The sequence below is a fragment of the Hermetia illucens genome, chromosome 4, assembly GCF_905115235.1.
Source record: "Hermetia illucens chromosome 4, iHerIll2.2.curated.20191125, whole genome shotgun sequence".
In the NCBI taxonomy this organism is placed as follows: Eukaryota; Metazoa; Arthropoda; class Insecta; order Diptera; family Stratiomyidae; genus Hermetia; species Hermetia illucens.
This window is the reverse complement of record NC_051852.1, coordinates 100780857-100989424: the sequence shown is the minus strand read 5'-3', so window position 1 is coordinate 100989424 and position 208568 is coordinate 100780857. Positions and strand designations below refer to the sequence as shown.

The 208568-nt window shown below is 40.4% G+C and overlaps 2 protein-coding genes across 3 annotated transcripts; both read right to left on the bottom strand.

Moving 5' to 3' along the window:
- Window positions 1-9701: 9701 nt before the first annotated feature.
- Window positions 9702-133254, bottom strand: LOC119656280 (RNA-binding protein 24-like). Of its 2 annotated transcripts, XM_038062707.1 has the most exons (8): window positions 132802-133254; window positions 103616-103624; window positions 85547-86022; window positions 85359-85485; window positions 62907-62967; window positions 25309-25480; window positions 25164-25248; window positions 9702-16904 (listed from the first exon to the last, which is right to left on the bottom strand). In XM_038062707.1, the coding sequence occupies exons 3-8, from the start codon at window positions 85859-85861 to the stop codon at window positions 16753-16755; spliced, it is 912 nt and encodes a 303-aa protein (XP_037918635.1). In that variant the 5' UTR covers window positions 85862-86022; window positions 103616-103624; window positions 132802-133254; the 3' UTR covers window positions 9702-16752. The 2 variants fall into 2 exon arrangements, with proteins under 2 accessions (XP_037918635.1, XP_037918637.1); XM_038062709.1 differs by lacking the exon at window positions 103616-103624.
- Window positions 133255-181909: 48655 nt separating this feature from the next.
- LOC119654009 (ell-associated factor Eaf) lies at window positions 181910-194582 on the bottom strand (the record flags this gene model as incomplete). Its single annotated transcript, XM_038059171.1, has 6 exons — window positions 181910-183233; window positions 183348-183669; window positions 185338-185410; window positions 185467-185727; window positions 194031-194123; window positions 194186-194582. Coding segments are annotated over 6 exons (1365 nt in total), but the record flags the coding sequence as incomplete, so codon positions are not given.
- Between the last annotated feature and the right edge of the window lie 13986 nt (window positions 194583-208568).

The window sequence follows — 208568 nt, the reverse complement described above, 5'->3', positions numbered from 1 at the left end:
AATATTCTCTACAACACAACGGCATCACGTCATCATCATCATCAGCGACGCGACAACCGGTATACGGTATAGTCCTGCCTTAGTAAGGAACTCCAGACATCCCGATTTTGCGTCGATACCCTTAAAAGCTGTCTGGCGTCCTGATCCACGCCACGCTCCATCTCAGTCAGTGTCTCCTTCGTCTTCTTTTTCTACCATAGATATTACCCTTATAGACTTTCCGGGTTGGATTATCCTCCTCCTCCCGCCGCAATCTGTTGAGGCAGATTTTATCCACAACCAGACGGTTGTGGCATCGCTCATAAATTTCATCGTTATAGAGGCTGTGGAATCGTCCATCCGCATGTAGGGGTCAGAATTCTTCAGAGGATTCTTCTCTTGAACGCAGCCAAGAATTCGCAATTTTTCTTGCTAAGAACCGAGGTCTCCGAGGAATACATGAGGACTGGCAATGTCATTGTTTTCTACAGTAAGAGCTTTGACCCTGTGGTGAGACGTTTCGAGCGAAATAGTTTTAGAAAGCTGAAACAGGATCTGTTGGTAGCCAACAACCGTGCACGGTTTTCATCGTCATAACTATCATCGGTTGTGATTTTCAACCCTAGATAGGACAAATGTTTAACGGTCTCTCTCTCATATTTTCAATATCGTCAACGCAAACCAGTAGTTGGGCGGAATTGAAGAAGATGATGCCTCTTGATTAACATTTAGATTGCGGATCACTTTTTCCAGGGCCAGGTTAAAGAGAACGCATGATAGACCGTTGTTGATGTTGAATTGACTCGAAAGTGATCTTGCTGCTTTTATCCTCAGTCTTATCAATTTCGTCTCGAAATTCTCTCATGGCCGTGTATACTTTTGTCCTGGCTATGCTATTATAGGTGGCCTTAAAGTCGATGAAAGGATGGTGCAACTGATTGCCATATTCCAACAGCTTTTCCATCGCTTGCCGCAGAGAGAAAATCTGATCTGTTGCTGTTTTGCCTGGAGTGAAGCTTCTTTGGTATGGGCCAATGATGTTCTGGGCGTAGGGGGTTATCCGGTCTAGCAAAATGGCCGAGAATATCTTATACCTTTATAATTATTGCATTGTGTGATATTTCCCTTTTCATGCATGAGACAGATAATGCTTCGTTGCCAGTCGTCAGACACTGATTCGATGCCCCACACTTTAGCATGAACCACTTGGTGTAGTTGGCCGTCTCCATATTTAACCATTGAGGCGTATAAGGCTTCATCCTGCTGACTAGTTGGTAAAATTTCCGCACCTGGTGCGTTTGCTCCCTGTACTTCTACAGTTCACAGATTTGTTGCTTCTCCCAGGTTTCCTTTTTCCACTCAACGGAGTTGGTGATAGGCCTAAGCGCGTGGCCGCGTTCTTTGAGAGTGCAGTATTCTTCTTTTCCGTTGCTAGTTCATCGTCAAACCAGCCTTTCCGTTTTCTAGCGGCTGGGGCCAAGTATGTTTGTGGCCGCTTCATCTTTAGGACATCTATATTGGCCCCCTTATATGTTCTGGCATTCATCAAAGCTGAGACGGCGGCGTTTAATCGACACGTGGTCGATTTGGTTGAAAGTGACGTATGTTTGTAGACCGCTTTTCGCGCACACCAGGTACTTCCAGCAACTATTTCGTGCGATACTGCTAACTGAATAATCCGCACTCCATTATTTCCGCTATCGCCTGAATACGGGCTCCGTCCGTACTTAACTATTAAAATCTCCAAGCATGATTTTGATATTATACTTGGAACAGGATTCGAGGGTCCGTTCACTGCCTCGTAGAAGGTATCATTCTCCGACTCTGCAATTTCTTCTGTAGGGGCGTGAACGTTTATGAGGCTTATATTTGCAAAGCCGATAACAGCAGATTTCATTTTTTTGACTAACTAGGAAACCTACTCCGAGCACATAGTTTACTTGATGGCCACTATAATAGAAGGTATAGTGGCTCCAGGAAACCCGTCCCTGTCCAACGCATCTCTTGCAATTCTGTTACATCATCCTTATATTCGGACAGGGTATCGGATAGCTGCCGAGCAGCATTCGGTCTGTACAGGGAGCCCCCGTTCCATAAGAAAATGCGCAAGCCGTTATTCCGTTTTCATTTTCGGGTTCGTCGTTGTGAACTCCATCCTGTTCGAGGCTCCTTTCGTGGCTTCGTAACATCGGTTTGCCGTATAGGGTTGTTAGCTCTAGCCAAACCGGAGAGCCAGTTGGTACAATTTGTCCCGTTTTTAGAAGCGGCAAGCTTTCATCCTCCGTCTGCAGTTGTTCATTAAGAAAGTACTCCCAGCAATCACCACGTGGAAGTAGGGTTTAGTAGTAGAACTTTTGGTGTTGGTTCCGCAGGCGTTTCCCCAAATTTTGAGCTCCATCATAGCTACCAGTCCACGTTTCGCCCTGGGGCCTATACTACCCTTTGGCCACGTCACCTCGGGCGCTCGGCAGCGTAACTTGTTGCAACGTCGCGATGCATAGATGTGGTCGTACCTTAAGCAATATCGATTAATTTCAATAATACAGTTAACCACTTAGCCATTACATTTTTCTATTTTACAATTAATTACACTCTTTTTCGTTGGTCTTTGTCTTGTTCAGTAGCGGGATCAACTAGCGCTTCCGACATTTTTCTCGGTCACAGGCCTGATTCGGGACAATTTGAGGCGTTGCCAAATCACGGTTTAGTCTATTACCCCATCGTTGTTTGGGTCAACTTCGTCCTCGTTACCCATTGACATTGAAGTGCAGACCACCATTAGGAATTGAGGGCTCGTGAGCGCCAATTACATGTTCATACCATCGAAGACGTCTCTCGCGATTTTCCGTCATCGCTGCAACCACATATCGGTTGCGGATGTCCTCGTTCCGGAGGTAATTGTTATATGTTACGCGTAATGCTGACCACATTGCCTCCTAGTGTACCGTTACGGTCTTGAATGAAGTGCTCTAACACACTTCAAGGCCCTGATCCAATATGGATTGTTGCGCCAACAATTATTATTATTACCATGACATGTCATTCATTGTTTTTGATTGTCGGTCAGGACACAGAATCATAGAGGGTGCGAGGGCACACTGCACTGCCGTACGTTTTGGATTTGAGATGTTCGCTGACGCAGTTGTTGGATGCCACTTCCAAGTAGCGTTCTTTTATAAAGCAACTTCATAATTTTATAACGCACTTTATCATTGGCTGATATTCAAATTGCTCAGTTTTTGGCAGGCTGCTGCCACTGACAGTGATAATGCCTGTTTCATTGGGATTGGTCGTTAAAAATACTGTTTTATTCAAATTCGGTTTCAGATGATGTTGCATGAGGCGACCATTTCACTTTTAGGCAAAGTTGTTGCGAGACCTTAGAAAAATATCTGCATAAAGTAGTGTATAGGGAGCTGAGCGTTGGATGGCCAGTATGTCAGCGTAATAACAACAAAAAGGAGTGGCGAGTTTGATGAATACTCAAGAAGCTACGAAGCGGTTATATTCTAGCTGTCACACTTCAAACTTCCCTCTGCTCTCTGTAATAGTGCAATGTAACCCGACAGACAAGTTCTTCTGCACTAGATGTTGCTGGAGAGTATGCCAGAGTGTGTGGCATACGGTAAAGTACACCACGGTGGTGCTTCTCACGGCAAACTTGGTTCCCGTTTATTTGAATGAATCTACGTGTTATGAGATAACAACCGGATTGGGCGCTAATTTTAACATTCTGCTGGACTATCTTTCTTTTTCCACATTAGAACGTTCATGCTTTCTTGCTAGTCAGATAGTGATCTACCCTTCTGAATAAGGCGGTTGAAGCATTGTTGGGTCGGAACTCTTCACTTTCCAAAACTCAGCTGCAATACCGCCAGGTGCCATTGCATTTCTTGATTTCATTCGTTTGATTGCTTCCTTCCTTTCCAGGCCGCTGATAGATAGAATTGCTGTCAACGTCGCAAATGGTGGATTGGCAAATTCTTCCGTTTTGCTATTCGATTTTAGGAAAACATCATCTGCATAAAGCAGTGTATAGGGCGCTGGACGTTGGATGTCCGTGTGACGATGTCCATAACAAGAACAAAGAGGAGTGAGAGGGCGCTTCCTTGATGAATGCTAACAGAGACACGACGCGGTTTCGATACACCCGCCATACTTCGAACCACAGTAGATCTACTATAGGCAGTGCCCTTACTAAAATAACCCCACTTGCGAATGTCATCAGAGACGCTAAACAAGGAAAAGGCATAATCTTCGTCAAATCGTATTGGTAAAAGAGAGATCGGTGAGCTTTTGCTATTCTGGTACTACGGCGTGCTCACCCACGGAATGGGCGGAATGTCAAACACAGCTGATCGGATTTTCGATACATCTCGCTCATGCTCAAGGGCAAAACAATTTGAAATCGTGTGTACTCGCACTGATTTCCCCCCTTGAGGGGCAAGGGGGAGTGTGGTAGCTGCCTAGTATCTAACTGTGCTTCGAACTTTACTTTTCGGATCATGGTAGAGCAATTGCGCACGGGTTCTTGTGGCACTTAGTGTTGTCGTGGAACACGGTCAAACGCTTTCTTTAGATCCAGAAATGCAGTGGAAAGAGGGCGATGCTTCTCATGGTGTTTCTCCATGAGTAACCGTGCAGCGTGTATTGCGTCAGTAGTTCCATAGTTCTTGACAAATCCGGCCTGATTTACAGCTATTTCAACGATTTCGCGAATACGGCTGTCAAGAATTAGACCTGCAAAATTATATACAATTTTGGGAAAGTGATGAAATCGTTTGAACAATTTTGAACGGCCGTATTTTCGTTAATATTGAGAATTTCAAAAAAGGTAACTTAATTCGTTGTCATTAGTTTAGAGGAAAATTAGACCTGCAAAATGGCCGGAAAATGGGGAATCTTTTGAAAACTTTAAACGTTTATAACTCCGTTAAAATTGAGCTTCGGGAAATAGAGCTTAATTTTTAATCGCTAGCTTAGAGGAAAATTGACCGGCCAAATAGGTTAGGGATCTAAGTGTTGTTAAGATGATCGGAAAATGAAAAATCTTTTGAAAAACTTCAAACGCCCTTATGTCTGTTAATATTGAAAATTTCAAGGAAAGGAACTAGTTCACTAGTTGAGAGGAAAATTAGATCTGCAAAAGGGTATATAGATTGGAGGGTCTATCATAGATGTTCGAAAAGTGGCCCGTATCTCCGTTAATATTGAATTTCGATAAAAGGAAATTAATTTGTGATCAGTTGTTTAGAGGAGATTTAGGCTTGGAATTATATTTAGGTTGGGAGTCTACCGGACCGGAAAGTAGAGGAATCTTTTGAAACGCTTTAATTGCCTGTACCTCCGTTAATGTTGATTATTTATATAGCTTAATTTGATTCATAGTCACTAGTTTAGAAGAGAATTAGACCTGCAAAATGGTTTGTAATTTGTGGAAGCAAGTTCTGGGAAAGTGGCCTCAAAGTGTTGCAACCCGTTAATGTTGGGAATTTCTAAAAAAGAGGCTTAATTCGTGATCACTATTTTATATATATATATATATGGTTGCTGTTTGCTCCTTGGTGGGGCGAAGAGCGCACCTACACCCCATCGTTCGCGGTTACCCGAAGTGCTCTTCAGCTACCCATCCCCTTCACTGCTGTTCTGCGCCAAATGCTCTTGGATCGACCCACTTGTCGGCCATTTCGGCAGAGTGGATTCCATTGCATGGTGTAGCCTTCTTTGTCATTGTCACCCTCCTTAATGTGTGACCTATTCGCTATCATTACCGCCTTCCCATCATAGTGCGTACGAGTGCCAGGCGTGTGCGCCGACCATTTGTTTATCTTCAGTCCAAATCCAATTGTCTCTATTTAAAAATCCAGTGCCTTTTGGCCAAGGTCCATTCCGCGGTGAGAGCAAACAGATGGCATTAACGTGGTCGAGGTGTTTGAGGGAAGATATTATCGTCCATGAATGTCAATTAATCCATTCGGACAAGGAAATATGAAGAATGTCACTAATAACAAGAAGACAAAATATCGATGACAAAACGAAACCCTCGCGGATTCCGCGTTGGACCTCAAAATCCTCCGAGTTTTCCTCGATGCGGCACGTGACATTTTCCAGCATCATACGTTGCTCTGATGATAGCTATTAGTTTCTTGTCAATGCCCCTGCTGCACTCCAGATACACTTTCTTTTCACGCTATCGAAAGCTTTCTCGAAATCAATTAAGAGCAAGTGCCGCGGAGATCTAAACTCCGCGCAAGGTTCCAAAATGATCTGTAGGGTGTTGATGTGGTCAATGCAGGAGAATCCAGAGCGAAAACCAATCTGCTCTTTGTTGATCAAGCTTTCCTTGATGCTTTGCAGGATTACTTTAACTATTATCTTTGCGACGGCAATGAGAACGCAAACACCCCTCATACTCACTACTACAACACTTTCATACGGGTACCCTTCTTTAGGATCTAGACGATCATCCTCTTCTTACAGTCTCCGGGAAAGGTCGCGAATTCCTAAGATTTCGGGACGAGTGGAAGCAGATTGTCTGCAATAACTGCAGGTGCAACGGTAAATAGCTCTGGGGGAGACCGTCAAGCTAAACGGCCTTACTCTGTTTGAGTACATTGACGTCCGATGTCACTACTTTGAAGGAGGATTATTCCTGCACAATGCTATATGGGCTGGGGGGGGGCCTAAGTAGTAGATTTAGACCTGGAAAATGGTATATAGGGTGGCGGGTTTCGAAAGAAATTTTGCAAAACTGTAAGCTAGTATGTTCGTTAATATGCAGAATTCAAGAAAGTGGAACGAAATGGCCCATTAGTAGTTTACCAGATTTATCAGATTTAGAGTTCCTCAATTTCTTCGTCATGATTGAAACTTTTTATTTCCTGTAGACTACTTTGCTGTTTTTAAGGTTTTGTGTCAAACGATTTTTGAGAATCGTGTCTTTTCTTCATTGAAGATCAGAATAAAAATAAGAAATGATTAACGAAAATAAATAATTGTAATTTGGACAACAACTAATGATCTGTAGTATAATGGGTAAAAATCTCAACCCAATCGCATTAACAAAACTTTGGTTGCGCTTAACACCAATTTCGGGAAAACTGCGTTTAAAATTTTCGTTTTGTTAGTTAACATGTCATGTCAACATGGCGCGCTCTTCTATTTGCTGTAATTTAGTAAATACTTTGAACTTTCGTCTGAAGTTTTCGCAGAATGCTTCCAGCATATTCTACTTTCAAAATATATATAAAACGAAAAATCGATTTCTAGAAACCGTCACATAGGAAAACTCCCCTTAGTTTCTGTCTAGATGAAATTACTATACAATTAGAATAGAAATTAGGAGATGGCGGATTAACGATGATTATTCTCTAAGCCAACTGATGACTCGCTAAATCAATGCTATAGGTTTTTGATAACAAAAGATGAAATTGACTGAGTTGGTATGACGGATAGTCACCGATGAACAGATCGATTGGAAAGCAGTAAAAGATTGACACTAGTCCCCATTCCCCATCTAGACATTGACCAGGACGACTTGAAAATCCACAGTAATAATAAAAATTCCCCCTTCCCCCCTTGCCGTGCTGTGGGGCCTGTAGTAGTTTATTACTACATTAAGGGTGTCTAAAAATACGAATGTGGAACCTATGGATTTTAACTCTCCAAGTAATAAGAAGTCACAGGCTTCGAATCCACCCGCGATCATCCAGCAACTAGGTCGCGGCCGAAGTGCGGATTTTGGAGGTCTCACGAAATTCATATCCCTCTACGGAGAAATTTGTAGAAGGTATGCTTTCTAATTCAACGGAAAGCTTGCATTTAGTGCCTAATGCCACAGAGGAGAGTACAGCAACTCTCACCTTGGGAGAAACTGGAAATCCGGACCGATCTAGCCGGTGAAAAATCAATTTCTAAAAATTCATTGCAAGTAAAAAGAAACTGGTTATTATTGTTTCAAGTGGATAGAGAACAGACAGCCATTATGATTCGGTTGAAATTTCTACGAGAGACTTTTGTGTCAGGGGGAAAAATCCAGACAGTGAAAAAAAATAATGTATTTTAAAATCGTGCATTATGTTATTCTCATAAATCTCTTGTTTCATTATCATCTGATGGCTTAAGCGTTAAAGCGATGACCCGTAGATGACTTTTCCATAAAATTCAAAAACAAAACTTTCAAATGTAGACGAAAACTTTAAATAGCTGGAAAGTTTCATTTTGTCAAGCGAAAACTACCCTAATAATGAAGTTAAGCAGTTGAAGCATAAATATTCACATATTCAGCTGCCTCCAGGGCTTTTCGAGAAGCCTGATTCATTCAGCGTTTTGCGTCATGTATTTCTGGGTTGACCCAATGGTCGGCCATGTTAATGTAGTGGTGCTGGCTATGCAATGCAATGGAGTTTTCGCTTTTCCTCAAAGTGTGACCTATCCACTGAAAGTTCTGCCTTCTCATCAACACGTCCACGAATCAAGTTCGTAGAAGAAAGTGTGGATATAACCCCTACAATAAATTAAGTATGTGCAAAATGTTATCAAAACTTTACAAAACACGACATTTTTACACTAGGGCGGGGAGTTGCTGACTAGAATGCTTAGCAGAAGGAACGGGGGTCGGGGTCATTGGTTCAAGGAAAGCCTATTTTGAACCAATAGGTAAGAACTTTAGCATATTCCAGGCGGAAAGGCGCCATAGACAGATTTCAGACAGATCTTTCAATTTCCAAAAGAACTATAGAAGACATACCGTTGCTATTCTGACCGACAGTTAAGCTTGACATACTATAGTTGATAGGTACACCGGAGTTTACCTTTCGAATAAAAACGAGAAGTGGGCTTTTTCTGTTAGGCAATATGCAACTGTTTTTCAAGCTAAAGTATATGCGATCCTAAGAAGACCCGCCCTTCCCGTGATTGACGAGCGGTTGAAGGGCAGGGGCATTGCAAACTGAACCGATAGACAGGCTGCACTAAGAGCGTTGAGTAGTCTTTTGATCACCTTGAAAATCATTCATTCATTTATTTCTATATTCAATACGGTGCAACTAGTCTGGGTACCTGATCACTGTTGTCTGGAGGGAGATGAGATCCCGGATGCTCTAGCAAAAGAGGGTTTAATTTCTCCTATGCCGGGACTGGAACCAGCAATTGGAGTATGAGTGACATTGGCTAACGCTGTCTTCATAAGCTGGGAGCAAGCTTCCCATAATGACAGGTGGCGCAGACTAAACGCTGCTAGGCGCACCAAACTTTTCCTGTCAGAGCCTATCATGCAAACCTCAAAATTTATCCTGTCGAAAAGCAGGAAGTCTTGGGGAAGTATTGTGTGCATTCTGACGGGTCATCATTTACTAGCTAGACATACATATGTTCAGAATGGGAATATTTCAGGATGATACGTCTCTCCTGTAATGGGGTGCTGATATGCTCCAGTTGCAATGGGTAGCGTCACACCTACTAATGGAAATACTGCGGTACATAAATCCGGGATATTCCATTAGACTGGGGGGTCGAGTACAATGGACCAAAACGGTCTGAGTGTCCAGAGGCTATAATAAGCTTCTCCTCAAACAGCCGCACACACACACAGTAATAAAAAAGTATCGATCGTGGTATTTCTTGTATGTATATATATTTCATTTTTATTGGTTTATCATTTTTTGATAAATAAATTTTATGATCCTTAACATTTACAAATTTTGGTTTTTGTTTCATTTTCATGTTTTTTTTGTTCGGTTCTCATTTATTAAATTTAACTTAAATAGCAATTGCTTAACAACTAAAACTATTACGTAAATACGTAGTAATATCCTATTTACTATTTAAAAATATGTTTTACTCCGATATACCCCTCCCTCTTTTAAATATTTTTAGAAATTTGCATTAGACCTCGAGAATATGTGATTTTGTCTCTTTTCTGCATGTTTTTCGCTTTTTCCATATTTTTTGCCGTTTGCTTTTCATAAATTGCTTTTTTGTTGTTTGTTTCTTTGCTTCCAAGAGATCGAGTAAATCAAATAAAAGTACAAAATTAAGTACCGTACACCTTTCCTTTTTGCTTTCGTAACTTTTTAATCTTTTTTGTGTTGCTTTAACGCACGTTCCTAATGATTTAGAACAACTGCTAATTTAATGTTGGGTAAAATAAACTGAGGATCGCAATCGCGATGTGAAGAAGGAAAAATAAATAATAATAAGATTCGCAGCGAGCAATAACTTAAATTTAACAAGTAACTAAAATTTTTCTAACAGAAATGTATTTTTACATTTACTTTAGTAGAGATTTTGCAATATAGTAAATTATTCATTGATGTTCACTTCGATTCCGTTTTGTGGTAGTGGTGTTTTTTATCTTTTCTGCCTTTTGAGTGTGCGTTACAGCTTGATGAGAAGCCATAACTGAAAAGTATCGCGTTCACGAATTTGTTCCTATTGTGGGAGTATATTGACCACACACTATTCTGACCAATTTTAGGTCAGGCAATATTCGAATGTTCAAATTGCCGTTCAATTAGTGATGCAGGAGGAAATATTGTTTATGAAATGTTTAAACACAAAACCCAAACACGACTACCATTAACCATTAATATTGCATCAATTTCCTTCTCTCCATTGTAGAAATAAATAAAACAAAAAAGTCGTGTTAACAAATGTTGTTCTTTAAATTAGTTTTGTTGATTAATAATAAATTGCTTACAGTTATTTATATTTGTATATAAATATCCCTAATAGTTTTATTATTATTTTAATATCTCTATCTAATAAATAAGTAAGAAAATAGGGTTGTCTTATATTTGACTAGATTTTAAAATATTTTACCATTTTTCTTTCTTTTCTTAAGTGTTACATTGGTTTTCCACATTTTCCTTTCTGATTCTATATATATAAACATCTATCTCTTTATTTTAGTTGTAATGATTGTGTAAAACATGGTTCAAAATTGGTCTCCAAGAAAAATGATATTGAAGGGAAGGCCATTGGGGATGCCGACAAATTGAATATATCGTTTGTGCTGATCCGTGTACGAGGGAAAAGATATTTTTAAGTGTTTGCAATGTGACAAAAAGAAGAAAACTGACTGTTAGTTGCATTAAGCGCCCGTTGACAATGTGTATTTTCCTCCGAGACGGTAGTGGTTAGAAAATAAAGGGGGATAATTGTAAATCACCTGGCGCTGATGTTTCCAAAAGTATTTCGATGAGCAACCAAACAAATATCTAAATTGAAGCTTCCTCATAATGGAGTTTTTGCTTGCTGCTCGAAATAAACGAGTTGTTGTTATTACTTGTGGGATATTTTCTCCTAAAATCCACGAAAGAAGATTAATTCCCTGTATTGAAAGTTTTATGATATTGTGCATTTGATCACGAGGCCCACTCATAAGTACGTGGAACTTATTGAAAACTTCAGTCTCTCAGCAAGTGTTTTTCGTGGCGATAGTTGCAACGAATAGAGGGGGCAAATTAAAATGATGTAACACTACTCTGAATATTCAAAGTGATTAAACTGATATAAAAAAGACATTTTTTCTCATTCTTGCTAGTGCAATAGTGGACATGGAAGAAAAAAGGATCAAATATGTCTAAAGAAAATTAATTCCTAATAAGAAAAATGTCGTAAATGTCTAGTGACATAGCAAAGTTTCTGAATTCTTCCATATAGTTTCTATTATATTCATAAAATCATAGGGAAGAGAGAGAATGGAGAATTGTCCTGACTGTGGATTTAGTTTTTATCTGACAAAAGTTCCGATCTAGTTGCCTTAGAGGCAAAGCTTTCCGATGATCGTTATTTAGTCCGAATATTTACAATTGGCCCCCTGATGAAGATTTCGTGCCGCCTTATGATCAATACCCTAAATTGCGAGGAGCCGTGAAGGTGCCGATACCCAAAATCAACACACGTTTTAAATAAGCCTCATATTTACTAATATGAATTATAAACGGACAACTGTGACACGTCCTTTTTGTTATTTTCAACCGCCTCATGTACCTGAAGTTAGATTTCTCATTTCGTCACTATGTTCCGCCCATCAGGTGAACCTGGTTTTATGAATCCAAAATGAAGCTAATATATTAACAGATAAAGATCAGCGTAGACAGCCAGAACACACGATGAGCCGCACTATCAGCTTTAGTTCTCAATTTGGAAGAATTGAATGAAAGCAACAAAACAAAAACCCAAATATCACAATTTTAGGACAAAAGCGCATTTTGTGAGAAAGGACAGTCATACATGAAGCTGTGACCTGAACGCATGAAGTTCACTAGACCACATGTTGAGATCAATATGTAGTAGGACTGATCTTTTATGGGCAAAACAATGGACGAAGAGGAATTCAACCGGCTGACCTTGAAGGGGGCAGTCTTTACTAACATAATGCGCACTTCGCAGTAACCTGCGCGTCTTTGCAGAGAGAGTACGCTTTTCACTGTGAACAACTGTTCAGATGTGTCGTCACCAGTCACTATGCAGAAGAAAGGAATCTCGATCAACGTGAAGTTTCGAATTTGGAAAAACAACCCAGGAAACCTTCAATACGATTAAGCACTAACGGAAATGCTGGCATGAAGCGCTAGAATGTTTTTAAGTGGCGCAAACTATTTCGGGAGGGGGGAAGAGCTCGTCGGGGATGTTATACTCGCCGGCTGCTCGTTAACATCAGTTTGTCGAAAATATGACGGAAATGAAAGAATTTTTAAACCATCATCAAGGAAAAATTTGACAGAAGGAAAATGTGCACCAAGTTTGTGGGAAACAGAAAACGGATGCAGTTTTACTTGAAACTTGAGAAAGCTCCACCTCGACACTGCACGGTGCCACACTATCATGTTCGTGTGGGAGCGACTGGCTCAGTACGTCGTTATCACGTTGTCTCAGAACCTACAGGTGCCTACCTAACAAAATGATCAGGAAATATAATAGAATCAGTGGATAAATTCAGATACCTCGGCCCAACTTCCTGCCGCTAGGCCACTAGGACAAAACTATGCAGAAGATTCAGGAATAATGGGATAATTCCGGAAATGGCTGCTCGCCATTCTTTATGAGGCACAGTCGTTTTAAGAAGCATTTTTATCGTTTCGGATTGGACGAGTCTCCCGATCGTCCCGAAGATACGATAATCGGGAATATAGTATGTTCCGTTCGTCGAGATTCATGCATGAAAGCGGGAGGTTAGGTGATATCTTGAAAGTAGATCCTGTGGAGAGAGATATTGAGATCGGAAGCAAATTGGAACGCGGCAAACGTAACAATAACACGAAGACATAAAAGCTCTAGAAATTGGATAAATCCCGGAAAGCGCAACGGACGTGATTTTATCATGCTGGTATAGACCACAGCCCTCCCCAGGAAATAATACTTCACAGTTGTCCCGCGGGGATATGAGCGCAGAAAGAAGAGGGATGGTGGTAGTAATTTTAGTGAGTGAGAATGCAACCTGGTGCGGCAGCGCCATTTTAAAATTTACAACCAAAATAAGGAAAGGTTTTTCATGTAGGGTAATTAAAAATCACATCACAATGAAGCAGTTAACATTCAAATTGTATGGTAGTTGTAGATGAAATATCGGATTTCACAATGATGTGAAATTTATTTCGATTTTCATGCATCAAACTGCTGGTATCCTATAATACGAGCACAAATATCCAAAAAGTCACTTCAGTTTTAAACATCTTTGTGATTGTAGAAAAAAAAAGAAATAAGTATAGAAGCGAATCAAAAACGTCTACTTTTTCCTTATGAATTTAAACTCTATCACAACACAGCAAAGGCAACCAGAAAGATTTGTAGGGCATTTGGAGCAGATACGATAAATAAACAGTGGTGGCTCGAACAGTTGCGATCAGACGACATGACACTTCAAAGTGAGCCAAATGGACAATCGGAGCCATCGGCAGAGAAGCTGCGGCCACCCACCCACCTCCCCCACACATGCATCTATAGGAAACCATGCAAAAAAAATTATTCGACAGTTTCGAAGCAATGTTTGAAAAGTTAAAAAAAAAGTTGTAAAGTGGGTAACGTCACAAATCAGCGCAATGGCTAAACGCTGACGAGCCTCCAAAACACATGCCAAAAATCAACCCTTCACCTGAAGAAGGTAATGGTGTCTATTTGGTGGTCTGCACCTAGATTTGTCCACTACACTTTTTTGCAACGTGGTGAAATTATTAATGCACAGAATAACCCCGTCTAACCCGATGATGTGGATTCAATGGTTTAGATTGCTCCACAGGGAGGGAATGATAATGATCCATGACAGCGCACTACCTCATATAACCAGAATAATGGCCAAAAAATTAAACTAATTGCAATAAGAGATTGCCTCATTCACCCTATTCGCTCGTCCTAACTGGATAACACTTTATTAGACATTTGGAACAGTTTCGTGTTAAAAACCAATTTAACAATTAAACAGCCATCAAAACTGGCTTTGAGAGATATCTTAGAAACTGGTAGAAGTGCTCCTGTATCATGTTGGGGGGAAGTGGTCTCCTGGTGCTTTCTGTGACTAATAAAATTTATTTTCATAACAGTTATAGTTGTTCGAAATTTTACTGCTTAATCAGATATTTCTTTGCAATAACCTAATATTACATAAAAATATTAACTTGTGGCAAAGGACTAATGCGCCAGTAGCAATGTTATGAAAGAAACTTCATGGAAATTCGCCAGCATTTTGTCCTGAAATATAATCTTAAATTGACAAATAAAGAGAAATATCTAGAAAGAGATCATCAATTTTTCAAGACCCTTGAAAAACTTGTTCAGAAGTAAAATTTGCAGTCGCTGTAATGAAACCGCGCATACCCTACATATCAAACCAATTCCCCATATATTTTAATTGTACAAAGAAAAGAAAGCGGAAGCAATCCGAAAAATGCTATTCGGTGTTACAAACAAAGAGACATTGAATGCGCGATTATTGAGGAAACATAAAGATGAAAGTTTGAGTGGAGCGGTAACAAAACAGATTTCACCAAATTCAGCAGCGATCACTGCATTACGTCAAATTCCCTTTCAGGGTATGGAAGATGAGCAATAGGAAGGCCATCCACAAAGTCAAAACAGACAACTACTTCAGCAAAAAAAAAAAAAAAAAAGGTTTTCTCTTCAAATATCTCTTTTGGGTATCTTTAAAAACTATTGGTCATGCTGAGAAACATAGTTCCGGAATTCACGTCAACTTTGTCGTACCAGTTGGACTTAAAACAATTACATAAATATACTAACATTTTTCAAAAGACTAATCCAACTGCTTCCATTGCTCAGCATTCGCTCAAATAACCGTGAAACTCATCAGTTCACAACGATATTTTCAATTCGACCAACACCCCTTTGTTCATTCAAGTTTTAGGTTCAAAATTTTAAATTCTTCCACTACTGATAACGGAAATAAAGTATCGATTAAGGAGTTGCGTTTAAGTATGATATTTTCGCAATTGTGATTCTTCGCTATGTTATTTAGTCTTCAATGAATACAAATGTCCTTTCCAACCCAATCTGACCTTTATAGAAAAATTTCAATGACTATTTGATCCTAAAAACTGTGCCATTTCATCTGAAAAACAAATCTAGTACATTATGTTACCAGTATTTAACCATAAGTCGATATAGTAAAAAATGTTATCTGAGTTTCTTAAGATTTCTTGTGCCTCCATATAAAGTATATTTTCATTTTTTTTAGCAAAAATGTTTCTCCTTCCTTGATTGCTATACTTGCGTAATCTTAGATATTAAAATATTTTTCTTCTTGCTTAAATTATATTTTTTTTTTATTATTATTAAATATGATATAACAACTTTTGTTTTAAAATTTTCTTCCAAGTCATTTCGGGTGCAACTGTCTTCGCGATATTCTGCAATACGAGCGCAGTTAGAACAGACGAGATTCGTGTAAATGATTTATTGACTCTATTTTGCCTTATCTGTTACTGTCAACATTTCTTTATATTTCTTGTAATCAATAAATAAATAGAGTATGTAAGAACTTAGATCCGATTTTTTGGTAGTCACGTTGGTAATAACGCATAAACTGCATCAAATGTTTGTGTAATTTCTTTCTCATCTTATAAATTGTAAATTTAAATATTTTATTAAAAATATCACTAAATTTAACACTAAGCTATTAAATATTCCATTTTTAATCGTGAAGGAAACCGTGTCCCTATTTGCGTTGACTGAAACTGCAATTCATCGCATTTGCTCTTTTTCAACCTCACATTTTCATCATTACGTAGGACTTGTATATGTTTCCCTTTGCTCTTAACTGTCTATATAAAAATAATTGAAAATTTATCAGTTTGTTGTTTTTTCATAATGTGCCTTTTTCGTTCAATATTGTCTTATGGTTTACTTATTTTTCCTTTTGAAAATTCATATTGATAGCTCTTAGCCTATTAGTATGTATGTATATCATAAATTGGTGATAAATATTCGTCCCAATCCCATTCAAATATGCGACTTTGAATCGTGGAGACTAAATATAAATATTCTGAGACTCCTCTTTGTGTGAGTTTACATAGTTACATATTTGGTTTAATTGCGTGTATACGTTCTAAATATGTTGACTTTTGGTTGTTTGAAACCGTTTTAAAAAAGTATTTTATGTTTTCTGATTCATTGTTAACCACCATATTCTCATCATAATGTTAGGTGTATAATATTCATTAAGATTGATTTTAATATTTGCATATTTAAATAATAATATAATAAAATAGAAAAATATATTTGTGAATAAATAAGATTTATCGATTTGGATTAATATTATTGTAATCTAGCCTCCTGTAGGGATGCACCCGCTGCTTGTTGATATGGCGTAAGGGCAGGAAATGCCCCCGCCGCAGCTGCGGCGGTTCCGGCTTGTGGCAAGGTTGCATATGTGTATGGTGTCATGTAGCTGGCTGCTGCGGCATTTGCTGTTGAATAAGAAAGGGAAAAGTTAGATTTGCAGTTTAATTGCCTAAAATACATTAAATGGATATATATATTGTATATTTCTGCGTGCCTTGTTTAGTTTCCCCAAGAATCAGAAAAATTCACGATGGAAATGAAAAAAGCTGAGGAAACCTTTCCTAGATCTGAAAATAATCCGAAATGTTTGTTTGTTCAACATCTATGGAAAACCAACCCAAACTCAACGAATCCATCATTTTCACCAAAAAATAATATCTCAAATATCTCAATAAGGAAAGGAAACAAAAGAAATATTTGTTTTGAGAATGATGGGGTCCTAAGTCCGCATCAAGTTAATGCTGGACCGGACCAAATGGGGAGCAACTTACTCCCTCTTTCCTGGTCCACGGACCCCTCGCTTAGGGCTTGCACCCAAACTTTTAAAAAAAGTAAGTAACCGTAAAGCCGTCGTCGCTTGACTTTTTATACTTTATTTAAACTTTATATACTTTATTTAAACATATATCGGCATGGAAGGTATTTTGGAGCCCAGGCACCATATAGTGGCAGCCTCCTGATTTTTCGGTTTGGTAGTTTCTGAGAATGGCCCCCTTAAAGAAGTGATCACGTTCAACCCCCCGCGCTCCCCACTCTTCCAACGAATGTCAAAACTAAGATCGGCTTTGAAAAGTATTAATCGAGACCTTTAATTTGATACCCCACATGACTATATTTGATGAAAAAAAATTTTACACCCCCCTTTTGAATGTATGAGGACCCCTCCTTAAATTCGACGTAAGAGGATGTAATTCACTGTATGTGTGAGCGTTCACAGTTCCCACCTTCCTACTAAATTTGGTGTCGCTATAACCGTCTCCGAGAAAAATGCGTGTGACGGACAGACAGACAGTAAACCGATTTTAATAAGGTTTTGTGTTTACACAAAACCTTAAAAAACGGCATCGAAGTATGTTGGAGCGTTAGAAAACAAACAAGTCCTGCATACGCTAAATTGACATCAACAAATCGATAGCATCTATGTGACGTGAAGTGTGCATATTAACAACAGGATCGACCCCCAGGAGGCGCAAATACGTAGCATTAAGGCGAACCGTTGACAAACTCTCGAAAAGGAAGAAACGAAAGCATATAAATGATGAGAACTGCAGATTGAAAGGTAGCTTAAAACTGAATATTTCAAGATCCGCGTACAAATTGATGGAAGGAATGACAGCAGAATTCTTGCCCAGGACCATACTTTGCAGGGATGTTACGGGGAATCCGAATCGCGCATATTGAAGAAACAGGGCAGGGCAGAAACCTGTCCACCACATATACTTGAAGAACGCAAGGATGCCTTTAAAACGCTCAAAAGCCACAATCGCGAAGTATGTTGGAATATCTGCAGAACTATGGGGTTTTCCAAAAATAACTTTGATTTTAATAATTGATTTTATGATATATCAAACAAACAATAGTAGAAACTTTGGCAATTGCACTGTTAATTCAATTTCGCTCCGAAATCTCATTAAAGTAATATAAATCCACTATGAAAATGGTGGATCGGTAAAAGTTACATTTCGTAAAATTCGCGTTATTTTCGGTCAACATAATCATCCTTTTGAAACCGCCAACACTAACGCATTTCTCGATGTTCTAAGCAATTGACACTATCCACAACGACCACAAGGATTTGACTTTGAAGCCTTACAAGGTGCAACCGGTGTAGGAATTGAGACTGACCGACCATTTGCTTTGTTGTAAATTTGCTCAATTTATTGAGGGACCCGTTGGTTTTTCTGAAATGAATATTTTTTCAGATGAAGCCCATTTTCATTTGCCTGGATTTGTCAACAAGTAAAATTTCTGCATTCGGACATTTGAAAACCCAACAGCGATTGTTGAGAAGCCTTTGCATGTTCAACTTGTTACTGTATGGTGAGTTATGTGGTCTAGAGGGCTAATTGGGCCATTCTTTTTCGGAAATTCGTCTGAAATAGATAAGGATATCGAGAGATATTAACAGCAAAATTGTTGTCTACAATTGATGATATGAATATCAATAACATGTGGTCTCAACAGGACGGAAACAATGAATTTATTGCAAACTAAATATCAGCATCGAATAATTCCACGAAATTCAGGTGTTAATTGGTTTCCAAGATCGTGCGGTTTAACATTAGGTTATTTTTTGTGGGGCTATGTTAAAGATAAAGCCTATATGGCGCCAATTGAATCGATAGCAGCCTTAAAATTCAAAATCCGTAGCGTGATAAACGAAATAAACCCGCCATTTTGCCAAAAAGTGATTGAAAATTTTTATGAAGAAATCGACATGCGTGGGGGTAGACATCCCGTCTAATAATATCATTTTCCATTTGTAATTGCCAAACCTTACTCTTTCTAACACAATCAAAATTTCAATCACTTTTTTATAAATTCTTCGTTTTAAAAAACAAAGTTTTTGTTGAAAAACTCTTTAAAGGACAAGAAATATGGAGTTTGCAATCAAGGTTCATGCACTTATAAACGCTATTTGGTCTGATGAAACTATGCCGGAAGATTGGCGCTAAAGTGTCATTTGCAGCGTACTTTGGACGACGATCCAGTTCGAAAGGGGAAAGCTCATTGCTTTCGAACGTCGAGTCCTAAAGAAAGGCCAGTTTGGGTGGACGGTGATACAACAGAGAGCTGTGCCTATTATACGACAAACCAGAAGCCGCCTTCCATATTAGGATTCGGAAGCACTATGGGCAGTCCACATATAATAGAACGTAATGACAATTCCCAGATACCTACTCAAAAGCATTGTGAAAGTTAAACGACCATCTGGAAAACCTCGAAACAGATAGGAGGACTCAGTGGAAAACGCAAATTAAACACTGCTCTGTTTCCGAATTTGGAGGAAGCGGTCGTTCGACCCAGAAGACTGGGTGGTGGACACCAAGGACAGATTTCGGACTGAAGTGTCATAGAAGAAGGGGATCATTATATGTACAAATCTGCAGGTTAGGTTACCTAGTTCTCTTTTTTCAATTTATTCGCGAAGTGTTTGCGTACTCCCACCCCTGGCTAGACACTACTTCACATGACAAACGACGTCCGCGAAAATGGTAGTGAAACCCACTGTCCTAACATAATATGCCATAGAATAGCTGAAAAGGAGTAAATTTTTCGGGAGTCCTGGTCAAAGTATAGCGTATAGCCCAGTGCCACAAACAACAACGTGATAAGGTCTTTGACGTGCTATAACTCACCAGGGAATTCATACGAAATGTATTTAAAACATAAACGATTGGAAATTGATTTAATAGGTTGAGCATCATACTTCTATATTCTTCAGCTCCATCACGTTGATACATGGCCCAATTTTACCGCAATCTTTAGATAGCTTCTTCGGAAATGAAAAGAAGCTCTATTAAGCCTCGAAGATGACAAATTGCAATCTTTGTCAGTGGCGTTCTAGGTCTCAAGAGCACTATGCTATTTCCTCACAATCAAATTTCAGAGCACTGCAAAAAATCATGTTTCAGGTTTACCCTCTTCTTCAGCGTGAATCGATTGAAAGAAGGACGAAAACAATCGTCTACTTCTATTTTGCTCTAACGAATGAATAAAAATTAAAGCATTCATTAACATTGTGACTTTTACAAAATCATAACTTCGATAAAAGCCTGAAGCAGCGTCTCTGATAAACAGGGCGTAGCGATACCTCTTGCCTAAGATACTGCCTGATTTAAATGTTTTTTCTCGGACGAAATGGGAAAGAACTTTAGCTAGAATAACTTGGCCATCCTCCCGCAAAGACGTAGCCATAGTGTATTCAAAATAAAAGACTCTGAGAATAAATTCGAATCTCTGAGAAGGATAAAAAGTAGTAAACGCACAGCGAATTAACCCAAAGCCTCAATATTGAACAATGAACTAATTGAATGATTAATGAATTTATAATTAATATTAAGTTATTAAAGCAATGCATATTAGAATGCTGAAAGGTTGTTCTATTTGACAGCAAATTATAGTTTGAAGGCCAAGGGGTTCCCCATAATTATTTCAGTGATTTTCTTCCGATTGTCTCGGTTGTTTCACGGCTCAAATTACAGCTACATGGGGGTGACAGACGACCTTGATTCCTAATTTAATGAATCGCGGCTAATGATTCGAACGTTAACATCCCTTGGCTGTGCGTGCTCTCTAAACTTTTATCTGAAGGGCGTAAATAATCGCGAATGTTATGTGTTCAGCAGGTTTTAAAGGAGCGAATGGTATTTTCTGTAGAAAATGAGCGAATGTTAGGGAGTGTAATGAGTCAATGTTAGGTAGAGGAAAGACTATACTTCCACGTTCTCTAGTCGCAACCATCTGGATAAATTTCCTGACAATGAGATCACAGTAGGGAACAGAGAAAACAGTATTTAGAAATGATGGAATCAATCACATGATTACACACTACTGGTGCCTTAGCCTTTTATGAAGAAGTTATATTTTCCACAGACGGCAAGTTTACTTCCATGGTAAAAAAGCATTTTTACACGACAGTAGCTCATTTAAGCTACTTTACGGATCGCATATACGTATGCCTCTCCAAAATAAATATCACAATGTAGAATGCGGTGATCTGAATTCCGCACACTACTCTACAATGGTACGAGGCGTATTAAAGTGGTATGTAAAGAAAGATCCAGGACGGAAACCAACCTGCTTTCACTTTTGAATTGATTCTTGAAGAGTTCCAGGAAGATTTTCGCTAATATTTTTGCAACAGCAGGAAGCACACAGTTGTCCTCCAGTTGTTATATTCAAGACGAGTGCCCTTCTTTGAAATCTTAGCGATCATCCTCTTGTTCTAATTAATGGGGCAAGATCTCAGATTGGTGTTGAGCATGTAATATTTTGATACAATGGCCTTTAAGGAACATAAGGGCCCTGCCAACATTCAAAAGCGTACCGACCTACATTCTATGAAGGCGCCTATAGATGCGGGCGGTTGTAGCGAACAATAGTTACCAATCCTCCAAGACGGGTATGGCTCCGCACTTAAGTTAACCATAATCAACTGAGATGAATCGTCAAGCCTTCTACCAGCACCCATGTTGTTTAGATAATATTGAAATATAAAAATTAGTCTGTGAATTATCGTGATCAACAAATGGTGTATTATATCAATTCAAAGGGCATCCAATCATGACAGAGGTAACCCCTTCTTGTAACTAACCATCAACATCATTGAAAACCCGAATATTCATGAAATGCGATTCTCATGACAATTAGGAGCTATAAAGGCTTCCTGTTCAACTAATATTGTCAATAATTAATAAAATTAAGGCGTGAAACCGGTGGCAGGACAAACTATTTTCTACGGCAGCAAAACTACAAGGAAACACGATGTTCTATTCGTTTAAAGGAGGAAACCACATTAGAAGGTCGATTCAGAATCGAATCGACTTTAGCTATCCCAGAATACACTGCAAAAATTTCAAGGCGAAATTCGTGATCTTTAGATTTTATAAGCCCGGAACCGAGTGATTATTACGTACAGACTCAGGCTCGAACGTCCAGGTGATAGTCGCTTTAGGTCCTTAGGTAAGTAAAAATCAGAAATCTTCTCGTACCCGAATGGTGACTTTTCAAAGAGGTTTTTTTTGGAAATGCATTTTTCTCAAAATAACCTTTTTCACATTTGCCCGAATTTTAACTCAAAAAGTAAGGAGCCGATCATTATAAAATTTTAATATGTTATAATGACGAGCGCAATGCTGACCACATTGCCTCCTAGTGTACCGTTACGGTCTTGAATGAAGTGCTCTAACACACTTCAAGGCCCTAATCCAATATGGATTGTTGCGCCAACGATTATTATTATTATTATAATGACAAATTTGGGTTGGCTATGGCCAAAAGATCATCCTGAGTGGGCGGAGCCTATCAAGTGGGAAAGCTGCCCCAAAAACCTAAAAAGGCGACTTGAAGATCCACTCACAAATACAGCTGAATCGAAGTGCTCCGTTGGCACGACATTACACCTCACATTTGAGGCAGGATGAATATCGATCGAGGATGCGATTGTGGATCGTCCTTCTCGATGGCGGCACTCGGATTCGAAGTTTCACGCTCGCGGTGAAATCGTTATTTTTTTTTTTTATTTCCAGGTTGAAGTTTCTTTGTTTCTTTTTTGAGAATGGGACCTGAACTTGCAACATTCGCAAGGAAACTAAGGACGCTCTGCGTACTGGTGAAACACATTGCCAGATTTCAATGGAGGTTGAAATCTATGTCGGCGTAATGAACAAAAACCGCCAAACAATTTCGGCTCACCTGTAAAAAATAAAGCATATCACAAGTGAATTCTCAGCCAAGTGCTGGAGCAGGAGTTTTTAAGGGGTATAAGAAGCGATAAATACCGAAATGCAGAAATACGCCTCGGCCTCAAAAACAAAGCCAAACTAGGAATATTCACAGAAACTTTTTTAGACTTAGAGAGCGTGCAAAAGTTAAGAAATCCCTCCTAACAGAGAGACACCAGAAATTGCGATTGATGTTCGCAAATAAATATATAATAATAATAATAATGGTTGGCGCAACAATCCATATTGGATCAGGGCCTTGAAATGTGTTAAAGTACTTCATTCAAAACCGTAACGGTACACTACAGTACACTGTAGGAGGCAATGTGGTCAGCATTCCGCTCACATGAGATTATTACCCTGATTTGACTCAGGTACTCATTCACAGCTGAGTCGACTGGTATCCGACGTCAAATCACGATATAAATCTCACTGCCACCAGTGAGATTTGAACCACGACATTCCGTATAAAAGCCCTGTGCTCTAATCACTCAAACATCCGGACAAATATATAACCTGAGCTAAAAAATACTAGGCAAAGGCTACATGGTCACCTGGGACCAATATGAAGCATTTTAGATAAGACGACGGCGAATGGGTGTAAAGGAATTGTGGAGGGAAAATGCAAATGTGTCACATAGAGCCCACACTGAAGTTTGCATGATGCTCAATTATGATTTGAGACTGTATTACAAAAAAAGAAGCTGCGAGATTGGAGAAGATGGAAGCATGAATGACAGTATACTCTTATATTAAGGTTCTATCGGATCATTTGTTTGGTAACATGGAAGATTTAAGGGTTAGTGCTTCGATCATTCTCTTTCAACAGGACAATGATGCACAATAAAAACGTTAGACTGACAACTCTAATATACAGACGTAACCCCGCCGAAGATCTCTGGAGTCTTTTAAAACGTCGGTCACATGGGAGTTGGCGACACTAACCGGATCGTGGCCAAATGTGTAAGATGCATGGAACGCAATGCTATAAGAAATTTGTGAAAACCTAGTTTGTAGTACGAAGATGAGAATTCGGGACGTGCTAAATGTCAGAGGAGTGCATACAAAATATTACAACAATAAATCATTTCTATCCGACAATCAAAAGGTAACTTTGGAGCCAGAATAGACTATCTCAAGGACCTCACTATCGACCTCTGTCTTGGGACTCCATGTGATGAACATGGTGTTTGAGAGTTTGCAGGCTCATCTCGAATCGAGCCTATTTGCGTTCAACATAAATCACGCGATATTTTATAGTTTAGTGAAATACTATTATTCCACTTAAAATATATTATATTTATTCATTTATTAGTCTAAGAAGTTCCGTGAAGCTGCTTATAGAGTGACTGGCCCTAGCGATCTATAGTCACTAATCTTCCAAGGTGATGTATAGCTCTGTACTCGACATTGACAATAACCATTTCGGATCGACCGTTTGGACACCCCCAAACACTCTTCTTCACTACAAGTTATCCAAAGATGAAATAAATGTGAATTTGGCTCTCCTTGTAACGTCCAAAAATCAACGTCAATGAAAAGACAACTGGATGTTCGGTTCGGGAAAGTAATAATTGTCAAGAAAACATCCACTTTTCAGCGAAAACTGCAGATCTGACTTGACAACTATCCTTTAAAATGGCGCTGGACAAAGTGTTTTAATTTTGATCGAAAAGTGTGAGGCGAAGACAATCGAAAAAAGCTCGCCCGTGAGTGGGTCCTCCAGAAGTAGTCTTCAAAGAATATATAGTATTTTCAGGACATAAGAAATTTGTCAATCATCTAAAAAATAAGACTAAATCAGCTTACGTCCCATTTGATTGGGAAATTTTAGAAATATTTATATTTTGATATTTTCCTAATAACTTAACTCTCCGTGAATTCGACTGGACTATTCTGTTAATAGATATTCAGAGGAAATGAAAAAAAATATCTCACCAGCTGCGGCACCTCCATATGGATACGCTTCAAATCCTGCATATTGACCAGGATACGGAGCAGCGGCTGCGGCGGCTACAGCATTCTGTAAAAGAAGTATAAATTTATCAACTAAATTCACCAGTTCTATATAATTAATTCCCACCTGATATTCATAAAATTGGCTCGTAGCTGCAGCAATTGCGGCCGCATGTGATAATTGTGTAGCTGGTATTGGCACTAGCCCAGCAGCAGCTGCTGCCGATGAATTCGCCGCTGCAGCGCTTGCTGCAGCTGCTCCTAAATACGGCGATCCATATACGAAGGATGGCGGTACTCTACACATTCGATAAAAAAAGAGAAATTAGAAAGAAAATTAATTAGATCACACGTGTTCAAAAGCCACTCCTAATATATGAAAACATCTATGCAAAGTAAATGGTAAAATTAAAAGAAAAATCATCAATAAAACTCTTGTCTATATATTTTTTTTAGTGTTAAGAAAACGAACTCTCAGCAACAAAAAATCGCCAAACTGCAAATATTTGTAATATGTATTTCGTAAAAAAAATTAAATAACAAATATTAAGACTCTAAAAATTCTCTGATATATGATTTCGTTTATCTTTTTTTTCCAGGATTAATAAAAATAGTCTCCCTAGTTGTGAACTTCAAAAAATAGCCACCTCTTAACAAAAAGTCAAAATAAAAAAAATTTGTAACATGACTTTGTATTCAACACCACCACAAATCCATTAAGTTGGAAACAAATTCTTAAAAACTTAGATTGAAAAAAACACCGAATCCACATCAAGTTTCACTGGTTCAAATTGGAAATTATTAACACCACCAGAAATTTAAACAATTCAATTAAAATTCCAATACATCATATTTTATTCTGAGTACATGCTGTCATGAATTTATCTGGAAAGCATTTTCAATTTATTTGAAAATCTAATACTTCAGGAATAATTTCCTGAAAATATCTCCCAATATAGTATATTTTGACCAAGGATAATTGTTAGCTAAATTCCAATTAATTAGTGAATCATGTTTTAATGCGAGAACTATATATAATTATTTTGTAAGATATTTCAATTTTTATCGTTATTATTTAAATATGATGCATTGGAGTGGAAAACAGCGATGATATTGCGCACTGCACGACGTTAAAGAACATCACAGCAAAAAAAGACAAAAATTCCTAACCGTAATCAATCTCGTTTTCGATTTCATCTCACGAAATTTAAGACTTTACATATACTACTTGTGGCATCCAATTCGACTTTGTCCACAATGTTGCTTTTAAGATAAAAAGAGACCAAAGTGAATAAGTAAACAAATGTGCCAGCATTAATCCTCGTTTATTGTTAAAAAGAAAATTGGGCTCCCTGACAGAATGGAGACAATGCAGGTCAACGTTAGTAATCAAATTTCTGAGGTGACAGGATCACTATGGAATTTTTTAACCCTATTGTCAAATGCTTCACTATTCTAGTTATAATGCTCGCTACCTCATTTGATAGTAGATAGACGAGCCGATGGCAGAACGAGATTATTAAACACTCTGTCTTAAGATAGCAAAATATTTTACATGTGAAGGATCCCAATAAGGCTAACAATTGTAAGGATTTGTCCTGGTCTAGATCCATACCAAGCACACTTTCAAGATATTTTTCTTTCATATATGCGACTCAAATGTGTAACCGACAAAGCTCACGAAAATACCAGATTTTAGGTTCGTACCGATCTTACTTTTAGATATCGTTGTAAATTGGCAACCAGTTGCACCGACGCTAACAACATGGCATTGCAATTTTAGAAGACTTCCAGCCGCTCTCTTAGCTGGCTGATTCTTTTCGTCTATTCTTCTAATTTGTTCTAGTGCGCATTCCATTCTTTGCTACGTTTTCTCATTGTCAATTTCGGTCTTTCTATATCAAACTGCGACAATTTAAAGCTAAGGAAAGATGAAAAACGAGAATATCTGCCTTGAAAATTAGCCCCAACTATGTTGGACTTAAGATACACAATACGCTTTGTGCCCGACGGAGGCCGGTCGCAAAGCAAGAAGTGAATTGACCGACGGATTACCAAATAAACACTTCCTCATAGTCAGAGAGCGGGAACCGTTTGTTACATTACTTCGGGCTAGCCCTCGAGCTCTCCCGCCTTACGAAGCCTTCAAATCAGGGAATTCCTTTCACCAAAGGGAGGGGAGATGAGAATGGGTACTGATAGTTCAATGAACCTCTTGCCATCCATCGGTCCCGAATTGGTAATGTGCGCACATCTTCCTTACACTTCAGGAGATATTTGCCGCGGAGCAAATGCACAATCATCAAAGTCACAAGATATTTTCCACAGATATTTCTGGTGCCTGTATCATCTTTAAAAACCGCCGAAATTCGCAGTCGGTCATGATTCGAAGTGAAATTTATGTCATCGGTAAAGCACCCTGATCTTCTTTGATACAGGAGTCCAATTCAACCAGGAAGCAGATATCAGAGCGACATTCCTAAGAGTGTGGTACTTGGATAGTTCCAGTACATTTTGGTGTTGCAAAATGGACATTTTAGCAAGACTAAACGCCGATTTTCTAGGCAAAAACCTCTCAAGAGCCCTAGTCGACCTACCTTTGCTAAGGCTTAAACGATATATGTAATAAGTACTGACTATAAATGTTATCTTTTAAGATAACGCACGCCCTTTAGCCAATACCAGACTAACCCCTCTTAACATTTTCTTTTGGTATTGTTATTACTGGGCCAGTGATATTTGCGACTCAAATCTATCATGTTATTCAAATTCCTCCGTCATCAAGGTTTGCCTGGGGGTTGGATGGTCTTGATTGTCACACAGATATTAAAGAGGCCAGCCTGACTACACCTGCGGATACGCTCAGTACAAACTGATGGCGTGTTAATTGCGGTCACAAATGTAATCTACATTCAAAGAAAACTGAAGGATATATAATCCTTCGTTCCTTCGTGAATATATTACGCGACTGACCCTCAAATAAGGCACTTAGTTCTGTATTTATCATGCACCATTGCTGTTTAAACTGTCCATACTATTGACAATGAGCAATCAACATTCATTTGATAAACATGAATATGTTTTTAATTTTTTATAAATTCGACAACGGAAGGATCATGCACTTTCAATTTTATCACTTCTATACAATCATCAATTTTAGATAGAAGGTCACTGGTCCTTATGATTGTATCATTTCCCATTAGGGACACGACAATTGGTATAGCACGCAATGTACATTTATTTGTTGAAGTTTCCCATTTAAAAACGGGAAATATACGGTATTTACTGTCATACATTCGTGGAAGCTTTTATTTTCGATCAAGCTTAATTTCTCCGTTAAAAGCAATGCCGACAAGTTGCATCCATTAGTTTTTTAATCATTTCTGAATACCGGAAAATGAATTGATAGAAGAGAGAGAAGAGTACAATTCATTTGTCATATACACATTTCCAGATCCAACATTAAATTACTTGGCTGCCAACGAGCAACGAATGTCATTGAACATCATCAAATATTCATTATCTATTGGAATTTCTGTTCAAATTAACGAAATTATCGTGTAGCCGCTAATGCACCCAATAGCAATCAGCCAATGACCACCTCCTTCATCATCAACAAATCATAAGTAAACAAAAACAAGAAACAAAGTGTGCGTGGACGATTTGGGGAGAATTGGGCATTCAGTTCGTGGAGAACGTTCTATCCTTCAAATGAATTATATTTTCGATTCATTGCTTTCACCTCAAACATGTAACTATCATAAATAAATTCCATACAATTGCGACATTAGCTCTACTTTCTCAGTACAACGTTTTCGTCCTCGAAATGACTACAATTTTCATATAGTCATTAGACGAACGAAAGGATATCAAGGACATTAAGGACAACAGAATTGTGTGAGGAATGTCTGTATTGGATGTGAATAATGATATATTGGAGAGGCAGGTGTTGCACACATTGAGTTAGTTAAGAACGCCTATGAAAAAAAATATATCAACTCGATGTCACCATTTCGGAATCCAGCGTCCAATGTTAGACAGTGATGACCAATTCACTTTGCATACCTAAGACTTGTAAGGCAGAAAACGATGGCAAATATAAAGCAGCGTAGACTGGCAGTGCACCCAATCTAACACCCATTCATCTCAATCGATAACGTAAACCATTCTGATACCTTAGTCCAAAGTCACTGTGACACACTAATAACGCTGGAATGACAAAATCTACTTGTCATAACTCTGACCACCTCTTCCCTACATTTGACACGACAATGGCTTTTACCTTTTTTCCTCCCACCAAGCTGGAGTCATATAATTGATTAGTGAGCACTATTGTACTCCTATCATTTCTCTACGCCATATACCGTAGGGTGAACTAAAGTAAAAATGGAAAAATCCCTACTTTAATAATTGCTGTTTGCTGCTACGACGCCATTTTGAAAATTTCAGGTTATATTCATTTAATCATTGTCTATCCTGCTGCACGTCGTGGTAGCATGTTTTCAGCTTCATAAGTTATAAAAAAAAATTCAGAGATTAAAAAATTATCGGGGGTAGAAATCTTGCATTGGAAAGTAAGCAAACTTTATGATTCAGACAATTGCAAGTGTCCCACGCGTGTGGGATTTGATTGTCAAGATTATGATGAATATTGCACCCAATGAGGGTTGTTGGGCCATTAAAAAAAATTATAGATAACAGTACCATTGTATATTTTCCATTATTTTAAACATAACTTTTTCCTTTTGACAATATTTCTGAACTAAGCAACGGCTTACTTATTATCCGAATGTTTTGATGATTTGAAAGCGAAGCTTTTCGAACGAGAGGATCCCAATCAAATCTCACGGATGGGAAAGAGATTCGTATTGTATGGTTGATGTTGCACGTCAGTTGATTCTGGTATAAATTAAAATGTGAGTCAGATTTGGGTAAAAATCAACACGAGAGTAAAACCGACCACATCGCCTCTTAGTGTACCGCCATGGTTTTGAAATGAATATCCGCCGGTCTAATTACGCGTGAAAATCTGGATTTAAGATTAATTGTTGTTTCATCGATTATTATCCTCCGGACTTAATTTGAAGAACAAATACAGAGAGTAAAAGAAGCTCACATTATTGGCTAAAATTATTTATGTATATTTCACAAATGCTGAATTTCGGGAACCAATTACCCGCTTCGTCAGTATGTTCTCTTCTCGCACAATAAGTATTATTTTAAAATTAGCAATATCAATGTGCTCTCTGCCGGAATTATCGACTTCCAAAATACAGCAATTTGTGAAATGTAATAAAACATTCAGCCAAGTACGGAAATTTCTTTTATTTGATTCGCTTGTTAAACACTGAAAAAGTGTAAAAAAGGAATTTCCTTCAGCAGGAAAACCTACAAAATTTTAATCAGATTCCAAAACGTACTAAGAAAAAATGTATCTGACTCGAAAAATATCTATGTATACACACATAATAAAGACAATTGTGCTTGCCCATCAATTTAAAGCCAGCATTACAAATACAACATTTTAAAAGTTAGTTGTGAGAAGGGAACCTAAACACAATAAGTATAAAATGTTGACAATGATGAAAAAAACATTGGCAGTCAGAAAGAAGTATAGGATCTGAAACAAAAGCATGGATCGGAACCCATGATAGGATATAAGACCTGCGAAACAGCTGTTAAACCAGCATCGAAAGAAATCTTTAGCTATAACCCATCATCCACGTGGAGCTTGTTGGGAGTTTCTGAACCAAAAATTGCACATGGAGAAAAATGAAAGCGAGGCTTACGCGCCCAAAAAACAAGGAAACCTGAGGCAACCGGCCCTATAGGGTGGAAATTTGTGTAGGACTGAGACTGACATCCATACCTGGAAAAGCTACCTGTCTCGAAGACACGAAAGGGAATTCAGACTGAACTGACAACTGTCAACGGTGGGTCCGACAAAGAAAAAAGACAAACAATCTGTTCACTCCTTAGTGGAGTGTAGGGCATCCACACAATTTCTGATGAGACTTTGCTTCAGTTTCATTATCATCACACTTAATGCTGAGCAACTGATAAGCCGAAACTAGCGAAACAAACACAGACAAGACATCCATGACGGCTGGGAGTTGAACCCAGAGCAACGAGGTTGAGAGACTGACGTCTCAACTATCACGACGTTATGATGCTTGCACAAACGATTTGCGACTTATTTTCTCATGGAACGTACGCTCTCTATATAAATTGGAAACTGCTCAGTACTTAGCCTACACCTTGTGCCAATAATAGGCGAATATTGCCCCGTTGCAAAAAATGCGCTGAACACGGAACGAATTCTTGTAGACAAGTGATTATACCATATATAGTAATATAACTGAAATTCAGTAAACAATAGCCTGGGAGTAAGTTTCCAAGCCAACCAAAAAATAAAACGGGCTGATATCGACTTCGGCAAAGGAGTATGTACTCTGCGCTTACATTAGTCTCGTAAACGTGAATACTTCCACTGACGAGACGAAGTAAGATATCTTATGAAGCAATGGAATGAACCCTCGAAACCTGCCCCAGATATGATATCAAATCTATACTTGAAGATTTAAACAGCCAGATAGGAAGGGAACTCGTATTCTGTGGGCACGTTGGCTCCCATACCTGGAATAAATATATCAATGATTAGCCAAACACCAACACCAGGATCACACAAAATAGTTGTTGGAAGTACCAGGTTTGCATGGAAAGAAATGCACAAACGATTGTAGGCCGCACACATTAAGTAAATCATCTTTTCACCAACTTCCAAAGTTGCCTATAATTTGTATTATAGCCCGATTCCCCGGCGAGTCAAAGATTGCTTAATTCCATTCATGCTATTCCCAAGGTCTCAAGGTGCAACCCTACGGTTGGAATGTGCGCAATATTGTTGGCAAAGGTAAAGACAAATAGACGTTCATCTGTGGGTAAATCTAAGGTATATATCAAGTAAACCAAAGGGTCGACCAGAGCACACTATCCTAAAATATTCCGGCTACCATGTTGGATTCTCGTCGGGAAAATAGGTGTCGAGGATTTTACGACTACTCTTTATTTTGTAGATGGGGGTCATCATGCGAAACCTTATCAAATGCATGTGCAACGCCGAGCAGCATTTTTTATCTTCCAAAAAACAAATTATCACGGAGGCTAGCTGATGAATCGCTAAGACCTAAAACACCAATTAACGTTTGAGTTGGATGATGGGAATTTCTTGACAGTTTTTGGACCATTTTGCTCGTAACAAGGTCGACTTTAGAATGATGAATGTGGTCTTGCGAGAATCTCAATACTTCGGCAACTCGTTTGTTTTCTTTTCATTTTTTAGAATGATTCTTTATTAAAAAAGGTGTCTTTAAGGAAGCATACTCCTCATTTCTTAACGCTTTTGCAGCCATTTTCTAGCTACTGTTAAATTCTCATTCAAATTTGCAATTCACACCTCAGCTGTTCTTTTTTTATGAGAAATTCAGGGAAGTTGATGTTAATATTCCGGTGAAATATACAGCCTTGTCAAACCCCTTTTATATGCCTTGTTATGCCTTGTTTATCATCTTAAGCCAGGTACTTTATTTTTTAAAGTTCGTCTACATGGCAATGATGGGGGTTTTGCCCCTAGGCAAAATTAGCAAAATGACGCAATCGATCAAAACAAGTCGACCCCATTTCTGAATGGGACAAAGGTTGAAGAAGAAAATTTGTCTGTGATATGAATCTCCGATATAAGGAATTCGTCGAGCACACTATTGGCAAGGAATGTTTGTAATTCTACTGTATGTTGACTTTTACCATCAACCACTGACCTATTACCAGTAGGCGATTATAGCAAAGCTAATTTTTTTGCGAGAAGGATCTGAATAGTTAGCGTCTGCTTCCGTGTGGTTCTTTGCACAATGTTCGTCATTGAAAGATTTATCCTCTGAGTGAGTTATGCCATTATGGATTTTAAGTCAGTTACAAATTCAGTACACTGTGTTTCTTTGGGACCATTGAATGTTACAGGATCTGGTAGATTGGATTCAATTAGCGACAAATTTATCCGCAGCGGCGAAGATCGCCTGTTAAAGATCTTTTGATTGATGACTGAAGCTTTTGACTTACTTTAACATACACAGCTCATCCATTGTAATTGACGATCTCTTTTTTGCTGTATTTTTCGCAGAAATTTTTTTCTTATCTAATGGGCATGCAGATGTGGGATAGAGATTACTGTATACGACTTATACGCTTGGGAGTGTGCAGTATAATTTTGTATGTTTGAATTCTTGACAATTAAACTATCACAGGCTTTTTTCCTCCAGTCGGTTCTTTAAATATTTTCCTGAATGAACAAAATTTCGCAACTTCCTTTGAATGTTGCTACAACTTCCGCTCGATCTTAAATAGAGACTACGTGTTTGTGGTAGGAGAGAAGCTATAGCCTCTGAGCACTCAGGCCGTGGTGATCCATTGTATTCGTAGAGACTACTAAACTTTGAATCGGTTCTTACTGTCATATACTAATTTATTCTTGAAGCCTTGCTAGACTTAGAGATTTTTCATGGGTTTACAGGTGAATATAATGTACCTAACACTGTCTAAGTTTTTTCCACTGGTCCGCGCCAATCCTTATCTGTATTTTGGGTGAAGATTCGACGCCGACTGAGTTTCCGATGGCCATCGTGGTTCCGCAAATTCCGCAAATTCCGATTCTATAAGTATCTCTCTTGGGTAGTTTGAATACGGAGCTGATCAAAAACCAGATTTCACACTCATAGCAGTTGATCAGACTATTAGAAAGATCGAAGATCAAAGTAATTTCTACACTGTTGCAAATAAAGGAAATAGAGAATACGAAGAGTAGGATATTCAATCAAGTTCTTCTTAAAGAGGGATCAGTTGAATTTGTTGTTTCGTTACGAATTGTGGATAGAAGACCAAATCACAGAATATTTAAGCATGTTCCTTATGGAGGAGGAATTGAAGAGCATTCGTGAAAATTGAATGAATACAAGATGCCAGATGCCAAAGTAAACATTCTATATGAAGCAAGTTTATCTTTCACGACCAGTCTTTTTTTAAGGTTTTATATGAAACAAAACCTTATTAGAATCAATTCAATGTGTGTCGGTCTATCACATTCGATTTATTCGGAAACGGCTGAACCAATTGTCAAGAAATTTGGTGAGAAAATGTTGTCTGTGAATCCGTTTACATACAACAAGTGGCACCATTTTCTGCTCAGTTTAAGGGTGGCTTCGCATATATGTGAAATGGGGATGTACATTTTTTTCATAGAATATGATCATGTGGGTTATCAAATGAAAGGACTCAATTAGTAAACTAATCTTGACTATGATACTGAATAAAACATATGGCCGTGAGGATTCAAAATATCCATCCGAAAAATCTGAAAAAAAAAACATCATGATAGTGCACCCCATTAGCATAATTTGAAAATTTAGCCGTCGGTGACAACTAATCAAACACTACTTCACCTCTGCCATGGAAGAAATGGAGGTTTTACCGAACCAAAGAGAAATGTAAATTAGATTAAAGAAGAGGACTACAAACGGAGGAAGAGAAAAATGACAAGGAAAGGAAAACGGGTTATCGAGAAGAAAAGGTAGGAAGGATGATCAGTTTGCAAGACCGTAAAATTAAGTAGCGTGTAATATACCCACTAAACGCGTTGACGACATGTTACACCAACATTTGAATATAAAGAAGAAAATCGCGCGATAGTGCCGCGCTTCCTCACTCCAGACCTGCAACAGAAACATGTTGGCAATCCTGAGCTCAATTTCTTGTCCCGGTGGAATTGACAAGACTTTCCGTCAATATGTGACAATGGGCAATGGGGTATAGATTCAACGACACGCGTCGGGGTCCATCACGCACTGCTATGAAGGCTTTACTACACCATTTGAATTAAAAAACAAATCGCTAATTGAAAGAAAACAACGTCTCCCCACCACAGTGCATGGGCGTATTCGTTAGTAAAGGAACGATAAATTTAGAGAAATTGCACTACAAATTGGTCTACCATACTCTGTATTCTCAAGATTCTTTCAGAAAGAAAATTTACATCGAATAATCGCAATAATCTTCCAGTTCTCGTCAAATGGTTTTTTTCTTAAAGCAACCAAAAAATATGCGACGACTACTGGATTAGGTGTATTGCTCTAGACAGACACTATACCGAAGAATAAAAACGCTTGTACTGTGAAAAAATGGGTTTTTTGCTAGTCAGATTCGAGACTTTTCATTCATTCATTCCATGCGACCAGTTGATTACTTCGCTTTCAGTGACCGAGATTGGACAACATTACTGCAATTTTTATTTTCGATTCAACTTCTTGAAATAGCTAAACAAATTAGCAGATAAATAATTATTATTAATTTTTGAGGAAGGATGTGCATCTTCTACCTGTTAAAGGTTCTAATTCGATTATCACTTCACATACTTCTAGTAAAGCATATGATGTGGTTAAGATATTCCAATTTAGGCTTCAAGAAGTTCATGGTAATACCAGTGAAATCCAAGAAGTTTTTAACATATTATAACATGCTTTGACAATTTCTCCTATCTAGTGTCGAAAATCACAACCGATAACAGCTATGATGATGAAATCCGCGCACGGTTGTTGGCAGCCAACGGAGCCTATTTCAGCTGACAAAAACTGTTCCGTTCGAAACGTCGTCAAAGCTCTTACTGTACAAGACTATGATCTTGCTAGTCCTCGAAAACTTGGGTTCTTAGCAAGAGAAATCGCGAACTCTTGGCCGCGTTCGAGAGAAGAATCCTCCGAAGAATTTTTGGCCCCCGACATGAGAATGCACGATTCCGTAGCCTACACAATGACGAAATCTATGAGCGATACCATGACCGTCTGATTGTGGATAAAATCCGGTTCAATAGGTTACGGTGGGCGGGTCATTTAATCCGTATGGATGAGGATGATCCAGCCCGGAAAGTCTATAAGGGCAATATCTATGGTAGAAAAAGAAGACGAGCAGACCCTGCCTAAGATGGCGTAGGCCAGGTTGCCAGACAGCTGCAAAACCGGGATGACTGGGGTTCCTTATTAAGGCAGGCCTAGACCGAATACCGGTTGTTGCGCCGTTGATGATGATGATGATGCTTTCATAGTTCGGAGACATTTGAAGAAATGCAACACTCGGGGTATATTGGAAGGAGTGAGATCAAGGGTCCGATCCAAGTAATTGCTAGTAAGGTTAAACTGAGAAAAAATATTTATGAAAGCGGAAAAAATAGAAAGGAATTGGATGAATTACTGGAAAGAATGTTAGTTAAGAATACAGAGGTTGAAATAGTCACAAAGAATTAAAGCCATAAGGAGAAACATTACGGTCATGAGTTCATGTACATTAACAAATAATTCTTCCTACAGATGGAATGGGTAAGCGCAAGGAAAAATCAGGATCATTTCTTTAGGAAAGTTTTCAAACCTAACAATTATCTCTTTTCAAAATTCTGAAAATTTGCATGTCCAAGTTAATCCAGGGGCTAAGCTTAAAAGATAAACGATTGATATTTATTTCGAAGCAATTTCCGTTCAACTTCCTTCAAGACGGACACCTTCGATCAAAACATTGTTCGGGAGATTACTTCGCATCTAAAAGATATAATCGAAATAAAAAGTTTGATCGCAATTTTCGAATCTTGTTGAGCAATTTTGCTTCTGTAAATAAACAATTTCTCAAGCAGCCAGACAGACGTACTTTACAAGATGCTACCTCATGTCCAATTGAATCAGAAATGCTATAAAATTCTACGCATACTATTCAGTGCCAGAATTTTGTTTTATTCTTTGTATTTCTTTATCTTTGGACACTTTTCGAACTCTTCGAAAAGGAAAAATAAGCAGACCAACATTCACCACCGGGGTCGGCACAGTTGTTGCTCGTTTATATTTTTAGCAAACGACAACGACAAGAAACGACAAACTATTTGAGACAAGATTCCAGATTATTTCGAAACCATCCTGAGAGGAGATGTCGTCTTCTTAGTCGACATATTACAACCGTAAATCTTATCTCCCATCCATGTCCACTTTTAAAATCTGCGCGCTACCGAGCACAGCTCTCCTCTACACCGCCGCGAGCATCACATTGAAAGATGCGCGGCGGTGTAAACGCTTTGTGATTTTGCGCTTTGTGCAGAGGAAAGGGGAGCATCCTCAGGCGCACTAGAATACTTTGTATTCTGTGGAAGACGACGAACGTTTCATTCGTATGTCTAAAATTAAATTAAACTTTTTCCGACAGATCATTTTTCCTTCGGTTTTTCATTTAATCTAGTTGCCACCGATGCTGCGGACTCTTGTGTTTTCTGCTTTAATTAATTTTATAGAATTTTCCACGGGTCTGACGACGACCGGTACAGCAAGGCAATTGGGGCGGCAGGACGCACGGACAGGCTGGTGGAGCTCTAGAGAAATTTTTGTCATTGTTCGTCACTGAAAGTCTTGTTTTTAAAATCCAGAAGATCCAAAAATATCCTACGAACTAGCATAATTATCTTTCTAAAGTTCGGGGATAAAGAGATTTGAATGGGCTGCCATTGGAATTTCCTTAAGTTTTTTGACGCGACAGTTTTCCTCGCTTTGCTCCTCTTACAAAGAATTATTTTACAACCTCTATTTTCTTTTGGGAAGTTGATGAAATGTGTAAAATGTCATTTATCTCTAACATGACCGTATTCTGTAGCTATAGACTGTTAGGGGTATTTTTAGAATGAACGGAATCGTAGCGGATAGCGCTTTGTATTTTAAAAGAAATTTGAGAAAAAGTTGATGGCAACGACCATAAAAATAAGATTTATTCGAGCATGTGGAAAGGTGCTTCTAGATTTCGGACTGAGTTTCCAGGAATATGATTGGGGAGAAAAGATGATGGTAGTCATTTTTGAAATTGGGGATTTATTATTATTGAGTTATGAAAACATTGATCACGGTTGCTACCTTTGTCAAACTGTTTAAAATCTTTGTCCCTACACAATATATAACTCTTTGGTCTTTCATCTTGAAATTGCTTGTGAAGTGAAAGGTTTTAGATTAAATATTCTTTAAATTAAATTAATAAAAAAATATTCCCATAAATATCATAATATTCAAAAGTAAATATATTTTTATGGATGAGGTTGAATCTCAGGATTTTTATGATTTAAATATGTACAAAATGGAAGCAATATTAAGCAAACTACAAGAAGGCAGAAAAATATTGAGACCAAGCAAATACTGAATACTTAATAGGATATAGATATTGCTCAGGGTACCTTGTGAGTTATTTTTTAGGGAACAGAAATTGGATACAGATATGCCGTCGCAAGTTAAATAAGTGGAAACTTAACCAAAACTGTATAATCTATGATCAAAAAGTACTGGACATTTTTAATTTAAACGAGCCGCGAATGGCAGTGTCTGTCTAGCTTCTGCTTATATCAATAATAAAAATCCGTTAGCGCTGCAATCCAATTTGGTCAGAGTCTTGAAATGTGTTAGAGCACTTCATTCAAGAACCGTTCGGGTACAGGATTACAGTACCTTGTAGGTAGGTTGGTGGTCAACATTTAGAGCACCCGTGTTGAGTTAAAATCGCTAGGCTGTCGTACGTAAAGATTCGTGTCGTGCCTGGATCCCGAATACCAGTCCACTTACCTGTGAATCAGGGTAATAATCATGGATAGTTCTACCAGAATAAATATCGTGATGATCATATCGGAATATACGAAAATATGATATTTGCTCGTATCATTTTGTACATGATCGATGATTTTGGCGAAAATACCAAGATACATTATTGGATGTGTACATAATAGCTTTTTTTCGGCGTAACGAATCTGATTTGCAGGAAAGATTGGCATTCCTTCTAGGCGGTATCCAGACTGATACCAAGAAAAAATACATGACAATTAAGTTTCATTTCGACGAGAAATTTCAAACATGATGGAGCAACAGGCTAAACTGGGAGAGCGTGACAGTGACCTACGGTTTAAACTAGCAACTGATTGACTAGCACCTTGACCAGTTCCTCACTGCAAACGACAGCAGAAGGAGCAGAGGCGTGGGTCATTGGTCCAAGAAAAATTTACTTGTTTCAGACGAACATATACGCCACAGATAGGTGGACCTACTTTAACATCCAAAGGAACTATAGAAGATAGAATATTGCGATCATAGAAGCACTTAAATTCAACGACGTGAATTCTAAACTGGTATGGGACCGTTTTAATAAATTAAATAAACTTGGTTTGCACAATAGGATCTGGATAATGTGGTCATATTGGTTAGAAACAGCCAGACAGTGGATAAACTGGCTGGGAAACGAGCAGGAACCCGTTATAAAGTATAGGATCATAGTGGGTTGTATTTGCGGATCATTGCAGGCTAAATTTTCACCGGGTAAAGCTAGAAATATCTGCGGACACTGCGATTCTGTAGGGAGATTGATGAAACCTCCATACATTGTGTGGAACAATTTTCAGCACTTGCGGGCAGTAGTTTAAAGCAACTGAAAAAAAAAAAAACCGTTCGGAGATATTTTTGTCCCAAGAAGTTTCGGGTTTTTAGATGTAGATATGAAATAATATTTGCAGCTTCTAGATTCTTGCAGCACTAAACTGAAACCAACAAAGCTTTATCCGAAAGAACTCAACTCACACCTTCCAAAAACAAAAATGAAAGACATGTATTTTGGCCAAAAAATCAGCGTTTGTGAATATAGCTGACAACATAGGGGAACGTTCGAATGACGCTGAAAAATGGGTGGGAAATATCCTAAAACAGAAAAACGTGCTGACCATTTCGTTTGATCGTGAAAGTGTGATGCGTTTTGAATATCTGCCATCGGGATTGATAGCAGCTACTTACGTTTGCTCCGATGGAATGGATTTAATGGAATCGCCGGTGTTTAACTGTCATGGGATATTCAAATTCCCATTTCAATTTCAATTCAATTAAATACAGCAGAAAATTTCGAGTAGAGGTCCTGGGAAATTACAATCATTCCTACCATTTTTCTTCTTCAGAATCATATGAAGTTGGATTTTCACTTTTTTATTCATTGACAGCGGGGACTGTTAATTGGCATCAACTAAGATCCACTAACGTCGTGGAATCAATGCAACTGGAAATAATGGCACGGATGATATTTAACAGCGCCGACGGTGATCACATGATCGTTGAGCGAGACACCTTTGTGAGCGTTTTGAGCATCAAGTAGAACATAATTCGGGTGGTTCTTAATGAAGGGGATAAAATAAATCCCCCACCAAAAGTATCACAGACGCTGGTAGCGTTTCGAAAAATACTTATGTAGCCTTTTAGATAGGTTCTCAGTGTCCATTCACTAAATGTCATACGGGTGTTTCGTCCAGGGCAGAGACAATTCAACAGGCGCTGTTTGACGTCTGCCGTCAGAGTAGTTATATAAGAAGAGACCCTTGGTTCGCATCCACTCCTGTCACATTTGCCGATGTATGTAAGGGAGCAATCAACAATTTCCATCTCGCATGTTACCAGAGCCGAGATGAAGCAATATATGATGAATTCTCTCTGCCCTGGATGAAAACGCAAGTTGTCTTTCTTCTTAATCTGTTTCAGACCCATTGTTGTTTCGTTTTTCGAAGTACTAGATTATTTTAGAAAATACGAACAGTAAGTGTGATCTAAAACACTAGGGCTCGTAGAAAGAAATAAATGGTACAATAGTATTCATTCCTTCCCGTATGAAATAAAAACCATTATATACATCCATACCTAAGAAACTATCCTTGCCATTCCACTAGTTTTTCAACGTGTTTTGCTTTCAATTTCACAGCAGCTCCACGTAAAGTCAAAGTTGGATCTTTCGAGAACAATGCGAGAATCTTTTTTTCGTCTTTTTTTGAGACTTTGCTTGCACTTCCGCGATCAGGAAAATCTACGTTACCGACCTTTTTATAGCGATTTATCCACTTGCTAACGAACTGCTTCGACTTTCCCATATATTTCGCAGCAGCAGTTTGCGTTAATTTGGGCCCTTTTTCATGCAAACATAGAAAAATTGCTTCAAAGCGAGAGGCGTAAACAGCACTCATTTCGAAAAACCACTCAATTGAAGACTAAATTTGACAGAGAGCTGACTTTTTACAAAAAGCATGAAGGACTGAGGTGCCCTCTATGTCATAGAAAAAGAAACAGGACGCTCTGATTTTTTATCTACGTGTAACAGTGACCACGCTCTTATGTAACAGACTGTAATTTCGATAAAATCTCTAGATAAAAATGGGAAAAAATTAATGGTATATCATTTTGCGGTCACAATCCTTCGACCTTTATTTTAATAGTTACGATACGAATCGCGCTGAAAGAAGTAATCCTAATCAGGTGGTTTGGGTTCATATACGAAGTTACTGTCTGAATTAAAAACTAGGTTCCAATTTTCAGTTCCACGCGGTTTCGAAATGTTCCTGCATCGCTCTGAAATCGAAAGTCTTTTCTTTTGACGCAATATAGTTTTTCTTTCTCAATGATCCTTTCTATAGCAATTTAATTCTGCAATAGCTGCTTTTTGGAACCCTCATGAGATTCACCGCGCATAGGACTCTGTCTAAATAAAATTTATTGTCCCACCAGTTGATTGGCGCTTCATCTACGGAAATATTTAGCATGTTTTCGTTATATTGTTGCATGGACTGAATCTGCTTACCATAGTCAAGCAAGAAAATATACAGGGCTACTCAGATTTGAGGAGGAATTAAAAAAATATTATTTGTTTCTCATGGATAAACCTTGATAAATGGAACAAATGTGTTGCTAATAGCCGCTTGGCTAAATTGTCACGATAGGCACCCAATAAATTATCTGTCCTCTAAACATCGACATAATTCAGTCAGAGAAAGACTTTCAAAGATGTTTTCATCCACAGCAATGAAACTGCCACCCAACGTGTTTAATCACAATTCTATCTGCTATAATCGCTAATCAGGCAAGCGATACAACCCGCTTTAGACCCACTTAAAAATATTTAGCAATACTGCGCATCACCTGACGTGAAAAAATAAATATATTTACCACTCTTCCATCGGCTTCTCTAGTTCGCCCAATCAGTATTTCGCAAAAGTGATTTTGTTGTTTATATGTCAGCCAATCTTCGACGAGCGTTGAATTGCGCTTGTCTCCTGCTTTCCATGCATATACCAGTGGAGCACGTAGAGTGGATAGACCGAACAAGATAGTAGCTCAGCAAATGGATGACTTGATGTACTTTGGACACAAATGGGCTCCCCAACATATCATAACACATACGTATATAAGGTACGTAAGAGTTCTCTGTCTCTATCTTGTCTCGTCGCCCCCAAACGGGGAGCTCTTCTTCGCCGCAAGACAACTTGAAGGTGACGAGAGGAGAAAAATGAAGGAATAAATGCGGTTCCGTCCATCTTTACGGCACAACGACGTGTCAAAGTTTATTAGTGATCTCTCTAAAACCAAGTGAGAAAACTTTTTTATGATTTAATTTTAGCCTGAAAAGTACTGGGCGGAGTTGATGATTGTTCACTTAATTCATGGTTGATATTTTCTTTGGCAGCTGAGTGGGCACTCTGGGAAATATTGTTGATGATGGTGCGCTCCTTTCTTCTATTTGTTCTTGCCAATTTCCATTGAAATGTGCAAGAGCATGTAAAGTGCTGGTACTTGAGAGAATAATACGGGAAAGGCTCGATTCATTTTAAATGTTCATTATGCAGTAATTATTGATCTACGAGGTTGGTCGGTTACAAGGCGAATGGGATGTGTATCACGTGATGAAATCGTAACGAGTGTAATGGGGATTTCGGTCCTGGCTTGCTGTGGCTTTGTGTTGCAACTATTCTGAAGGGGGCATCCACTTTTCCGAGGGCTTTGTTAGAAATATAAATGGAATCTAAATACTAATAGACCAAAATTAAGGAGTTAGCGATTATAGCGCGTAAATTTCAAATGCGATATTAAAGCTGAGTTTCGAAATATTCGCCATATTTGCTTTGGCTTCGTTAAAACCGGAATCAGGGTGAATAAAGAAGGCAGTTTCAGATTTTTATTAAAGAGCAGAATGAACCTATGTATGCTAACTTCTTCTAAAATCGGCTAGAATTAGGAGACTCAAATTTAACAAAAAAGGGCCAATATATTCACAAAAGATTTCAAGACAAAACGACTTTCGTTGCCACAATGCAGTGATTGAAAAAGCCTTCAGTGTCAACGATAATATCGCGACATCTAACATATATACGTATATATGTCGCCTTCAACGACTACCTACCTTGTCGTGATTAGGAAGTTCAGTAAGGAAAATCCTTCGGCGATATTTACCGAAAACTAAAGCAAAGCGATAATCAAACGCCAAACCAAGATGCGACTACCAACCCAAGGACTGAGTGGTCACAGGTTCATATGTGGCCGCGGACGGTAAGCTCTGAATACTAGGCAACCCTCCAGTTTCAACTAGCCTTGTCTCGGCAAACCCTCAGTAAAAACTTAAAATCTTTACTTATTCAATTGGAAAGCAACCCAAGTCAAACCTAGTCCTTTTGGTCGGGTCGAAGCACAACCCTTCTTTTGGTGCTCCTGACCATAGGTTGCAATCGGCACCGCCTGTTCAGGTCAAAGTCTTATTCACGGGTAAGCATATACCTCTGGGTATAACAACACTTCGGGACAAATTACCTTTGGGCCAAGAAGATTACATACAGAGGTTCGTATGTATGTAGTTTTCTTACTTTGGGCAAACCGCATTCGGGCAAACCACAACTCTCAGGTTGTGCGGAAGCTAAAAAGGATCCGCCAAAGCATGTACGGCTAAGACAGGGTTCTGTGACTTTCCCAACACCAATCCATCAGGATGTGATAGTGAAAGATTTAAAAGAAGAATCCCCTTTCCAATTGCAAGAATATCATCACTGGAAGACATCATTGCTGTGGATCACTATACACACCGTAAAATATTAAGGATGCGGACAATTAGCTCAGGCAATACTGATCATCCCTACGCAAATGTGACAAGTGGCATAATCAGTGCTTCCTCTGGCTTCCAGATGACGATGATAATGGTTTTGAAGCTCTGGAAAAATTTGACGTCCAGAATAACCTCAACAACTCCAGGATATTGCTAGACAGCAGAGCAGGAGAAATAGGGGAAGTTCCCGACAATAGGTGTTCCTGAACCGGATGTTAAGATGGACAAACGCCGGCTTTACTACAGACTTGGAAACGTCCCGTTACAGTGTCGTCGAGACGAGCATCTCACGGTATCTTCAGCTAAAACATAGATGAGGTGTAATATTTCTCAAAAAAAATTGTAGCATGATAAATAGGCCACTGCACTAACCTCATACATAAACCATGAGTTGTTAGTGGGTAAATCAGGAATCTAAGCCTCAGGTACAAGCGAGCCGACGGATTGTCGCTTGCGACTTCAATAATAATAATAATCGTTGGCGCATCAATCCATATTGGATCAGGGCCGCGAAGTGTGTTGGAGCCCTTCATTCAAGACCGTAACGGTACACTACAGAATAGCCTGTAGGAGGCAATGTGGTCAGAATTGCGCTCGCCCGAGATTTTTACCCTGATTTGCCTCAGGTACTCATTCACAGCTGAGTCGACTGGCATCCGACGTCAAATCATGATGCAAATTCCACTTCAATGGAGAATTAAAATATTAGGCGCGGTTCCCTTTTATGATAGTTCACGTCATTCCGAATTCGACGCAATTTAGTATGACATACAACTGAAAAAAACTTACAACCCAGGCAGATTGAATAAATTGAGAAACTGATAGCGGAAAACGAAATGGATCGCGCTTCGCCGATGCAAAAATTTATTTTTCATAACTTTTTTGCGAGCGAATCAATTTGGGTAGTGAAATCACTAAGCAGCCAGATGGCATTTCATGGCACTTCCGGGCAAAGCGGCTTTTATCGGAGAATCGAATGATATCAATCTCTTAGACCACAAATCAATTGATTTCGTAATCGATATTGAACCTCCTCCAACCGCTCCATTCCAGAATCCGCGGGTTGGCAACGTACAAACAAATATTGAGTGCCAACGTTACGGTTCCTGGGAGGAATATCTAATCCAGTGCTAAAACTGAAAAGGCAGATGATCACAACTAGTATGAGAGAAACAACCGTCCACTCTGACTCCCAAAACAGAGTAGAAGGGTTCTCCTCAACTCCGAAGTTTCAATTAGGTGTGGGTAGGAATCAGTATATAGAGGCTCGGAAAAGCTCTAGAGAAGATCACAAGATCGACTAACACTCTCACGATCAGACGTTTTTGTAAAAAATCTAACTCGCTCAAAGTGACCTCCAAGTTGAAGGTTATCTTCTAAAAAAAAGCTGGCCGGCAGCTTCTTTTACAGGGGGAGAAAAACACAGAAAGCGATGAGGAAATGGCAAACAGCCTGCTTGAAGTGCACTTTACAGGCAGCCTGAACAGACATATATGTAGGCCTCAACCCGAAGCCTCGACTTTGGTATGCAAACTAGTGGCATTTAAGCGAATAAAATGGGAATTTGACATGTTCCATAGGTACAAATCTGCAGGCATAAATTACATCATTCTTGGCTTACTAATAGAGAAAACAGATTACCGAGATCTGCATATTCGGAATATATACCGCTCGTATACCAAAGAGGCTTCACTCCAGGCAAATCAGCAAAAGATCAGATTTTCTCTCTGCGGCAGGCGATGGAAAATTGTTGGAATATGGACAACAGTTGCACCATCTGTTCATCGACTTTAAAGCCGCCTATGATAGCATAGCCAGGGTAAAACTGTACACGGCCATGAGAGAATTCGGTATCCCGACGAAATTAATAAGACTGACTAGGCTGACCCTGACCAATGTGCGAGGCCAGATAAAAGCAGCAGGATCACTCTCAAGACCATTCGACATCAACAACGATCTACGACAAGGGGATGCGCTATCATGCGTCCTCTTTAACCTGGCCCTCGAGAAAGTGATCCGTGATGCTGAAGTGAATGCAAGAGGTACGATCCTCTTCAAGTCCACCCAACTACTGGCCTATGCTGACGATATCGACATCATGGGAAGAACCACCCGAGACGTACAAACTGCCTTCATCCAGATCGAGCAGGCGGCGCGAGATCTTGGGCTGCACATCAATGAATGCAAGACAAAATATATGGTGGCAACGTCAGCACCGAAGACGAATCAACCAACAACATCAAACCGCACTGGTCAAACACAAACACGAAGAAGAATAAGGATAGGAGAATACAACTTTGAGACCGTTGACAATTTCTCCTATCTAGGGTCGAAAATCACAACCGATAACAACTACGATGATGAAATCCGCGCACGGTTGTTGTCAGCCAACAGAGCCTATTTCAGCTTACAAAGACTGTTGCACTGAAAACGTCTCACCATAGGGTCAAAGCTCTTACTGTACAAGACTATGATCTTGCCAGTCCTCATGTATTCCTCGGAAACTTGGGTTCTTAGCAAGAAAAATTGCGAACTCTTGGCCGCGTTCGAGAGAAGAATCCTCCGAAGAATTTTTGGCCCCCTACATGAGGATGGACGATTCCGTAGCCTACACAATGACGAAATCTATGAGCGATACCATGACCGTCCGGTTGTGGATAAAATCCGGCTCAATAGGTTACGATGGGCGGGTCACTTAATCCGTATGGATGAAGATGATCCCACCCGGAAAGTCTATAAGGGCAATATCTGTGGTAGAAAAAGAAGACGAGGCAGACCCTGCCTAAGATGGAGCGATGGCGTGGGCCAGGACGCCAGACAGCTGTTAGGGATATCGAATTGGTGGACCTCGGCGCAAAACCGGGATGTCTGGAGTTCCTTATTAACGCAGGCCTAGACCAGATACCGGTTGTTGCGTCGTTGATGATGATGATACCGCTCGTATTTGGCATACACTTATATTTTAACTACGTGGCATGAAGGTGATATTTGTTCTCAAACTGGATAAACCTCTTTAGCTAATGTGTCAGTTCGTAACTTTCGGAGAAAAAGCAGATATATAGTTAAGATGAGCGATGCGTACGCAAAATAGTCTGAAGTTATGTGATTGTGCTTCAAAGGTCGAAAATCTCAGTTTCTGCAACAGCGCAATATTAAAAAAAAATTTAATCAGTTCTTTCGTAAGTGAATTGATCAGTGTAAAGAAAGGAAAATGATAAGACGATTAACCAACAAAGCTAGGGGCAGTGCAATCGTCCGAATATTCAAAAAGAAATCCTTCTGTACCATTGCGTCGAGCACAATACTTCTTAGAGATCTCGGTTAGTTTGATGACAACAAAATGAAGAATGTCATTGATTGAAATACGAGCGAGAGGCATATTGATTCGCGTTTTAAATAGGCCGCAAAGAATATCGATTGCGACTTTCCGAAGGTAGGTTTTACTGACGAACCGTCTTTTTGAAAATGGAATAAATATAAGCGAGCGTGGTCAATACGTAGAAAACCATGTACACAGCGCATTGTTAAACTTTCAGTGATGGTTCACTTTTGGGGATGTTTCAGAAAGCAGGGGTTCCAAAAAATTTATCTGTTCACTGGTACTTTGAACGCCAAAGGAAGTTTATCAAAAGTGATTGCTAAAGTGCACCCGTAAATGGTTTGCCACAGATTACAATGAATGGTTTGAAGCGCATAATAATCCGTAGCGTCGTAGCTCACCCGGGATAAAAATACGAAAATGGCATTATAACGATGGAGTGTCCTGCATGGTCACCAAATATGAACCCAATCGAAAATGTAAGGGCTACCATGAAGCGTAAGCTGACGTGTAATAAATATTGAGCAGTAACTGTTTGGAGAAGCGTCTTAGCGACATTGGACGAAAATTAAGGAAACTGCATGCCCAAACGACGTCCGGCCTTATAGGAAAACGGTAGTGACTGAACTGACTAAAAGTATAACAAATATTAAACTAAGGTGGAATCATCATATCTTAAGCTGAGATAGAAGCATCATATCTAGGAACAATGTCGGAAATCCTGCAGACTGCTCTGATCCGGTAGCACTGTGAGAAATAAGACCGCTAAGGATTCACTGGATGTACACGTTCATAATAAAACCTATTTTGATGTATGACATGTTTCATTTGGTGGCAGAGAAGGAACTTCGCAAAGACGGAGGAATTTCCAGTGCAATTCCAGAGGCTCGGTTACTTAAATATTGCTGGAGCAATGAGAACTACTACATCCGTAGTACTAGAAGTTATTCTAGATATATGCCGCACTCATTTGAAAATGAAACGGAAAGATGATAACGATATAAATAGGAATTGTTTTCTGCCAGGTGAACCATACGTATAAGACAATCTTAAAGGTTCTCGGACGGATACCCCAACATTCCTACGGCAAAACCATAGGCGAGTATCTAGGGGATTGCAGGAGTGGCCGAACCACAATAGTCCAGATTTGCTCAGCAAAACAGGTGCTGGGAAAATGCTGGGAATATAACATCGATGTGCACCATTCGCCATGACTTTCAAGCAAATATTTGATAGTAGCAGGTAGTAAAATGCTTTACAACATTATATTTGCCCTAGAGATTCTCGAGAAACTGGTACAAATAACACAAGTAACAATAACGAACGTTAGAATTTTATGCAACGTTACTGAAAGTTTCCCAATCGTCTCGGACCTAAGGGGGGGAGACTTGTTCTCATTCTCCTCAATGCAGCGCTGGAACACGATTTGTCATTTGGGTATCAAGCAAGTTACCAGTCTTTTTAGAAACTTTTTTAGATGAAAGTTTGTTTTGATAACAATTAAAGTGACGTATTAATGCAGCAACCAGTACATTATGCGATCCGCTCAAGTTCAGAAAAATACCCAAGAAAAATAAGTTTCACATTTAAATATAAAATTCTGGAAAGGTAACGTACCTATTCCAATGAACATTTCATTAAGGACTTTCTGACATTTACAGTAGGACATCGGATACAACCGTCAGTTATACGCTGTATATGGTGAAACGTCGGCGTCCTAATTAATCAAAAATAATACTTAATAGAGGCCAAACCACAATTTGGAGCTGGTGCAACATAGAATGAAATGAATGAATTCTTCGATTATTAAACTCTTAGATTTCATTATAGAAATAAACGCTAAAGTTTTGCGAAAACAAGTCAGCATTGACAGCCCGAAACAATTTCGAGTTCCGTTCAACGTGGTTTCCACCGATTTCAATGAAATTTTTTACGTTAGTAAATGAGATTGGACCCAGAATACTGTTCGCAAAAGGACCACGATAAGGAAATCTATAGTTTTCGTATAACCGGGTTTATCGGAAATAGAAAAGAGACATCATACTAAGAATCTCTCTTCTCTTCCTCGATCACAGTAATATTGCGTGGTTCTGTCATATTCGCAATTCTAAACATCAACAAACCCAAACACAAATTAGCGAATTACTGTCTTGATCTTTTCCGCGTAGATGTGGCTGACGTACTATACCCCACCAATGTGTAAATTGTAATCATATATATGCATTCTCTTCCGGGTTAAATCGTTTAGATCTATGGAAAAACAGTGAACGTGAGGAGCATACAGTGGAAGAGGTATTATGAGAACTGAACCCGGTTCTTGACATACATTCTGATTTGTTGACCCCCATACATCTGTTTGGTGGGAGATATAAGGTGCAAAGAAAGCGCACCTGTCCTTCATAACCACCATCTGCAGGGCTAGCCAAGCAACTTGGAAGAATCATCCTATAAGGAATAATGGTCGAGCCTATATGCCACTAGAAACATCAAACTTTTCATGTCGAAACCACCGGTTCACACAAGTACTGTAGGAATTCTAACTGGTAATAACTCGCTAGCTAGACGTGTGTATGTAAATACAGAATAGGAGTATTGATTCCTTGGTTTCCCTGTTCTGTCGCGAAGAAACAGAATTCAGAGATCATTTCCCATTTATGGTCCCATCAGGCACCCGGTTTTTAATAAGGATGTACTCAAGCGGCAGCGGGGAGCATCATCCATCCATTAGTGAAAATCCTACAGTAGATAAGTGAATCTAGGATAGTCGATTAGACGGGACCGTCGAGTGCAATCGACCACTCTGATTTGAATATAAGAGGCTGAGCCTGTCTTCCATCCACACATATTCTTACCCGGCAATGGGTGGGAAGTGGTTTAAAGTCCATATGGCACTATGTCCAATTCTGCAGGTCTACCTCCCATCAAACCATAGAATATCACCTCCTGCTTCTCGGTAGGCATAAATACCTTTAGTTTTGGTACTGTTTTAAGAAATAAAAATGCAACTGTTAAAATAACCAAAACCAATACCTACAAAAATGGCATAGAATAGTAGGTCTATTTTTTATCTTGCAGCGTACTTTTTGTAGATTTCCGTATTAGGCTTCGACATATGTATTTGTGATATTATTCACAAAACGGTCCAACAATGCTGAAAAGTAAACTCGCAGTACAACCCTCATAATATTCATATCATGAACACTGGATTCTGATGTCGGATACAAATGAGGGCTATCAGATTTCGTAAATTTACTATATGAATATCCTTCAGTTATGCGTCAATACCGAATTCCAAAGTCCCCCGTTCATATCATCTGCCCGTGTAACATTTCGCCGGACGGATTAATTGCATCGAGAACGTATTCAAAGAGGAAATGAGCGCTTAAATAGAGATTTTCAAAAAAATATTGTTCAGGTCATTTGTGTCGATAATGATTCCGCGCTCCAATGACTGCTCTTGATTTTAGAATAATTTTTGATGAAACTGGACTTTCTTTGTTATCAGAACGAAACCGTGTCACGGTTAACGAGAGTTGTCTTTTAGTTAAATAACCTGGAAAGATTTTATCAAAGTAAATCCATTTTACAGCAAAAACTAGATTTCCTTCGTTTTCCGCTGTTTTAGATAAAAACAAAAGATTATATATTTGCTTCAAATTTATATCATTGTTATATATAATTTTAAAAATTGTACCACAGGGAAGGGGCTCCATTTCCAAATTAAAAAGGCTTTTCCAACAAACAATGTGAATGGTGCTTGGATATTTTCATTCATTGAATTCAAATAACAGCGGAGACAATATTTCAAAACTACTTAACATATTTTAGTTTATACATTAACGTGCGTATCTGTACGAGAAGCCAATACATAACATCGATATACACAAGAAGAAAAATAAACACGTTAAACATTCAAAAATCCTAAATATTATCACAGCAAAATTAAATATTGTTATTTTGAATTGAATAAATTCTCTTCCCAATTTTTTTTTTCATCCCTTGAACATAATGGTTAATTTGAAACCAATAGCAACCACATGAAATATATTTAACTATTGAAATTACAGCGCAACTTGCAATTTTGGCCAAGTACACATGAAAACCAAAATATCCCATTAATATATTATATGTCAAAACACACAAATATGCAAAATTGACCAGCATATGTATATATAGGAAAACCACTTAAACGAAAGAAAAACACTTTTTTAAAGAGAAAAACCTTTTCATGTGTAGTTACATTTTAATTGAGTTTTCAACTGATTATCTGGTAGCCGATCATGGTGGTGGTTTTTGTTTAGAAATCAGAACCCTAAAATTAGTGTAAATATTTTTTTATTTTTCAATAGATGTAGTGGTGTCGAAATATTTCTAATAACTCAACTTAAATAATTCAATAAAAATAGTTATAATTTTCATTATTATATATTTTTGGCTAGAAGGTCGTTTTCTAATGACTTTAAGGAGGGAATACCAACAAATCGCTGATTATTTGAAAAGAATTAAGTTTGATTGCAATATAAGCGAAGTAGAACCAATTGTTGATATGGATCGCAAGAAATGAAAAAAATCAGGATAGTTGGCGCATGCCTTTAAATCCTGCTTTTGAGGTTCTACTGGGAGCAAAGACCAGAACTTTATTTAGTAACCAAATTGACCAATTTATCCCAGTTTAGCGATGAATTTAGAATTAAATAAATAAATCAGACAGAAAGGTATTGGGAATACAAAAATTGATCATTAACACGTTATGTAATTACTTATAGCGGTCGCAATTGGTTCTTTTAGTAAGGAGTTCAGCAAAAGTAGTTTCATATTTGTTGATATTACGGCATAGTAAAACTAAATCAATCGAAAAATGCTAATAGAAAACTAAGATGGATCTCTTCTATGGCATTCAACATCAGGAAAATAGATTTGTTTGCTGCCGATTATTACACCCAAATTTAAAGCTCTTAAAACTGATAAAAACCAATGAGAATTTTCTAAAATTCGCTTATTATATGCCTAAAATCTGAACTGCCTAGAAATTATATTTTATATTTGCAATCTGCTTTTTGCTAAAATCATTGGTGTTTTCAGTGATCAATTTCTCTTCAACAAACAAAGTAGAAAACCGTGTTAACCAAACGAAACTCCGCAAAAACCCGTGTGACAAACAATCGTGTGTTGAAAAATCCTGTCTCAATAAAAACTAAAAAATATAAAATAAATAACAAAAACAAAATAATATGAAACAAATATAGGAAGAAATTATAGAACAAATTCAAATAAAATTATTAAACAAATCAAAAAACTAAAAGAAAAATAAAACACTTAAAAGAGGTCGAAAAATCTAATTAAATATAGCAGAGTAAAAACTAAGATATAATTTTCAAGTTGAATAAACTCGTCACTCTTCACCAAATCGTAAAATGTAAAACAAACTCTAAATTCTTTCTTATTTCCTTCTTAAAACATCTTTCTTCGTTCAAAGGCTTACTTCTCACTCTATAACACTCGGTAAGAAATATCTTTATATAAATCATTTGAAAAAAAAATATCTTTTCTCATTGTTTTATCGCAAAGGATGTATAACAAGAAAAAAAAAATAAAATTGCAATTGTAAGGAATGAAAAACCAACGCAAATATCAGAGAAAAAGGAAATAGTAAAATAAAAAATAAAACGACAAATTGCATTATAGAAAAATAAAATTAAATATTTTACGTCTTTCTTTATCGTTGTATGTTTGCTTTTGTGTCACACGCACATAAATGAGTTTCTAATAATCACATTTTGGCATATTTTTCATTTGCGTCGAGATTAGATTCATTCCGATATTTTTTTTATCTGTTTCGTGCTGTGAAATGATTTGTTCCTGAGATTTAATAAGTTTTCCTAGATTTCCTATTCTCGGACAACGTAATTTTCACACACAAGGTCAGACAATAATTATTTGGCCAACCATGTGTCTCTTCGTTCATTTGGTTTTCTTTGGATTTCTGTGTGCGTTCTAATTATTTTTTTGTCATTTTGTTTTCACGGTAAGCCTACTTAATTTTAAGATTCTGAAATTATAATTGGAGAAGAAAAAGAAAATAACTTTAAATAGGATTTGATATATTTCTAGCGGATGTAGTTTTCGTATAGTGAAAATTAGTAGCGAGCATCTGCCTGGAATTTAATTCTAGAGAGATTTTTGGAACTGATTTATTCTGAAGAGATATATTCTTGTAGCATGGATTGGGGAAAAATCTTTTCGTATTTTGAAGGTAGATGTCTTTGACATCGATCAACCGTACTGGTTTTATTTTTATGAAAGAAGACTCATTCGGAATGTGACGTTTTAGAGAATATATAAAAAAGAATAAAGCGTTTCAGAAGTTACTTGAAATGTATTCGAAGTTACCTGAGCTGCAAAATAGACAAATAAATAAATTTAAACTATTTTAAAATTTTACTTCCCTAAAGCCATCGAAAAAATGTAAAAGGTTTACGGGCAAGTTGTTCAATATGTGCGACTGGCAGAGTAATGGCTGCAACGATTTCGTTCCGTTTCCGATAAGGAGAAAGTGTGGATTGATACCCACGTTGAATCATAAAACGCTTACTGAATCATTTTTTTCACCAATAAGTTCCTTAAAGAAAAACGGCAAATCGAGAAGGCTGAAGGAGTCACATTTCTCTCCACAAATTGATGCTCCAGGTTGGGGGTCACACTAGACACAACGATGGACTCAGCAACAGCACGGAAGATGCATTTCCTCTATAGGTCAAAAGGTGTTCAGCACCTAGCCGATACCCTGTTTCAATGTATAGCCGGTATTCTGGAGCCACTATACCATATATTATACCGAATCATGTGGTCGAAGTAATTTCCCTAGTCAGCCTGCTGTTATCGGCTTTAAAAACATAAAGAAACAGCTATAGAGAATTTCGAAAAATAAACCTGATTAATGTTCACGTCCTTGCAGAGGTGACTGTGGAATTGAAGAAGTATATCCTTAACGAAGCAGTGGAACGAGCGCACAAATCATACTGAATATTTTAACAGCGAAGTTAGGACAGAGTCCATTTTCAGATGATACGCCAGCTCTCATAGCTTGGATAGGACTACCACTGATAACGGACTGCAGATTATCCAACTAGCAGTCGTTGGAAGTATCTGGTTTTCGCTGAAAGAAAAGACCTCCAGACGGGACGTATTAATCGACCGGCACCAGTTTTCTGCCTTAATGTCCAAAGATATAGGAGAAGCAATATAAAAGGACCAATAACAACAAAGAGATTGTGTGGGTTACATAAAGGAGTGAACAGGAGTCATGCAATATAAGCTCAAATCACTACCTCGTTGACATGATTCCCCGACTCTCCTCGAATAACAAAACTACCTCGAATCAGCTCTGATATTCGATGAAAATAAAAAATTAAGTCATCCACCACAAAGTCATTCATAACATCTATAAGGGAGAAATGGATGCCGCAATAACTGCAACTATCAGTTGCGATGCAAATGAAGCATCAACACATGAATTTCAAAACCAACAGAGGGACACTATCATTGGTACGGGAAATAAAATTATCGGAACGGCTGGTTCAATGGTGATTTTATGTTAGCAATGGAATGGAAGCATGCAATACAACGATATCAAAGGAGACAGGCACACGCAGGAACTTAGCACGAACTCCGTGGAGGGAAGATGCGACTTCATAAACAGCGAAAGGAAGCCAGCGAGAACCGACTAGTCTGTGAAGAGTCAAGGAGCAATTGCACCAGGCGCACAAGCATTGTGAACGAATCAGCAGAACCTAGCTATGTACATCGCAATACTCATCCTGCCGAAACAAAAAGAGAAATCTGATTTCGACCGCAAGGGCATATTGGAGCGATGGGTTTAGTACTTTGATGAACTGTTAAACAACCAGAATATTGCCTAGTTGGAGGTCCCGAGAACTGAAGATGACGGACAAACGCTGCCACCACCAAGCATGAAAGGAACGGTCTGTGCATTTCATCGGCTCAGGAATCATAAGTCGCCAGGAGTCGATGGAATTATAATCGAACTGATTCAACAGGAAGACGATTAACTACGCCCAGCAATTCATAAGTTTATGATCAAGTTTTGGGACAACAAACCAATACTTGTCCCACACACAAAAAATTAATATCACGTCACGCAGCAATTATAGAGGTATTATATTGAGGAGTACCATCTACCTTGCTAACCCGGAGCGCCCCACACCAAAAATACTTCACTCCACATGGGATTTTCTCTGCCGCAAGCCATGAAAAAACTGTTGGAATATCGGCATCAGTTGCACCATCTTTTCGGCGATTTCAAGCCCGTGTATTATATGGTCATAGTAAAACTGTGCTTATGTGCAGCCCCAGATAAGAGCAACAGCATCATTTTCGAGACCTTTCATCATTAATAACGGTATAAAACAAGGGGATGTTCTATTATGCATGCTTTTTAACCTAGCCTTGGAGAAAGTGATACAGGATGCTGATGTAAATGCGAGAGGCATTATCCTCTGCAAGTCCAGCCAACTATTGGCCTGTGTGGACTATATAATGGGAAATGTAACCCGAGATATGTAAACCGCATTCATTCAGAATAAGCAGACGACAATCGGTAAGAGATTTTGGGTAGCACAATAAAACCAGCACAAAAACCATGACATCATCAAATAGCACTATAACTTTTAGACTGTTGAAAATGTTTCCCATCTCGTGTCAAAAATCACAACCGATAACAGCTATGACGCGCACAGATTTTGCCAGCTAACAAAAAGCCCATTTCAGGTTACATCCCACTCGAAACTAATGTCATATTGCCAAAGCTCTTACTGTACAAGACAATGATCTTGTCAATCAGCATGTATTCTTCGAAGACTTGAGTTCGAAAGAAAAGTCCTTCTGAAAATATTTCGTCTCCTACAAGAAGATGGCCTATATAACTATGAAATCTGTAATTGTAATTGATAGGCTGTGGTGATTGGATCTCCTAGTCCGTATGGTATCGATGATCGAACAAGGCGATAAAAACAATATCTATGGTAGAAAAAGTGACTGAAATCTGAGACCATCACCCAAAGACTGATTTTTCTTTCCGTAAAATTTAATAGATTTATTCTATTTAACTTAAACTTTCTATCGATTGTCGAATCACGAAACAAAGTGAACGTTATGAAGGCCAACGCTCTCAACCGTTCGAGCCGGATGGGGGCTTCTTGACCTAAAATACGGAATAAAGGACTACTAGGTCTCTCAGAGAGAGAGAGAGAGGCACGACTCAACTGTTGGATCACCCGACCTTCACTAGACCCTAGAATAACTTTTGGAACACTCGCATTGAATAGGTTAATGCAGGACACCGGTCGGTACATCGTTGAGGATGATGGAATTTAAATAAAAAAAAGCAACTCGCATCAGTCGACCCAACCATTACAGCAAAAAAGAATAATTTCGCAAAAAGTCGATGAAAGTTTACATGCAACTAGTCGATTATTAAGCAGTTGATATCTATCTAGCTATTTTGAAGGGGTAAATATCCATAGATGCCAAATAATTCCAGCAAAAAAATTTACTTAACCGAATTCAAACATGCAATCTACTGAAATAGTTCGAAGACAGAAGCAATTACTGAAATGAAGTGTCACTAGATACGAGAAATGTGTCACGTATGACAATTTAGGACAGGACGTATGACGTATGACAATTTAGGAAGGGATTGAAAAAGCAGAATTGAAGAAGAAGTTGAGGCTCTGTTGCTGGTGGAATTGAGAAGGATTCATCCACTATAATGAACTTCATCGTGACCAAAAAATTAATTCTAATCTCGATTAGATTAGCAACTAATGAGCAATTAAGAAAACGTAGAAGCGAAATTTCTCTTCTGAAGGAAGGATTACAAATGTTTTCCAAAAACCCCCACGAAAAATTTATATCCGGAATTTTTATCTAACAGATCACTGCCTTCGAGTCTGTAAAGAATTATGATGCTATCAATACAATTCGGAAACTATGATAAATAGCACCGAATGGTAGTCTCCTGGCTCACACCGTTCTTTCGATAACAAAGGGAACGTACACTCAAAATTCGCTCCTCAAAACCAATCAATGAACTGACAATTATATCTAATGATTTGAAAAAGCTGTTCGAAAGTCTAGTTCGAAAATCTCCGACCGTGTGTCATTTAGATGAGTGGCTCCTGCAACATGAAAACGATCCTACTCGCACGGTTCACGGCAGTTATCACCCTCAACAAAAACTACTACCTTGACGCATGAGCCTCACTAGCTTGACGCCCTACTCTTTAGATTTTGCTCTATTGGACTTTTTTCTAGATTACAAAACTCTTTAAAGGTAAAACGTTTTTCTGATAATTACGAAGAATGCAATGTTAAAGCGGCGTTAGCCGAGCATTAAAGAGGTGTGACCAACAATACCTGAATTAATGCACTTCGCAATCGCGGTCGTTACTTTAGTGAATGCCTCAAATTGAAGATTTGCCATCACGTCATTGATCTCCTCCCCTGTAGTGATCGAATCCTGGGCCAAAGACAATGAATGCCACGCCACTTGTTGGTTTGGGAAATACATAAGTTGTATTAGATCACTCGTTATGGTCTGATAAGGAGATGTAAGAGCAGAGAATATCCATAAATTGTAAGAGAGAGGCGCGAAGTAAAGGTCCAATCCTGTGCACCTTGAAGGCTCACAAACGATACAATTGTTGAATTATATATTCAACGATGTGGATGTTATCTGATGTCAGGCAATGACGGCTTAACGGTTTCTTACCAGGGCAAAGACAAATCGTCAGACGCTGCCTCACCTCTGCCCTGGACGCAGTTGTTAACTGCTCCTTTATATTATATAATCCGCAGAACACAACATGACTACGAATTATATTGAGCGCAAATCCGCATTTTGATCAGAGCTTGGCCAGAGCTGGAAATATTTTTTTGAGAATTGTGTGATCCTAAGTGCGCATCAACTTATTGCCGGACCGGACGAAATGTGAGGCAGCGTCTGTCGATTTGCCTCTTCCCTGGTAAGAAACCGTAAAACCATCATTGCCTGACATTTTTTAAAGTTTGGGTGCTAAGCCCTAAACGAGGGGTCCGTGGACCAAAAAAAGAGTAAGTTGCTCCCCATTTGGTCCAGTCCGGCATTAAGTTGATGCGGATTTAGGACCCCACAATTCTCAAAAAACCATGTTATCTGGTCGACAATAGATACACCAAAAAAATATATAGGCACATTGCATAATTATTAACAGAAGAAAACTTAGATACGGAAAAGTCGTCAGAAACGATTCGGAACTGAAAATGAAATAAGGATTGAGTACAACACGCGTCTTAACTACTTCGGTAGCGTCACAGTAAACACAAACGCTTGGGGGTGAAGGTGGTTGTGTAAGGGATTCACGACCTTTCAAAGGGGAATTATTCAGGCCAGAGAAAACAAATACGAGATCCAGACCGAATTGCGTAATTGACGGAATTGGCTACGAGATGAATACTTAAAATCTAAGTTCTCCTGTCAGAATAAGATCCCGTAGAGCGTTCATTGATCAAAAGGAAAAAAATATAAAAGCAACATCCTGGCGAACCTAGAACTATTAGATTATCAAGTAGCTGACTGCGGAACAATATTATTTTTATGATTACGTCCTACGGTGTTGTGGTTCCGAAGAAATTCACCTACATGATTATCAGATTCAGGGTAACTCAATAAAGGACAAATATTATAATAAACCACATTCGGCGTATGATTCATTGACATAAAAACAATTCGATAATGCTAGTTGTAGTCTCCAATACAGCTGTGATGACAGCGGGGAAAGATCTATTTACTTTGCAGCAGAGATATTATCTCCCCAACTTGTGTTCGCCGTCGAAACTTATAAAAGAGATCTTCTACAAGTGAGAAAAACGCAGCCTCTACCATCCCGGATATGCTTTCATATCGCAGTGAAAACAATAAAAAGGACCACTATCTCAATGGAGTGAGACGTCAATAACGTTTATCAAATAAGAAGCAAAGAAGGGCATATTGAAAACCTCCAAGATGGGGGAATAGACATCGATTGCGTCAAAGCGATAGCGCATCAAATTCTATCCTTATCTATCATTAAACGAATGGCGAAAAGACACGAATTATATTATGTAAAAGTGTAGCATAACACCTCAGCAGCTCTACACCAGCGTTCAATCTCGAAGTACTTTAAACTAGCGTCCTCTTTCCTCCTCACCCTACACAATAAGAAATCAGAGATGTATTATAGACAATTCCAGACAGTAAAGAATTCCAGAAAAACTGCTCAAAGCACGGCTAAGCACCGTTAACAGAAGTACGCCACAATCTCTTTAATTACAAAGGCTGAGAAGTCTCCAAAGAATTTGCTTGAAAATGATTGGGATTGTCTCAAATTATAGAGATAGGTGCTTAAATCCTTTCGCCAGTGTCAAAACTGGCGATCACCTGAGACGATTCCAATGAAAGAAATTAACGAGATGATACTAGATATTCACATCTTGATGTACTTCAAGCAAGCATATGAGTTTTGGGTGTCTTATTCAATTCAACCAAAGAACCGTTAAGAAATTTCAAAGCAGATTTTGGGCTAACCTAGAAATCTTTGCCAAAAAACACCGCATTCTGACACGATCTAAAACATACGCTCGGCAAACCCTGATGAAACTTGACGAGATGGCGAGCAGAAGAATCAATAGATGTAAACGAGAACTATTATAAAGTACAAAAGAAGCAGACAAACGCTTAGAACGGATAGACAATCCTGTAAACTCGGGTCAGTGGAAATCATAACATAAAGGAAATCAAAGATGAATTGCAAGCAAGATATGTTGTCGAGCATCAGGCATATTATTCTAATGCATCCCATAAAATTGTCAGCAACAAAGGCAGCGAACCAAGCGAAGAATTCTAAGACGAATAGAAGGCATGATGCGGGAAGATGATGTTCACCATTTATTACGAACCGGAAGAAACCTATCTTCATTTGGTTCTAAAAACTTCAAACGGTCAGACGCATCAAAGGAATGAACGAAGTGGGAATTCCAGATATCTTTTCACAAGGCGAACGGGGATGGATAAAAAAACTCTCTTGACAAACTCCTCTTTTTAGTTGGAGAAATCAACTGGACCTTAGCCCGAGGTACGATAGAAGACCCGGAAAATCATGTGGTTTGCCTAATAGCAAGTATGCAACGTAACCCAACAGAAAGCTTATTAAACAAGTAGGACCCGTGTAACTTGCCCATGTCCTCTTCTCCAGTTCCATTACGTAGAAATCTATACCCAAGAAAAAATTCAGCAAGCTTCGTAGAACCGATGATGAATGCCGAAAGGGAAGACCTTGTGTAGGCAGCAGAAGCGAGAGAAATAACAAAAGAAGATGAAGAATTATTGATTCCATGTCTTGCGAAACTTCCACGGGCATCTCAAGGCTGTTTTTGGTGCATTTTGCACTTATAAGCTTCAGCTTATGCAGGAGCTAAACAATGTAGTCACCATTTTATGCGACAACAGTACTTTGTAACCAAATATTGCGATCCGATGGAATCTCGCTGATGGCAGCGGGATTTGTATCCTGACTTGATGGCGGATATCAGTCGACCCAGCTGTGAATGAGTAGCTCAGTTAAATCGGGGTAATAATCTCGAGCGGGAGCAATGCTGTCGTGAAATAACTAGCTAACTAACGAGAATGGAAGCGGATTCATAAACTTCGCCTGCAACAGAAACATGGAAATCTCACGACTTATTTCCCTCACCACATCGACGGCGAAAAAAAAACTTTGGACGCCAAAAAATGACATTGCAGGCTGTAGCCTGTTATAACAGGAGAAGCCAATATTTGATAACTTTTCATTAAATGACAGTCTCAAGAAGTACAAGGTTTTTGGCAATAAAGACATTGAGGAAAATGGCTACACATCAAAAGAGAGATTTCAAAGCAACTTGATCAAGGCAGCAAAATCTAGAAAAGATGGGAACTCTGTTTAATACATAGAAAACTTGGTTTTGATAATTCCACACATGCTAAATTTGTGGATTACCTCTTTTGAGAATTGCTACAGGCGGATAAAATAAAAAACGAAAATTGATTCTATTGCAACATTAGAGCTGACGCACAAATGATAATGCGTAGATGTGGTTGATGTGCTATACCCCACCAAGGAGTAGCTGGCAACCATATATGTATATTAGAGCTGATTGCTAACTACAGATAAAACCAAACGACAACGTAAAGCCTCAAGGAATATAATGAATTATGTCACTGACTCAGTAGTTCTCCCAAAACCACAAAGCGTAGCAAATGATATAAGGAAATTCTGAAAAGTCTTATAATTTAATGATAATTCCCTTCAAGTTTTTTTTTTGAAGACAGTTGGCATTAGCTTTTACACATAATTTGATCATAGTTATCTATCAGGTAGTTTCAAAGGTGACAACTATATACGCATTTAATAGACTAAACAAAAATGTGGTCGACTACCGTCAGCAGACAATTAAGAAAAAATCGATAGACTCCAAGGAGTCGTCTAAATTATGAAACGGTGACTGGAACCTTCCAACAAAGAAAGTGTTTAGGAAGTAGCCAAAAAACAGAGCCACCAGTACCCTTAAAAAAACATCCGAAAAAATGATTTCAAATAAGATTGCTAATCATCATAAAACCACAATAAATTCAGTTCATGAGGCTTTTAAGCAAAATGTTTACAAATTTCATTCCTTTTTGTTGCAGATATGCTCGCTACTTTTTTCCCCTAGTCTAAACAACTTTTTAATTTTCTAAAGAATAAATCTTTCAGTTTATTTTCATATTTTATCTAGCGAAGTTTAAAGTGTTTACGTAAGATAATAAATATCGAATATCTATGACATTTCAAACATTAATTTTTGAATTTAGGCCAATCGAAAGTATTCTTTGTTTTTTTCATTATACGGAACTTATCGTGTTCCATCTCGACTAATTTTAGAAGCTTGCACCTGGTTAAAAAGTATTTTGTCACTTTTCTCTTTCGAAAGCAACGACGGAAAACACGAGGTAGATAAATGTGCACGCATTACGAAAGAGAGTCCCCTAAAAGTTCTTTTATAGCTTGTTCAACACAAGCCATTCAATTGTGTGTTACGTAAAAGGATTTCTCAGTTTTCTTGCTTTTCTTTCTTCGCGTTCTATGCAATCAATGCTGTGATTATCGCATGGCGAAAGATAACAACGATGATATGGACTAGTTTTGCGTATTACTGTCCTTTCTTTCATAAAGCAAGGGGACACGTTTACTGTGTCACATTTTTAACAATTACCAAATAATAAAAGAGGCATTACAATGGCGACAAGGTATCAGAAAAAATGGTAAAATTAGAATTGGTAAAGTGAATGAACTTACCCAAACTGGTTCGGAATAACCGGAAATCCTCCAGCACGCAGACCAGCAGTGAAGGGGTATCCTGTGAAAGACAAGAAAGAAAGTTGTGGTTAATTTGAGAGGGTTAACGGCGCAGGATATCGAATTAACAGAAATTATATTGATAGCATCGATTGATATAAAGAAATTACTACGAACAGAACAATTTAGCCTCTCATCCGTAGAACGGGAAATTAAGGGACAACAATCTAAGTGTAGGACGTGCTCGTGAAAGTACTTAGTTTTAGTCCACAATATCTGAAATTCGAGTTAAAAAAATGTAAGAAATCGGCAACACACAAAACATTGGAGGTCGTGAAATTCGAACTGATATAGAAACAGAAGGAGCACGTACATCATACGTATATACGAGGGTAAGTCCTCGACACTTTGGAAGGCTCTGATAATGATAGTGTTCTTTCGATTTCGTTCTACTCGAATAGGTTCCTATGTTGAAAATTACGCGTTGTGGATGGATGGGTGAATTGAATATGCTTTGGGTATTGCACCACGCAATGGAACGGGTTCGCTTATACAAAGGCAGTTCGCCGTCCGTCCTGTTTGAACCTCATTTACCTTCGGGGTAACATCCATTTTTGTGTACCTATAAGTACACAAAGTAAGCAATTCAAAGTGTCCCACTCGTTTTGTTTGATTGGTTTCATTAGATACACAACAACATTTCAGGTAATTTTGAAGAAAGAGTTTCGATAATAATAAGGTGGGAGTCATGGAATATTGTGGCATGCGGTGAAGTTATTACATTGCCAGCAGATATTTTCCTGTAAAAATTAGATATTAGTGGAGATAATGATATTGCTTATTTACTCAGTACTTGTTAGTTGGGATGCCTGCTGTGATGTTTTCACAAAAGAACAGTAGGTGTGCGTTATTTTCTATTTAATTTAAACTAAAGGTTTTTCGGGTTTATTTATGACGACGAAATAATTTATTTTATCATTTGTCATAATTAAAGCATATCAACTTATTACTTTTAATTGATAAGTGGGATGAAAACTTTTCGGAAAGAAGCAAGGAACATTCGGGGAATGTAATAGTTCAAAATTATTTAAAACTCTTTCATATTTTCCGTAAACATGACTAACCTAGGGATGTACATATGGCAATGAGACAGAATGGATGGAACGCTATCGGACATAATAAAACAAGCGAATATTAATATCGATATTCACCTTTCCAGGTGTGATGAGACAAGTCTATTATGAAATAAAAATACTAAACTGGGTTTAAGAAATTGAATACCATAAGCAAGTTTGCAAAGTTGATCTCTCCCCGAGTATTCTAATCCAGGTCCCAGTTATTAACATTTGTATCTCTCCTATACATTCTTTTATGGAATGTATATATATATCCTTCCTTGTTATTGTTATTTTGTTTTTTTTTTTTTTTTATTAGATTTAGAATGGGATTAAGTATTATTTTCGTTAAAGAATTTTTATAGGTAATGTATGCTATATGTACGTATGCCAGCAACCATATAGACCATGATATAAGGTATATGCCGAGAAGTTTAGTTGGAATCCTACCATTACTAACCAAATTATAATAAGTCAAAATTAATTTCTTCCATGTGAAGCCAAATGCATAATAGAATCTCAACATCACATTAAAGTGAGTAATTTGTCATACTAGAAGTTCCTAAGAACTGCGAGAGCTATAAATTACTGGTCAATCTAAGTCAATGATTTCTGAAGCAAGAAAACCTTTCATCCCATAATTAAAACAAAGCGTTCTTTGGAATGATAAGTACTTAGATGGAAGCCCAATTGCATTTATCTTTTAACGTAAATGTTTACACTGTTAAACGTTATCAATTACATATAGGTCAAGTCACAAGTATCATAATGACCATTCGTCAACGTTGGAAGCATTGTTAAAAAATCTCATCCACATCTTCGTTTTCGTTTACTTTAAAAAAGTGTACCACATTTATTTTACTTGATAAATTTCTGGAGGTATTGAAAATCGGGATCCTCCCTGTTTTACTCTTTCTAAAACGTTGTTTGTATTGTATGAATTCAATCGTTTCTTTAGCTGTGATCGTGAAAGAGCGTAATAAATTTAATGGGGTCAATCCGCGTGAAGGCCGTTTTTTTCGCTTTTCTTTAGAAATTTTTTGTGAAGAACTGGATGAAGGTACAAATACCATATATTTATTAATATCTTGAGCATGCGTAGTAATTTTTCCAGCCCGATAGTATAGTTTATTATTGAGATAGAGAGCAACTTATACATCCATCTTCCACAAAAGGTCACATTAGAGGGCGCTGTAATCATCTTAAAGAAGAAAAATGTAAAAGGCATTTGAACGTGCGGACTTAACTACAGTCCGCAAACTAGGATTATTAAAAAATATTAAACGCAAAATTTTTGGTGCCTTGTTAAACTTTTTTTTTTATAAATTTGTGTTTTTTCAAGGCTTCTTCAATGAATAAAAAAAAACTACCGAATAAATCCCAATTTTCCTAATTTGCGGACCGTAGAAATATGTTCTGAATAAGTAGTGAAAATTTCAAAGAATTTCGTTGGATAGATTTTGAGCTATAGTGACAGCAAATTTTCCACGTGCAGTTTAGAGAAAAACATATTTAAAAAGTAAAATGCGATTTTCAACCATAAAATCTTAACTGACAATTAATTTCGGAATGACTCCGAATATCAAAAAATCACTTTGCCCATATATTCTACACTATATCTAGATACAATTGATGCAAAAAAATCGATACCTAGTATCCGACATACAGGATGACCCCCTTAAGGAGCAAGGACAAGTTAGAGAGACGCAAACGACAATGCGTGCTTTCATAATTAACATTCGATTTTTCGTCTCGTGCAGTATATTAACGGGATAGCGTAGTGTGCACCACTTCCACGATCAAGAGCTACTTCTACAGAAATTAGTAGATTAGCATGGTGTATACTTCATGTGAGATGGAAATCTTAACCTAAGACATAAGGACTCTAGCAGAACTAATATAATGCACATGTGATAATGGATACCGTCGTCGTCGAGGCTCTGCAGGCCATTTTAGGCTTCCGCCTCTAGGATACTGTTCTTCCACCAGATCCGATCTTGAAGTCGCACCCTTCACTTCATAAATTTGGGCAATAATGCGCCCTCTCCATCAGCTGCTCATCAACCATCCGTTCCCTCTTCGAATACCCTTTTGGGCATCACTAACATACAATTTTAACATTCGGCAGGCGATTTTTTAAAATATTACTTAACAGTTAGACTGAAAAGTTCGTAGGCTAGAAACCTTTTTTTTTTGTCAAATTTGATTTTATTATTCAATGTAGTTGGTGGTTCAATATATAAGCGATACAGTGATTATAGCGGTCATACAATTTTTCTATACCATTTTTATAATACGATTTGTCTTTAGCCTCAAAATAGGCCCCCGCTTTGGCGATTATCTTTTCATCGGCACTAAATTTCTTTCCAGCGAGGTGAGGTCTGAGAGCAGAAAAAAGTCGCTGGGGCTAGATATGGAGAATACGGTGGATGCGGAAGCAACTTGAAGCCCAATTCATGCAATTTTACCATCGTTTTTATTGGTTTGTAACATGGTGCATTGTCTTGATGAAGCAGCACTTCCTTTTCCTTCAACTGGGTTCATTTTTCCGCGATTTCATCCTTCGAACGCTACAATAACGCTATGTAATCGTCGCTTTTGACGGTTTTTGCCTTCTCAAGATAGTTGATGAATGTTACACTATGCCAACTGATTGTTGCGTCTTTGTGCGATTTGGAATCGGTTCACCACGTGCAGTCCACTCAAATGACGATCGTTTCGTCCATTGTCACATTACGATCCATAAATTCGAGTTGTTTTTTATGGAGCGAGAGCTTCAACCATTGTTCAGAATCGTCACCTCGTTATTATTTTTGATCGATTGTGAACTTTCACATACCCAAACATTCATGCACGATATGTCTGACAACTTCCTTCGATATCTTTAGAGCCTCAGCTATCTCGACCAACTTCACTTTGCGGTCATTCAAAATTATTTTGGAGACTTTTCGTTCTCAACGGTTAATTTTCCCTGTACAAAGTCCGAATAATGATTATCAAGCCAAGTTTTGGCTTCAACAGATTTTTTTTCGTCAAAAAGTAGTACTTTATTAACACACGAAATTCCTTTTTATCAATTTTTTTCAAACTAACAAAAGTTGCTTCGCTCAAAATGCTCTATACCGCAAACTAATAGTCCGATAGCTGTTAAATTTGTACACGTGCCTTTTGAAGGTTACGGGTTAATGCTAGTAACGCTATTTATGTGTTATCCTACGAAAGCCCAACTGTTATCATTAGATTGTTATTTGCCCTGCATTTATTCCATTTATATTGTAAAAAGTACGGCAGCACCAAGTAGGTATCAGCGAGGAAAGAACCTTTAACGTAAACGTAGGAAAAAATAAAAGATCCCATATATCATATTAAGATATTTTCGTATGCAAGGAATATAAAATTATAATTTTTACGAACAGGCATTACTTCGCTTAGAAGTATGCTTTACTTGGCATAATTAGAAGTTTATTTATCTACCACGAACAAACTCGAAATCTTTCTTCCACACCAATGCCGGTTGAGAGAACAGAGAATCCATAACACTAACCGATAGGCGGTATCGACACTCGACAGCCGCCACCCGTATTAGGAAGAACGGTGGTCACTTATCATGGTGATGCAGTGATGTCAAGTAATGTTGCAAAGTTTGGTGATGTTTGGAACGCGGTCGGTGGTGGTAATGTGATATCACACTTTAAAGCAATATAACTTTTGTGATATCACATACATCACCTCCCCTCTCTCGTCCGTTGATTACACACTGGGTGTCTGAAGCTTTCGAATGCATATCTCGCTCGAACCTCGAAATTCTGCAATTGTATAATATTTCATACAAGTTCTGGTTCTAGCTGCTTCGCAATTAATGCCTTTTCCGTTCTGCGTCTATTATCCTTCTGCCAACCCTCCTCTTGAACGAGGTCGGTAATTTTTATTATGGTTTAATGTATATTCGGAGCTTTACTTTCTGCGTGTTCAGTTCTATTTTAAAATCTGATCTTGTTTGTTTCATTTTCAATTTTCGTCAATCGTCCACTGGCAGCAGGCCAAGGACCAAGCGCATTTACCCGAACGTTATGAGTTCCAACCTGTACTGTTTTACTAGGATTTCCAAGTCAACCATTATTTTCTGCAGTAAATTTCGGTAAATATTATGCTTAGAGTCGAAAAATATTTAATAATATTTAATTCTTAATAATTGTCTAAAACATGTTTTTTTGTTTGCCATCTAGGGATGCTGTTTTATGTAAGCATTTGCCTGGAGAGCATTTTACAACTAGGCAGAAGCGTTCATCCTCGATATATCTCTTCGTTCCCAACTTTGGCGCTAAACCCGCCGAGCAATAATGTGATACCATTCAAAGGCAATGAATCATACAATCGTGTCAGACTATCATCAAATATGACATGATAAAGCGGATTTTTTTTATTGAAGATGCAGGGGGTCTTGAAGCAACTTGGGCTAATCACCAAAAAAAAAGTTTATTGACGGTTTCGTCCAGGGCAGAGGTTTAAGTTTGAACATGCAACGGATTTCACTTCAATATAATTCCCACCCATGTTGTCTTTGCAATTATGTATAAATGGAGCAATTACCACCAGTCGCCGCTTTCGGTCACGCTGCTCCCAGGGCAGAGGTGAGGCAGCGTCTGATGAATTGCCTCTGCCCTAGACGAAACCGTCAGATAAAGCGTATTTGGATCTGTCATCAATAAAAAAAGCCATTGAAACTGCAGAAAGGTTTTGAAAAATCCTTTTGGGCTAAAAACAAGATAAACGTGATCTTGTGTCATACGTATATCTCTTATTTAATTCCATGGCACACTTCCCAAGTGCACAGCTTCACCAATCTAGGGACGAAGAGGGATATCACCCCGAGATCGAAGAACTTGATAATAGAGGAGTTAAAATCGGAAATTCGGATAATCTTAACTTCGAAACTATCAATTGTTATTTTATTTTTGTTAAAAATGTTATTTATGAAAATAAAACAACTTCTGGTTTGCCCCAATATTATGAACTATTTGCGCCGCCGAAACAAAAAACATTTATCAATATTTTGCTGGGTTCGTCAAAATATAAATTATGCTGAAATTTTGGATCGTACTGAAGAAATAATTATCCCACAAAAAGCAAAATCATTTTGGATAAACGTGAAGTCAAATTGTATGAATTAGCTGATATCAGCGAAACGTGCTTCCATTAAGCACGAAAATTTCTGCATGCGGACAATTAGTCCGCGTATCCTCACAATGAGCAAACAACGTGCTGATATTTCAGAAGGGCATTTTGAGCCTGTTAAACGAAATGAAAAGGATTCTCATCAAAGTGGATCGAACACTAGACTCCACTCCACTCATCATCATCAACGGCGCAACAACCAGTATCCGGTCTAGGCCTGCCTTAATAAGGAACTTTGGTTTTACGCCGAGGAACGGCACTCCACTAGACTAGAATAAAGATTATGCGGCTTGCTCCGAAACTGTAAGTTCAATTTAATTTTATTTGTGACTCTATTTTCAGTCCCCACCCCCTCCTGACAAATTTCTGGACTCGGCTTGCCAGTCAGCAGTATTTGATAAAAGTACAAAATACACCTTTAACAAGGGAAGATTTTGTTATAGTATATCGATGGATACGATAGCAAAATTTCATGAAATTCGAATGGCATCCGCAGTCTCCATATTTTCTAGATCTGCCCTCAACGATTACTTCCATTTCGTAAACCCTAAGCAATGCTCTAGTGAAAGAACTTTAGATCAAAAGTCATCGTAGAAGCAGACTAGTCTCAACGAGGAAATAAAATCATTCTATAAACAAGTCGGGAAACCGGAAGCTGGGCGCTTCAGGTATGAAAGGTTTTGTTTGTTTCTTGTGTGAGTATATTTGAGTGTAGAACTATCCCATTTGCACGTAGCCCGTTAAGAATATGCATTTAGCATGTCAGATTTAGTACTTCGGGTTGTAAATTTACACTGTAAAGACAACTTTGAGCTACTGTAACTTTGTTACTAATAGTATGATTTTGATCAAACTTGGGAGATAATATGCTTCATATTATATTTTATACTACTACCAACTTTTATAACTCTGACATAAACTTAAGGGGGGTTTTACTCAATTTTCCCAAAAATATGGTAATATACTATTATTAACGTAGTTTCTGAGAATGGGTCCGTTAAAGAAATCATCAATTTCCACCCCTCCCACTCCCCGACTTTTTAACAAATCTCAAAACTAAGACCGGCTTCGAAAAGTACTAATTAAGACCTTTCATTTGATACTCCACATGATTATATTCCGTAAAAAAAAATTGTACACCCCCCTTTTACATGTATGCGGACTCCCCCTAAATCTCAACGTAGAAGGATATCACTCACTGCTGGGGGTCTACAGGTCCCACCTTTTCACCAAATTTCGTGTCAATCGGTATAGCCGTTTCTGAGAAAAGTGCCTGTGACAGACAGACAGACGGAAATGTGAAACGAATCCGAAGAACCCAGAAAGGGGATCTCATGTTCGAGCTGAAAAGTTCGAGTGTGGGCAAGGCTGATGACTTTCGCACTTGGGGAGAATGCCGCAGTGCGTGCCCAAAAACATGAGATCTACATACAAAGTAAGGATCTCGATGAAATAACATCGAAAGCAGAGGTTTGTACTGCTCTGAAGGAACAATTCAAGTTGGAAGAACTTGCGGACAGCGCAGAAGTTGTTGGCGGCCGGAAAAGTTCGGATTGGATGGGTTGTCTGCCGTTTAAGAGAACAGACTTCGCTAAAGAGGTATGCACCAGCAGCATTGATCGATCCGATCAATGCAGAAGGTGTGGGGAGAAGGGCCATATTGCCAGGGAGTGCAGTAGGGACCTATTGCGCGAGGTGAAAGAGGGACAAAATAACCGGCATATTGCCGGAAGTAGTAAATGTCCCGAATTTAGGAAGGCGCTCACTGCAATAAGAAAATGAGGTCTATTCAAATAAACCTCAATCATTGCAGGGTCGCTCAAGATTTACTTGAGCAGACCACGTTCGAATCTGAGATGGAAATCGCCATCATAAGTGAGCCGTACAGAAACCGTCACGATGGCGTATGGGTCACAAATTCGACTGGTGGAGCGGCGATATGGGCTTATGGTCGACAAGCCATACAAAGTACTGCAAGTCAGGCAGCCAGTGGCTTTGTGTGGGCGAAAATAAGTGGTGTATATGTATACAGCTACTACGCCCCACCAAGTTTGACACTGTCTGAATTCGAGCAAATGCTTGATAATCTTGTTCTCGACGCAAGGGGACGAAGTCCCAAGGTAATTGCTGGTGATTTCAATGCTTGGGCCCTAGAGTGGGGTAGCAGAGAATCAAATGCTAGGGGGCGCAGTTTAATAGAAGCTTTCGCGCAGATGGACATGGTTTTGGCTAACGAAGGTGCTGTAAACACCTTCCAGAAAGGGGGGTTAGGCTCAGTTGCAGACCTGACCTTTGTCAGCCCATCGCTGGTATGTGCTGCGTGGTACGTCCTGGTACGTCAGCAAACGCTACACCCACAGCAATCACCAGGCAATCTTCTTTGAGACATGTGTCGAGCCACAGGGCAAAGAGCTATCATGCCCGAAACCGAAAAAGATTTCAGGCTGATCTGCAAAATCTTTGGATGAGCAGACCTTCATAGGGGTGTGGTTAGATCAACTTGATAAAGCAGGCGCCTCTATGGAAAGAGCCGTCCATCTGGTTCAATGCATCGCCAAAGCATGTGACGCGTCCATGCCTAGGAGGTGCTCATTCCCCCGTAGAAGACCAAACTACTGGTGGAAAGATGAACTGACCGGTCTTCGATCAGCCTGCCACCAAGCCAGAAGAGCGGCTCAGAGGGCGGTAGGTAGAGTCGATCAAGGGCAGAAAGAGTGCCCCTATAAAGCAGCCTGCAAAACCCTCAGATAAGATAAATTGCGAAAGGCAGAGGAAAGGAGAAAAGCGCGGTCACGTGCGCTGCATATAGAAGAAATGGGATTAAGCTAGAGTGAGCTGACTCCGCCCCGTGATGTACTACCTTATGGTGGTTCCGCGGGGCAGGGAGGGAGTCAGGGGTTGATTTTAGTGGGTAAAAATCCCACACGCTGGTGTGTCCAGACCAGTGTCTTTAGAAGATTTCCACCTCCTCAAAAAAGACAGACGGACAGACAGACATTGGACCGATTTTGCAAACAAAACCTTATAAATCACCTTTTTAGAGAAATTATCAGGAAATTTTCCAATACGTTATAAAAGATAAATTTATGTTTTGTTGCTTAGAATCTACATAGTTCAATTCATATTTAGCAAGACATACTTGGTTAAATTTATCTTTCATAAAATTTTGAACATTTTCCTTCTAACTTTTCTGAAAGGCTACAATCGGGGCCTAAACATTTTAAAGGAGCGTATATTCATTACTCCAATGTGGATGGTGCTCCACTAAAACAACGAAATTATGCTGATGTTATTCCTGCTTGCTTCCATGGGAAGGCAATGCGCCTTTTATCGTTAACAGAAGTAAAAGCTTCTATTGGCTATCAGTAAAAAATGATATCGAGACCCAAAAATCCGTTGACGTAAAATTATAATCGAAATGCTTTTCCCACATCGAATCAACGATTCTAAATGCTCACGAAACGAATTAAATCTACAACCCACAGCGATAAGAGGTCGCATTTAGAAAAAATAGTCAAATGAGGTAGCCCTTCGTTGAGTCAGTCTATAAATACATGCGCCCATACTTTCTGTTACAAAAAAACTAGCAGAGAGAGGCTTGCACAGTTGCTCTTCTTAGTAAATGACAATGCCTTTTTTACTTCAAGTTGTCATACCACCGATTACATATGCCACCGATATGTGAGTGAAGTAGGCAAGCATGCGAACTGGAGTCCACAGGAGGGCTTTTTCCATAAAAAACCAAACTAGGGTTTATAGTTGAAAAATACGAAATACGGTGCGCGGATAATTATGCATAGTCAGTGCTCGCTCATGTTGTAAATTATTGTATGATAGTACTTTGAATTGTTGCCAACGGTCAACAACTTGCGGTGAAATGGTGTTGTCGACCCCATGAGTTCATTTGGAGAGCATCGATACTCCCCAGGGGGCTCGACTGATTTCAAATGACATATTAATTGCAGGAGGCAGATTTAACAAATTTTGGCTTCCAAAGGGATTCTAGAAAGAGAAACTGGAGATCATCAATGTGAGCATCTCAGAAATGTTCATTGAGCACTCTAACCTGGGTGAGTGCGGAAACACTTCCAGTTCGCAATATGTTCATACGTGTTATAGTAATGAATGCAGCCAGGGAAAAGCGCCATACCATGCCATGCCTCAACATAGTTCACACACTTTACTGCTGATATCGAACCGTATTAATTCACGAAATTATCATAAAAATGCCGAGGGAAACTGTTTCCAATTTCACTTTCTTGTGTGTATAAACCTGAATTTCGTGGTTCATTTCAAGCCTAGTTTTCGTGGGCCCATTTGAAACGTTGCCGTTAAAACCACGAGGAAATGATGGTGGCGGCAGCCACGGAAGAGCCTGTAAGCCATCAACCGAAACCTCTGGCCATCGTCGTCGTCCCATTCAATTGTGGGTTGCGTTCACAGTAAACGCATGCACATGACGAACCCACATACGTACTTGTATGCGTATAATCAGATGTGGTTTCATTTAGCTCAATCGATCGTGCCACCAGGCCACCGATCGTTTACATACCTACGGCTTCGCGATATATCACACGATCATGAATTTTCAGCTCTGGCAGAAGCAAATAGCGCACTAGCAGACGATTCGTAGGAGCGTACTTGATTTCCGACCGGAAGCGATCGCAAGCAAAAACTCGGGAAAATTACGTTTTCATGGTAGTTTTGGATGTTTCAGTGGTTTTTGAAGAGTAAAAACGTACAACAAATGCCCAGAACTGTAGACTCTGCTAGAGGAGGTTGGGGCTGTTTCAGGCAAATCTGATGAAAGTATTGCTTTGGGCGAACTTATCTTGGAATTTAATCCTCTGCATATCAGTGTCGATGGTTGATTGATAAGAATTTTAGATCCCCTTTTATACTCAATGATATTTTTTTAAATATACTGATCCTATCGGTTTTGAAATATTTCGACTGATCCTCTGCATTGCCTTTTTGACTAAGCTGCTAGTTATAAAACTGCAAAAACACTTCCATGAGAATTAACACAAATTTAGCAGTAGTTTCTGAAAAGTAGGATTTCTGAACAACGTCGCCGATTACGCCACTCCCAGCAGTCCAAGTACCATCTTTTTTTTCTTTTTTAGCTCTTATCCCGTTCACAAGCGGCTCATCGTGATCGGTTGCGTCATTTTATTGTGGCATTTGTCTGATCTGAATGTCACGAAGCTTTCAAATTACCATCCAACGTATCAAGCCGCGGTTGTTTCAGACGGCCTCTTGGCCGCTTACCATCGACTTCGATGTTCAGATCAATTTCGGTAAGTTCGTTAGCGCGATCGATGACGTCTCTCTCGCAATTTTTCCACAATCGGTGCAACCCCATATCGTTCGTGCATATTCTTATTCCGGATGTGATCAACGCGTGTTACACCACTGGTCGAAAGTAACATCTTCGTTTCTCTTACTGCAAGGCATTGCTCATTGTCTTTTATAGCCACCAAACACACAGACCCATCGAGGGCAACAGGATGGACGATATTGAGATAAATTTTAGATTTGAAACGTCCGTTGATACGTCGATCACAAAGAACACCAGTTGTGCGCTAATGAGCGAAGCAATTTCATAACGCAGTTTTCCATTGGCTGATAGCACTGACCTAACATATTTAAATCGATCAGTTCTGGCCAGGTTACTGCCATTGACAGTGATAGTTTTTATTTCATGGGGATCGGTCGACAAAAACTCTGTTTTATTCAGATTCAATCTAAGACCGTGTTGCATGAGGGGATCATTCCATTTTTGGTTTCCCGGGATCAGTTTGGCTATGAGACGCCAGGAAAACATCCTCATCTGCATAAGGCGCTGGACTTTGGATGTTCCGTGTGACAGTGTCCATAACTAGAACAAAGAGAAATAATGAGAGGGCGCTCCCTTGATGAACACCGATGGACGAATGCACGAAGTCGTTTGGAAAAACCGCCACCATGTATATAATGTATTATATTTCAACGGATTACAAAGGAGATAGACATAAGCTAAGACGAACAAAAACATCCAGGGTTGGATTCGAACCTGGAGTAATCAGACCGACGCTCAACCAACTCGGCTGTCGAGACAGCACCTCAAGTTCCTTTTTTCCTTCGTCTGGGATGCCCAGAGTTCCATCCTTGGGCTTTTCATGTTTTCTTTCTTCATAAATCATCCTTCTTCTTTATTTACTTATCCAGACGATGTAAAACTATATCCTCTTGCGTTGAATCGACAAACAAGGCTGGTTCCAATCAAGCCTCGACACACTATCTATCTCTATGATGTGCTGGGAATAAATTGGCCCTTAGTGGAATCAAATGCTATTCGTTATTATTCGTTGTTAAAGTGCTGCATGGTTATAACCGCTCGAAATCTCGTTGTAAGTTTTATGCAGGAACAATATTTGATACTATTGGAATGCCGCTCCAATGTAGACATCATCTAAGCACCCTTTAGCGAAAAAGCGACTTACAGCTAAAACAATAAAATAGCTTTCATAACATAACAAGAATACTAACAACAATTATAACAATGATCACCTACCGAGCCTCTTCTGGAAATATGACCAAATCCAATGTCCCAAGAAAGAAGGGAGAAGAAGATAGTGCAACTAGTATAATAGTAATTGATGGATTAATACCGCGGAAATTAATAGCTTTGATGGTCTAAAAATACAGTACCCCATGGAGTCAAAGAAAGGAGAAAAGATAACGATGTCTGCTCCGAATGAACACCCTGGTCGGGAAAAACACTGACATAGCCGTTAACTAATTAGCGACGCTAATTATTTCACTGGAGATGGACTTTATCTGGTGGCCAATGGCAGAGGAAGAGACTAGCAAGTATGTGAGAAACGGGAATTGAAGGTTGCCATTCTCCAAAGAGATAGCTGCAGAGATGTTAAATTAAAAGTGGCATAATTAAGACGGAGGAACTATTATACCTTAGAATATACTAGCAAAGCTCCTGAAAGACCGCTGAAGAGAAGCTGAGGAAAAAGGAAATCCCTAAGGAGCTCCGAGTTGTGAAGGAAAGTCAACTGCAATAAAGATGCCAAAGAAAAAGATAAGGGACAAACCACGGCTAGAGAACCTCATTAACCCGAACCATGGGTGATACTACTTTATTGAATTTGAAGGCGAACAAGATGACATCGTCACCGCTTCAAAAAAGATAACAAAGTAACTTCAGCATTCTTCTGAGGCAAGAACCTCCGGCATGCGTAAAGGAGACATGTCTTTCGCTCCTGTTTCCAGACCATGAGAAAGCCTTCATTGAAGAGCTGCAGAAAATGGAAATTCAAACGGCATGATCTACATTCTGCAAGCGAAAACGCGGAAGATTGCAACTGCTTACGATTTAATGGGATAGATCATACGGGAAAGCAATCCATACAGAAATAAGAGACTCCACAAACTTATAAAACTGAGGGGACCCGTACGTAGAACACGGTACAAGAACAGGTACGAAAGCTTTGCGTATTTCTTATATAAAGACATTTGAGTGTGCATTTGTGCCATTAGTACGTATCCATATATTATGTGAAAGTATCCACTTTCAGGTGATATTGACATTCATAGTCTTGAATTTGCAAAGAAGCGACAACTTTGACGTATTATAACTTTTTTAGTAATAGTGCGATTTTGTACTAAGGAGTACTTAGTAGGATCATGCTCAATGTTATAGCCTATATCACTGCAACATTTCGTGATACTAAAAGGTACTTAAGGGGGGCTTTGCAGCCAATTACTAAAAATGATAATAATAGACTATTATTAACTTTATTTGAACAGATCGGTATGGAAGGTATTTTGGAGCCCAGCCACGACATAATGGTAGCCTCCTCATTTCAAATTTTTCGATTGGGTAGTTTCTGAGAACGGGTCCGTTAAAGAAATGATCGCTTTCGATCCCGCCCACCTTTCCAACAAACGTCACATGACCATATTTGGTGAAAAAAAAAATATACGTTACGAGGACCCCCTTAAATTCGATACAAAAGGATGTAACTCACTGTATGCGTGAACGTTCAAAATTCCCACTTTTCCACTAAATTTGGTAGCAATATTTCACACAAAACCTTAAAAAGACTACTTTGAATAAAATAAAAGAAAATAACCACTATTCGAATCTTATTTTTAAACAAGTTCTATTCAATTTGGAAGGAGTCTTACAATATATTGTGCCTGGTAGCAAGCGGATACCTATGCACAACAACGACTTTTAGTATTTTGCGGAAGATAATATATAAATAGTAATAAAAGAGAGAATCAGGTGTCTTTCGAAGCAAGAGAAAAAGCAATAGATTGTCCTATCTCTGATTGAGAGCATACATTTTTTTTGAAAATATGAAAATGACTGTACCAAGCATTGGGCGATTTTATAAATAGTAAATGAGTATTTCCAAACTTATCGAACTTATGTTCCTATCAAATGTGGAGCGGAAAATTTGACTTTGAATTTTGGAATTTACCAGCTATGTACGAGCCAATTCGGCACCAAACGCATAGAAATAATACTCCCAGCAACTCTCCTATCAGATCACTGATATTTCACTCTCGATGAGACAAGCAACATCAATGAAGTCCCTATTCCCATCAGACGATTCTCCCTTCATCAGGAAAGAAATTCGTGACTGAAAAAAATAGCCAAATTCAAACGCCTACTATGCAACATTAAACATCAGATGCTTGCTTATAATTTCTGAAAGTGTATTCTGATTTTGCTCGAAATATGAATGTTGATCCTGCTCCTTTAGAATGGCAGCATACATTGGGTAAAATAATTCATGTGGATAGATATTGCATGCGTGATTACGGATTACGCACGCTGCTTAGTCCAGCAGCAGTGACTTGCAATTGATACTGTTGAAATGGCAGCTGAACAAATCAGAAGCATGCGTCCATCTCACGAGCATAAAATCGGAATTTGTGGTGAACTTAATAGGGGCTTTCAACTTTAAAGAGATAACTGTCGTTATTACTAGGCATTACCATTTGCAGAGGTTGTTTGTAAGAGCCTGTGGAAAAATAGGTGGAAAGATGAAAAGATTAGTTTTAATCAATTTTGGCAAGCAATCATGAAATCAGATTAACGGATACAGAAGCGAACCAACCAACTTGGAAACGTTCTGGATTCATGACACAATACGTCCATGCTGCAAATGGACTTTTCAATTATGAAAAAAAACTGAATATTTTCGAAATGTATGCTCTTCTTATCAATGCCAGTATGGGCTGTACTAAGAATCCGACCCCGCTTCTGAACAGGACAAAGGATGAAGAGGAATATACTTCCTACGATGATCGACCTTTTCAAATGGATCGCGGATTTCAACCTAACAACATGGACAGTGTAAAGTAGGTGAATTCCAAAGAACAGCTTCTTCCTCCCATGTGTTAATAATTCCATAAGTAAGGATGTTAGATTAATCGAAACCGTTGCAATGACTCCAGATAAAATTCTGGCATTAAAACTTCAGTTCAAGTGAATGCAATGTCTTCGAAAAATTTACTGAAGATGGCATGACACTTGCATGATTTGAATAACTCAAAATGTTATACTTCCCCTTCCCCTTCATTCTAATTTATTCTAGCTGCGCGGCAATGAGATTTTCAATGACGAAGGTAATGATCTTACATATTGAAAAAGCTGAACAGGAAGATCAACGTAAAAATTCGGGCTCCAATACAAAAATATAGCAAATGAATTTTTATTGCAACTTTTGAAGCAAGAAGTCCGATTGTCTCACTTTTTGAGATGGCGTCAAATTTCAACAAGCTGTAAATTGTCAATCTTCTTTCAAAACCAGAAGAGTGAGATCGTGTTTACTCTGCCGTGTGTTTTTTGTCAACGCGTCAACATCATATTTTATCTAGGGCATTGAAAATTATGTTACTTTATACAAAATTGAAGGATTGCGTAGAAGCAGATTCAAACGGTGTCCAGATTATCTCTGGAGACGAAAGTTGGATAAATGAATGTCAAATACATAATTCAGAGTTCTACATGGAAATCTTTGGCTATCTTCAGAGTTCAAAGTTTATTCTAAGTAGAATATTAAAAAGGCGTATTGAAATTTTCGTAGAGGAATAGGCCAGAACAATAAGCCAATTATTTCTTCCTCCATACGCCTCACTTCTGATCCGCAAGTTTTAACCGAAAAAAAGGTTCTAGTCTCCACAACTAACATAGGAAAACATTTTGACATCAGTTTCGACATTGAGAGAGCCACAAGGAATCAATTAAACTCTCTTCCGAAAGAAGCTTTCCAGAAATGCTGTTACTCATGGCGCATCGTTCGCGAAAGAAAGAACTTTGAAGGAAATACATTCAATTTCATGTAAATTTACTTCTTCCTTCATAACGAAATTATTCACCTGCAGGTTTTAACAAATCCAGCAAAAGTAGTGAAACGAATCATGAGATTCTTCTTAGCAGCCTAGCTATGGTATAGTATTTTACTCCATATCGCGCATTTAACACATAATCAGAAAATGCTGATTCGACATGATCTCAATATGGTACAAAGTCAACCATTTCGCGTGTTGAAAATTTACTTAAGAAAACCCAGATAACAAAGCATTGATAACAAATTAAAAGAACGCAATGGAAAGCTCACACCGAAAAGGGATGAAAACTGTTTTAAAGGCAGAATTCAGTGTAGCCCATGTCCTTTTTGTATTTATCAGTCACGGATACTTTGTTTCAAAGCTTTGCATAGAAACCAAATAAAAATAGACACAAGTCCGTACTATTCCGCGACAGCATTACCATAAAAGCGGGAAAACCAAATCTCCTACGGCGTATAATCTGCATAAATGATCATTCCAAAGTGTGAAAATTTAAATTAATTTTGTTAAGACCAGGTTGTAATCACCTTTTAAAAACAGTAAAAATCCAGAAATGTCAATCAAATTAACTAACAGAATATCTTCTATGAGGAACAGAACAGGAACAGAATATCTTCTATGAGGAATTTCATATTCACATTTTCCCACTTACATATACCTCCAATTCAAAATATTTCTTGATATACATATATATTTCCAAACTCCAACTTACGAGACCTGGATTTCGTATGGATCCATCATTGTATTTTTTTTTCAGATTTTCGGTTGCGTAGGTTCTGAAAACGAGACCTGTTACACTTTTTTGGGCACACATTTTAAGCCTTCACTCCCCTATGTTTTACCTGGTATCAAAAATATATTGTTTCTGTGAAATAAAATTGACACCCCCTTTCGACAAGTGTGGGGAAGTCAATCCACTATCCCAGCATGGCTGACGAGCAGACCACCGTAGAGCTGCGTGACGCACTAAACAATGGAGGAATGGAGGAAAGCAGATTTTTCAGTTAGTCTTTGGGAGAACAAAGTATAGGCGTATTGCTGAAAACCGATAACAATGGTGCATAGGCTTGGTTGGCACACTATGCTAGACATAACAGTTTGCGAAAAGTTTTTATTCTTCGTAGCATCTAGGACCTAGGGTTTCTTCCACATTTGCCTCCGACTGTTTTGAGTTCTAAATTGAGTACCCATATGACTCTGCTGTAATGTCCTTCAAAGGTATTGCCCTCTGGACACCGCGTGAACCGGTCAATGATCGTAAGGCAATACATGTAGCCGTGCGAATCTCATAAAGGGCCCACAACGTGGAGATATATAGTGTGGAAGCGCTTCGTTGACTTAGGGAATACACCTAATTCACCTAGCATGCATAGTGACCTTAAACTTTTAACATACGATGCGCTCTCTGGTCTCGTTCATGGGCAGCCAGAAATATTTTCTGGGGACTAGCCGGTTCGTTGCTCGAATGCCGAAGTGAGCAAGATTGTGCACCGAGCGCAACAATTCCTTACAGAAAACAACCAGACAACATGACCTAGGTCCTTTTTCGGAGATTTCCCACTAGGTAGAGGAAGATGAACCGAAGATGAAGGGATACTTAAACTTGTATTTGGAGTCCGACTGCAGGTCCTGAAGAGCTGCGTCACCCTTATGGGCCATAGCGATTGCTGAAAAATCGACTGCGGCTGGGTTGTTGATCTCAGAAATACCAAAAGTGTATCATCTACCAGCTACTGCTTGGTTGTTTCAAACGCTTGGACGGCTCCTAGAGACCACATCCTCCCGCTATACTTTGGTCTTAGGACCAGATCGGAAGCTAAGTAACGCCTGGTGGTTTTGAGGCTTTGGCCAGGAAACGTTTATCATACCCAAGAACGTTCTAAGGCCTTTAACCGTTTTTGGAAGCGGAAAGCTTGCGGCCTCTTGTACCTTGTCTCCGTCGGGTTGTATGCTCTTAGGGTTGATGGAATGGCTTAGAAATATTATCCGCTGCTGAAGAAATTTGCACTTTTCAACATTAATAATTAGGCCATTGTCAAGGAGACGTTGAAAAATGCACTCGAGATGTGCCAAATGCTCGAACTCCGTTGAAGATGAGGCCAGAACATCATCCAAATAGACGAAACAGAAGTCAAAATTTCGTAGTACAGGGTGAATGAATCTGTGAAAGGTTTCCGCCGCATTGCAAACGCCAAAAGTCAACATCAGTGTGTTAGAAACTTGTGCAAATTGCTATCTTTGGAATATCTTGGGGAGCTACAGGGATTTGATGGCATTTAAGCCTTGGCTAGATCCAAGGTCGAGAAAACACGACAGTTTGCTAAATAATGCCCAAAGTCTTGGATGAGTGGAATGCGGCACCGATTAGAGTTAGATTTAAATGAAGGATAACATGATGTCGCACAAAATGTGACATCCCACAAGGGTTTGTCCTAAGCACACTCTTATGGCTAATTATGTATAACGTAGTATTGACGTTATTCTGACGAAAGACTGGACTGGAGAATATGCAGGCCGTCTTCGGAAACAGTTCGCAAGGAGTGAAACTCAGCGGCAGAAGAGGTTGAACGAGTCTAAAAAGGGTACTGGAACCACAGTATCATATGGGATTTTACGACATGGATTGATCGACCTCACGACGAAGTGGATTTCAATTTACCGTAGCTGAACCGGAGGTTACAGTACATACCTATCTCTATATGGACGTGACAGTTCACGTCCAATGACCGAGATTCGTAATTTAAAAGGCTGATTGCAAAGAACGGAATTAAATCTGGGAATTAAGCGAAAAAATTATGGCAGCGAAAAATGTGACAAAATGATATCTTGATATGGACGAAGAGATGAGGTCTTTGACAGAGCCAAATGGTAGAACCAAAAAAATCAAAACGGGCCGACTTCTTAACCGAACAAAGGGTGAAGAAGCAGAAGAAAAAGAAGAAGACTTAAGCTCAAGCAAAAAGGGAAGATTGTCACCTCTGCTGTTGTTGTATATTATATCCTTTCCATAAATATTGAGCAATGTGCCTACCAATATTATTAGTACACTGCGAAAAATTGCTCTAGCAGCGAGGAGGAATGCACATCTAAACATGTAGAAGACGATACAATGGAAAGATCAAAATATTTATTTCCACGTAGCACAGATCACACAAGGAAAGCAAAGAAAATGTGCGCAACCGAATGCAACTAAAGTATTGGAGCAGTAAGAAAAATGAACGGATTCAAATGAAAATCAACCAAATTAGAACTTCCATTTCAAGTTTAATGTTTCGCTCCCAGCTTCTTACAATGCCTTCCGAAAATCATTTTTTGAGTCTATGTGCCCTTTATGGTCATGGAGTTCGAATGAATACTGAATTAGGCTTACCGATTGGGGAATCTTATAGATCCGGCGTCAGACACTATCTAATACTCAATCTCGTGCCAAGAAGGAAGCGTGCTTGGGATCATTGTTCTGTTGCTGACTAAGGTAGCGTTTTGTAAGAAATGAAAGTTGAACGCATTAAAGTATATTTCTTGTTCATGTTTTAGCCAATAAAGACCAATTCACTCAGTCTGGTTGTTTTAATAATAGTAACAATAATCTTTGGTGTAACAATCTATATTGGATCAGGGCCTTGAAGTGTGTTCGAGCACTTCATTCAAGACCATAACGGTACACTACAGTATACTGTAGGAGGCAATGTGGTCAGCATTGCGCTCGCCTAAGATTATTATTCTGATTTTACTCAGGTACTCATTTACAGGTGAGTCGACTGGTATCCAACATCCAGTCACGATAACAAATCCCTCTGCCACCAGTGACTCTGGTCGTTTTGAAACCTCAAATTAACTGATTCCCGCCAACATGCTTTACGATTGCATGTATGGTGAAAGTTTTAATATCCATATTGGCTTGTTTATAGGCACGCTGTTTTCTATAAACCCCAAGCCAGTTTTATTCATTTTTACCAGATCACAGAACTGAATACCAAAAATCCAAGATTTTTATGGCACGTTCTATCACAAGGCAAACAGCTGTGCTCTACTTTCAGAGACGAACAGTTTTCTTCTGGCCGAACGGCTATGAAGCTTCGTTGCCCACAACACGCTGCCTATGCTTTACCTCCCTGCCCGTCCATGGGACATCTTCCTACAATGTTGTGAAGCTTCTGACTTTTCTCTGAATTCCGAATGACATCGCGTTCTTTTTGAACTGTCTGCTGGACTAGATTCAATGAAATCGCTACTTTGTTTTAAAGTAGCGCAAAGTTCAAATTTGCAGTCATTTTGTTATTCGGCCAAACGTGGTATTACTAAATTCTAGCACCGTTTCGATTTATGTTGAAATGTACTGAAAAGTGCCTATTTAACAAAAGAAGTACTAAAAAATGAGAAAAAGTACTGAAGAACTTCAAAAGGTACTAAATTTGGTACCTTTGATAAGAAAAAACATCATGAAGCAAGTATTGAAATCAAAGGGGAAGTGGAGTGAAGGCTATAGCAACCATTCATAAAAAGTTTAGACAGGACGATATCAGTCGGGAAAGAAACGGGAGAGGAATTCGAACCTGAGCACTAGGCACTAGATAAATTCCGATCTAATTGCGCGGAGTAATGCCACATAAAGCAGTTCCGGGGGTGAGTGGCAGAAGATGTTTTTTAGTGGGCAAAAGCAAAACAGACAAAACAGACAGTGAACTGACTTTAAAAAGGTTTTATTTTCCACGAACCTCTAAAAGGACCATACTAAAAACTTTTCCTACGTAAGTTTCCTACCGATTTATAAATTCTAAAAATCCAAACGCAACGTGAACCAAAGAGCAACGCTGTCGTTCACAAGCTGCTTACTAGACTTATTAAGTTTTCCAATTTTTAACCAACAATGTAGCCATTGCTTTGGTTCAACCGTCATGCTTATTTCCTCCAACTTTACTCTATACAAGATTCCCGTATGTGTGTATATTTTGACTGTGACCGCGAACGGTGTGATAATAAACTATACCCGAACCCACCACTCGTACAAGCTGCGATCGATTTATTCACTGTGGTACTCACATACAGGCTTGTGTTCCAAACGATCTGTATTCGAATCGAAGAATTGTATATTTAACCTAACATGTGTAACATTTTACTCTATACACGTCTGACTCCACTCATATATTACAAATTGGTGATTTTAACCAAAACATATGCTTTTTTTCGACAACAGCAATTTACGAGAATCTACTTCATTTCATACTTTGTTGTTAGGACAAGCTAAATATGTATGTCCATGACGCAGCTTTGTAACGTTGTGGGTTGATGCAGTTTATAATGAGGGCTTTGGGATCGTGACCCAGTTTGCCTAAGTCTATTATGCAAAGGTTTGTAACTGCTATCAGTATTAGGAGACAAAATAAATAAAAATTGTTTTGAATTTAGATTGACTATTTTGACTGAAGTTATGTAAATAATTTGGAAAGATTTTAATGGGAACATAGCACATGACAGAGCCATCGTTGTCTTTTTTCCGAAAAGCGGGATTTAGCTAAGCCTCCATTGTGTTCTCAAATTGGCAACGAGTGAATTTTTGCCTAGATTACTCATCACTTCCCTTTAATGCAGTGATGCACCCCCTTTATCTCATTTTATTTCAAATCTACTGTAAAGTACAAACACATTTTTGCAGTTCCCTTTCAATTAAACTCCCTCCTCCATTCGAACAGATAAACCTTTTTTAATTTAAACCATATGCAAGCCTGTCTATATTGCCAAATAGATTACAATGCATATCGCAATATTAATTCAATACTTCATTGAGAAAGTTACTCACCTGGTGTAATATTGCCACGTGGTTTAGCACCTAGAATTGCTAGATTTACATTTGCTTTCCGGCCATCTATGATTGGATTGGGGTCTTTGCATGCTCGCTCGGCACTGGCGCGATCACCCATTATCACCTGAACAAAATAAACAGTTTAAATAAATCAATTCCACCGAACACATACAAGTGCCACTTACAAATCCATATCCACGACTTTTATTCGTTTGCCTATCTGTTATCACAACTGCTTCCTCGATTTCCCCAAACACGGAAAAGTGCTCCCTTAAGCTTTTGTCTGTTGTGTGATAAGGGAGGCCGCCAACGAAAAGTTTCGTCCAGGTGGTGTCCTTTTGTTGTACGGAGGATGTTGTCAATGTGGCGGCAGTTAATGTGGCATTCTGTGCAGTGAGGGCGGCAGCAGGTGCACCAGCAAGAGCCGCCGCTTGTGAGTTGGCTTGTGCAATAGCTGCCAGTGCGGCTGCATCTGTCTCGGTCGCACCGGGCATAAGCATTTTGAAATGAATTTTGACGGCTTTTATTAAACCCTTTCAAACAAGAAAATGTTCTTTTTCGTCGGCTACGTTTGCCGCTTTACGTATTTCTAGCGCAATAGGAGCGGCTGTAAACGAAGTTTAGTCTTCCTTTGTTGCAGTTAAGACACTATTTGATTAATCTGTAAAGAGAAAATGAAACAGATGAGTAAAAGCTTACGACCCAATATGCAAATAGAATTCAATCTAATCTTACTAAATAACAGTACTCCCCAAGGCAAACATAAATTCCCAACTGCCCGTGTCATTCATTAATTAAATACCAAATTCCCTACTTAAACTTTGCGAAATTATCATGTGCTTTTGGTCATCACAGCAGCTTTTCGGCCATTCCACAGATCAGCTACTCCATAAAATCTCAAAGGGTTCAAGCTAAAATGGCATCTTGAAACATTTGAAGTAATAAAACCTTAAATTAGATTCAGAATCGTTCACTGCGGACAAAGTGGCATAGAGCGACATTACCATAGGATCTAAATTAATCTTTCTCCGTAGTGACATACTTAATTTAAGCGCATCATTCATGCCTGCCGTTGCTCCTAACTACGTTTGAACTGACTATGTACGTTTCGCCAGGCTCTGCTCCCTCGAGATATAACAAAGAAATTACCCTTTTCTCCTAATGTGTTGTACTACTCAAATCCTTCTCTGACTCTCCCGACATCCCTTGTTTATCCTTCCTCCTATTGAATATTTCTTTTTTGCCTTGGCGTGGAACACATTGCATTTTATTATAAAATTCCTATCTGAAAACAACAAGACCGTCGAATTCATCCTTACCCTAGGCAAAAGTAACGATCGTACTACCCCAAAGTCACGGTGGTGGTTTGTTGTGTTCACTATGGCCGGCTAAACTCGCTGTACTTTACTTGGAAGGTTGCATACATTGAACAATGGTCGAGGGCCAGGAGGAGGAGGACGACTATCGGGCAAAAATGTGTGGAAGGGTGTCTCAGGTTTTACCGCCAAATTAATGTCCTTTGCCTAGCTTGCGCCCTACACAATTTTTTCGGCAGGGAGTTCATGAACGCACTATACAACAAGCACTCGCTTTTATGCATAAAAGTGTAGTCGTAGCGTCTATAATATTCGATAGATTACGAGGGGAATTTGGTGCAGCTGTCCGAAACACGCGTTACGCACAAATACAATAAAATGGGGAGAAAATACTGGTAGCGCACGGAGGATACAGGATGGTGAGATATGAAGGAACAATAACAAGCTCGCGCAAGTATTGGGATGCGAATTACATTAGTTTGGTAATCTATAGTGCCTGTATGCGTTCGATATCCTTTTGATTTCTCTCCCTGAATTTCTTTCGATAGTAATTCTGATTTGGTATGAGTCATACAATGGTTGGAATTAATAATTTTACGGAGAGGCTTTTTCCACTTTTGTTACTTCATTTAATTGAAATTGGTGTATGGAAGAGAGGACTAATGCAGCTGCTGAATTAAATAAAGCAGGTTATTTTTGCATCGGAGTTCCATTGTTCGTGGGCAATTCTTACTGACTCTGCTAAAGATGTTCATCGTGAATTACTGGTCAATTACTGCTTTTGCTTTGCAATCATTTTGATTTAAAATGCAGATTTCAACTTTCTTCAATTCGATCAAATTAGGAAGACAATAAAATTTCCTTCGTATTCAAAGTTGTAGACAATAGAGATAACTGCTGGTGCGGTAGCTCTTGGTACTTTTCAGGAAAACAGGACCGCAATCAGCCAGTAAACGATTTAAGTGGTTATACATTTTCAAGAAATTGTAAATTTTTTTTTTTTTGCATTTCTAGAATGTGCATATACTTGAATATATTCTCTGAGTATTTCAAATCGATCCGGCAAATATTCGTACCGATACATATTCGTAAAGGCGTCTCCGAGCGTTCGAAAGTAGCCGGAACTTAGACCGAAGTAGCAGCTCTTTTTCTAACTTGGTATGTGCTTGAAGATCCTCTTTACTGTGTTTGCATCTACAGTAAAAAAGTCGAAAGCTTTAATTTATACCTAAGAGCTACATTTAGTTGGATATTTCATGCCAACTAAGTAAATTTTATCAGATCGATTAGATCTGCCACGTTGTTAAATTGTGCGAGCATTCAATTTATACTTTCAGTCTGTAGTTTTGTCTTTTTCAAAAATAAAAATTTTGACTATTCTTTCGATTAATGCCTGCATTGATTAATTAACAAAACATTTTTTTTTAATTTCCCATTTCTGATAATCCAAACCAGAGAGGGTTCCCACCGCCAAACCCTTTCGTGGAGGACCTTCAGGAGATCATCTATAGAAGCCGTAAAATTTTATATTATTAAAAACGGACTACGGGAGTTTTAAATATAACAAAGACAGGACCAGCATATGTTTTCCATATATTTATCAAATAAAATATCTTCTCACAAAAAAATTCATAAAAAACGCTGTTTTTGGCCTCACAACTAGGTATAACTAATGTAACCATAACCGTTCAAAACGGGACGGTCCCTTTTTTTGGGTTCTCCGTCCCGTTGTCCCCGAAAATAACCTGGGGACGCAAAACTGTTCCATTTTCCCGAACCGTGCAATAGCTGGCAGTCGCGGTTTTTGGCGAGAAGCGCGTTGACACCGAACGGCCACTCGGGGCACTTTCTGTTACCTAGAAACACGATGAGAGAAGAATAAAAGCGCGATCAAGTTCCTGTTATATCATAACGGCCGCGAGTTGACCTGAAGAACCTGATGGAATCCCCGAGAGCTCGCTTATTTAGACACAGTGAGTCAGTCAAATTACAGATTGCGTTGTTGCACTATTTGATTTCCTTTAACTGTTCTTACGTGTACACTTTTTTGCTTTGGAGTCCGTTTATTAAGAAATAAATACTCCCTCAGATGTCAGATGTGATAAGTGTCGCACAGAATTCAGATTCGCACGTGCGAAAACGAAGAAGAACTAAAAGAGGATCTTGGTAGATGCTTGGAACCACGGTAACAAAATGATTGACCGTAAAAAACAACCTGAAACACCTACCTTACTACTACTTAGAGCAGGTTTCCGTGGGGGCTAAATTATGAAACTAGCTGTTACCCGCTTTGGGTATGTAAGCGAACAGGTGGGCACTACGTTACGGATAAACGTTAATGTCGATACAGAGGCAGTGGAAGCCCCAGTTATGGCAGGACACTTATTCCTGAATGTTTTAATTGCGAAGTAGGGAAGCAATCCGTTTCGCACTTTCGAAAAATCCATTCTATTTGTTTGTCCCTTCTTGTAGTCAAATATTTCAATAATGTATTCCCAAAATTTCAAGTCGATCCAAGCCAAAATCCCAAAGTTATCGAACAGTTGTAGTTCTAAGCTTCTAAAACTTGTGTAATGATGATTATAAGTTAGTAACAGAGAGGAAGAAGAGTACTAACTAGTATGGGAGTACTAACAAGTCTGTGAACTCGAATACAAACAGTCCCCGCACCAGCTTCCCATGTTTGACTAACAAGTCAGTAGGATGAAGCCATATATCTATACACTTTGGTGCTCATTCTACCGAGACGAGAAGAGAAATTGTTTACCAACCGCATGAGCCTATTGCAACGATGGATTGAGTATTTTGCAAAACTACTCAACATCCAGATTATCGACGAGTTAGCAGTCCCGCTGCTACCACCGAAAGTGCAACAAAAAGCCCCTGCAATTCATCGGCTTAAGAAACGTAAGTGGCCTGGAGCCGATGGAATTATAGCCGAACTGGCAAAATATGGAGGCGGCCCCCATTCATCAGCATATGCTCAGGAACAGCCAAAAATGATCTTGCTCGTCTTCACTTCTTCGTTGGAGGCTTGTATTATTAACAAGAAAAATTACAAGCAACTTGATCCCTTACAGGGGGATGGACTATCCGATAACCAATATAATGAAGAAACGCTAGAACGATATTGCGACCGCTGAATATAGATAACATCCAATTGTATAGGACATTCAACTCGTATAAGGAAAGTCTATAAGCACAATATATAATAAAAAAAATGTGGCAACCGCCGTATATCCACTAGAGTAGAGTAGTAGAGCAGTATTTTCTATTATGAACTCTTAAAGGCCGGCGAAACTATTACTACACAACGCTACCGTCTACAAATGATTAATTTAAGCTACGCATTGGTCGAAAAATGGCCAGAATAGGCCCGAAGACATGGGAAAGAGATTTTGTTACACGACAATCCGCCATCTCACACAGCAAAACCAGTGAAAGAAATCATGAAATCGGGGGGTAGGACACCTGCTGCACTCCCCTGACCTAGCGGCGCCTGACTATCACCTCTTCACATCATCTGCAGAGCAGCATTACAGCAATTTCGAAGAAGTTGGAAAATAGTTCAACGAATTATCTACCGCAAAAACAAGCAATTGGTCTTGGTTATTAATACTATTTGAGCAGATATCATGACGGAGAGTATTTTGAGCCTTAGGTGCCAACGTCAGATTTTTCAGTTTGGTCATTTCTAAGAATGGATTTTTGACATAATTGGCCCTTTTCTTGTCCTTTTACCCCTCCCTTTTACAACCAATCTTAACAGGAACCCCATCAAAGAATACTAATCGAAGCTTTTCACATGATACCCCACATAGCTATATTTGGTGGAAGAATATTGCAGTCCTCTTTCGCATACATGAGGTCCACTAAAATTCAAGGTGGATGAATGTAATTCACTGCATCCAGATTCACAGTTTCAAATTTTTCATTAAATTTCGTGTCTCAGGTGTAACCGTTTCTAGGCAATATGCATATGATAGACAAACTGACGGTCAGTGAACCGATTTTAAAGAGGCTTTGAGGTTTTCCGTAAAACCTTAAAAATACATAGTCACATTAGAACATATGTAAGTTACTTCTGAACACAAGCGTCATTCATTTCGAAACAGGTGGTGAGGCAACGAATCAATTTCCCTACCTCCCACCCCTTTGCCCTTGATCCTTTTCATTTTTTTAGCTTCTCACCGCATGTCGCCGTGTCGATGATCGTCGTCCCCCTGACTAAGTGAGTTTTTTGGTAAAGACATGACGCCATTGTTAAGATGGTTTCTTGATTTCATTCGTGTAGTGGGTAATATCCATAATTTTAATAGTTATACAAATCTAAACTGAAGTTTTCCCTTCACAACGAGGAAACGGATGACGATGCGAATCTCGCAATTGGCAGGAATATGGATCGTTTTTTGGCAAGAGGCGAACCTGGGCTTTCAATATACTAATCTCGAATTGATCGAAGGGGTGTGAGGGCGAAAGTATACTTGCTTTCCGAACGTGTTCGTACCTTTTTTTCGAGCGAGGATTAATGAACGAATAAAGCTGAAGGTTGTGTGTGGCTACGAGCCATCAACGCGCGAAATAAAGTCGTGCAGCCATGCAGTCTTTGTAAGGGTGCTAGCTTCACTCATCGATAAAAACTCTGGGAATCTGATATCTACCCCAGTGAGTGGAAGTGGCTGACTGTCAAAATTCCCGAGAAGAGCATTCATCCTGAATGTGCGTTCTTTCCGAATGGAAGGGTGCTTGCTTACTTCCTGCTGCCGCAAGGATAATAGCTAAGACCTCCTACCTTCTGAACCGACCAGATTAACACCCTTCGGATCATCGTGGAATAGTATGTATGTATGTATAGTATTCCAAAAAAGGGTAAACAGGAAGTGTATTTGGAGTGCTCCACGTAGGAAAGGTATTTCGTAGAAACTATTATAATAGAAGATATTGGCAAAGCGACATATGATTGCGCAAAATGTCACGTACTGAACTGAGGTAAAAGTTTAGAGTAATTTAAATTTCTGCAGAATTGAATTTTATCATTGATAATTTGTATGTTCGTTATCGGTGAAGATTGGTGCGATATAGGACGGACCAAGTCAACTTTCTCCACACTCCTCGACTATTCTAATAAGTCATGGCCTTGGGCCAAATCGCTCTATATTTGGAGAAGGCAAGTGGAATCAAACTGAGACAAACACCAACAAAACCGAGGTCCTCAGTCTAGCGGAACATCACACTGTTTCCATTTGAACTGATAGGCGGAATATCGAAAACATTGTTGATATAAATGTTGTTGGTTCAGCCGTGGCATCATTAGCAATTTTATTCAAAATTTGCAGATGTGGTTCTAACAACAATAACACCAAATTGAAGTTGTTCGAGCCAATGTTCTCTCTCAACAGGAACAAAATGTAGAAAATGATCGCCACTGTTACTCGGAAGCTCCAACCTAGATTTGCCTTCGGAGTATCGCTCTGAGACAGTATCAAATGAAGATCTTCGCCAGATGCCCGTGAACATGTTGGACAGAAGACGGAAGTGGCGATGGATAGGTGACACATTAAGAAAAGAAGGCAGGCACTGTCCCATGGTAGAGGGCGAGTCAGCCATGCTAGATTTATGTAATGCAGAACAGCAAGCTTCTCCGAAAATCGTGGAGAGTCGAAACTTATTGCGGGTCCCTGGCATGGGTGCATTGGCATTGTTGACGCGCTATGCCCCATGAATTTATAGCAGTGCAGAAATATGATTAGAAAATATTAAATATTTGACGGTGCGATGTTTGGGCTGGTCAACGTCTCAATCTCTTTGCCCCGGTTTCGAATCCTGGTCTTCATGGACGTGTTTTCGTCTCTGTACTTGTCTCGCTGTTATAAGTTTATCACTTGCACAGAAGTAAGTGTTATGATAATGAAATTAGCACACTGATTACAAATAAAAGCGGGAAATAAATAGTAATAAGGAAGAAGAGACAGTGTGGATGTCCTATACTCTACAAAGTAGTGAAAAGGAGTAAAGATTTTTTTCTTTACTCCTTTTCATATTATATAGAACACGGATTAATGTGATGTAAGCAGATGTTACCTACTTTCAAATAGGATTGTGCTTCATCGAAATTAGAGCTCAGGGAGTTGTTGGTGAACACAATCTTGAATTTGCACATTTGCTGTTTTCGTTATCAACGAACGTAAACCCTTTGCCCTGTTGTTTCCTAATTCGGGATGTATGGTTTTGAATAACACATTAGTTCACTGCCCAACAAACGTTCATATGAAAATGCTACACTATTCAATGCAATATGAAATTACTAACTTAATTTGATTTTCATGATTTTTTTTCTGATTTTTCATTTGGATGGTTTCCAAAAATGATTCGTGCTGTGAAAAGTAAAAATCAATCGACTTATCACGAAGAAAAAAGCTTTGCATTCCCTTTTCGCTAGTATGGGAAATACACCTCCCCCCCCCCCCCAAATCCCTTTGAGATAATACGCATAACTGTATGCGTGGAATTCCATAATCTGCACCTGTTCGCCAAATGCCACCTCAATAGGTGGAGCCATTTCCGAGAAGAGTCTGTGTGCTAGACTCTGTCAGCCGTTGTCTCGGTATGGAAATGAAAGCTTAAGAGATTCCCAGACAAAGAAACCTCGTCAATAGGCAATCAAACTATTGGCGGACTGAAAAAATTGCGTATATCAAAGCTGCATGCTTTCGCGCAAAAAGAATGTACTAATGAACCAAAAGAAAACCAAACTTCGGCGACAAAAAAGATGCATGCATGAACCTTCGAGGAAGCAGACCGCAAAAAGTAAAAACAAAAACCGGGAGACCCATTATCATACCACCCTATCTGTCTTATTGGCACGGTAGCCAAAATTCTAGAAAGGGTCATTTATAATACACTTCTCCCTATCATAAAACATATAAATAACCTATCGGAGCGGCAGTTTCGATTGCGACAAGCTCATTCAACGGGCGACGTCATAGAGGAGTTTCTGAAGTTGGCTCGCGACGCGATGTCTACCAATAAATGCTGTCACATGGTAACGTTTAACGTCATAAAAATCGTCCAGGTCGGCTAAAATTGGTGTCCCTAGTTACTTGACTAAACTACTCGCAAATTTGGTGCGAATGTATGAGGGAACTAAGCAATGCACAATCATATACAGCTGTATTCAATTCCTCTCCTATGGAAAGTGATGTACAATGGGGACCTCTTTCCGCGTCGAAGGAGGAGAAATCGGTTTCGCGGTTCATCTGGGTCTAGTTGTCGTGGTGAAACAACAGTAGAAGAAGTACACGATAATGAAACCATCACCACCAGAAGTGTAGCTGGAGATGGTTCAACTTGACCTAACGAAACAAAAGACTGACGTGGTCTTGATTAATAATCGTAGGAAAAGGAATACGATTAGTATTCAGGTTGGTAGGCACATCAGCATTTTAAAGCCACTTATCAAATATTTAGGGGTAATGATTGGCACGAAGATCAATGTGGAGTCACACCTGGACTATGCCTATGAGAAAGAGGCTAAAGCCAGCGTATCGCTAGTACGGATGCTGCCTAACGTTGGAGACCCGAGTTACAGCCGCAGAGGGGTCACTGAACCCATATACTGATTACCGTAGTATACTCCAATCTGGGTCACGATTTATTTCAGGAGATGGCAGCTACCGGAAGTATCTGCACAAATTGAGGTTGGATGATTCTTACTTTTGTGCTTAAGATAGTTGTATATGTGTCCGGATAGCTGAGTGGTTAAAGCACAAGTCTGTTGTACGGAAGGTCGCGGTTCAAATCTCGCTGTCGGCAGTGGGATTTGTATCGTGATTTGACGTCGGATACCAGTCGACTCAGCTGTGAATGAGTACCTGAGTCAAATCAGGGTAATAATCTCGGGCGAGCGTAATGCTGACCACATTGCCTCCTACAGCGTTCTGTAGTGTACCGTTACGGAATGAAGTGCTCTAACACACTTTAAGACCCCGATCCAATATGGATTGTTGTGCCAACGATTATTATTATAGTTGTATATGTCATGTTGTACTGTATGCGCTTTTGCTCAGAGAGGAAGACTCTGAAAGTCAGCTTAAGTCTACAGACCATTATCGTAATGAGTAGTAGTCAGGCCGATCGTGGAACAAAGACGTGAAGAGCAGAAAGCTTGATCACTTAAAGAAGTTGGAGGGGGAAAAAAGAAGTTGTAAGAATACCACACATTTTTGCAGATTGTCACAGTAGTGTATTTCTAGAGATTTCCACTTCTAGGCATAAAATAAGTCGGGAACGTAGCACATAATATATGTATATATTATGTGAGAATATCCACTTTCAGGTGATATTAGACATTCATAATCTTGAATTTGTAAAGAAACGACAAATTTGACCTACTATAACTTTGTTAGTAATAGTGCGATTTCCACCAAACTAGGTAGGATCATGCCCTACGTTATAGTCTACATTACTATAGTACTAGGATGAGCTTAAGGGTTTTACACAAAACCTTGAAAAGACACAAACCAAAACATGAAGCAAGGAAAAGTAGTTTGAATTTCTATTTTTCATATAACGATGTCGTCGCTAAGAAGTTAAAAATTAAATCCAAAAAATCTGCTCACCAACCAAAAGTCATTGCCAGTACGAGATTCATACAAATTTCCTAGCCATATCTAACCGCGGTGACTTTCGAATATACCACCAAACCTCCGGTCGAACACCTATTGCATCTCATAGACCTTGGCATTGGCAACCTCCCATGAAGTACGCCAATTCTTGGCGATAGCGAAATAAGGCGTGATGTTTCAGGTCGAATGTGATTGTGTTCCCCATCCAACTTACGACAAGTAAAGCTAAATTAAAAGTGTACAAATATGCCAATGAATGCAATATAGAAAATAATTCTGAAACGCCGAAAGAGAGAAAACATTTTAAAAGCATTAACGAGGTCCAAACTCACCACAAACTTAGGTTGACCTGTTTTTAAATGAACAATAGTTCAAATCATTTTAGAATTATCTCGCCAATTTCTCAAAAATACAGAAAACTCAACGTTCATATAATACCAACACTGACTGTAAATTAAATCTGAATCAAACGTCGCTTACATAGTAAACGCAAAGAACGTGTTCACAACAATGACGATGTGTTCCGTTTATTTGAGAAGGGTCCTTTTTGAAAAGAGGCCCGATATCGATTTATCCGTTTTTTTGCTCCGGTTTGTGTCTTTTCCCTGAATTTTTTTTTTTGAAAATGCAGCCTTTCAAATAGTCAGCCCTAGTGCATTGATTAAAGATGCTCAATACAAATACAAGGATGTGCAAACAACAGAAGGATCAAAGGGTTCTTTTGGGCTATCCTCAAAATTATGTAAATTGTTATAAATTTTGAAACCTTCTGTTTGCTAATTGTTTATTTCCATGTTTTATGGGATATTACGTAAACAATTTTACTTTAACCATTCGGATAGCTGAGAAGCTCTGAGTTCCTTAACAAAAATAATTTAAAACTCCTCAAAATTGTTGAAAGCGGGCTAAGAAGTCTTATAGATGCGAACCTGGAATACAAATACTCAATCAAGTAAACCGAATCAACTTCTACGTATCTTTGTATTCATTGTTTACTCAGAGTAGGAGTAGAATTACGACCGCTTCATTATACAATTAGTCAATCGCATCTTAGTTCTCAGAACAATCGGTTCCATCAAATGTTTATTTCATTTTATAATTTAAAATTGCTAGTGATCCAATGGCCAGACAAACAGATTTTGCGAAGTAATTTGAAAAAATTTTCAAAATAAAGATAATTATCGAATTCCTACTGAGCGTGAATTCGAGTTTTCGCCACCAAGGGGGGTGTGTTTTAGCAGCTATTACAAAAAGTGGTTTCTATCAATTACCTCGAAGGTAATGACTAGACTTATGACAAATTCAGTATGGGTTTTTCTCTAGCAAACTTTTCCCTGCTAGCTAATATTATACAAATACATTTTTTCGAGTTTTATGAGCTATATTTAACCAAAATTCTTATTGTTTTTAGAAATAAATCCCGGAAAGATGACGAGAAATATTTCACACAAAAACTTTTGGGAAGTCTAATCTAAAAGTTTTCTTATGAAAGATTTTCTTTCCAGTTAATAGTTTCTATATCGATCATAATAGCATGTGCGAGTTGAATTGATTTCCACATTGTTCAGCAAATTACACATCTCTGTTGAATTGTTGGAATAAATCTAAAAGACGAGCGATCTTGAGGTTCTCAGATAGAGAAAATTATTATTATATCTTATCGATCAGATTTTGGAACGATTAGAGTTTCGGAATCTAGATTTTAGACGGAAAATAAGGTTTTCTTGGGAGTTTGTCTTCTATAGTTAAGGGTTTACCACAACTTACGCTTATTTTCAATCAATTTACGTATTCCCAACAAAATCTTGAAAGAATTGGTTGGACGTATGATGGCATTAAATATATGTTTCATTTTTAAAATTTTGGTATGCCTGCAAAAGTATTCCACAAGTCATATTATGTACCAACGTAGGGGCAGATGTTTACTGTACAACTATGTGGGAAACAAAGGGGTCAGCATTGCGCTCGCTGAGATTATAACCCCGATTTAACTTAGGTACTCATTCACAGCTGAGTCGACCGGTATCCGACATCCAGTGGCCCTTCGAAGCTTATAGAACTCAATCTGATGTACCGACAAGATGTATAACAACTGATTCATGCACAATTCCGATGCGGTGAAACAGATTCCCTATGAGGAAAGTATCCTAAACCGTGATTGTTTGGATGATCAAGGGATCAAACTTGTGTCAACCACGAAGACAGAGTTAAACTTCAAAACAGGACTCCTGGCTAATTATCTATAAGCTCCGTAGGCATGATTGCCGGTCTGTGCTCACTTTAGGAGAGCAGAAAACGTTTACGAGTTTCTCGTCTTCGCGTACATTTGAGACGACATTTTCTTGTTACTCCCCTTGAGGACGTAGTTGCTTTTCCGTGGTTAAAGCAAAATGTGATAATAAACGAAATGTCAAAAATATGAAATGCGTTTATTTAACGCTAACTAGCGTCTTTACTTAAAGATGAATTCAAGTTTATCCAAACCGATCTATAGATATAATAGTTTCTGGCAATCACATCTTCGCCAAATTGACCCCTTTTCAACTATCAGGAAGAAAAGTTTGCATTTGGCCAAGTGCGATACAAACAACAATACCAAAATATCCTCATTCTGCAAGGAAGAAGTTCAGGACCTCCTCTTAGCAAAAATCAAGAGCTTGCATCATTCTTAAATCCAAATTAAAATTTTGTCTTTCGGAATTGTTGTCTGGAAGACTTGTGGCTATTCCCATTGTAAAACGGTGGAAGAAGGCACTAAGATTTCTCAGTTGCAATACCAACGTATATAAAAAAATTTAGGGAATTAAAGCCACCAAACGAATATCTTTTTTGATTTTTTCCTAATTAATAGGTTAGATTTACACAAGATAGGAAATATGCCTACCTTCGTAACTAGAGCCAGGCGGGGGTGGTAAGGAACTGCAGAAATTCGGAGGAAGCCAGTATACACGTAGGGCCATTCTGAAATCGAATAGTAGGGAGTCTCAAGAGAACAAATTGCGATTTTTATGTAAAGTAACTGAACAATTAACTGAATTTTAAAAACATTGATGGAAAACTTCAAAAAGTTAGGCCACAGTAGTGATCTAATAAATAAGCGTATTTTGGGATTTTTTGGAAACTGCAATTTCACCTACTATTTTAAACTTACGGCGAACCAAGAAATTTTTTTCCAATTAAATACATCCACATAGAATTTATCCCGATATTTCGATTTTTGCAAAAACTGTGCTATTTTCGAGGAAAAAATTAACATTTTCGTTGAAAACCGTCCGACAATTATTTATGAAATAAAACTATCCAATTTACCGCACTATAGCCGTTTATCTGTAAAGTGGCGCAAAAAGCCTTAGTTAACGAATAGATGCTAAAGAATTCAGCAGTCCGATTGCGTAACCCAAACCCGAGAGCTGCGAGGAAACCAACGGAAGCTCAGGACGAGCTGATTGTCCATATTCTGCGAAAGGATCCGTTAAAATGGAGTCCTTAGGTCACAGATAACACCGAAAGCTCGTAGAAGTTGGCAACCACGAAAGGTAGTAGAAATATTTTGCACCAACAAGCATGTAAACATCCTTCAATTACTTTCCGGGAAATCCTTGTCAGAAGAATTAAGGAACGTATTTCAGAAAAATAACTGACCTATACCCCGCCACTAAGTAAAATTGGGCAAGACTTTCAATGGATTGCCACTGAGTAAAAGTGGGGGATCTGATTTTTTGGCTTGCTGACTCCATGCTTCAACGTCTTTAGCTGTTGTTACTGTGAAACGATATGCGATAAATTATTGAACTTTTAATTAACAATTTTTTTCTCTTCTGTGAAAGTTTTTGGTAAACAATTCATATTTTGAATGAGTGAACACTTTGTTTTTCCGTTTTTTTTTCGACGAAAACGGCAAGAATGAACATGGTTACTTTATGACGGCCTTTTTCAAATTACACATCTTATTGTCTATCAAATATCCTACGAAATCATATAGAAACATATAAGGATTAAAAATGCGTTCTCGAGCGAAAAATATTTTTAAAAACTTTGAGCAAGTTTTTTTCCGGCATTGTAGTTTCGAGAAAAACGTGTCTGAAGTTTTCAGTGTGTTCGCATCGAACAAATAGGGGTCGCGCCAAATTCCAAAATATTTAGATAGCTTCTTCGTGTTAATCCATTGTGTATGTCATCCTTAAGTTGTTAGGGCATTCATTCCGCAAAAAAAAAAATATGATGGATTTTGTGAAATTGCTACTGAGACCTAACCCCTTAAGACAGCAACTTCATCAAGCGGCGTAATTTTAGGTCCAAAAATTCTTCAAAGGCATCAAAACGCGCTGACGATGTACAGCAACATGATGAGGTTCTATATCACGACACCTCAATACCAAGCAAAGGGAAGAATAAGGAAAACTGAAGAGCACTGAAATTCCCCGAAGGGGATGATATCTTCCTAGTACTACTCCAAAGGAACCTAGAAATCATTCTAGGCTCATAAGCTGGCAAGGAATAGCGTAACCTTAGGACACATAACAAGGCCATGGAAGGGGGAAAACGGTTTCCTTTCCGAGAGCGAGTAAAATGGATCCTTTTCACCTCAAATCTTTCAAACGTTCGTACCGAAAACTAACGTTCTAAAGCGTAATACCTTACATCGCAGCGAACAATAAACGCCCGACAATCAGCACATAATACATACCAGACCCAACGCTAAAATAGAAGTAGAAAATACTCTAAAATTTCTGTCAATCACAGGATCAAAGTTACCCGAACTAGTTTATTGAAACTGTGTTCGTAAGGCGATTCGACGATTTATTTATGATGCGAAAAGCTTGTCTGGTGATCAAATCCAACAAGACGTTTTCTTGAAATATTGTTATTACAATTGAATAACCGGAATCTTTGGAAATGTAGTAGAAACGCTTTGAGGAGTCTATTTTACCGAGGAGGCAAATATTTGAACGGCATAAAACATTCACGAGAGTCGTGCAACATGCAAATCCAATACAAACCGCAAAATCGAACCAGATCCGGTGATTAATGAAGAGAAAACGTCGAGTGGCAACAATGCAGATCCTCAAGAATGAAGCAAAAACTAACTAACAATACAAGCAATGCCAATAGTCTAAAATCAGAGAAAGACCTATTTTTTCAAATTCAAATTTTCAACGGACACTTGACTATTCCTTATGGAGAGCCACAAAGAACCTAAGACTTAATTCTACTATTGCCTATATTGCTGCAACTACTGACTAAAACTCATTGCGAAAAAGAACAATTGGTCCTCGAAATATCGGTATAATGAAAAACCCTTTTTCGGTACTCCAGAGAAATTTAGTTTTTTTCTATTTTCTAACAACCTATGATTTAGTAACTGTAATTAGGGAAGGAGTGATGACGAAAGAGCTTTTGAAAAGAGTATTCAAACCCAATCTACAAATAAACGAAACTCATTTAACTTACCTGAACCCGTCCCAACAAAAACCTTAATCCGTTGAATTTTGATTAACCTAGGTCACGATATGGGAATAGAAAGTGAACATCACGGTTGTTAAAAAGCTGCAAGCCTTCGTCAATGCTTGTCTGCGACGTATAATCGGGCACGCTGGTGAAGGTGGAAGGGACAATGGATAGGTCCCACATTAAGAAAGTACGACAATTCCATTGCTGGCTAGGCCATGCAGTGGAATCCCAGAAATCCCAGGATGACCGACGAGTAGGTCGCACCAGGGACACTTTACCAAATCCATGATGCGGGTGGTAATTTGATGGTAAAATACAAACACTAAGAAACAGGGACGGGCGCACAAAAAAAAAATAACCGAAACAACAGAAATACGCTGCCTCACCGCAAACAAGACGCCTACTTATGACAGTTCACCTAGTACCAGGGTATCTTATCACAGCGAAAAATCATATAACCGTTCAAAAGCTCTGCATTAAGTATTTTAGAGATGAACCAACTTTCATTTATTTAGATGGCATCACGCATTACAACGAAACTGTAACATCATACTACTGGTGCCCCATCATTTTTATAAAATAATGTAAACGATAAAGGAGAGCGGCAATTCCATTTCTGGGCGATTATGACGGTAAAATCTTTAAAGACATCGATTGAGCAAAACGCAGAAAATTTAACGTTAACAAATCATGCGGCCATATGGTTTTGAATAAGGTTACATAAGGTCAGCATTATTGTCCTCCTTGCTTCGTGCAAGCAAAATAAGTTGATGATACCCGAATTTTCGGTCCATGTACACGAAAGTCCTGGGGGTTTAACGTGAGTACCTGCCGTTAAGGCTTAATCCCACGGTCCTCTTTGGACGCGGATTGATTTTGTGACCACAATCAGAGCCCCGCCATGCAAGCACAGCGGTCCTGGTTTATACTGAGTGCAGGCTCAGCATTCATACCAGTGGATGCGAGGCCTATCTAACACCTCTGCCGCAACTAAGTGGTACGGCGCCCGAGTTGTACAGCGCAACTCCACGCTTGAGCTCCGAGGAGCTCTGCCCGCGATGTAGGCATAACCACAACCACCATGAAACTCCCACTAGGGGGCCAACCGCAAATAACCGGGCCGAGAACACATCCTCCAGGAATTCTCCTGGAGCATATGCTCTCAGAGGGCCATCCAAGTTCCCATGGTACCAGATAACCTCCGGTGAAGCTTCGTGGCAGAGCCACTTCAGATGAGTTCCTTGCAGACTCGGGTCTGATCACCCTCCTCGAGTACGTGGGGACGGAACTCCCCCGGTCCATGTACATCAAAAAATCACCAATTGAGGTGTTAAATACCATTCTTGAGGCATGCAATTGCTTGAATGTAAATCTGCCGGGATAAACTGTCCTTGAATTTACCGTAACCGTTACCAGTAGAAGCAATGTTGCTGTTAGCAAGCAATATGACGAGAAATCCGTTGGACTGCAGGCTCAGCAAGAGCGATGTTGACACTGTTCAACGCGGCAGGAGGCGAATTTATCGGAGTCGATCAGCAATGGGATAAAGTGCTTAGGGATCGCAGCATAGTGGTCGATCGGTGCACTTTCGATGGAGCGCCAGATTTTGACATATCGAAAACCATTTCACATGAAATGAATTCACACAGTAACCCTCGGAAATTTGAACACAAATAATCCTTCTTGCCAAAAAGCCTTCAAACCCCATTATTTAACCATAGATCATTACCTTAAAAAATACCCAAATTCTCGGTCTGATTCAGTATCTCAAATATAATTTCCTTTTTGCTGTCTGATGCTTTCGTTCGTCGGGGCAGAGGTAAACTCATCATCCGACCGAAAACGGCTACGGATGCTGGGTGAATTATGTTGTCCGAAACCATCGGTTTTTTGGTTGGAGGATGGAAGGATATACACACACAAAAAATTGTCCGTGCACTACGAGAAAGAAGTGATCTTAAAATTAGTGCGGTCCACCATTAAGTAGATGGTGGGATCAGGTACAACCTATCCTTAAACCAAAATCTCGGATCTACCCATGAAGTCCTCGTGGTGCTGCATGAATTAGTTGTCAGGTGACTTTCAATCGAAATGTAGTTGTAATGCATAGAACATGTCTATAAATAACACATAAAATGATCAAACCTTTTTTCGCAAAGTAGGATTTCAATCACCTAGTTGCGAATGTTTCTCAAAATCTGAACTAGGAATTCATGTGCACGCCTGAAAAATGTCTACCTCTGAACTTCCGGCACAGGAACCATCCTAATCAGGGTTAAAAAAAATCAAACAAGTCACAATTTCTTTTATTATTTGTATTACCGTAAATTTCCCAAAATTGTCTGCCAACTCTTTAAGAAAAGCTGTCGTATTTCCCGTATTCCTCTAAACTGTCGTTAATGATCGTTCGCGGAATGAATAGATGAATACTGCATCGTGCCTTAGGACACTAGTAAATTGTTGATTAGTGTCATTTTTTCAAAAAAGAAATTCAAGCTTTCGCAGTAGAACTTTACGCATTAAAGCTACAAGACACTCTTGTCCGCAAAATAAACATCACACCCTCATCATGACCCCAAAATTTCTTTAGAGCATATGCTTCTAGAGGGATATCCCAATTTCCAAGGCATAAGATAACCTCTAGTGAAGCTTGATGACAAGCGCCACTTTCACTGAGGCCCTTGCAGATTCGTGTCCGATCGTACTCCTCGAACACGTGCAGACGGCAATCAACAATTTTATTGGAAGCATATGAATGAATAAGATCTATCTATCTATTTAACGCTATGAACTACATATGATACACCATAAAGGTGCGTGTGCATGAAAATTCAACTCGGTGTGAAGATAGTTGACAACCCACCTGATGTTTCTGAAAAAAAAAAGAAATGAAAATTATAAGCAAAATTAATATAGTTTACCATCGACTAAACTATCATCTTAAACACTAAAATATGGAGCCGTTAAAGCTGCACTGTCTATTTATTAGATTCGTGGGTAATATTTATAAACTCCTCTTCTATTGAGAAGCGAAATTTTATCGCAATATTTTGCGTAAATCAAATTGATAATAGATACTATCAATTACACAGCAAACATCTGGGATACCTAAAGTTATATTCCGGAAAACACGAGGAACTTTCGATAATCCTGGTCACACATGAGGGGGCAGAGCGTTAGCCTTTCAATCTCGCTGCACTGGATTCGAATCCCAGACCTTATAGGTATCTGTGTTCATCTTGTGTTTGTCCTCCCTGCTGTGAGTTTAGCACTTGCACAGCGCTAAGTGTGAAGCACGGTCTAACTGTGACTTCTACTTAGAAGATCGACATTTTTCTGGATGACTTTCCTAATTTAATGATAATATCGCGTGTAAATTTTTCATGAATGAAGAAAGATTCATAGATTCATAGAGGATATTCATATTGTGGAATCATCACCTGCAGGAACATTGTTCCCAGTGTTTCAGTTGTTGCTGTCATGACTTACAAATGGACTAAGTGAAGCTAAGTAGCGAATATCTTTGAAGGGGAAACAGAACCCGTTGGGTCATCATTTTGTTATCGGTTAAAATAACCGGACTTGAAGACATTAGTAAGTCTTCTAATAAGAGATTCTTAAAAGTATCCCTTTTAAAAGACAGGCTATTGTGATGAAGAAGGTAATACCTCTACGGTCCAATAATGACCAAAGTATTCTTCGTTCTTATAAACCAAACAGCCCGCATTCCCTAGATAAGATTTACGTCCCAAAATATAGCGGAACTGCTAACCCATTCCATCCAGCTGACATAGCTCTTTCAAACTTCAGGAACAATAGAAGATGCGATGTGCAATGAAGCTCATTATTTCCAGCCTTATTATCCGCCAGTAACTGCAAGATTGCAATAACAAAAGAAAACATGTATCTAGTTTGCGTGATTTTGGTAATACTTTTTCAAAATGTAATATCTGACTTTATTGTTAACACTTTGTTGCGAAGTACATAGCTCTGGCAAAAAGATGGCATTATCGTAGTGAGCGTACCATGGCCTGATTGAAATGGCCCAGTTCCCAGGTTCATATCTGCTTCCCAAATTTCACTAATAACAGAGAAACCAAATAATCATAGGAACATGCCAGATTTCAGGTAGTTAGTTCTAATAATGGCAATTTCATTATCCTAACTTTTGTCATCATGCAAACGCTTTTAATTATAACTTATACTGAACGAACCATTTATCCTCCAGATTATTTCTTCAGTCGCTTCGTACGTCCACGAGTAGCAAATAGCTCAGCTCAGTAAAATATTTGATTCCTCATGGCATATTCGCCAGAACTGATTCTAATATCTCATAACAACCGCCCACTACTTCCATTGTGACGCTCTATTGAACTCAGTTTCCAAATCCTACGAAAACCAGAACAAGAAAAAATCGCATACAATAGGCAACGAGCCATCCCTGCTATTATCCTGATGCACCCTTGAAATAAATTGAAACTTGAGTGCTACTAAACTAGATACGAGCTCACAAATTCAGGACAAAGTTAGTGCTTACACTGGCATTATGTCTGTCAACGTGTGCAATGGCGTGTCCTAGCTCGGGATAAGTTAAAACTACACATTGATGCATGATGGCATCCTGGGAACAAAGATCACGTGATTAGACATGTCCCGTATCACAAAGCTTCATCCTTTTCCAGTTCAGAATGATGCAATAAGAGTTTAAATCGATTTTGAGATCTGGTTCTCATGTTAAACATGTGAGTATCGAGTTTGGCTCAAGCGGTTAGGGAAGTAAAGGAAGGGTTGTTGAATGTAGACTTGCTGGAAATAAGTGCATTGTTCCCGTCAGATTTGCAACTAGACATTTTTTAGAACTGCACTAAGCGGGCTTACATACTATTAACTTCGGAATTATTTCAATCATTGAATCTCGGCAATACATTTCAGATCAAATTTCGTTGGGAGAAGTTCCGCTCCTTTGTATTCTACAGCTCATACTTGTATCCTTCAGTAACTCAATTAGCCGCAAAAGCTACAAAGGATATGAGCGTAATCTACAATACATGTACATACACATGTTTGCATCATTAGGTGCAATTATTCATGTAAGTAATAAAAGTTGGGAACATTAGTCAGCAAATGGCCGACCAAAACATAGGTAACGGGATTCGTGCTACTCAGAGCTTATCGACCTCGATCTGTTGATGATTTTAGATAATTACTCGATTCTCACTTCCCACAAAATTACAAAAAAATACTCCAATTATAAGAAAACTTGGTAGCTACGCTTTGAATCGGTTAAAAGGTATCGGAGAAATTTTTAGATAGATTTGAGGCTATTTCTGCATAGGTAGTGTAAAAACACGCAAATGTAGAAGTGATACGGTCACACAAAATAGAAACCGGTGTCACACCATTGAAATATCCAAAGATAATTTAGTAATAAACTTCAACTCAAACCGCCATAATGCATAACTATAGATTCTTATTGACTCTGCATCAACCTCCAAACGCAGGTAAATAATCATCATGAGAAAGAGAATTTAGTGAATAGATAAACAATTCTTTGTAATGAATAATGTAAACTAATTAAACAAACTAAAAATCAAGATTTGGAAGGATTAACATCGGAGGTCAGTTTGGTCTATTGTCCACCGTCGATACTGAAAAAAGTACAGACGACCTCAATTGTATGCCCCGGGTTAAGACAGTGCCATTAAAAACGAAATAGCAAGGAACGCGAAGGAAGAAAAAAGCATGTGGCTGACCTATGCATGCTCCAAAAAGCAATCAATGAACAGCAAAAAAAGCAATGATGAGAACAGAATGAGAATGCTCATTGGCAATTGAGTCATTCGAGAACAGTATATTGAGTTCCAAAACATCGCTTCGCCTGATCTTCATCGTACCAACGGGAGAGCTCTGTAGGAGTGCATCTCGTAGGAACTAACAGCTATTATCAAAACGACATTAAAACGCAAAATATCATGCCTTGAACCGAGATAAAAAATTTCAGAGGGATTGTCCATCAATCCAAAGCGAAGTTAGCCAAGATTACACTTTGCTACTGACATTGTTTTTCACATTATCGGTGAAGTTGTCCATGTTCCCTTGTTTGAAAGAACGTGGAGAACTTCAACGGATCATGACATCTTTCCTTAAACATCTCTACTATGTTGATATATACTCTCTCACCGAATCATGCTCCTTGGCTCTGGATTTGGAGAAGGAGGCAAAAGGGTCCGACTGAAAATAAATACCAATAAAACCAGAATTTTCAGTCTGGTGCCTCCCCGCACTGTTCTTTTGCATTAATGGACGCAATATCAAGCGTGTCGAGCAGTACTAGCAATCTAGGCATGGTTTTTTCCAACAGTGACAGAGCGACTTTTTAAGGTTTTGTTTGTAAAACAATACATGTCAAAGGAAGGTGTAAAAATTTCACCAAATATAGTTATGTGGGGTATCAAATGAAAGGTCTGAATTAGTACTTTTTGAAGCCGGTCTTAGTTTTGAGATTTGTTAAAGAGGCGGGGAATGGGAGGGGTGGAAAGTGATAATTTCTTTAACGAACCCATTCTCAGAAACTACCTAACCGAAAAATCTGAAAAAAAATCATGAACCTGCCTCTATATGGTGCCCAGGCCTCAAAATACTATGTATATCGATATCTGTTCAAATTAAGTCAATAATAGTATATTATCATATTTTTGGGAAAATTGAGTAAAACCCTCCTTAAGTTTATCTCAGCTTTATAGTAGTTGGTAGTAGTATAAAATATAATATGTTGCATATTATCCCCAAGTTTGATCAACATCATACTATTAGTAACAAAGTTACAGTAGCTCAAAGTTGTCTTTACCGTGTAAATTTGCAACCCGAAGTACTAAATCTGACATGCTAAATGCATATTCTTAACGGGCTACGGACAAATGGGATAGTTCTACACTCAAATATACTCACACAAGAAGCAAACAAAACCTTTCATATCTGAAGCGCCCAGCTTCCGGTTTCCCGATTTGTTTTATCCAAAAGTTGGATATACAGCTACCTCAACACCCAATACGTCAATATTCTCTCTGTGCTGTTATGGAAAGCTACAGCCACTGTCTCTATCGTGTTATCAGAGTTCTCTGATCTGAGGCAGGAACAAATGGCGAATTTTATCGGCCAAATATCGGTAGATGCGTTAATCAAAAGGCAGGTGTGGGAATTGATTGACCACATATTAAGGAAGAGTGACAATTCAATCGCGCCCATGCGCGTCGTGGAATTGAAAGCACTATGCAAGGATGGCGTTCGAGAGAATCTAACTAGAAATACGTGACGCAGAACAATGGAGGAAAAAATCCCGCTTCTCGGAAAATCGTGAGAAGAGCGGAAGCACATTAGCAGGAACCGTTAAAACCACATGGACGTTTTATCGCAAGCATCGCACAATAGAAAACACCTTTTGAAAAAAATATAGGATTTTTTCAAAAATTTGAATTATTGTGCCAGCATGATAGCAAATGTCACCGCATGTGGCATATAAGACATTTTATGGCAGATCGAACGTTTCAGATGAAGGGAATTCTTCGAAAAATTGGCAATGTGACATCAATGACACTAACGTAGTTCACTGTGAAAGATTTAAATTTTAGATACTGCTAGTCGTATCATTGGGTAAAATGGCGCAATCGATCACGACGAGCCGACCTCGCTTGTGAACGGGCAATAGCTTATAAAGAAAGAAGAAGTTCTATCATTGCGTCTCCAAACACGACTGTGGCACACAAAAACAACAACAAAGGGTGTCATTCCCACTAATTTAAATAGTCCTTAACCTAATCATTTTGAGAGACTTTCACATAATCGTAAATCTTTTATTCATCAAATAAGATTAACGTCGGACAACTAATCTGAACTCTGGCGGCTCAGTTTATTATTGAACAAAATGAGATGACTCTGCCTGAGATGAAGCGATGGCGTACTAGGTCAGGACGCGTTCACAGTTCCCACTTTTTCACCAAATTTAGTGTGAATCGCTAAACTCGCCTCCGAGAAAACTGCGTGTGACGGAGAGACAGACAGTAAACCGATTTTTATAAGGTTTTGTTTCACACAAAACCTTAAAAAGAGCAAATTTCTCATCGGAAACTCCTCTCAAAGGCAACAAGACTCATTGCACTGCATTTTAGTATGTGTTGAAATTAATCGTTGAGTAAATTTTCCACGTGTCAAAGAAAACGGGCAACCAAATAGAACAAACGAATGAATTGGCTTTAACAACAAAACGACGTCGGACTTCGGAAATAATACGCAGAAATCTATTCTCCTAAATTGTACGACAAATATATTCCAAATTTAATACGATGGAAACTTGAATGACAGTGCTACAACTTTTGCAGTCATAAATATTAATTTTGAAAGTAGATCCATTCTTTTAAATTCCTCTTTGAGTATTACAAAAGGAGTCAGACCATAAAATCTACAAGATTTTCCCAGCTTTGCAACAATATTCCATAACGAGGGATAAACGCATTTGAAAGAGTACATTTCATATTGTTGACATTCCCTACATCGCTGACATACTACACGTTATTTTTCAACGCGTTGTCTCCTCGTCTACATATATGAATTAATACCCCCTCCGATGTGAACCCCGGTAGTCCTCCATCAATATACCATACATGCGAGTATGTACAGATAACATGTGCCATCGACCTCCTTTAGGACCTCATCGGGTCGAGATCAAAAGTAAGTAAAAAAACTACTTCATGATTCTGCCTCGAGGAGGTTCATTCACTTTGAGGGATTTTCTCAGATATCTCCTTTTTTATTCGAGACCTATCTGTTGTAAGATGCGAATGTTTTTCCCTCCACTCGTTTTCGAGTAACCAAATCGTTCACGTTCGCACATGTGGTATATGGTTCATCTCAAAACGTCTCGTATAGTGGCTGCTGCTATTTTACGATAATTTTTCCGTCACGTGTACACAGGGTACAAGGTGGTAGTAGTGATACGATGGGAATCGCCACACCGAGGAGAGGAAATACCAAATGTGTACGTATACACATGTAGCTTTACTGATGATACACTGAGGGACTAAGGACAATGCATGGTGCGCTTTGTTAAAATGAACCCAAACAGTAGATTGAATATTAGTAGGAGGTCCACTAGACATTTTTTAGAAAATCCGGAAAAAATCGAGCTTCCCAGGATCCTTCAAAAACAGTTTCTGTAAACTTTAAATTTCTACTAAAATCCCATCAAGCAGCCATGCCACCACTGGGATCAATAATTATCATTCTGTCTGAAGCACCTTTTGTTGCAGACTTTTTAACATTACCTAATGGGGGAGATGTACTTGAAAGGAAGCGATGCTTCTTTCAAAGTCCAATCCAATCCTCCAATAACGTACTGAGTTCAGTATTTTTCTACGGTGCTCAACTCCTGCACGTTTTCACTATACCTTTTTCGCACTGTTTACATGTCCAAAAAGTTCCCCTAATCGAATATTCGATTTAAATGCAGCAGCAGTTTTCCCTCCGTGGATTTTTGTTCCCTTCTAGGCAGGGGACGAACCCTAAAAACAATATCGTTCGTTTTATCGAATGCGTATTGTATGTGTTGTCTTCGTACTAATACACAGGCAAATGCCAAGGGATGCAACGAATTGAGATGGATGGTCTCTATGGAATTTCCAAGGGGTGAAATCCTATCGAAATACATCCTGAGTAGAAAGTATTTGATCGGATTACTTTTCGTAGTGCGAGCGATATGTGAGACGTTTTCAGAAGAATGAATCAATAAAGATTTATTAAGTTTATTGTTTGCGCACCAGTTGACAAATGCATTCAAGTCAATTAGACCAATGACTTTTGCCCAAGGAGACGAAAAAGTTTCCGTTTTTCACCGATATGAAGACATACATGCTAGAAGCATCAAAATGAATGTAATATGATCAAAACTCAGAAGTAACGTGAGGGCATAAAAGTAAATTCTTTATAATTGTTACAGTTAGATTCAAAACCAACGAAATTACGAAATGGAGGAAAATGTTTAGCAATGTTAACTGAGACAAACATTGTTACGAAAAAGCACACGAAAAATCTTCCTACACAGCCGCTCTTGACTGAACAGTAAGTTGGAAACAATGGAAATTATCTGATCAAGTGTCAATGATTCATTCGAAGTGAATGTAAAGCGTGACAAAATAAATTGCGACTAAATTTGAAATAATTATAAGCACTGAAGAAACAACCCAGAGGCTTGCGAACCACTTTGTATAGGCAATGAATCCATGTTCCTGTGAAAACGAAAGCAACTAGTCCTTTTTAATATTTTGCACTTCCATTAAGAAAGACGGGATACTTCATGAACGGTTAAATTTCAATTGAATTTGCTTCGAAATACAAAAAAACAAGTCGGGAAACCGGAAGCTAAACGCTTCAGGTACGAAAGGTTTTGTGTATTTCTTAGTACGTAGTACGTAATATATTCATATATTATGTGATAGTATCCACTTTCGGGTGATATTGATATTCATAGTCTTCAATTTTCAAAGAAGTAACAAATTTGAGATATTATAACTTGTTAGTAATAGTGCGATTTCCACCAAACTTGGTAAGATCATGCTCTATATTATAGCCTATATCACTGCAAAATTTCATGGTACTAGGATGAACTTAAGGGGAGTTTCTAACCAATTACAAAAAATTGTAGTAATATACTATTATTAACTTTATTTAAACAGTTACCGGCATGGAAGGTATTTCGGAGCCCAGGCACCATATAGTGGCAGCCTCCTGATTTTTTTCAGATTTTTCGGTTTGGTAGTTTCTGAGAATGGCCCCCTTAAAGGAATGGTCACTTTCAACCTCCCGCGCTCCCCACCCTTCCAACGAATATCAAAACTAAGATCGGCTTTGGAAAGTACTAATCGAGACCTTTAATTTGATACCCCGCATGACTGTATTTGATGAAAAAAAATTGTACACCCCCCTTTTGCATGTATGGGGACCCCGCCTTAAATTCGACGTAAAAGGATGTCATTCACTGTATGCGTGAGCGTTCACAGTTCCCACCTTTCTACCAAATTTGGTGTTAATCGCTATAACCGTCTCCGATCAAAATGCGTGTGACGGACAGACAGACAGACAGACAGACAGACAGTAAACCGATTTTAATAAGGTTTTGTGTTTACACAAAACCTTAAAAAACAAGCCGGGAACCGGAAGCTGGGCGCTTCAGGTATGAAAGATACTGTTTGCTTCTTCTGTGAGTATATTTCACTGTAGAACTATCCCATTTGTACATAGCCCGTTATGTATATGCATTTAGCATGTCTAACTACCCACTTTAGTGTGATATTGCAGTAAATTTACACGGTAAAGTCAAGTTTGAGCTACCGTAACTTTGTTACTAACAGAATGATTTTGATCAAACTTGGGGATAATATGCTTCATATTATATTCTATACTACTACCTTTTATAACTCTGGGATAAACTTAAGGGGAGTTTTACTCAATTTCCCCAAAAATACATTAATATACTATTATTAACTTAATTTGAACGGATATCGATATGGAGAGTATTTTGAGGCCTGGGCATCATATAGAGGCAGCTTCGTGATTTTTTTCAGATTTTTCGGTTAGGTAGTTTCTGAGAATGGGTCCGTTAAATAAATCATCACTTTCCACCCCTCCCACTCCCCGCCTTTCTAACAAATCTCAAAACTAATGCCGGCTTCAAAAAGTACTAATCGAGAGCTTTAATTTGATACCCCACATGACTATATTCGGTGAAAAAAAAATTTACACCCTCTTTTAACTGTATGAGGACCCCCCTAAATCTCAACGTAGAAGGGTATCACTCACTGCATGTCTGGGCGTTCATAGTTCCCACCTTCTCACCAAATTTCGTGTCAGCCGTTTCTGCCTGTATAGCCGTTTCTGAGAAAAGTGCATATGATAGACAGGTAGACTAACAGACAGACAAACATTGAACCGATTTTAATAAGGTTTTAAAGGTTAAGCTTTAAAAACGATAAAAAATTTCAACATCTAATCTAGTGGTATCGGAATTAGCTAAAACGTTGGAATATATTATTCTTTAGATATATGAGAGCAGAAAAATATCATTGAAATAAAATTTGTGTGTTTCGCAAGAGCTTGTAAGATGTTGAACCCAAATCCCTTCTCAGAGTTTTTCATTCACACGCTCATCACTTCATTTTCGGATAATCAAAACTGCAAAAAACACTTCCATCAAAACAACAATCATTTATCTGATCATATCGAGACGTAAAAGAAAATTGGCAAAGTAAAGTCGTTCAGCTGATATCTAAGATATCTGAGATTTACAAGTGTCAAATGCAGACGTAGATCTACTGATATGCTATAACTGGTCTACATGAACTTCTGAGAAAGTCAGATCCTCTGGGATTCCTAGGCTGCGACCAGTAATATCTCACTCAGAACTCTATGCAGAAATAGTATGTGCATGTTTGCATAAAAGGTTTTGTTTTACACAAAACCTTAACAAGTGCAAACATGTTAAATTGGAGGCATAATGACGACGGACGAGGATGATTCGTAAACACAAGAACTGATAGAGCAATCGACCTTAAATCAACAGTTTTCAAGCGTTTACCAAAGATGGGTACCTGCGGAATTTTGTATGATACAAAAGAAAGTCGTTTTTGTTCGATGTAATGATTAGTCTTAGTCGCTATTAACAAAAATTGAATGATTTGAACCGTTCGTTGTTTGAAATACGATCAGGATTCAAAAAAAGCATCACAAAGTCATTTTCCTTCGTGACAATGCTCCATCAAATACGGCAAAGTCGGTCTGTGACACTTTGGAAACATTCACCTAGGAAGTTCTATCCCATACCGCTTATTAACCAGACTGACTTGGTTTCTTCCGAATAACACTCATTTGCAACGATGGGTCACGCATGTGAAAAATGGCTCAATAAATGATTCGTGGTGAAGAGCGAGGGTTTTTAAAATCAACAAATTGCTCGAAATATAGGGAACATACGTCACTAGTAATGAAACATGCTTTGAATAAATCCGGTATATTTGTCACTACAGTGAAAGAACTCGATGACTTTTGAATGATTAGCGGTTCGTTTACCGATAATTTGAGTGAACTCAAAACAAAACAAGTCGGAATACCGGAAGCTCGTGCGTTAATCTTATGTAAGAAATTTCAACGCACATTTTTCTATCCGTATATAGCTACAAATACAACATCCTTCATATTTTTCCAAACTACGAGACATACGTACATATTACAGCCATAGATATTCCGCTCACCCTAAACAAACAAATTGTCAATTTCCAAATACTGTACACATATATGCACGTATATAAATGGATCGTACCCATATTTCCGATTTACTTCTTATATCTATTTGAATTAGGCACTACCCGCAAAGTTCATTAGCACGCATATATTATATACCTACATACACACATGTCTGGGTGACAAATAACTCAAAAACTAAAACAAAATAATTCTCTGCGACCCAATTCATAAGAACTCATTTCGTTGTATTATTGACGAATTGATATGTGATGATACGTCATGCAGGTTGTTGAGTGCACAAAATTTACAAAAAAATGTGAAGTTTCACCCCCTATAACTTTGTGAATAATAGTTGGATTTTCTTCAAACTTGACCAAATTGTGCACTGTGTTCTTCATTACACGCATGCCAAATTTAGTACTTCTGGGATGAATATAAGGAAGGTGCCGGGTAAATTTCTAAAATGTGGAAGTATACTATTATTAACTTTATTTGTGCAGATATCGGAACCGGATATATTTTGAGGCCTAGATTTCGTAGAGATGCACCACTGTGATTTTCTTCAGATTTTTCGGTTGGATAGGTTCAGAGAACGAGACCTGTTACATTTTTTGGGTGTTATATTTTGAGCCCTCACTCTCCTATGTTTCACCCAATATAAAATATTGAACCAGTTTCGAAAAGTACTAATTGAGACCTTTCATTTGATACCCCACATGGCTACATTCTGTGAAAAAAAAATTTGCACTCTCCATTCACATGTTGGAGGTCCCGCCAACTGAAGACGACGGACAAATACTGCCACCACCAAGTTTAGGAGAAACAGTCCGTGCAATTCATCGGCTAAAAAATCATAAGTCGCCAGGAGCCGATGGAATTACAGCCGAATTGGTTAAATATGGAGGCGACCAGTTACACCAAGTGGTTCATCAACTTGTGCTCAAGGTATGGGACAGCGAATCAATGCCTGACGATTGGCAGCGAGGCATAATCTGTCTCATACATAAAAAGGGAGATATCACACAGTGCAGCAATTATAGAGGTATCACGTTGCTGAGTACCATCTATAAGATATTCTCCACTATCTTGCTAGGCCGGATAGCCCCATACGCCCAGAACATCATTGGCCCATACCAAAGAGGCTTCACTCCAGGCAAATCAGCAACAGATCAGATTTTCTCTCTGCGGCAGGCGATGGAAAAACTGTTGGAATATGGACAACAGTTGCACCATCTGTTCATCGACTTTAAAGCCGCCTATGATAGCATAGCCAGGGTAAAACTGTACACGGCCATGAGAGAATTCGGTATCCCGACGAAATTAATAAGACTGACTAGGCTGACCCTGACCAATGTGCGAGGCCAGATAAAAGCAGCAGGATCACTCTCAAGACCATTCGACATCAACAACGGTCTACGACAAGGGGATGCGCTATCATGCGTCCTCTTTAACCTGGCCCTCGAGAAGGTGATCCGTGATGCTGAGGTGAATGCAAGAGGTACGATCCTCTTCAAGTCCACCCAACTACTGGCCTATGCTGACGATATCGACATCATGGGAAGAACCACCCGAGACGTTCAAACTGCCTTCATCCAGATCGAGCAGGCGGCGCGAGATCTTGGGCTGCACATCAATGAAGGCAAGACAAAATACATGGTGGCAACGTCAGCACCGAAGACGAATCAACCAACAACATCAAACCGCACTGGTCAAACACAAGCACGAACAAGAATAAGGATAGGGGAATACAACTTTGAGACCGTTGACAATTTCTCCTATCTAGGGTCGAAAATCACAACCGATAACAACTACGATGATGAAATCCGCGCACGGTTGTTGTCAGCCAACAGAGCCTACTTCAGCTTACAAAGACTGTTCCGCTCGAAACGTCTCACCATAGGGTCAAAGCTCTTACTGTACAAGACTATGATCTTGCCAGTCCTCATGTATTCCTCGGAAACTTGGGTTCTTAGCAAGAAAAATTGCGAACTCTTGGCCGCGTTCGAGAGAAGAATCCTTCCCCCTACATGAGGATGGACGATTCCGTAGCCTACACAATGACGAAATCTATGAGCGATACTATGACCGTCCGGTTGTGGATAAAATCCGGCTCAATAGGTTATGGTGGGCGGGTCACTTAATCCGTATGGATGAAGATGATCCCACCCGAAAAGTCTATAAGGGCAATATCTATGGTAGGAAAAGAAGACGAGGCAGACCCTGCCTAAGATGGAGCGATGGCGTGGGCCAGGACGCCAGACAGCTTTTAGGGATATCGAATTGGTGGACCTCGGCGCAAAACCGGGATGTCTGGAGTTCCTTATTAAGGCAGGCCTAGACCGGATACCGGTTGTTGCGCCGTTGATGATGATGAATTCAGGGGGACCATTGATCATGACGACCCTATTTTAAAAGAAAGACTCTTGATATTCCAATAAAACAACAAAATTTTGATAGAACATTTTGATAATTTCCAAACATTAACGTACCGAAAGCTTGTTTATGATTGAATGGTGAGCTCCACTAATGACAACTAACAGCAAATGTCAGAAATTAGAAGTCGTCATTAGCCGTCAAAATCCTATCATCCCTATTGTGAGTTGATTTGAACGATCACCATAAATCGCATCAGACTGAATGATGCCTCAATTGAAAGCTTTTGTTTTTGACAACTTCAATTTCATTAATAACTTTTACACATAACGAAATTTGCAACTCTTAGGAATAATATGTATCAGACAATTACCTAACGGCAAAGCTTAATTTATGGAAATAGGATGGATCCTAGACATGCAACGAAAATGCCAAATTAATAAAATTGCCGGTTTCTCGATAGATAAGAAAGAGGCAGACAGCGGAAGCTTTCAGACACAAGGAGCGTAGAGGTATAAATATTATCTATCAGGCAATTCACAACTCAAATGATACATGGTAATAAAAGAATAAATCCCAAGGTCCAGACTAGATAAATAAAAATAGGCACATTAGATAAAAAAGGAGAAAACCCACGGACGGCGGCTACCACCGACAACCATAATGCCAACATTGAAAGAAGTTTTTTCTTCATATTTCTTAAAGGAACATAAGAATGGAATTTCACACGCACTGCAATGCTTACACAGTTGCGGAAATATGAAAAGGATTTGCCCTATTATGTTATTTCATGGGAAATATATGTAAATTTAAATGATTCGGAAGTTATTACTATACAAAGAAATATGGCGAATGGTGTATTTTCTAACTCCCAACTTAACATATATTTTAACAGCTCCTGGTAAACGCATTTTCTTTTCAAATATATTACTGATACTTGCACCTAAATAATATTCAGACCTAGAAAACGTTTTTTTGTCATATTCATACCGAGAATTGATAATATTTTGTTGAAATTGGGCAATTTATTTGATCATATCGAAAGGATCAGAATAACGAACTAGCATAAAGGCATCCTTCTTATAATTTTGCGTTGCTCGAAAATTTGATTGAAAAATACCAGCACAATCTAGGATGAACAATAAACGTAGATTTTTTAGGACATACATATATCTAGGACAAAGGATGATCTTTGAAATCGGGAAATGTATCCACCACTATATGTAGGTGCAGAGCGGGCAGTCAGCCCTAGGACTCAACCTGACTGAGGCATCGTCTAACCATTCATGTTAAGGGATATTGAGCGTTCTACACTAGCTAATCAGCACTTTGTACTGAAAGAATCCAACAGTGAAATAGAGGGTCCTGGACAATCAAAATACAAGCTAGTAGAACTCGATGCAAATCCCAATCTAATTGACAAAATTATAAGGTGGGTCTCTATTATATCAGACTATTCACTTTAATAGAATACATACTAAAAATCTATGATATCTAAGGATGTATCGAATTGAGGCGCGTTCTTCGATTGTTTTGACGCTAGCATATGGAGACATTTGACGAATCATGCGTACCGTCATAAATTAAAGACACTAGTTCTTCTCTTTTAGTTTATGGTTTGAAATGCTCTTTGGTCGGATGTGAAGCATTTTACCTATACCATAAATCGCAAGAAACAAAACCTTATTTCTGCATTGCAATACCAACCATTCGGCTGACACATCCTACAACGTTCCAATGGGAGCTTGTTGAAAGTCAGCCTTTCGATCGCGTTACCACACATTCAATCTAATTGAAAGTCAAACCGGGCACACTTTCTTCACCATCTCAGGCGTGGCAACTTCATTTAGCTGACAGCACCACTGCACAAAAATAATTTCATTTGCGGGTCCCTATGATCGCACGCAGAATTCTTCGCCCCTTAAACTGTCCAGCGTTATTGTCTATATTATACTTGTTCTTGATGATTGTGTAAAATATGGTAGAATACTATAAGATTTTATGGGTGCAGATAGTGAAATGAAGCAATTTCGGATTTAGCGACATCACACTTATTTTTTTAAGTATTGACCAAAGCCCCAGGGGCTGATATCCTATATATATTCAGGATAATCTTACACCCCGTTTCACGTGTTATTCAAGTGCAGCGAAATTAATGAGATTTCATAGTTACCGGTAGATCACTCCTTTCAAAATAAACTGCATGCAGCTAACATCTGCAGACAGACGGAGGGACTGACAAACTAAGAACGATGAATACATTTTAAGAATTTTAATTTGCACAAAACCTTACAAAGGATAAATAGAGGCCAAAGTATATTTCCATGTTTTACCTTGGGAATAGATTTGTCGAATTGGGCTTTGCTTAAAAGTACTCACTTGACTTATCCAAATTATATCTCATTAAGCGAATCAAATTTACAAGGAACGAATGCTGAAATGAATGAGCCAGCATTATTTGAGAAGCCAGGCCTGGATATATAGATCGTATGCTGAGGAGTATCCTCCAGGCCACTTTATTTGGAAATTTCCATATGAGAGGTTGAGGAGAAATGGGAAAAGCAGGCGCTGTTCCCAGAATGAGTGTTTCATTTCATCTTATCTAATTTGAGAGAGTTCCTAATGGAAGATTGCCTTTTTCTATTCGAATAATTGATGCTGTCATGGCATAAAATAATCCAAAAAAGAAGCTAATAAGTAAGTCATCGTTGGTTCGATCGACAGAACTTTTGTACTTCAGCCTCGTGACTTTGTGCCCCGATCTTTCGGAAATTGAAGCAGGTTTAAACACAGTCGTCATTTGATTCCAGATAACAGGGAACCAAATGTTTAGACCAAAACGCCATCTTCGAAAAAAGTCAATGCTACGTCAAATTCGGACAGTAGCGAAAGCAGATCTAACGCTGTTAATGCGTCGACCGACATATAGTTCGGTGCCACCGTTGGCAGAAACCTAGCTTCCTAGATATACAAATTGATCAACACTTTCGATGCTCTGGCCATTAATGCAGATAGGGAAAGTGCGATGCCCCTTCACACTGAGAACATTTTGTTGGTGTTTATCTTCAATCTAACTCTACTTGCCTCTCTTTCCAAATCCAGAGCTCTTTGACCAAGGTTCATGACTCTTTAAGAGATGTCATCAGCGTAGTCGAAGTGTCTGAGGAAAGATGTCATCGTCCATTGAAATCCTTCAGGCCCTCCGGACAAGGCAACATGAAGAACGTCACAGTAATAAGAAGAAATAATATCGGTAACAAGATCCAACTATGGCGGATCCCGCTTTGGATCGTAAAAACTTATTTTAATGCAGTACGTGACGTTTTGCGTCATCATATTTCATTCTGATAATAAGTACCAGTTTTTTCAGAATGTTCCTCATGCGTAGAACACCCTAGATAAACTCCCTGTTCACACTATCCAAAGATCCTTCGAAATCCATGAAGAGCAGGCCAAGTGAAAATCTAAATTCCACGTACTGTTCGAAAATGATCCGTAGGGTGTTGATGTGGTCAATGCGGGAAGATCCGGAGTGGAAACCAGCCTGCTCTCTGTCGATCAAGCATTCGAGATTTTCTCTGATGCGCTCCAAGATTATTCTAGTTATTATCTTTGTGACAGCAGGAAGTACGCAGATATCTCTCCAACTGTGGCACACAAAACGAGCTCGTTTCTTTGGAATTGACGATCATATTCTTCTTCCACTCTCTGGGAAAAGTCTTGGATTACCAAGATTTCCGTCGAGTGGAAATTGCAGATCTGCCTTAACTGCAAATGCAGTGAAATATAACTCTGCGGAGAAATCGTCAAGCCCAGCGGCTTTACTCCGTTCAAATGTATTAGCACCCGGAATGATTTCTCTTCTGCTTGGAGGGACAGTTCGTATCCGCATGTTATGATGACTAGCCATTTCATTCACAAGGGGAACCTCACCAGATGTGATACGATTAAGAACCATCGTGAAGTGTTCTTTCCACCTCTTCAGTTGTTCATCATCGTGGATGAGAAGTCGACCACATGCAAGCTCCTTCGTGATGCAGTACATAGTTCTGAAATCATTGCGATTTGCGGCATCTTCCATTTCCCTGACCACTGCAATAGCAAATTCTCTCGTCACGGAGTGCACTATAATGAACTTCTCCGGATTACGCTCCGTATCAAAATTCGAGGGCGTCACGCCTGCCATCACTCGCACCGGTCAGTTTCGTCCATCGATCCGCTTCCACGATTCTGTAGTCACCAAGACCTTATGACATCATTTCGAGGCATGGCCGACGACCTGTGTAGTACCCGAGAAAAGAGCATTTTTGATGACGACCCAATGCTCATAGATATAACCAAGCGTTACTCAGTGTATCTGCCGTTCGATCAGCAAGACAGCTCTCTCACTGTCGAGCGACAGCTGGGTTTAAAACTACCCCGAAGTGATTGATCTGATTGCTCGTACGGCGTCGATAAGGTCTGCCAGAAACCGGCTCCTAGGTCAAGAGAGCGACCCTTGCGATAGCCATCAGAAGCAACCCGACATCGAATTCGTGTCAGAGTGCGGCAAGAGGGAGAAGAGTACTTTCCAGAATTCCAACATCTTATTTCGCATAGGCCCAGATTGTCCACTTTATACGCTGGAATTCCCGCTCAACTCACAATGTATGAAACAATAAAGAGTCTGACAAATATCCACGAACTATATCTACCTCAACACACCCCAAACCCACTCAGGAATGAGAGGAGAAATTAGTCTTCACGAAAACAAGAGATAGAAGCGTATAGCGTCTCGTTGACTTTTCACCCAGTCTACAGCTGGCCGGCTTATTCAAACGATAAAAACACCTCGGAGGGTTATCTTCAATGAATCTGAAAGATATCTTTAGGATCATCATTACCAAATGCATGATGATAGATTTAGTGACAGAAGTTATATAGTCGCTGAACTTTTTTGGCAAAGTTGCGACACTGTCGTCATACAGGGTTTTTTATAGGCTTCGTGGTTGCCAGCAACTGTACGCAGGAATAAGGATCCAGAATTGCGTTAGTGCTCACAATTTGACAGGGCATTAGAAATGTAATTAATGAGGTTGTGCTGGTCCGTTGGTATTGATGTCTTATAAAAGGGTTTGAATGATTCCCCATCCTTTAGAAGAATCTGTTTCAGAGTGAGGGCGAACTCTTGAAAGGGTTTCATCTTTGTTCGTTGGTAGACTTCAATTCTAAAACAAGCCAGGACAATGACATAAGGTAAGGAGTTCGAAAGCCTCACATTTTTCCATCGATCCCATAAATAGTGAGCTTTACAAAAAGTCAGCTTAGTTTTGGTACATAGACCTACCGCCTTGCGAGCAGATTCTACTAACTACTACTGAGCTAAATCTCAGAAATTCATGAAGATTAATTCCTAAATACTTGATCGTGAACTCCTCACTATTGTGTTGGGCTAGGTGTTTGGATTTTTTGTGGATAAATCTAGACTGTTTGCGGAAAATAGATTTTACGTTTTGGCCTCGTTGATTTTTATATCTCAGTTAAGGTAGTATATTTGCCAATGACTATCAAATAGTTTTCGCTCGTTTTAGCTGACTTGTCGGATCGAAGAAAATAATAATGCATCGTTAAATAATTAGATCAAATCTATGTCACTTTCGGCGATGGATCCCTGTGGGATTCCCCAAAATAAAAGGTAAAAGACTACTAATTATTAACTCCAAAACTAAAAGTCTAGTTGAGATCTTTCACGTTTATTGTGATGTACAAATGGCATCGTGAGTTTAAACAGGACGATACTTCCGTACATTACAATCAGGGGAGCGGAAAATCTTCAATTGTGACTGACGAAAATCGGGAAAGCTGAAACAACACAAGTTGAATCGAATGCGGGTCTCCAAAGAGTTTTGGGAGCGCTACAAACAAAAAGGCGATGGGGAGTGCTTTGGGATCATATAAGCATAATTTCGATTGAATATCTGACTAAAGGGGAGATTTTTAACGTGATAAGATACTGTGAGGGCCTAAAAAGATTGAAAAGGATGATTTAGAATAAGAGGGGCATGTTGGTAAGACCTCAAACGGACAACACCACAAAGGAACTCCTTAACTCATTTGGACGCATTCTTAAGATCATCTGTTGACTTTCTTGAACGTGACCATTTAAACAGGTTTTCCATGGCCGAATAAGTGAATGGGAAGATAGAGAAGTGGACGAAAGAAATGGCGAGAAACTTTTTCAAGGTAGACATCAAAAAATGTTTCCTCCCCTTCGCCAGCTGCATCGAAAGGGATGACAACTATTTTGAAAAATGCCCTTCATATGTCCGGATACCTGAGTGGTTAGAGCACAAGGCTGCCGTATGAAAGGTCGCGGTTCAAATCACATTGGTGGCAGTGGAATTTGTATCGTGATGTGACGTCGGATACCAGGCGACTCAGCTGTGAATGAATACCTGAGTCAAATGAGGGTAATATTCTCGGGCGCAATGCTGACCACATTGTCTCCTATAGGGTACTGTAATCCTGTAGTGAACGCTACGCTCTTAAACGAAATGCTCTAACTTACTTCAAGGCCCTAATCCAATTGGATTGTTGTGCCAACGATTATTATTATCCTTCATATGTACAAATTAAATTATATAATTTTTTGAAATTATTTCTTCTTTAACATACCCAGACACAGCGGATTCTGAATTATTTTTCAAATTGGTCCTTTAAACGACAGATGTTTGAAGTTTCACTACATAATGCTAACATAATCGAAATAAAAGTGTCATGCTACGATCCAAATATGAAACAAGTCGAGAAACCGAAGTTGGATGCTTCAGGTATGAAAGGTTTTGTGCATTTCTTTTATAAAGACATTTGAGTGTGCATTTGTCCCATTAGTCCCATAGTACATAGCACGTAATATATGCAAATGTTATGTGAGAATATCTACAGATGATATTGACATTCAAAGTCTTAAATTTGGAAAGAGACGACAACTTTGATGTATTATAACTTTGTTGGTAATATTGCGATTTTCACGAAAGTTGGTCGGATCATGCTCCATATTATACCCTATATTGCTGCAAAATGAACAGATATCCTTATGGGGGGTATATCGGACCCTAGGCACCATATAGCGGCAGCTTCTTGATTTTTTTTTTCAGATTTTTCGGTTAGGTAGTTTCTGAGAATGAGTCCATTAAAGAAATTATCAATTCCAACCCCTTGCACTCCTTACCTTTCCAACAAATGTCAAAACTAATACCGGCTTCAGAAAGTACTAACCGAGACCTTTCATTTCATGACTATATTTGATGAAAAAAATTTACACCCCTCTTTTGCATGTATGAGGACCCCCCTTAAAGTCAGTGTAGAATTGCGTAGCTCACTGTATGCGTGCTCGTTTGCAGTTCCCACCTTTCCACCAAATTTGGTGTAAATCGCTACAACCGTCTCCGAGAAAAATGCGTGTGACGGACAGACGGACAGTAAACCGATTTGAATAAGGGTTTGCTTTACACAAAACCTTAAAAATTGGCGACCAGGCAATCCTGAGTCATGGCGCAGCACTATCTTTTTCAACGTTCAAACAATAACGAGCATCACTTTCCAGCAAACACACAGTTCAACATTTCTCCCCAGTGTCCTTTCCAGTAGGGATGTTGAGTTTAATTTCAATTTATGTCCCACGCAAATGCTGTGAGGAATGTTTATATTTTAGCAAAGCGCAATCCGCTAACTTCATACAATTTATAAATTACTGGGGAGCATACCTATTAAATGGCATTATCCTGTCGAATAGTTAAATCCGCTCCCCTGCTTCTACGTAGCTTCTGTTTACTTCATCCTGAAATGCCATCAACTACTGTTCAAACTAACACATTCAAATATACACACGAATATATTGAAGAATTATTGCTTTCCATCTCTGAGAAAACCATTCCAGTTTTTACTATGACGTAAAACGCAATCTGAATCCCTTTACCAAAGATATGACGCCATCACCAGATTACCGTATGATATACACATATATTTTCAAAACATCAACAAACGTAGGAACAACGCAAAAGGCAAATAATTGCAGAGAACTTTTTTATGGTAAGACGAAAGGGGCCAAAGTGTAGATAAAGGACGAATACTCTGAAATTTGTAAAAGCACAACCCTCGTAAAAACGACGATTGTGCCGTGTTTGTTGTTGGCTGTATCAAGCTCTCTAGTTGGTCTATCGGTGTGGCTGGTCCATTTTTTGATTAATGTTCTTTTCGAGTTCGACCGGATAATAAGGAAATTGAAAGTGTAGGTGAAATTTAATAGATACGGCAGCTACCGCGTATCTACCAAGTTTCACCTACACTTACAAGGATTAGATTTTGGAAAGACAGATTTCGGCGTGTTTATTCAAAACAGTTTTCACTGAAATAATTGGGGATGAGCTTTCAAGGTAGATACATATGAAAGGTGAAGGGAAGTAAACAGAATAAATTTCGATATTACGCGAGGCGCAAGTATAATCATAGTCAGTTATGCAGCTCAACTGCTCCGATTTTTTCTCGTCCATAACAATCTAAAATTGAAATAATCTCCAGCAGATGCATCTCAAACTCACGACCCTTTTGTTCGAGCAACTAAATCGTCTGGCGTATACCCACTACCGAAAAGAACACGAGCCGTAGATCCTTTCAAGAATGCTGTTTCGGGTCATTGTTCTTTGGACCAGCTGATCGATACTCCCGACACATCTGTTCCCATCGCATCAATGGATGAATTTACAATCTGGTTTTGTCGTCGTCGGTACTTTCCTTTCATGGTAATGTGCTGTCGTTCGTTGCAGCCTGAGCGCCCGGGGTTGGGACCTGAATTGCAGCAATGCACATCGCTGCTCACTGACAAAAGAAAACCCCGCCAACCTGAACACACACTGTCCACATAGTGATTGCGGTGCGAACGACAAAATCTACCAGAAGACTTTTGTAAAGTAATAGATTCAATTTTGGAGATTCTTTTCAAAGTATCTTATCGAAGTGATTAAGTCGATGGGGAGCAAAAATCTGAACAGACTTGGACTCTGATGGGAGCATGTATATGAATTTTACGATTACGGAATATATGTTCTTAGCCTGGCTATTATTCAAGGTTAACACCTAACATCAAAGTAATGAGCTCCAAAGAAAACCTAATTGGCAAAATAATGAGAGTTGTACGTTCTTCGGAAAAACTTCAAATCTCTGAACTGATAAAAGGGATACCGATAGCACTGAAGGAGTGTAATGCGGCTCTCACCGTAAGTTCTTTCAACATGTGCCTCGTCTAGATTGTATTTCAAGCCTCAGTCTTGGGATCATAATCGGATTCCCGTAACAACCATTAAAAACCGACTGATACAGTTTTGGTTGCAATTTTCGTGTATGATATGTGTTTCCAGGCCAACACATATCTTAGAAGGCAGATTTTATTTTCGAATTTAAGGTGCCTTTTCCTAACCAAATGTTCTTTTTTGTGAGACTTCCAATCTGTTATACCCTGCATCAGGGAGTAAGGAAATTTCTAAGTGCATTCAAACGAAAGTATGACGGCCATCCACCGCAGACACTAGCGATTGGTTTCCTGGATAAAGAGACGTCATAGCACTAAGAAACTAAAGATTGTTCCGAATGTAGAGATACTGAATTTTAGGAATGGGGTCTGATGCAGGCAGAGATGGAAGTACGTTTAAGACTACTTTCTAGTATTAGAAAAAAAAATTATGCAAAATTTTAAAATACAGATTCCCCTTAAGTGAACTGAAGAGTCGAAAAATGAAGATCTTTTTCGTAAATAGCCTGAAATAAATACGAAAACAGTTAGCTGTGGGTAAATGCTCCAATATTCTCATGTACTCTACTTTGTTGGCTGCTCGGTCGGTCATGTGCGCTGCAATAAAAAGCGAAATTCCATTGCTCGCAAGTACTGAAATCTTCAATGTTTTCAGATGTTTTTATCTTTTCCAACAACGAATGTTAACTGGCACCGGAACGCGTAAACCGCGCGCAATTCATCCAACAGCTGAATAGTCGGAAAATGACGAGCACACGGATGGATGGTTAGCGACCGGTTCCACGGTAGTAATTTTGCTTTCAGGTTCACCATAAGCATCATACATTGTATTTATCATTTTGGTGTCGGCAGAGCGGTACAGGCCGAGAGGTTAAGAGTCAGAACATAAACTGTTAAGGCTTCCAAAACTCAAAAATTGCCCCCGTTTGACGAGCATGGCACGGTACAGAGCAGTGGTGGCTTTTGGTGCACGGAACATCTGGCCGGCATCGGAAAATGCAACTTTAAATTTGAATAAGAAAACAGAACTATTCGGATCAGTATCATCGTACTTTTGGTGGGAATGCAGTGTTGCCTGAAGAGATACATACGCATCGAGTGGCTTCGTTTTGTTCATTGCATTAAAGAATTGTTAGGAAACTTGGCGAACCAAACCACATTCTTGCAGAAAGATAATAATGCACTCAGAGCTTACAGAATTATTCACTGCTCAGATTTTCTAACTTCTAACGACAAACATTTACTCCTTCTCACCCCATGCTTAAGCAACTTACTCCTATTTGTCACAAAACTTGAATGAATTATTAAAAGGGATAGAAATGAATTGCAGTTTAAAACAAACGAGTCGATATTGGGATCCCCATGAAAATAATGCAAAACCACTTAAAAAGTTTTGTTTGGTTCGACCTATCCAGAGAGAAAAGTTCGTCAATATTGGTCATTGGTAGATTTAATGTTTTACAACCTTCATTTTCTCGTCCAAAGATGTTGGGCCTCCAGCTTGACGTCTGTACATGTTGAGAGGCGAGTTGTGTACGCGGTCAAATAAATACACCAATGGTGGTTGTCGCAAAAGTTTAAGATGCCGATATCAGTCCAAGACCAAGTTCTGTATAAATCAAACCATTAACGATAACACAATCGCAGGCCCTACTTAATGGAACATGACGTGAGAATCCCAAGATCCAAAGGACGTTGTGATATAGTGGTGGGTGGGACGGCCATGACCATTCTTCTACTAAAAATAATCTCGGGGACAAAGCTATTCCTAAACAGGGAAAACTGCCAGACTTGACAGTGCAAATATTATATCACGAACAGTAGGGATAGGCAGGTATCAATAGCCGAGTCGAGGAACGTCTAGCCTAGAATCTAGAATCTAGCCACTCGAGAGATCAGAGAATGCATGGGACAATGCATTTGCATGCGTCTAAGCAAAAAGCTCTCGTTATCCGCTTTTTCTGTAGGATGGCTAGATCGTTTTGAACTCAGCTTAGGTGGTGAATCTTCGCTATCTGAAATCTGCGGCTGACAAGTAGTGGGAGTAAATTCCTTCCTTCACGCCAGCGATACGACGGATACGCTCACCAAGGGACTAGCAATCCGACGGGATGCTCATACCTCTCTATTTTCCTATAACCGTTCATCTGCACTGCCCCAACAGTCAGGAGAATCTTGCCACTGAGTACAAAGACTTGATGTTGGGTCGGCTATCGATCAGAATACTATATTACGCTTGGGGCTCCAATCATACCTCTAGCAATTGATAAGCTTCTAGTATCGCCAGTACCTTCGTTTGGAATACACTAGCGTATCCTAGAAGGCCGTATGGCTCACGTGTCGGGGATTTGTCGCATCAAAACTCTACAGCATCGTCATTATCAAAGTGATCAAGAAGTTAAAACAAATTGTAAGAAATGATGGAATAGTTTTGACTGAATAATGTAATGTTATAATTCCTGCTATTTTACAAAACTATGAAGAAAATTTCAGAATTTATTCTGTAAGTCAATTCTTAATTCTTGAATGGCTAGAGAAAGTCGCGGCCAATACACATACAACTCATCATCACTGGACTAAGATACTTGAAAGCGCTGCGAAGAAGAAGATATCTGAGGTAAGTTTTGATCGAATCATCATTTCCACAATATATCCTTCCTTTGGTGTACCATAAAGATCCATTCTGCATTCGCAACTATTTTTATTGTTCATCAACGAACTTCACTCTCTTCACTATCTATTACTTTCTTTACGTCGATTATCTTAGGATTTTTCCTTTGTAGTGTCCCCAATAGACTGAGTTCCTTCAGACACTCTGGTTCGCTGGTGTTCTATAAGTGTTAGTAAACGCCATTGGACATGTTACTCTCTTGCGAGAGATAGGGTCTTTGGCATTAGAGCTACCGATTATAGCATAGGCTTCTATCTGTTTTCTATTGAATATAAGATTACGCCAATGTCAAAACCATAAGAGTTGATCAAATTAACCTGCAACAGGCGTTTCTGCTGATAGTAAAGCTGGCAAAGCTGTAAGATTGTCTTTATATCTTTCTAGTCCAAGAGACATTGATTCAATTTCATAAAATCTGTAATATTAGATCAGTTAAAGGGACTAGGATACGAAAAAAGATCTAGAAGTCCGAGAACCGGTATCAAAATTGTTAGAGACAACCTCGTTAAAACAATTCTGTTCCCAGGACCTAGTTAAAGTCATCTTTCAATACCAGATTAATGGCAAAAGGAGAAACGCGATAGTTGCTTTTGCGTAATTACCCTATAATTGTTTGTGTCCTTCGCCAAAGCAAAAACTAAGGTAGCGTATGCAGAATCAAGTCGTCTTGAGTTCTTAATAAGTTGAGATCCGAACACTCAACATATTTTTTGGAGAAGTAGCGGAGTGTAGCTATTCGATTTCATCACTTCAGCTGATCTCATACCTGCGTTTGCTAGACGAAGCAGTGATAATTCAGACTACCGTTACTTTACTACAACAACAACAACAACTATTGTGGACGAACAGACTACAGTACAAAGATGGAATTCTAGGAAAACGGGTTGAACAAAAGTCGGTCATCTCTTAGGGAATGAAGTGAAGTTCTTTATGAGACCTCCTTTAGGAACAGAAAATCAATTGACAATCGCACGCTTTTCGAATGCTTTCAAGAGGCTTGTCCTATTGCCAGAGGCAAAGACGGCAAAACGGATCCTCGGTGGAAACAGAACCAGATTCAGAAGAATCGTGCTTATAAAAGCAAGAGAAATGACGACAGATTAAGCTTGAGCGTCAACCAGCATGAAAGGCTTGTGAAATGTCCGAAGCGAGATCAAACTGTGAGCAACTGCAAAGCGTGGAAGCTGTGGAGACAGACCCTTTGTCCAAAGCGGACCCTCCTAGAAAACTGGATGTAACTTTCACAAAGTTGGGAGAACAGATGACAGAAGTGAGGGGGAGAAAGTTAGCATTTCTGCAAATCATAAGTACTGTAAGAGGAATTGGAAGACTGCGAAACCAGTGGTTGCCAGTGGCATGGGTGGCAAATAGTTAGTAATGCAAAAGAGTGATATATCGTAGAGCTACATGCCCATCTCTTGGCAGACTCTTAAGGCAATCTTCATAACAAAACTTGAGGAAGATTAAACCCAAAGAACCTCAGACAGATCAGCTTAACATCATTCTCGCTGAAATGTATAGAGAGGTTGAGCGTCACGTTCACGAGAAGGGGCTAAGCTCACCATGACTAAATGAAAGCTAACATACTTACCAGCGTGGCAAGTTCTGTGAGTCTGCTCTTCATTTCTTCGTTTCAAAGATAGAGGACGCAACATTGAAAGGTGAGTTACGCGATTTTTGACTGTGCGTCCTTTGGGAATTTCGTGATGACGCCAGCGAGCATGATGTCCATGAAACTTTAACTATGCTATGTTGAAGCAGAGATTACTATGCCCTGAAGTGGGCATTGTTCGCATTATTCTGTGAACTGCAAAGTCTGTCAATGCACAGCAAAGGTTATGGGGACGACGTGGTTATGCTAGCTGTTGGTCGAAATATCGGAACGATGTATAGAAATATAGGTGCCTCAAGCTCGGACTTAAAGTAAATCCAAATAAAATCACAACGGTATTATTTACAAACAAGTCGGGAAATCGGAAGCTCGAAACATCAGATATGAAAGGTTTTGTTTGCTTCTTGTGTAAGTATATTTAAGTGCAGAACTATCATTTGCACAATCCAGTAGTAAATTTACCCCGAAAAGACAACTTTGAGCTAATGTAACTTGAACAGTAATAGTACGATTTTGATCAAACCTGGGGATAACGATCTTCTATATTGCTGTTTTTATAACTTCTGGATAAATTTAAGAGGTTTCTAATCAGTTTCCCCAAAAACATAGTAACACACAATTATTAACTGAATTTGAGTATATGTCGATATGGAGAGTATATATTTTAAGCCCCAGTCACTATATAGAGGCAAAATATTTTTTTTCAGATTTCTCGGTTGGATAATTTCTGAGTGTGGCTCCGCTAAAGGAATCATCACTTTCAACGAAATTAAGTCTGGCATCGAAAAGTACTAATCAAAACCTTTCATTTGTTACCCAACAATTCGGTAGAAAAAAATTTTACAGCCTTCTTTTGAATGTATGAGGACCTCCCCCCTAAATTCAACATAAAAAGATGTAACTCACTGGATGAAATTTTGTGTCAATCTATATAGTCGTTTCTGCGTGTGACGGACAGACAGACATTGAACCGATTTTAACAAGATTTTGTTTGTAAAGAAGAAACTGACTAATCTCTATATATATCATAATATCTATCTCTATATATAACAAAGGAATTTTCACTGTAAACTAGCCTCATTACAAAGAACTATATATCTAGGTGTTACCAGCATAGTGGACCTGCAATGCAACGCAGCTCTCCATGTACTACTCTAGTTACAGCTCTTGGATAAATATATTCAGACCACTATAATAAGAGCTTTTCATAGACTAATACCTTTAGTTTAGTAGAAACAACAGATGCCAGGGGCACAGAACATTGGAAGAAATATTGCGAGGACCAAACCAGTACTTTAATGCCTTCTAAAATTCTCAAATCCCTACATATCTGTTTAGTGGACGGTATAAAGTAATCCTGATGTACTTAGGTTCTTTACACACATGGCGAAAAAACAGAACAGGATTCTAGAGTTAACCTTTCGAATAAAAAGGAAAAGTGAGCTTCACCTCTGGGACATTATGCAACTGCCTTTCAGGATAAAGCAGAATTGACATGCGATTGAAGGACAGGCTCATCGCAATGTTCGGCGATAGTCAAACTGGGCCGTTGAACAGTAATTTAACCCCTCAGGAAGCGTTGAGTATAGAAGCCGATTGAACTCTATTACTAGATTCAATTTGGTGAAACTACTCCGGGGCAGGAGAAAATGAAATCTCGGATGCCTTAACAAAATAGAATTCCAAACGTTTCTTGCAAACCAAAAATACTGAAAAGTTTATACGATCGAAAACCAGGAAGGCCGTCCTTAGCTAGGTAGCTGAAGTGAAGAGCAGAGTGTTCAGAGGGGAGTGGCGAAAGCTACAAGCATCAGAAAAGGTAACTATTCTGTTAGATCCGAGATGCTCCCCACAGAGCAGCCTCCTACCACTTTTTCTGTAAAGGAAAAATTCGAAAACGAAGGTGCCAGACAAACCATATTAGGAGTTTTCCCGTCTAGGGATAAGGCATAAAAAAAGGGTAAACAATTTCCCATTTGTTTTATTTTTTTTTTTAAAAGATGCGAGATCCTTGCGCTGAAGAACAAAAGCATTGATTCCCGAAGTACTGTATATGATTAAATGAAGTAACGGGGTGGTTCCCGAAATACAGTTTGTTAACGAATTACTTATTTTGCCAAGAAGAAAATCTGTTTCGCAAATAAAGTGAATACTTTTGTAACCAAAAATATTGGCCTTGCTTGCTTCAAAAATAAATACGTTAACTACTTGAATTTCATGCAAAAGCCCCCAACAATTTTCCAAAAGAAATCAAGAACCCAGTCCCAATCGAAATCGACAACACTGGCCCCAGAACCAATAACAGGAATTACGGACGAGGGTACGCTATGAGCCCGTGTCTCCTATTTATCGGCTGCAGGGACAATGTGACCCTCTCTTTCCATGGTCCGGAAAATCGGGAGCCGTACCTCAGCTGCTTCGCAAGAAGAAAGCCTGGCAGTGAGTCGTTTTCCAGTTGATTTCCGATCGAGCCCACGACACGGGCCAGAGGGTGACAAAGGTGATAGCCGAGGGAGCAGCAGCTCGAATCCCCGCGCCGCCAGGCTAGCCTGCCCGGATGGCCCTGGCAGCGTCGACCGCCGTGTTTTCCCCGAGCTGCGTTCTAGTCTGTCTTTTTTGTGGATCAAATTCCGCGATCGTCGAGGAGGCATGTGCGCACGCAGCTGGACGGCCCGCGGGTGCCCCCCGTGTTCTATGACTTTTGGCATTTGGTGCTGCTCTGGATGCCGTCCCGACTCCACTCCCCAAGCACATTCCAAATTATGCAACCGCCAGGCAGCCTGTGCAGGAGCTGCGGACAGTGCTTAGCTAACGACATACCTTGCGAATGCGATTTATCCACTGTGCGCAGGGGGCGACTCGGCAGTTCTCCTCGGAGTAGTTCACAAACCAAATTCAACTCGGACGACGACGCACTGATTCATAAATCCTTTGTGTTTACGAGAGTGCATTCGCACAATTCCACAACTTCCCAAAATAAACAAAAGTGCAATCGGGAGGGAAACCAAACACTTTCTCACACTTTTCTCGTGAAATATCTGAAATCACTTGTGTGAACGGACGATAACGGCGGCTGCAATCGAACGATCGGAACGAGACACACGCTGACGCACAACACAAAGACGTTTGCTCTGTTTTCCGGCTTTTCCTGCAATCGAGGCAAAAAATAAACAACGAAACCGTGGACTAAACACACAAACGAACAGGCGAAAGCGACAACTGAAAGCAGACTTCCTACTCCACGGACGGATAGCGAACGACTGTGGCGTTGTCGGGCGCTTTCCCAGCTCGTGGCGGCACCGCGGCGCTTTCCGTGCGAGATTTTCCTCACGCGAGAGAGCCAGGAGTGGAGCGAGGACCGTCTTCTTCACGTGAATTCACGGGAGAGCGAGAGGAAGTTTTATTGCAAGCGCGTCATTTCCGGTGCGTCCTAGTGTGGTACAATTGTACAGATTTTCCAAGGCGTTATTTACACGCAATTGATATGCAATAATATTTTGATATGAAACTTGGAGCATAAAAATGTAGAAATTGTGTGTGAAGGGCCACATATGTACGGGCTGTTTTTCTCTGAACATTATCATGTCAGGTACTAGTACATTTCCAGATTAGTTAAATTAGTTTTACTTGGTAAGCCTGCAAAGGCAAAACCAACAGCAGGGCAGATAACTTGATGTAAAAGCAATTAATTTACAGTAGTTTATCAATAAAATTTAAATTTGAATTATTACTTGAAGCAACACCTTCCAATCCGCTTGAAGTTATCCTAATAATAACACCACAATCCAATTGGATCTGTACCTTGAAGTGTGTTAGAGCACTTCATACCCTACAGGATTACAGTACCCTATAGGAAGCAGGGATATCGAATTGGTGAACCTCGACGCAAAACTGGGATGTCTGGAGTTCCTTATGAAGACAGGCTTAGACCGGATACCGATTATTGCGCCGTTGATGATGATGATAGGAGGCAATTATGTCTGCTAATAATCTGACTTAACGGAACTTTTGCAGAGTTGAAACATTCTAAAGGACCAATGGATGAGCAGCTAGTGTTAGATCTTGTCTTATTTGCATATTATACGTCCAACGAAAGTTTGGCTAAGTGAAGTCTCCTATCCAGTAGGCTGAGAAGATATTAAACTAGTTGCACTTGGTCTCGTCCTCTCATCGTAAAATCTGTATGTCACATACAGAAACCCACACCTCACAAACGCAACCGGGAATCTCCTAACCCAGCGCATCCACTTTTTCATTGTCGGCAATACCTTTATGTCCTGCTGTTCACATCGATTTTACTTCGCTATCAACCGCCTAGACCAATTTAGATCTGATATGAAGTGATACGGCAGATTTGAGTGCTGGCCGAGTAGATTTTAGAACGCCTGTACTCCTACCGCAAGTTCTTCCGACACACAGGTTTGTCTCATACACTTGTGTCGAAAACACCGTGATTGTATAGGGGTTCCGACATATTATGCTTTGAATTCACCTAATGTACCCGGCAGTCCCATCCAATTTTTTAGATTCATCTGCGCGAGTATATTATGCTATCAAATTTCTACCTTTGAAAGGAATCTGATAGCTGGTAGCCTCAGTGAGCTTGACCTTACCGTGCTACAGAGGTGTATATCACGGCGAATTTAATAACCCCCATTCTAGTGAGAATCAAATGAACGAGCAATTAATAAGAGGGAAGTTATCCCAAGAAACTCAAATCCAAGCCCAAGAGGGAGAAAAACCCAGGTAGGCCAAAGGCGAAGTTAGGAGGACTCGCTTTAGCTCTGTTAGTATGATGAAGGGCATCCACTGGCTAAACTGTCAGGGCCTTGTTAGAATTCGGTACAGCCGCGTCTTCGACAACACTGGCGTCGTTAACTTAGCTTTAGTTATATCGTTCGACAATCAAGACGCGGCAGGCCCATCGGACCCTCAGGTGACCGCCCTCGCTGTCCGCGTCCCTCCATTTTGGCGATGGAATTCGGAACTGTGGTTCGTCCATTTGAAGGCGCAGTTCCACATGTCCGGAATAACGGCTGACGCAACCAAATTTAACCACGCGATTGTAGATCTGGAAGAAGAGTCCATCCTCCTGGTAGCCGACATTGGAGGCGCTGGCGGCTGCGGCTGATAACGTGCACGCACATCCAACAATAGCGGCCATTCAGCAGCCTTCTGACGAAGTTGGCAAGCTGCAGCGTGAAATAGCCGCACTAGTGGCCGGTATGGCTGAAATGAGGGCGACGCTGGAGGCTCAGCGTTCGGGCGCCAGATCGCGAGTTCGCTCGCGGTCTTCCGCTCGAAAAGGGCGGTAGTCAGGACAACCTATGGACCGAAGTATTTGTTCGGCGAAGTATTGATTCGACGAGAAAGCCACTAAATGTATGATCCCGTGTAAATTCGCCTCACCTCAAAAAACAGATTACTACCGAGTGTAGTTTCTAAACCAGTGAAGCACAATGTGCAGCACCACATTAACACTACTGGTTCCCCGATCTTCTCGAAGGTGCGTACTCTACCATCCCAGAAACTGGCCATTGCGCGGAAAGAGTTTGAACAACTCGTTCAACAGGGTATCTGCAGGCCCTCAAACAGCTGTTGGTCTTCCCCACTCTATATGGTCCCTAAGCCAAACAGCGAATGGCGCCAATGTGGGGATTACAGAAGGCTAAATGCACAGACTGTTCCTGACCGATATCCAATTTTACTCGTCCACGACTTTGCGCATCACCTCGCGAATTGCCGCATCTTTTCGACCTTGGACTTAACCAAGGCATATCATCAATCCTCCAATAGCTCCAGAAGACGTACCAAAGACGGCAATATGCACACCCTTTGGACTCTTCGAGTTCACCCAGACGACTTTCGGATTGTGCAATCCGGCGCAAACCTTTCAAACCTTGATTTCTGTTTCGTATACTTGGATGATGTTTTGGTCGCTTCTTCCACTGAGTCTGAGCACTTAGCCCATCTCGAGTGCATTTTTCAACGTCTCCTTGAGGCCGAGTTAGTCCTAAACGTTGAGAAATGCAAGTTCCTTCAAACACAGGTGAGATTCCTCGGCCACTCCATTTCTCCTGAAGGAATACAGGCCGACCCAGACAAGGTGCAAGCGATTACAAGCTTCCCGCGTCCAAAAACCGTGAAAGAGTTGAGGAGGTTCTTGGGCATGCTAAACTGCTATTGTCGTTTCCTGCCCAAGGCCGCCCAACACCAGTCCTTTTGAACGTGTACTTGTCTGGCCCCAAAACTAAGGACACACGAGAGATCGTGTGGTCTGAAGAGGCTGTCCGCGCGTTTAATAAATTCCGACGGCAACTGGATGAAGCTACGCTCTTGGCATTTCCTTTGCAAGATGCACCTCTAGCCGTTTTTGTTGATGCCTCTGACATCGCAGTAGGTGCTGCTCTTCACCAAAAGGTGAATCAGTTCTGGCAGCCGTTGAGCTTCTTCTCTAAGCAGTTGAATTCCGCTCAACGGAACTACAGTACCTACGATCGCGAACTGCTCGCCGCGTACTTGAGCATCAAAGACTTCCGCTTCTCCCTAGAAGGCAGGCCGTTCACAGCGTTCACGGACCATAAGCCTCTCACGTATACTTTGAAACAAAAGCCCGACAAAGCGCCCCCTCGTCAACTTCGACACCTGAACTTTATAAGCCACTTTACGTCAGACATCCAGCACGTGTCCGGCAAGGACAACATAGTTGCTGACGCTTTGTCTTGCGTCCCCGAAGTTAACATCCCCGCCTCACTCGACTTCTCGGCTATTGCCAAGGCGCAGGAGGATGACGCAGTACTTCAGAGCCTCAAATCCAACCCCAAATACAAATTTCGGGAGTTGCCCATCTTCGGCTCGAACCTCTCTCTCTCTGCTGCGAAGGCTCGGAAAAGGGACCTCGGCCATACATTCCGGCCACCTTCCGCAAGGAAGTTTTCCACGTGGTTCATGACTTAGCGCATACAGGCATCAGAACAACAAATCGACTAGTCACCGAGAAATATTATACTTCTGGCCCTCCATGAACAAGGATGTCAATTTCTGGGTCAGGGAGTGCATCGCATGCCATAAGTGTATAGGCTCCAGACATGTAAGCAAAGAATTGGGTTCATTCCCCCCGCACTACCAAGCGGTTCCACACAATACACCTCGACATAGTAGGACCTTTGCGAGATGCGCATGGTTACAAGTATTGCCTCACAATCATCGACAGGTTTACGCGGTGGCCTGAGGCAATACCTCTGAAAGACATTACGGCGCAATCTTGTGCCGAAGCCCTCTGTCGAGAGTGGATACCTCGCTTTGGTGTCCCTGTTGTGGTCATCACTGACCAGGGAATGCAGTTTGAGTCCACCCTTTCTCAGAGTTAGGCAAACTCCTGGGTTTTAACCCCAGCGGACTACTGCATATCACCCGCAATCCAATGGAATACTAGAACATTGGCACCGGACGCTGAAAGCCGCTATTATGGGACGCGACGATTCGTTCTGGACTCAAGTCTTGCCTCTCGTCCTACTCGGCCTACGTACAACCCGCCGAAAGGAATTTGCTGCCTGCCAGCCCCGCGGAGATCGGATCTCACAGACTCGGGGTTGGTGCGTCTGCTGAGGAACAACCTTCGGCGCATCAAAGCCACACCTCTCACCCGACACTCGTCCGTACCTGTCTTTGCGCCCAAGGAACTGGACACGTGAACGCACGTCCTGGTCAGGACGGATGTCGTTCGGAAGCCGCTGCAGTCTCCATATGAAGGCCCGTACCGCGTTCTCGAGCGAGGAGAACATTTCTTCCAGCTCGAGATCGGTGGATACAAAAAGGCGGTCTCCCTGTTCAGGCTGAAACCCCTGTGCGCCCCAAAGCAACGTCGTGTTCGCTTCGCGGACTGATGGGGAACGCAGTTCCGGATTCGGTCGCTGAAACCCCTAGGTTTCATCTGGGGGCGGAGTGATGTGCCGCAACAGGATTTGCGGCATTCGAAATTTATTTCGGATGTTGCGAATGCAAGCGGTTAGATGATGCCACCGGCGCTCTCCACGCGTTTTAGAACTCGCCACAGGAGTGGAGAGCCAGCGGTGAGAAAATGCCGTTGGTTGAAGGCAGAGGGACCGCATGGAGAATAACCGGTCTCTTCTGCCTCCAGCCGTACCCGACGACGGGTCCTTTGCTCATTTTCTAAAAGTCATTCCGTTATTCTTTCTTTTGTTGTACACTCAGTTGGTTCTTTGTCAGAGATCTACATCAATTATTGATTGCAGTGGCGATTGAAGTTGCTGTGACTCTTTGGATGTGCAGGGAATTGACTCCGATTGATGCTGAAGTCTTCGAATTGTGGTTTGTGTTGTGATTCAGCTCGTGATGCACTAGGAACAGACACTGATCTTCGTACGGGTGGAATAGAGGCTTGTATTTGGAGTCCGTTTCGAGGAACCCCATTGGTAGTGAAGGGTGTTTCATTGTGACCTACCAACTGCACGACGACGAAAGGACGTGGCGGAACATACCTTCAATTACCATACTGGAAGGTAGCAGAACTGTCGACATGTGCTGGGGGAAATGTTTTTACTAGATAATCTTTCATTAAGAACAAGGTCAACAAGAATATGATCTTATCGCATATGAAGAGCTGGATTATTTGTTAGAGCTGAGGTTCCTGTGTTTGATTCGAACACATATTTGTAGCGCAACAGTTCCAAATCCGTAGAAGAATTGGTCGAGAGTCGATGTTCTTCTGAACTCCGCCCAAGCTTGCACCTTATTTGGAAGTCAGTAACATTTTCTCAAAATCAATTTGATGGTTAATAGCCTGCAACCAATCCCCGAAAGAATTTGGAACACAGAACGCGGTAATCATTAAACAACTGAAGAAGGATCACTTGAGAAACTTGGCGAGGCATTGCACTACAAAATTGTGTAAACAGAATCCCTGCTCTTGGGAAGAAATAGTTTACTTCAGAATATACTACTATAACTCCCTACGATCATCGTAGAATAGTCTGCATAATGGGATTATTCAATGTAGAACAAACTTGTGTATTTCGGAAAGGCATACGCTTAATTACAAATGATACACACGAATAATCTGTAATAAACAAATTAATAGCTAAATTAGACGAATAGAAAAACGAAAGACAACATTTAGCCTGCTGAAGATGTTGGAACATAGTATGTCAATGGAAATACCACTATCTACGCAACATCATTACTACAACCGGTGGAATCGACATTGTTGAGGGTGTTAAAAACTGTCTGAAGATCCTTCGAAACTTCGATTAACTCATGTGTCAAGTCAATTCTGCTGTACGGTAGGGAAATATGGCTCACTACAAAGAACATTACAAACTATAGGTGTTCTTGAATAATTACCTAAGAACTAGGATAAAGCGAATAACAAATCAGGAGCGGCGGAAAGACCCCAGAAAAAATCGTTTGCATTTAAAATTGGAAGGCAGCAAAAAACATAAGAAGGTAGGCTCTGAATTGGCAAGCGAAATGTGGGTAGACCGCACACCATACGAAGAAGAACAGTGTTGGAAGAGTTAAAAAGGAGTCGCAAAATTTAGATAGAAATTCCAGTGATTACGACGCTAAGCAAAATAACAAGTTTATTAAAAAGTTTTCAATATTAATATGGCAAGCAATAGATTTCAATCCGTAGTACAGCAGCTACAGGAACAATGCATTCAGGATCTTTGGCAAGGGTACGAGCAAATTGGGGAAAAATTCCTGTTCATCAAGTCGGAATACCGGAAGCTCAGCGCTGCAGGTATGAAGGGTTTTGTGTGTTTCATATTTAAGAATATTTGAGTGTACATTTGCTTCATTTGCGCCTGATTCGTAATGTGGACGTGTTTAGTATATCCGACTATTCACTTTAGTGTGATACTAAAAATCAGCCTTAGATATCAGTCAAAAGAGACAATCTGACCTATTATAACTTTGCTAATAATAGTGCGATTCCCATCAAACTTGGCAATATAATATTCTGTGATATAGGCCATATTACCGCGAGATCTTCTGCAATAACGTCTCCGAAACTGCAAAGAATTGAAATTCTACAAAGACTTGAAATATCTAAGAATCGAAAAAGTAAAAGTAGTAAACCTTTCAGAAGAGCGAGAATATAATAGGAGAACTCAACCGACGTCAAAAGGGGAATTGGGAGTCATTGAACCAAGGTGATTACAAGCGGAGTATCTGGAAAGCATAAGCAGGGAATAGAGGGTAATAGGAGAAGTGAATTGAATTTGTGAACAGAGTTGAATTGTCTGTCACACAAAAGGAAAATGGATTGATTAGGAGCTATTTGCCAAAACTAGAAGCTAAATATCTACTCTTAGAGGATCGAACAATCAAAATATAGTGCATATGGGCTTTTTTGAAATTCAGAGAAGAACCTTTTCGCACTGAGCATCAAAGAGGTGGTCAATTGTATAAATTCTCAAATCTTTGCTCTCTTATTCATTTTCCGATATAAATAAACTAGAAAAGAGTCAAATTTATTTATAGAATTTGTTACGGTCAGTTTGTCGCCTCATAGAACAGATACTCGCTAAGAAAAATCGAGTTTAGTCTCGATCGTGCAAATGTCTGAAAAGTATTTTATTTTGTAGATATTTTACAAATTTCATTGGGATCTCACATTCAGGGAGAAGACGGACCTACAAATATATGTATGTACACATTTCGAAATATTATCGGGGAAACAAAATTTGGTCGCAACCTATTTATTACTGTTGCGAAAATTCGATATTTCATCGCAGCCATGTAAAAGGGATTAGCTCGAATCGGATAATTAATTTCCATCGATCTGTTTAGATATTTTAAGTAATTCAGCCTTGCATAACACAAATTTCTTAGCACTTCCCCCAATGGATGTCGGGAGTTCTTCAGATGAGCTTATAGTAGGATTTTCAGATATTCTTGAAAAAAGCTCTCTTGCTTTTTTCAACGAAATCGTATAAACTTCATATTTTGCTATAAATTTTAGCAAGAAAAATTCGCTCTTATTTATATGAAACCTTGGCTGACATGGCTTCGTTAAATTAGGAATGTGCATTCTCTGAGGAGTGACCATGGATATTTGTTAAGATCCTATACAAACCTAATTCTCAAAACAAACGTTGCTTGTGGTAGTATTTAAAACGAACTGCATATCCTTTCTCAAGCTATGCAAATCGTTAAGTTATGACTGTAGTCCTGCAAAATCTGCGCATTCATCATTCATTTTTGTGTAATTGATTGTGATCACTGAGACATCGACAATTATTTTTAGATTGGCGACGTGAAGCGAAAAGATTACTATCAAACGCGTATGTTGCTTGCAATGATTTCAAGCTTCGGGAATCATCACCAAACTTGCGTGTCTATCTGATCTAGAAAATCTTTTCACTGGACATGTACGTGGAAGTGCAAGACGTGGCTATTGATCAAATGAAGCGTCATCAAGCTGACCATGATGTGGATTACGTGGCCCAGCTTGGTGACTATTGGGACTAGGAATGTACTTTTTTATCGATGCTTTGTCGTCTGATGTTAAAAAATATAAATTAACAAGCAAATCATGTTCTCTTCCATTTTTCTTCACTAGATTTATGATACCACTAAACCGGATGGATTTTACGCTAGACTTCCTCTTTCCTCTATAAATTTCGGAAAGTGAAAAAGCTCCAGGTCCTCCCTGGAGCATCGCATCTGATGCAGTCAGATGATCTAATCAATTTCTACTAAAAATCTGCCATTGGAACTAACATAAATTTTAATTATAATATTTCCTCAATAACAACGAAATAGATATCATGCTCAGCTCTGAAACACACTTAAGGGATAAATACAATTTTGGCACCAAACAATTCCCATTCTGCGATACGAAACATCCTGGAGGTAAGGCGGTGGTACTGTTATCCTTATAAAATCACGTCTCAAGAATTATGTCCTTGAAAACTATTGTAGCAGTTAACTGCAAGCGATGTTTATTCGAGTAACAGAGATGCCCGATAAAATAACTTTTTCACCAATCTACCGCCCTCCAAAATTAACTCCAAACAATTTCGGGACTTTTTTCATCTCTAGGCAATAGGTTCATAGCTGCGCGAAATTACAACGCGAAACGTATCCACTGCACAATCCAAAAGATAAGGAGATTCGAAATTTTTTGAACCGTACAAAAGAATATGATTTCATTTCATCTGGACACCAAACATACCATGCCTATGTAAAATTACTTCAGGAGTTTAATTTCGATAGTGGACACCAACTGTTCTCTTTAAGAAGTTTGTAGGAACATGAAAAGACCAAAACAACATTCACCACCCTTGCCCTTAGGAAATTTATATTGGACCCCAGGTGATGCACTTGGAAAATGTTTTAACACCTTACACAGTAAAGACAACCAGAGTTGGGGCTTGAGACACACTCAAAGACTTCCCTGTTTGTCGTAACAGGCTAGCAACCTGTAAATCTTCAAATTTCACTGCTACCAACACGTCAACAATCCCTCGGGTAGGGACTCATGCCGAAGACCGTTGGCTATCAAAAACGGAGTATGATTGGCTTCTGTAATGTTTGTCTGCTCCTCGAAACTGGCAGCGAGGGCCCTAAGAATGCTCGCTTTCTCCAACTCGAACAAGAATTCCAACGATAAAAGTTGAACATTCTGGGTCTAACTGAAGTAAGATGGACTCTGGAGAGTACTCCTCTCCCTTTTGCCACACTAATGGCCATATTCTTTAGTGCTCTGGAAAGCTAAGGGCTAGCAGATGCGAATCCGGTGTCGGATTACTTCTGTCGACTACTGTAAGATGCGTTATCTTGACCAGAGAGCCGATTTCTGATAGACTCTTAATTGCAAGATTCGATTCCAGGCTAAGAAGCATCACAATTGTAAAATGCTGCGCACCAATGGAGACTTCCGTTGTAGTGGAGAAGGATGCTTTCTACGAGTAATAGACTCCCCGCCTTATTTTCACTAATGACGGAAATCACTTTGGAAAAAAACAAGCATTTTAAATTTCAATCAAATTTAAACAGACTGAAAAGCCCGCACCATGTTCTGTGATTTCACAACTCGAGCCGAAAAACTTCAGTAGCCTAGCAACTTATAAAAATATAAAATTGTCAAAATTAATTTTCCGCATGAAATTCCAAGAAGGACGATGCAATATTGTTTCGTGCCTTTCTGCGCAAATAACTCCACAAAAACCTCGCAGGAAGCTTTTTCGGCTGTTTCGGAAGAAGCGAATCGCCATTGTCCGAGGGAATCCAGTTTCTTGCGAGTTAGGTTTAAATTGGGAGGATCATTTCAATGTGAGTTCTCATTTTTCAAACTTTAACTCCAATCTTAATTGATAATATACGATTGCGTTAGAATTTTGTGTCACTATTATTCAATTATTATATATTATCAAGTCACAAGAGAAGAGATATCGCAACCAGTCGAAGGTTCGCATCCCGCTTTTTCCGATCTGTGAATCTTTCAGAAACGTACGTTTTATCGCCGCCTAGGTAAAGATGTCAGAATTGACTATACAGCTTGTTACCATTACTGCCGAAACGTAAAGTAAATTGAAGGATTGTGCATTCAAGCATCAATTTCGCTCTTTCCTGTTAAAAACTGACTGATTACTTGGAAAGTAACAAGTAACAAACACTAAAGCAAATGCTTTCACGTAGATAAGATTCAAATTGCTCGCTCGATAACGTCATATAAAGTATCAGTCAATCACCACGTTTCGTTTTCCGCTTTCTGAGAATTCAATTTTTAAACCATTATAAATATCAAATAGGCCTTCCAAACTGTTTTTTTAACGGATATGGTAATTGGGTAAGTCAAATTACTATTTCATCGTAAAAAAAACATATATTCATTTTCTAACGCGGGGAGTCTATTACACGCAGTTCAGGGGGGAGTTATGTAAGAGTCATGTGATAAGGGAAAAAGGTCCTGGCGACCGTCACGGTAATGATTGGAGGTTTGTAAATCTCTGCACCTTCCACCGCCTCGTCATTGGTGGTGCATTGTTCGGGCACAGAGCCCGCCATATGGTCAGTTGGGTTTCAACTGACCAGGAGAGCTATCTTACTGATAGGATGGCAGATACATTGAGTAACCCACCTGAGAATATCGATGAGCATTTTGTCGTCGGCCACGTCCTGGATAGGCATCATAAGATCTGGCTGATTGCGGAATAATGGAAGTGGATCGATGAACGGAAAGGGTTGAAGGTTCTATTAACCGCCACGAACTACGATACTGAACGAAATCCCGGGAAAGTAAACGAGCAGCTGAAATTATGGAAACAACACTTTACCACGGTTCTTAACCGCAGCACATTCAGTAAAGTTTCTTTTCTTGGGAATGAAACGGTTAACCAACGTAACATGCAGATGCGGACTGTTCTTTCAATTAGAAGAGAAACTATTTCGGCCATCAATGCACTCAAATGGAGCCGCTGGGCTTGACGATTTTCCCACAGGGTTATTTATCGCTGCACCTGCAGGTATTCAGGATGTGCTACTTCCACTCGTACGGAAATTCTGGGAATTCGAGACTTTTCCGAAGGAGTGGAAGAGCGGGATGAAGGCTAAAATCCAAAGAAGGGCACACGCTTTGAATATGACAACTGGAAGGGCATTTGCGTGTTCTACTCCATCGCAAAGATAATATCTAAAACAATCTTGGAATGCTTCAAAGAACTTCTCAAAAGCTCGACCGACCATCAACAGCCTACGGATAATTTTGGAAAAGTGGACGGAGTTTAGATCTTCGCTCCTCCTGCCCGTCATCAATTTCGAGAAAGCTGTCGACAGTGTGAATAGGGAGTGTAATAGCTATTTTCAGAGTGACATATGATGGCGTAGAATGTCACGTGTCGAGGTAAAATCTCAGAAGATTTTGAGTTCCAAAACAGACTCCGCCAGGGTTGCATCTTGTCACCGATATTACTTCTTCTTGTTATCAGTGACGTGCTTCATGTTGCCTTATCTGGAAGACATGGAGAGGTTCAATGGACGATGACATCTATCCTAAAACACCTTGACTACGCTGATGACATCTGCTTGTTAACTCACCAAGTCATACACCTTGGCCAAATGGCTCTGAATTTGGAAAGAAAGGCAAGTAGAGTTGGACTGAAGATAAATATCGAGAAAATCAACGTTTCAGTGTGATGGTTCATCGCACTCTTCCTATCTACATTAATGGGCAGAGCATCGAAGGTTTCGATCAATTTGTATATCTAGGAAGCGTTGTTTCTGCGTGGTCAGGAGGCGTTTATGGATGCTTCCTGACGCAATAATAGCGCTAGATCGGCTTTGACTGCCTGAAAATCTGAAAATGCAGTTATCTCAATACAAAGATCAAGTTGATACTGTTGATACTGCACTGGAAAGTGACCTCCATACTCCCGCAAAGGTTCCAAGCGTTAGTAAGCAACTGTCTGCGTCTTATCATCGGAGTATGCTGGCCTAATACTATCTCAGACAAAGAATTTGGTCGGTGGTGGAAGCACTTCAGGTAATAGTAGAATGACAATCATATACATATATACAATGCAAAGCAAAGCTGAACTTTCGAGATATTCATCCCCACCCGCTAAAACACAACTCTGCTTCAGAGAACGTCAAAGAACTGGCTTTCCACACTGTTAAGATTTTCAACGCAAGCAGACGTACTGGTTGTTTTCGACGCAAGTATTATCATACCTCCCGATAAGCCTGCTTTCTACTATATCAAGTGAAAAACTGCTGGCATCAAAAATTCTGTCGTTCTAAGTGTGCCCCAATATAATCCTTGACTAGAAATACGGCTTTCATGAAGAGCATGACACAACGGAATACATTCACTGTATCATTTCAGCAAGAAGGCAACTTTTCAACCAAACAAGCATGGTTCTGTTCATTCCATTCAAGAGGTATATATTTATGATCAGGCAGTTGAAGATAATCAGCTTGCATCTACGCTCGTGGACGATACGGCAATCCTTAGCTCTTATAAGAACCCTGAGGATACCTTTAGATCCTCAGAATTTTATCTGAAAAAACTTGAGCAGTGGTTATTGGCATGAAGAGTTCGCAAGAATGAGAGCAATAGCTGTCAGGTTACGTTTAATCTGAATCGGGAAAGGTGTTCGCCCATTTCGTTGAATGGAATCAATGCTCCACCAAATGGTAATGTCAGATATCCACCTCGATCGACGTCTTACTTTCAGCATACACATAGAAATTAAATGAACGCAAGTGAAACTAACAGTAAAAAGTATATAAGGGCTAATCAGCTGAAATTCTAGTTTATCATTAAACAACAAGTTACTTTTGTATTAGTCGTTAGTTAAACCCCTCTGGACCTGCGTCCATAGGTGGAGATCTGCAATAGAAAATGTTCAGTGCATCCCACTTCCTCAATACAGTGTAGACACGTATCATCTTGAAGAATTTCTATTCTGAACATATGCCCAGCTTGTGAATTATGGCCAGTCAGAATACCCACAATACTCCTGTAAGTCTGCTTTTCGACAGGATAAATTTTGCTATATATTTGTTTGGTTCTGACAGGAAAAGTTTGGTGTATTAAGCACCATTAAGGCTTTACCACCTGTCATGATGGGAAGATTATTCCCAGTTTTTGATAGCAGGATCTGTCAATGCTACTGACACCCCAATTGCTGGTTCCGGCCGGGGAATGGAGAAAATTGAACCCTCTTTTACCAAAGCATCTGAGATTTTATTTCCTTCTACACCCACACACACATCTAGAGTAGTTCCATGGTATTGAGTACAAAAACAGAATTCTATCGGTTGCTAAGTCTTAACGATTTTTTAAGTGATCAAAGGACTGATTAACGTCCTCAATGCGGCTTGATTATCGCTACCGATTACGATGCGCCTGCCTTTCAACCACCCGTTAATTACTGAAGTTGCCAACTTTTCGAAATACCGTTGCATATTGTCATTTTGATTCGAGGGGTAGACTCCTGCTCCAGAACCCTGCTCTGTTTTTGAGCCATCGGTGAAGAAAACGTTAGTATATCCTGCCACGCATTCGATTCATCGTGTTCATGTCATCGGTAGTACTCAGACACACAGTTCTTTGCATTGTGGCTACTTTACAGGGATAATATTTTGTTTCACTTTAACCCATCACACTACGGATGCATAAGCGAAATTCGGTGTAATAATTGCAACATATATTCACATACTACATGAGGTCTAAATTCTCATGTCGAGGCAAAGGTCAGCCTACAGATCCTATAAACTATGAGGGATCGTTTCATCTTTACTTCTACATGGTTGTTCCATAGAAGCTTCTTGCTAGACAAACTATATACCAGATACTTCACTTCTTCGGAGAGTTCAGTTTACTCCTTATTGAAAACAATACCATTGTGGTTTCATTTGGATTTACTGAAAGTCCATGCCTGAGGCACAAACTGTCAATTAAATTGACGGCGCGTTGTGTATTCCTACACACCAATCCGAGATCTTTATCAACAACTAGCACAATCAAGTCATCCGCATAAGCTTGAGCGTCAATTGGTAGATTGTGCAGTTTGTGTTATAGTAAGTCGATCAGCATATGTTACTCCACAGAAGTGGCGATAGCAAGCATACGTCCTTTGTAACCCTTTTTCACTTCCGTTGTTATGTAGCGATCAACACCGGCTTTAGCACACAGCAATCTCTGCGTTGGCATAGTACAGATCCATTTAACTAAAGTATCATCAACACCATGGTCACTGGTGGCATCGCAAAATTCTTGGAAGGCGCCTACTGAAAATACCCTTGAATGCCCACGAATATCCCCATAGCATACTCAGGTTTCAGAGCTACATAATCTATCTTGAAAACCAAAGAATGAAGATCGAGCTCACAGGACCTTCCACGCTGGTTAAGCTGAGTTGTCTGAAATTAGAGTTCTTCAGAAAAATATTTCCTAGAGGTCAGTTGACGTGCTCTATACTCTCGTTTAGTATCGGTGCATAGTTGGCATCTATGCCAGGCGCTTTGGAAACCTTAAAAAATAGTATAACATTCAACTAGGCAACTAAAGTATGATCTCCGGATTCCAGTAAAGTATCTTCGTTTTCTCTAGAAATCTGAGATCTTGATTGCCTTGCAGAAAAGAACGACGTGGAAGAGGCCATTAAGCCTGAAGTCATAGGGGCAACCAGTGTCCGCATAGGTATCACCTCTGCAAATTCTAGAGGCGACAAACTCGCCATGGTGGAAGTTATTGAGCAATACGCGAGAGAAGTTCTTAACAGCGGGAAATCCGAACTGGTTGGGTAGTATGCAGGGTACGAATTCCAGTAGCCGGTAGGTGTTCAGCTGGTAGTCCGACGATTTGCCCCAATTGTACGTAGCGTTTAATGTTTATGCATTTAGTTTGTGAAACTATTCACTTTAGTGCCATTCTGATATTCAAAGAATTAGATTGTAATTAATTTGCACAAAACAGACGAATTTGCCCTTCCATAAATTCAGACAGACAGACAGACGGACAACAGACAGACTGTAACCCGATTTTTATAAGGTTTTGTTTTACACAAAATCTTAAAACCGACCTTCACACTAGGCAACCCTCTTAAATGTATGATGGACCAAAATAGTAGCAGCAGTGGAATTACTACCGAACCTGGGGCTGGCACGTTTACACGGCTAGGATCAATGATCCAAAGTCTAATGAAGTACGTTAATCAACGGAGTAGTGTGCAACACGCAATCAAGGATCAGATGCATTCTGTTAGAGCAACATATTTTAAAGCCAAAGAGGGCGCGAAAGCACGTGAGGTGAAATAGTGTCGATCAACCACTGAAAAGTGAGAGTTACGGTAGCAAACGATGTTAAAGACATCTCTTCCTAAGAAGCTCTTCGGCAAAGAAGTCTTTCAAAGTGATAGGGGTACTCCAGCCATGAGCAATAAGCGACAAAAGGATCCTAATGAAGAGGTGCAACCTTCCCAATGAGCGCTCAAACGGAAAAAGGAGAAACGGACGTCGGCACAACCTAGTTGGCCCAGTTTGGCCACATAGTGAAGGCACTAGCTAGACTGGTCCCTTCTGGGGAGGCCGAGGCCATTTTGCCAAGAACTGCAACGGAGAATCAAAATGCTTGTTCTGCATGGAAATCAAAAATAGTGACAGCGCTCACATTGCAGGAAGCAGTAAATGTCCAACGTTCAGAAAGGCTTCATAGTTAAATGCACTAAATCTGAATCACTGTCGAGCGGCCATTGTGTACGAACAATATGAAAGTATGCATAGTGGAGGTAAGCAGCCATATGGAGCTGTGGAAATCGAGCTGTAGAAGACGCGAAGAAACACCCGAAGCACGGATTCACACATGCCCAGATAGGGCCGAGCCTTAGAGGAATTCATGTTATTACTGGAAAAACCGTCTTTCGATGCAAGCCGCTACAATTCCAAAATAATAGCCGGGGACTTCAACGTTCAGGCAGAAGAACGGGGAATATTATTAGAGACATTTTCATGCTTGAATGTGGTACTTGTGAACTCTGAGGCGGTCAGCGAGGAGAACACACACAGCCATCATCAGACTATCATCTTCTAAACCTTGCATAGTAATAATATGAAGCCAACAAACAGAACAACGATGAGTTGGGTAACCAACAACTTTGATACGGAAATGTTCAGGGATGTACTTTATTATTGGGAAGCGCACAAGAAAAAAATTCATAGGTCGTGGAAAAATTTCAATGAGCATGCGATGTCTCTATGCCTCCGCAATGAGCTTTCCAAGGAGGAAATCCCCATTTCCGGTTCTGTATGGGCAACTGTGCTGGAAAATAAGGTAGGAAACTAAGAATGGTGTATCGGGTTAGTGCAATCCGGTTACGCCGCGCTTACCGAAGAACATCAGGAGAAGCAGCAAGCGTAGTAGCAGGAATGCTCCCCATAGATATCCTTGTGAACGAAGGCCAGTGTCTCTATGATAAAACATATGCAACAGAGGAACCTAGCGCATTTCGACGGTAGCTAGAAGAGGGGAAATCTATCGCAGAATGGCACAAGAGATGGGTCGAGTGATAAACTGGTTATTGGACATATTGCATCATTCCAGACATTCGAAAATAGATTAGATCAAGCTACGAGAATTTAAGTTACGAGCTGACACAATTCTTCAGCAGACATAAAGGTTATTGTGCATACTTACTTTGAATTAGTTACAACGATTCACCATACTGCACCATGGCTGCAAATATGGAGCATATTGTGTTTGATTGTCCCAATTTTACTGCGCACCGATAGGCGCTCATCACAAGAAAACATTGCCGAATACATGCTGCAGCCAAAGCAGACTTGAAAACAAGTCGAAAAAACATTGGGAACTATTCATGAACAGCTTAGACAGGAAGAATTTCGAAGAAAAGAAGAACGGAAGAGAACCTGCCACGCGGTCCGATGCCTTCGAGCAGTTCCGCGGGGAGAATGGAAGGAGAGGAAAGTGGTTTTAGTGAATAAAGTTCTTACATAACTGCTTTTTCACCTTCCAACAATGAAGTAAAAAGCGGGCAGACAGATAGACAGTAAATCGATTTTAATGAGGTTTCGTTTTGGTTTACGGACTCTGCACAGCCTTTGTCTTACAGTTTCTCCCAGTTTGTTCTAAACGAGAATGAGCCTCTTATATTCATGTCAATAGTTAATGTTTAATTCTTATTGCTCTTGCGAGAGCATTGTGGCAATTCTCTGTTCCATTAGGAAACCGTCTCACCCCGTCTGCCGCGGATAGTAAGGACTCCCAAAGTGTGTGATTCAGAGGTTTCAATTGAGCTCCTATCGGTACAGCAGTCTTTGTTAGTCTTTAGCGCAAACTACGTTCGCAGTCATGAGACCAGCTGAAATGATGAAATCAAATAATTTCTCTCCTCCAGAATTGCAGTTTCTACTCCCCCAACAAATATGTTAAGCGTTCGAATTACAGCCTGTTAAGAGGTCAACGCCGCTTGAATTTGCTTAGGCTACGAGATCCTTTCAGTTTTTGCGTCGCCGGAGGAACCCTAGGGTAAGTGCACAGGGAGCTATTGCATTTCTCCTCTTTTCGTTAAGCTGACATTTTAAGATGGCAACAACTAGGTCTTAGCATGGTTGCCTCTAACATTTTTGACATCAGAACATAGACCTTCGTTCTTACGGATCTTTCATCATAAAAGATCTAGTCCCCTTACCGATTTTGTTGAATTGGGCCCATGGTTCATGTACCAGATAGATATAATCACAGTCCTGCAATTTTGTCAGCATTGCTGAAAGAAACAAACTTCGGCTTTTGTAAGATGATTTTTTTACTAATTTTTGTATTTTTGGGTATAAGGGTAGTCTTAAATATAATAGGAAACATTTAGAGCAGCTGTAAATGAAGAATTGGTAGCTACCTTCAACAGGTTGTAATTCGAATCATGGAGCGGAGTGGTAGATAAAGATAAGGATAGTAATTTTTGATGATATCTTTGTTTTTCATCAAGTGATTTGCGATGCTGATGTAAATGCCAGGGCCAGGTTAAAGAGGATGCATGAAAGGGCCTTCCTTTGTCTTAGACTGTTGTTGATAGTGATTGCTGCTTTTATCGAGCATCATACATTGGTGCAACTGATGACCATGTTTCAACAATTTTTTCGTCTCTTGAAGCATAGGGAAAATCTGATCCGTTGCTGATTTGTCTGGAGTGAAGCCTCTTTGGTATGGGCCAATGATGTTATGAGCGTATGGGACTATCCGGCCTAGCAAAATATCGGAGAATATCTTATAGATGGTACCCAAAAACTTCATACCTTTATAATTGCTGCACTGCGTGATATCCCTCTTTTTATGCATGGGTCAGATACTGCCTCGTTACCAGGTGTCAGCCATTAATTCGTTGTACCACCTCTTAACAATCAGTGTTGAACCGGTTGTTGTAGTTAGCCTCCATATTTAATCAGTTCGGCTATAATTTCATCGCCTCATGGCGACTTATGATTTTTAAGCCGATGAATTACACGGACTATTTCTTTTATACATGGTGGTGGCAGCATTTTCCCGTCGTCTTCATTTGGCTGGGCCTCCAACTCCTACTCTCTTTGTTTCGGCAAAATGAGTATCAAGGTGCATAAGGCTTTATTCTGCTGATTTATTGGTAATACTTCCGCACCTGGTGCGATTGCTCCCTGTACTTCTTAAGTGTGTAGACCTGTTTCTTTGCATTGCATTGCCCGGTATGCAGCATTCTTCCGTTTTGATATTCATCAAGGCTGAGAGATGGCGACGTTCGATTATCACGTGGTAATTTTAGTTAAATGTAGTTCCGTCTGGAGAGATATTTGTTTGTGCACCACTTCCCTTATGCCAGATACTCCCAAGAACTATTTCCTGCGATACTGCAGTTGGATAAGAAGTTGAAGTCGGTATGGTAGCAAGCTGCGGGAACCGACGTATCGCCTGAATACGCTCCATCCCTACTTGACTGTTAAAATCTCCATGTACGATTTTGTTATCATACTTCGGACAGGCTTCGAGGGTTTGTTCTACTGCTTGGTATCTTTCTTCTTTTTCTTCAGCCTTTGTCTCGTTCACAAGCGGGGTCGGCTCGTCGTGATCGGCTTCGCCATTTGGCTCTATCGAATGCCTGATCTGGGTGGAACCTCGGGGCTTTCAAATCCCCATCCAGCGTATCAAGCCACCGTTGTTTAGGTCTGCCTTTTCGTCGTTTACCATCGACTTCGATGTTTAGACCAATCTTGGCAAGTGAATTCTCGTTTGCTCGAATTGCGAGACCATACCATCGAAGACGCCTCTCTCGCAACTTTTCCACGATCGACGCAACCCCATAACTATCGCGGATATCCTCATTTCGGATGTGATCACTAGTCCAACGTAGCATTTTTGTCTCCATTACCGCAAGACGCCGTTCATTGTCTTTTATGGTTGGCCAACACTCAGAACCATAGAGAGCGACTGGACGGACGATATTGCGGTAAATTTTAGATTTGAGACGTTCGTTGATACGTCGATCACAAAGAACACCAGTTGTGGAACGCCACTTCATCCAGGTTGCGTTAATGCGTGAAGCAATTTCATAACGCAGTTCTCCATTGGCTGATAGCGTTGACCCGAGGTATTTAAATCGCTCAGTTCTGGGCAGATCACTGCCGCTGACAGTGATTGTGCCTGTTTCATGGGGATCGGTCGTCAAAAATTCAGTTCTGTTTAAATTCAATCTGAGACCGTGTTGCATGAGGCGATCATTCCATTTTTGAACAAGTTGCTCGAGACCATTTTTGCTATCAGATGCTAGGAAAACATCATCTGCATAAAGCAGTGTGTAGGGCGCTGGACATTGGATATCCCGTGTGACGGTGTAAATAACAAGAACAAAGAGGAGTGGTGAGAGGGCGCTTCCTTGATGAACACCAACAGAGACACGAAGCGGTTTTGATACACCCGCCATACTTCGAACTTTACTTTTCGGATCGTGGTAGAGCAATTGAACCCAGCGCACAAGTTCTTCTGGCACGAAGTGTTGTCGTAAAGCATACCAGATGAGTTCGTGTGGTATAAGGTATCCTTTTATGACTCTGTAGGTGTAAACATTAATGGGGCTTATATTTCAAAATTTGCCTCGCAAACGCAGAGTGCATAACAGTTCGCTAAGGTTTTCAAAGCCGATAACAGCAGGTTTCATTTTTTTGGCTAACTAGGGAAACTATTCCGAGTACATGATTTACTCGATGGCCATTATAATGTAGGGTATAGGGATTCTTCTGCAGGAAACCGGTCAATGTCCAGCACATCTCCTGTAACGCTATTGCATCAACCTTATATTGGGGCTGGAGGACTAGTTGGCCACGCTTCTTGTACCGTATGCTCATAAAGAATTAGTAGATGTTTCAAGAAGTCTTCGGAGAGAGACCCTTGTCTCTTGTAAAAGCATACTTGGAAAGTAGCGCCGCTTGCTGATCTTCATGGTACCAAAAGATTGTTTCAAGATTTGTTTGGATTGCGAATATTATTCTACAGTTATCCGCAGACTGTATATAGTTTTGACTGAATTTTTCGCGTCCAACTAGAAGAAATTTACACTCTTACAATCGATCATCGGCATCGATTCTTCTGGTGCAGATTCATCATTCTTGCCTCACACGAGCGCTAGCTGACGTCGATTTTGAATGTCCAATTATATATATACATGAGTCTGATGACTGCAGTCCCCGCGCATTTGGCTTACCTTGTTCTGACCTCATCACTTTTGGGCTGCAAAAATAGGAGTACATAAAATTTCATATGTAATTACGTAAAAATATTTCGAATTTGTGGGAAAGTCGAACGAATGACATGCACTGGGTACGGGCAAGCTAGTCGAGCGTGTCAATAAGTTGCTAGAACACCTGTCAGGGAATGTAATTTTTTGTTCTAATTACTTTCGGATGAAAATAGCATCGGAGAGAGCCCCGTGCATGTTCGACGAGATGAAGAATTATGTGCCAAATTGTATGTTTGTTTTTGCCTCTAATTTTGATTTATTTATAAAACAGGCATGATTCGATATGAACTTTCATAAGAGCCTTCATGTTGTCTTTATTTATTTGGAATATTTTTATCTGTTTAAGAAAATGGCAAGCAGATGAGTGAAGATCAGTGAAAGTGCACCGCAGTGGCTGAACGGAATTTTACAGAGGCTACTGCATTAGGAGGGTAATTTTCAATTCCCTCCTTAATATTTTCAGGTGATATTTTCTTTTAATTCTTGGAAATGTTCCCCGTTCTTGAATAAATTTGGATTCATTGTACTGGAAGTTTCATAGATATAATTTGCATAGACCCAACTGTCGGGCTTTCAATCACACTCTGGTCTGGGCACACAAAGCGTCCAACAAAGATTCAACCGAACGCACCAGAATCTTTGTTGAACCTACAAATGTGTGACAAGTTCACCAAGCAATGAAGTACTAAATAATGAAAAAGTGAACTTTACTGACTTGTTGATACAATGGAAGAACTACTCAGTGGAAACGGACCGTGACCACTTTATGTATGCCTAATTAGAGCAGCTCATGAAAATACGCGTTCTGTATGGGTTCACCGTAAATCATATCTGCATATGTTTGTACCTCAGACTCAGCGGCATTTTGAGCAGTAAAACGAAATAATTTTGAATAAAATCGGAAATTTGATAAATATATTTTGATTAATGCTGAATCATTAGAAGTCAGAACGAACTCCGCCATGCTATTAACATAGTATGCTGGTCCCAAGCCCAGGTAAAGGAGGAGGGTTTGAGGCAACGTACTCTGTACTATCCTCAGTAAAAACAAAAATAAAATGCTGAGATCAGGGAAAGAGATAAATAGAGTATAGTTGGATTTATTCTACTATGCAACGCGACAGGTCGACCAAGAAAATGCATGGTCCTGTCGAGAAATGGGCAAGGGTTCTTGACGCATGGACGGCGTCAGGACGTAAGCAAGTTAGTCCGCACACAACGAACAAAACAAATACGTGTCTGCACGCTAAATGTTGGTACCCTAACTGGAAAGACCGAGGAACTCGCAAGAGCCCTTCGGAAAAGGTGCATTGACATCTGCGCTCTGCAAGAAACCCGATGGTCTGGTGCCAAAAGCTGCGACATTGAACGCGAACGCGGTAAAAATGGCTACAAACTTCTCTATTTTGGTAACCCACACACTCAATATGGTGTTGGCATTGCCATCTCAGAGGGTTTCCGTGATGCCATTAAAGAAGTCGAACGATTTGATGATCGGCTGATGAAGCTCACCATTATATCAGCTGATCGCACTATTCACTTCTTCACCGCGTATGCACCACAGACAGGTCGACCTGATGCCGAGAAAGATGCCTTCTGGCAACTTCTCGATGAAAAGACTTGTCACGTGCCTGCTGATGATTACATAATCATTGCCGGCGACCTTAATGGTCATGTGGGTGAAAAGGCAGACGGTAGCAGGTGCCATGGGGGAAAGGGGTTCGGAGCGCGCAATGAAGGTGGCGAACGTATAATCGATTTTGCGGACACCCATGACCTTGTACTTATGAATACATGGTTCATCAAACGATTGTCTCATCTTCCCACATTTTATAGTGGGAACAATAAAACGCAAATCGACTATATTCTCATAAGACGCCAACATTTTACCACTGTCACTGATTGCAAAGTCGTTCCCTATGAGACCATCGCACCTCAACATCGGCCGTTGATTGCTGTCCTGCGAATTAAGCCACCGATAAAACGGCGTGAGGAACGCACTGGCCCGCCGCGCATTAAATGGTGGCGATTTGGTGAGAAGAACGAAGAAACGGTCTCACTCATACGATTGCCAACCATTACGAATGTGGAAGAATCATGGAACCAAATGAAAGACACGATCCACAAAGCGGCCTCTGCAACCCTCGGGGTCACCAAGCCGGGTAAGCGGTACATCAACCGAGATACTTGGCTTTGGAATGATGATGTTGAAATGAAGGTCCGTGAAAAGAAACGCCTCTACCACAAATTTCTCGACGAGAAAACGCCTGCTAATTGGCAAATTTATAAGAATGCCAACCGGGAAGCAAAGAAAGCGGTCGCTGTCACCCGAGCGAACCATTTCAAAAATCTTTACGATAAACTGGACACTCGGGATGGCGAGAGAGATCTGTACCGACTTGCTAAAAGCCGTGATGAACGCACACAGGATATCGAACACTTCTGTTGTGTTAATGACAAGAACGGTACTTTGCTTACTGATCGTCGAACCGCGACGGATAGATGGCGAGAATACTTCGAGCAGATTTCAACTGAAGAATTTGCTCATCCTCCACTTCCACAATCATTGCCGACATTTGGAGCAGTTCCACCAGTCAGCGCAACTGAAGTCGAGGAGGCAATAAAACAAATGAAATCGGGGAAAGCAACAGGACCTGACGACATCGCATCTGAGCTCTGGAAAGCAAAGAGCTGGGACCCAACACCGTGGCTCAGTGAATTCTTTAACCGGGTTATTCAGGAAGGAAGAACACCATCTGACTGGCAAGAAAGTACCACTGTTCCAATATGGAAAAAGAAAGGTAGCCCAGCAGAATGTTCAAATTACCGTCCGATCCGGTTACTTTCCCATACCATGAAGATTTTTGAACGCATTCTTGACAACCGTATTCGCGAAATCGTTGAAATAACCGTGAATCAAGCCGGATTTGTCAAGAACTGCGGAACTACTGACGCAATACACACTGCGCGGTTACTCATGGAGAAACACCGTGAGAAGCATCGCCCTCTTTACATTGCCTTTCTGGATCTTGAGAAAGCGTTTGACCGTGTGCCACACGAACTCATCTGGTATGCTTTACGAAAAACATTGCGTGCCAGAAGAACTCGTGCGCTGGGTTCAATTGCTCTACCACGATCCGAAAAGTAAAGTTCGAAGTATGGCGGGTGTATCAAAACCGCTTCGTGTCTCTGTTGGAGTTCATCAAGGAAGTGCCCTCTCACCACTCCTCTTTGTCCTTGTTATGGACACCGTCACACGGGATATCCAACGTCCAGCGCCCTACACACTGCTTTATGCAGATGATGTTTTCCTAGCATCTGATAGCAAAAATGATCTCGAGCAACTTGTTCAAAAATGGAATGATCGCCTCATGCAACACGGTCTCAGATTGAATTTAAACAAAACTGAATTTTTGACGACCGATCCCCATGAAACAGGCACAATCACTGTCAGCGGCAGTGATCTGCCCAGAACTGAGCGATTTAAATACCTCGGGTCAACGCTATCAGCCAATGGAGAGCTGCGTTATGAAATTGCTTCACGCATTAACGCAACCTGGATGAAGTGGCGTTCCACAACCGGTGTCCTTTGTGATCGACGTATCAACGAACGTCTCAAATCTAAAATTTACCGCAATGTCGTCCGTCCAGTCGCTCTCTATGGTTCTGAGTGTTGGCCGACCATAAAAGACAATGAACGGCGTCTTGCGGTAATGGAGACGAAGATGCTACGTTGGACTAGTGGCGTCACACGTTTAGATCACATCCGAAATGAGGATATCCGCGATCGTTATGGGGTTGCACCGATCGTGGAAAAGTTGCGAGAGAGGCGTCTTCGATGGTATGGTCACGCAATTCGTGCAAACGACAATTCACTTGCCAAGATTGGTCTGAACATCGAAGTCGATGGTAAACGACCAAAAGGCAGCCCTAAGCAACGGTGGCTTGATACGCTGGACGGGGATTTGAAAGCCTCGAGATTGCACCCAGATCAGGCATTCGATAGAGCCAAATGGCGAAGCCGATCACGACGAGCCGACCCCGCTTGTGAACGGGACAAAGGCTGAAGAAAAAGAAGATTAGAAGTCAGAACAGTTTGCTTCTCTTCTTGATTCCTGGGACTTAAATAAAAAATGCAATTATTCATTTTTAACTTTAATGGATAAAGAAAACTCATGTATGTACATGACGCAACCCTCTATAAATTAAAAATGCTTGGTAAAAAGGATGTCTATATCTCTTTACCTTACGTACATACAGTGAACAAAAGTGACACCGTCGTACGAAATACATAAGCGCTTAGGAAGGGGTAAAAAGAGTTGTATGTTTTTTGTTTCTTTACAAGCATCATGTAGGTATATCCTTTACTGGGCAATGGCATACATTTCACCAAACGTTGGATATATTCGGCTGGAATTTTTCTCCGTTATTCGAGAAGACGTCCCATCAAGTATTTTTTCTTCGAAATGGGATCTTCGTGAAGCCTACCGTCGATATAATCCTGTAGATTCTCAATAATATTGCACTTCGAGCATTGTGGAGAGGTTATGAGTAGTTTCGGACAATTCAACTCCCCCATATGCCTGTTTTGCTCGCTTTATGTTTCGTGTCACTGTCAAACAAATTGCGCAGCAGCGCGATGCCGAACGTTGCGTTGTACAATTACACTGGTCGCATAGGATTTTTAAATATGTTTGAAATTATGGGATTTGCACAACACATCAAACACGCTCATGCATTAGCAATTCACTGCGCAACAGTTTGCCTTGCGCAATTTGGTCGATAGTGTATGGGCACTATTAAGTGTGATGAAAGCTGGAATAGACCAGAACAATGCGAATCTGAACTTCCCATTTTTGTGTAAAAAAAAAACTTATACAAATCGGATCAATCTTTGTCTGCTGTGTGACTTTTTTGCCAATGCAAGGTGGAAAGGTTCAAAACCTATCGCTGATTCCTATCATGAGGTTATGTAAGGCTTTTGCTTCTCTTACCCCGCGGGAATGCCATTTCGGTGTTATGTCACGGGGCAGGGTCAATTAAGAAATGTGGCTCATGTTGTTATTTACTACTTTCTGCCGAAGGTCCTCTTTCCTCAGCAGATTGTGGTGCGAATTACATCCAACGTAAATCCACCCACATTTCAGAACAAAAAATGTAAACCTGGGTTCAAGTTTGGATTTTTTGGTGGGCATTCCCCTCATGCGAGCTAATCTCTGTTGCTCCCCGCTTTCTTGGCACCGATAAAGATAGCTTAGGTCTGCCCTAAGACTGCTTCTCTTCTAGTTCCCGGCCTTCCATAAGATAACGCAGGTACCATTTAGTAGCTGCGCCACTAGCCCCTATCTCCTTCCTGACGTCTGATATATTGATCGCAGGCGTGCTTGCTTGTCCCTGCTTTTTGAGCAGTGGTCTTTTTTGGTTGTTGTCCTCGCAGTATACCAATGTTGACCTCCTCTTTACTGCGTGACATCCCAACCTCTCCCTTCTTAGGTGGTCACCTCATATAGAGTGTGGCTTGGTAGACGACAGACTTGGCCCCTGGAAGGCCAAACAGCGCCTCAGAGGAGAGACAGCTCATTCTCAGAGAGAAATAGGTTGGCTCCAGAGAGCTATATTCCGTATCAGTCTATCCTGCAGTGCACTGCTTGACCCCATACTCAAAGAGCGGGTTTCTATCATTCTGAACGAAAATTTACCCCTTAAGACTATCAGTGGAGGCATAAAAGTCGGAGAACTGAGTGCATCGCGTGTATGTGAGCTAGATGGTGATTTTTCCGCCACCCTTTTTTTTTATTTATTTTTTAAAAGAAGAAAGTTCAAATATGAAAATAAAGTCAATGTAGAATACAAAGTATTGCTTTCCCGGATTAATTGTCTGAGTACAATTATTCGGCAAATGGTAGCGAGTTTCCGCAATAAAGGATTAATCCAGAAATTAGCAGATATAAAACCTGGGCCTTATATGTTTCCAATTATAAATAGGTTGAAGGGTTGCCACAAGTTCCGAAACTTCGTTCTTACTAAGAACAGGGAACTTGTCTGCAGTGACGCTTGAAAATCGCAAGTTCTTGCGGAATCATTTGAGGCTCAGCTCAATACCTCTCCACCCCGAAACAATCCGGCCTTAACTGCGACTGTTGAAGCGAAAATTTCCTTTCCAAACATTCCAATGAGTTAGTGACCTTTTCATCTACGAACACCATAGTCAAACCAGGGGATTCGCCGTATTTTCTGAGCCGTCGACAACTCACCACCTTGTCACACAAAATCAGCCGGACGTGACGAGGTTATCAATTTCGTCATTAAAAATTTACCCATCGTTTCCTTAAAATTTCTTTTAGCAGTTTTTAATAACTGCATTAACAACGGCTATTTTCCATCTACTTGGAAAGTAGCAAAAATTGTTACGATCCGAAAGAAGGGAATCTCCTGCGAGCCAAACAATTTCAGACCCATTTCTCTGCTTTCCAACCTAGGAAAACTTTTTGAAATAGCCTGGACAGTTCAGTTGTCCAGCATTGTAATCTCAAAAATATCATTCCCAGCCACCAGTTCGGTTTCCGTCATAAACACGGAACGGAACATGCACTGGGCTACCTGGACGACACTGCCGTTTCTAAACTTAATGTCAACAGTAAACCAACTATAGCCTGTGCATTAGATCTAGAAAGGGCCTTTGACTCCGTATAGGCAAACGGATTTATATACAAACTAATCGAAAACAGCTTCCCAATTACGATTATCAGAATTGTCATCAGCTTTTTCGAAGATAGGCTGTTCTATGTCAACGTGGGAAATGAATTTTCCGATCTCTTGTCTGTAACATCAGGAGTACCGCAAGGACCCATCTCAGGGCCTACCTTATATAGCACTGACATTATCCAATATACCGATGATACCCTTATCTTCGCGTCAAACCTCCGCCCAAACAAGGCCGCTAAAGCAATAGAAAAATACTTGGTACTTCTCTGCAAATACTTCTCCTATTGAGGCATTAGAACAAATGAGACAAAAATGCAATTGTGTACTTTTAGGAGACAATCTAGATACTTGGGGTCCAGAAGTATCCATAAAAATTCTAAACGCCAAATTGATTCTCTACAAGACCCTGATGAGTCCCATCATATGTTACGGATCACCTACGTGGATCACCAGGTCCAAACCTGCCATAAATTATTGCGAAGCATTTGAACGCCGAATACTAAGATATTGCACCGGTCTACCTTACAACTTGGAGACTAGACAGGTCGGAAAAAACGCCGAAGTATATCGGCGAGCAAGGGTGAAATCACTTCAAGAATGTTCTCAATTTGATGGAAAGGTTTGTCGAGAAAACGGAAGACCACTAAAATTCATTAATTCGGCCATATTTTTCAGGCCCTGCCAAATTGTGAGTAATAACCTAAAATCTTCCATCTTTTCCCTCTTTGACACACCTGGCCTGGTAAGGGTACATATAAGATAAGCACGAGTTACTGTAATGTGCGATTTATATGGTAGTTTTAATTTTTAAGTATAATAGTTGTAACTATCTTAAGTTAGAGTTTAGCAAGGGTCAAGCAGTGCACTGCAGGATAGACTGATGCGGAACATAGCTCCCTGAGGCCAACCTATCTCTCTCTAAGGATGAGCTGTCTCTCCTTTGGGACGGTGTGTGCCTTTTCAGGGGCCAAGCCTCTCGTCTACCAAGACCGTTAGTGAATGGTGATAGCCACACCCTGTACGAGGTCACCCTACTATTAACAAAACGCTACGGATCTAGACTGGGGAGTCGAAAAACACCTCCCCCAATCTAGGGTGTCATGCGAACCGTGCCCATTGGATAGTTTGCAGTCGGGGGTAATTGACTGTATTCGAACGGAGCCTCACTGATACCTGGTCGCCTCAGTGAGTAAGTTAGACCTTACCGTGCTACGGGGGGCTACGGCACGGCGGACCTCTTAACCCCCATACTCATGAGAATCAAATGAGTACAAAACAAGAAAAGAAAACGAAAACCAAACAAGCGGGGCCCCGTACCGTACCAAAACTGGTTAATCAGACGGAGGCACGTCTCCGAATTACTGAGAGCCAGGTGACTACACCCAAGAAGGGAGAAGTTGGGACGTCAAGCAGTGGATCCAAGGTGAGCATTGGTATACTGCGTGGACAACAGCCAACGAACACCACTGCTCAAAGAGCAGGGACCAGCAAAAGCACGTCTGAGATAAATATAACAGCCGTCAGGAAGGAGACAGGTCTCAGTGGCGCCGGGGTTAAATGGTACCTGCGCTATCTGAAGGAAGGCCTGAAACCAGAAGAGACCCTTAAGAAGGCTCAGGACAGACCTAAGCCATCTCTACCGGAGCCGAGAAAATGGGGAGCAGCAGAGATCAGGCCGCATGAAGGGAACACTCCCAAAAAATCCAGACCTGAACCCAAGGGAGGAGAAAATCCGGGCTGGTCAGGAGTGGAGGCAGGACCTAGGAAGCCCGCTATTAGCTATACTAGTGCGGTCAAGGGCATTAGACTAGCCATACTGCCAAAAAAGGTTTCCCGAGCAAATACTCACTCGGGAGGAACAGGAAATCATTGAGGACCTTGTCGTCATGCAGATGATCAAGGGTTGGACGTCGAAACTGGTGCTCACCGGGATACGCTTTCGACCAGGCCTTATACTGGTGGACTGCGTAACGGAAGACACCGCAGAATGGGTTAGAACCATAGTTCGTAGATTGCCAAGCTGGGAAGGAGTGGAACTGTCAACATGTGTTGGGGATGATATACCAGGAGCCCACATGGTGACAGTTTTTCTGCCAAAGGCCGCGCCAATAGAAACGAAAGACCTTATGAGACTCCTAATTGCTCAGAATGAAGATCTCCATACTCGACTATGGAGAATCTTCAGGAGCAAGGTAGAGGGCAAAGGTAAACTCCTCACGATCGGGGTAGATGACCGATCCCTGAAGGCAATTAAACGTCGGAGTTGTCATATCAACTACCGATTTGGCAACATACCCGTGCATGTGCACAGGGAAAAGCCGAGGAAAGAGACCTCGGAGGAGGCATCGGGTGAAAAACTTGCCGAGATCCCTGAAGAAGTCTCGGAAGCCCGTGCATGTGCACAGGGAAAAGCCGAGGAAAGAGACCTCGGAGGAGGCATCGGGTGAAAAACTTACCGAGGTCCCTGAAGAACTCGCGGAAGCCATAGAGGAGGAAAGAACTGGATCAACCAGGGAAATAGACCTGCTGCCCAGTGAAGAGCAGAAGCTGGACGACCTAGACCTAGGACTCCTAGGGCTCAGGGTGGACAGCGACGCGCAGGAAAGCGCCATGCCGGAGGAGGAAGGTGACACTCCGACAGTGGAGAAGAGCTCCAAACAATAACGGAGCCAATGGCCAGCACTAGGATAGCCCAGATAAACCTCCACCATGCGAGAACTGCATCTGCAGTGATTGCAAGGGCAAATTCCAAGGAGAACATTGGAATAGTGCTGGCTCAGGAACCCTGGGTGTACCGGGGGCAGATTCGTGGTCTGCAAGGAGGAAGCATGCAGGTAATTTGAGACTCCTCTTGTGAAAAACCAAGAGCTTGCATAATTCTCAAATGTAATTTAAAATACATATGTCTTTCAGAGTTCTTAACCGGGGACCTTGTGGCTATCCAAGCTTCATTGGAAGCCGGGAGGAGCACTCGAGAGGCAGTTGTAGCATCGGGATACTTCTCAGGAGACGAGAGCCGGCTCCACCGGAACAAGTCGCAAAGCTGACGAAGTATTGCGAGGAGAGGGCGTTACCACTTCTTCTCGGCTGCGATGCCAACGCCCACCACGAAGTCTGGGGAAGCAGCGACACTAATCGTAGAGGTGAGTACCTTCTCGAATTTATTCTTAGCAATAAGTTAGAAATATACAACGTAGGGAACACTCCAACATTTGTGACCAGCACCAGACAGGAGGTACTAGATATAACTCTAGGAAATACCCTAATGAACGGGATGGTCAGGAATTGGAGGGTGTCGGATGAACCCTCAATGTATGATCACAGCATAATCAGATTCGACATTGAGGGTAACTCCGAAATAAAAAGAATAATAAGGAATCCCAAGAGAACGGATTGGAAATCCTACACAACGCACTTGAGCATCAACATTGCCCACCTTCAAGGGGGCGGTGACATCAGGAGCGAACTGGAATTAGAAACAGTGGTGGAAAACCTGAACACAATCGTCATTGACGCATATGAGGTCAGCTGTCCGGCCAAGACCGTCAAGTCATCCAGGGATGTACCATGGTGGAACGAGAACCTAGCCAGAATGAGAACAGAGGTACGAAAACTCTTTAACCGGGCAAAACAAACCGGGGACTGGCGGAGGTATAAAAGTGCACTGACTGCGTATAGCAACGCGATCAGGGAAGCGAAACGGAACAGTTTTAGGGAATTCTGTGAAGGGATTGAACAGATCACAGAAGCAACCAGGCTGTACAAGGCTGTAGCCAAAGACGGGGGAATATCCTCTGTCTGCTTGAAAAAGAAAGATGGGACATTCACCGAGAATGAGGAGGACAGGGTGCACCTGCTTCTCAGAACTCATTTCCCGGGGTCCTACCCCTCGGTGGCAGGCGACAACAATCTGCCTGACATCCCAATAATTGATAAAAGGGGAAGGAAGGAGAGCTGAAACTAGCAAAAGAGGTATGCTCAGAAGCTAGGCTGTGTGTGAACTTTTAAACCAATGAAATCTCCCGGAGTAGACGGCATTTTCCCAGCACTTATCCAGAGAGGCCTAGGAATTATCTTAGAGTCTCTTCTGAGGGTGGTAAGGGGGAGTATAGCACTGGGTTACATACCAAGGGCATGGAGACGGGCAAAAGTGGTCTTTATTCCGAAAGCGGGTAAAAAGGATCCTTTTCACCCTAAATTTTTCAGACCAATTTGCCTAACATCGTTCGTACTCAAAACGGTGGAGAAGGTCATAGGCAATTATATTAGAACTAACGTTCTAAAGCGTAATCCCCTACATCACTGTCAACACGCTTACCGGACAGGACGGTCAACTGAAACTGCTCTGTATCAGCTGACAGAGGTACTACGGGACGCCATAGAAACAAAAGAAATTGCACTGTGCGCGTTTTTGGATATCGAAGGAGCTTTCGACAACACATCGCACACAGAGATACAGGATGCCCTGAGCCGGAAAGGAGTGGGAAACACCCTGGCACTCTGGATGGGCAAAATGCTAGAAAGCAGACAAATAGAGGTACAAACAGGTACAAATTCTATTATCATGAACACCACTCAAGGCTGTCCACAGGGTGGAGTACTATCGTCGCTGATGTGGAGTATGGTAGTGGATGAATTCCTGGACGTGTTAACAAATACTGGAATACAAGGCAAGTCCAGGGCTACGCGGACGATATTGTTTTAACCTGTAGGGGCAAATATGAAGATACCCTATGTGATAGAATCCAAACTGGATTAAGAGTTACTGGTGCCTGGTGCAGGTAGGTGGGACTGCGGATCAACCCAACCAATACCACCATAGTACCATTCACTAGGAGGCGTAAGCTGGATCACCTGAAAGCCATAACATTACATGATATGGAGGTGAAACGAGAAACAGAGGTCAAATATTATATTTGGGAATCACGCTAGACCAAAAATTACTCTGGAAGACACATGTCGGAAACACTTGTCGGAAAGCCACGAGGGCTCTGATGACTTGCAGATCCATAGCAGGAAAAAATGGGGTTGCAGCCGAAGATACTACTTTGGATATATACTGCAATAGTAAGGCCAATGATCACCTATGGAGCGGTAATCTGGGCAGAAAGAACCGAACTCAGCACACAAGCCAGGGAATTACATAAGCTCCAAAGGCTGGCTTGCGTGTGTATCAGTGGGGCAATGAGGACATGCCCAACGGCATCCCTGGAGGTGCTTCTGGGATTGACCCCTCTCCATTTGCACATACAGATGCAGGCAAGGAGATCAATATTCAGGATGGCCGGTAGTATGAGTGAGGCGGTGAGCTGCCTAAATCGAAGGAAGATTGATATCCTTTCTAGGCGGTATCCCGAATTACTGATACCGAGAGACAACATGACAACGAGGTTTCACTTCGATAAGAAGTTTGAAACACGTTGGAGTAACAAGCAAACTGGGAGAGTGTGGCTGCGACATATGGCTTAAACCAGCCACTGATTACTTGGTACACTGACGGATCCCTCACAGCAGAGGGAGCGGGTGCCGGTGTCATTGGTCCAAGGAAAATGTACTTTGAGCCAATGGGCAGGTACACTAGCATATTCCAGGCGGAAATATACGCCATAGACAAATGTGCCTCCTTTAATCTGCAAGGGAACTACAGGGCGCAGAACGTAGCTATTCTCACCGATAGCCAAGCAGCGATCAAGGCACTTAGGTCTAACCAGGTGAACCCTAAACTGGTATGGGAATGCCTTGAGAGACTGAATACACTCGGCTCGTCCAACAAGGTCTGGATACTTTGGGTTCCAGGCCATGCTGGGTTGGAAGGCAACGAGGCAACGGATGAACTAGCCAAGAAGGGAGCAGGGATGCCTTTACACGGGTCAGAACCCTTCTGTGGAATCGGAAACGGTTTCATGGCTATGAATCTAAGAAACGAAGAGAAACGATTGAGGGAACTATATTGGGCGGGCCTACCAAGGGTGGAGCAGTCTAGGGTGCTTATTGGGGGATACGAACCCATGCGTACAAAGGATTGCTTAAACCTCACCAAAAAGAACCTTCGAATCATAGTGGGAATTCTCACTGGTCATTGTCGGCTGAACTATCACCTAGGGAAGCTAGGGATATCTACGGACACTGCCTGCAGGTTTTGTGAGGAGGAGGACGAAACCTCTTTACACGTCCTGGGACAGTGTCCAGCACTTGTGCAAAGTAGGTCGAGACATCTGGGAGAACACTTAATACCAGATACAAAGCTGAAACATCTGGAAGTGGGGAACATACTAAAGTTCCTAACGGTTACAGGCCTGCTTGAGATACTATGATCAATAGGTACACTATAACCAGTAAAAGGGGCACAACAGTTCTTTAAGGACGCGGTGCCTTAACAGAATAATAATAATAATAATAGAGTTGAGCATGTAAGTAGTAGTTTTTAAGTAAGTAAAATAGAAACCTGGTGCTTTTAGTGCGAGCGCCGTTTTCTAAATAAAGTTAATGTTTGGTAACTAAGAAAATGTCAAGATTTATGTATGTATTATATATGAAATAGACAGAAAAGTAAATTTACATAGGAGGTCGGGTAGGCCAAACAAATGTAATAGCCACCCATTGAAATAGAATTAGGCGCTATATTCAACTTAAGCTAGAAATAAGCAACCAATGTTGAGATTTAAGTCACTATTGAAAATAAAAAAACTTTTAAAAAAACTAAAAAGAAACATATTTTTGGATGATTCTTGTGAGGGTATCTTAAGTGAATTTTCAGAATGCTTTGCAGTTTTCCTTAAGATTGAAAGAAAAAAAGAATATTTTCGAATATTTCCAGATTGGTCTCTCCTTAACCGTCTCTTAGAAATACAATAGTGTCATACAAGCGGACAACTCTATCGAAGCAACGGGGAGGATTTGAATTTTTAACAGGGGATCGGAAGGTGGACTCTCAACCATAGTGGAGTATACATTTTCGCGAGGCTTGAAGGTTTGCTGGAGACACTATATAAGAGACATGGCGCCAGGGTCGGAACCTTTTATGACCATTTATAGTCCTTAGCCACCTACTTAGAAATTTTTGGATAGCCGAAATTTTATTATTTCCACTTTGGCTTGAAAATATTAGCTTTTAGAAGGAAACAGTCCACCTAATTACCCCAATACTGGCTAGCCTATAACTAACTAATTACATGAAAATTTGAATTGAGTAAAGGGTGGAGTTTCCCGACTGGAGGCGACTTGAATTTTGAATTTTGATTTTAATTTGAAATGTTATAATGGTCCCCGGAATTAAATTAAATCTAAAAATTTATGAAAACTAGATGCAGCCAAAGATGGAGCAGACTAATTAAATTCATTTTAGTGGAGCCAGTTTGTTTGGATTATAGTTTCCACAACTCGTTAGGATTAGCCTTCCAGGTATTAAAGAGCCATCCTCAATAAATTTAGGTTGTTGTGTATATTGTAAATTACTCCAGATTATTGCACTTTATTATTTACCAGACATTGAGCAAATTGCCAAACAATGGTTGGTTTTTTTCAGAAACAGTCTGGACCAAATTAGGGTTGTAAAATCCTAAATGTAAGATTTTGGCAGGTAGTTCGAAGGGTATAAAAGACAATCCTCTTTCAAACTATTTCAAATACCTACTCGATATGCTTTTCCGAGCAGTTCAAGCAGGTTATATGTTAACAGGTTTCAATTTAGGACCAAGGATATTTCCACTGGCAGTCTTGAAGTGGTGTTCAGTGGATGGAGTTTACGCTCGGAGTTGACTTCAAAAATTCAAAAATCAGTGCAAAATGAAGATTTGTTTGGTGATTCTTGTCATCTCAACTGTGGGATTGAATGCGTTTCACATTCCTTTTAACGTCGAACAAGATTATCCGCAGCTGAGGCGTGACCTTCCTCCTTCTAGGGCTCTCTCCGATTATCTATACTGGTTGGCCTTGTATAAGAGAAAGTTGCAACGTTTTGGGTTCTATCCAATAGTGACGGAGGATGATTTAAAATATTCACAAGGCAAAGAAATAAAACCGAGTTCTGGAGAGGTCATTAATTTCAACGCAAGTGATCGAGAAATTGTTGAATCGAACAGAGAAAAACTTGCGGGTATCAATAAGGAAGCTAAGCTAAATGTTAATATCTCCGATCAAGCCAGCTCTAACGTGAATAGTGACAAAAATGTGCAGCAAAGTGAAATTTATGCGGAAAGTGATGTTATTGTCGAGAATCTGGAGGATATTCCATTACTCGCAGTGGATGCCAGTGACCCGATTATTCATATTCTGCCCTCGGAAGAGACCTCTAATGGCAGTGAAATGTTTGACGCTGTATTTGAGAACGACGAGGACCAGATAGCTATGATGTCTAGTATAATGAGCAGCATTGACGAAGGCAATGTAAATTCCCTTGCTGATATGATAGACATCGTCGAAGACTTTGATGAAACTGGAGAGGTGGAACTTGAGCCAGTAGACGACTTAATTGCTATGGAAACTGTGAAGGAAGAATCTGTTTCTGCTAGTGCTGACATCACACCAAATCACACACAGAAAGGTAATGAAATTATTTATGATTTTAAAATTCCCTAATTGCTTTTAACTTAAAATTTATCATTTTTAGAGCTTGGAAACTCGGTGACAATTATTGTTGATGCTGCACAACTGCCGGAAGATGACACAAAAGCTGTTTTAGAGCCCTTGTACGCTTCGGATATTATTGGCCATCTAAGTAAAGGAGACCCTGCCGACTCACCAGAATACGAGACTTCCATAATCACGAAAAATAATGACACAGCTAATCCCGTACTATTGGAACAACAAACCGCGGTCACGAGTATCCAACCGGCGCTTAAAGGCTCAGCAGATGCAAATTATACTGTCCCTGCCACCAGTATTTCGCCCGCAGTAAAGGAAGTCAACGCAGAATATCATACAGAGAGCAAGCAGCAGTCGCAAATTGACACAAAAGAACAGCAAGCTTGGCACTTCGAAGATGATCAAACAGAAACCTTACCGATTTCTCCAGAGGAACTGTTAATCCTCCTTGGAAATTCTGCGGATGACGAAATTACCGACGATTTATTTTCGAGTAATGAGATACCATTACAGTTTCAAGTAGATCCCATTGAAAATGTCAATGGAACACCCAAACAATCTGAGGTTGTCAATTTACCTCTCATATCTTCGGCCAAGTTAGACGATGCTGAGGAGAACTTGGCAAAAGCGCCGTTTGAAAATGGACATAATTACATCAAAGAGTCAAATTCTGACGCGTTCTATATCAGTTCAGCAGAAATTACAGAGAATACAAGTAAATCAACTCTTCCTGTAGAACCAGTTAAAAATCAAGATGAATCTTCAAAATCATTAGAATCGATAATCTCTACTAATGAATCAGAAAAACCAGTACCGCTGCATGCACCTCCAGAAGATCAGCTAGAACTACGCAATAATTTCGAATTCGTGTCAGACAAATCCTTGGAGCAGCTCAATGATTTGTCAGCTAAAATCAATGCGAAGGAAAAAATGGATAAGGTCAACGACATTCAAAGAAATATATCAGCTAACCATGAAATTGTACCAACTGTTCCAAAGGATATTGAAGAAATGATTCATACTTCAGCAAGTATAACTCCCAATGGTTCGAGGGCTGAGGGCAAGGAGGATCGTAGATTCAATATATCCAAGCCAGATATTTTAAATCCAAATTATTCTCAGCTTCAATTACTAGGACTTGCTGGTGGTTCCGTATTTTACGACGAACCCTCAGATACATCTTCAAGTAAAAAGCGCATCTTGGATGTACAAAGTGTCCATGAGAATAGCGAAGAATTTTTAGATCAAATAAAGCAGGTGGAGGAACTGAAAGCAAATCTTTCTTCTCAACCAGATACAATCTCAGATGAAATCCAGAGCAGTCCAAAGCTACAGCTGAATGAAATTCCATTAGCATCAGAAGATCTTAAAAATGCTCAGAATCTTACTTCAAACGAAGCAACACCTTTCCCTGCGACTGAACTTAACAAAGCAAGTGAAAACTCACCCCTATATGTCACTTTGGTCAATAAAAAGGAAATTTTATTGAGTGACCACGAAAAAAATATAGACCGCAGGCTAGAACACAAGCTTCATGAGCTGGAATCGCCTACCATAGTGAACCAGGATCATGAGTCTTTGATGTATCGAGTTATACCCAGGGATGGATTGCAAGGAACCAATGCGGATAATGAAGGACGAAGTGTCGTTGAACCACTTCCTGTTGGTAGATTTATAATGAAGATGAATTCCCTTAAAGAGAAAATGACAAAGTATCAAGATCGAGGGAGGTCAGATATACCAATTGATTATGAATAACATGGAGATATTAGTTTCTATTGTTGTGAGTAAAATACTTACGTTTAACAGTTAAGATAGTTTCATAAGTACCCAATCCACAAATCAACGTTAATGAATCGATTTGTGGATTGGGTTTCTATTTATAACACGAAGAGTACATCTATTCATTACATAAATGGATGAGGAATAAACAAAATCAATATATTTGGTATTTTGATTTTTGCATAATGTTTTCAGAGACAGGATAATTTTTCAAATCATACTTGCAGGCCATAGTGAGCATCATTACCACAGGAACATAAACCATGAAATTTTTAGGGTTCAAGTTATGAACTTAGTTTTGTCTTTCAGCATTCACATCGGGAATTCTTCGTATACTTCTTCTTTTTTCTTCAGCCTTTGTCCCGTTCACAAGCGGGGTCGGCTCGTCGTGATCGGCTTCGCCATTTGGCTCTATCAAATGCCTGATCTGGGTGCAATCTCGAGGCTTTCAAATCCCCATCCAGCGTATCAAGCCACCGTTGCTTAGGTCTGCCTTTTGGTCGTTTACCATCGACTTCGATGTTCAGACCAATCTTTGCAAGTGAATTCTCGTTTGCACGAATTGCGTGACCATACCATCGAAGACGCCTCTCTCGCAACTTTTCCACGATCGGTGCAACCCCGTAACGATCGCGAATATCCTCGTTTCGGATGTGATCTAAACGTGTGACGCCACTAGTCCAACGTAGCATCTTCGTCTCCATTACCGCGAGACGCCGTTCATTGTCTTTTGTGGTCGGCCAACACTCAGAACCATAGAGAGCGACTGGACGGACAACATTGCGGTAAATTTTAGATTTGAGACGTTCGTTGATACGTCGATCACAAAGGACACCAGTTGTGGAACGCCACTTCATCCAGGTTGCGTTAATGCGTGAAGCAATTTCATAACGCAGCTCTCCATTGGCTGATAGCGTTGACCCGAGGTATTTAAATCGCTCAGATCTGGGCAGATCACTGCCGCTGACAGTGATTGTGCCTGTTTCATGGGGATCGGTCGTCAAAAATTCAGTTTTGTTTAAATTCAATCTGAGACCGTGTTGCATGAGGCGATCATTCCATTTTTGAACAAGTTGCTGGAGATCATTTTTGCTATCAGATGCTAGGAAAACATCATCTGCATAAAGCAGTGTGTAGGGCGCTGGACGTTGGATATCCCGTGTGACGGTGTCCATAACAAGGACAAAGAGGAGTGGTGAGAGGGCACTTCCTTGATGAACTCCAACAGAGACACGAAGCGGTTTTGATACACCCGCCATACTTCGAACTTTACTTTTCGGATCGTGGTAGAGCAATTGAACCCAGCGCACGAGTTCTTCTGGCACGAAGTGTTGTCGTAAAGCATACCAGATGAGTTCGTGTGGTACACGGTCAAACGCTTTCTCTAGATCCAGAAAGGCAATGTAAAGAGGGCGATGCTTCTCACGGTGTTTCTCCATGAGTAACCGCGCAGCGTGTATTGCGTCAGTAGTTCCGCAGTTCTTGACAAATCCAGCTTGATTCACGGTTATTTCAACGATTTCGCGAATACGGTTGTCAAGAATGCGTTCAAAAATCTTCATGGTATGGGAAAGTAACCGGATCGGACGGTAATTTGAACATTCTGCTGGACTACCTTTCTTTTTCCATATTGGAACAGTGGTACTTTCTTGCCAGTCAGATGGTGTTCTTCCTTCCTGAATAACCCGGTTAAAGAATTCACTGAGCCACGGTGTTGGGTCCCAGCTCTTTGCTTTCCAGAGCTCAGATGCGATGTCGTCAGGTCCTGTTGCTTTCCCCGATTTCATTTGTTTTATTGCCTCCTCGACTTCAGTTGCGCTGACTGGTGGAACTGCTCCAAATGTCGGCAATGATTGTGGAAGTGGAGGATGAGCAAATTCTTCAGTTGAAATCTGCTCGAAGTATTCTCGCCATCTATCCGTCGCGGCTCGACGATCAGTAAGCAAAGTACCGTTCTTGTCATTAACACAACAGAAGTGTTCGATATCCTGTGTGCGTTTATCACGGCTTTTAGCAAGTCGGTACAGATCTCTCTCGCCATCCCGAGTGTCCAGTTTATCGTAAAGATTTTTGAAATGGTTCGCTCGGGTGACAGCGACCGCTTTCTTTGCTTCCCGGTTGGCATTCTTATAAATTTGCCAATTAGCAGGCGTTTTCTCGTCGAGAAATTTGTGGTAGAGGCGTTTCTTTTCACGGACCTTCATTTCAACATCATCATTCCAAAGCCAAGTATCTCGGTTGATGTACCGCTTACCCGGCTTGGTGACCCCGAGGGTTGCAGAGGCCGCTTTGTGGATCGTGTCTTTCATTTGGTTCCATGATTCTTCCACATTCGTAATGGTTGGCAATCGCATGAGTGAGACCGCTTCTTCGTTCTTCTCACCAAATCGCCACCATTTAATGCGCGGCGGGCCAGTGCGTTCCTCACGCCGTTTTATCGGTGGCTTAATTCGCAGGACAGCAATCAACGGCCGATGTTGAGGTGCGATGGTCTCATAGGGAACGACTTTGCAATCAGTGACAGTGGTAAAATGTTGACGTCTTATGAGAATATAGTCGATTTGCGTTTTATTGTTCCCACTATAAAATGTGGGAAGATGAGACAATCGTTTGATGAACCATGTATTCATAAGTACAAGGTCATGGGTGTCCGCAAAATCGATTATACGCTCGCCACCTTCGTTGCGCGCTCCGAACCCCTTTCCCCCATGGCACCTGTTACCGTCTGCCTTTTCACCCACATGACCGTTAAGGTCGCCGGCAATGATTATGTAATCGTCAGCAGGCACGTGACAAGTCTTTTCATCGAGAAGTTGCCAGAAGGCATTTTTCTCGGCATCAGGTCGGCCTGTCTGTGGTGCATACGCGGTGAAGAAGTGAATAGTGCGATCAGCTGATATAATGGTGAGCTTCATCAGCCGATCATCAAATCGTTCGACTTCTTTAATGGCATCACGGAAACCCTCTGAGATGGCAATGCCAACACCATATTGAGTGTGTGGGTTACCAAAATAGAGAAGTTTGTAGCCATTTTTACCGCGTTCGCGTTCAATGTCGCAGCTTTTGGAACCAGACCATCGGGTTTCTTGCAGTGCGCAGATGTCAATGCACCTTTTCCGAAGGGCTCTTGCGAGTTCCTCGGTCTTTCCAGTTAGGGTACCAACATTTAGCGTGCAGACACGTATTTGTTTTGTTCGTTGTGTGCGGACTAACTTGCTTACGTCCTGACGCCGTCCATGCGTCAAGAACCCTTGCCCATTTCTCGACAGGACCGGGGCCCGTCCTGCCGCGTCGACTGAGGTGGACGCCCTAGCATTTCTCCGAGGCCTGTGACTTAATCCGATCATCATGTTTGTAACGACATTCTATGCATTTTCTTGGTCGACCTGTCGCGGGGCCTGTCACCAAGAGAGATCAGGTAGGATTTAGCATAGTGGAATAACTCCAACTAAACTCTATTTATCTCTTTCCCTGATCTCAGCATTTTATTTTTGTTTTACTGAGGATAGTACAGAGTACGTTGCCTCAAACCCTCCTCCTTTACCTGGGCTTGGGACCAGCATACTATGTTAATAGCATGGCGGAGTTGGGAATTCTTCGTATACTGCTCGTATAAAATGCATGTGACTGCAATGCGGTTGCCAATTACACGATGGTGGGATGTTGTGCAGCATCCACACCTATGCTCCATTGCTCGCAGTTTCCCGAAATGCTTTTCGATTTCCCCCCTTCCTGAAATGCTTACATTCTCTACTGTTTTGTGCCACGTGCTCTTTGGGCGACTCACTCGTCGACCATCTTGAGAGAACGGGTTTCACTACATGATGTAGCCAGTTATTCAATCGTCGCCCCTCCTTAGTGTGTGACCTTTCCGCTGTTACTTCCGAATTTCGATCACATTCGCACCGGTGACAGGTTAACCAATTTTCTACGATGATACGGCATGACGTAGAGTTGGAGCTTTGTAGTGGGAGGCGTGGTCACTTTCCATGTGCTTCGCTCATATAGCAACACAGGAAGAACTCTTACACAGAACAGTCTCGACTTGTTTTTTGTTTGGGATATGAGTCCACATCTATTTGATGTCAGACTAGACTAGATAGAGAGCAACTTAGTGTCACTTTTTTGGTCCTCGGATGCCTCGTTTTGGGTATAGCGCCCAAGTATTCAAAAAATGGGTGGAATGAAAAACAGTTTCGCTCAAAGCCTAAACAAAAAATTTAGTTTAGCCTGGTTTAGGCTTAAAGTACTGGCGGTTTCGCACTGTGGTGTGGTGTTTGCGGTTCCGGTTACGCTGCTACAAGGGCAGAGGTTAGGCGGTGTCTGATGAGCTGCAGATAGTCACTCCTTTCATTTTTTGGCTCAACTTGATCTTGGTGTCGAGATAACTGCAGATTTAGCGCAAATTTATCAAAACTTTCGAGGCACTGCCCGTTAATGCAGATGATCCGTCAGACTGAGAATCTTGGTTTTTTGGAGTTTATCTTCAGTTCAACTTCAATTCCCTCTCTTTTAATTTTTTAATTAATTAATGATTATTCTCTTCTTCAACCCTTTGGGAAAGGTCTCAGAGTCTCAAGATTTCCGTATGAGTGGAATCTACAGTAACTGCCAGGAGATCACTTTTTCGTGATGCGATGTACACTTCTGAAATCTTAACGTTTTGTGGCATCTGTCGCTTCCACGTCACGGCGCGCACGACGCTGAGCTTCTCGAGATTTCGTTCGGTATCGAAGTTTGAGCGCGTTACGCCCGCCATTACTCGCAGCAGTCAATGGAGTCCTCAACTCCTTCCGTTCATCGAGCCACTTCTACGATTCCGCAATCAGCCAAATCTTATGTTGCCCTCTCGGGACGTGGCCAATGACCTGTGTATCAGCCGGGAAAAGAGTTACCCAGTGTATTTGCCGCGGTTAAACTGCTCCAACCCTGCGAGAAGTGGTGGACGCAACACGCAAGCCAATATAAGCGACCATCAGATGGTGATCCCTTTCGAGGCCGATGTCAGCGCCTCTCTTGTTAGGCACATCTAGGAGAAACTTCGAAATCTACTGCTGAACGCGAAGTGGTCGATCTGATTGCTCATACGGTGTCGGCAATTGAAACCCAACCCAACCCCCACTATGTGTGGAACCCCCAGAAATCCACAAACGTCCCACCATTATCGTTACGGTTGTCCGGACCGTACTTCCCCTTCACATGTCCCAGCACGGTGTGTTGGCATTCATATCACCCATCACGATCACAATATCACCTTTAGGAAGCTTCTCCTGAACTACGTGTCATTGCTCGTAGAAAGCATCCTTCTCCATTATATCGGAATTTTCCGTTGGGGCATATCGCTGTATAATTGTGATGCTCCTCAAGGTGGACGAGAATCTTGCAGTCTTGTGTTCTCTTCACCAATCTTGCGGTAGCTGTTAGAAACAATCCGACACCAGATTCGCGTCTGCTACCACTCAGCTTTCTGAAGTACGAAGGCATATTGCTACAATTGGGGCAAGAGGGAGAGGAGTACTCTTCAGAGTCCCACCATTAGCGAAGTACGCTTAATCCCGGAATGTCCAGTTCATATCATTGGAATTTCCGCTTGAGTTGGAAAAAGCGAGCATTCTGAGGACCCTCACTGCCGTTATTGAGGAGCGTGTACATTTCACAAACCAATCATAGCCTGTTTTCGATCACTAATGCAGAAGCCCCCAACCTGACAACTGGCGCAAGAGCGTAATTTGTCCTATATACAAAAAAAAGAGACAAATTTACTTGCGACAACTACAGAGGCATTTCATTGTTGTGCAGGTCCTACAAGGTTATAGCCATATACAGACAATTTAATTGGTGAATACCAATGTGGATTTCGAAAAGAACCATCCACAAAGGAGCAAATTTCCACGGGGAAACAATTACTGGAAAAGTGCTATTAGTTCAATATTGATATGCATCAGCTCTTCGTCGACTTCCTTCAAGCACTATATCGTATCATGCGCGAGTTCCACCTACCAGAAAAACTGGAACGGACGATGGCTAAGACTGACTCTCATGTACTTCGAAATGAACTGCGGATTAAAGCAAGAAGATGAACTCGCCCCAATGCTTTTTAACCCTTGAATACTGGAGTTAGGTAGCACGGGAACATTGCTCTACAAATCTTCGCAAATAGTATGATTTGCTGACGACATAAACATCATGGCACGTTCAATTCCAAACGCCAAGGAACTATTCCTACAACTAAATGATTCATGAGGGAGGCATGAGGATTCACAGGTGCCAATACAACAAAACCTTACAATGGCCGACTTTAATTTGAAAACGTGGAAAACTTTGTGTATCTAAGAGTAAACATAGCGAAGTATGGTAATGAAAAGGACGAAGTTCAGTGATGAATAATAATGGCCCACAAATCATACTATTCAGTCCTACGGATAATAAAAAGTAAAAGGATGCACAGGAAAAATAAGCTCGAATCTACAAGACCATAATACGACCTGTGCTACTGTACGACTCTGAAGCGTGGACACGCAGTTGTTAGAGAAGTCCATCTACAAATTCAAACGTAAAGCTCTACGTCGAATACTTGGACCGGTCAAAAAAATATAAAGCTGACTGGCGAATTAGATACAACCATGCTCTATAACGATCCAATGGTGGTAAAACTACAAAAAATGCAGTGGGCCGGTCACTTAGAACGGATGAACTACAAGCGAATACCTGACAGGGTATTCAAAGGCACACGCGAAGGACGCCGCCCAGTGAGAAAGCCACGCGAACGGCGGGAGGACTCAGTGGACGAGGATGGTAAAATGCTGCTGAAATTTTCCAACTGGAGGATGTGATCGAAGGATCAAGATGGCTGGAGGAAGTCTATTTTGAAGGCCAAGGACCGATTTGCAATCTGCACGCTTTTTGTGTCTGGACTTGAGTTTCAGTTACGTAGTCGTGATCAGGCGGGGAGCAGGCATGGCTCATGACTGATCAGTTCCACTTAAGGATGATTATGGAGAGGACTCCTTTCTCTAAGTTCCAGCATGCCTACCTCAAAGGAAAATCCACAAAAATCGCTGTCCATGAGATAGTTAGCACAATTGAGCGATCACTACAGTACAAGCACCATGCTCTAGCACCTTCCTAAATATAGAAGGTGCATTCAACAAGGTTAGTTCTAGTGCCATCAAGGAAGTCATGACTAGTATTGGATTGGAGGGATATCTTACACGTTGGATGAAATCTATGCTAATAACTAGGATAATCCAGTCTGATTTAGGAGGTAACCACTTGATCAGAACTGTTCGCAGAGGCACGTACCAGAGTGGCGCAATTTCTTCGGTGCTCTGGTTGATAGTGATGGACATAATTTTACGCATATTGTACAGGAGAGGGGTGAAGGTGGTGGCGTATGTCGATCGCTTGGTGATATTGGCGTCAGGGATATTTCCCTCCAATATGAATGACATCATGGAACTAAACTTGGGAAAGCTGTGCATTTGGGCCGCAAGATGCAACCTCGGCATAAATCCACTGATGGCATCGCCAAGACAAGGGTACCTGAATTCCACTTTCCGTGGCTGACTGAACAAAGACTGGTTCTTTCCTCCAATGTAAAGTATTCTGGACACGAAGCTAGAGATTGAATATAGAACTATGGTCTGTATAGCGTCTCCTGAATATTATGCTAACAATCTTAATGCCGATATTGGCAGAAATTTTTAACTACAATGAAAAAAATAGTAATTTTTCCATTCTTGGTTTCAATACTAATATTGAAAGACCAGTACTACTGGTCTTTCAATTTTAGACTTAACTACAAACAGTAGGCAATATCTAACATTTCAATACTAATGTGAAACTAAGACCATACCTGTTTGGGGGTATCGCAATCGTCTTTAGGCATAACATTGCTTTCTAAAGAGTACTATATCAAATAGACTATGACATCTCCACGAAAGGCAGCGTTGCTACAAAGCTCTTCGTGTCACATCAAAGCCAAGGAGTTTTAGCTTATTCAAAAAGCCTTCAGAGGAATGGAAATAAAAAGTCCGGGAGGCCAAACGCCAGCATTAAAAAATAAGCCCCTCCTCAAAACTTTTAGAATTCTGGACCTTCATTAAATAAATCTGTAACTCCTCGCAGGTAACTCAACCAAAATGCTCATCGAATGACGAATACAACGTCGAATTAACGTTAAGAGCGGCTTTACAATTTCCAGCAAGATTTTGAATATTTTCGAAGTTGAAGCTATGCTTATAGGAAGCATAAATCCACAGTAGATACATGTCTAAAAGAACTTCTGCTACACATAACTTTGGAAAACCAGGATCATGTATCAGCCATTTCGTTTGACATGCGAAATGCCTACGTACAGATATTTCGCAGGTTCTAAACTTCTTGCATGAGCGCACACTCAAAGTCGGCAATTACCACAGACTCATTCCAAATGGTCTACCACAGTCCTGTTTTATTCAATATATACTTCTAGTCTACAGACTATTGCGGACGTCCCAACGGAAATCTTTCAATTTGCTGATAACTTCCTCATCATTTCGCCTGGTAATACCAGAGAATTGTCAAACAGAAATTGAAGGCCAATCAATTTGTCAATCTATGCAATAGATTAGCGATCCCCATCAACATCGACAAGTTCAGCACCATAGGGTTTTTCCAACAGCAAAAGGAAGGACTCAATATTAGAGTAGGAGATCAGCTGATCTTTTGGAAACATCTTTCATTAGATCAAACCCGATCGAACACCCACTAAGTCCACCAAAACCCAAACCACATTGGAACACAGCATTCCAACTAACTCTTTTCAGTTATACACAATGTTGCCGACTTGTGGATGGGCTCATAAATCGTGGTTACCATCTGCTTGGAACTGATGCAGTATGATCGGCGAATTCCACCGGCAACGGTGTTGTTCGTTCCATATCTTGGGAATGTTTATTTTTCAATGTCGGTGAAGCTTCGATCCTCCCTGCTGAGTTAGCCGCCATCAAATTTGCAATCCGTGCGGCACAGGAACGAGCGCTAAAAAATGTCATTTTAACCGACAGTCTGGGAGCGTACAAATGTATAGTATCTAAAACACCTACCAACTACTTAGCTCGAGAAATTCATTCCTTCGTTGAGGCTTCTCACCTTGAGGAAGCCCACTTAATTTAGACTCAATCGCACAGCGAGGTTAATATTAGCACACAACCTCCTCCTCATCTCACGACGGGTTGATACTGGAATGAGGAGTATCAACAAACCTCTAAGACAAAAGGGATGTTCTTCGCCAACATCTTTGCACGAATTCTACCCAACCCTTGGTTCTCCACGTTAGAACTTAAATCTGAAACGACCAATTGGTTAAGCCCCTTGTCAACAACGTCTTCCTAGCCAAGATAGGTGCCTCGACCACGGACTGCTGCGACGCATACGGCGAAGTTGAAACCAATGACATCTTTTTCTGTAGCAAACTGCAACAATTTCGCCCACTGCATTTTCTCTTCAAAGAACAGAAATGTTTGGCTAACTTTTTAATGGTATGAAATGCAATAATATAATTAAACTAACATTTTTTTATTAAATCAATCAAATGAATCAAATGTTGATATCTAATACCGCACAGCATACATCAGTTTCTTCAACAATAACCTGGAAACAACTTTTTGGACACAAACAAAAGCGACAAAACAACACCTTTCACAACCTACTAAATCGACTTCACATAATACCACACCAGGTCGAAATGTGAACACTTGCTCACAAACAGATATGCACACATAATAGAACAGTAGTCGCATCAACCAAAACCAAACCTACCGACATCGGCTTTGCAGGCCGTTCTAAGTGATGGAGAAAATCACCTAGACGGTGCGCGCCACCCCAAATGCAAACAAACAAACAGACAAGATAATAATCTTGTCAGTCTTCATGCATTCCTCGGGGACTTGGGTTCTTAGCAAGAAAAATTGCGAACTCTTAGCCCTGTTCGGGAGAAGCAACCTTCGAAGAATTTTTGGTCCCCTACATGATGATGGACGCTTCCGTATGCTATATAACGACGAAATTTATGTGCGATACGACGATCTAGTTCACTTAATCCGTATGGGCGAGAGAGATCCAGACCGGAAAGTCTATGAGGGAAATATCTATGGTAGAAAAAGAAGGCGGGGCAGAACCTGCCTCAGATGGAGCGATGGCGTATCCCAGGACGCTACACAGCTTTTAGCGATATCAAATTGGTAGACTTCGGTGCAAAATCGGCATGTCTAGGTTTCCTAGGCTGGCTTAGACCGGACACAGGTTGTTATGCCGTTGATGATAATGATAACAAGGTAGTAGGATTTTGTGAACAAAATGATGAAAATGAACATTAAATTGATTATTTTAAAAATTATATTTGAATATCGGAATGGGAATTAGGAAATTAGAAGGAAATTAGAACAAGGAAAAAGACAAAATGCTTCATATTAGCAAATGCATTTTCTCATCAGATTGCCACTGGGGAATGAAATGTTGCACATGTCGCAAAGCCGCGGTTCCTACAAACAAACGGAGGATGCATTATTTCCCAAACAGTTTAGACGCAAGTATCAATTGCGGGACAAGAAAATTTTCGTTAAAAACACTTTTTTTGTTTTGCTTCATGATTTATATTTAATCCTTATTTAATATATATTTTCTTTTTTCCACATTCTTTTCGTTTCCATTTATATTTTTATCGTTTTTTTTTTTAATTTATGCTTTTTTCGTATTTATATATAAACAAACAGAAAGAACTGATCTATAATTGTTTTAATAATAATAAAAATTATTGTTTCATCCTTTACATATATGTATAATAGTTAAGAAGAATTGAAATCAGCTTTTGTTGATTTTCGTTCGTTCTTCCCTTTTGAAAACTTCAACTGCGGTTGATGTAAACAACATAACATAAATTAAATAGAGTATTAACTGCCAAACTTTAAAATGAAAATCATTGTCTGAGTGAATGCTGCCAGTACCAACTTTTCTCAAAGGTTAGGGGACACTTCTATTAAAGCTGGTTAGAATGATTTGACGAATTAGGGGGAAGATTCAAGCTTGACTTGCATCTTTCCTTCGGCATAAAAATTAATATACAAAAGAAAAACTTCAAAGCGTTTCAGTCAATATGGATAGTTACTTGAAATGAAGGACAGCATTACATCAGGCAATTTGGGTCATTTGAATCCTTGATTTAGCAGCGAATTTTGAGTAAATGCCAGAAAACAAAAAATGTTCGATTCGAAGTTTCTAAGCGGCACGGAACTTGCTTGAACCCTTGATTTAACGACTCAGCATTAGATATTATCATTCTCAGAGATCCCAGGATCTCTTCAGTGAATATCGATCGAAAACATTTTAATTAAATCGAATTGTGGCGAATTCAAACGTCTACGCTCGTTCGAAAAATATCGTAACATCGTCTTCCTTTCAGAGAATACCGAAAAACGTTTTTCTCTGCCCTGGCAAAATTTTGTGTGCATAATTCCTTCAGCGTTCATAAGTCGTCTTGGAAAACGTAATAGGAACATTTAAAATTGTTTGCAGTAATTTAGACTTGGAACGAAAATCAAATAAAACTCGGAAACACAAAATTCCTATAGCAGCTCCATTTGAGCAGGAATAAATTTTACTTCGTGTTTGTTTGTTGGATTTGACTTTCTTTTTACAAATGGTCGCAGATTGACTGGAAAGGATGGAGTCAACTTATTGATCAGAATCCGAATCGGAGGAATTCGATTCGGACAGTTGTAGATCGTTGTGTAGTATAAGTGCGGAGCCGTTGAAGGATGGTTGTTGTTGCTGCTGCTGAGGATTGATTTTGTTTGGTATGGGTGGTTCGTTATCGCTGTCATCTGAATCTGAACCACTACCACTCGATTCGGAGTCTGAGCTTGAATCTGATGTTGAAAGTTCACCAATTTCCTGCAAGTAAATGATAATGTTAGTTGGTTGAAGTCTCAAGTCAGCACATCGAATATTGTTTTTTAATTTGGAATCTATTATTTGCCGCTTTTAATCGCTAAGTAAAATATTTACCTCCTCCAATCGTGAAGCAGCGGCGTGTAAATTAGGTCCAGCCGAACTTGTCTGCATCATCATAGAACCGTTACTTCCCGAATAGTTATTATGTGACGGTATACTATTGTTTGCATGATGATATTGCGGTTGCTGCTGCTGCATGTGGTGCTGTTGGTGGTGTTGTGGCGCAGAAGGCATTGGTTGATGGTAATCCATACTGTTTGAATTACCCAGGACGTTTGGCATAGAACCGCCTGGAATAGCACCGCGGTCAACATCATCGTCAAGTTCAATCATTGGAATACTAGGTAATGTTGATTGAGCGTTATTCGCATTCCAGCTATAGAGAAATAGAAAAAAAAAATAAAATTAATGAGGATAGTTTCAGCGGAACTTCTCGAAGCGAAGAATTTAAATAAAAAACTTTCTTCAATTTTAATAAAAAAATAAAGTTCGATGTTTTCAGCTTGTTACTGTGAATTTACGTGAAACAAAAAATACGAGAAAAAACGTGATTTTTTGGAGTAAACGGTTTTATTTTCAAATTAAAACATTGGATGGTTGCAGAAGCATTTTTCAATGAAATATGTCGTGATTTTCATTTATCTAAATTGAAGATTCGATAATCGAGTTGGTTGCGCATCAGCCTCTTGATCTCATACTTTCAGCTCGAATTCCAGGATTATGATAAATATTCTAATCGAAAACGTGTAATGAACCTGGGGAAATGATCATCCTGAGTAGCCGAAGACGACCTAAAGGAAAGAGCTATCCCAGAACAAAAAAAAAAATTGACGAAATTAACTGTGAAGGTCCGCTCGCAAAACCTTATTATCTAAATAATGGCCTGAGGATGTCAACGATGGGAGGGAACCTCAATAACTATCTGAGGCAGAAGACACAATGATCGGGACTGTGATCCGTCGTGGATTTTGCCTTTCGATCGCGGCACTCGGCTCCGGAGACATACGACTCCACGCACGGTCGAGCCGTTTCTTTTTTTATTTTCCAGGTTTAGCTCGCGTTTTGTTTTTTTTTCGTTAGGGCGTCGCGAATTCTTTTGCTTGTTCTCTATTTTTAGACCCGATGCAGAACCACGCATCGGTATAGACACCTTAATTTTGTACTAATGACACGTGAGGGATGAAAACGCTCAAAGAACCCCCACATTCCTGAGCCTGGCTAGAACAGAGGCGTTTAAGAATTTGTTAATCGAGCACTTTGATGAAGCTACAGTCTTTGCGGGCGGCCAATTTCGCCAACTTTTTAGGTTTCTGGGATAGTTCCTCCCTCTAGGTTGTCTTCGGGCACTCAGGATGATCGTCTCATCCTCCTATTTCCTTTATGTTCAGTACAAACGGAATGAGAAAAACATACTGATAACAATACAGTAGGAACTGCACAATATGCTGATTGCAAGCCCAGATGAAGGAAGAGGGTTTGAGGTGGTCTACTTGGTACTAATAAAGTGGTCGATCGACTGTCGCGAAAGACTCTTCTGGTAAGTCCATGACACAATGTCCTCTAATGTGACTAGTGACGAATACATGTCATTGCGGATTATCTCAGTGGTCATGTCAGCGGAAAGGCAGACGGTAACCGATACCAAGGAAGTAACGGCTCCCCAGCCCCGCGAGACTAGCATTCAGGTATTACTTCGCGCGATGGGTTTGCCTCTAGGTACTCGGCCTCCTCATCCTTTGAAGTTTTCTTTTTCTTGCTTCCGTCATCAGTTAGTTTTATATTTTTAAAATTGCGAATGAAATCGCAAGCCAGTTCTCCTTCGACCTCATCATCTCCGAAAAATTGATAAACCCGATCTAGATGAATTGACTCCGCAACCGAAAAGGACCCCAAAGCTAGAAGCAGAAGATTCAACAACTGGTAGATGGCAAAAAAATAAAAGTCAAAGAAAAAGATAGATAACATGAAATAAAAAATTTCAAATTTAGTCCCAACCCTTTCAAAGAAAATATATATTCACATCGTTAATGAAAAAAATACTTACGCAGGGGCAGACTGCGGACTCTTATGCGTACCAGTCGACGGAGATCCTTGGATCACTCGTGGAGTAAAACCAACTGAAAAGAAATTACATTAGCATCACGAAAATATGCACAAAATTGAGAAAACCTACTTATTGTATTTTTCCGTGCACCAGTTGATACTCTCGTTTTCGATGACGTCCTCTGTGTACTGTTCTCCAATGGTTTTGGTGGCGGTGCAGTTACTAAATTTTTATTGGGCGGCGGTTCAGTTCGTGTCTTCTTAACTAAAATATTATTATTTAATTTTTCAAGTGTCATTGTGTTGGTTTGTTTGTCGTATATAAGAACAAATTCTTTTGTGTATTTTCTTTGATTCCCTTTGAAAACTGTATGAGGCACACCGGAACTTTCTGAAAGTAGAGAATTCCAGGATTATATATTTTAATGTATCTTTGCGAGCTATTCTTACGTATAACAAGACGAATTGATGTTATTCTTATCCTAATTTAGGTTTAGAAGATACTTTGAAAAGGCTGTCGGACAATTCTTTTGTGTCTGACATGTTTATGACATTAACTGCTGGATGAATAGAGCTTTGGTAATGGGTTGACTTGGCCTCTTGCAGGCAAAATATCAATAATGCACATTTTGAACACAATATTCCATACCAAGTACTATTCAGATTATTGGAAAGGTGGGCGCATTACAGACATGTTTAAGCCGGATAAATTCAAACCCTGACCACCAATTTGGCTTTAGACATGAATATAGTTCCATAGAACAAATACATAGATCTTTGGCTACATTTCAAATTCGCTAAAAGAAATGAAGCGCTGCACTCGATTATTTTTGGACGTATCTCAAGCACTTGATAAGGTAAGGCCTGATGGGTTTAACGAGAAGATCAAGAATAACCTCTCTAACAACCGCCGGAGTCCCACAGTGCCCACACCCTAACGACTACCTCCGCTGATATTCCCATGGATGAACCCTTAACAGCCACCAGGGGGCTGCAATTACAGGCAGAGAATTCTGAAATTGCCCAACAAATGACACATAAATATAAATGTGGGTAAAACACAAATCAATTTCACACTTCTGTGCTTCTGTGAAGTTCTATTTCAATCGATGGAATGCAAAACATACACAACTTAGAAACAATTTCAGGCCAATTTAGGATTTTAGAAAAAATATTGGTTTATGTGCAGGAAAAATCGAAAATTAGGTCTTGGCATCAAAATACTGCTCGGCGAAACACTTCTGAAGGCAATATCGTCATATGCACTCTTCAAAGTTGCCCCAAAATGTGTAAACAATAAAATCATACAAGGTAGACATGGGCATCCGCGTAAACGGTCTTTAGTCTTGGTCTTTAGTCATTATCAGTTTCAAGACAGACCCTGGTGGTTATTTTTTCAGCATTATCCCTGGATCAAAGCGAGGCAAAAAAACGAAGGTAGAGGAAGAAGTATTGATGCCAGGCGGATCATCGAAGGACGAGATAATCATCGTCGCAGTATTAAACCATTATTGGTTGCTTTCCCAAGAATGTCAGTTATTGGAAGCCGTTGAAGCAACGCAGGTCCGCTGGAGTCTTGCTCAAGACCAGCGTTGAGGCTAAACTTCCGGACATAGGCAAGGAGAAACAGGAGATGTATCTCCAGCTTTGATTCTATCGAGGTGGTCAGTGGGTACCACGTGAGTGTGTAAAGCTCAAAACGTCATACGAGATTCCTAGGAGATCGGTAGCTCGCATCTGGTTGCCGAATATCCGCATATATAAAGAACGAAAAGATTAAGTTTAGATCTTGGACTTCGAAGACAATTCCAATGGACGATTTGATGCGGAAACGGCTGGTGGACCATTGGTAGAAGCAGTATTGCAAATTACCAAGGATCCTGCACTATCTCCACAGTCAAGAAAGGAAATGCGTTTCAGAAAACCTTCTCCAACCTCAGTATTGTCGATGATACACACAAACTTTCAATCAAGCATCATATTAACCTAAATTTGACCAAGATGATTGCTACCAAAAAAATATGAATCAGTTAAACTACAATGATCAATTGACCAAGTGGTTGAAGATGGAAATCGTTGCTAATCGAGTGGTCCACTGGGCTAGTCTACTATATCCTGTGCCAAAGAAATCTTGAAAATGGAGGCTCTGGGGCGACTATCGACGATTCAATACGATAACAATGTCAGATTGGTGCCCAATCACAAATGTACCATACAAGATTTGATCCGCGCCTATTATCATGCACCAGTTGCCAAGGAAGATATTCAAAAGTCGCAGTTATACAAATTCGTCCGTATGCCTCTTTCAGTGGAGTGGGACGCAGAGATACATACACATGGTTCTTCGAGGTCTAAATTTCCGTTTTGTATACCTCTATGCGATTTTTAGTCGCGTCCACTGATATGGGGGAACATAAGAATCATCTCAATCTTCTCTTACGAGGCTCACCGAATTGAATATCAAGATCAATGCAAGTAAATGCTAGCATTATTTAAGTCGAAGTGAAATTATGCGGTGTTTCCAACGATTAATTAATTGAAATAATAAAAACTTGTTGTTTCTTTTTCGTTGGTGTGGGTATTTATTCTTGCAAATACCGATATTTCGGGGACCACTTGAAGTTGTTTGCACTGATGAAGGGAATATCGGTATTTGCAAGAATAAATACCCACACCAACGAAAAAGAAACAACAAGTTTTTATTATTTCAATTATTTAAGTATTCATCAAATCGCCAAATGAGCGATACTTAAGTAGATGGACAATTCCGTATGGAAGCCGCTTGGATTTCTCCCTAAAAAAATCACTAAGTAAATTAAAATAAGTTAGAAGGAAAAATGTTTATATGTAATTAAAACGGATCGATTTATTTTTATTTGAGGATTGAGGGAGTCCAAATTCTGCAACCAGTTGATGTCGGACCGGGCCAATGGGGAAGAAGCTTTCTTCCACATTTGTGGTGTGAAATTATGCATGTCATAGGCAACGCCAATATTGTTCCTGATGCCTTATCACGGTTACATGACCCTGTGTGCTCGATTCTACGGAAATCGGCAAATGGAATAGGAGTAGTGAGACTATTCGCTCCTAAAGTGTTGCGGCAGCGAACGTACTATTCTATTCACCGCTTATCAAATACTGGTTTCGAAGCTCGTGAAAAAAGCTGAACGCTTCATTTCTTATATAAGAATATTGTGATGGGCATTTTCTACATTTGTACTTAGATCGTAAAGTTTATCCATTTAGTTTGTCAGACTATCGCTTTAGAGTGATTTTAACATTCAAAGTGTTAAATGGCGGGAAATCCGCATGACTTTGAACTATTAAAAACTTCGTTAGTAATAGTGCGACTCTCACCAAACTTTTCAGGTTTGGAAATTACTTTCATTTGATACCCTACATGACTATATTCTGTGTAAAAAATGTACCGTCCAGTCTACCTTTATTCAGATCGAGCGAGGCGCCCGAAATTGTAGGCTGCACATAAATGAAAGCAACGCCACCACATAATTATTATGCTCACCCAAAACAAACAGCCGTGGCTCATTTCATACATACATTCATATTGATGGTATGTATATGAATATTTCCACTTTACCCTGCGCACAAAAGTATCCATACATATACTCATACGTCGGTAAATTGAATATAGTTGGTAAGAACTTACATATATGTGAATTGACTACTTCTTTTCATTAGCATATACATGCACATATTATTCATATGGTCGTCTCATGGAATTGATACTATAACTAAAAAGGAGTTGAAACAGGAAAAACAAAATGTTTTCCTATGAACCCTCGTTCATATGAGTTAACTTTAATGTGGTATCAATGAATTGATATATAATAATGACGCCATACACTTTCAGGGTGCAGTAAATTCATATGAAATGGAAAACTTTCATCTTCAATTTTACTTTAAATTTCCCACAATTAAGACCAATATTGTTGCGGAATTTTGAACTTCTAGGATAAACTTAATAATATATAAACGATAAACGTTCCCTGTGAGAGCATCGCACCTCAACATCGGCCGTTGATTGCCGTTTTGCGAAACAAGCGACCGATAAAACAGCGTGAGGAACGCACTGGCCCGCCATGCATCAAATGGTGGCGATTTCGTGAGAAGAAGGAAGGCAACCATTACGAATGTGGAAGAATTGTGGAACTAAATTAAAGACACGATCCACAAAGCGGCCTCTGTAACCCTCGGGGTCACCAAGCTAGGTAAGCGGTACATCAACCGAGGTATTTGGCCTTGGAATGACGATGTTGAAATGAAGGTCCGTGAAAGGAAATACCTCTCCCACAAGTTTCTCGATGATAAAACAATCGCCAAATGGCAAATTTTTAAGAAGGCCAACCGAGACGGAAGGAAAGCGATCGCTGTCACCCGAGCCACCCGATGGCAAGGGAGATCAGTATCGACTTGTCAAAAGTCGATACAACTACACAGAATATCGAAATCTTCTATTGCGTTAATGACAAGAAGGGTACATTGCTTACCAACCATCGAGCCACGACGGATAGATGGCGAGAATATTTCGAACAGATTTCAATTGAAAAATTCTTTCATTTTCCACTTCGACAAGTATTGCTGACATTTGGAGCCATTCCACCTGTCAGCGCAATTGAAGTCGATGAAGCAATAAAACGAATGAAATTTGGGAAAGCAATAGGACATGACGACATCGCATCTGAGCTCTGGAAGTGAAGAGCACTGTGGCTCAATGAACGCTTTTATCGGGTTATTGAGGAAGGTAGAACACCATTTGACTGGTAAGAAAGTACCGCAGTTCCAATATAGAAAAGAAAGGTAGTCCAGGCGAATGTCAAGAACTGCGGAACTACTTGCATTTCCAGATTTAGAGAAAATATTTTACCGTGTGCCATACGAATTCGTCTGGTATTTTTTAGCCAATGGAGAACTGCGTTATGAAATTGCTTCACGCATTAGCACAATTTGAATGAAGTGGCGTTTCTGGTGTCCTTTGAGATCGACGTATCAATGAACTTTTCGAATCTAAAATTTACCGAAATGTCATCCGTACCGTCGGTCACTATGGTTCTGAGTATTGACCGACTATAAAAGGCAATGAACGATGTCTTGCGGTAATTGAGACGAAGATGTTGCGTTGGACTATTGGCGTGACACGTTTTGATCACATCCGAAATGCGGATATCCACGATCGATATGGGGTTCCACCGATCGTGGAAAAACTGCGTGAGAGGCGTCTTCGATGGTATGGTTACATAATTCACGCTAACGAGAATTCACTTCTCAAGATTGGTCAGCACATCGAAGTCGATGGTAAACGACCAAAGGCCAAGACAATGGCGGCTTGATACGCTGGATGGGGATTTGAAACCCTCGCGATTGTATCTAGTTCAGGCATTTGATAGAAACAAACGGCGAAACCAATCACGACGAGCCGGCCCCGCTTGTGAATGGGACAAAGGCTGAAGAAAAAGAAGAAGACAAAAAGTCACCGTCAAATCACCAAGCTACATCTAAACATTGACACAGTGCCGACAGTTTTATTGGAGCGAACTATTCGCCTGCTGAAATGGTTTGTGGAGCATCATTGATGTTTCCTGGAGACTTCTTCGTCGAAGACAGTTCACCAATAGATCCTGTAATTTTCGTCTGACGAGACATTCATCGATTAAAATCAAAAACACTAACATCACATTACCGATCGGGCAGCATTTTTGTTCATAAGCAATTGAAATCTTAGAGTCATGACTTTTGAGAGTCGATTCTAGTTAAAAGCTTACAACCATTCGCCGGCCTTCGTTAAGCGAATATCGGACTGAGGGTATAGCATCACCCTATTACAAAAGTGATGTTGCAATATATCATCACCTAACATTAGCGCTCTTCTAGTACAAGTCGCAGCGGCAATTGTCGATGCCGAGTATCGGGCTGACTTTTGGATTAATTTCGGGGCCATGTGCATATGGGGATACAGATTCTTGGCTTTAAGTTATAGATTGTAACCTTATGGATTAGAATAAATGTCGGTTGCTGTATTGCGGCGTCTACGTAATATTTATTAGTACAAGCATTTCCTTGGCGAACTTTGATGTGAAAAGGTGATTTTGATTTTGTGTGTGACAAACTTTAATTATGCCAAGCAAAGATAACACCTAAGTAAAGTGATGCTCGTTTGCAAACATTAGGATTCCCTGTCCTGAATATATTGTACTATTGTCTTATATCCTTATGGAATCTTTGATTTTTTTCTACTCTTGCATGAAAGGTTCATTCCTTCTTCAATGATATGTATTGCCACCGTTGTATACTTTACGTTTTAAATATAATAAGTGCATGCCAAATTATTCCAGTACTAAGTAATATCCAAATACTACTTTGCAATATCACTTTTTCCAAAAACGTACCAAGGCAATGTTTTGTGCATCTCTAGTCACAATCAATAGCATGCTTACGACCTTTGTGTTCATAGAAAATTGGAGTGAAACGATATGCTGGAGTGTTTGGGCTATTAGGTTTTGTAAATGAAATGGTTGTTGGAAGTACCTGGTTTGTGAGGAAAGCGGTCCATAAACAAACGTGGGCCTCTCCAGATGGGACCACTTTCAACCAAATTGACCACGTGTTGATTGAACGCCTCCACCTCTCAGCCTTGATGAATGTCAAAACATATAGGGGGGCAATATAGACTCAGATCACTATCTCGTTGGCATGGTGCTCCGAGCTTGAATAACAACACCACTCAGAATCCCCTCTGACAATCAGGTGAGAGTTAACACTGAAGCCATCCACAACACAGCTCTCCGCAATACCTATAAGACTGAAATGGATGCCGCAATAACCGCAGTCAACAGAGATCCTCGAACAAATGATCTGCACAATCGCCAACCGCAAAAAAGAGTCGGAACGGCTGGTTTGACGATGAATGTAAGCTAGCAACGGAACGGAAGAATGCTGCATACCGAGTAATGTTGCATTCTCAAAGGAGACGGGCACGCGTGGAAACGAACTCCGCCGAGTGGAGAAGCGACTTCACAGACGGAAAAAGGAAGCCTGGGAGAACCAACAGGCCTGTGAACTCGAAAAGTGCAGTGAGCAACCGCACCGTGAAAGTTTTACCAACAAGTCAGCAGGATGAAATCTTATATACCTCGATGTTCATCCTGTCAGAGACAAAGATTTCCACAGAATGGACATATTGGAGCGATGGGTTGAGTACCTTGATGAACTACTGAACAACCAGAACATCGGCGAGTTGCAGGTTCCGCTAACTGAAGGTGGCGGACAAATACTGCCACCACCAAGTATAGAACAAAGAGTCCGTGCAAATCATCGGCTTAAAAATCATAAGTCGCCAGGAGCCGATGAAATTACAGCCGAATTGATTAAATATGGAGGCGACCAATTACAGCAAAAGGTTCATCAACTTGTGCTCAAGGTGTGGGACAGCGAATCAATGCCTGACGACTGGCAACGAGGCATTTTCTGTCTCAAACATAAAAAGGGAGATATCACATACTGCAGGGGTATCACGTTCTTGAATACCGTCCATAAGATATTCTCCGCTATCTTGCAAGGCCGGATAGCCATACGCTTTTCTTTCTGCGCAAGCGATGGAAAAACTGTTGAGTATGGACATCAGTTGCACCATCTTTTCATCGACTTTAAAGCTGCCTATGACACCATCGCCCGGGTAAAACTGTACATGAACGAATCCGGTATCCTGACGAAATTGATAAGACTGACTAGGCTGACCCTGACCAATGTGCGAGGCTAGATAAAAGCAGCAGGATCATTCTCAAGACCATTCGATATCAACAACGGTTTAAGACAAGGGGACCCTATCATTCATTTTATTTAACCTGGCCCTGGAGAAAGTGATCCGTGATGCTGAGGTAAATGCATGAGGTACGACCTTCTTTAAGTCTCCCAACTACTGGCCTATGCTGACGATATCGACATCATGGGAAGAACGACCCGAGACGTACAAACTGGATTCATCCAGATCGAGCAGGCGGCGCGAGATCTTGGGCTGCACACCAATGAAGGCAAGACAAAGTATATGGTCGCAACGTCAGCACCGAAAACCAACCAAACAACATCATCATATTTCAGTTTACAAAAACTGTTCTGTTCAAAACGTCTCACCATAGGGTCAAAGCTCTTACTGTACAAGACAATGATCGAGTCCTCGTGTATTCCTTGGAGACTTGGGTTCTTAGCAAGAAAAATTGCGAACTCTTGGCCGCCAAAGAATTTTTGGCCCCCTATATGAGAATACACGATTCCGTAGCCTACATAACGACGAAGCCTATGAGTGATACCATGGCCGTAAAGTTGTGGATAAAATCCGGCTAAATAGGTTACGGTGGGCGGGTCACTTTATCCGTATGGATGAGGATGATCCAGCCGGAAAGTTTATAAGGGCAATATCTAAGGTAAGAAAAGAAGACGAAGCAGACTCAAGACAGTTTTTTTGTGGACCTCGGCGTAAAACCGGGATGTCTGGAGTTCTTTAGGTGTTCAATAATTCGTCTTGTTATGTTTCGCTCCTACCTTCCGCAATCGCTCGATAAAAATTGTTCGCTGCATTCGTCACAACGAACCATTCATGCTTATTGCGGATATTTATCAAGGCCAGAAACGATAACATTTTATAGCGTTGCCTTTCTTTAAATAAAGACCATGTTCACTTACCTAAATTTGGCACTGTTACTGTAACTTGGTTGTTTGCGCTGACATCCACATTGGCAACCTTACTAAGGTCTACGCTGGCTGGTTTGAAATCATCTGCAAAAAAGGACAAAAGGAAAGATTGAAAGGGAACATTTCGTACAAGTCTCAGAACTTACATTTCAATGTATGAAAGGATGTCTTGTTGTTTTGGGGGGAAAACGTCTTGCCCAACTTGAGCTCACGAATCTCAGGTCCGATGCTGGATCGCTCCATGTTTGTTAGGCAGTTCGCTGGTCGCAGCAGTAGCTCGTCAACTTCGTGGCGAACGGAAGGTTCAGTTAAGAGGAAATGAAGAGATTCTGGAGGACTTCGGCGATAGCATCGACTGTTACAACATAGTCCTTGAAGAACAAACTTGCTCCCGTGGCACTGGTTCGACGACAGTCTCAGCCTTTTGTTACCAAACAGATCGTGGTGGAAAATATTCCAAAATTCTAATCTTGGAAGGAGAGTACACCCAACCAGTAATGAATCGTTGGCCAGAATACTATCCTGCGTCGCTTTAGACTCTATTTAGGCTTTTCAGTTCAGTGCGATATCGCTAGGAAGGGGAAAAACTTTCACAAAACCTAACCTCGAAGTCAGGCAAATTCCAGCTGTTCTCGCCTAGCGAAGCACAGCATTTACCCTGAAACGATGCAGTATCACGCCAAACACTTAGCACTCTGCAAAATTAGATCTCGCGACCGTGCAACGATGCAAAGGCCTTGGAAACTCTCTTATTTCCCCGAGGACGTTTGACGCCTCTTCGTTCTTGCCCTTTCGCGACGTCACACAAAATTGAGAGATGTCAGACAACTGGAAAAATTACGTCTTCGCGTCGTGCAATGTATCTGAGCGCCAGAGGAAACGCTTGTTGCAGTCCTTCGCAGGTGCGGGGCGATTCTTACATTTTGCCAGCCACACCGTGTAAACGACTTTTTGTCTTAATTCGAATGTACCTTCACTTCTTGCACTTACGCCATTCCCGATTCCCGTTCGCGATCTGTCACTCGTGCTCTAGTATGCAATACCCTCGGACGGACGATCGGTCGACATTCGCGGATGTTCGGCTGTCGTAAACATATGATTGGCGGTTATTGGAGTTGCCTGATTGAGGGTAGTACTCTATTTTCGACATGTTGAGAGGCAGGAATCATATGTTTTCGAGCCGCTGTATTGTTTATAAGAGAATGTATGAAGAAGTGAATATTTGAATGAAACGCGGGAAATCTATTCACTTTTCATAAAAAAACGAAATGAAAATGTTTTTGATTGGGATTATTACGTAGACATTTATCTGCCAATCCAGAAGCTTAAGAAAAGAAATAAGTCTATATGAAATTCAATTTTCATTTTATTTTTAATATTAAGGGTAAACACCGGGTATACCCAATTTAATTTTGGCTCAATGGAAATATATTACAAAGGCGGCTCGAAAATTAAAACAATTTTTTTTTCTTTGCTAATTCTACGTACGGAAGGTCGCGGTTCAAATCTCACTGGTGGCAGTGGGATTTGTATCATGATTCGACGTCGGACACCAGTCGACTCAGCTGTGAATGAGTACCTGAGTCAAATTAGGGTAATAATCTCGGGCGAGCGCAATGCTGACCACATTGCCTCCTAGTGTTCTGTTACGGTTTTCAATGAAGTGCTCTAACACACTTCAAGGCCCTGATCCAACATGGATTGTTGCGCCAACGATTATTATTACGATTATTAATTCTAATTTTCTTATTATTTCTAATTTGCAAGCCTTTCCAGTATTGTGAAAAATAAAAGCCGCAGATCACATTTTTAAAGAATTTCATATAAGATAATGCGTATCTATTTATTCATAGAAATTATAATGTATGAAATAATGAGATTAGGAAGTAAGGAAATTATTATTTTTCCTTAGATTGGCTTTCGTTAGCTTTTGCAAACATATTAACGGATTTGTCTCTAACATTTTGTATGCAATCATTTTGAATGTTGGTTAAGCAAACCATTAGCAAAATTAAGGGCATCTGCATGGGAGACCCATGTATTCAGAATCAGAGCTCGACGATCAATTTAACTTTTAAGTAATAATGCCATCATTAGGAGAATTAGGAGTCCTTACATTGTGAATTGTGTGTGAAATGTTGATGATCTACCTGTTTCAGAAGTTGGAACACTTCTGTACTTCCTGTTTTAGCATTAGAATACCGTATGAAGTATTGTCTTCTTCTTAGAAGTCACTTCTCTCGGCCATATCCATGACAGTATTATCGGCATAGTGGTCCAAACTTCCTTCTAACTCGATTACGACTGAAATGTCTTCGATTCCGTAAGATTGTAGATATGCTAGGAAATCTAGAAAATTCATTCAACATCCCGGCCTGCCTTTTTTGCGCGCGGGGTTATTTGAGAGTCCGCTTCCTGCCCTATGAGAAACTGAGGGCTTGAGGGTGAAAATCTTCAAGGTACGTTCAAAAACTACATTTCACACCACTCCTTCATCTCACACACGCCCTTTGATTTGTGCCAAAAGACCGCAGGCACTAGTGAAGGTGCACATCCCAAGCCAAACATCATATCCCCACATTTGCATTTGAGCAAGCGGATGAATGACTGATCAGGTTTCAACTTTGTGCTAGAACATTCCGAAGTAGTTATAATGATTCAAAAGAAAATTTTGACTTCGCGTCCTGTATTGATCGGCAAGGTTATTAAATATCATAGTCAAAACCAACAATTAAGAGAGCTTTTGAGTAAGTTAAATCAATAGCGGACAAAGGCACAGCTGAAACTTCGGCCTTAAATTTGTTCATGAGCAACGTTAGGGTACTACCTTTAGTAGGAGACGTCTTTTCATGAATGTAACGAAGTCCGTTTTGTTCTACGGCCCACAGATTTGGACTGATGCTCTTTGCAAGGAGGTGTATCGTAAATGTCTTGTGCAAGTGCAGAGACGGTAACTTTGAGGGTGGTATCGCGCTATCTCGGAATCGATAGTGACGTTGGTCGCAAAAGTAGGTTTCATTATCCTCCTTCCTAAGGAATGTCAAATGATTTATAAGCGCAAAGGAAGAGACTCAAGGGAGATAGTTACTCTACAGCATACACTCAGGAGGCATATCTATTGCGCGATTTATTAGCATCTAAAGTCTTTACCCAGGTTCTGAGAAGGCATCGAGATTTTTAGTGTTAACTGTACAAGATTGGGCAGGTAAGGTTCCCCAACTGTCTGTTTTGCAATAGTTTTTTGCTGTGAAAGTTGGGATATGATTCATCGGGAACTTTACGTTAGAGGGTAGTTCTCTTCGGACAACAGTTGTGAGTAAAATGCTCAGGAACGCTGACAGATGAACCCGTTTTCGCAAAATGTTCAGGTTCTTGTTGCAAAAAGATAGAGCTCGAGCGGTGTGGGACTGAATGGCAGGTGGTTCTTTGAACTAAAAATTCCTTATAGCGAGCACTGGCGGTGCAGTGTTCGAGGGGTCTAGAACGCCAGCATCCCAGTCTCGTTCTTCTGGGTTCAAATCCCAGTAGCCATGGATGCCTGTGTTCGTCCTAATTACTAAGGATAACATTGGAATAGTGCTGGCTCTGGAGCCCTGAGCGTATTGGGGACAGATTCGTGATTTGTAAGGAAAATACATGGAGGACGGGGGCAGACAGGACAAAGTTACTGGATGGCAACGATACTTGTTTTTTCCGAACTAAATGGACTCATACCTCCCAATTCGCAGCCCCAGGCATCCACTAGTCAACCTGGTGGTGAACTCACGTGAGCGGCAATCACGACGAAGACCTGGCATGACATTGGTTTATGATTTGTCCTTAGCAGAACTACAAGTACGCTTAAAGTTATGACATCATTAAGTTGGCCGTGCAGGCAGGAACAAAACGTCATATAAGGATTTGTGTCAACCCACGCTTGACCTCCCTGCTCAAATAGACAATAACTGTGAAATTCGTGATTGTCAATGAAAACAGGGTGGTCAGGTTAAGGCGGCTGCACTTTCCAGCGGAGATAGCGGCTTGTAGCTGGCACCCAAAATAAAATGACAACCCCAACGACAACAACAACACGACGACACAACCGGCAATAGTCGAAATTTTTAGAAGGAGTAAGAATACGACACACTCACCGCATCTGGAAACTAAAATGGGAGATTCTACTATAAATCCCTTTGCAAGGAACGCAAAGTTACGGCGATCACCTACTGAAAAAGAAGGAAGACTGTCCTAACAGTGAAGGCGCCTGGAATTGAAAGAATGATACGGCAGAGGCTAAGAGTCCTGGCAGCCGAAAAAGAGACACCGAGTTTGTAGAAGGGGCCACGAGAAATGATGGCAAACTTCGAGCTGCGTGACAACCCTTCGCCGGGAAAAAAGGGCGACGAACACCCCAGCCACGCGGAAACGCAAGTCATCTCACCGGAAAGGATGGACCTCATCCGAAAGACCATCGTCCAGCGAAACATCATGGATATCAAAAATGGCATAATGGAGATGGAAGAATTGGCCCACCAACGAAACTTCTCGGAGATAGCCAAAGAGGAGCTGAGGAAGAAACACATTGTAAGTCCAGCACTAGTTGCACAAACCGCAGTGTCTTCAACCCTGCAGAGGAGGAACAAATGACCGACAAAAGGAGACGAGGGCAAAACTTCGTGGATCTGCCGAAGAGGACGCAGCAGGAAGAATTACGCGAGGTGGTAACCAAGCAGACTAACCAGTGTCGAAAAAAAGGAGAAAACTCAGCAACAACAACCTAAGGCAGGGGCTCCATTGTTGCAGAGTCGAAGTCGACTACGACAACAACATCAGCGTTGGCGATAAGGGGCAAACGACGTTCAGAGGACATTCTCATCAAACCGAATGAAGGGAGTTCTTCAAGAAGTCCGCAACAACGCTAAACTACAATGCGCTGGGGTAGATGTTGAATCTATCCCGCGGATATGAATCAGCGAAGAAGAGTACCCCGATTGCAAATTGGCTACTGCCACTGTCCCTGAGAAGACAACGAGCCAACTTCTCCATTGCGGGAAAATAAAGTTTGCAGAATAAAATCAAACGCAGTTTCAACCCACTGTTTTAAGTGCTTGGCATACGGACATATAACAGAATTGCAAAGGGCAGGACAGAAGCACTTTGTGTTACAAGTGTGGCGAACCCGGGCACAAAGCGAAACCTTGTGATTCCGCAAGGTGGAAGGTCCTTTGCAAGGACCGGGATGAGCAGAAAGATGATGTGGCTCATGTTCCCGGTTCTGGGTGGTGAAGCTCTTCAAAGAAGAGTTACAAAAAGCGAAAAGTTAACCACAATGGTCCACATCCTGCAGGCAAACATGCAAAGGATTATAACTGTTCACGATCTGATGGGGCAGATGGTGCGAGACAGATGCTGACTTGTTTCTTCTCAGGGAACAGAACCGAGGTAGGAGTTCACCATTGTGACATCCCGTTATATCTGGAATTGCTGTCATCTGATTAAGAGATACGTTTAACTTGCTAGTGCGGGCCCATGGTCGAAGAGATGGCTTCGCTTATGTCTGTTGTTTGGAAGCGACGTTTTCCAGCGTTTACCTTACAACGAACGAATCTATGCCTTTCGGAATAGGCTCGCCGCCTAGGACGACTTAGAAACACGGAAGGGTGACGTTAACGCCAGAGCCCTCGAATGAGAGATGTCTCAACCAGATTCTCGAGGCACATTGATTTGATGGTGGTCACCACAAGACTTATTGTCCTAAATATTGGTGGCATTCCGACATTTCGACGCTCTGGTCTGGGTACTATTCTTGACGTAAGTTTAGCTATGGATGGAAGGGACTGGAAGATTTCAAGCCCAGTGATCATCAGCACATTTCGTTGGTAGTGACAAACGGCTCTTTCCAATGTTCTAACGCCTGGCAAACACCTACCGGGTGGAACATCGATAAAATCGACGTTGTAAAATTTGTCGGAGCTCGCTCAAGAGTGGTAAATCAGGCGCAGACAGAAGAACTGCGATTGAACCACCGTAGCTTGTAATGCATCGGCTTCCAAAAGGAAACTGCGTCCCAGGCAATTTGCTGTGTACTGGTGGGCGGCTGAAATTGCAAGCCTGCCTCAGACTTCGGGGAATTGCTCAGTATGCTAAAGAATATCTATTCTTGGTCTGGATTTTTGGAACGCCTTTCCTACGACTCGAAATGCTTGATGAATCCCATTTGGTCAGATATGCGGGTGATGTTGGGGCATTGGTTACCGCACGCACGGTTACGTAAGCTCATCGCACACTGGGCTGAACATGGATCTTCGCGAAGTTTGTGTAGTCACCAGTGAAGAGAGCACGAATATTTCAGCTTTTTGAGTTACTAGACAAGACTTTCCATGCTGATCAGCAAGTTTGGTTTTACTTAGTGGGTACCCCCTTTCATAAATGCGATGCCCAGCCAGGTTCCCCAGATGATTTTATGCTAATTAGTCTGCAGCTCTTCGGATTTGAATAGTTGTTTCCTCCAGGGTTTAGTATGAAGACTACCTTAACTTTTCGCCAAGGCTTCCCTAATGAAGTATTTAATAGAAGTTGCTTATGGTGCTCTATAACTTCCTTTAGTGGATAGATGCCACCCATTCCAGGGGTTTTGATATCCTCAAAGGATAGTATAGGAACTTTTGTTTTTCCACCAGTAACGTAAGTTGCCTTTTCCTAAAATATCTACAATTTATATACATATTTATATAAAAATTATCAATTAGTATATAATAACAATGTTCGAATATTGCATGACCGGTTATTTAACTTGACCGGTTCAGATATTTCGGAGTGGAGGCCTAACGGTTGGTCTGATTGAGGCGAATGAAAATGCATTTTTACATGAGATTAGCGGGAGGTGGACACGTTATTCGAGTTTAATGATTTTAGGAGAAAAGACTAGTAATTTTATACGGTATTTTCGGATTAGTGGTTTGTTTTTGCTTGTGATCCGCGGACACGTCTCGGATCCGAATTTTCCGGGAACAATTCCCTAAGGACCAAAGTGAGTAGTTGTCGTTTTCAACCACTTGCAAGGGTACTAATTAGGGCGAAAAATAAATAGGCGCTTCTAGCAGCAGCGACAGCCATTCCGGGCCGAAAAACAGGAATCCGTCGTCGAAGAAGGCGGAGGAATTTTGAAAAAGGGGAGAGAAAGTTTGGATCTTTTGGGAAACGTAGAGTAGAGTAACACGGAGGTTTTGTACAAGATCTGATACTGATGACGATTACGATGATGGGCTAACCCCCAAAGTCCACCCCAGTATTCTTTCGTTTCCGTCACTGAAAACTGTACTGTCTGGACGCTCTGTTGAAATTCGTTGAGAGATCTGAAAAACATCCGCTGGTTCCTCGCGTATGTTGCATTCTGGACACATCTGGGGTGACTTTCGCCATACTATCGTAACCGCTTTCATACGACAGGAAGTTTCTGCTTTAGTGTGTCCCGAATTTCAACTATGGGTGTTTCATTGGGGATGGGATAGTTCCTGTAAACCCTCTGCACTTTATTCTTTACCCGTCTGCTGGCTTTGCCAGAGCTGAGTTGAGTCAGTAAGTCAGTGCCTTAGTGAGTCCCGCCGACGTTCCAGACGAATTTTCCATGGTGGATCTCTTCGGTCACTCAAACCAATAGCGCGAAAGGGAATCTTCTGACCGTACAATCTGACAGCCGTAACTGCACCACAATACACAAGTGATTGTAGTTGGAGCAGCAACATATCAGCACACAGTCGAGATGCAATCTCATCATTGATTTGAGATAGAATTCTCGGAGTTGCTGGAGATGCATAGAGCCTGGTAGTACCTGGTCTATGCAAAGTATCCATTTCAGAAAATTCTATACACGCTCTTTGGAATTCGTCCCGAACCTCAGCAGAAACCTCAGCTGGACGGTGGAGAAGAGTGCTTCGGCGAGTGCTGAAGTTGCAAAGCGGTACTGGTCTGCGACTGGCTGCACAGTCACGTGCGCGAATTGCGGGCCTGAGGATGTCAAGGCAGGGCGGGAACTTCAGTGGCCGCGCCTCACTACACATCTGAGGCAGGGGAAATAATAGCATCAGGGTAGCTAACCTCTTTCTTTGCCGTCTGCGGCCAGGAGGAATGGTCTTTTGACCATCGGCAAACCCATTTTGTGATTATAAGACTCCAGGTTTACCGACTTATTCCATTCAAGGGACCTGAACAGCCTCGAGTGTCCCTTGCGAATCTCAGTTCCTCACAGTATGTTCTAAAGGAATCTTGTTTTGAATTTCTTACAAGGCGCTTATAGTCTGAGAGCTCTTTCAGTTTATTTAGTCTTCATTCCTATTACTTTCACAAGCTGTTTCCAGGAGATGGGCACCGTATTTAAAAGATTGATTTATGATTCGATTAACTACGTGGAAGGTGTTGGAAAATATAGAATTCATTGTTTGCATTGCCCGCATCAATTTAGTGACAAAGGATCCTTATCCATTCGGGCTGGATTCATTTCTAAGACATCCCTTCCCTTCGGTAGCAAGCATACCGTTCGACTCAGCCATAATCATAATCACTTACTTCATTAATTAGAAATTAGAAAAAAGGATAATAAATTTCCTTTCAAAAATGAAAGGGAAGGTCAACTCGTTATTCTGTAATCCATATTTTCCATATTATTTCAAAATCGATATTTATCTTGCAGATATTTCGAAATGTCAAAGTTGCACGCATTCATATACCTTGGGATGCTGAACCGTGTAACGACCGTTGTATTCTAATTACTGGAGGAGATCAGGGAAACTTGATATTTTGCAAGTGAAATTGTATTTAGCTATAAATAGTCGTCGGTGAAATGCCATTGGCTCGGAATACATCGAATGAATATTGGCTTCGTTAAGATTAATGGTGGCTTTTCCAGAGTTCCACCGACTAAAAAAGGAAATATTGTAATATGATGGAAATGGGAACGTGGTGCATTAATTTTTTCAATTCTTGGTATTTTACCTTGTACTTGATATGATATTTCGGTATTCGGTATTCATTTAATGCTATTTATGTTTACATGACTTGCCTGAAGGATTAATTATGAAAATTATTGAAAAGACAGAACCAAAATTATCTAATTATTTATCAGCAACGAATACTTATAAAGATATTGCCGAGCTTCTTAGTCGAGTAACAGGTCACTTTATGGTAAAAAACTTCTCCACCTTTTTGTCGTCTTCTAGAAAAGTTCTCTGTTGTATATGCCTGGAGCGACACGAGTACAGAGCTAGGTGCGTGTAGGTACTTACGTGTCATGGGTTGCGGATAATGACACGACCTGTCAGGCCTGCTATAAATAAGTCTTAATCTTGCGAAGAGGTAGCCACGAGCAAGCAAAATGTTTCCTTGGTATCAGCTTTCTTATGATTCCTTTTCATTTTTGGGCGACCAAAGGTCTATAAAAGTCAGTGCTCCAGGGTGTAGTAATCGAGGAGTTGTATTTCAGAGGATTACCTTCAAACATCTTTCCCATCTTTTATGGTAACAATGGGACACTGCAAAGTTGGGGCTTTACTGCAAGGCTAACTAGCATCCTAATATTGGTGGGGAAGAATTGAAGACCTCATTCAAAAAAACAGCAAAGCGACATCCAGCGCACATGGCTGGGAGGAGAGAAAGGGTGATTTCCTACGGGACTGGAGTTTTTTCAGAGGGCCAGGATAGATATTTTAATCAGGATTTGCTTCTCCAAACCACTTCTGAAGAAAACCTTACTACTATCTTTGCGACAGATTAGACTGTCTGGAGCCGCAAGATGAACGGATCAACTGTACTCATCTTCACAATCATTCATTAATAGTTCCCTCAGCAAGGTACAAATCGAGACAGCCATCACTGATTTGACAGATAATAGTAGTACTCTTCTAATCAAAAAAAAAAAAAAAATCAAAATTCAAATAGGATGCGAGGAAACAACCCTTAGGGTCCAAAAGTCAAACCCAATAAGGCTTCCAAGGTTGCTGTAAAGACAAGGCAACCTATCTTCATTTAGTTATGCAGTGCTGGAGTGACAGAATTTTTGTTGCTACCCAAAATCTGTAAAGCTTTCAGGCGAAGGCTCCTCTTACTAGGCATACATTCTTGAAGCATTATGAAGAAAATGCTGAATCGAGTAATGCCTCCTTTGGATAATTGATGAGCTGAAGCTTTTCAGATTGGTATCCTGCTTTCCGTAAAACAATTCAACTATTCATCATCAACAGCGCAAAAAATCGATATCCGATCTAGGCTTGCTTTAGTAAGGTTTTGAGCTGAGGTTCACCAACTCGATATTCCTCAAAACTGTTCTTCACTCTCGTCTACGCCATCGTTCCAGCTCAGTCAAAATCTGCCGCGAATGAGTGAGCCATTGAACACAACCTGTTTAGCCGGATTTATGGACAACCGCCGTTATATAGGCTGTGAAGTCGTCCATCCTCATGTAGGGCACCAAAACCCTGGACAGGAGAAATTATAAAGTGTTTCAAAGTTGCAGTCTACTATCCTTATTGTTCTCATTTGAACACTGCGATTTGATGTTGTTGCTTTTCTGCTTTTCGGCGTTGACGTTGCCACAATATATTTCGGCTTGCCTTCATTAATGTGGAGCCCTAGATCTCGCGCCGCCTGCTCGATCTGAATGAAGGTAGTAAACTGTACATCCCGGGTTGTTCTTTCCCAATATCATTATTGTCAGCGTAGGCCAGCAGTAGAATGGACTTGTAGGGGATTACTTTTTCCAGGGGCCGATTTAAAACCATGGACGATATAGCGTCCCCTTGTCTTAGATTGTTGTTGTATCGTGTTGTTGGTTATTGAGTAGTATCGAAAGTGATCCTGCTGTTTTTATCTGGCTGCGCACATTGACCAGGATTAACCCTACCAGCCTTATAAATTTGGTCGGGATACCAAATTCTCTCATAGCTATGTTCCGTTTTACTCTGGCTATGATATCATAGCTGGCCTTGAAGGTGAAAAGATGGTACAACTGATAGCCATATTCGAAGGATTTTTTGCCGCAGAGAGAAAATCAGATCTGTTGCTGATTTGCCTGGAGTGAAGCCTCTTTAGTATAGATCGATGATGTTCTGGGGGAATGGGGTTGTCCGGCCTAGCATAATCAGGAGGAGAGATAATGCCTCGTTGCCACTGGTCGGGCATTGTTTCGCCATTTTGTGGGAAATCAGATTTCCCTTTTTGTCTCGGCAGGATGAGGATCGAGGTGTTAAAGGCTTCATCCTGCTGAGTTGTTAGTAAAACTTCCGCGCCTGGTGCGGTTGTTCTCTGTATTTTTCGAGTTCACAGACTATTTGGTTCTCCCATGCTTCCTTTTCAAGGTTTTGTGTAAAACAAAACCTTATTAAAATTGATTCATTGTCTGTCTGTCTGTCTGTCTGTCTATCTGTCACACGCATTTTTTTCCAAAACGGCTAAACCGATCCGAACGAAATTTGGTGAACAGATGGGAACTATGAAATCCCACGCATACAGCGAGTGGCATAAATTTAGGTGGAGTTTAAAGGGGGCTCCCCATACATGCAAAGGGGGGATTCAAAATTTTTTTTCACCGGATACAGTTGCGTAGGGTATCAAATGAAAGGTCTCGATTTGTGCTTTCAGAAACTGACATTAGTTTTGGCATAAATTGCAAAGTGCGTGAGTAAGGAGTCAAAATGTACGCACTTGAAGTGAGACAGGACTCATTTTCGGAAACTACCCAACCTAAAAATCCGGAAAAAATCGGAGTGGTGCACCTAGATGAAATCTAGGCCTCAAAATATGTCCCATTCCGATATCTGCTCAAATAAACTTACTAATAGTATATTACTACTTTCTAGAAATTTACTGGAAAACCCCCCTTAAATTCATCCTAAGACTTCCGAACTTTGTACCAGCATAGGGTATAATATTTCGTAAACACGTGCTAAATTTCATGGAAATCAGGCAATTAACGCCAAAGTTATAGCAGTTCAAACTTAGCAATTTCGTGCGAGTTTACTGCTTCCAAAGCCATGCAAATCAGATGCTGACGTCATAATTACCCGGAATAATTGACATTCGCGTGGAATATTAAAGTCACATTTATGAAGAATCTATTTATCTGCAGCCCTTTTCAAGGTTTTGTGTAAAACACTTATGTGAAATCTAATCTTCGAGAGATGTCCCATTCCGGTATCTGCTCAAAAAATTTACTAATAGTATATTATCAACTTTTAGAAATTGACTAAAAAACTCCCCTTAAGTTCAGCCTAAGTGTACTAAATTTTGCACTGACATAGAGGACAGCCTCGTGCATACACATGGCAGGTTTCATGAAAATCTAACTGTTAGTGGGAAAGTTATAGCAATTCAAACTTATCAATTTCGTGTTTATTAACAGCATTCTAAGCCATACAAATAAGATGCTGACGTCATAATTAACGAGAATAATTGAAATTCGAGTGAAATATTAAAATTCCATTCAAGAAGAATCTAATTCTCCCTAGCCCTTTTTAACGTTCTGTGTAAAACAAAACCTTATTAAAATCGATTCAATGTCTGTCTGTCTATCTGTCACACGCATTTTTCTCCAAAACGGCTAAACCGATCCGAACGAAATTTGGTGGACAGATGGGAACTATGAAATCCCACGCATACAGCGAGTGGCATAAATTTAGGTGGAGTTTAAAGGGGGGCTCCCCATACATGCAAAAGGGGGATTCAAAAATATTTTTCACCGGATATAGTTGTGTAGGGTATCAAATGAAAGGTCTCGATTTGTACTTTCCGAAACTGACATTAGTTTCGGCATAAATTGCAAAGTGCGTGAGTAAGGAGTCAAAATGTACGCACTTGAAGTGAGGCAGTACTCATTTTCGGAAACTACCCAACCTAAAAATCCGAAAACAAGTCGGAATACCGGAAGCTCGTGCTTCGCGTATAAAGGTTTTGTGTTCATCTTATCTAAGAAATTTCAACGCATATTTTTCTACCCGTATACAGCTACAAAACTACGAGACATACGTACATATTACAGCCGTAGATGTTACGCTAACCCTAAACAAACAAACTGCCTATTTTCGAATACTGTACACATATAGGCACGTATATAAATTGATCGTACCCATATTTCCCATTTACTTCTTATATCTATCTGAATTAGGTACTACCCGCAAAGTCCATTAGCACGCACATACTATATACCTACATACACACATGTCTCGTTGGAATAATTGATATTCATATACAAATGACTAAAAAACTAAAACAAAATAATCCTTTTCCACCCAATTCATACGAACTTACTTCGTTGTGGTATTGACGAATTGATATGAGATGATGACGTCAACAGGTTGTAGAGTGCACGAAATTCACAAAAATTTGTAAAGTTTTACCCCCTATAACTTTGTTAATAATAGATGGATTTTCTTCAAACTTGACCAAATTGTGCATTATATTCTTCATTATACCCATGCCAAATTTTGTACTTCTGGGATGAATATAAGGGGGGTGCCAGGAAAATTTCTAAAATGCGAAAATATACTATTATTAACTTTATTTGTGCAGATATCGGAACCGGATATATTTTGAGGCCTAGATTTCGTAGAGATGCACTATTGAGATTTTTTTCAGATTTTTCGGTTGGATAGGTTCTGAGAACGAGACCTGTTAGACTTTTTGGGGGCCATATGTTGAGCCCTCACTCCCCTATGTTTCACCCAATATCAAATATTGAACCAGTTTCGAAAAGTACTAATTGAGACCTTTCATTTGCACCTCCTTTCACATGTATGGGGAGCCCCCCTTAAACTTAACACAAAATGGCGTCAGTTGCTGCATGTAAAGGGAACGGCAGATCACATACTCCTACCAATTTTCGTGGCAATCGGTTCAGTCGTTTCCGAATAAATCGGCTGTGACAGACAGACAGACAGACGGACAGACAGACAAACAGGCAGACAGACAGACAGACGGACATGCCCGAAACCGAAAAAGATTTCAGGCTGGTCTGCAAAATGCACCGCCAAAGCATGTGACGCGTCCATGCCTAGGAGGTGCGCATTCCCCCGTAGAAGACCAAACTACTGGTGGAATGATGAACTGACCGGCCTTCGATCAGCCTGCCACCGAGCGAGAAGAGCGGCTCAGAGGGCGGTAGGTAGAGTCGATCAAGGGCAGAAAGAGTGCGTCTACAAGGCAGCCCGCAAAACCCTCAAGCTCGCCATCCAGCGAAGCAAGACGAAATGCTTTAGGGAGCTCTGCTCAGAAGCGGACGTAAATCCGTGGGGGAGAGCTTATGGAATCGTGATGGGACGATTTAGAGGCCGTTCGTTTCCGCAGATCACGTGCCCCGCCCTCTTGTTGAAAATCATCCAGGGGTTATTCCCCCAGCAAGAGGAGAACACCGACACATTCCAACCACCTCTGAATGTGACGGCAATCCCGCCAGTCACCAGAGACGAGCTCCTGGAGATCTGCGGCAGAATAGCAGACAATAAAGCACCGGGTCTGGACGGAGTACCGAATAAGGCCCTTAAGCTTGCCGTGAAATCCAGGCCG

What these genes read in the sequence shown, in the direction of transcription:
- LOC119656280 (XM_038062707.1), bottom strand. Translation starts at nt 85,861, where the DNA reads ATGCTTATGCCCGGTGCGACCGAGACAGATGCAGCCGCACTGGCAGCT. An exon ending in AAAGTCGTGGATATGGATTT is followed by an intron (nt 85,486 to 85,546) that starts GTAAGTGGCACT and finishes TATTTTGTTCAG; the next exon opens with GTGATAATGGGTGATCGCGC. An exon ending in ACGTGGCAATATTACACCAG is followed by an intron (nt 62,968 to 85,358) that starts GTGAGTAACTTT and finishes TGTCTTTCACAG; the next exon opens with GATACCCCTTCACTGCTGGT.